The 228,241-nt window shown below is 43.0% G+C and overlaps 2 protein-coding genes across 14 annotated transcripts; both read right to left on the reverse strand.

Annotated features, from left to right (window-relative positions):
* Positions 1–2,217: 2,217 nt before the first annotated feature.
* Positions 2,218–39,236, reverse strand: SLC38A11 (solute carrier family 38 member 11). The gene is made up of 11 exons (XM_029071899.2): positions 39,125–39,236; positions 37,473–37,547; positions 33,489–33,623; positions 31,045–31,110; positions 27,073–27,179; positions 26,039–26,118; positions 15,862–15,932; positions 14,751–14,912; positions 10,992–11,104; positions 7,338–7,469; positions 2,218–2,573 (listed from the first exon to the last, which is right to left on the reverse strand). The coding sequence occupies exons 2-11, from the start codon at positions 37,531–37,533 to the stop codon at positions 2,283–2,285; spliced, it is 1,218 nt and encodes a 405-aa protein (XP_028927732.2). The 5' UTR covers positions 37,534–37,547; positions 39,125–39,236; the 3' UTR covers positions 2,218–2,282.
* Positions 39,237–95,347: 56,111 nt separating this feature from the next.
* On the reverse strand, positions 95,348–209,226 carry SCN3A (sodium voltage-gated channel alpha subunit 3). Of its 13 annotated transcripts, none has more exons than XM_029071783.2 (28): positions 208,974–209,226; positions 185,654–185,784; positions 182,552–182,868; positions 179,738–179,856; positions 177,387–177,476; positions 172,159–172,287; positions 171,186–171,277; positions 170,058–170,330; positions 169,729–169,792; positions 167,975–168,116; positions 167,677–167,883; positions 162,738–163,028; positions 155,836–156,036; positions 153,500–153,632; positions 151,509–151,747; positions 147,234–147,407; positions 143,814–144,170; positions 142,979–143,464; positions 127,661–127,781; positions 122,633–122,787; positions 120,623–120,796; positions 111,369–111,491; positions 107,437–107,709; positions 106,486–106,539; positions 102,756–102,893; positions 101,198–101,302; positions 99,216–99,486; positions 95,348–98,212 (listed from the first exon to the last, which is right to left on the reverse strand). In XM_029071783.2, the coding sequence occupies exons 3-28, from the start codon at positions 182,816–182,818 to the stop codon at positions 97,017–97,019; spliced, it is 5,874 nt and encodes a 1,957-aa protein (XP_028927616.1). In that variant the 5' UTR covers positions 182,819–182,868; positions 185,654–185,784; positions 208,974–209,226; the 3' UTR covers positions 95,348–97,016. The 13 variants fall into 13 exon arrangements, with proteins under 13 accessions (XP_028927616.1, XP_028927613.1, XP_028927611.1 ...); XM_029071780.2 differs by having other exon boundaries at positions 155,827–156,036; XM_029071778.2 differs by having other exon boundaries at positions 155,740–156,036.
* Positions 209,227–228,241: the final 19,015 nt, after the last annotated feature.

Here is a 228,241-nt window from a genome sequence, read left to right on the forward strand (position 1 = left end):
CTTCTGTAATGTAACAAAGTAGGCCCGAGTGAGATGGTCTAGTGGATCACTTTGGGATCCGGGGTCCTGGGTTCTCTTCCGACTCTAATGGGGCTTTGCTATCCGTGGTGAAGATTTCGGACCAAAGAACCATCTAAGGTGTTTCACACTACGGACAGGGCCCAGCAAGAACCCTGAAAAATAGCTGGTAACTGTGGTCAGCAAAGACTACAGCAATAAAAAAGTCATTTCTTCCTGCAAGTACTTCCTGATTAAACCCCTCTCTTCATATTGGACAAGTCAACCCTCATCCACCATGGTACCCGAGTATTACCTATAGAGAAGCCACTTGTCTGCTGTGTGACTTTGGGTGAGTCATTTCATTTCTCTGTGCCTCAGTTGCCTCATCTGTAAAATGGGGAATTTAAAAGGGGGAGCCCCACATGGGACAGGGCTGTGTCCGACTCCATTTGCTTGTTCCAGTGCTTACAGTACAGTGTCTAGCAAAGTAAGCACTTAAACAACATCATCATTTACTTTTTATTAAAAAAATTACTCTTGAGCTTATTTTTAACTGCGACCTTCTATTGCACGTTCAGCATCATTTTTTGGTGGTTCTTAACTGGTGAGTTCCTGCAGAGCGGAGCCTCTGCCTAATATTCTTCCCCCATCTTCCTTAAATGCTTAACACAGGATTTGCTCACAGTAAGAACTGTCATTGAAAAGTGATGATGCACACGACTATGGTACTTTGTAAGAGCTTTAGGGAGAAGGAGTCATCTACCCATTCCAAAGTCTGACCCCGTATTCTGGCCCCGCGGCTAGTTAAGTTGCAGTTAGCTCTGACTCAGCAGCCCCTGGCCTGATCTAAAACAGTGCCAGAGGCATGAACTGGGTCCCTTGGGTGGCCAAATGCATTAACTAGCAGAAAGTTAGTCAAGTCCAAACTGTCCCGCATGAAAAATATTGCTGAAGGGTCAAATTAAGGCAGTCCTATTTTTTAAAGCTTTAGTGAAGTTCTGCATTAACTGCTCAGTAGGACCCGTGATCTAGTGCGGAAGAATTTCTGAGAACAAATCCCTCACAATTTTTCTATTCACCCCCAAAACTTAAAGAGTTAAGGGTTTTATTGCTATGAGCTGGCACTAGGAATTATAGGAAAATTGTCTTGAATTTGTTTTCTGGAACTGACTTTATTTTGTCTGAAGATAGTAATGATAAATGCATTTGTGCCCCCACAAGTTGATAGTTAAAAGTCTCCAAAGATGTTTGAAATTCAAAATTGTTTTCTGCTACTTTGCCAGAGGGATCTTTCTGAAGTTTTAATGTAATTTTTATTTCATCATCTACCTCTTTAGAAATATCAGATTACCAAGCAGCCTTCTTCTATTTTGCATGATAATAATTGTTTCTAATGGTCTTCAAAACTTTCTTTGGATTTTTTTTTCCTTTTGTGGGAAATCAGGGATGTCGAGGGGAAAAAAGGGATATGCGGGCATTTGGAGGGTCCATCTGCTGGGGGTAGGAAATCCAGAAAAATGGGGTCATCAGTCTCAAGCCACATCACTGAAGTCTGGCATGGACTGTAGCATCTTGAAAATGAATTTCTTATTAGGGAGGGGAGATTGGAAAGCGTTATGGCCTAGGGGTGAGAACTCAGGTGTGGGGATCGGACTTGGGTTCTAATTTCTGCTCCACCACTTTTCTGCTGCGTAAACTTGGACAAGTCACTTAACTTCTCTATGCCTCAGTTTTCTCATCTATAAAATAGGAATTTGACACCTTGTGGGACAGAGACTGTATCTGATCTAATTTTCTTGTATCTCCCCCAACTTAGTACACTGCTTGACTCAGAGTAAATGCTTAACAAATACCACAATTATTATTAAAATACTCCCAATTGCTCTCTTGCCAATATAGGTCTAAGCCATGCTGATGGACTGGGGCATATCAATATAAGGAAAACCAAAAATATGTGCCCTGATGGGTTTTTTTTTTAAAGCATACCTCGTATCTTAGTTAAAATAAAACCTCAAGAATGCTACTTCCTACTGGTGAACTATTTTTGAAAGAAAAGGTCACAGTGATCATATTCATATTCATATACTATGATCATATTCATGCTTCATGATACCGTAAGATTGTAAAGAAATCAAAATTTTAATTGTAGCTATGAAGCCTTTATAAAAAAACAAAAACTTCCAAACACTAAGAGAATAAAACAAGTATGAGTATAACTTGAGAGTTTAAAAGTTTGGGCTACTTGAAAACAAGACTCTCTAACATTTATATCAGCAGTCAACTCATTGGAAGGCACTCATGTTTAAGACTGAAGGCTTTGTTGGCTGAAAATGAGAAAATGATATATTAGGAAAAGAGGAGTTTTCTGATGAGCAATAAAACATTTCTTTCCCATGGCTGCAGTCCTGAGGATGCATGACAACCATAATGAATCCAACTCCCATCATTATGGCACCAACAATGAGCATCAGATAGGACATAATCTTATCAAAGTGGTTCCATCGCTCTTCAGAGAGCTTGAGATAACAGGCTGATGGGATGATAAAAATAAGTGGAGCAGCACAGAGGACACCCTGTTAGATAAAGATGAGAAATTAGGTGATTTGAAAGATACTGCTACAAAGTACAGGATAATTTATTATAAATTATTTCAGTAGTCCTATAATGCAGGCATTGCATTCTTGCTGGTCCTCCACAATATGGATTATCCAGAATTTTTAACTATATCGAGTAATATAGCTACATTAGTGTATTTACGTGTCAGAAGCATTACTTTCAATTGGAAGCATAAATGATCAGGTATATTCTCCCCTCCCTGTACCCATCCTCTTCCACTCCACACGCTATCCTCTTTAAACCTGCTCCCTCATTTCTCCCCTCATCTCTCTCCTACAAAACGATCACGGCTTTAAGAATGATTTCTTCACTTATTCCCATGCAAAACCTCCATTGCCCTCATACACAGAACTGTTGCCATAAAAGAGCCAAGCAAAATCAGAAGGTAAAAATGGAAATGTTGTATCATTCATCCATCCGGTGGTTTGTCCACATAGAGATGTCTTTGGAGTCAGGAGGCAGTGTAACTTTGCAGAGGTAGAGGGAGGTTGACTAGCAAGGTAGACTTTGGAGTTATTCCTGGAGAGGTGGTAGTTCAAGGCAGGGGAGCAGATGAATTCCCCAAGGGAGCACATGTAGATTGAGCAGAGACGGGAACCTTGAGGGAATGGAGGAAGAAGAAAGAGCTGGCAAAGGATCCTGAGAAGGATCACCCCGAGAGAGAACTGGGAAAGGGCTGGCTTAGAAAAAGGACAGTGTTTCCAGGGAAGAGAGTGGTCTGCAGTTTCAAATAATAAAATTAATAATAATGGTATTTGTTAAGCACTTCCTAATGTGCCGGGCACTAAGCACTGGGGTGGAAACGAACAAATCGAGCTGGACACAGTCCCTGTCCCATGTGGGGCTCACAGTCTCAAACTCCATTTTACAGATGAGGTATCTGAGGCACAGAGAAGCGAAGTGACTTGCCCAAGGTCATACAGCAGACAAGTGGCAGAGCCGGGATTAGAACCCAGTTCCTCAGTCTCCTCGGCCTGTGGTCTATCCACTCTGCCATGCTGCTTAGGCAGCTGAGAGGGTGAGAGGATTAAGTACCCAAAAGAGTCCATTAGATTTGGCAAGATGGAGATCACTTCCTTCAACCCTCTCCTAGAGACAAGAGAATATCTGAGGTAAGTGAAAAGACTTTAAAGCAATCGTCCCCTTGAGTGCAAGGGGACGATCTGTGCTCAAAATGTACTAATAAGATGCAAAACGTGGCACATTTATTCTCTTGGAAGAGGCAGAAGAGATGAAACAGAATGACTCATTTCCGAATCCCAACTAGCTTCAGGTAAATCATACGGGAGAGGGAAAAAAATTAAGATGTTAAATAATGCCATTTAGGAATATGATATATTCAAGACTCAATGAGCTCGATGCATGCTAATAATCAGCTATTGAAACTAATGACTCAGAATGAAATGAATTTAGCTTAAGGCAAGATTAGAAAAAAGTACAATCTATTTTTTTTTTGAAAAACAGAAATATGTGCACCCATGAGGTGTATATGAAATCAGATCACCCGTAACAAAGAGCTTTCTGAGGGGTGGATGGTGGTGACAGCATCTGCCCCAGGGGGCAAAGGGGATTTGAAGCGGGGGAAAAGAGGGTGAGGCCTGCCACCCTGGAATAGCTGTGCCAGAATTTTTTTCTTATCCTGGAGCTGGGTTCTAGCCAGTCTGGCTTACTTCCAGCATTGACATGAAACTATCTAAGGCAAAGGTTTGTAATTAAACGACTATTTATTACCACAGATCTTCTGGGGGATATAGCATACATTCATTTCAGGAAATATGCTCCTGGAAAAATGAATGCAAGTAATGGCTTATCAAGTTTGGTAAAGAAAAATGAAAAGATAAATCAGATCTTAACACGTGGGGCAGAAACCGATACTAATCGGATTGCCTCAGCTCTTGGTACATATTAAGTGCTTAAATATCACATTTGTTATTATTATTATGGTTTTAATGTCAAAAGTGGGAGTCTATTTTTCCCGCTCACTAAGAGGTATCTGGTTAATTGCCCGGACAGTCTGCACTGACAACTCTACATGGTAGAAATGATATGCACTTCTAGTCACTTGGTGGAAAAGGGGAACTATCCAGGTGTCAGAGAGAACTCAGGAATTCAGGAACATGCATTTTGAAGGATTAGCCAAGCAGCTGCTGAGGCATAAGGGTGGAGTCAGATCTGATCCAGATCACTTCAACTGAGTCATGCTGGATTGGTGACCTGGAATGTTTTGGCAGGCTGGGGTTAGAGTAGGTGCTTGAGGTATTGAGAAGCAGCGTGGCTTAGTGGAAAGAGCACGGGATTGGGAGTCAGAGGTCATGGGTTTGAATGCTGACTCTCCCACTTGTCAGTTGTGTGACCTTGAGCAAGTCATTTAACTTCTCTGTGACTCATTGATCTCATCTGTAAAATGGGGATGAAGACTGTGAGCCCAACGTGGGACAACCTGATTACCTTGTATCTACCCCAGCGCTTAGAACAGTGCTTGGCACATAGTAGGCGCTTAACAAATACCAACATTATTATTATTACTTAAGCACTTCTGCAAGTCTTCTGATTTTCATTCATTCATTTGTATTTATTAAGCACTTACTGTGTGCAGAGCACTGTACTAAGTGCTCAGGAGAGTACAATTCAACACTGTAACAGACACATTCCCTGCCCACAACAAGCTTACAGTCTAGGCAGGGAGACAGACATTATTATAAATAAATTATAGAATTGTACGGAAGTACTGTGGGGTTGAGGGGGGGATGAATAAAGGGAGCAAGATTCAGATGAGCAGCTTGAGAGCAGATACACAAGATGCGAAAGGCTAGTGTTGTGGTTCCTAAGGACAAAATGGGGTCAATAAGGTGTGACTGACTGAAGCTCACCTCCACCCAGCTGACAGGAGAAAGGACTGAGGATAGAACCGGCGACTTTTGCCGGGGTGAAGCTGACTGTGTACGTGGCAAAGGGAGAGTGCATAAGAGGTGGAAGGTCAGGGTACTGGCTCCCTTGTTTCCTCCCTGCCTTCCTCTGCTTGGATGCCTGCTCCAGGGCATGCGCTACACGATAAGTCTGCGTGTCCCTAACCACGAGGCGCTCTAGCCGGCAAATAAGGCTCACCGAAACTCAGCTGTGACAACCGCCTCTCCAATCTGAGTGTTGGGAATCGTGGCCGGTCAGAATCCTGCAGGTACTAGCGATAGTCTTAACACCATTTCGAGAGCCTTTTGGAATCTGCAGTACTTTTTACTCATTGAGGTGATGGAAATTCTATACCAGGCCATAGCTGGACAAAGTGATATTTATTCCCTCTGTTGTAACTTTCAAGGAAACTTTCAACTTTCTACCAAGTCCATTTTCTGTCCATAGGCATAAGCCCTCGACACTTTTCCTCTCTCTTCACTGCACAAGTCCATAGGGGCCAATTACTGCAGTTACTTCTCTTTGTGATGTTTGGGCTAAACTGAGCAGAGATGCTTCACGATTCTTCCTGGGGGTGGGGGGGGGGGGGGAGGCGGGCGGGGAACCTACCTCAATTCACCATTTTGCTTTATGCATCTTTTTAGTTGAGCGAATTAGATTTTGCGGTCAAAATACTATATTGTAGAGAGGAGAAAGAGAGAGCAAAGTCTAACAGAGCATTCTCCTGTGCAGAATTAATCCAACCCCTAATGCATTAACCTGGTTTTGAAACAGATTTCTCCCCAGTTCCTGGGGGAGAACAATGCCTAACCCAACACATTTCTGCTAGGCACTTTTTTCCTGCTGTTTCTTCTCACATTCACTTTCTCAAACGTCATTCAGTCATTCGTCTATTTATAATTCTCGGTTCTGTTCTAAAAAGTGAGTCTCTTGATGTTGACATATTCTTATCATTAGGTGGTAAAGTGATTTAAATTGATTTAAGGCTTTTAATCCTTCTTAGTAAGGCTCCTTGATTTCCTAAATCATATTGGTTGCTCAATTCTCAATTTAGCTACATATTTAAGTTACTAAAATATTAAACTGGATGGACAATCTGGAGCTCCAGAAAATTGTGGTATGTAAATGCTTACTATGTGGCAAGCACTGTAATATGCGCTGGGGTAGATGCAAGATAATTGCCGAATAATTATAATGATAATAAGTACAATGCCAAACTGTCCTTTCCAAGTGCTTAGTACAGTGCTCTGCTCACAGTAAGTGCTCAATAAATACAAGTGAATGAATGAATGAAGATAATCAGTTCCCACATGGAGCTCACAGTTTAAGTAGGAGGGAGAACAGGTTCTGAATCTCCATTTTGCAGATGAGGGAACTGAGGGACAGAGAAGGGAAGTGACTTGGCCCAGGTCACAGAGCAGGCAAATGGCAGATCCGGATTGGAATTACCGGCTGTGATAGACCTGTAGCAGTGTTTTTTATAGAAAACGGTGTTTTTTAAGTCTACGGTTTCTATAGTCTTTAGCACTAGTTATTAATCATTTCATTCATTTTTTAGTCAGTCTCTCTGGGTAGGCTTCTGCTTGGGAAAGGTAGCTTAATGTCCACAAAACCTATCTTGGAAGTCTCTATGCCACCCAGGTTTTAGCTTTTCCCAGTCCTGTTCATGATTTACATAAGAGCCGATCCAAAATCCATTTTCACTGCTTATTGGAAATAGCTTCCTTTATTAATAAGAACTCATCTTCGCTAAATGTAAATTTTAACCACACTGTGGTTGGGAAGGATAGAGGAGATAATCCAAAGACACTTACACTGAGCTCTAATACTATTCCCAGGCAATCGATCGCCAAAGATATGATGGTGGCCCCGGCAACAATAGCCACCGTCACTGCAATATGGAAAACTGTTGTCAGGTTCCCACCAAAACACACAGTGGAAATTACCTGCCAAAGAAAAGGTATTTTGTTTCGTTTTTTAAAGAGACAGCAGGCATGTTTTTCACACAGCATGTAAAATACACCTGTCCAACAATCCACTCTTGTTTTAATCCAGGGCTGGAAAATTTTATGATCAGACACCACATCCGGCCCTTAATTTGATTCTGTCATCACTCTATATAGAAAAGCCAAAATCTATATAAAATTTCTGCATATGAGAATACCTCAAATTTGTCAGTACATTTATAGGAGTTGTAAGTTGGTATACAAAATGAAGGGTTCTTTCCACAATAAGTGTCATAACTTGTGATTGGTATTGTGAATGCTTAATATTTCGGGCTACCCTCATATTCCAATTCATTAAATGGTCTTCCAGTCCAAACTACTGCCCATCCCTCCTTTGAAAACACCATAATCAACTTTATTTTTATGAACATTCTTCAAAGTGAGGCCGTCTGTGCATTCCTAAATTAAGGAGAGCCAATTTTAACAAATGCGAAACTAGATTTCTCTAAGACTTAAGTGAGTTTACCGTATTGCACAATATAGAGAATAACCCTACAGCTATTTATAAAAAAAAAATCTATCCCAAGAATGCTTAGCACTCTCTCCAAGAGACTCATTTAGTATTTATAAAAGTTTTAAAGTATCAAAACTAAATCCATTTGATTGTACTTTATGGAATTTAAATGGCTCATATGAGAGGTCCATACAGACATTTAGATACTAGTGTTTGATTATCTATGTCAAGAGAGACCCCAGAAGATTATCTAGTCCACCCATAATACATATATTAGGGTGTCACTGCTATTTTGGAAGACATGGAGACTTCTCAAGTCCCTTTAGTTGTTCAACCTGGCATGATTGTGATTGACATAAGTTCTTCCTGGTATCTAAACTATAATGCTTAGAGCTATTCAATTCTTTTTTTAATCATTTATTCTTTCTCAATGGGGATAGAAAACCTTTGATGCCTTCTGTGCACAGCCACTGTTCATTTAGTTAGTCACGTTGCATCTTTCTTTTCCCATTTCTTTTATCTTTTTGAAGAAATTCTCTTTTTACCTATAGTAATCTGTGAGGTTCTCCTCCCTAATTTACCATCTTCCTCTGTGGTTCTAGTACCCTATTATTAAAGGGCTCACCAATGTTTAATATAACGGGGAGATTACCTCATGGTTCCTGCTTGCTAAACTCCTATTTAACCCAGGATTTTATAAGATACACATTTAAGTAATTTTGGCTCATGCTCAGTCTATTATCCAAAACCTTTTGTGTTATAAATCATACATAGACAATCATTCCCTATTTTAGAATAAGGAATCAGGGAACTGTAGATGTTCAAGAGATTGAGTCTGTATCCCCTGCTTCAACTGATGGTACACTGAATTATCAACCCTTCCTTTATAAAGAATTCTCTAGGTCAAGCAAGGGTCAGCTATTTCGGAAGGAGGAGAACCAGAGAAAACACTCAATCACCGAAGTTTGGCTAATTATGGCTAATGGTGACAGCTCTCTAGTGGTTCCAGAGACTAAATAGGTGCTCCATAAGCTGCAATTTTAGGAGTATGAGATAAACAGAGACCCAGATATAAATAAGGGAGTTTCTTCTATCTTGTCTCTACCCTTGCAGTCAGCTCTGCAGCACTTATGTACATATCCTTACACTCCATTTTCCCTATCTGTAACCTATTTTCACTTATTGGGGAAGCAGCATCACCTAGTGGATGGAGCACGGACCCGGGAGTCAGAAGGACGCGGGTTCTAGTCCCAGCTCTACCACTTGTCTCCTGTGTGACCTTGGGCAAGTCACTTAACTTCTCTGGACCTCAATTAACTCATCTGTAAAACGAGGATTAAGACTGTGAGCTCCTTATGGGACAGGAACTGTGTCCAACCTGATTAGCTTGTATCTACCCCAGAGCTTATAACAGTGCTTGACACATAGTCAGCGCTTAACAGAGTTTCTTATTTATTATTATTATTTAATGTCTCCTCCTGTCAACTGTAAGCTCCTTTGGGGCAGGGATTCTATCTACCGCCTCTGATGCACTGTACTTTCCTATGTTCTTAGTGCTCTGCGCAATAAGTGCCATTTACTGATTGATGGATTGATTTTTGACCATCATGTCAAGTATGGGTCTGGCTTAGGGAACGGTGTTCAACTTGACTTCCATCAGGGAGGGCCTAGGGCAAATTGAAAGGCTAGACTGACTCAGTTGTCATCCAGCTGGGGGTCAGACATGAAATTCTTTGCTCAGAAATGTGGGTCAGGCTTGTGAAGTGGCAGCTGGTGGATGTGTCTATTATTGGAGGTCACCAGTGATCTAAACTACAGCTGAGACGTTGAAAGGTCGCCAAACCCCTCAAGCATTTACTGAATAGTGAATGCACACACCTATCTATGCATGGGATCTCTCCAGCCACCTAAATACTACCTGCTGGGATATCTCTGGAAGCAGGTGGTGTAATACTAAAAAAGTATTATTAGTATTCTTCATTTACGTATTCAGTATGATCTCCTCTGGCATCTCCTTGCCTCTTGCTTAGGTAGCAATTATGTATCCATTTGACTAGGGGGCATGTATGTAACTTTGCAAGCCTAAGTTATGCAGGCTGTTTGCTTGGGCATATTAGATTTATTCAACCAGAGCCCTGTACAAATAGCCTCTGGAAACAGACCCCAACTCTGAGCCTTTCCCAGCTGGATTTCTGAAAGACTTTCTGTAAAACAGAGTCCTTTTTTCCACACAGGGACACAAGGGGATTTTTAGCTGACTGCATAATGGAACGTTGGCAAGCCATGTTTCTCAACTTTACTGGGAAAGAATTAAGTCTTTTTTTCCACCTTAGAATCAAATCTTCTCTCATTCTAAAAAGCCCCACCCATTGTTGTTGAGGACTACAGTGGCAGTAACCTGAGCTGTAGTTCATTTCACAAATGACTTTCAGATAAGAGTTTGACAAAACAGGCATGTGACGGAACCTTTCGGCTCGGATGTATCTGCTTCTTCGATGGGCAGAGTCCACAGGGATGGGTAAAGCGTTTGCAGTTATTTAATTCTGCAGTGCTGAAAAAATTCTGTTTTATGCTGATCTTATCCCCAAAATTATGCAACTGGTAAAACATCTAATTAGAAAAACCATTTCAAAAATACATCTACACACTTCTTACCTTTTGGATTTTGTTTTTAGGAAGCATTGAGTTCCAGACTAGTAATTACCTCGGAATGCATCTGAATAAATATTTGCATTTAATGTCTCCACAAACCCAAGACTCAAAAATGTTCCATTAAAAACCCTGGTTATTCATCTACATTATTAAAATGATGAGCTGTGAAGGTAAATTTCTTTTGAAGTTACTGGAGCTTTACAGATTTTTTAAAAAAATCTTATTAGATGGGAGTATGACCTGCTACATTGGGGTATTTATGCCACCGACTGAATTAGGCAAATACTTCTCAAATTAATTTCTCAGGGATACTGCATGTTCAAAGTAGGCTTGGAGAAACTTCTGTAAATGCTCACCTCTCTGGTCACAAAACATTCAATTGGATAAGTCAAAATGACAGTGATTCCATAACAAAACCTTCCAAACGTAACAAGGTCATCATTTCTGCAATAGTTTTCAAGTAAATCTCCTGGAGAATAATATGAAAGGGAATTTATTTTAATGCATTAATGTGACAAAAGAGCATTAGCTGAAATCCAAAGCTTCCATTATGTTAAAGACAATAATAAAAAATAAACCTAGAATATTTTCTGTCTCAACTATTTTCAGTTGGCCCCAGTCAAAACACTAGCACACATTATTCATTGGATTTGAAACCAGAGGGAAGAGTCTACTATTTTCTTATCCTTAACTAATTCCCCATACTGTTTTTCAGTAGGTGTAGTAAAAATACATTTCAGTCTTTGTTTTAATTCAGTACATAAATTAGATGTAGCAAGAAAAATTAAGGACAAGCTTCCTTTCACAATACTATTCTTAGAATCAGAACAGTCCCAAAAGGAAGAGTAGATCTGTACATCTGGAAAATTGCATTTCCTGTATATCACATTACAGGATCTGATCACAAGCCGAAATCCACAGTGAGGAATTTCAAATATGCACTAGCCTTGGCAAGCATGTGCCAGACACTTCTGGCAATTCTTTTATTAATTAGTTGGCAAAATGTACACAGGCTTCCACCAAGGACAGTACTAGTTTTGTAATGCTGGGATTAGCCCCAAGGGAAATGACAGGCCCCTGATACCCCGAGTAAATTGCTATTTTCAATGCATGTTTAATGTCAACGATTTCAAAAAAATCTAGAGAAGCAGTGTGGTCGATTGGAAAGATCCCAGGCCTAGGAGTCTGAGTGCTACCACATACCTGCTGTGTAACTTCAGACAAGTCACTTAATTTCTCTGTGCCTCAGTTCCCTCATCTGTAAAATGGAGATTCCATAACTGTTCACCCTCCTACTTAGACCAAGAGTCTCATGTGGGGCCTGATTAACTTGTATCTAACCAAGTGCTTGGCACCCGGTAAGCACTCAAGTACCACATTTATTATTATTATTATTTCTACTACTACTAATAATAGAGGCAACATGACTTTATGGTATTTGCTAGGCGTTTACTATGTGCCAGGCACTGTACTAAGCACTGGAGTAGATATATGCTAATCAGATTGGACACAGTCCCTGTCCCACTTGGGACTCAGTCTTAATCCCCATTTTACAGATAAGGTAACTGAGGCACAGAGATGTAAAGTGACTTGTCCAAGCTCACACAGCAGCCAAGTGGAAGAGTCGGAATTAGAACCCAGGTCCTTCTGACTCCCAGGCCCACGCTCCATTAACTAGGCCACACTGCTTCTCTAAAGGACTTGCCCTAGAGTTTTAAAAAGAGATAAAAATCACAGAAGAAGAACTAATAAAGGACAATTAAATAATATTAAGGGGATTGGTTTGGGGGCCCTTTAGTCTTTTTCCAGTTTATAAAATACAATGTATTTTCTAACTCCAGAGACATTGTCACCTGTTTTTACTCAACACAGATGGAGAACTACATAAAATCATACCCTATCTAGTTTATTAAAAAAAAGTCTTTACATTTCTCTTTGAAGCACCAAATACATTAACTGATTAAAGCCAAGGTCATTTTTGACCGACAAACAAGAAAGTTCCACTGCAACCCCTTAAACCCAGTTCTATAGCTCTCTTTGGGAGAAGAAAGATACTAAAGTCAACATGTTGGTTTGGCTTCTGCCCTGTGTCACGGCAGATCATTATTCAGAGGTCACGGAAGTTACGAAGACGTTAAAAATTCCAGCCCCGAGAATTGGTTTCCAAATGATAAGGGAGAAAGGACTGACATAGAAAAATACAAACGAAAGACATATATTATACATGTCTGTTCAACTGAAATAAATGAGTGTGAAGGTGGTTTGCCAAAATTAGAGGGACTAAAATGGAACTGTTGGTTCCCTGAAAATGGGTATGGGACCTTTCCTCTAATCTATGGCAATAGGGAACATGAATGAAAATCCTAGAATTTCCATTGGAAGACATAAATGCCCCTGCGGCGGCCTCTTTCAGAGTATTACTTCGCTGAAGGAAATTATAAAATTCCTCAAAGCCCTTATGAAATCACACCTCCCCCAAGAGATTTTGATCACCTCTGTAAAATAGGGATTAAAACTGTAAATCCCCTGTGCCACATGGACTGTGTCCAACCGGATTAGCTTGTATCTACCCCAGCACTTAGTACAGTACCTAGCACAAATACCATAATGGTATTACGACGTGCCAGGCACTGTATAAAGTGCTGGGATAGAGTCAAGATAATCAGGTTGGACACGGTCCATGTCCCACATGGGGCTCACAGTTGTAATGCCCAATTTAGAGATAAGGTCACTGAGGCACAGAGAAGTGAAGTGACTTGCTCAAGTTCACCTAGCAGACAAGTGGCTGAGCGGGGATTAGAACCCAGGTCCTGTGACTCCCAGGCCTGTGCTGTTTCCAATAGGCTACATTACTTCTTTAACCATCATTTCCCACAAAAAGAAAAAAAATTCTGAACTTTTGGCCAGCCACCAGCTGATTAAAATAACTTCAGGGCTCAACACATTACAATCTCCTGTTGTTCAAAAAGAACTCTATTTTGGGCAAAAGCAGCTCGTGGTCTTACTCTTCAACCTACAAATTTCTCATTAGGCAGAGTGAGTTCACTAGGTAGATAAATATTGGGTGACACAAGGGATTGTCTCTCTAACCATAATACAGAAACACCAATCTAGACTCAGAAGAACAAAGACAAACTGTTCTAGACCTTTTCTACCTAAGGACTCATCTAGCTTCTCTGCAAGAAACATTTTCTTTCACATTTTGATCATTTTCTTACTGAGCACGTTGTGTTTATTTGCAAATTTACTTTCCTAATACTAACTGCATGCCAAAATATCTTACAAACCCTTTATATTTAAAGGTTTGTCCTCCACACGACTAGACAGACCAAATGCGGGGGAAAAAAGCAAGAGCATCAGAGTGAGACCCACACAAGCAAGGACGGTTATTTCAAGACTCAGTGAAGTATCAGTACCTCTGGACAGACCTGGAAGGCCAGATCATAGCTATTGTCTGATTGGGAAACCCCCTCTATTTTTTTGAAAAATGTCTTTAATTCTGCATCCTTTACAAATCATGCCCTAACCGATTTTACTCAAAATTCCAGATAATTGCATATTCTATGATGATGAATCAATTTGCAATTCTTGAAATAAACACTTCCTAAAACATACTTTTGTTTGTTGTTGTTTTTTTAAATGTCCACTCTGGGTGAGACTGGACAGCATGATGAAGGATAGCTTACAGGGAAGGATGGATTACAGACCACACTCTCTCCACCTACAGAGCCTTTCATGGATGCATCATGTTTTGGAGAGGTCTTATTATCGGTCACCGATGGCAAGATGGAGGCCAGAAGAGGTTTCACAATCAGACAATATAGGTAGACCTCAAATCTGGCCTTCGTATCTCCCTCAGTAAAGGATGGAAGGATTCCAAATTTCCTTCCATTTCCTGGATGTTTCCTTGCCTTCCTTCTTTATGTAACCTCTCCTCTTGCTCAATCCTGACTTAGGGGAAAATGAAGGTACATACGCCACCCCCATCGTAACCCTTTTCAAGCAAAAAGGGGCAGAAATCTGATCATTTTTGCCATGTAATTGGAACTAAAAGAAGAAAATGTTAACCTTCCTCAGTTAAACAGTGAAATAGGATAAATATACTTTTACTGTACCTTGGGTATAACCGGTAAATGTCAGGTACCCACAGGTAGCAAACAGCATACTGATAAATGCAGATACCAAGACTGACACGTGAATGACCTGGGTCCACTTAGCTATTGTTGGTTCTTCTAGAGATCCATAAACTAAAAAGCTATTATGATGACAGATGAAAGCTGCAACACACAATAAAAAAAATAGAATGAGTGTAATGAGATATTTATTGCTGGGTAGTCACTAAACCACAGATTAAATCTATTTTTATCAGCTAGGTACCGGACCTGTATTTCTCAGACCTTAAGGGATGGTCAAGATTGGGTCTGGAAGCTAAGAGTCTTATCTGTGGAATCCATTAAGTCTCTAAATAATTCCCATCAGATATGCAGTGAGGGCTTGGAGCCAGCCAATTACAAGATGCCCACAAGACTCTGGAAGAACTTCCACACCACCTTATAGATGTAAGGAATGAAGGAACTGGAGTTTAAGGAAAGGATTTATTTCATGATAAGTAGCACGATCACTAAGTCTTAGAAACAGCATGGCCTATTTGAAAGAATTCAGGCCTGGGAATCAGAGATCTGGGTTCTGATCTCAGCTCCCCCACTTGCTTCCTGCTTGGCCTATGGCAAGTCACTTAATTTCTCTGTGCCTCAGTTTGTTCATCTGTAGGATGGAGATTCAGTATCTGTTCTCCCTCCTATTTAGTCAGTACATTCACAGTAAGGCTGAAAAACTGGACGTCTGCTATAAAGACCTGTAGATATATACCCCAAAACACCTATGGTACTTAAGTGCTTACTAGATGTCAAGCACCGTACTAAGCATTGAGGTAGATACAAGATAATCAGGTCAGACACAGTCCCTGATCCGCACGGGACTCGCAGTCTAAGAGGAGGGGAGACAGGTATTTAATCCCAATTTTACAGAGGAGGAAACTGAGGCCCAGAGAAGTTAAGGGACTTGCCCAAGACCACAGAGCAGGCAAGTGGTAGGACGGGGACTAGAACTGGTCTTCTGAATTTCAAGCCTTTGCTCTTCCCACTAGGCAATACCACTTCTCAGAGTAGCTCTTAATTGTGCAGAAGGTTGCAAAATGAACAGAGATCTCTTGGACGGCTAACTCACCGAAAGATATGACTCCGGCCGCTTGGACCGCATTTGACTTTGCAAATACCCAGGTGTCTTCTGTTTGGGGGCTAGAACAAATATTCGTTTTAGTAGAACAAACTCTTTTTGCTGCTAAAAGATTAGAACTGATTGAGTAATATAAGCACTCCAGCATCACTAACACACTCCTGGCCCGGGATAGCGAAACAGACAAAAACAGCCCTGTTTTCCCTCTCTAATATCTCCTGGCTGCCTTTTCCACAAAGCTTGCAGCATCTAGGGGGCCTATGTCAAACCACTTACCTTTCTGACAACTTAAATCCGGGGGCTAAATTATCCGGCTCTTTGAAAACAAGCGACAGCACGGAGACCAAACGTCCTTTCGGAGTCTGGCGCTGCTTAATCGACTTATTGCAATTCCCACCTTTTGGAGTGGGAACTGCTGCCACCTGCTGATTCCTTTTCTCTGGAAGCATTGAAAGTCTCCCACAATAGCATCCACGTCAGCTTCCTTCGGTTAATAAGGAAAACACATGTTTCTCCTGGTGATTCACCTCCGCCAGGTGCCCAGGGCCACTTGGCGGTTGCGATCGTTTGAGTTGTCAAACTTTTGAAACCTCAAAAACCATATTACCTTCCCATATTCAAAAAGGCCTTTCCGGATGAGTTGATAATCCACTTGTTCAAGGCTTTATGGACAAAATCTGGGAAGCGATTTTTCCTTTTTTACCCACCCCCCCACTAAGTTTCAGATGTGGCAGGTAATAGAGTCCACCTTTCCCATCCCGGTGTTTTCATTAATGAGCCAAGAGGGGAGTAGGAAGATAATCCACTTGTTCAAGCCTTTATGGGCAAAATCTGGGAAGTGATTTTCCCCTTTTAACCCCTCAAGTTTCAGATTTTGCAGGTAATGGAGCCCACCTTTCCCAACCCAGTGTTTTCATTACTGGGCCAAGAGAAAAGTGCAGTAGGAAGAAGCTGTAAAAAGAAAAAGGGAGAACTATAAAGGCGCAACGTGATAGAAGTTGAAAAGAGCCAGCGAAATCAAACAGAGGACAAAAGTGCTTGGATAAAAGGCTCTCTAGGACAATTAAGAAAAATGACCAGTGTGGGAGCCGAAAAGGAACAAAAGCAAGGAGAAATATTACTTTGACGCTTCTTAAAAAGAGGTGAAAGGTAACGGACAAATTGTCATTTAAAAGCTACAGAAACTTTACTTGATATTTTAGAATATTTCCATCAATAGCAAGTGTACACAACGTTAATCACAGATGAATCCATGTTTTTAATAAAGGTTTGCAATCTGGGATTTATTTTCAAACTCTGCCTGAAATAGGTAGATTGGTCATGGTTAGAACTGCCCATCCCATGACCGCTGCGCTGCTTCCCTCCCTTCTCCCTGCTAGGCCACTGAGGTAGTCTGAGGGTGGAGTAATAACTCCATCCCAGCAGCTCCTGAAAGGTTGGGAGAAGAGAGACGAGGCATCCAACTGAAGCTGCTAAGAACTCTTCAGCTGAAACAGATGCAGGAAGGAACAGCTCACCATGCCCTGAGGTCTATTGGAAATTAAGCTACTTCAAACTCCATATTGTAATCACTGGATTAAATCTGGCTCCAAACTTTTATGCCATTTAGCCAATTATCTGTTTTAGCACATATCCTTTAGCCCCAGGAGGAAACAAAACACTAATTTATGGGACATCAAGTTTTGGTACCCCTCATTTAACAAAACTCTTCTCCAACATAAGGATGGTTTCAGTATAGCTGGCAATAAGGCATCACGATGGAGCAGCAGCGTGGCCCTTGCGGAAAGAGCTCGGGGCTGGGAGTCAGAGGACCTGGGTTCTAATCCAGGCTCCACCCCTGCATCGTTTACAGTTAAAGGTAGCTGAAAGCTAAATAAATTTTCTGGCATTTTCTAGAGGCTATTAGGAATTATTTAGGTCTATCGCCCACTCTAGACTTTAAGCTCCTTCTGGGCAGGGAATTTTTCTATTAACTATTGATCCATTATTGACATGTATTTTCCCAAGTGCTTAGTATAGTGCTCTGCACTCAGTAAGTACTCAGTCCATACCATTGATTGATTCACCTGGTGTACTCAACACAAACTTACTGTGGAAATACACACTTGTGACAAGCCCTGAGTCAGAGCCCTGTGAGTTTGAGTAATGGTCACAATCCTAACCAAACAGACTTCTTTGTCCAAAACAAAAATAAAGCAATGATGGTGGGTTCTATAGGAGGGAGAGTGAGAGAGAGAGAGAGAGAGAAAGAGAGTGTGTGCACCTATGGATTTTCGGGAAAAAACGTACAGATATGAAAAACAGATCCCCATGAACCAATGTATCTCTTTTCCATGAAAAGAATGGAATATCTCTGTTTTATGGCCTCTCGGCCTAGAGAAGACCTCACCCCTAAAGGTTTTGCTGCAGCCATTTATTTCAAATCCATTTGTTTTCTGCTTTGGAGCCTTCTTTCCTTTTTTGGGGTGAACGGAAAATCAACAAAACTCCAGGCACTACTAACATTTCCCTCATGAGCTTGGCACCAACACAAGTTAAATCACATTTTAGTCATTAGCTTCAATTTCATCATCATCCACCCCTTAAAAAAGACACAATAATAAATAATACCTGTTTCCTTTATCTCATCGAAGCTAGAACAGAGTGCTAGCCAGCCCCAAAGCGACCAGGCATAAAGCCACAGAAGAGTGGAAAATGAGGAATAAGAAGGCTGGTTTACTCAGTATTAGATAATCAATCCCTGGATGTTTGACCTGACAGTCTAAATGAATCTTGTAGCTCCTTTCATTCATTCACCTGTATTTATTGAGCACTTACTGTGTGCAGAGCACTGTACTAAGCACTAGAGAAGTATAATACAATAATAAACAGACACATTCCCTGTCCACAATGAGCTTTCCTTTTCCACCCCACCACTTGTTGCAGGAAATGCTCAGACCAGCGCACTGCTATGGCTGTTGCCAGAAAAAGTAGGCTCTTCTTCAAATCCCCGTAATATCAGTCAGTAGTACTTATTCAACATTATGTGCAGAACGCTGTACTAAGCGTTTATCCACCAACAGCATCAGTTTCCTGCCTTCATTGCAGAGGTAGGAGAAAGGGGAGGGAATCATCTCCACTGACAAAGCATTCATTCTTTCAGTCGTACTTATTGAACGTTTACTGTGTGCAGAGCACGGTATTAAACGCTTGGGAGGCTACAGTACAACAATAAACAGACACATTCCCTACCCGCAGTCTTATGGTCTAGGGGACAAAGAAGCATAAAATGCTTTACCTTCTTCATCTGTATCCAGCTGTGAAGGCCTATGCATCCACAATTTTGTACATATATCGTTTTGAAAAGAGAGATACTCTATGTTCTGTACGGTGTCAGGATGAGCAGACATTATGGAGTCGCTGTGTTTACAATTGGGTGAGTCTCCTGAGGGGACCTCGGAGGTGGTCGTTGCTCCTGCCCCAAGATCCTCCTGGATTTCCCAGATATTTCAACTGCCTCCACCCCCTTCATGAGTGAAGCAGTAACCCAAAAACGCTGTTTGGCACAAAACTATTCCTAGTGTCTTAAGTGTAAGTTAAATAGCTAAATCTATTTAAGCCAACAATCTAGTTTAAAGGGCTCAAAGTACACTGGCTACAGATTTGCTAATGAGGGCGATGCCAGATCTTGTCCATAAAACTAAAGCCCTAAGCGGCTTAACTTGGCTAATTTAGAGCTGCTTCCTCTTAATGCACAGTTTTCTTAGTTCCATCATGGCAGACAGAAAGGTGATATGTTTTTGCTGATGGCTTCCAATTTCACACTTCGCAGGATGATTTTGTTGATCGTCCGGACATGGTGCAGGAGACTTTTCTTTCCTGCTCCACCCCAACCCTGACTGGTTTTCCATGCATTATTTGAAGATGGATGCCTTGTACATGCTGGTTCAACTCCAGCTGTTTTGTTTGAGGGAGTCGGGTATTTGCTATGGTTAAATAAACCCAATGCACCATAAATTCTCACCCAACACAACACTGTCCTTACCCAAAAAGGACACACACATATCCAGAAGAGATCTTAAAATTCAGACTGAAGCATCTTAAAATCTCATAAATTTTCCTTAAGATTTTCTACTCCAAGATAACATTCCTTGCTGCTTTTTATTACAATGACCACAGGTTTTAGGGAACTGGGCCCAGTGTTGAAGTAAAAGCAACTCCTCTTTGCCCCAACTCAGCAGTAATAAAGGGAAATAGTAGGAGGCATTTCCTTCCCCAAATTTCTTAAGTCTTAAAGGGCTTATGAAAACAGGCTTCAGGGTGATTACTTCAACCTCCCAGAACATCAGACATTAAAATCAAACATTAGACATTAACATTACATTTCTTCAAGGGATCTGTCCAACCTCTTTCTTTGAAACTCAGGCACTCTCCAGATAATACAACACTAACCTTCTCACCCAAACACACCCCTGGAGTTGCCTAATTTGGCTGGGATGTAAAGCCAGACATCCAGTTCCCTGACACACCATAAGCTGACAATGACACAGACAGACCTGCCCACCTTCATAAATCTTCCTTTACATGTCCTTGCAACTTCCATCTAAACTATTGGCCGCTTCTCCCAGTTTCCCCATTGTTCTTGATACTTTGGGTGACTTTTCTACCCCATGCAACCAGAGACAACTTGTTGAGCTTTCTAAACTGGCAGGAGTTGGCACAAATTTTGTTTGGATATCTATACTTCTACATAAGATCCATTATTTAAAATTAGGATTGTAAAAACTGAAAGATTTACCAAACAAGGAGAGGGCATACTTAACTTCTTTTGCGGAAGAAATATACTTAACCCAGTCTATTCACCCAGGCTCAAAGAAATAAGCAATTCTCTGGACTGTCAGCTCTTTGTGAGTAGGGAATATGACGAACTCTGTTGTCTTGTACTCTTCCAAGGACTAACACCAAACCGAGTATCAATATCAGTAATAGAGTTAATGTTGCAATTAAATTATGTTGCCTGGATAGCACGTAAATAAGGAGTGCAAAACTGAGTTCAAGATAGGACACATTGGGAGTTTTATACAGCATATTGACACTAAGAGCTCGATTCAGTCCGAATTGAAGATATGTGGGGAAACTGTGAATCTGCCTTTATGGCTTTAAGATCTAGACATAGCAAAGATGCCATATTGATTTCTAGAGCAGTTCCATCAGTGCCTCTTAAGCATGATAATTCTGGAGAAAGACAGGATCACCGATGGTGAGATCCTGGAATTCGATCAAACCATCAGCACTGAAGCAGTGTTCAACCCAGCTGGCCCTCACTGCTGGGACATGTGAGGAGGCAGATGGCAGCACGAAACCCAAACAAATGCTCGATGGAGAGCTGCAATGCTGTAATTGTAGAAAAGAAGTACAGAATAAACATTTAAAAGACACAATGAAGCAAAATCTCTAATGAGGTGGCATAGCTGGTAGTGGACAAATGGAAAGGCATTAGCAACATATCCTGACATATCAACTCAGGATGTAACAGTCAAAATTGGAGTATCTCTCTTAGAATGAAGGCTTTGGGAGGATTTTGATATGAGAGAGAAGCAAGACTCTTCGAGGGTTTCAGTGGGGGCCTACGTAACCTCAATCTGCTCCCAGTAGGCAGGAGAAGGCACCTGGTGAGACTGAAATTTTAACAAAATTAAGGAGCAACTAGGGATGGACTGTCTGGAACAGAGGAGAATAAATGATGAGGAGATGCAGGGAAAAAAAAGAGATTTAGGGTATAATTTTTACATATATAATTAATCTCTCTGCTTATTAATAATAAAAATATTTTTTAAGTGATTACTTTGTGTCGAGCACTGTACTAAGCTCTGGGGTAGATACACAGTTATCAGGTCCCTCATGGAGTTCACAGTCTAAGCAGGAGGGAGAACAAGTATTGACTCACCGCTTTACAGATGAAGAAACTGAGACACAGAAATTAAGTGACTTGTACAAGGTCACAAATTGGACAGTGTCGGAGCCAGGATTAAAACCCAGGTCCTCAAACTCTCAGGTCCCTTCTCTTTCTACTAGACCATGCTGCTTCTCAAGAGTCTCCATTGACTTTTGTCCCTTTGCATCAAGCAAAGCCCCCTATCACCAGTGTTCCCCCACAACCTTCACCCGTTACTGTCCGACTCGCTCTCATCATTCCTCGTAAATTAACCTAACTGAATCTCACTTTTCACTTCCCGGCCCCCGTCCCGTCCCTCACACCGCTCTAACATCTTGGGATACCCTCCTTCTTCAAATCCAACAGGTCACAGCTCTCCTGAAATCCCACCTCCTCTAGAAAACCTTCCCTGATGAGCTTCCAGCAGCCCAAGTTGTATAAACCCTGCCAGTAATTTCTGCAATTTAGGTATTTATACCAACTTTCGGCACCTGTGCACGTATGCTTTATTCATTATTTGTAAACACCTGTATGCCTGTCTCTGCCATTAGCAGGTAAACAACTTGTGGACAGAGAATGGCTCACTCCTTTGTTTCTACTTCCTAATAACTTCATGCAATGCACTTCACCCAGGAGATGCTTGAAAACTGCTTGAAATGTAACTCACAATGCAGTCAGTTTCAGGGCTCCTAGCCTAGGTTTAATAAATAATACCTGTAGTATACACAGATCACCTTGCTAACAATTCCACGGGGGATTTTTAAAAGGGGACAAATAAAGGAAAAGGATCATTGAAAATATCATTATTGCCTATTTCCCCTACAGCTTACATTGAGGCCTCTGCTACCACATCCCTTAAATTTTCCGACAAGCAAAAGAAGCCTACAGAGGGCCGCCAGTTCCCCAGAATGCTTGAAAAGATGATTTTACTTAAAATGTGTTCCTAAATTGACTAGTGGCTAGTTTCAAGATTCTGTGGAGACATTCACCTTGAACCTCTATGAAAGAGCCTGGGCTTCGGAGACAGAGGTCATGGGTTCGACTCCCGGCTCTGCCGCTTGTCAGCTGTGTGACTGTGGGCAAGTCACTTAACTTCTCTGGGCCTCAGTTACCTCATCTGTAAAATGGGGATTAACTGTGAGCCTCATGTGGGGCAACCTGATTACCCTGTATCTACCCCAGCGCTTATAACAGTGCTCTGCACATAGTAAGCGCTTAATAAATACTAACATTATTATTACCTTCAATGATAATCAAACCAGTCATTGTATTTGTTTAAACAAGAGCTTTTTGATCTATAAGATAAAACTCTACAATTGTCACATGGTCTTCTTCAGCAGGTTCTTCCTGCCTCTGGAAGCACTTCCTGCTCTTTCTAAAGATACTCTGCTCTAATATCACCTAACCAGGATTCTTTGAAAAAATTTACTCTTGATGGGAATGAGGCTCCCTAAAGATCAAAAGCCTATATGAGGGGAGAAGGTCAGGGAGGAGCAAGAAAGAGGGTGATACAGCCTTGAGTTAATCAATGCTTTTCTTTTTTAAGGTATTTGTTACGCGCTATGTGCCCAGTGCTGTACTAAGTGCTGGGGTAGATACAAGCTGATCATGTTGGACACAGTCCATGTCCCCTATGGGGCTCAGTCTTAATCCTCATTTTACAAATGAGCTGAGCCACAGAGAAGTGAAATGATTTACCCAAGCCCACATAGCAGACAAGTGGAGGAGCTGGGATTAGAACCCCAGTCCTTCTGACTTCCAGTTCCATGTTCTACCCCTAGATCATGCTGCTCAAAACAAATTTGTTTAAAATGGTATTAATATGGAAGGTGAGTCATCTTTTGGGTGAGGCCTCCGATACAGGCAACTACAGCTATATTCTGGTTCCAGATCAACTTGCCGATCACTGAGTCGGGTCTTGCCAGGACACAGCCCGAGAGAAAATCACCACAACCCAGGGAAATGGATTAAGTGGCAATATGTACACTATAAGCCTAAAATTTTAATTCCAACATTTTGGCCCATTCTTCCTGCTGTGGAAAAAGTCGAAGCCACGAAAATCTAAAAGTGTTATCGTAGAGAAGGCCAGTAGAGCTTGGATCATTAAAACTGCCATACTTTCGAATGCCACATCACCTGAAGTTGGGTAACTTGAAAGAGAAGTGGGAGTGTGAGAAGAGCACTTCGGTAGCAATACAATCAGTCTGGCCAGGATGGAGAGGAGAGGTTGGAGAAAAGACATAATGAAGGTTTTTTGGCAATAAAAATGCTTCTGACTCGAGTTAGCACAACACTGAAATAGGGATTCTGAAATAGCTGTGCTATTGCTTTATTATGCCAACTCAGTTTCTGGAAGACAATTATAGTGTCTTACAATTTTGGATTTTGGGAAGCAAAAGGTTAAAAAGATACAATAAAAGCAAACATCAGGTCTGAGAGGGAGCCCCAAGAGTCGGTGTACTGTGATGTATTTGAAATCATATCAAAAGCAGAAATTTGTAGCAATTTGAGTTGTGGAAAAGGAAATTGAACTGTGGGCTGTATTTTTAAAACACTAAGCTAAAAAGGTGTTTCCATAGCAACAAGGTCAACAGCAGTAGCCATTACTGATTATTCTTTAGAATAGATTTCAAATACCCATTTTAAAAGGTGTAGGAGACAGCACAGCTTTCCCGCTCATCCACCTGAACCAAAATGTGGAAGAACATACACACATACATGCAGAGTACTGAATGTCTTGTGTTTTATGGATAATGATCACTCAGGTTCATCACATTTTCAGGGAAGAGACTGCTATATCGGCCACTACGCCAACCCACAAATGTGCCCCGTGACCATCTCGATAATCAGTCAAGTCAAACAGAAGGTTATTTGCAGTACTATTCAAACAGGAATGAGAGGCACCTACTTTTGACATATCAACATTGAAAACATGAAAGTACACCATCCCGTTTATTAATAAACTCTGATCATCAGTCTACTGGATCTAGTTCTTGTAGTGAAGAGATACAGAAATATATTTCATTTATAGAGGCCCACACTAGCTATCCTGGTCATAGGGTAAAAGCATTTTAATTCATAACCATCATACTCTGGCTGAACAAAAACAATAAGTATAATCAGCATATGAGTGAACACAGGGAGCAGTGTGGCCTAATGGATCAAGTATGGGTTTTAAACCTGGCTTTAGCACTTGTCTGCTCTGTGACTTTGAGCAAGTCACTGAACTCCTTTGGGCCTCAGTTCCCTCAACTGCCAAATGGGGATTCAATATCTGTTTCTCCCTCCTACTTAGACTGCGAGCCCCATGTTTGGAAAGAGATGTCTCTGAACTGATTAAGTTGTATCTACCCCAGTGCTTAGAATGATGCTTGACATACAGTAAGTGCACAACAAATACCATTGAAAGCCAAAACAACCAAACAAAAGCCCCCTCTCAAACCAAAATGCTCAAATGGAAAAATGAAAAAAGTAGTCAAGACTGTGCTACGTACTATGATTTTATAATCGTTATGCAAATCTTTTGAGTGTCACTGCTTAATGGGATTATTTACTCCCTAATTTGTTCTGCCTGATTTTTCATTTTAGTTCAGCACATATTTGCCAAGTAAATTAATCCTTTCATTGCAACTTACTTTAATGAGTCCCTTACTACCACATAACATATTCTATCCAAACCAAGTCTTTTAAAATGAAAAGCTTAAACAGTTCACACTATTTCAGTGGTTTTAGACACCAGTCATTTGACCATCTGAGACATTTCAAGGAAAAATGTGAACCAAATTTATATTCTCTGGTAGAAAGAAAAATGGAAAAAAAATCCTCTAAGATACACCTTAAGGTTTTCTAATGCGTTAACCTATTTTTTATAATCATAAAGATTCAGTAAAATGTTATATTACCCCATAGCAGGGTTCTCTAAAAATATTTAAAATCAAAGAGAAATGTAAGACTAAGTTTCTGAGGTTTCAAATTTTCCTAATTAAAAAAAAAATAGGGGTATGACAGAATAGTACATACCTAAATTTGATATTACCACTTAAAAGTATCCCTGTGTCTGTGAAATGCTTGGTTAAAATTATCCAGATATTTCATGGTCATGGCTTGTGAACTGAGATAACTGTTCCCTATTTAATTGTATGGTGTACATGAGGTATTAAGTTAGCACTGCTATATCCACTTTCAGTATATAAGTGATTTCACTTATGTTTATGCAATAGTCAAAAACTGAAGAAATAAAAGAAAACAACTTACATGTAAAGATCCAATGTAACCATTCTTACAATTACAATGATCAAAATTAGCGTTGTTAAAATTGAGGAAATGAGGGATACCTGAAAAAAAAAATCCCCAAATATTTACAGGTTTATCAGTCCAAATTCTTCATTTTATTTTCGGATATTTGTAATAATTTTTTAAAAAGTAAATGTACATGAGGCTTTGAGACCAATCTTGTGATAATCCAGTAATCTTTAGCAAATTCCAAATCTTCCTTCTTTCCTTATATTTGCTGTTTATCTTTCCTTCATTTTATATGTCACATTTTTTATTTTAAACCACTTAAATTTCAGGAGGAAAACATGGGAATGTCAACACAAATATAAAGAAAAGTTGGCAACATTCTCTTTATGAATTGGTCATAATTCTAATGTAAATGAAGATAATAATGAAAGTTACCATTCATAAATTCAAGGCCTTCGTCAAACCGGTCATGTAGCTAATTTGCAGGTGAAACCAAAGCCCACAGGACATAGTAAATTATTTTCAATATAGTTCAAGAAGGCATTAATTTTCTCCAAACAATTATGCCAAGTATCTGAGTATTGTAGACACTTTGCCACTTTTGATATTTTAGTCTTAGCAATCATTTAGACTTCCCAGTTTACTTAAAACGTACGATGTTTTTTCATCAGATTCATTTTACGAAGACATAAAAGCTGAAGTTTTACCTTCTTCTGAGAATATTTTAAATTGAATCAATGTGTCCAAAATACAGTAACTTTTCATTCCTAACTTAAAAACATATTGCCTTTGGTCTTTATTTGCTTTAACAAAAGGCAGGAGAAAAGATCAATTTAGTTCACACTGAATCTCAGCTGATTGAACCGTAATTTACAGCAGTTTAATCATAAATCATTTGGCACTGAAGATGAATGCCATAATTAAGAACTGTGCACTAAAGATGATAATGTGGCATAATTAATGTGGAGGGAGAGAGAGAGAGAGCAAGAGAAAGAGAAGAGAGAAAGGAGGAACATTTCTACTTCTATTCTAATTGTGAAGATTACCTTTCCCAGCTTTGCTATATCACGGTACAGGGATAAAGGAAGGGCAAAGACAACTGTGGCAAGCACAATAATGCAGTGACGACCAATAAAAAAGTTACCAGGATCAACTAAAACACATAAAAAATTATAACATGTTTACTTGTCATGTTAACTCACATTCATAGAAACAAATGACTACTACACTACATCGTGACACGAACTGAAGAAAGCAGGTTGATTATACGAAGAGAATACAAATATAACTGCCAAAGAATATGGAGTAAATAATTTAAAAAATCACATTGTTAAATTCATATAGCAATTCCCTTGAAACCTTATCAGAGGAATTAAAAACAAGGTAAATTTAGTTATCTACATTAAAAGGAAAATTTTTTTCAGTACTGGGGGCAGACTAAAGCTTTGTAATAACTAACTTTTCTCATACTAAGCTCTTCCCATTTGTTGAAATGCAATGCTAGCTTTGGGTTAGACAGCTTTCTCCATGGAAGCATGATGTTTTTCAGGCAAAAGAAGCCATTAAGAATCTCAGGAAAAGAAGGAACACTTAAAGAGCTGCTTTAAAGAGCATCAGATCCACTCCTTGCCTTCAGGCACATGGGCGCTGATTATGCGTTCAAAGACCTTCAGTTAAATTAAGCCAGTACTTCCTTCAGAAAGTTATTCTCTAATTTAAATCCCCCTAGTTGCAATTTAAATCTCCCCACATTTTAATAACCCTTCCTATAGTTGGAAAGGATGACTGTTAACCCGTTATTCTGTCTCTGCTGGTGATCACAGACTGCTCTTAAAAACAGACTCCACCACACTCGGCAGCATCTCCAAAAATTACTTATTGGGCTTTGCTCTGTCCTTTTGACCTTGAACAGTGGCAAGACTGCATCAGGTCAGTCGTCCGTTCTGTTTCTGACAATGGCAATGAAGGAATCTTGGAAGAACAATGTAATAGTTTCCCTATTGCAACCAACCGTATGGTTAGGGGAAATTATCATTTTACAGACTTAACCTGTTCCTCTAATAACCTATCATGGACTCAGGGCCCATTAATTTAACCTTGTTCGAACCTACTGCTATTTTCTTAGCATTTCTCAATTTGGAGACGGGGTGCGGGCACCAGAACAGGACATAGTTCTCAAAATTCTTCAAGAATCTGAAAGGAGGCAGTGTTAAGTGTAAATACCACAGTCACTCTGACCCCCATTTTTAATATTATCATGTGATATCTGCAAGTTCATGCAATCTCTCTAAATGGTCCATCTCACTATTTGGATCGAACTCAATCATCATTACGGGATGGGGTCACCTCTGGATCATTGATAGGGAAATTCTATGTAGCCAAAAGCCTGGTTGAGACCGGGAGAACGTAAAACGACTGCAGAAAGCATCTTTGGGAGAGTGTCTGATAAAGCTGCAACCTCAAACAACGTTCTTTATATATATAATAATGGCACTGCTTTGTTCATTTCTAGAGAAGCTTTCCGCGGTTCAATCAAAATCACGAATGTACCGATGTTGGTCTGCTTTAAGAACCTTAATTTGTGTGGCAAATCCTAAACTATCCTCATCAGTGAAATTCACAGTAAACTTGACAGTCTGAAGACAAAATAAAGAGGTTTCAATCTGGCTTGTAAAACCCAAATGGGTACTTAAGTCACTCTATCATTTTACTCCTTTATAGATCATTATCAACAATGGAGAAGAATCGGCTCTCCGGGCAGTGTTTCTGATTGTGCACAGGGCAGAACAGAACAGCTCTGACGATTTATGGGAATTAATCATATGTACTTTATTTCAATAGAAGCTACTTTCTAACTAGACAAGGAACAACTTCTAACGTGTCAAATTGTCTTTCAATAAAAAGGCTGCAATTTGGGGAACAGAACCTGCGTTATTTTCTGATGTTTCAATGCAGTGGTCAGAAAAGGAAAAAGGGAGGGAGGGAGAGAGTGGGGAGAGAGAGAGAGAAGGTGAGAGACAAGGTGGCTAAGGGGTTAGGGGTACAAAAGGGGTCTAGAGTGACACCCTTTCTGCATCCCAGTTTGGTCTCCTTCCCCACATTTGGAGACATCCCTGGGGGCTTCTTGGCCCACACTGGACCCCCTCCTGCCCAGCTACCACAACCCCTGCTGGGATGAGGCAACTTCATTCAGTCAGTCGTATTTATTTGAGCGCTTACTGTGTGCAGAGCACTGTATTAAGTGCAACTTGACTTCTCCCACTGTAGCAACAGGTCAACCGGAGATTCAGAACACAGGTAGGGGGGAGCCAGTGGTAAGCCGGGGAATTTCTGCCGGCTCCGTGTCCACTAGGAAAAGTGCCCATTCTGAGAATGGAGTACGCCTGCCTGCGTCTTGGAATTGTTGTTCTTTTCTTTTGAACTTCTGAACCTGCCTATTTTAAGTGGCAGTGAGGGTCTCTGTTCATCCCTGGGCATGAACACCTAGGTCAGCCCGTTGACATGGCCATCTGGGTCAGCGTGTGCGGACCTGGATCCGCACTCGCACGTCTGTGTCAGCGGGATTGTGTCCATCCACATGAGTCTGTTTTATTACTAGTCTAAGCTGGGAGAGAGCAGGGGCCGGGCAGAGTCCACTCTCTGATGCTGAGAGAAGCGGCGTGGCTCAGTGGAAAGAGCCCGGGCTTGGGAGTCAGAGATCGTGGGTTCTAATCTCGCCTCCGCCACTTGTCTGCTGTGTGACCTTGGGCAAGTCACTTCACTTCTCTATGCCTCATTTCCCTCATCTGCAAAAATGGGGATTTAAAAATGTGAGCCCCACGTGGGACAATCTGATTATCCTGTATCTACCCCAGCACTTAGAACAGTACTCTGCGCATAGTAAGAGCTTAACAAATATCAACCTTATTATTATGCTGCTCAGGGCTTGTAGCTATCTGGCTCAGGTCTTGGCAGCCCCTCTACAGCCCAGGGTGGCTCTCAGCCTCCTCTAGTGCTCACCTTAGAGCTACTGGGCTCGGGCCGCCTCGGGTAGGCAGCTCTCCCCAGCCGTCCCGTTCTCCCCGTGGGTCATCGGCTCCTAAATCCTCGGAGCCACTCTCATCATTCCTACCATTGGTACCTGACTTTGAGACAGGCTTAGTTCCAGAACAGTCTCTCCACTCCTTACCTTTCTCTACTCGCCCACCTCTTGAGTCTACCTCTGTCCCACTTTCTCCCTCTGAATGCACCAAGGGCTACCACTGAGGCATTTGGGCAGGAAGTTCGCAGGCTCCCACCCAAGTTGCCCAGTGTCATCATGGGCCTCTCAGTCTTTTTGGATTTAGCAGAAAGAGCCCGTATAGTCACCACCAGTGTTTCCAAACTCAGAGTCTGAGGACAATTATAGAGAATACGTCCTGGCCTTTAATTTTATTTTCTTAACTGAAAGTTAACTGAAACATCTGTGACCTCAAGGATGTAGTGTGCTTTCCTCAACAATTTCAGATTTGATTTCCCATTAACATTACCTTTGTCATCATAAAAGCGACCGTGTCGCGGAATCCCAAAAGCAATATTGTATCCAACAGTTTTAGAAATTCATTCTAAGTATTCTGCCCTCCTCACTCTATCCCTTTACTTCAAAATAGTGTTGTCGGTATTGTAATGTGGGACAGCTCACAAATGCCCAAACCAAGCTTACACTGGATGTTCCAGTCTTACTTCCTTGAACTTTAAACCACAATAATTTGGTCATCTGTGAGATGTCCCGAGTTACATTTCTGAGGTTGTTGGAATGACATACAAGGAACAGAGCAAAAGAAAAATTACAGATACAAAATAATCCATTGCATATAGATGTAATATTAACAATTTAGTATTCATTCAAGATGATTGCTAATACAAGACAATCACAACTTTAATCAGTTACCCTAAACTCCTGGCTCTAAATGCTAACTCTCCAGAAGAAAGGAATCTCATTTACAGCAGAAACTAAGACCATTTACTTCATTTCTCGGAAGTATCTTATTATGACTTACCTCCAGGGAGTCTTTGAAAAACTTTGCTTAGTGTATCTCCTGTTATGATGTTGTAACTGATCATAGCTGCGAAGAAATAAGAATAGTCATCAGCTGCTGATTTCCAAATGTGTGTGGGTTCTGTTTGCCCACAAAACACAGATAACAGGGAGATAAGAAGTTCTAAAATGTCATCTTAATTGCAGGACAATGAGTAAAGTCAAATGCGGGAGAGCATAATACCACCGCGCCCATCCTTATCTCTCTGTTCTCTTCAAACAGAGATGCAAGGACCGGTTCTCCATTGTTTGAGGCTACTGCAATTTGGATAGAGGCAGCTTTCTACCCTTTTTGTGGGGAGGGGAATATAACTTCTTTCTCAGGCTGTCCCCTGCTGGGTAATCCTTTAAGCAAATCCAGTAATAAAACAGTTTATCAAAATCTTTGAAAAATCCATGCCTCACCATTCTTCCCTCTTCCTTTCCCCTCCTCTGCCTCCACCCCCCTGGAAGAACTCAGTCCAATTCATCATTCTCCACACAAAAAAACTTTTGCCGCCCAGTTGTGAAGCACAAAGACTTGAAGAGAAGGAGGAGAACTTGAAATCTGTCCTAATTTAGACAAGCATCCAGGAACTATCAGCTTCTAATTTGTTAGAAAAGCCAACAGAACTAAACTGTCTCTCAAAGGGTCACTCAATCATCTTGTCTCATACTTAAGAACTTAAGTATGTGCCCACTTGCTCCAGAATAACAGCTGCTTTTAAACTCTCTTCTCAATGTTTATTGCATTGGAGTGAGGGTCAGTGAAAAAGAAGGCTCTCCAACCTTCAGAAATGTTTATGCATCATTGCCCTGTGATGACTGGAAGGGGTGAATATAAAGTTTCTGTTAGCATTCTGCAATAAATGCAAACCAAATGGACAAAGGGGGAAAAAATATAGCATCAAACCAAAGCCAAAGGTTTTCTTCTTTACCTTTGAGACTAACTCTGGGTGTGCGTTACCTGACAGAAGAATAAAAGACCAGGATCTTTCTCTAATCTTTTGACAACGTAGACAGTGAAAGTGAATATCTCTTAAAAGTGGAAAAAGGATCACTGAAGTTTCAAAAAGATAAGACAATTCTACTTTAGAAATGATGTCTTGATGAGGATTTCCGGTAGGTAGGACAGTCGCTGTACTGTTCTCTACACGCTCAAGGACTGGTTTCCTCTAAAGTGTGGATATTTGTTTTCAAGGACGAGGAGTAATTCGTCCCTCCAGACTGTCAGCTCATTGAGGACAGGGACCATGTCTATCAACTCTGATATACTGTACTCTCTCAGAACAGTGCTCTGAACATAATAAGCCCTTAATATCTACCATTGATGATGATACTTCCCTTTATGCAAGATCCCATTCTTTATTCCAATGGCCATGCTAGCTCTGGGTCCCTGGTCTGTGGTGGCAACAGATGGTCACCCTAGGGAGGGGCTCCAAGGGGGATTCAGGGCTCACTAGAGAATAATGCTGTCCCTTTCAGCTGCTAAAGCAAGGCCAGGTAAAACTAGCAGCACTAGGATAGAGTCCCATCCCTTCAGAACACAGCTACGAGTTAATAATAATAATGTCGGTATTTGTTAAGCGCTTACTATGTGCTGAGCACTGTTCTAAGCGCTGGGGTAGACACAGGGGAATCAGGTTGTCCCACGTGGGGCTCACAGTCTTCATCCCCATTTTACAGATGAGGTAACTGAGGCACCGAGAAGTGAAGTGACTCGCCCACAGTCACACAGCTGGCAAGTGGCCGAGCTGGGATTCAAACTCATGACCTCTGACTCCAAAGCCCGTGCTCTTTCCACTGAGCCACACTGCTTCACCATACGAGTTCTATGAGTCCCTGGGGACTGGAAATTCCAGCATCCCCTACAGACAACCCCATTGTGGAGGGAAAGTGAAGCCCAAGGGGGACTTCAGGCCAGGTGTAACTTTGAGGTCCTGGAGCTAGGACTAGGGCAGTTGAGTTCAAGCCCTGGGATTGATTCCAAAGCAGGAATCTGGGAGATCCAGCTTCACAGTTCTGTGAGCAGCAACCAGATCTTCTACTAGGACATGGACAGGCTCATCAGTCCCTGTCCGGGGGGAGAAGAGATCTAGGGATTATCTCCCGGTGGGCTAGGCTAGGGCCTACGTCTCGAGTAGAATCTGTGATCCAGATTGGTAGCAGGAAGGACTCAATGGAAAGAGACAGTATCGGAGACAGAGAAACAACGATGGGGCAAAAAGAGAGGTCTTAGACTTCACGTTAAAAGTAACCTCACAAAATGTTCTCGTATAAATATCGCTAATTATATTCACCTGGGGATAAAGTTTTAATGTTACATTTCAAATTTCCTAATCATAGCCCATTTCAAATACCATTTAATAGCCTAGAAAAACTCAGGAAAATAAATGATCTCGATATTTAAATATATAATTTTCTTACCAATAAAGGGATAGAGAAATTGCAGAGCTGATAGGACTAGATATCCTGCAAAACCAAATGTCTTATTGACCAAAGACTGATAACTGTGTGCACCAGACAGAATTCCTCCTTTTATCAATAAAATAAGGGAAAAGTCTGTAGAGAGGGGAAAAAAAGGCAATGTGAGATGATATTTAATGCAGAATTGGTTTCCTTTGTTCAGTATAAAGGGTATTCAATAGTAGACCATTTTCTGGATGAGATGAAAGCAAAAGTCCTACTTAAACAAATTACTGTGGCTGTTTTAGTGAGGGAAGATTTTGTATGGTTTTCTCTTCCTGAGAGGATACAGTATTATTTGGGCTTTTTAGTTATCCATTTCATGCTGAAGGCAAATACACTTAAAGAATGAATTCATTGGCCTGGATCGAGGACAGGAATTAGAGCACTGAACTGAGAACCAAGGACGTCAGTTCCTTCTCTCGGTGGGTGGCTTTGCCTGAGAAACCCGATGGTCATAACTGACCCTCGAACTCATGTCTTCTGACCATGCTCACCTTGTTATTTGGCTCCAGGCTGCACTCAGTGGTATCAAAAACAAGAAGTTATTTTTAAAAGGGCAAAGAAGGAAGTGCCATTCTAAATGGAGCAAAGGTCATCCTACATGCTAGATTTTTGAAAGAGAAATAAAGTTTCTGCTGCATCTCAATCCTCCTATTCTAATTTCTGAAGTTAGACTTATTTTTCCTTCAGGAATACAATGGGGGAAAGGGAAATAAAAGCGAGCTATTTGTCTGGGGAAGTACTTCTATTGACAACCTTTTTGGGACTGCCCGTGACACATAATGGTGTCTCACTATTTTGACAGACTGTAACCACATTGTGGTCTGAGAATGTGTCTACCAACTCTGTTATATTGTGCTCTCCCAAGCGCTTGGTACAGTGTTCTGCACACAGCAAGCGCTCAGTGAATTTCAACCAATTAACTGATTTACAGTGACAAATGCTCTACGATTCTTCTTGCAAACGGGTCCTTCGTGACAGAGGCAGGTAAATGTTCCTTGCAGGGCTCTTATTTTCTTCCTTTGGAATGTGTACATTATATAATTTATTATTATTATAATTATACACTATGCATTACAGAGCTTCATCAATCATATTCATTGAGTGCTTAATGTGTGCTAAGCATTGTGTTAAGCACTTGAGAGAGTACACCATAATAGAGTTGGCAGGCTTACAGTCTTGAGAGGGAGGCAGATATGAAAATGCATTACAGATATGTGCACAGGTGCTTTGTGGCTGAGAGTAGAGTGAATATCAAGTGCTTAAAAGTACTGATTCATATGCAAAGGTGACACAGATGGAAGAAGGGGAAATGAGGGTTTAGTCAGGGAAGGCCTCTTGTAGGAAATGTGATTTTAATAAGGTTTTGAAAAGAAGTGGGGAGAGTGATGGTTTGTGGGATATGAAGAGGAAGAGAGTTCCAGGCCAGAGGCGGGACATGGGCGAGGGGTTACTGGCGAGATAGGAAAAACCGAGGTACAGCGAGTAGGTTGGCATTAGAGAAACCAAATGAACATGTTTGGCTGTAGTATGAAATCATGGAGGGAAATGTGCTTTTAAAAGTATATTCCGAGATTTTCAACTTTTCTCCTATGATTACATGAAATTCTCAGAAGAATACAAAATTTCCCTTTTATCGTGGATTGGAGGCAGCAACTGTATGCATTAGTTATTTCGACAGAGAGCTTTTTAATTATTTGTAGATACACTTGCTGAAATGCTATATTTCAAGAAAATTTTAATTTTCAAGGATTGTCTTGTTTCTATTTCCAAATTATTTTTAAACATTCTTTCTATGATTAAGTCATTTTTCAAACTAATCTGAATGTTTTCCAATAGTCGCATCAATATACAACGTAACAAAAAACAAAAGAGTAAATATACTTAAATGAAAGCAAGTACTCTGTCATATTTACATAATGAAATATATAGTAGATACACCCACTTGAAAGTATAGGACATTTAAAACATTCTTCCTACACTAATTAAAATTTGTTTTATGTGTACAGCTAGTCATACACGCAGCACCCATAGATAAATTATAACATGGTAAAATGGTTTAATGAAAAGCAGAAACCCTTGTACAAATATATGCACTATGTCTGTTTACACATCCAACGATTCACCTCATTTTGTGTATTTTTGCCCAGTTCACATCCTACCAGCCATAATGGCCGTGCCTCCCCGTGTTTCAAAATAAAGTCTGGCGACAAACTACCAGGTTAGAGCTATGGAATATAAATGATATTTAATTTCTCCTTGTAGATTTTGTTCTTTTAACCCATGCCAACAGCTGAAATTCTAGTGGGCAAAACACTGTCTTCTAAAGCGATTCCATTTTATTCCTAATCTTTCTGTAGTATGTGGTAGGATCTGCCAGTCGCACATCCACATCTGCAACCATGGGAGGAAGCCCACCATCAGCCCTGCCATTTTGGACAACTGTTCCTGAAGGGATAACGCTCTTATGGGTGAAGAACAGAGACAAGTAAGATTCAAAAGGACAAATTCCTGTCAGGATCACCCCAGAAAATTTTCTCAGGAAAAATTTGGAAGGATTCCCTCTCTAAACCGGAAGCTCACTGTGGGCAGGGAATGTGTCTACCAACTCTGTTATTCTGTACTCTTCCAAGCACTTAGTACAGTGTTCTGCACACAGTAAGTGCTCAATATATATGACTGATTGATTCACCCAATTCTCGGGTAAGCTGATTACTTCCCTATTGGTTGCCACTGGTCATTCTAATGATGTTGACAATACACGTAAATGATCTGTGGTAAATGAGCCTGTGGAATCGAGTTACTTGGCAATGCTGGGAAACAGGAAATTAAAGGGCAGGTTGGGATGGGTTGGGGGTTAATCTAAGGAAATTAAATAGAAAGATTACCAGACAATACATGAATTGAGTTTTAGATTAAGCTTTTAGACACCCAAAACTCAAGAAATACAATGCTGGATGTCACAAAATTTGGGGCAGAAGTGATAAGGTCCACTGTCAAATTCGACTTTCATACGTACCAACCATTATCCCCCTCTCCAGTTAGAGGAATGAAGTCCCTCCTACTTACACTGAGACCACCAGAGGAGAGAGACTGTGTCTGCCCTGATTATCTTGTATCTACCCCAGTGCTTGGCATAGTAAGTGCTTAACAAATGCCACAATCATTATTTTTATTATTATTTCTGCCCTCACCCTCATCCCCCGTTTGAAATTTCAGGGTGTTTTTTGGGAGGCGAAGGGCCATTTAGTCAGTAAGCATTTCTGACCAAAATACCTACTCTATTCCATGTTTGTGACTGATTTTGTCTATTCATAAACTCAACTCCAATTTCATTCTTCTTTAGAAGACACACAAGAACTAAAGAAGCTGGTCAAAATCAAGTTGTCTGTTTCCTGAAGTGTCATGTATTGGAATGCCAGAAAGAGACAGCTCTAGAAAATGGAGCCCAACCTGACTGTATCTCTTTCCCTTTCCCCATAACCAGATCTCCTAAACCACCCTATTTTCCAGACACACACACAACTCCTTAATCCTTTAATTTGTATATTCCGTTAACTTTACATACTTTCAAATCAAATATCTCATTTTTACCCTCAATGTCACTATGAGGTTGACTTCATCCTACTCTTTTCCTTAATGACAAGAGTGGTTCAAGATGGTGACAAGATGGTGGTTCAACCCCTCAATTTTTTTAATCAAAACTCTAAACCTCTAGGGCTTCACTTTGCTAACCTCCACATAAAGAAGTGAAATTAAAGGCTTTAAATGTGGAACTGTGCAATGATCACTTTGACTAATCAGCTCAAAGGATTAGGGAGAGAAAGTTAAAATTCTTCCTAGACAGTGATTCTTAATTCCAAAAGGGTACTTCTCAACATTCAACCACAGTTATTCTCTGGAATACTTGCATCAATAGGAGAACAGTCTAGTACACTATACCTGTAACATATGAAACCCACAATAAAAGCAGGATCCCTAGAGGAAAGCCAGCTTGCTTCATTGAGTAGGGCAGGCCTGGAAAAATACAAAACAAATCAACCATCAAAGAATTGAAGGGGGCTGCGGGGAGGATCCTTTTGGATTCATGTTGCCTGGGTAATGTCATCAGACTTTCGGTATGGAGAAGACACCGATGCAGCATAAACATGATAAAACCAGATCATAATTTATATGTGGCGTTTCATTGTTATAACAAACTATGGAAGACTATGTTGAGACCCATTGGGAACCAGCCTGGATTGTGGCTGCACGACGTACTACAAAACTCAAAAGCAAACAAAAGGGATACTTTAAACACCCCAAATCGTGGCCATTTGTGGAGGAGAGGAATTCTCTCTACAATTAGATGAATCCTATTTGCAGACATGATCCCGGGCTTAGGTAGCTGGGGGCTTCCATGACAACCTGGTGAATTTCACTCCTTGATGAAGTGACTTTTGCACAGTGCTTGATTTTGCAGGACTCACCCCCGATCCGGAATGGAAACCCAGCCCTAACCCCTCCCCAACTTCTGACCTCTCTCTCCCCACTGGGTCCCTCTAGAATGTGGGCTCCCTCTAGACTGTGAACTTGTTGTGGGCAGAAATGTGTCTGTTGTTGTACTGTACTCTCCCAAGCATTTAGGACAGTGCTTTGCACACAGTAAGTGCTCAGTAAATACGATTGATTGCCCCAGCTCCTATATCTCAAACTCCTCCCCACAGATTCTCTGCAGTCCTTCCACTGCTTTCCTTTGGATTTAACAAAAGGAATTTAGCTGCGGTGCTTGCGGCCCCTGAAACCACAAAAGCAGGCAGACAGGAATGGAAATGTGTGGAAAGGGATGAGGGCAGACTGTAGCGAAGGACCCTGGAAGAGCCCACCGTTGCTCTCTCCCACTCCATTCTGGTCCATCTCCTCCCAGGGGATTGCCTGTCCTTGAACAAGGGCTCCAAGCAGTAGAAGGGCCCAGCAGAATTGCTATTCATTTTAAGAAAAAAAGTGTCCATAAGGAGGAGTGGGAGACAAGATAGAAAAACCACCCGTCAGGAACTCCAGGGGTGAGCGAGGAATATATCTATTGGGACAGGAGGGAAGTTGTGCGCAGAAGTGTTTCACTAACTATGAACTGAGTGCTGTGTGCAGAGCACTGTACTAAGCACTTGGGAGACAGCTCCTTTCTGCTATATTGTCCGCTCCCAAATGCTTAATACGATGCTCTGCACCTACTAAGCACTCAATAAATACAAATACAAATATGCCACAGAGCTTTTAGATACATTCTTTCCCCACGGGAGCTTGAAACTTTGAAAGCACGTCAAGAAGAAGACCTCAGTATTCCTCAAATCCACCAGAACCTTAATCTGGTCCTGGTACCGCTCTCTGATAAAGGGCTGAGAGATCTGCAGAAGAGGAAATAAATAATAAAAAACAAAAAGCAAATAAAAAACAAAAAACGAATAACAAAAAAACAAACAACAAAAAACAAATAAAAATCCTGCAGATTTTACTAGAATGGCAGACTCAGAAGAACCCCGTTTTCTAACATTTTAAGATTTTTCTTTACTCGGAGAGGAAACTCAAATTAAAGATGCACTTACCCACGCACTTACCTATTATGCCTGACCCAATGATAGAGTTGACCACGTTAAAAATAGCAGAAGACTGACGCTTAGTTCGCTCTGCTTTATCCTTCAGTTCAGAAACCAGGACCACTCTGTCATCCACCTCACCCTAGACCAGTGACATGGTATGACTGTTCAGCAAATATTTCACTGGACCAGGAAAACAAGTGTCAGACTAAACATCTTTGTTCAAGTCTACATTTCCCCTAGAACCTCCCTTTCACTGGCCATGCGTGACCCGGTGGTTTTGAACTAAACCATATTAAGTCCAGATGGTGGGTGGCAAGTTTGCGCGTTTCTTCAATCCGAAGGTGCAGTGATGGTTAGAAAGTCTCCAGAGCAACAGCATGGTCTAGTGGATAGATCGCGGTCTTGGGAGTCAGGTGGTCACGGGCTCTAATTCCGACCCTGCCACTTGTCTGCTGTGACCTTGAGTGGGTCACTTAACTTCTCAGTGCCTCAGTTCCCTCATCTGTAAAATGGGGATTGAACCCGGGATCCCCATGTGGGACAAGGGCCTTGTCCGACCCGATTTGCCTGCATCCATCCCAGTGCTTAGTACGGTGCCTGGCACATAGTAGGCGCTTAACAGCATGAAGCAGCGGCGGCTCAGTGGAAAGAGCCCAGACTTGGGAGTCAGGGGTTCGAATCCCGGCTCTGCCACTTGTCAGCTGGGTGACTGTGGGCAAGTCACTTCACTTCTCTGTGCCTCAGTGATCTCATCTATAAAATGGGGATGAAGACTGTGAGCCTCACATGGGGCAACCTGATTACCCTGTATCTACCTCAGCACTTAGAAAAGTGCTCTGCACATAGTAAGCACTTAACAAATACCAACATTATTAACAAAAACTGCAATTATTATTATTCATTCATTCATTCAATCGTATTTATTGAGAGCTTACTGGGTGCAGAGCACTGTACTAAGTGCTTGGAAGGTACAGTTCGGCACCAGATAGAGCCCATTCCTGCCCAACAACAGGCTCCCAGTCTAAGGTGGGGGGGGGGGGGGTCAGCCAAACGAAACAAGTGCACAGAGCACTGTACTGAGCGCTTGGAAAGTACAGTTCAGCAACAAAGACAACCCCCGTCCTCATCGGACTCCCAATCTAGTAATTATTCTACTTATCATCCTTTTGGAAGATGCATTGATCGTTAGAAAGTCTCCAGTGGTACCCGCCCTAAACTGGGAGCCCTTCGCTGGGGAGATATTGCCTCTATCAGTTGCCTTTCCAAGCGTTTAGTACAGTGCTCTGCACACAGTCAGTGCTCAGTAAATACAATTGAATGAACAATAGTAATAATGGCATTTGTTAAGTGCTTACTATGTGCAAAGCGATGTTCTAAGCGCTGGGGAGGGGATAAAAGGCCATCAGGTCGTCCCACGGTGGGGGGGCTCCCAGTCTTCATCCCCATTTTACAGATGAGGGAACTGAGGCCCAGAGAAGTGAAGTGACTTGAGGTCATCAGGTTGTCCCACGTGGGGCTCACAGTCTTCATCCCCATTTTCCAGATGAAGTCACTGAGGAAGTGAAACGACTTGCCCAAGGTCACCCAGCTGACAAGTGGCGGAGCCGGGATTCGAACCCATGACCTCTGACTCCCAAGCCCGGGCTCTTTCCACTGAGCCACGCTGCTTCTCTAATGAATGGGAGCCCCACGGCCCGGGGGACCTGGAGAAGGGGGAGGAGGACGACGAGAAGGACCCGTTATTGGGCAGGGATTGTCTCTATCTGTGGCCGAACTGCCCATTCCAAGCGCTTAGTATAGTGCTCTGCGCATAGTAAGGGCTCAATAAATACTATTGAATGAACGAATGAGAAGGAGGAGGAGGAGGAGGAGAAGGAGGACCAGTTATTGGGCAGGGATGGTCTCTTTCTGCTGCCGAATTGTCCATCCCAAACGCTTAGTACAGAGCTCTGCACCTAGTAAGTGCTCAATAAATATTACTGAATGACTGAATGAGAAAGAGGAGGGGAAGGAGGAGAAGGAGGAGGAGAAGGAGGACCCGTCATTGGGCAGGGATGGTCTCTACCTGTTGCCGAACCGTACATTCCAAGCGCTCAGTACAGTGCTCTGCACATAGTAAGGGCTCAATAAATACTATTGAATGAATGAATGAATGAATGAATGAATGAATGAATGAATGAGAAGAAAAAGGAGGAGGAGGAGGAGGAGGACCCGTTACTGGGCGGAGACTGTCTCTATCTGATACCGATTTGACATTCCAAGCGCTTAGTACAGTGCTCACTACTGAACGAGAAGAAAAAGGAGGAGGAGGAGGAGGAGGAGGAGGAGGAGGACCCGTTCCTGGGCAGAGATTGTCTCTATCTGATGCCGAACTGCACAATCCAAGCGCTTAAGTGCAGTGCTCCGCACAGAGTAAGCGCTCAATAAATACGATTGAATGACTGAAGGAGGGGGAGGAGGGATGCTCTGCAGCTCTGCAGGGAGGAGCAGGTCCCCGTCCCCAGTCCCCTCGCCCCCCTTAATTACCTGCTTTGGGCCGGCGAGCGGCTGGTCCTGGTAGCCCATCGCTGGGGGCCGGTGGAGCTCGGGGGCAGCCCAGGAGGGAGGGAAGGGAAGGAGGGAAAGAGGGAAAGAGGGAAGGAAGGAAGGAAGGAAGGAGGGAGGGGAGGAGGTGCGATAGCCCGGGCCGGGGCTTCCCCAGCCCCCCCGAGGCCCCTCCTCCCTCCCTCCCCATTGGTCGAGCCCGGGTGGGCCGGACCGCCCCCGGATAATAATAATAATTATAATAATGATGCTACTTGTTAAGCGCTTACTATGTGCCAAGTACCGTTCTGAGCGCTGGGGGGGGGGGGGGATACGAGGTCATCAGGTTGTCCCGTGTGGGGCTCCCGGTCTTCATCCCCATTTGACAGATGAGGGAACTGAGGCCCAGAGAAGTGAAGTGACTTGTCCGAAGTCACCCAGCTGACTAGTGGCCGAGGCGGGATTAGAACCCATGACCTCCGACTCCCAAGCCCAGGCTCTTGCCACCGAGCCACGCTGCTTCTGTCCTGCCGGTGCTTCTCTCCGCCCTTCTCCCCCTCCTGTCCCTTATACTATCGATATTAATCCATGCTTATAAATACTATTTATTATTACGCCTTCTCTTGCCCCACCACCCCTTCCCCGTTGCCCCCTGCCCCGGCAAGTCCATTCCACCGGAGACGGGGAACCGAACTCTGCTGGGGGGGAAGAGGCGCGATGAACTCTCCTCAACGAGGCCGCGCCCTGGAAGGGAGGCAGTGATAATTATTAATGATAATAATTAGGGTATTTGCTAAGCACTTTGTGCCGGGTGCTGTGATAGTAACAATAGGGGGATCTGTTGAGCACTTACTATGTTCTGAACTCCGGGGCAGATACAAGATAATCGGGTGGTCCCACGGGGCTGACGGTCTTAATCCGCATTTTACAGATGAGGTAACTGAGGCGCACAGAAGTTAAGTGACTTGCCCAAGGTCACACAGTGGACAAGTGGCAGAGCTGATTTTAGAACCCAGATCCTCTGACACCCAAACCCGTTCTCTTTCTACTAAGCCACGCCGCTTCTCCACTGTAAAAGATGATGCACAGAGAAGTGAAGTGACTCTCCCAAGGTCACGCATCAGGGCCGGGATTAGAACCCATGACCTTCTGACTCCCATGCCCGTGCTCTATCTATGCTGCTTCCCAATAGGGAGCACCCTCATCTTTCTGCTGCTCAGATACCCCCACCAATTTACTTTAAAGGCACCTCCCGCCACGCAGACACAATTTCTAAACTCCCCCAGGCCCCCTCGCTGTACCTCTTGACTATTTTAAACACACCCACTCCATTCCCATCCACACACTTAACTCCGCCAAACCCGCTCCACTAGACTACTTTACACACCCCCTTCTCTCCACTTGCCTGAATTCCATCAGCTTCCCTCCCTCCCACAGACTTCCACCAACCTAATTTACACATACTCCTCCAAACTAAACTACCAGGCATCCTCCCCACACCGCCACCCGCTTAATTCCACCAGTTAACCTTACCCACACACTAAACGTCACCAGTCACCTCCTGATATCTCCACCAGAACACCTTACACACAAGTCTCCTCAATCCCTAAATTCCACCAGCTTCTTCCCTCCCCCAGACTCCACCAGCCTACCCGACACACCCACCGCCGCATACCTCCACCAGCTTTCCTTAAACCCCTTTTCCTTCATCACACCCAAATAACTCCACCAGTTCCCCTCCTACCCCAATTCATCCCTCTTCCCCAGTGACAAATAGCTCACTTGAAGGAAATGCCAGCTAGGAGTGGGGTGGGGTTTTTTAAGACGTTTAGGGTATTTACAACCGGCCCATTCTTCGGCAATGCCCAGTTGGGCCCTATAAAAGTTGAAAAGCGGGTGAGGTTGAGAGCAAAGAAGATTACCGGAATCACTTTCTGGCATCGAGCCGGATCGGGTGGAGAGATCTGAGGAAGAGACCAAGGAAAAAGTGTCCCGCGGTGATCCGGCTGTATCCGAAATGTTAGTTATGGCAAGAGTCAAGATCTGAGGTCTAACTATACATGGTTTGGGAGGAGGGACAAAGGAAAACTTTGAGTTGCACTTGGTATTTTCTCTAGTTTTTTTGTTGGATAAATGGCTTTGCAAATGCTTAAGATTTGGGTGTCTGTTTATGAGCTTGGAGAAATTTTCCTGGGCTGAAGCTAGACCTAAGGTTAAGATATATTAGTAGTAGTAATTCCGGGTTTCTGACTCCCAGTCTCCTCCTTTTTCCATTAGTATCAGAGATCTATCAAGAGAAAGTAACTAGCAATTTCAGGGACTCCAAATGAGGGGTCTATAATAATAATAATACTGTTGGTATTTGTTACGCGCTTACTGTGTGCAGAGCACTGTTCTAAGCGCTGGGGTAGATACAGGGTAAATCAAAGATAGGGCCACCAGGAACAGTCACATGGAGGCCCACCGGTGACTTCACCACCTGGAGGACACTGCGGGAGGCTGGACTAAGACAAGATCAGGAATGGAGCTGAGATGAGAGAAAGGGTTAAAAGGAAAGGGGAAAGAAATCTGCATTTTGGTTGACCGAGGCTTACTAAGGCAGGAGAAAACTATAGCGGAGTTGCCCGAGACCGAAGCATATGCTGGCCGAGAGGAAGGTCTTAATTTAATTCGTGTGGCTAAGACAACTTTTCTGGAATCCTGGAACTGTTGAAACTCCAGTTTAGTGTTAAAGTTAAGGACTGGGATTTTGTCTTTGCTTTCCACCTATTAATGATGCTGTTTAGACTTTTAAGGTCTACGTTTGCTACGTGCATATAGCCTGTTGGTTTTAACCTAGTTTTGGTAAAATGCGCCTTATATCTTTTTCATGAAGAAATGTCTGCATGTATTCTGGTGGTATTCCTGTCCTTATTTCTATCCAGAGAGATAATTAATACGGTAGTTTTTTCAGACAGACCTCTCCCCCCTCCATCCACCACCAAGATCTTTCTAATGCCAGTAATGGGATAACTGCAAATTGCTGGTTGATTTCAATGAACGTCTTATACACGTGGGGTGCCCCAGCTGGGAAATGCTACGTAAAGCTGAGGGCCAACTCTGTTGTACTCTCCCAAGCATTTAGTACAGTGCTCTGCACACGATGAGTGCCCAATAGATGCCATTGTTTGACTGGATGAGGAAGCAGGAAACCCTGTAAGGGTCGGGGACTGCGGCTGACCCGATTGTCTTGCACTTCCTATAGCCCCCGGCACATAGTAAGCGTTTAACAAATACCACGGTTATTATTAGCTGGTTGAGAAAATCTTGTGAAGGACGCAGTTTGAGGAAAGGCCTCCGTGTGTGGGCCTGGGTCAGTCCGAGTGGACCGACTCAGAGAACATTAGGGGGAGGTTTCTTGGCTAAGGTCCTGCTGAACAACCATAGGATTTGCTTACTTAATAATGCACGGATGGCCTGAAGAAATTCCCCTGAGTGTTCACAAGAATGCTGGACTCCTCCAGTGGGAAGGAAAAAAGGTTTTGAGACTTTTTTTTTCCTCCAAGGCAATCCAGTTTAATTGGATTTTATATATCACATGTGCTAGCTCTCACTCTTTTTCTAGTATCCTTTCATTTTAATTTTGCTCCCATTGTTCCTGTTTTTACTGCGATCGGGGGAAAGATAAAACGCGGCCCTTGCCTTAGAAGAGCTTTGACTTAAATGGAGGTACCTGTACAGTTTGCTGACTGCCTACTAACCTGACTTCTTTTCTGTTTAGAAATGGTTCCAGTTTATGTGGATCATTGCAAGAAACTGGGCTATTGCTGTCCATCTTTGCTACTCGCCCCCTGATTCACCTCTACCCCTCAGGAATTCTACTTAAAAAAAGCAGAGCCTAGTGGAAAGAGTACAAGCCTGGGAATCAGAAGGAACTGGGTTCTAATTATTAATTCTGGCTCTGCCACTTGTTTGGTCGTGACCTTAGGCAAGTCACTTCACTTCTGTGTGCTTCAGTTACCTCATCTGTAAAATGGGGATGAAGAATAGGAGCTCAATGTGAGACACGGACCATGTCCAACCTAATTAGCTTGTATCTTCCCAAGTGCTTAATATAGTACCTGGCACATAGTAAGTGCCTTAAGTATACCATTAAAAAAAAAACCCTTTAAATAGCATTATCCTGAACTGTGTGTGTGTGTTGTAAGTCCTGCTACCTAGTAGAATAAGGCAAGGTCTCTTCAGAAGGAACCACATTCCTTCTAGAACTAGCCAAGGACCCAATTCAACAGCAGTAACATTCCCATGACCTTGCCATCTGTAGCCTGGCCTAGTTGGGGTGGGAAGCACAGGGATGCAATCCTTATTGAATCTCTTCCTGGCATGATGTTCCTTTGGCCCCAAATGTCCCCACAAGTAAAACAAAGCAATCCAGGATGGTGACTGAATAATGAAACGTATTGTAAATCAAATGCATCTGGAGAGAAAAATCAAAGAGCTCGTAGACAGAAATTCAAGTGTTAGCTGAAGAAATGACTTAAACCCCATGTCTCTCATTAAAGTCTGTTTGGTTTGTTTATACTCAGACCAAGTCTCTTTTAGGATAAGGGTTGCATAAATATTGCAGATACAGAAATATGTCTTTAAGATGTGGAGAATGCAAGAAGGATTTATTGTCCTAAAAAATTAAAATAATTGAACACAACGTGTTCTGCAAAGAAAAGGCTGGCAGCTACTAGTGCCATGAACCTTCACTGAACCAGCAAGAAAGACATTTATTCTCCCATCTCAAAATCCACCTAAAACTTAGCTCAGTTCTCTGCTCACAACAAGTGCTCAATAAATACCATTGATTATTTAATTTCTAAACTTGTTTTCTGAACTAAGTCGATTAAATTTTTAATATGTAGGGACATGATTTAATATGACCAACCGAATAACAATCTACTTTTTATTGGAAAGTGTAAATGGCATGAGGTGCGCTTGCTTGCTTGAAAAACTTCTAATCGCCTCTTGATAAACTACAAACTGACATGTATCCTGTATGACTAGTCAGCTGATAAGACTCAGAAGGGGAGGAGAGGGGTGGGGGAAGAAACCTTCATTCCAAATAACACCGACTGATTGCAAAGACTGTGGAAAACTCACATTTTCTCTGAAAGATAAATTTTATACATGAGCATTACACCACAAAATGTCAAAAGATCAAAAGAATTTTAATTCAAGTCTGTCGACACCAGTACTAAAACAATTCATGAATAGAATTTGAATATATTGCTACAAGCTATAAGAAACTTAAATTTTGCATAATGAATATTTTAGGTGAGAATCCAGTAAGTGGATAAAGCTTTAAAAAAAAAATCTTCCTACTTTATAGTTTCAGAAATAACTTCATCTGTGATCTTTGGGCACTTGATATTCTCCCCACTCCCAAGCCCACAGCACTTAGGACTTAGGTACATATTTTAAAATTATATATTATAAAGTACTTATTAGTGTCTGCCTCTCTAGGCTTTGAGCTCATTATGGGCAGGGAACCTATGTTATACTGTACTCTCCCAAGTGCCTAGTACAGTGCTCTGGGCATATAAGCGCTCAACAAATATGATTGATTTTACTTGCCATCACTGTTCCAGGTTGTTTTGGGGACTAAGCTGAGGATATTGGAACAATTTTTAATTTTCCTTAAGTTCCCCCTCTTTTAGATAATGTTTAAGGGCCTTTCCTTCCTACAGTTCCATCATGAGTAATGTGACTTCTTGCTGCTTTCTGGCTCCCCAAGCCTTCCCTCGCAAGGAAGCACTAGGCCACTCCAGTTTCCGTTGAGAGACAGAATAACACGAACAGAATTCAAGGACAACTCTACAGCTTTTTTCTCCATGCACTTCACTTTATTCCCAGGCTCTTTACCATTTTATTATTAGTTTCATTATTACTATTATCATACCTGTTAGGTATTTACCATGTGCCAAGCTACTGAGGTAGGTACAAGTTAATCAGGTTGAAAACAGCACCTGGCTCACATGGGACTCGCAGTCCAAGTATGAGGGAGTAGGATTTAATCACCGTTTTACAGATGGGGTAACTGAGGCACAGAGAAGTTAAATGACTTGCCCAAGGTCACACAACAGAGTCATGGCAGACCTGGGATTAGAACCTTGGTCCTCAGAGTCATCAACACGTAAAATAAAGAGCAGCGACTGCCCATCCAGCCAATAGGAAAGTCTCAGACAAATTAGCAACATCTCCGTGTCCATTTATTTGGCAGGGGTTGGTGGTGTCTGTCTTTAGGCCTGAGGATAGCACAAGTTTATACTGCCACGTAAGAAACAAATTTGGCTTCTATGCCACAGCTACTAAAAACAGTCTGCCTCTATTCACTCAGGAAAGCAGGGTGGCCTAGTGGAAAGATCCTGCGTCTGGGAGACGGAAGACTTGGGCTCTAATTCCACCTACCCACCTATTTGACCTCGGATAAGTCACTCTTCTTGTGTTGTGTCGTATTTCTACGAACCTCTACTGGCTCAAGATCAAATGGCAAATAGAGTTGGAATTAGAAGGAACTGCTCAATTCTGCAGTCATCTCAGATTAGATGCTAAATTTACTACGGGAATATTTCGTTAAGTAAATACATAGAAGAAAACATCCTTACATAGGTCACATGTAACAAGGAATGAATATTCATGAAAACATCTCTGATTTGACAATTTTGATGCAGACATATGTAAATCAAAACACAGATCTCTATTTTAGGAGGAGCTATTATTGCTATTATTGACCCATTTTAATCCTAAAGCACTTGTAACATGGCAAAAAATTAAACCATCATGTTTGCGGGGTTGATTTTTTTCTTCTTAGGAAGTGTTATGAACAAAAAGCATATTTTTAGTGGAAAACTATGGTTTTCAAAAAGATGCTTCTCAGTATTATCAGTCCATATGACAATTTTAGTTTGACATTGATGTTCATGATTTCCCCAGATATTTTTATTTTGGTTCTTTAATCACAGCTTTTGACAGTTGCCTGCCAATTCAAAGATAAAAGCAAAGTCTAATTTTGGCATTGAAAAATTATATTCTGCATTGGTTTTGAAAATAGAGCCCTAGGCTAGGAGGATGATATATATATTTTATAGACATATATTTTTCCTTATGAACTTACTCCTCTGTGATCCTGGAAGCATTAATTTACATTTTCTGACTTGGTTTCTTCATCCATTAAAGGAGATCATAATACTTGACATCACCATATTACCCAAAAAATTCTTGAGGATGGACCGACCTATGAAGTCCAGCAAGGCAGAAAGAGTTTAGGGCCTAATTAAAAATGCTCTCTGAGCATGAATTTATCAAGAGATCATTTTCCTATCTATAATTGATAGTGTTTTAAGATTTTATGTTAAAATTAGTACCTGCTTTTAACATGCCTACCATGCCTTCCACATGTTACGGTGCTTTTCTGGAATATCTTCACCACTCTTTGCAAATTTCAAGATAAAACTGATTGATTCAAAATTATCATGTGGTAGATGGGAAGTTAACTACTGAGCCAGTTTTATCCGGGCCACTCTCTCCTTTCTGCGGAACTGCATGGCAGCAGCACCTTACGTCGACTGATTTCTCATTTAAACATCTAGAGTCCCTCCTTCTAGGTCCCATGGCTCGGTAGGGGTACCCCTCTTTACAAGGACCGGGGAGGAGAATAGAGTGGCCCTGGCGTAATGAAGGGGACTGAGATCCAAAGGCCACTTGCTCAACAATTGTCCAGATGGTGTGAACTTCCATAAATAGAGAAGCAGCACGGGCCTGGGACTCAGAAGGACCTGGTTTCTAATCCCGGCTCTGCAGCTTGTCTGCTGTGTAATCTTAGGCAAGTCACTTAACTTGTCTGGGCCTCAGTTACCTCATCTGTAAAATGGGATAAAGACTATGATCCCTATGTGGACAGGGACTGTGCCCGTATAGTAAGCATTTAACAACAACAAAAATTTAAAAATGATTTTTTTCCTTATGTATCCTTAGGGGGCCTTGCTTTGTTCTCTCAGTAAAAATGGGGAACCACTTCACAGGAAAGTAGACCATAGGGGAAAAAGCCTCCCACGCACAGTAGAAGAAAGCTTAGGAGTAATACTGCACCCTCCCCCCAACTCCCCTAAGGCTTCGGAGCTAACTAATGATTTATAACATAAGGGTCGATCTTCTGTAAATGGAAGTTTATCACAGGACAAATAATCAGGATTTACCGAATTTTGAATCTTTGTTTCAAGAGTGACTGCAGATTGGGTCAAGGCTGTTTTTTGCTCTCCGCCTCCCTTACCTCTTCTCAAAAAAACATTTTAAGTCAAGGTTAGGATTATATTCAACAGGGTTTGTGTATACGTGTGTGGAGAGGGTCGGGGCGTGCTTTAAAGGCAGCTACTCCATATGGTGTCTGCAGGTAGTTTGCAGAGCAATCACCTCCAACTAGAAAATTACCTTTTGAAAAAGAAAATTATGATAATAGGAGGCATAACGTCAATCTAAGGACTCTGGAGGTCTATAGTGAATTTTTCAAAAGAATTAAACTGGTTTAAGGAAAGCACGATGCAGAAAGTCACGCCTCAGATAAACCTGCTCAGAGCCATTGGAAGAATTAAAGGGAAGAAGGGGATACGGTTTTGTCCCATCTGCATTTTTAGTGAATGTGTAAAAGTGATTATTCCTATGAGTTCTAATTTTCGGTATTTGAAGTCACATTTTCAGTCTCTGTCATCAGTCAGTCATATTTATTGAATGCCTACTGTGTGCCGAGCACTGTACTTAATTCTCGGGAGAATTGGGAGACACGTTCCCTGCCCACAGCGAGCTGACAGTCCAAAAGGAGAGAAAGACATTAAATAAAATATGGATATGTCCACTGTGGGGCTGAGGGAGGGGTGAATAAAGGGTGCAAATCCAAGTACAAGGGCAAGGCAGAAGGGAGTGGGAGAAGAGGAAATGTGGGCCTAGTTGGGGAAGGCCTCTTGGAGAAGATGTGCTTTCAGTAAGGCTTTGAAGGTGGAGAGAGTGATTATCTGTCACATAGGAAGAGGGAGGATGTTCCAGGCCAGAGGCAGGACACGGGGGTGAGAGGTTGGTGGTGAGCCAAATGAGATCGAGGTACAGTGAGTAGATTGGCGTGAGCGGAGCGAAACGTGCGGACCGTGTTGTAGTAGGAAATCAGAGAGGTAAGGTAAGAGCAGGCAAATCACGTCATGAGTTAACCCTGAGGAAAGAGTTGCTTAGTAAGGTACAGACTGGTCTGTTTTGCAGCTCTAGAGTGAAGGATGCATTAAATCCTTGATTATCATGTACTTGCCATGATGTTTACCTCAGCTGCAAGGTTAAACCTCTGATGAGATAGGATGCAGTTAATTAATTGTGACACATGTTAAGTGCTTTACGCCAAGCACTGTACTAAGTAGTAGGGAGATGCAAGATCATCAGGTCCCACTTGAGACTCATATTCTAATCGGGAGGGAGAACAGGCATTAAATCCCCATTTTGCAGATAAGGGAACTGAGGCACAGAGAAGTGAAGTGACTTATCCAAGGTCACTCAGCAGGTCTGAGGCAGAACCAAGATTAGAACCCAGGTCCTGTGTCTCCCAGAACCATTCTCTTTCCCAATTAAATCTAGCTCCTGAACTGCCAGGAGCCCTTCAAAAAGCTACCAGGGTGGCTGGTGTTTTCAGCAACTTGAAGCCTTCATTGTACGAATTTTGCCTGTGAAACCTAACTGACGCTTCAGAGAGTAATTTCGATGCATCTAATAAGCAGCAAGCACCTGTTCCCTCAGGAAAGGATTAATAGCTAGGAAAGGAAACGTCCAGAATAGACATTTAAACATCACCTCCTTTTTGGCTTGTAGAAAGCCAGTTTTTTTTTTCCTTTTGGGTCTCTCACTCCCCCACCCTAAGTAATTTAATCTGTGATGACTAAAAGGTTATTGGGAAATAGCTTCAGTGCATTAGCGGCTCTGTAAATTTCCCCTTCCGAGGCATGAAATAACATGCGTGTATTTTGTAGAGCTTTCATGTTTTTAGACTCCGCCATGTAAGTTGCTTTATGTTGAGCTGCTTTGACTGATATTTCATTTGGGTTTCACCCTACATCTTCAGGATGCATTATTTAGTGGGCTGGGCAGACGCTGTCCTGAAGTTGTTCGGCAAGGAAGCAGGACTGGAAGTTGACATTGCAGAACTGAATAGTAAATAGTTATCATTAAACAACGATAAAACAATCAATGGAGAAAGGAGAAAAAAAGAACTATTAAATAATTCCCAAATCCTCATTTTAGCCATTTGTCCACCAAGCCTCTACCAGAACTCGTGGAGAGAGACTGAGTTGCACTCTCTCTCTTCTCATCTTTCTGGCATCCTGTGGAAACTCTAATAAGTGGAGAAATGACCCAAAGGTGAAGAGAATGAAGCAGACTTCTGTCATAGCAGCTCATGTCATCAATAACTGGAGCTTTCCTGTTCTGATTCTAACCCTTATTTTCTCTGTGTCCTACAGGGCCGGGGGACTGGGGAGTGTGTTTTGAAGTCTCCAGAAAAACAAGTTGGGGTGGAGGCTTGCTCTCGGAGCTCAAGCTGTCTACGAGACTTTGAGTGAGTCCTTCCAGATTCAGGAGATGCACAAACTTTCAGGATGGACGCCACCACCAAAGGTTCCTCTATATCCGACTGGACAACAAGCCGAAAGCTGGCGAGGAAGGTCTGGCTGCATGCTCATTCTGTTGGTCTGTGTGTGAAGTAGAAAGTAAGACTTAAACTAGTTTAGGACTGAATTTCAAGGGATAAAGAAAGAGTCACTTTCAGGAATATGGTTCGAGAAGGCCCTTTTTTTGGAGTGGATTGGGGATGCCCGCTCTCCCACAGACACCGAGTTGAAATATGCTCATTTCATAGGCACTAGGTAGCTGCAGTTTTCTCTCTGGAGCCAACATGTGGTTATCTCTTCTTTCTTATTTGTTCTTTACGCACTCCTTCTCACTCTCACATCCTTCCATCCACTCTCGCAGGCCCTCCTCTACACCCTTAGTGAACAGTACCACAGAACATGCCATTTCAGAGCGAGAGTTGTACATTTTCTCCATTTTAGGCAAATGGTGATAATTTGCATGGTTTCAACAGAAAATGACACTTTTCCAAAGGGTGTATTTGGACCCGATTTGAGCGACGGTCTTTTTTTGGTTTGTTTTTAAAGAATTAGATTTCCTCAAGGTGGGGTTCTTCAAGGGCGGCCTCTCCCTCTCTTCCAGAACCGGATGTAGTTGAGAGCATGACCAGCTGTGATCGACACAAGTGGGGGAATACATCAATAATCGAAAGTAGATATGTGCATGAAATTGAGGTAGCTGCAAAGGAAAGTCTGGCTAAGAAGGGAAGTTAATTGGGGAATTAATCAGGGAATGTCTCATGAAACAGTAATAGCATTTACTAATAGTATTAAGCACATACTGCGTGCAAAGCATTATACAGTCTTTAGACTGTATGTTCCTTTTGGGCAGTGAACAGGTCCACTAACTCTCCTGTACTGGGCTCTCCCAAGTGTTTAGTGCAGTCCTGTGCACTCAGTAAATGCCACTGATTGCTACAGATGCTGGAAGGAGGTGGTGATTTTAAAAGGGCTTTAGAGGAGCAAAGTAGTTGGAAACTGAAGAGGGATAGCATTCTTCTCACAGCCCACTGCTGCTTCCTTTTCACTTAATCTTCAACGCTAGCCCCTTGCCCCTCTCTCCTTACCCCCCAAAATGAGGGGCACCCAGATACCAGTTTGTTTAGGAGGACTGAAAGAAATGCTTGACTTACTGATCCGATGGCAAGTGCGTCTCTGCCTCCTCAGAGAAGCAGTGTGAAGATTGTAGCTCATCAAGTAAAATTTTGACAATCGCCAGGATCGTCTCCAGAGGAAGAGCACTCTGCAATAAAAAACAGTAACAATCATTACAGAATCAGAGAGCTTCCCATTCTCTCCAATTTCAGCTTACCAGTGGACCCTCGTATCAAGGGAGACATTCTGTTCCAGATAATCAGGTGTTCAGGCGGGCTTACCGCTTGCAGAGCATTCTACTAAGGTCTTGGGAGAACACAATATAGAGGTGGTATATAAAGCTTGAGTATTGTACTCTCCCCCCACCCCCGCCCACACACCCAGGCAAATCCCACTGAAGGCCTGACCGGCTCTGGCCCTGCGATTGCAGATTTGGAATTTTAGAGGAGGTGCCATTGCTGAGTTCAGTATTTTAGCCACTGGAGGGAGTCATCTGTTATCTTTTAAATTAGGCATTCCAAATCCTGAACCTGTGACGGGCTCAGCGAGGATGGAAAAATGATCCCCACTTCCCCATATACGTGACTGATCTGCAAGGACCCGAGCGAGGGATTCCATCTCTCTGTGGCAAACAGTTGCCGTTGATGTCCTTCGACTCATAGCAGCGTTGTCGATGCAAATGGCCGAGGTGGTACTGGATGATCAAGAGTCTCAATTCGTAACCTACATCTCAGGATCTAGATGCATGAAAATCTGTTCTCCAAATTCATTTTGGGGAGCCTTTTAAGCAAGATTTGGTCCATGTCGTTAGCAACCATCATCTTTAGAGACCTTGACCCCTGGTGAAAGAAAGGCTCCATGTACAATGCTAGCTTGTTTTCCTAATTATAAGAGCCACGGGCAGCATCCTAAAATCCAATTTGTTAAATGTACAACGACCAATCTTCCCTTTCCCACTAACCCTACATTTGCTTTATTCCCTCTGGACAATCTGAAACTCCTCTGTTTTCATGCATACTGTAAGCACTCAATCAAAAACACTGATTGTATCTGCCCCAGAGTTTAGCACAGAGTCTTGGCAGATAGTAAGCACATACCTTAAAATATCACTTTTATTCATTCATTCAATATTCATTCAATAGTATTTATTGAGCGCTTACTATGTGCAGAGCACTGTACTAAGCGCTTGGGATGAACAAGTCGGCAACAGATAGAGACAGTCCCTGCCGTTTGACGGGCTTACGGTCTAATCGGGGGAGACGGACAGACGAGAACGATGGCACTAAACAGCGTCAAGGGGAAGAACATCTCATAAAAACAATGGCAACTAAATAGAATCAAGGCGATGTACAATTCATTAACAAAATAAATAGGGTAACGAAAATATATACAGTTGAGCGGACGGGTACAGTGCCGTGGGGATGGGAAGGGAGAGGTGGAGGAGCAGAGGGAAAAGGGGAAAATGAGGCTTTAGCTGCGGAGAGGTAAAGGGGGGATGGCAGAGGGAGTAGAGGGGGAAGAGGAGCTCAGTCTGGGAAGGCCTCTTGGAGGAGGTGATTTTTAAGTAAGGTTTTGAAGAGGGAAAGAGAATCGGTTTGGCGGAGGTGAGGAGGGAGGGCGTTCCAGGACCGCGGGAGGACGTGACCCAGGGGTCGACGGCGGGATAGGCGAGACCGAGGGACGGCGAGGAGGTGGGCGGCAGAGGAGCGGAGCGTGCGGGGTGGGCGGTAGAAAGAGAGAAGGGAGGAGAGGTAGGAAGGGGCAAGGTGATGGAGAGCCTCGAAGCCTAGAGTGAGGAGTTTTTGTTTGGAGCGGAGGTCGATAGGCAACCACTGGAGTTGTTTAAGAAGGGGAGTGACATGCCCAGATCGTTTCTGCAGGAAGATGAGCCGGGCAGCGGAGTGAAGAATAGACCGGAGCGGGGCGAGAGAGGAGGAAGGGAGGTCAGAGAGAAGGCTGACACAGTAGTCTAGCCGGGATATAACGAGAGCCCGTAATAGTAAGGTAGCCGTTTGGGTGGAGAGGAAAGGGCGGATCTTGGCGATATTGTAGAGGTGAAACCGGCAGGTCTTGGTAACGGATAGGATGTGTGGGGTGAACGAGAGGGACGAGTCAAGGATGACACCGAGATTGCGGGCCTGCGGGACGGGAAGGATGGTCGTGCCATCCACGGTGATGGAGAAGTCTGGGAGCGGACCGGGCTTGGGAGGGAAGATGAGGAGCTCAGTCTTGCTCATGTTGAGTTTTAGGTGGCGGGCCGACATCCAGGTGGAGACGTCCCGGAGGCAGGAGGAGATGCGAGCCTGAAGGGAGGGGGAGAGGACAGGGGCGGAGACTTTTATCATAAGTAACGATTAGCAGATGGTAAAATATTTTCTTCCCATCCACCAATTAACAAAGTTATTCTCCGTTTCGCCCCTAGAAACGAGAAAATTGTGTGTGTGTGTGAGAGAGAGAGAGCGAACATGGGAAAGCAGCCTAGCAAAGAGGGCATGGGCCTGGGAGTCAGAAGACCTGAGTTCTAATCCCAGATCCACCACTTGCCTGCTGAGTGACTTTGAGCAAGTCACTGAAAATCTCCGTGTGTTTCCTTCTCTGTAAAATGGGTATTAAATACCTGTTCTTCTCCTACTTAGACTGTGAGCCCCATGTGGGACAGAGACTGGATCAGAATAGATTACATCCTTTCTACTCCAGTGTTTAATATAGTCCTTGGCATATAGTAAGCACTTAAAAAGTATTTTTAATTATTATTTTTAATTATTATTATTATTTCACTGTCTCCAGAAGTAGAGTCTAAGCTGCTAAGCCAAGGAGTAGAGGGACCCCAAGTACAATTTACTGTGTTTATTAACTAGCTTCATCCACAAACTCTCAAATTACCCTTTCTTTCTGGTTTCTAGGAGAAAAAGAACCTATTGGGTTTTTTAATGGTATTTGTTAAGCACTTACCATTTGCCAGGTACTGTTCTTTTTCTAAGCACTGGAGTAGATACAAGCTAATCAGGTTGGACACAGTCCATATCCCACAAGGGTTTCACAGTCTTAACCCCCATTTTACAGATGAGGTAACTGAGGCACAGAGAGTTAAGTGACTTGCTCGAGGGAACACAGCAGACAAGTGACAGGGTTGGGATTAGAACCCAGTTCTTTCTGACTCCCAGGCCCATGCTTTATCCACTAGGCCATGCTGTTTCTCTATGATCTGATCAGTTCCCAGAAAACACAAACCCACCTCTCAACTATAGAGTTCCTGGCCCATAATAAATGCTTAACGAATGCGATTTAAAAAAAAAACTGTTTTTTGAATAAAACATCTCATCTCTTGTGCTTTTGATATAAATAGAAACAATGGCTCTGAAGGAAAATCTCACGGACATCTTTTTCCCTGGTAAAACTGCCTCATCCATTCCCCCTCATCTCTCAGCCCAACCAATTAAAAGTTCTGGGACCCATTGGGCTGCATTTTGATGAAGTCAATTGTTTGAGATGGTCTGGAAGCCAGGTGTATTCCAGTAATAATTGTTGCTGCAATCTCAAACATGTTTGCTCAACAGACACTTGTTGTCTTTAAATGAGCTGCTGCTCTGAAGGCAAATGCTTGGGTAAATACAGGCCACCTCTTGAACACAGTATGATAATAAGACAGCTATGACTTAGAGGCCATTGGCCCAGACTGGGAAAACAAGCTGGAGGACTATGGAATAAAGAAGGGAAAAATGAAATGCTCTGAATTTGATGAGTGAACGATTGAAGAATTTGTATTATTTTGCCAGTTGGCATCAGAGAAACTAAATATCATTGTCTCACCGAGGGACATGTATTTCCCATTGTTTTTTCAGAAGGGCATAGAAAAGGGATTTTAAGCAGCACTTCAGCCAGGATGGGTGGCAGCTGGTCGGGAAAGGCTGCATATTATGTTTCATTTGATTATTTTGGTATTTAAGCACTTACTACGCATCAAGGGCTGTTCTAAGCGCTGGGATAGGTACGCATTTAATCAGGTTGGACACGGTCCCTCTCCCGCATGGGGCTCGCAGACTGTGGTACAGCGATAATTACCCAGCATATTTACTTTTGCATGTAGACTAAGCAAATGAGAGAGAGTCCGAAAGTGCCTTGTCTACTCCTTTCTCTGTCCCCTCTGGACTAATGCAAAGCTAAATGATATGTTCAGTTTCATCCCTTGTCTTGTTTGAGAATTCAGTGAAAGATCTGCAAGTTGGGATTGGAATATACTTTTGATATGGTGGTAACCTCTTCTAAGTCGATGAACATTATTGAAAGTTTTGGGAAAGTCATCCAGGAGCTGTTGATTGTTTAGTCCCGTGACCTTAAGGCACGTGTATAACAAGACGTGCGGATGATTCTAGTAGTGATGATGATATTTCATTAAGGATTTGCTAGGTGTCAAGCTCTGTTCTAATCACTGGAGCCGATAAAAGATAATCAGACTGGACAAGTCCCCGTCCCTCACGTGGCTTTCTGTCTAACAAGGAGGGAGCCCAGGTGTTTTTTATCCCTGTTTTACAGATGAGAAAGCTGAGGCACAGAGAAGTGACCTGACTCTTACCGACAGTCACACAACAGGCAAATGGCAGAGCCAGGAGAGGAACCTGGTTCTCCTCACTCCTAGTCTTGTTCTCTTTTCACTAGGCCACGCTACTATGAGCAAGTTGTCCACCCCCGCTATCTCCACAGTCTCACCTTGACTCTCTCTAATCTGGTTTCTGCCCCCTTCACTTCACTGAAACTGCCCTCTCAGAGGTCACCGGTGACCTTCTTCCTGCCAGATCCAATAGCCTTTACTCCATCCTAATCCTCCTAGACCTCTCAGCTGCTTGGACCACCCCTTTCGCCTGAAAACATTATCCAACCCTGGCTTCACTGACGCTATCTTCTCCGGGTTCTCCTCCTGTCTCTCTGACCGGTCCTCGACAGATGTGTGGTGCAGCCGGGATTAGAACCCTTGTCCTCTTATTTATAGGCCCATGCTCTTTCCCCTAGGCCACACTGCTTCCCATGCTGCTGTCACAGATGATGACTTTTAACAAAATTGGCAGTAGGCTATGAGTCCAAACGCAAAAATGCCCAAAGTACGACTTTGCATTTGGAAACCCAAGTGATTTTCAAAGTTTTAAGCGAGATGGTGAATATTTTAAAAAACCACAAATATGTAAGAATAATGTAATGAGCTGGTTCTTTTTGTAGTCTCTTTTGTTTTGATTGGGTTGGAGAGATCTTTCTGCAGGAAAAAGAGCTACAAATCTGAGGAAAGGCTAAGGCTTGCGAACATGGAATCCAGATTGACTGGCTAAAAAAAGAAAACTATGTAGGAAGAGCCTATAATTTTCACTACTATCTTTGGGCTTGGAGAAATGCCCAGGTTAGTGACAAATAGAATGTTGGGTGTTGGGGAAGACACACAAAAAACCATGGGCTGGAGCAGGTTGCTACACAAATTGAGGGGGATTATTGCAAACAAGGGGAGCTATGAGGAATCTCAGGAAACTGATGGCTTCTGCTATTTTTTTTAAATGGTATTAAGAGTTTACTATTTTCCAGGACCATACTAAGGTAGATATAAGCTAATCAGGTTGGACACAGTCCCCACCCCACACAGGCTCACAGTCTTAATCCTCATTTTACAGATGAGCTAACTGAGGCACAGAGCATTTAGAGGACTTGCCCAAGGTTATATAGCAGACAAGTGGTGGAGTAGCATTAGAACCTTGGTCCTCTGACTCCCAGGCCCGTGATTTTACCACTAGACCACCCTGCTTCCCGATTCCTTATTCTTTCTTTTCCAGCAATTGAAAAAATCACTGAAATTGAGACACTAAAGCAAATTAGGCGAAGATAGGACACTAATAATCTTAGTTCCTTTAGAGGTAATGTGTGCCTGTCTGAGAGTCTGCTCCTACCATTTATTTTAGTGTCTCTGTCTCCTGCTAGATTGTAAACTCGCTGAGGAAAGGGATTGTTGTTACTAACTCTATTGTACTCTCCCAGACTCTTAGCACAGTGATCTGCACATAATAGCCTGTTAACTTCTAGAGCTCAGGGATCTTATTTACCAATTCCATTGAATTCTTTGCTCCGCAATCTTGAGCAAATCACTTAACTTCTCTGTGCCTGTTATTTCCCCTGTTAAATGGGATTAAGCCTGTGAGCTCCATGTGGGACAGGGACCTTGTCCAACCTGATTACCTTGTACCTACCCCAGCGCCGAGAACAATGCTGAGACATGGTAAGTACTTCAGTTCAATCGTATTTATTGAGTGCTTACTGTGTGCAGAGCACTGTACTGAGCGCTTGGAGTACAGCATTATAATGGACACGTGCTTCACCCACAGTCTAGAGGAGGGCGGGAAAGGAAACTAGAGAGTGTTGAGTTTGAGGCCGCATCTGGGAGTTTAGGAAAGGACATTCCCACTTGTCTCCAAATCGCTCCACAATCTCTCCTTCTGCCTGCTCCTTTCCTCCCTCATAACTGGATTCACAGAGGGTGGTGACCCCGATAAGATAAAGGACTGGAGGAGAGAATTCGGTTTCGTTTCGCAGCTCCTAAGTGCGGCAAACTGCACCCCAAGTCTCCCAGCCAACATACAGTTGTAAGGTCACTGCAGTTGTTCCTGAGGTGTTTTTCCAGACTGGAAGCCCACAGCTGGATTCCACAGTGGACAGGGATAAAGGAATGCAACAGAAAATCTGTTTCCATTCTGCAACTCCCAACCCTAACTGCACTCCTGACCCCTGCAGGCAGGGATTCTGTCTCTTCTCTTGTATCTCCTAATCACTTCGTACGGTGCTCTCGGCAGAGAGTAAGTGCTCAATAAATGCCATGGATTGACTCAGCCCAGTGACTCCAATCGGCATTTCTACACAGATCGTGTGACTGGGGACCTTTGTCAATCAGTCGTATTTACTGAATACTTACTGTGTGCAGAGCACTCTGCTACGTGCTTGGGAGAGTATGGTGCAGCAGAGTTGGTGCCCACATTCCCTTCCGTCAGTCCCTGAAAGACCACTCACCTACACCTGAGTCAGCTATGTGAATGGGGAGATTTCTTCACTGCCAAGAAGAGTAAAGTCATATGGCTTCTTTCCACGACCTGAAATTCGGGGTGAGAGGAAACCGAGCCCTATATTTTTACTCAAAATGAATAGCGCTCCTCACTGTAGAGCTTATTTTGAGGTGGCTGGTGGCAGGAGACATCCATTATACGTCCCTGCCTGGGAATACCACCTAGTTTAAACAATTCCAACAAGAGGAGATCTGTTAGCAGAGCATGAAACGGCAATCCATACAACGTAACCCAATCAACGATTCAGTAGTCTGTTGCTAGGGTTATAAGCCTAGTCGTGATATCTCCCATTAAAGTGTACGAGGACAGATAATGGACTCCAGGCTAATTATTACTGATAGAGAACTTACACTGTTCTGGGTGACAGAATGTAGAAAGTAGCAGCAACATTGAACATTACTTTGCCCAAATATACAAGAGCCTCCTTGAAGTTGTATTAAACCCTTTAGAACGCATCCTGTTTTGAAACAATTAAGAACATGACTTTATTTGCCTGTTTCCCCCTTCCTTGGCAATGAAATTCCCACATGTGGGATCTTCAGAATTGATTTCCTAACTTTTTCTTTATTTTAAGTCCTTACTTCAAATAACTAAAATGCTTGCAGAGAAGCAGTACTGCACTGTGGAAAGAGAACAGCACCGGGAGTGAAGAGATATGAATTCTAATCCTGGCTCTGCCACTCTCCTGTTGAGTAACCTTGGGCGAGTCAATTATCTTCTCTGTGCCTCGATTTCCTCATCTGTAAATGGGAGTCTCTGAACCTCCTCAATAAAAGGGAATAACTCCATTCTGGTTTTGCTCATTTGTTTCTATTATATACTAGGAAGATTCTGCTAGCTGCATCTTCGTTCCTATTTCAAAATCACAGCTGATACCAGACCCAGTGATATTAAAGCAAAAATAGATGTAATAATAATAACAATGATGGTATTCGTTAAGCGCTTACTATGTGCAGAGCACTGTTCTAAGCACTGGGGGAGATACAGGGTAATCAGGTGGTCCCACGTGAGGCTCACAGTCTTCATCTCCATTTGACAGATGAGGGAACTGAGGCCCAGAGAAGTGAAGAGACTTGTCCACAGTCACACAGCTGACAAGTGGCAGAGCCGGGATTTGAACCCATGACCTCTGGCTCCCAAGCCCGAGCTCTTTCCACTGAGCCATGAGATGTAGAGGTTGAAAGACCCATCTTCAGGAGATGTCAGTCTTCCTATCATTCCTGGATGCTGCCAACAAGATATTAATGAAATATTCTTTATGTTTTGCTGGTAGTCTGTTGAATATTTCATCCTCAAAACTGACTTCCCTTCCCTAATCCTTCTTCATACCCCTCATTTGTTTCTCCTCTTCTGCTCACCTTTGCTCTTCCTCTCCCTTTCCTACCTCCTCAGCAACATTCTTACCGTGCAGTCAGTGATGAGATCATACTGTGCCATGTCCAGGACACGTATCACTTGGAGACCAATTTCATTGTTGCACACCAACCGATTAGATGCTTTAAATTGTTTGGTTTGCCTATAAAAAAAAAAGGTTACTCACCTCCGAGTTGACACCTTCCCATCATTATATTTATGGAGTACATTTCAAAATCAAAGGAACACAAGCTATGCTTAAAGGAAAATCTGAGCTGGGAAAACCAGAAATGAACTTCCCTGCTAAACTCTGTATGGAACAGAGAAGGAGCATGGCCTAGTGGCAAGAACGCACGTTTGGGAGTGAGAGGACCTGGGTTCTAATCCCCATCTGCCACTTGCCTGCTCTGTGACCTTGGGCAAGTCACTTAACTTCTCTGTGCCTCAGTTACCTCATCTGTAAAATGGGGATTGAGACTGTGAGTCCCAGGTGGGACAACCTGATTACCTTGTATCTACCCTAGTGCTTAGAACAGTGCTTGGCACATAGTAAGTACTTTACAAATACTATAATAATAACAATCTGCTGAGGCACTAGTGGATTTTTTAAAGGGAGGGGGAGAATCCTCCATCCCCAAGAATTAGAAGCAGCAGCTGCTTTAGACAACCACATTCCCTGAAGGGCATCATTCCATTTGGAAAAACGGTGTCACTGACTCACTGGGTGGAAAAAACAATGAGGTGTAGTTCCTGGCCAAAGAAGAAATGTTCCATAATCGTGCAGGCTGGAACCTTGATTAGCCAATTAAACTTGCCCCCGCAGGCTGTCCCGTTATCTGAATATATCGTCCATATATTTGAAGCACCCATCCGATGGTGCCTAAGTCCTCATCACTCCAAAATGAGAGTTGTGAGGTTACTCTGGACAATTTTATCTACTCAGCGATTCGGTCACAGTAAACCCTGGCTCCTGGTGTTGATCAGAGCGACCGTCACATCACTCCTCCATCGTTCCTTAGGATTCTGCCCTTATGGGCCCTCAGCACTTGAAAACATGAAATCCTGCACTTGGGCTGAAAGGCACTTGATTCACAAGAGTGCAGCGGATGGGAAAATAGCCCAATCAATAAATAAAACCAGCAGCTTTCATTTCAGGCGTGGCCATCTCGTGAGAAACCCTTTAGATCTCTATTGATAAAACTACTCCCAGATGGATTTGTGTTCATAGTTTACCAAGTTGTTGTTGTTGTTTTTGTTTGAGATTTGTGTCAAAGAAGAGCTTAAGTAATTTTGTTAATATCTGAATGGAATTTGGAGGTTCTCTTTAAGGATGTATAAGGCAGGGAAATTACTCTAGTGAACCTTCACTCTATCCATAAACATTTTGGATGCAAATAAGGTCTCAAATGCTTTTAACCTCTAAACTATCTTTTAGACATTAAATAAGAAAAATACCCAATGCAGTTGAGTTAATAAGTGTCAGGTGTCCCACTGGAATCTGAGCTGTCTGGGGGAAGAGATCATGTCTATCAATTCTGTCGCACTGTACTCTCCTAAGTGCCCGGTACGGTGTGTAGCACACCGGCTCAATAAATACAACTGAGTGATTGATTACGCCTTCCTTCCTTGCTTAACACTGTTTCAAGGACCATGCGTTGCAAAGCTTTATGGTTACAAAGTGCTCAATCTTGTACTCCACCATGTGAAAGAAATAGACTGAGAATCCGTAAAATGATGCAAATGGTTCTAGCAACAGGTCCAAATAGTGGAACCCTGTTCATTCAGTGAACGTGTGGCAAACTGTGTTCTCTGAGGCAGTGCCTAGTCATACGGTGCCTTGTAACCTTTTGGAATCCATCACTATAGGAAGAGGTGCCCAGTAGCAACTACTGATTAAACTCTTCCTACGGGCCAAGCCCTATTTTAAGCGCTGAGGTAGATGAAACTTTATCAGAGCGGATGTAGTTGCTGTCCTTGCTGGGGCTCCCGTCTGATTTTCTTCCCATGTTAGAGATGAGGAAATTGAGGCCCAGAGAAGTTAAGTGACTTGCCTAAGGTCTCACGATAAACCAGTGACAGAGCTGGGACTAGACCCCAACTTCCTACGCCCCAGTTCTGTACTCTTTCCACTAGGCCATTCCTTGCCATGCTGTGTGTTTTCATTTCATGTTCTGGCAAGAAAACAGTGGCAGAATTAGCAAATATTTTTCAGCAGTGCATGGCTGCCCGCATACCACGGCTCTGGTGTTGCAACAATGAGTTGTATGCATGTCTGCAGAGTTGAATGTGGGTGAGAATATCATCCAAGCTTTTCAGAATGTGGGGTTCTGCAAGAATGCAGCCCTCCTTTTGGGAGAACTGGTTTGTGCTAGTAGAATCAAGGGGGGGGATTGAATAAAATTGAGTGGCCCAAACTGGTTCACTAGAGGACAGTTAGAGAGAAATATGAGGACTGCTTAGTGATCTAAAGACCATCACGCTGCCTATCCGCTCTGGCTTTACCCTTGAGGGGGCTGACTGGGAGTGAGTCATTTCTTTTCTGTCAGTCACCTGCTTTTCCTCTGTCCCAGTCAATTAATTAGTGGTGTTTACTGGTTGCTGTATTAAACGCTTGGAGGACTTTGATACAATGGAATTGAAAGACACAGTCCCTACAGTCAAAGAGTTTATGATCTGGTAGTTCCCCTGATTCGTTATCCAGCCACCAGGCTCAGCTGTTCGAGGAATTAAAATATTTTCTTTTATAAATTAGGTCTAACATGCTGTGTGTGTGTGTGTGTGTGTGTGCATAGTTCATCAAGCATATTAAATCCAAGGTTTATTCCAATATAGCTTGATTGACAAATTATGGAATTATAACAATCTTCAGCTATTCAACTACATAGGGTCTTTTTTTAAGAGGGTAATCTTCCATTAAGATAGATTTAATATGCCACTGAAAAGTTGTACCTATTAATCAGATGGTAAGAGGATAAATAGTCCGGATTCTTAGCGTCCTGTTGCTAGGTATTGAGTTTTCTGGAGAACCAGTAGTGTGCCATGTTTAAGGAAATGCAGTTTACATCAAATGGACCAAATGGCCACTATACTTTTTCCCCCCTCAGGCAAAAATGAAGAAATCATTTTACTGCTCTGTGCAGGAATCAGTCACCTAGCAACTCTCAAAACTATAAAAATTTATCTTTCTAACTTTTCCCCCTTTCTCATTCAAACACCTTTACAAATGTATTTAATGTTCAGCAGCAAGATTCTGGATATTTCTGTTGTTGTCTTACAGTGGTTGCTCTATTCTTGGCCCCACTGAAAGTGTGTGGCTGTTTAAATTTCCCGGCTATGTTCTTGAGGAGGAAGATACCTCTTTTTTATGCTAATTGTCATTCTGTATTGCTTTGCTGATTCTGAAAATAGGCTCCCGTTCTCCTAGAAGGAAATTCAAAGAAAGCAAGGTCTCCTCTTTTGCACTAAAAATGGATTGTTTTGGTAAATGAATAAAATCGTTTCATTAGTAAATTTTTTAAACACCTAAGTTTAGTTATGTCGTGTCTTGAAAATGCTTTGATGTCCTAAGCTTCGAATGGGAATGTGTCTCTTGCTTCTGTTGGGCTTTTCCAAGCTCCAAATACAATACCGTGTATTTCTCCAATTGGGCACTCGATAAATACCGTTTCTACTTCTGCCATCCCATAAGATAGGATTACATTCTCGATGGCCCCTATCTTGGGGAAAATTCAAGCCCGCCTTAGTCAATGCCACAGACATGCCCAAAGCCGCTGTTTCTAACAATCTCGCATCCTATTATATCCTGAGGTATGTTGTCAGAAAAAGATTCTATCCACGACGTATAGTGAAAATCCATATTCTGGGAGAACTGACTGTATTTCTGATTTCCCTTTGCTCCTCCTGGAGGAGCTTAAAGCAGTCCCAAGAACATCCGGAAGGACTGTAGACTGGCAGCTCCTTGTGAACAGGGACTGCATCTACCAAATTTATTGTACAGATCTGTCTCACCTCTGCCCTTGTTCTACTAGTTAATATAATGCTGATAAATAGAGATGCCTCGCATCATTCGGAGATAGTCAAAGCAATTTCCCGAAAGAATAAAACTTTGTAGAGAAATCTAAACATGTGCATTGAATATGTTAATTAAAATGCATTTATGCAGTCCGCTGGGCTGTTCAGTCTAGTGTTAAGCATGGATAATGTGTCAGTTTTCTGCAGCGGTAGATAGAAAATTCATGTGTTCACAATCAAATGCCAGTGGTGCTGCTCCGGGCGGCAGATAATACTTGAAGCATTTGGGAACACATTTTCATACACTCTGAATTTTCATTCCTCAGAGAGGCCGTTAAAAACTTGATTACAGCTGAAATGTATGCCACTCTAAAGTGCTTTTGTTTGAATGCATACCGAGGTGTAAGGAAACCCAAGTGGGACAGAAGGCTGGCTTTCGGGGGTCCAAGTATAGGAGGACACGGGAAAGAGAAGGGAAAGGAAACAAGGGAGAATAACATCAGTCAGTCAGTGGTATTCTTTGATCACTCGCAGTGTGCAGAGCACTGTACCGAGCACTTGGGAGAGCACAACAGAGTCACAAGATGTGATCTCTGTCCAAAAGGAGCCTACAGTCTAGAGGACCTAAAGACACACAGAAAGAAAGACAAAAACAGAAAGACAGAGGCAGGCAGGAGCGACTGATGTGATTCTGAAGTGTAGAGGCCTTTGGTAATTTTTCTCTGGTGAAAAGCCTTATTGGAATTGTATTATGATAAGAATCAATTAATAGTATTTATTGAGCGTTTAGTGTGTACAGAGCACCGTACTAAGTCCTTGGGAGAATACAGTACACCAGAACTGGTAGTCACAGTCCCTGCCCACAGTGAGCTGGCATTCTCTCACAACAGTGATATTTACGTACCTAGTCGGTGCCGAGCACTGAGATACAGTACTGTCAGATCAGACACAGTCCCTGTCCAAAATGGGCTCCACAGTCTAATGAAGAGGGAGAAGAACCATCTGATCCTCATTTTACAGATGAGGAAACTACGACAGAGCAGTAAAGTGCATCCCACAGGCAAATGGCAGAGGAGGGATTAGAACTCAGGTTTCCTGATTTCCAGGCTTGTGCTACTTCCTCTACCCTCTGACCTATAGAGCAAACCAAGTGTCCAAATTCCTCCTTTGTGGGTGGCACAGATAGGACTGAAACATCCCACTCTGTTCTCTCCAATGTTTGCAATACTTGCCCCTCCTGCCTCTTCCTCTCCAAATCTCCTTGTCCTCACTCTCCCTTCCCTGCTTAGGGCTGGGAAAAATATGGTGGGACCTTTTTGATGTTGAAAGCACACTTATGAACATGTACTGAGGGGAGAGAATCTTCCCACCGAGGAGCGTGGCCTAGTGGAAAGAGCATGGGCTTGGGAGTTAGAGGGACCTGGGTTCTAATTCTGACTCCGCTCCATGCCTGCCGTGTGACCTCGGGCACGTCCCTTAATCTCTCTGTGCCTCAGTTACCTCATCTGTAAAATGGGGATCAATACTGTGTAGTATGTGTAGAAATTTGAGACAGGTGATTTTGGTGGCAGCATTAGACATAATGGGACTAAAGGGAAACTGAAGTTTGGCAAGGGGACTCTTGCGGAATGAATCTTCACAATCCTTGGGTCATGATGACCCTTTGCAAAGAGTTTAGTTTGACTTCGCGTACTCAGAGGCGCTGATGCAAATATTGCGTTGAGAATGACAGAGTTGGAAAGTAGTGGTGCAAAAGCCTCTTGTTCACCCAGAGTTGACTTTTAAAGCATTTTTATAAAGTGAATTTTATGAAGGCAAAATCTTAACAATTTAGTATAACATGCAGACAGAGTGGCAAAATCATTCTATCCACACTCTGAAAGTTGTTACGGTGTTCGGCATCAATGTGGTAAAAGGCATAAATAGACCCTATGCAATTACTTTTAGACTTTCTATTGTCCCAGATTCTGCATTTGGGTGACTCATTATTGATGTTTAAAGCCAGTAAATCTGCTAGGTGACCCTACTGCACTAAGAGCCCTCAAAAATGCTTCAATTAGTCTTTGATGTTGAATGTGGTGACATGTAAATGTCCTGGTCCAGCGTGTTCAAAGAGCCATATTATGGCAACTCCAGAGATCAAAAGCAACATTAGCTGTTCCTGAAAGTGGTGCCCATTCAAAACTTCCCATAACCTTCAAAGAAGTCTGAAGGAAGTGAAACAAATGAGCTTTCACCGTTCATCTTGAAATTCCCCAAAGAAAAATAAAAGCTGAACCTGATTGCGAATGTTAAAGGCGACCCAAGTAATACTTAATAATTGTGGTATTTGTTACATGCTTATTCTGTGCCAAGCACTGAACGGAGTCTGAGGGTAGATACAAGATAATCAGCTTGGACACAAACTGTGAGCCCCTTGTGGGCCAGGGATTAAGTAGAAAGGAGAATAAATATTGCATTTCCATTTTGCTGGTGAAGAAACTGAGGAACAGAGAATTTAAGTGACTTCCCAGAGTCACTTTATTCCAGCTTATTACAGTGCTCTGCAAACAGCACTCAATATATTTGATAACTACCTGTATCCTACATCCAGGAAAGAAAATTTCATAGTCTCCTTGACTAGCCTGTTTAGTTAACAACCCTTACTGTAGAAAGTTAATTTCCTTGGGAAGCAGCGTGGCTCAGTGGAAAGAGCCTGGGTTTCAGAGTCAGAAATAATGGGTTCGAATCTAGGCTCTGCCATTTGTCAGCTGTGAGATGGTGGGCAAGTCACTTAAGTTCGCTGTGCCTCAGTTACCTCATCTGTAAAATGGGGATTAACTGTGAGCCTCACGTGGGACCACCTGATTACCCTTTATCTCCCCCAGTGCTTAGAACAGTGCTCTGCACATAGTAAGCACTTAACAAATACCAACAAATACCAACATTATTATTTTATCCCACCTATATCCTTCCCTTTGCAATTGAAACTCTTTTTTTTCTGGCTTTCTGTGATTCTAATATCAGTTTAAAAAAAAGAGCCAACATTTCTAGCATTATCCTTGACTCATGCTCTTTCAATCCAACATACACTCTGTTACCAAATCATGTTAGTTATTAATAATAATAATAATGATGATAAATGTGATTTCTCCAACACCTACTATGTTCCAAGCACTGTACTAAGTGCTCGAGTAGATGCAAGATAATCAGGTTCCACATGGGGCTCACAGTCTAAGTAGGAGGGAGATCAGCTATTGAATCTCCATTTTGCAGATGAGGGAACTGAGGGACAGAGAAGAGAAATGACTTGCCCGAGGTCACACAGCAGACAAGTGGCAGAACTGGGATTAGAAGCCCAGGTCTTCTGACTGTCAGTCCCGTGCCTTTTCTACTAGGCCATGTTAGTTTTTCCTCCATAGCATTTTCTGGATCTGCCCTTTCCTCTCCATCCAAACCACCACCTTCTTGGTCTAGGCGCTTGTCATACCCTGACTCTTCTACTGCATCAACTTCACTGACACAGACCTACCTCCAGTCTCATCCCACTCCAGGCCATACTTCACCCTGATGCCTGTGTCATTTTTCTAAAACATCATTCTGCATCGCTCCTCAAAAATCTCCAACTGTTACCCTTTCCTCATCAAGCAGAAATTCCTGCTGACTGTCAGATTTAAAGCACTCAATCAGCTCCCTTCTCTCCACCTGCCACTTGCCTTCTCCTGCTACATTCCAGTTTGCATGTTTCATTCCTCTCAAGCCACCCTTCTCCCTGTGTCTTGTCCTTGGATCTCCCACCGCTCACCTTCTGCTCACCCCTCCCCTTCTCTCTTGGACTCCTTCCCCCTGCTCTTATGGCACGTCTCAAATCCCACCTCCTCCAGGAAGCCTTCTCAGATGCCAGTTCACACTTTTGCATCAACTAAGCATTGGGCACTCACACCTTGCATATCACATATGTGCCCATCTTTATCTGTAACTTCTTTTAACGTCTGTCTCTGCTGCATAACACAAGCTCCTTGAAGGATCATGGCTACCAAATTCTATTGTGTTCTCCCAAGGACTTGTTACTGCATATAAATTGCTCAATAAGTTGTTTGGTGATGATACATTCTGTCCTATATACATGGATGAAGAGCACACATACATCTTGAAATATGCTGCATCCCTTCCGGCCTAGCTGCTCATTCACTGATAAAAATTGTGGTATTTGTTAAGTGCTGATTCTGCGCCAGGCACTGTACTAAGCGCTGGGGTAGATACAAGTAAATTGGGATGGACACAATCCCTTTCCACATTGGGTTCACAGTCTCAATCACCATTTTACAGATGAGGTAGCTGAGGCACAGAGAAGTCTAGTAACTTGTCCAAAGTCACACACAGCAGACAAGTGGCAATGCCGGGATTACGCTCTGCTTCCCGGCAGGAACGTACCTGGCAGGGATGAGATGGTGCTAATGCTAGAGCCGCTAGTACTAGAATCAAATCCTCTGGGCAGGTTGTCAGTCGTGGAATCTCTGGATGGAAGGTCATCTGTCATTCCCAACAGGACCCTCCATTCTCCCTTACTGTCACGATCATCATCGTCATCTGTACAGTCGTTGCGGATGAATAGTTTTCGAGAGGAAGACGCCTGTCCAGTCAGCTATTTCTAACCTCTAATATTTTCCTAAAAGCAACTCACTTGAAAACGCAACTATGAGGTGACTCAGCAGGTAATAGCATTAATCAGAGTTTCGTATAAAGAAGGTTAATGGAAGCAGGGCTCTTGGTTGCCTTGAAAATCTGTTGTTTGCTTCCAAAGATAGTGGGATATTTTAGCACAAAAGATCATTATTAGATCTGACTTCAGGTTTCTATCAAGTACAAGCTGCCTTCGGAATAAAGGTTTCGTAGATAATACTTTTCACGTGATTAAAATCATCAGTCACGCTTTGTCTGAGTTGGCCGATCAGTTGGGTCTCATGAGCATAACAGGATCTGGTTGAATCATTTAGTTCTTCTGAAAGAGTTTTTGAAAAATGAGCATTTTTTCTCCGTAACAGTAACTGCAAGTTTCTATAAGATCAATACCTGAGAATCGGTGCATTTTGAAATGAATGTAGTCCACACGAAATAATATCTTACAAGGCTATTTTTGGTTTTGGTTCAATACAGATCTCATTTCCGTAGCAAATTGTAAAAACCAAACGTGAGGCTAGGATGAACTTTCTATTCTACATGTAGTTAGTTTGGCCAGAGTATTTTGAGGGGCACCTCTTGAATATACGTGAAGCCAAAATTTAATGGCAGTAGGCGGATAGGTTTGGCATTTTGCCGTGCATTCTACATGGAATAATGTACACACATTTAAAATGCTTCTGCTTTAAAAGAACGTATTTGCTTGGAACTGTCAGTTCTCAGAACCCGTTCAAAAACGGAAGCAATGGAAGGTGGAGCAGTAGTTTAACCCCTAGTTGATTTTCCAATATCCCTATCACCTGCTTGTGTTCAGGACTAGGTTAGGGTGGGCGGAGGGGAGAGCAAGCCCCAAACTGGCTCAGGTTGAGCCCCTGACTGCCCCCTTCCAGCCAGCACCTTCAGCCCTCCGGTATCTGGTGGCAGCCCAGTATATTCATCAGACCCTTCAAGGCTCTCCTTGGACTCCTCACCTGGGCTCTTTTTTGCTGAAGGATTCCAGGACAGGTTTAGGCTGAGCCCGGAGATGACAGATATGCCCCCGCACACACATCTTCCTCCTCCTCATCATCCGTGATATTTTTTGAGAGCTATTTATTTATTTATTGAGAGAGAGATATTTATTGAGAGCAAACGTGCAGAGCAGTGTGCTAAACTCTTGGGAGAATACAGTTCAACAGAGCTGACAGATACATTCCCTGCCCACAACAAGCTTAGTTACGATGATGATAGTATTTGTTACGCACCTTAAGCGCTGGATTCTCTTCATCCTTCTCCTCCCCAGCTTCCTCTTCTCCCCCTTTAAGATTTAAGATTTAAGTGGTTTGGAATAGTGAAGCCTATTTGCAGCACACCAGTACATTTGCCACTTCCCATCCGAATGGCTGATTATGTTCAAATCTTGAATAAAGGTGGGGTTCTGTGGATACCTTGTAACTCTGGGCCTCGCAATTTGAGGTTGAAGACTTTGGAAGCTTTCTAACAAAGGAGCCCCTTATTCTTTCCTCACTGAGGAATTCAACACTCATTCTCTCTGAGCCAAATCACTGTCACAAAATGTCTGCCCTTTTTATGTACGTAGGCATTATTTGTATACAGTGAACTGAATATAGAGTCCCCAGTACACCATTTTGCATCCACTCAGTACACAGTGCATCTTAATAGATTTTATTTCTTATTTTTCATGGTACTTGTTAAGCACTTACTATGTGTCAAGCACCGTTCTGAGTGCTGAGCTAGATACGAGTGAATTAGATTGGAAACAGTCTCTGTCCCGCACGGGGCTCACAGTCTAAATAGGAAGGATAACTAAGACAAAGAGAAGTTAAGTGATTTGCCCGAGGTCACACAGCAAGCATTGGCTAAGCCAGGAGTAGAACCCAGGTCTGTGATCTTTCCACTAGGCTATACTTCTTTTCTATTTCATGGTGAAATATATCTTGCACTTTATCACTCTCATTCTCCTCCCCGGGCATCCTCACAGTGCAGTGAAGTTCTTGTGCCGTGGCAACTGCCAACTCAGTTGGCAGTATGTCATCTGCCCTGTTTGGCAAATTCACAGGGAATTGTCAGATCCGTAGGATGGCGTAATGGTTAGAGCACGGTCTGGGAGTCAGAAGGTCATGGGCTATAATCCTGGCTTTGCCACTTGTTTGCTGCGTGACCTTGGACAGGTCACTTAACTTCTCTGTGCCTCGGTTACCTCATCTGTAAAATGGGGATTGAGACTATAACCTCCAGATGGGACAGGGACTGTGCCTACCCCTATTTGCTTGTATCACCCTAGAGCTTAGCACAATGTCTGCCGCATAGTAAGTGCTCCACAAGTACCATAATAATAATAATCATTATTAGCCGCTAACCCTCGCTAGCCCTTCAAGGGGGACAAGATGGAGGGATTTAATGTGGGCTGCCTAGAGCACTTTGAAAAGTGACAGCAGGCCCTTTCATCAATAATGGAAAATTAACAAATATCAAATCTCTGGGATCAGGGTTGCAAGTGATGTTGAAAGTAGAGATTCATCTTTGACCTATATCCTGGGCCCTTCCCCCTCCAACCTGGGAAGAGAGAGAGAGAGGGAGGGAGGGAAGGAAGGAAGGAGAGAGAGACAGACGCATCCACTGCATAAAGAATTTCTGCGGAGGAACATTTAGTTGTAACTGAGATCGCTTCCTACATCTCCTTTCCTTTCCTAATCTTATTTTGGTGCATGACATGCAGTCCCTTTTCTCATCCTGTCATTTTGTCATTTTCCCAGTACGAGTGAGAAACTGCTGTTAGCCCTAGGAATCAGAGGCCCAGATTTGACTGGGTGGTTTCCTTGTGAACACGTGAAGCTTCACAGCAGCCGCAAAACCTTTTTACTCTATTCGAGGGGTGAAAGGGAAATTCTGGCACTGCCGATGGTTGCGGGCTGGCCATATGGGGAGAAGCAATCGATCATATTTATGGAGCACTTACCGTGTGCAGAGCACTGTATGAAACGATTAGGAGAGTACAGCATAACAGAGTTGGTGGACATATTCCCTGACCACAGTGAGCTTACAGTCTAGAGGAGAAACAGCAGCAGACAGGTGTATCAGGCTGTGGAGGGAAGTACTTCCTTTAGGGTTTTTGGTTTGGAAAATATTCTTCTTTAGAGCTTTTTTAGCTTGGGAAATATTACTGTCGGTGTGAAGAGTTGTCGTGTGCTTGAAGTAGATATTTTTTGGACAAAGCATTCAGAAGCAGTATGCTCTAGTGTCAAGAGCACAGTCCTGGGAGTCAGAGGACTTGGGTTCTAATCCTGGCTCTGCCACTTACCTGCTAGATGACCCTGGGCAAGTCACTTAACATCTCTGCCTCAGTTTCCTCATCTAAGAAATGGGAATTCAATACCTGTGACTGTGAGCCCCATGTGGGTTCTGATGATCTTATATCGACCCCAACGCTTAGTACACGCTTGACACATAGTAAGCACTTAAGTACCATAATTATTATTATTTTTTTTAAGGTGAAGAATTATGGTTTAGGCACAAGAACAACTATAAATATCTAGTGGTTGTATTAGACTTCAAGCTGAAAATGACTCAAATGAATTCTCTCTTTTTAAAGAGCTACTATTTTGGTGGGTAATATTCAAGAGGGATATGATGAAGTCAAGAGATTCTAGCTCGATTTTAGTGCAATAAATCTAGATTCCATTCTCAAACTTTAACAGGGAAGAAGAGAAAATGGAGTCAGGTCAGAGATTCATTCAGTAGTATTTATTGAGCACTTACTACGTGCAGAGCACTGTACTAAGCGCTTGGAATGTACAATTTGGCAACAGATAGGGACAATCCTTGCCCCATGTCTAAACGGGGGAGACAGACAGCAAAGCAAAACAGAACAAAACGAGATAACATCATCAAGATAAATAGAATCAAGGAGATATATACCTCATTAACAAAATAAATAGGGTAATAAGTAATATATACAAATGAGCACAGTGCTGAGAGGAGGGGAAGGGAGAAGAGCAGAGTGGGGGAGGGGGAGCAGAGGGAAAGGGGCGCTCAGTCTGGGAAGGCCTCCTGGAGAGGAGAAGGCTGTGCGATGACTTAACTGTCTTCAAATTTGGATCCAAATGAGAGGTCTAATGTCTCCACAAGGGAACAAGATGAAATGGGGTTAAAGAATCATAGCTAACAGTGAATAATCATATTAAGCACCCATATGTGCGTGGCATTGCTCAAAGGAAAATAAACAGTCTCAGACCTTGCCCTCCAGCCAGAAATCCAAGACGGACAACAGCGATGCAGGCAAACCGCACAGGACCTTCAAACATCCAAGGAACTGTAGAGTGAACCAAAATATGTTGCTACTGTGCAAGAGCCAAACCGTAAATAATTACGAATTTAAATTACGTAGCATGGAGTATTTTTGTTTTGGGGGCTCAATGAGTATGGCTATTTTGATTGGAAAGGGAAGAATTTTCTTCTCCCAGTTAGGGAAGATGTCATGGAGGGGCAATCTTGCAAGAGCCGCTGAAGGGAAGGAGTGAAATAAACACGGCGCGACTTCTTGACGGTAGAGGTGGTTAAGATGTTGGACCAGATTAGTGAGGCAGGTTGAGTTTTTTGAAGAGCTTCCCTGAAGAATCAGATAGGAAAGTATCTGCGTGACATTGTTTTCAGCTCTGGACTAGTTTGAGGTTGCTTCCAACTTTGGATTCCAGATTGCACAGTCTTGCAGTTTATATTCAGTTCTACATATTCCATTCTGTGACGAATCACTGCCCTGGGGGTAGCTCTCTGCACATCACGGAAGAACCACAGCTTTCCATGGTTATTTCTTCCAAATTTAAAGTTTCCCTTTGGGAAATTTCTCTGCAGAAACCCAATCCCAGAGGAAGAATAACGGAGAGGAAATTTAAATATACCGAAGGCACCACTCATTTCCTTATTCTCCCTCCCTTCCCCTCTTCCTTTGGAATTCCTTGACACCTGTGGCCACTGAAATACAGGTTATGTCTTTAGTCTATAGCTGCATGTGCACTGAAATTAAAAGAACACAGCAGAATTAATTTGCTTAATTTGGATCTAAAAATGAATTCAGGCTGAATATTAGACTGTATAATCACCTCTGCAGAGGGGGGGCGGGAATGAAGAGATTATTTCCCCCCCACCCATCCTACACACCCTTGTTTAAATTTTAATTGCTTTTTGAAGTAACAAACAAGCTTAGAGCTCAGATTGGCAGATGCTGAAAACTAGGTCACCTTGTTTATGCACCACGTCTGTTTCTGGGACTGCAGAACGGCGTTTATGTGTTTGAAAGAAATGTGTTAGGTTGATTTTTCAAGGATTTAACAGGTTGATGAAGATGTTTTATGAAATCCTCATGTCTCACATGTAGTTGCAGGTTTAATTTTAGTCAGTCGTAAAAGATTCTAGCCACATAGGCTCAAGCCATCTTACTAGCAGCTCTGAGTAAACAGCCACTAAGACTTGTATCTAAGACTTAGAATTCATAAGGAGCAAAACCAAGGGTAGTCCTATTTCATTGACAACGATCCTTCCCGTGGCATAAGACCACAGAGTGTTGCTGATTTTCACCTTCACACCCGATCAATTTAGATTTGACTAAATGCTTGGAATTCTCGCCTCATTATGGGAGAGTGTGGTGAAATAGAATTATGTAAATTGTCCCGAACCATTTTTTTCACTGAGCTGGGGGAGAGAGAATTACCTCATTCATTAATTCAATCATATTTATTGAGCGCATACTGTGTGCAGAGCACTGTACTAAGCTCTTGAGAGCGTACAATATAATAATAAACGGACACATTCCCTGCCTACAATGAGCTTACAGTCTAAAGGGGGAGACAGATATTAATATAAAACACAGGTACTGGCACTAGGTATACAATCATGCTCTGCTGCAGCCTGAAAAGGGGAATGTATAAGGTGGCCACTGATGGCACCCAAATATACTTGAGCCCTTTTGTGGCTGGGAAGTAATAGAGATAGGTCACATTATTCAGTGTCAAGTCTTAATGTCTTACAGAACAGTTGCTGCAAGTCCACAGATTCGAGGGTGTAGCCCCTGGACCTCAACTGCGTCCAACATGTTTATCTTGTATTTACCCCAGTGCTTAGTACGGTGCCTGGCACATAGTGAGCCATTAAATACCTTAAAAGAATGCCCTGAATATTGAGCTCCTCTGCATAGCTGGAAGTGAGAGAGGAACACAACATCTCTCATGCAAAAGGAGAATGAATTTTTTTTAAGTATCTGTGAAGGCCTAATAAGATAGAGGATTCTCTCAATTGATACTCACCAGATCACTCCTTTTTCAGATATATGAAAATCTATTTCTCAACACCACCACTCACTTGCTTTACCTTAAGATCAAATTTAGGTTTCAGGCTTTTCACAGAAAGCCAAATAAAGGATGCTAACTAGTTAAACTTGTCTGTATCCTGAAAGGAGCAATCCACTCTCAATGTATTGTGAATCTAAATGCTCCCAATTGTGAATCTAAATGTTCCCAGCATCAGTAAAAGGTTCAGAGGTAAAACTGGGCTTACAGCTGTAGCCAAACCCCATTAACTCTCAATATTAACTAATCTGATCTTCCTGAATCTAGAAATTGGACCAGGAACTTAGAAAGTGTCTTTGAAATTTTCCAGTGTTTCTAGACTCGGGTCCAAAAGAATTACTATGAGGAGGATTTTTTCGACCATTCCTGAGTTCTGGAATATGTAAGTGGAAAGCAGCATGAACTAGTGGAAAGAACATGGGCCTGGGAGTCAGAGGCTCTGCATTCTCATCCTGGATCTGCCACTTGTCTGTTGTGTGACCTTGGTCAAGTCGCTTCTCTACATCTCAGTTACCGCATCGGTAAAATGGAGATTCAACACCTGTTCTCCCTCCTACTTAGATCGCAGCTCCATGTGGACTTCATCATCTTGTATCTATCCTGCTGCTTAGAACAGTGCTTGACACACAGTAGACACGTAACAAATATCACAGTTGTTGTTGTTATTATTATCGTTATTATTAATAATAATAATTTAAAGAGGAAAGGAGTAGGGGTGAGGAAAGGAGTGCACCTGAATTGCTATTGTCCTTCTCTTGGTTGTCTAAAATAATTTTCTTGCTTGTTTCCAAACTAAAACTATCATCGTTTCCTCCTGATCATCTGAATCATGTTTTAGGGAGAGTTACTAAACACTCACAATATACTAAGCTTTGTATTTCAACACCAACTGTTCAGAGACCTGGTTCTCGCCTTAGGAGAGATAAGGCAGATGAACGTACCTGATGCTCTTAAATTATGATACTCTGGGTGGAAGGACGAAATACTGCATTTGATCTAAAGTTTGGTTGGTTTTCCCCCCGAGGGAGATGTGTTTTGTTTTCCTTTGTTCCGAGATTAATTGGAAATTCCCTTCCCACTTCAACCAGGGGCATGTCGTGGAGACAGGGGGATTGGAGAGGGGCTTTCAAAGACACGAAGGAGGTAACTTGAAAGATCTGGAAAGGGGGATTGTTAGAGACCCAGGAGATGAAACAGAACAAGGCAAGGGCTGCAACCTTGGAACAGAGCCAGGAATTGCATAAAGCCTCATCCAGACTCAATGGGGAGAAACAGTGTTCGCCTGGCTTTCTCCCGGGATCATTTTTCTTGCAGCGGGATTACCAGAGACTACATGGCTAATAGAAGGTGGTAGCATCGTGAATGGGAGAATTCTGCTGGAGCAGAACGTACAGAGACTGTCAGTTAGGGACAGTTGTTTTCAGGCTTCTTTTTTAGCAAGAAGGTCAGATACTTGATTCATAAATGTCTGTTGGTTGGAAATACCCTGTGAAATTAGGTAATCATATGGGACAAAAATAAGATCCTGTGGAAATTACGGAACCACCTCCTCAACTTTCATGTGAGGGCTAGAGAACTTTCATCATCTGTTAATTTTTCCCTTCTAATGCAAGAATGAACTCCGTTGTACCTCAAAATTGGCCTTGAGTAAGTGTGAGGGGAAACTGAGGTACAGTGCTCACCGTTGCTATATGTCACTCCTTAGATCGAAACCCAAAGTTGTTTATCTTTAGCTCGTTATGGGCAGGGAAAGCATCTGCTAATTGTAGTATATTGTACTCTCCAAAGCGCTTAGAACAGTGCTCTGCACATAGTAAGCACTCAATATTCCTTTGATTGATTTAAAAGTTTAATTTTCAGAATGAGTATGTGGGGCTCTGCCTGGGGAGCTCTTTTTACCAGTTTGTCAGGTATGAAGTTGCTAATAAAGTTGGGTATCAGTTCATATAATTTAGTGTATTTATTTACAAAACTTAATTCACTGATTTATAAAAAGGTGAAACCGTAAGGTTTAGTTTCAGTGGGTTTCTAATAGTAGCATCTGCAGCGTTTCCTGAGGGCCCGCTTAGAGACATGCACTGTACTAGGTGCTCCTACAGTACAGAATAAGGAGGTGACACAGTTACTGCTCCAAAGGAGCATACAAACTAACGGGAAAAGCAAACATAAAAACAAGAAGATATGAGTGGTCAAAAATAGAGTGGACGCATATACATATGGCTCAGGGTGCCGGGAAATTCTTCCGCAAAGCCTGTTGGAGCAAGTGGGAATCAAGGATGGATTTGAATGTGGAGAGAATGGTGATTCGTCAGATTTGGGGAGGGAGGGAGGGAAGGAGGTCTACGATGGGGAAGCAGCTTGAGCGAGGTGACAGAGGACAGAGCGTTTAGGGCAAGGTTCAGCGAGCAGGTTGGCTTGGGAGAAACGAAGATAGTGAATTAGGGTATAGCGGGTTAAGAGAGCAGATGGGTAAGATGAGACTAGATGGCAGAGAGCCTTGAAGCTGATTGTGAGGTTATTTTCTTTGCTGTGGAGAGACCTAGAGGCCTAGTGGAAAGTTGAGAGGAGAAGAGAGTTAGGGTCAAGAACCTATGTTCACCTTGTATTTTACCAGATTTCAGTTAATCAATGTTATTTTTTGAAAGTGCTTACTTTGTGCACAGCACTGTACTAAGCACTTGGAAGAGTGTAACAGAGTTGCTGGACACAAGCCCTGCCCTCCAAGAGCTTACCATCTAGTGAACTGTGAGTTGCTGCTTGCGATTTAAACGGTAGCACTGAATAAATGTAAAGTTGGGAATGATTGGGTACAACTAAATCCCCATCCCCCACCCTCAACACTTTATTGGACTTTATTAGATCCAGACTATCGGCTCTAGGAATGAGGTTATATTGCAGAGTTGGGTGTGTTTGCCTCAAAATGGAAGCCAATTAAAAAAAAGCAAGCCACCAGGACAGAATATGGCTTCCCTGCAGCACTCAAAAAAACATCAGGAGCAGAGATTACGTCCCATCCTCCCCGAAAAGGACTGTGTAGAGAAGATACTCTCTGTCATTGTTCTTTTAACTCTGTGCAAGACAAACGATGCCCACGGTATAGATAGGCGCAAAGCAGAGTGACTGGACGGCACTTGCTAAACAAACCTATAAAATAAAGAAAAACATTACTAAGGCAGTTGCTGCGTAGCTCCGTATACATTTTTAAGTGTTAATTCTATTCTTCTGCTTCTCACAGAACGAGATACTGTACCTTTGCCATGGCAACTCTGTCTTGTTGAAAGTCGGCCTTTTTATCCGAATGAGTCATGTTTTTGGCAGAGACAATATGATTCTCTCTTTAGAGAGCCCTGCGCAAACCAGATTCTTGTCGAAGGAAAAAAGGGGGATTGCTCATGAATGTGTGGGTGTTAATCCAAACAAAAGGATCATCTGTGATTCAGGCAAAACAAGACCCAAAGTTAGCAACTTGGTTTTGACCAAAGGGTCCTTTCAGGGAAATCTTCAGAGAGAACTACTCTTATACTGTCCATTAGGATAGATCTTGTCTTAAACTTCAGTCTGAAGCGCCCAGTGCTCAATAAATGGTTTTGGTGATGACAACGATGACTATCTTTTGATTTTTCCTGAAGAACTGACTCAAGATACTATACGAGCATTGTTTTCCATTTCCCCCCATTATTTCAGGTTCTAAGGATTTAGCCACCTGGGAGTCTGTTGTGAGACTCCCGTGTGACAATATAATTGCCCCCAGGGTGGGATATACAGGAAGTTTTCCCATAACATGGGGACCGTGTTCTTGAAGAATCTTGTATTATGGGGAAATTGCGTTAGCATAGCCACGAAGATGCAATCACAGCCACGTATTTCATGGCAATTGCCCCTATTAGTGTTATATCCACCACCAACTGAATGCTGTATCCCTTTGCCATCTACTGCAGTTCTAATGTATTCCTACTGGGGAGTTGCAGAAACACAAAGTACTTTCAGGTACAGTTAGGGAGACAGAGCACCATTACTCTTTGCTTTCTCCCACATTTTGTGCACAACCATTTCCTCCCACACCGTATCTACTTGTGCCAATACCCCCTTTGTGGACTGTGTTATACAAGTGCTAACTCATGCTATGGAAAGAACGTTCCCATATTTTTCCATCATATTGTATTCAAATTGTGTAAGGAAAACACAATTTTGTTGGCTGACAGGTTGTTGGCTGACATTTATGGTGTCTGAAGATAGGTAAGCAATAGGTCCATCAGTCGTTCTGAAAGATAATGGTAATGCTGATGGTCACTAAATATCAATTAATCATATTATTGAGTACTTTGAATGTGTAGTGTACTTAGTGCTTGGGGAGAGTAAAAAATAAGAGAATTTGTACACAAGCTCCTTCCATCAAGCACTTTACAGTCTAGAGAAGACATAGTAAATCCTAAATTGGTGTAAAGTCTTTGACAGTTGCTTCTATAGTAGCAAATAAAAAAAACCCCAGAAACACAATCTCAAGCCCCTTCTTCCCGGTTTCGAAAATGTCAGGATTTGGCTAGCCAGGAATTCCCACAGATAGGCCCATTTCACTAAGGACTCAGAGGTAGCGTCCTCTAAACTGGAAGCTTGTTGTGGGCAGGGCATGTGTCTTTTTATTGTTGTATTGTTCTCTCCCAAGCCCACAGTACAGTGCTCTGCACACAGTAAGTGCTCAATAAATACAGCTGAATGAGTGGTTGGTGGAAATGCACGTGCCACAGGTGTGTTCTGTGATTTAAAGCATCTATAAACTAATCATAATTGTGGTATTTGTTAAATACTATACTATATGCTATATAAATACTATACTATAAATACTCTATGCCACAGACTGTACTAAGTGCTGGGGTAGATACAGAATTATCAAGTGACATTTTAAAGATGAGAAAATTGAGGTGCGGAAAAGTGAAATGACTTGCCCAACGTCACACAGCAGGGGAGTGGCGGAGTCAGGATTAGAACCCAGGTCCTCTGACTCCAAGGCCTTTGCTCTTTTCTCTTATCTCTATCTTTATCCTTTGGTTCCCTCATGACTGTGCGGCTAACAGTGTGCGAGTTGGGTTGGTAAAGGCCGTGCATGACCAGCATTCACGTACTCTTCGTGTGAACGTGCACTAATTTGTACTCAGCCACAGCTGAAGGGGCCTCTAGCTCTTTGGGCTTCAGCCTCTTCACTTCAAGGGCAGATGTTTTAGTCCAAACAGACGCACTCTATCCTGATTGTGACATGTCAGGCTGGTCTGTCTTTAGCACTATCAACAACCTTTATTTTGTTGCTGAGCAGTTTAGCTCCAGAGTGTCAGCTTCCGGCTGTGATCCTGGACTTCTGTAGTATTTATGTCCCTCCTGGGCCCCAGGTCTGAAGCGCCATGTCCCTCAACCTCTCACCCTAGAACAGAGAAGGGGACTCGGAATCAATAGGAGAGAAAGCATCGGGAACCACTACCAACTGGGGCTGTAGAATCGGCCCCAGTGACGATCCGTGACTTTCCGATGCATAAGCCGAGGGCTGTTGATATCCCGTCCATCCACTGTTGCTTCTTTACGTGCTAAATAAATACCATTTATTGATCGATTCCCTCAGCCCATGGTTAGGCAGCATTGCTTCCAGGCACTTCAGTAATTGAAAGCGCAGACTGGGAGTCTAGAGACCCGAGTTCTAATTCTGACTCCAAGACTTGTCTGCTGTATGAACTTGAGCAAGATACTTGACCTTTTGGCGCTTTACAGTTTCATCATCTGTAAAGTGGGGATAAGACACTTGTTCTCCTTTCCTCCTTGACTATGAGCCCCTTGTGGGACAGGGACTGAGTGTGATCTCATTCATTCATTCATTCATTCATTCATTCTTATTTATTAAGCACTTACTGTGTACAGAGCACTGTACTAAGCACTTGAGAGAGTACAATACAGTAATAAACAGACACATTCCCTTTCTTTAGTGAGTTTACAGTCTATCTAGAGGGGGGATAGACAGACATTAATATAAATAAATAAATTGCAGATATGTACGTGAGTGCTGTGGGGCCGGGAGGTGGGATGAACAGAGGGAGCAAGTCAGATGGACACAGAGGGAGTGGGAGAAGAGGAATCTTGCGTCCACCCCAGCAAGCTGCAGAACGGAAGTAGAATTGTGTACCGGTGTGTGTTTTTCTTGCCCTATCTGAGAAGGCTGACCTTAATTTTTGATTGTTATTTCTACATATTTGTAATACTCATCTGCATCATTTGAACGGATGAATGAACCTTAAAGCTTGTGTTAATGTAATGTGAATTTTGCTGTAGAAGCCAGTCAAGTGGGTTCATCATGCCACTGGGGCTATTATCAAATAATGCCCCAAATTCCCACATGGGAGCAGGCAGTTTGTAGGATAAAGACAATGTGACCTTGGTATTCTTTTTTATTCAGAGTAACATAGAATCCTCTATTCACTTGGACTGTTGCCTAGAAAATTAAGAGCAGGGCTTCAGAAGGATTATACATAAACATCTGAGCGTGTAGAAGATAATAGAGATAAATAAAGGCCCGCTAAGCCTTTTAAGAAATAAATAAATCAATTTAATTGTTCTATCCTGTTACCATACTTTTCATCAATAATAACCTTCTCTCCTTTCAAAGAAGTCAGTAGGTATCATCTGTGGGTGGCATATTGTTCTCGATTATCCCTTCCCCACTGTATCATATTTGAGGCTTTCTTTGAGTCCCAAAGTCACCAGAATCCCCCCACCTGTCAATTCCTCTTGGTGGACACCTCATGGTGTAATTGGGAAAGGGCTGGTGAGAACTCAGTATTATCTTAAATTTCTACTGCCATGATTGTCTTGGGGATAAAAGACCTTTAAAAAATATCAAAGGGGAACAAGGGACCAGATTAAACACTGTTCTCAACTGGGCTGCCTTTTCAAATAGAACCTCCTCCAACTCCCCTTAACTTAAGAGCATGTTTGTGTACTTGTTTGTACACAGACACGCACATACTCACATATCATGGCCTATGGGAAAGAGTTCGGGCCTGGGAGTCAGAGGACCTGGGTTCTAATCCTTGCTCTACCACCTGTCTGCTGTGTGACCTTGGACAAGTCACTAAACTTCTCTGTGCCTCGGTTACTTCATCTGTAAAAATGGGGATTAAGCCCTTTGAGAACCTATGTTGGCCATGGACTGTGTCCAGTCTGGTTAGCTAGTATCTACCCCAGAACACAGTACAGTGCCTGGTACATAGTAAGCACTTAACATATAAGAGTCAAAAAAGGTTATAGGTTTTTTGGGGGGGTTTGTTAAGCAGAAACCCAGAAGTACAATGGAGAAAATACTTACATTTTGTGGCCAATAATCTCCCATATTGCCACTATAGTCTTCTTGCTTCAGGAACAAACCTCTCCCTCGGGCAACCGAAAGGCACAGTTCACAGTACCGTCTCTCCAGGGCCAACCAAAAGCAATACCATTTGAGACCCGTGATGTCAGAAGTACCCTGTGATGGCCAAATGCTTTTTTTTAATGAGCCCCCACTTTTGATCCTTTTGTTAGCGACTTGATAGAGGTTCATCTGGACCTAGTGATACCAGCTCCAGAGTAAAACATAACTGCACAAATAAGCTGGGTCATTTCTAAAAGATATTGTCCCTGTTGGAAGTACCTACACCATCCTCTCTCTCTCTGCCAAATTCATATGTGGTTGTCATGGACACTCTACTAAAGCTAATCTTTGGCTTCTTCCTCCTTCCACTTCTTTCCAGGTGCCAAAATGGGTGTAGAAAGTGTGGCTTTCAACACTTCAGCAGCCAAAAGAGGCTTATTTACCCAATTTTCCAAATGAACAGGAGAATGATTTTCTGCCAGATTAAGATGAGGGAACAGCAGGAGTTCTAGGGCGGGAAAGCAAAGGATAAACGACCCTGACTGACAGCATGCTAACGAAGCCCAGATAGGCAATACTTAACAGAGGCTTAATAGGACCTGTGCGAAGAGCTAGAGATCTCAGAGCCAGGGGCAAACCTCCACCTCTAAGGTGTTCCTTTCCCCGGCAACCCACAGCTTTCCGGCTTCACACAGTGCAGCTTTACTGGGATGAGAAGGAAGGGTGCTAGGTCTGGGGGTTGGAGCTCTTGGTCCCAGAAGTAGAGGACCGTCTACTGTTCATTCATTCATTCATTCATTCAATAGTATTTATAATAATAATGTTGGTATTTGTTAAGCGCTTACTATGTGCCGAGCACTGTTCTAAGCGCTGGGGTAGACATAGGGGAATCAGGTTGTCCCACGTGGGGCTCACAGTCTTAATCCCCATTTTACAGATGAGGGAACTGAGGCACGGAGAAGTTAAGTGACTTGCCCACAGTCACACAGCCGACAAGTGGCAGAGCTGGGATTCGAACTCATGAGCCCTGACTCCAAAGCCCGTGCTCTTTCCACTGAGCCACGCTGAGCGCTCACTATGAGTAGAGCACTGTACTAAGCGCTTGGAATGTACAATTCGGCAACAGATAGAGACAATCTCAACTCAGTACTCCTTCCTCCTGTTAATCGCCCCAGTCCTACACCACTTACACTTATATTGCTGCCCTCTGCTGCTTCAGCAAGCTGTTATTTATTTTAATGGTTGTCTCCCTTCTCACTGTGCCTTGTGGGCAGGGAGCGTGTCTACCAACTCTCCTATTAAAATTTCCCAAGTGCTCAGTGTAGTGTTCAATAAATACCTTTGATTGATTAATTGGTTCCTTTTTTCCTCAACCCCCCTCTTTAAGCGGGGCATGGAGAGATGTACTTTTTTATTCCACGGTAACAAGGATGGCAAAGGAGGAGGCAGACATACTGCCTTTAAGCTACGCCTGGCCATGAAAGGTGTGCGTGTGTGTGTGTGTGCGTGCTCATTCATTCAATAGTATTTATTGAGCACTTCCTATGTGCAGAGGACTGTACTAAGCGCTTGGAATGTACAATTCGGCAACAGATAGAGACAATCCCCGCCCAGTGAGGGGCTCACAGTCTAAACGCATGCTCGTGCGTAGATGCACTTATGCTGAGGCAAGCAGGTATCTGGGCACATGATTATACACAAATAATTCCATCCAGTACATATAGTTCTCAGTGGAAAATACTGGAGGTGAAGAATGATGGAGGCTAGGCTCTTTTGAAGCTATCTTCGTTTTGCAGTCAATCAGTAGTATTTTATGAGCACTTTGTGCAGAACATTGTACTTAGCACTTGGGAGAGTACAGTAGAGTTGGTCAACATGATTTCTGACCTCAAGAAGCTTGCAGTCTAGCAGAGTGCTTGGTCATTGCTCAAACAGCAGGGAAAAATTACAGGGCCACCTGGCAGAAAGCAGCACGCAGCCTGAAATTACCTTGGAAAAAAGAATTCCTAAAGTGAAAAGAACTTTTCTTTCTTGATTTTGAATGCATGAGAGTACTCGTCTCACAAATAGGAAATGACTGTTGCAATCAGGCTGATCTTCTGGAGCAGAAAGTTATCTTAAATTATTGAGCGTGTATGGCTTGTTCGGTTTTTTTGGTTTTTTTAACTGCTGCTCACTGATCCAGAATGCTGCCTGTTCTGTTGTCTGAAGCGAGGAGAAGTTGGTATAGTCAAGTGGTAACTCTTACAGGATGAGCGAGGGTTTGTGCGAGCGTGTGGATGCATCTGCTATCCAAAGCGTTTGCATTTCTGGAAGCCATAATACACAGAATCTTATTCAATCGCCCTTCTTGTACGGCATGCATCACAATACATTTCAGACTCAGACAGTGGCCTATCTGAATCCACAAGTCCTTGGGAAGAGGAAATGACACTTTAAACCTGTTTAAATAATTACAGAAGAGCTGATTAAATCCTGCTGTTCCATTTTGTTATATCACAGGAAATGAAAGATCATTTTAGTCCCAGAAGCTGGGTTACCCTCTCTTAACTGAGAGTGCACTTGTTCTAACATTTTTGCTTTGTATTTGTGCATGTATGTTTTAAAGGATCCTTCCTAACTCTTTTAAGTTCCTAGCTGAGATAAATTAGAATTGTGTAGTCTCTTCTTTTCCTAGTCTGTCTTCTGAAAGTCAGTGCACATGGAGCTGTTGGTCCAGTGGGAAGAACATGGGCCTAGGAGTCAGAGGACCTGGGTTCCAATGCCGGCTCTGCCACTTGTCTACTGTGCGACTTTTGGCAAGTCAGTTAACCTCTCTGTGCCTCAGTTTCCTCACATGTAAAATGGGTATTAATCGTATTTATTGAGCATTTACTGTGTGCAGACCACCCAACTAAGCACTTGTGAGAGTACGACATAACAGAGTCAGTAGACATGTTCCCCTGCCCCCTTCGAGCTTATAGGCTAGAGAAGGATGTAGGGGTTAATATAAATAAATTATGTATATTTGCATAAATGCTGTGGATCTGTGGGAGGGGTGAATAAAGACTACAAATTCAAATGGTAGAGAAGGGAGCAGAAAAATAGGAACAAAGGCTTAGTTGGGGAAGGCCTCTTAGAAGATTAAATGCCCGTTCCCCTCCTACTTAAACAGTGAGCCAATCAATCATTAGGACTTTTAAAGTCGTTTTGAGCAAGGAACATGTCTGCTGATTCTGTTATTGTTACTCTTCCAAGCGCTTAGTACAGCGCTCTGCACATAGTAAATGCTCAATAAATAAGATTGATTTTTAATTGTTTACTGTGTGCCAAGTGCTGTACTAAGTGTTTGGGAAAAGTACAGTAGAAGACAGTTGGTAGACGTGATAACTGTCCACAAAGAGCTTATAGTCTACGCAGGCAGAGAAGTGAAATCCACAGGGCTCTGCACTCAGTAGGTGCTCAATAAATACCATTGGCAGATTGATGATGATGTTGACCTTTAGGAATGTTTCCAATCAGTCAGTGGTTTTTATTGGGTGCTTATGGAGACAGGGGCTACATCCACCCTGATTATCTTCTACGGAACTAGTCCTTAGCATGTTGCTTGGCACATAGTAAGTGCATAAATACCAAGAACATTTATTTTGATTACAGCATGGCAAGCCAATTGGGGAAACATGGAAGCATGATCTGCACTCATTGCTTTTCCCTTCTTTCCTTTATTCTGCTATTACACTTGTGAGTGATCTGTCATTTGACAGTCCTGAAGCCCTTTGCAAACACTGATTTATGTCACACACGATCACTTCATTAAGGGTTCCCAGCAACCGGAGGAATAGAGATCGCAACACTTACATATTGGTATTTTTCTTTATTCTGGCAACAGCACCATCAGTTTTGTCAACATCATTATCCATCATCTCGGTTTTCATTTGAAACCTACGGCGGTGGATCTGTGGCTGTGTCTAATATCCAGCTCGAGTGGGAGGTCCACACAATCTTCAGAGGTCGGGGGATTTCTAGCTTAGTTTTGGCATATCTGGCTTATCTACAGCTTCTTGTTTCAATTCTGAGAAGAGAATTCTTTTTTATGCACCTTTAAAGTTAATAATGCAGGAAAGCGTACTTTGCATTTTTCTGGAGGAGGGTCACTTCTTAGAAATGAGAACAATGAATCAAGCAGAAGAGATTTATTTACTTGGGGGGTCGAGGAGCTAGCAGAGTTCATTCAATTGTATTTATTGGGCATTTACTCCGTGCAGAGCACTGTACTAATCGCTTGGGAGAGTACAGTACAACAATAAACGGACACATTCTCTGCCCACAGCGAGCTTGCAGTCTTGGGGAGGTTGGGAAGGGGAGGCAAGGCATAGGTCCTTTTTTTATGCGAGATAGTATTTTGTATGGACAGTAGGCTTTCTGAGAACACAGTATCACATATAAAGTAAATTCATATTTAAATTATAGAAGTCCCTCACTTCTCATTAAGTCTTGATTACCCACAGTCTCTCCGGTTTGTTTTTTTTTTTAGGTCATTTATCTGACAACTGTAGTTTCCTGTTTAAAAAAGGATAGAAAATTTCATGTAGGGCCTAATATACCTTCATCTTATTTGAAATATTTTTGGGGGTGGGACAGATTGTTCATCCTCGGTTAAAAAGGCTTTAACATATTACAGAAATATCCTATCTTTAAATAACTCCTTAGTTTTATATGCAACATTTTCTCTGGCCTCAAGAAAATCTAGAAAAACTAACTTGATATGATGTAAGAATTGATAGAGTTAGAGTGCTTTGAAAGTGTAGTTGTAAAGAAGCCTGATCGAAAATTTTGAGCTCTTGGTGGGGGCAGGGGAGAAACAAGTGAACAATAAAGGAAATCGATATCCCTCCTCAAAAGCACCCCCTCATCCACTCTGCTGTATTTTTCAACTTGCTTTTTAAGAATAGTCGTCTGAGTGGGTAGTCTTCATTTTTCCACCAAAATGAAACCGGTTATTTTTTTCCCCTGCTACAAAACGGAGTAACATTTTATTTGGGTATGAACTGCAGGCAATTAGAGAGAACACACCACTGCTTCTGACTAAGCTTCCTAGCCAATCTTACTGCCTCTGGGATGAGGGCAGTGGCAGGTGGCCATATCCTGTCACCATGACTACCATGAGTCCTGAGGGAAGCATCTCCTAGGATGATATTGAGCTCTGGGAGTTGGGGAGGGGAGCGGAGGGGGGAGGGCACGCTGCTCAAGTCTGTCTCATATAGGAGGAGATTCACTGGATTACGCCTGGGTTTTTAGATGAGCAACTTCCTTAAGCTTTCACACATGTCATAGGGCTTCTGATCGAGGACACAATTTTAATTTAATGTTGGTATTTGTTAAGCGTTTACTATGTGCCGAGCACTGTTCTAAGCGCTGGGGTAGACACAGGGGAATCAGGTTGTCCCACGTGGGGCTCACAGTCTTAATCCTCATTTTACAGATGAGGTAAGTGAGGCACAGAGAAGTTAAGTGACTTGCCCACAGTCACACAGCTGACAAGTGGCAGAGCCGGCATTCGAGCTCATGACCTCTGACTCCAAAGCCCGTGCTCTTTCCACTGAGCCACGCTGCTTCTCAACTAGCCACATCGTGTGACTATTATATCACTTGGCTCTTGGTAGCTCCGTCTCTCTCCTTTTTCCCCTGCCCCCGGCCTCCTCGTCCCTCCTTCTCGGAAGGCAGAATGACCTAGTGGAGAAAGAACACAGACCTGGGAGTCGGGGGATCTGGGTTCTAGTTCCACCTTCTTCACTTGCCTGTTGCGTGATCTTGGGCGAGTCTTTTGACTTCTGTGTACTTCATTTTTTCCATCTGTAAAATGAGGACAAAGCACCTGTTCTTTTTCCTCTTTAGAATGTGACCCCCTGCGGATTAGAGAGTGTGATCGAGCTGATCATCTCGTATCCGCCCCAATGCTTAGCACACAGAAAACTCTTCAGTAGATATCATTATTATTGTTATTGATTTGCAAATTGTCCAGGTTCCTTTCCCGCACATGGAATTCACATCTGGGAGGTGCTAGGGAGAAGTGGAATAGGACAGTCTGAGACAGAAATATTCCTCTTTTTTGCTTCAGGTGAGAAAAAGGCAGTGATCTTGTCTCTGTTCTAATTAACAAAATACAGGGTGAAAGGCTGGTGTTGATGTCACAAAGTAATCTGTGGACCGGTAGATCCGACTACCTCTAAATTGTCACCTAGAAGACATTTGCAAGTATCCAGATGGGGGAGGTGGTGGTGATTTCTTCTTATCTCATTCTTCCACCTGTCCAGAGTGCACTCGGCCCAGTGAAGCGAATCTAATCAGAAATGGGTGATCCTCTTACCCCTCTCACCGTCTCGAAGTGATGCTGGCATTTCTGTGTATCACAGTATGCTGCTGAGTGTGATCTTCAGGGCTTTAAGAAGGTCAGACAAGTTTAGAAAGGGGGGGGAGGGAGAATGGATTGTGTCTGGGTCCCACCCAGGTTAAAGGCACTATGTGTCAAACATTGTTCTAAGCACTGGGGTAGATACAAGGGAAATACTCTAGGCACGGTCCCTGTCCCCCATGGGGCTCACAGGCTAGGTAAGAGGGAGAACAGGGGACTGGGACACAGAGAAATTAAGTGAAAGATCAAGGTTACACAGTAAGCATTTAGCAGAGCTTGGATTAGAACCCAGGTCTTCAGACTCCCAGACCCATGTTCTTTCCGTTAGGCCACGCTGTTACCCTTGACATGGACAAGGCACTTCAGTACGCTTGAGCGATCGAACAACAAACCCGAGATAGGGTGCAGAATTTGACCGGTCACCTATTAAGTTTTTAAGGGACTAATCTTAGGAGTATCACACCATACCTAGATGGAAAGGATCCTTGGAACTTTTCTGCCAACTCTATTCTATTGCACTCACCTCTGTGCATAGTACAGGGTCCTAAACGCTCAAATACCATTGATTCATTTATTCTCACGATTGGGGATTTAATACTTAGGGACTATTGGGAATGCCACCTTGTAGCTCTTTAGATGGATACAATGCATTGCAATAATGTGACTTATTAAGCGCCAGAGTAATCTCTGTCCCCAAACAATCCTGTTCATGTGGGAGGGTACCTCAAAATCAAATTACACATCAAAATTATGGGGAACTAAGTCATCTGAAGGAGTTCTGTCTGTGGGATAAGAGAGGCTGATGAATACAATTCTTTATAGCAACATTTTAAATAAAATAGGTATATAGATTAAAATGTGTATTTGTTCCATAATGCCTTAAGGAAAAGTTTTATAATGCAATTTCGGTTGAGTGAACAGTGCATTATAAAATGCCCTTCATGCTTTAAAATAATAATAATAATAATGCTGGTATTTGTTAAGCACGTACTATGTGCCTAAGCGCTGGGGTAAACACAGGGGAATCAGGTTGTCCCACGTGGGGCTCACAGTCTTAATCCCCATTTTACAGATGAGGTAACTGAGGCACCGAGAAGTTGAGTGACTTGCCCAAAGTCACACAGCTGACAAGTGGCTGAGCCGGGATCCCATATTTCTTTTTCATGAACAGTACCTTCTCTTTTCCTACTTTTTTCTGTCTAGAGGAGGTAGGAGTGCTATGTATTTGTCCTGTATGTATTAGCTGTATTTCGTTTATTGCGGTACTTGTTAATTTCCTACTATGTGCCAAGGACCCTATTAAGCACTGGAGTAGATACAAGATCATCGGGTTGGGCATAGTCTCTCCCACATGGGGCTCACAGTTTTAAGGAGGAAAGAGTAGAATTTACACCCCATTTACAGATGAAGAAACTGAGGCGTCGAAAAGTTAAGTGACTTGCCCAAGGATACAGAATAGACAAGTGGCAGAGCCAGGACTAAAGCCAAGGTCCTCTGACCCCAGACTTGTGTTCTTTCTACCGGGCCCCGTTGCTTCCCCAGTCCTTTGCTAGTTCTTCAAGTACAGAGTTTACCTTTTCAATTTTGATCTGTCATTTTGTTCACATGTAAATACACCTCAGGTTGAAAAGCTGACCTGTTGGATTAGAGAGGATTAACCCAGACATAAGTCAAAGGGGAGGACTTGGGATAGATCCAGGAAATGTCACCTTCCTAGTAGTGCCTGGTACAGGCCACAAACTGTCTTTTCAGTCTGTGCCTGACATGTGTAGGAAGGCAGCGTTTCTCAGATGGGCCCTACACAGCCGTTGACTTTTGACTTGGGCCTGGCCTCAGGTTTACCTCAGCCCTTGACGGGAAAGGACGGAAATCTAATTTTCAGTGGGCAGAGTCGAGTTACCAGAAAATGAGTCTCCTGCCATTTCTGGTGCAGCATCCCCAAGACCCCTGGGCTCACACATACTGCCCAGAGCTGTCTGAGCTCAGCTGGCCCTGTCGGGTTCTTCAAACCAGAGGCAGGTTAAGTAGTTGATCATAAACTCTTTGTTATGCCTTTCCAGCTCCTATAAATCAGGATGAGCAGAGTGAATAGTTAGAACCCTGACAAAGATGTAGCAGAAAGGAATTTTTTCAAGGTATTTTTGCAACAGAAGATATAGACGTAAGTCATGTCAAACCTAGCACAGTAAGAGGAAAAATAAAAAGCTTCTCTTGGAACGTTGTCAGTCTCTGTCTTTGCAACTATGAGGTCCTTTCCCAAAATTACGACACTTTTCAATTATTTGAAGAGAGGATTTCCAAACAAAATTTTAAAAACCTATATTTTTCCCCCATCTATTTAAATACCTACATTCGACTGTAGAAGAATATAAATGAAAATGTAAAGCCCGATCATGACAATGGCATTTACTTAAAATGTTAAGATGAAGAGGTATGTAGTCAAAATAAAATACTCAAATTTTAAATTTTTCTATCTTTTCCATCTATTGAGAGTAAAAAATACAGTTGCTTTTCACCATTCAAAAGCTTCAGTTTCATAGAAATACATTTATACTATGTGGCTACCAGAAGTTCCCTAATATCTTCTAGAGGCCCACTCTCTTTCTTGTCCTGCTTACACTCACTTTCACGATTCTTAAGATAAACGAAGCTTCATTGTTCAGATCCAATCCCCTTTTTCCCATGGGCCTCTCTCACCCACCCTCCAATGTCGCCTTCAGGCTGCTAAATTGGGACTGGAAAGTATGTTTTCCCCACTCCTGTGACCCCTTAGTGGTGTGATGCGGGGTGGCGTTTTTTGCTTTTGCCCTTTTTCCATCTTAGTCATCCATTAGCTCCATGTACCACTGACTGGGCCACTGTGAGATGATAAAAATTCATTATCTAGAAATTTTGGCATCACTTGGAGTGCCCTGGTCAGATAGACAAGGGTGTGGAGTCAATATTACAGCACTGAGTAAAACTGTACGGCCTGAAGAAGGGAAGTTCATGGAGTCAGAATCTGAAAGCCCCTGACAAGGGGATGGATAGTTGTGGAGTCAAGTGTAATACTGTGTGAGACAGTTGGGGAGAGGACAAGAAAGCTTGAATTGAAGCCAAAGTCTGCCCATGAGGATCTTACAGTCTAGAGGGGAAAGTAAAAAAAAAAAAAAAAATTAAAAGTTAACATGAAAGGTAGAGCTACCAATCAAACAAGGCTAGTAAACACTAAGACCAGTAATAATAATAATAATTATGGTATTTGCTAAGCGCTTACTATGTGCAGAGCACTGTACTAAGCGCTGGGGTAGATTCAGGGTAATCAGATTGTTCCACGTGGAGCTCACGTTTTTTAATCCCCATTTTTTACAGATGAGGTAACTGAGGGACAGAGAAGTTAAGTGACTTGCCCAAGGTCACACGGCAGACAGTGGCGGAGCCGGGATTAGAACCCACGACCTCTGACTCCCAAGCCCGGGCTCTTTCCACTAAGCCACGATGCTTCTCGAGCCACGCTGCAGTAGAAATGGCCTCCACTGAAAGCCTGCACCCATTGTCTTCCTCGGGTATCAGGATGGTGGGTGGCACTTTATCGCTACTCCCCTGACATCTATGTGAACCTCGGGAGTCAGGGGTCAAATAGAAACTTGTTCACCTTCAGAATTCTGAACCCTCTAAGCACAAGTTTAGCCACTGTCTTCCCAGTTTTGATCTTCAATATCCTTATGACATTTAAGAAAGCAACCTAATGGGGAGCTAAAAGAAAAAAGATCAGACCTCTCTTCCCTGACAAACATCCTCAAGAAGCAGGTGATTGCAGGCCGAGAGATAGCCGCGGTCCAGGGGGCCGTGGGCCAGCTGGACATTGGAGACTTCTTTGAGATTCCCAGGGCAACCAAAGGCTAAGGGGTTGGGAAAACTTGAAATGCTGTCAGCCAGGGAGTGGTGTTAGCACGCTCAAGGAGCCCCAGCCCCACTGATGTTTATGAAGTTCAGGGCCAGGCTACCCTAGTGAAGTTCGAAACAAGAAGAAATTTTTCATCAGCAATATATTAACAGATATTGATACAGCAATATCAATATATATATATATATACATACTCACACAGTTAATAAGAGGACAATTAATTTAACACAATAAAAATACGTATTCCTTTGGCTTAATAATAATGCAGCTCAGCATCCTCTGGACTGTAAACTGTCTGTGGACAGGGAATATATCTAATTCTACTGCACTGTACTCTCCCAAGTGCTCAGTAAGAGTAGTCGGCTCGTTATAAGTGCTTAATATAGACCACTGGATCATTGATTCAAGGGAGTAGAATTTCCCTTCTTGCATTTCCCCAAAACACTACAAGTCAATAGCTTTAGTAAAAGGAGTTTACATTTAACTTTTGATTTGTGAAACCAAATATCCTGATAATTCTACACCTTTGCTACTTGGACGAGACTGTGGATTCCCTATCCTATTTGGAACAGTTCCAGTACAGGGAGGGGAAAAAAAATATTCTGGATAAACAAGCACTGGAAAAGAACTATGACTCACTGAACCAAAAGACTAGATTGAAATTACCCATAGAGGCAGGATTACCAATTCAAACTAATCTTCTCCACCCCCCTTTTCACCTACAAGATATAACTTGGTTGGAAATAAGAGAATGGGGGGATCCAAATGGTCTGAATTTTCCTTCCTGGCAAGATGACTGAAAACCTCTGTTTAAACAAAGAAACCCACAAATGCCCATTCTCTTACTTTTATTTTGAGAAGTTTTCCAGTGAAAAGTCATATGGATTCAAAAGTTTTTAAAAAAAGCAACAGCAGAAAGTAAAACAATTGGCCATGACATCAACCTGAAAATAATTTTCTTATGTACAAAATGTTGCCAAATAAATGGAATTTTTTTTTACAGTATTTATACCTTTAAAACACATTTCAAAACAGATTTTTCTTTAGCAAAATATGAAGTACGGGTCCCTTCCACCCCCCTCCCGCCCACCAACAGAATAGGCAGTTTGCAGTACTTTCTCTTATAGCCTGGCTAGAGGGCCATATGGCATTCAGTGAAAGTTTTCAATGCAAAACTAAAGGCGCTCTTAACTGCAAAGTATTTCTAATGACATGAAGGACAGAAGTCTGATTGAATAATTTCTCACTTTATCACCAACATATGGCTTCCTATAGTAACGATCTCTGAAGACTGAAAGAAACAGCAGCATAGGCAATATTAACATGCATCAGTCTCCGAACGATTTACGTATAATGAATGGTACGGGATACGTCATATTACCTGTTGCCCAAACGGTTCACGTACAATGAATGGTACAGGTTACGTCATATTACCTGTGGAAAGCTTGCAAAACGACACAGACTGTGGTACATATTTGATTTAATAGCTGTTGTTTAACCGGCCATATACGTTTGCTCAAACTTGCACCACAGGATAAAATAACTATTTACATAACAGAGGGCGTTTCATTGACACAAAATGTCAGCTTGGCGGAGGCATCGGATGGCTAAGCGATACCGCAGGAGAAAGTGGAACGACTATTCAAAAATGATTTGTTTTCTTGTCACTTTTCCTGGAGCTGATCATTAGTCTGCTTTCTCAGCAACAACATTTAACTGAAATAGAATCCAGGACTCAAATTTAGGGTGAAATTTGCACTTGCTGAAATAGAGTAATTTGCATAACAGCAATCCATTTGGTTTTTTTATTGAAAACTGAAGGAGACTTTACAGGTGCTCTGAAATTTGTCCGTTGGGAACACGGTGAGGACACCAAATTTAGTCACCTGAAACAAGGAAAATTGCTGACACATTCTGATGTGGTTTTAGTTGTTGTTTGAATGGGACGTGAATTAGATGGCACCTGACACGAAAATCACACCTGTCTGCATGCTGGAGAGAATCAGGGGTTAAAAACTCGATCTCCTTACCTGTTCATGAACTCAAAATCCATTTAGAAAAGGAATCGCAAAGAAGAGCCTGTAAATCAATGATAAATCCACCGACCTACACAATAGATAAAAACATGGCAGAAATGGTAGATGAAATACAAACGTAGGAAACAGTTGTGGTACTAAAGGTGTTTTGTTTTTATTTTGCACACAGTTATCACTTTGTACAACTAAGCTGGTCCCTAGAGTCCGAGCAGCCATTTTCTCTCTTCCTCAGCAGCGTCGGCTGGTAGTGAAAACAGTACTCTTCCTGTCAAAATGCTACCCTGTTTTACAGAGTCATTTTGCTGACGAAGGGGTCACTGTCTCATTATAGGCACTGACCTTAAGAATATGTTTGTAAAAACAGTCAGTTTGGCATAGTCCTCCGCAAGGAGTTCTGTTGACACAAATACATCACCTTCGCAGGCTTGTAAACAATGATCACAAAGAGAATTCTTTGTTTCTTTTCACTTTTTATGGTCCCTGGCATCCTTCCCTTTACTTCCTTTCTCGGGCTTGTCCTTTTCGAACTTTTCTTTGTCAGGCTTTGTCACGCTATCATAGGAGGGTGGAGAGGTGGTAGAAGAACTCTCATCCGTCTTTTCGGGAGTGGAATTCCCATTAAGTTCATTGATAATTAGATCATCTTTGATGGGCAAGTCAATCCTGCCTTGATTTTTCTCCCGGTTGTATGCACTTGACAATTTTTTGACCTTTTGCCTTAAAAGATAACATTTGAAATTACGCTGGATGATAGTAGCAGACACCTCCTCCTGTTTTCGTTTCAGAGTAGTTGTGATGGGCTCATAGGACACTTTAGAGGGATTGGACGCCATGAACCGATCTTCCATCTGTATGCGGAGGGCGTCCATCTCCCCACTCTCCCCCAGAACGCGCTTGGTGAAAGCGAATAAGATGTCGAGGCAGTGGATCCGGTCCCCGCTGACCATGGGCAGGTCCATGGCGATGAGCTGGACCTTGTTCGGTTTGGCTATGAGAAGTGGGGGATCCAGAGCCGCGGCAAAGTCAGAGAGCTTACTGTACTCTATGAACTGGGTTGCGTCGGGGTCAAACTTCTCCCACACCTCATAGAACATCTCAAAGTCATCCTCGCTCAGGGGCTCGGCGCTTTCTTCGGTGGCCACGCTGAAGTTCTCCAGGATGACAGCGATGTACATGTTCACCACCACCAGAAACGATATGATGATGTAACTGACGAAAAAGAAAATCCCAACAGAGGGGTTGCCACAGTCTCCTCGGACTGAGCTCCCGGGGTGAACTGCTTCAGGGTCACAGTCTGGGGGTCCGCTGTTCAGGATTGGCGCCAGCAAACCGTCCCACCCGGCGGAGGTGGTGATTTGGAACAGGCAGATCATGCTGTTGCCGAAGGTTTCGAAGTTGAACATGTCGTCGATCCCAGCTTCCCTCTTGACGTAGGCGAAGTTGGACATGCCGAAGATGGCGTAGATGAACATGACCAGGAAGAGCAGGAGGCCGATGTTGAACAAGGCAGGAAGAGACATCATCAGGGCAAAGAGCAGCGTGCGGATCCCCTTGGCTCCTTTGATGAGCCGCAGGATCCGGCCGATCCTGGCCAGGCGGATCACTCGGAACAGGGTCGGGGACACAAAGTATTTTTCTATCAGCTCGGCTAGAAACATGCCTGTGGAAAACAAAACAGAAGGAGGATTAAGTAAGTAGAGCCACTTTTAAATGTTCTCTTTTTTAGAAATCCATTCCAAAGTAGAGTACAGTACCAACTGTGAGAGATCGTTTTCAGAAGAAATGAACTTCTTCTGGACATCTCAAAACTAAAGAGCGCGTCACAGCATCCCACAAATGATGGGACTGTTTAATGGCCATCGAGGCCTTACTTACGGAGATCCTGGTAAGCCCAGGTGATAATTACAGTGTCTCCGGTTCTCCTTGCCATCTCATTCAGTCAAGAGCTCATAAGAACGAAAGAAATGCCATTATTGGGTCAGATTGATGGGACATGCAGCCCACAATGCTGTCTCTGGCAGGGAAACAGAATGCTGCATGATGGTGGCCTACCTAGAATTTCATCTTGATTGTTACAGAGGTCCCATTTAGAGCTTTAATGTTGCCCCCTACTTTGCTCACATTTTCTTCTAGCATCCTGTTATGAAGCTCTTAGGCATGAATTTAACCAAATCTCATATCCAGTCATGTTTTCTACAAACTCAGAAACATTATCTCATAGCCACACTGGAGAAGCAGCGTGGCTTAGTGGAAAGAGCCCGGACTTGGGAGTCAGAGGTCGTGGGTTCTAATCCCGGCTCTGTCGCTTGTCAGCTGTGTGACTTGGGGCAAGTCACTTCGCTTCTCTGGGCCTCAGTTACCTCATCTGTAAAATGGGGATGAAGACCGTGAGCTCCACGTGGACAACCTGATAACCCTGCGTCTCTCCCAGGGATTGGAACAGTGCTTAGCACATAGTAAGCGCTTAACAAATACCATCATTATTACTATTATGGAAGTCACGGACTACAGCATGGGTACTTTGTACTCCTGTGAACCAAATGGTATTTTTTATGGCCTATAGCTTAAGAGAGATAATCAGATCTGAAGATAAAAATATCATAAAATTGTCAGACCTAACGCCCCCTTCCCTTAGCTCCTGTCCATGAGTAAACTGTTCTCACCTACGATGGAGAGAATGACAACCACAAAGTCAAAGATATTCCAGCCAATGGTGAAGTAATAATGGCGGAGGGAGATCAGCTTCAGAACACATTCTCCCGTGAATAGCACGATGAACACCAAGTTAATCCGGTACAAAGTATCAGTCATGTCTTTACTCTGGTCATCTGTTTCTACCATCATGGTTACCATGTTGAGGCATATGAGGATCATGATGCTGATATCAAAGACTTGTCTGGTTACAAAATCAAAGATCATCCCTTGGAATTTGTTCTGCATAAAGTAAAAAATTAAAAGCAGCGATTTACTTGCTGAAAATGAAAAAACTAGGATATAAATGACAAAATGTAATTTCTTTTTAACTCCTAATTGATGATTTATGATATTTGGGCATTGTATTAACCTCTTCCTCATCTACACCTTTCAGGGAAAGTGCTGTTTCTCTTCACAAGACACTTTGTATCTGGCTTTTATAGCTCTTCCTGCCTCTCCTCCCCTCTGCTGGTGCCAAAAGGAGGCAGATTTCAAACTACAGGGAAAATACCTTTTTTCAGATAAATTGCAAGCCCTTTGAGTGCCAGGAGAATATGCCAAGAGTTGGACAGGGAGAACTAAACACAGACTATACTGCCTGTCTTCCACAAAATCCCATTCAACCTAACGTCAGATCGATTTTGAAAGAGACACCTGGAGAAAGAGACAGAAGAATAGACACCCTAGGAAGGTAAGGTGAAAAAACACAGATACATCTACCCACAAAGGTCCTCAGGGAGACAGTTGCAATCCTGTAATTAAAATGTATTTGTTTCACTGTTTCACAGGTATGGAGTAGAGAGTAATATTCCTGTTGTATTCAACTTGTAGTCAGCTTTGAATTTCCACGTTATTGAAGGGGATATGGGACCCAGGTCTGACAAACTTTAGATGATTAAAAATAGGAGAGGCACGCTGGCTAGTTGGGAGAGACCCAGTGTATAAATCTTCCCTTCATCTATAGTGCTCCGTGATGTTGGAGCTAGATTAAAAGGCACGACTCCTGATCTCAAGTTCCATTACTGCATAATAATTAAGGCTCTGCTTCCATTTTATGCCACTGAGGGTATTTAGGTTGAATTATCTAAAACATACCTTTGGGAGCAGACTGGCTGCTCTATTGAGAGGGCAGAGATAGGGTTTACTAAGACAAAAAGTAAGTGAAACTTCCATTTTTTTTTAATGAGTGAAGCCTAAACTCTAGAATGGATTCAGGAATTCTAATGAATGACAGAAGGGATAATATTTGGCTATTTGACATGCCAGGAAATAAACCTAGAGACTTTGGGCAATAAGCAGAAAAAATGAAATCTAAGGTGGAACTGCAGTTAAGATATTAAAATAACAGAGACACTGGGCAGAGCACTTAGAATTGGAGCGTTGGATTAGAAGGGTAGTAATTATTGTATTTTTATTGCATTTTGAAAAAGACTAATGAATGAAACCATATAACAATAAAACTGTTTTGGGTAGGGTGATTTTATGAAAAATGCAGTTCTAAAGTTTCAGGAGAAAAATGAGACTGTTTTCCCAAGAGAATCAAATTGCTCTCCAAATGTGAAACATACAATTTCCTCTAACAAGGCATCTTGGCAAAAGGTAAGACGATTACATTGAAACTCTAAAAAACAAAAATAGCATGTTCCTATGCCATGTCTAGCTGTACGAAGTGTAGTTTACCCATATACAGGATTTCTGACCTAAAATGTCTTCAGAAGGGCAGGTACACCTGAGCTTCTTTAACTAAAAGAGTAGTTTCCCTTCCACTCCCTGTTTCGAGATCCAATCCTTTGGCTTCCAGGTAGAAATGGCGAACATTGTGCAGTATTAAACATCTTGCATAAAGATGTCGCACACCTCAAGATTTTTGCAAGATCCATAATACTGCACAAACTTCACACTATGGAGACAGAGACCTGGGTAAGCAGGGAAAAAAATGAAGTTTCCTTACCGCAGGCCGAGGTATCGGTTTCTGAGGCTTCTTGGATCCCAGTTTTTTCATTGCGTTATAGTATTTCTTCTGTTCTTCTGTCATAAAGATGTCTTGGCCTCCAAAGTAAAGACATGTGATCAAAACTGGTTACAATCAGGGTATAAAGCGTATTAGCAGAATTACTCTGGGATTTCTGAGGTGATCTAGGCAGCTCCTACAGTTCTCAGCCTTTCCCCTCTATTGACTGACTACACAGTCAAACATATTAACACAATTACACTTGACTAGTAAGGGCTTTAAATTTTCAGCTAGTGATGTCAAAAGGGATTTCTTATACTGGGGAAGTCTTCCACTCTTACCACAAGCACATAAAAATTTCTGGTGTTGGACTCCATAATTTTTTTTCAACTGACTGGAAAGGGCCTTTGTGGCCCCACTTCGCCCCTTCATTTATCCTAGGAATGAAAGGGTCCATGTCTCTCCCTGGCCCAGCTGGGGTTTGTATTGTAAATGGTGGTGACTAGATGTGGCCTGTGGGGAGAGGAAACAGGAGAGGCTAAGGGGGCAGAGTCAGGAAGTGCATAAAACTATTACATATTTACACTGATATATTTCTATCAATTCCTACTGTATCCTTATTCTTCCTTGAAGGAAGGGTCGTAGTAATGTCTTACCTTATTTCTATGGCACTAGGTAGATGTTCAAATCTCAGTAATTGCACTGATTGAGCACTTACTACACATAGAGAGGGCACTCTCAGGTGTGGTGTTCCCTGCCTCATATGACTGAATAGAACCAGAACTTCAGCCCACAGAAAAGGATTTTCTGGGCTATCAAGAGGGAGGGTGACTGATAGCCTAGGAGGTGGGTTTTCTCTTCCCCAGCCTCTCCCCCCTTTCTAGATGGAAATAGGACTTGCAAGGTCAGGAAAGCTGGGGAGAGGCCATAAACTGGTGGGAAGGGCCTGCACTTCGTGGCCATTCCATTTGCACCCTGACCCTGTCTCCCAGGAATGGGACACAACTCTTCTCCTGCCATGATAATAATAATAATGGCATTTATTGTTTCCTATGTGTCAAGCACTGTTCTAAGTGCTGGGGTAGATACAAACTAACCAGGTTGGACACAATCCCTGTCCCGTATAGGGCTAGCGGGTTCAATCCCCATTTTACAGATGAAGGACCTGAGGCCCAGAAAGGTTGAATGACTTGCCCAAGGTCATCCAGCAGACAAGTGTCGGGATTATAACCCAGGTCCTTCTGAGGCCCAGGCCCATGCTCTACCCACTAGACCACGCTGCTTCCCCTTCTAGCAGTTTAGTCAGCAGCCGGTCTCCAGAAGGGCCAGGAAAATGAGTCCTATAATGACAGTGTGTCGTGGGCAGTGCCGGTGCTAGGGCTCACCCTCATGCCCTTCCTGAGTTGAGGATTGGTCAGCGAGCCCGCAAGGTGACCGTTTCCCCATCAGGCTAAGGAATGCCATTAAGGGAAGTGCAAAGCGGGGCTCCCCAGATGCCAGCCAGACAGACAGCCCTGGGGGCAAGCCTTTCAGAATGGGAACCATTTGGAATACTCATCTTCTTCTTCTGCTGGTTGAAGTTATCTATGATGACACCAATGAACAGGTTCAATGTGAAGAATGACCCAAAGATGATAAAGATAACGAAGTAAAGATACATATATAGATTGTCTTCATACACAGGTTGCTGTTTGACCTAAATAATACGCAGAATTGCAAAGAGTGAATATTTGGTAGAAGCCCATAAACAGAAGAGCAAATATATCAGACAAAAGGCAGCCTGTCAAGAGGCATTGGACCTTTTGGGTCACTCGGGACTGGCCGCCCATAAACAAGGAATAAAGGGATGGGCTATAAACCATGACCCCTCTACTTCAGTTCAAGCAAGGCAGCATGTTAATCTCCCAACCCAGCTTGGTATTAACCCTCCACAACAGGCTGTCATCCTAATTTGCATTCAACATGCCTTGACTCACACTCAGCTGTGTACATGTGGGTCACAGAGTTATAACATTTCACAGCTCAGAACCCACTGAACAGAAACTCATGTCTTATTGCCCGGGCATGATTAAGCTAAAAGGTTCCCCCAATATTTTCATTCTCCAGGAGCTCCTGTCCTTCTTTGCCTTTTCCTGGATCTCTCCTAGTCTTTCATCTTACGACGTGTCAGTACTCTATTTTGCCAGGACGGGGTGTTCTTCTTAAAGAACATGGTAATTGTGCTCCTGTAAACCCCTGCGTTATCAATACATCTGTTGTGTCGGCAATTGTTTCAGTGGGAAATAAAGGTTTAGGAGGAAGAAGGTTGAAAAACAATAGAAAGAGTAAACCTTTTGACTGTAAGATCATTGCGGGCAGGAAATTTCTGTTTTATTATATTGTACTGTCCCAAGTGCTTAGTACAGTGCTCTGCACACAGTAAGGGCTCAATAAATACAACTGATTAGCACCTTTAACAGGGAAATAATTAGCAAATGCTTAATCCAGTTTCTAGTAAACAATTTGAAAATTATTTAAAATTATTTCCCTTTGAGGGCTAGTGACCTACAGATAGCTGAAATCCCGAATGATCTGGTCATTCTGCTCCAAATATTCCTGGCAGAACAGCATCATATTAAACCCATTCCCAGCAGGCTCATGGTAACTATGTCTAGCTATTCTTTCATCACATTCTATCCAAGTCATGTGTTAAAAACTTATGTTCTAGGAGGAACGCCTGATCAACCACTTTAACCCTCTGGTTGCCTGATGGGACACCTCCCTTGTAGGTTAGTGTAGGCATGGGGGAGTGGAAGGTGGCAGAGGAGAGAAATTTTAAGTCAATTCATACTATATGAGTAGTGAAGCTTGGGTGACTTATTGGCAACCTTAAAGTTAAAACCTACATGGAAGGTAGATCTTTTTTAGGGAACCAAGTCTATCCTCCAAATCTAGTTGACTGATTTGTTTTCATGGAAAAGTACGGAAACCAAATTGCTAGCTTATCCCTCGTATCATCGAACCGTACCTAGAAGGGTCCTCAAATGATCTAATTCATTTCAAACAGATAGTGCCTGAACCATTCTTAACAATCCTCCCTGATAGCTCATTACAATGTTTCAAAAGGATTTCCTTTCAAGTGGTGTTTCTTTCTACTTTGTTTTCCCCCAAAACAGCAACCATGTGAAAAGACTGTGCTAGATGGACTACTCTCTGATAATCTACGAACTCACCCTGACAATTAAAAAGTGGCTTCCAAATTACCAAGTCAGCTAAACATTAGTGTCTGGAGAGTAAAGACAACCATGGGGAACACTAATAGTACAATGTGCTGTTGCAACAGGAAACTCCAACTATGATCTCCAATATAAACAATGACTGGATAGTCCTTTGCGAGCCTATCAAGCTGCCATCAAAACACTGAACCCAGCCAGGCAAAGTCACCAAGATTGATTTAGTGCAAATGATTTGGAGATCAAGAGTCTATTTTCACTAATACCATCTTGTAGCACTTACTGACTCGGGCAGAAGTGAGGCTCTTACAAGCCCATGCTGTGAATGCAAATCAAATTACGTACAGAATTTTATTACCTAATCAACAAATTGATCGATGTTTGTCAGTGGCATTCACTGAGCATTTACTGTGTGCAGAGCACTTACTAACCACTTGGGATAATACAATAGGACTCATTGTGGGCAGGGAATATGTCTGTTCATTGTTGTACTGTACCCTCCCAAGTCCTTAGTACAGTGCTCTGCACACAGTAAGCACTCAATAAATATGAGTGAATGAATGCGTGAGCAGAGTTGGTAGATGCAAGGAGCTGACAGTCTGGAGGCGGAGACAGACATCAAAATATATGAATTATGGATATGTACAGAAGGGCTGTGGGCGGGGTGAATATCAAGTGTTTAAAGCGTACAGAGCCAAGTGAATAGACAAACAGAAAATAGAGGGAGTAGGGGAAAAGCAGGATTAATCAGGGGAGGACTCCTCAAGATGTGATTTTGATATGGCACGGAAGGTGGGGAGACTGGTGGTCTGCTGTTTATGCAGGGAGATGGAGTTCCAGGCTAAAGGGAAGACATGGGCAAGGGGTTGGCGGCGAGATAGATGAGATTAAGATACAGTAAACTGACATTAGAGGAGCGAAGTGTGCAGACTGGGGTGTAGGAGGGAATCAGCCAGGTAAGGTAGGATGGGGCAACCTGAATGAGTGCTTTAAAGCTGATGGTAAGGAGTTTCTGTCTGATAAGGAGGTGAATGGGCAACCACCAGAGGTGCTTGAGGAGTGCGGAAGACGTGGACTGAACGTTTTCAAGAAATATGATCCAGGTAGCAGAGTGAAGTATGGACTGGAATTAGAGGAGACAGGAGGCAGGAGACATATTGATTCCTAAGTAGAAAAATCAATTCAAGGAGGCCGGCATGGCCTTTCGGTGACTCAATCTCTGGGTGCCTGGCAGCATGGTAGCAGGCTGCAGGCCAAACTTGAGGTTGGAGAGAGCTGGAGTGCTGTCCAACTTGCTCAATGGCTGTGAAATCGGGTCTCCCTCCAATTGTCATATTCAACTTTTTGAGCAGTTCCATCAGCATCACCTACAAGTTATACTCAACATGAAATGACTAGTAGATTCATAAACACCAAAGTCTTGGAATGAAGTCCATCTTCAAGCACTGAAGCTATGCTCACCTCAACACAGCTACACATGGGAGAACAGTGACAGTACGATACCCAAATAGCTGCTTGATAGTAAGTTAAAGTTGGTAAATCTATACCAAGGAGGACAGAGAAAACGTATTTAAGACTGAGTAAAAGTCAGCCTCAGATAAAGTGAGAATCAACTGTTAGGGATGGATTGACGTGCAGCACTGCAGTCAAGAAATGAATGACTCTTCGAACGGCAACTTCCCAAAGGATAGAAGGGAAGAAAAGGGGAAAACAGCCTCAGGCGCCGCCCACACTCAACACCACAAAGTACACTTTGTGTGCCCAGTATGGATAAAATAAGAGTCCCATTTGGCTTTTCAGCTCCCTTCGTTCTCCCCCACCCCACCACACACACACCCCCATTCTGAGATGGATGTCACTCTCAGTGGGTCCTCCTTTTGAGCCCAAGGAATGACTATAATTTTTTTTCAAAAATCCACACTATGTAAAATTATTATTTTGCTTTCTAATAGGTAATTCCAAACCAACTGTGATATTAGTATTTACTTGTTCTGGGTTGTTCAATTTAGAAACTGAAATTCTATCACGTGATCATTTTAGGAAACCAGATACGAATAGCATTAGAATTTCACTTACATCACGGGAATCAACAGCTGCATACATAATATCCATCCATCCTTTAAATGTGGCCTACAAATGAGAGATATATTTATGAATGTAAATATATATCTATTGAATAAAAAATCTTCCAAGGAAGTAGAATTTTCCCAGACATTTCCAGCCCTATTTTAAACACCTATTTTCATACAACATTTTAAAACCTCATTATAAAGCAAGATTTGTATTTATAGTGAAGCGTCTCAGAGCCCAAGTAAATCACTGAAAGCGTTCGATAAGAATCGTAAAATGGGAAGAAACATCCAGCGTCATTGCAAAAATGGGTTTCAAACATTAATGTTGACAAGCATTTTAGAGCTGACCCTACAGAGTGCTCCTTCCCCAAAAAGGCCTACTTTAAGAGCAGCTTTTTAAAAAAGGTATTTGTTAAGCATTTAGTGTGTGGCAGGCACTCTACTAAGCGTCCGGATAGATACGAGCAAATTCATTCATTCAATCGCATTTACTGAGCTCTTCCTGGGTGCAGAGGACTGTATTAAGTGCTGGGAATGTACAATTCGGCAACAGATAGAGACAATCCCTGCTCAACAACGGGCTCACAGTCTAAAAATCAGGTTGGACATAGTCCACGTCTCACATGGGGCTCACAGTCTTAATCTCCATTTTACAGATGAGATAACCGAGGCAGAGAAGAGTTAAATAACTTGCCAAAGGTCACAGAGCAGATAAGTGGAAGAGTCAGGATTAGAACCCAGGTCCTTTCACAACCAAACCTGTACTCTTTCCATTAGGCCACACTGCTTCTAGCCTGGTGTCCTGAAAGTCATAAATCTAAGTTATTCAGTTAAGATACGTATTTTCATATTGACTATCAAGTTCAAGAGCAACAGAAATAATCATCCTTGCTAAGAGAGGTAGGACCCCTGAATACCGGTGTTGGAAATAAAAGGGATACCTAGAGTCACTCACCACTTGAAGCAAAGCCAGGTAGCCGGCTCCGACGTTATCAAAATTTACTTTCACGTTTTTCCACCGTGACTGGTTTCCCAGATCCTGACAGTCGGAAAAATTGTTGACCACACTGACTTCAAACATCGCCCCGGTTGTGACGTTAACACAGTGGTAGAATTTGCCGGCAAACAGATTTACCCCCATGATGCTGAAGATTAGCCAGAATATAAGGCACACCAGAAGCACGTTCATGATGGAAGGAATAGCTCCCACCAGTGCATTCACCACCACCTGGCACACAAAGGAAAAGAATCTATTTCAGAAACTGTGTCAAGTGAGATGAAAAATAGGCATCTTTTGATCGTGGAAAATATTTTATTTAACAAAGTGTAGGTAAAAGAATGATTTGGTCTTTTCCCAACATTTAAAGAATCTATACATTTATTGAAAGAGAAAGAAAAATGAGCAAACTAAAAGTCTATAGTATATGATAAGCAAAAATGGGCCAAAAGTGTGAAAATAAATAAAGGAAAACCTGATAGGTGGAGTCAGAAAATTTTTGTATGCTAGAAAAGAAGAGAGAGAGACATTAAGTACCAACTAAATAAAATCAATAAGCAATACAACTGAATGTGGAGTTGAGGGGGAGGAAACAGTGAATGCCTGATGAGATGAAAAAGGAGTTTTGTGAATTAATAAAATGAGTAGGATGCCCATCTTCTAAGTTCTCAGATCAAATAAAACTGCAGGAATCTGCTGAGAAGTACAAACAAGAGGTAACAAGACCTTCTGTAATCCATTTATTAACGAGACCTTTAAATTTTGGAAAACTGAGCCTAATGAAAAATTAAGACAATTGTTTGGATCATTCAGATTATTACTGATTTCTCCTGAAACACGGAGATATCTTGAGACAATTTTTTTCTTGAATTATTTTGAGATAATCATTTTAATTTGTCTTTTGGTTTACAATTATAATTTTCCTACCAACAAGTCATTGAAATTCAAATGCCAAAACAGCCAAGCACTGGCACGGGCATAGAACACGAAGAATCAAACACCAAATGTTGTCAGCATGGTTAATCAACTTTAGTGTTGGGATCCAGGGTTAATAATAATTGAGGTATTTTTTATGCATTTACTATATGCCAAGCACTGTGCTAAGTTCTGGGGTAGATTCAAATTCTCCATATTGGACACAGTTGCTGCCTCCTTACAGGGCTCACGGTCTAGGGAGAGGTAGAACAGATAGGGAAGCTGCACGGCAAAGCCAACAGAGGAGAGGCCTGGGAGTCAGAAGGTCATGGGTTCTAATCCTGTCTCTGCCACTTGTCTGCTGTGTGACCTTGGCAAGTCATTTCACTTCTGTGGGCCTCAGCTGCCTCACCTGTAAAATGAGTCAGGGACTACTTCCCACCCAATTTGCTTGTATCCACCCCAGCTCTTAGTACAGTGCCTAGCACATAGTAAGTGCTTAACAAACATCACAATTATTATATTTAATTTCCATTTTGCAGATGAGAAATGAAGAGGGAAGACTAGTCACTTGCCCAAGGTTACAAAGCAGGCAATGACTTCCAGTCCTGTACTCGATTTACTAGGCCCCACTCAGAGGACTAAAACTTAGAGTTTCAAATGGTTTTTTGAAACTAAGGATTAACGATTAATTTCTGATATTCAAATTTCACAAACTGATCATACCACCCTAAAACTGAATGAGGTTCCTGGGATAATTCAGATCGAAACGAGAACCGTCATTAGGACCATTATTTTTAAACAATGAACCAAGAATTCTAGACAACAGGTAACAAGTCTAGAGCAGACAATCCAGTTTTCTTAATTTTTCAGTAGATATTTCCTTTTTGGTGGGGCGCCTCTGAAGCTTAATGACAAATATTCACAGTGTGGGGGGCACACAGATCCCATGAAGCTGTAACAAGTCATATCCCCCTGACTCACATTGAGAATCACACTGACCCAATGCACACAGACTCTCACCTTTACCCTCCCTCAACCCAATCCCAGGCCCCGAACACTGTTGCCAGCCTGGTGGCCTGGAAAAGGAGGATGGCTTCATCAGGCCTACGTGCATCAGTTGTCAAAGATCATACTCAGGGGCCAATCAGGATGTACAGGAAGAGGGACCGCTCCTCCAACCATTGATGCCTTGTTTCCATGAAGCTAGTGATCCCAAGGCACACCAGATTCAATGGAAACAAGAATACTAGTTACCAATCACCATTCTGTGGCTTGAAAAGGAAGCTGGAAACCCTTCAGGATTTAGGAGAGAAGGGAAATTCACCCAGGTGTTGAATCTGTGTGACTTTCTCTGTGTAGCTCAGCCTATTGTAGACAATATCAAAATGTACCACATTTTAAATTTTTAGTTATTTAGAAATTGAACTCTGCCTCATTCCTTCACCAGTTCTCTACCTCGGTAAAGTAACATGATTGGTCTCTGCTGCCCAAAGCAATAGCACATTATTTACTGAATAACAAATATAGCTAATAAATTATCAGAAGAACACTCTTCTTTCAACTGGAAAGTCTTTTGGCTTTTTTTAAATGGCATTTGTTAAGTGTTTACAATGTGCCAAGCACATAACCATTGGGGCAGATACAAGTTAGTCAGGCAGGACAAAGTCCATGTCTCACAAGGGGCTCACAGTCTTCATCCCCATTTTACAGCTGAGGGAACTGAGGCCAAAAGAAATGAAATGACTGCCAAGGTCACACAGCAGACAAGTGGTGAAGCCAGGATTACAACCTAGATCCTTCTGACGCCCAGACCCATGCTCTATCCACTAGGCCGCGCTGCTTCAGTGAGCTAAATGGGTAGCAGACTTAAAGGAATTCCAACAATCAGTGGATGAGTTAATATGGTGTGAAAAACGAACAGGTTGTTTCATGTTATAACTCTGAGCCTGCAAAGATGTTCATCCCTCAGAGAAGGTAAAATATTAAAACTTGTGTTATCATTTAGTGACAAGAACAAAATGGAAGTGCAGGACTACATTTGTCCATCTTCCACCCTGTCCTAGACAAGGAAAATTTGTCATTTTAGCCCATCTGGGACAGGAGGTGGAAAGAATGATAACAGTAGGCAAGTGGCACGTCTCTGTCACCTCCACTTCTGAAAACCCAGCCCCAAGTGGGACATTTTCCTACCCGTCCTATCAGCTTCTTAGCACGTGGTGGGATTAACCAGTGAAATCATGGAACTTCTACCCTCTTAGGTATGCATATTATATTCACTTAGGCTTCAAACTGAAAGGTAAAACTGATGCTTGTCTGGGATAGGGACTGCCAGCCCTCTTCTGTGATGAGTAATGGAAATATTGACACTTAAGTTTCATTAGTGCCCTTCCTCTGATCAAAACAATTGGTCCCTGGGCCTTTGTGTGTGGAACTAGTTCAAACAGCCCAAAGCCTAAGGAAAATCTCAGATGACTTAATTAATTGGTCCAGGCTTAGGCTTTGAGCCAGAGGCTAAATTATTCAGGGACTGCACGCATGTGAACCAATGTGTATATGCGTGTGCCTCAAGGAAAAGGTTTGTTAGTAAAAAGCAAGGGCTGTCAAAGATTGGATTCATGTTGCAGAGGTCCAGCATTTATAGGCTGGTTCATTCAAATGCAGGAACCCAAGAAATCCAAGCATTTTCCTAAATGTCCCGATTATTGAATCACCTTTTACTTGCCTTTGGAAGTTTAATCTTGGCCAGATAAGTCAATTTAAGGATTTTCTTGATACAACCAGCTCTCTTTTTTATGAAAACCATTACTATAAGATGAGTTATACAAAGATAATTTACCTTTAGCATATAAGCTTTCAATACATACAATTCACTGATTTCAAATAAGGAGGAATGGAGGAAGCAATACAGATGCTTAAGTTGGTAATCTTGTGTTTTTGACACACAACTGTACATAAATGAATTTTGTTCTTACCCTCATTCCTTCAAACCGGGATAAAGCCCTTAGAGGTCTCAAAGCTCTTAGTGTCCGCAGAGATTTGATGGCACCGAGTTCTGAGTAGCCCAGAGCATTGGCTACTAAGCTAACCAAGGAGACCTGCACACATCAAAAGGGAAAAGCAATAATTCTCAGTCATCAGTTGGACTCTAAATGCCTCCATTTTTACCCTATATGCTTTAGGTGTCCTCAAATATAGGCTTGGTAAGCTCCTTTTTGGAAGGGATCATGTTATACTTTATTATACTTTACTCTCCCAGCACTTAGTTCAGAATCACTCAATAAATATCATATTGAGAGTTTCATGAAGCATGAGATAAACAAAATACCTTAATTAGGAAAGTGAAACTCAGACACTAGACTATAATTTTCGTAAGATCGCTATACAGGATGAAGAAGCCCTTCTTCTTCGTCAAATGGGTCGGTCATTTCCGACCCATAGCGACTCCACGGACCCACCCTCTTCAGAACATCCCATCTTCTGTCATAAAGTCATTCCGATATATATCCATAGAGTTTTCTTGGTAAAGATACAGAAGTGGTTTACCGCTGCCTTCTTCTGTGCGTAAAAAGTTGAGTCTTCCATTGTCTTTAATCAACGTTTTGATCACTTGATCATTGATTTTTCCCATGTCGCTACTGCCCAGCACAGATGAATCAAATTCGATGCTTCGGCTTAGACCTTTCCATTACGGGCAGCCCTATATGTCATAGCTGTAAGCTTCACCAGCATAGGCAGACTCTCCTGCCACGATAATGTACAGATTCATAGGAGAGCTAAAGCCCTTAGCTAACTGCTAAAAGCAGCTCCAAGATGAGTGGCCCAAACAGTGGTTACAAGACATCTTTTCTCCTTCAGTCTGTACTTCAATCTGCTGCCCAGATCATCTTCTTAAAATGTCAATTAGCACACATAGCTCCACTCCACAGAAATGTCCACTCCACAGAAATCTCCAATGGCTGCACATCTCACTCTGCTTCAGGCACAACCTCCTACCATTGGATTTCAAGACTTTCTACCAGTTTTTCCCCTTTTATATACTGTCTACCTCCAACTGCTATTTTTCATCTTGTCCCTTTTGCTCCTTCCAAGTTCAGTTTCTAACTCACAACTCTCCTGGATTTGGGTCCTTGCTCTCATGGTCCCTGCTGCCTGGAATTTCCTTACCTTACAAATCCACCAGATTTCACATCTCCCCATCTTCACCTGCCTCTTCTAAAAGTTCATTTTCTACAAAAGGTCTTCTCTGTTAATCCCCACCACTCCAATTAATACTTAACCAAAACTTTGGATGCCAAAGAGGAAAGCCATTTGCTCTGTAATGATCATCGTCTTTTCTTGTCACTATTGCAGACAGAATATGGGATGGATGGGTCTGACAGGATGCAGTTTCTTATTTTCTAAAGGGGTATGCAAAGCCCAATTCATGCTGAGTGTGTTTGGGTCTGTCCTGTGGATTGATATTTTACACATTTTAGATTACCAAAGATTCTTAAAAACTTTCACTTAAATATTGTCTTAAAATTTCTCATTTATGCTATTTTTAAGGTTAGAATTAATGGATTTGATTTAGTATTTCACTCCCAAAGGAGTATTTAAACCTTTCCCAACATCCATTTTGTGTTTTTTTGAAACCCAAATTATTATTATGTACTCTAAACACACCATAGGGATATTTTTTCAGTGACCTTGGATAAATTAAAATCACATCTAAGCTTTATTAAAATCAGAGCTCCTCGAAAAGACCTCCCCCAACTAAGATCTCATTTTCTCTACTTCCTCTCCTTTCTGTCCCACAGCACTTACATACATATTCATAATTTACTTATTTATATTACTGTTTATCTCCACCTTCAGATTGTAAGCTCCTTTTGGGCAGGGAACATGTCTACCAACTCTGTAATATTACACCTAGTACAGTGCTCTCCACACGGGAAGCGCTCAATAAGCAAGATTGATCGACATCCTCCATTCCTAGTAACAACAAAAAAACCCCCAGTCATTTCCATTCCACTGGAAATTCACTCTGCCCAAAAGTCTCTTCCCCTAATTGAAACATTTCATTCCCCCATAGCTCATAAAGCAAGTTGCAGTCATTTCAGTTTTTTGCAGAAGAAGCCACATAAATCCAAGGTGAAAAATTACAATAGTAGGAAAGATGTGCCAAACATGAACACCAAATGCATGCTGAAAAGAAATTCACAGATTCCAACAGTCCAATGATGCTAATGATATGGTAAGGGGATTTGTTTGTAAGGGATCTTGTTTACTGGTGCTTATTCACCATGGCCAAATCAGTATGTCGAATTAGGTAACACTGACTACCGCATGACCTCATACGTGCCCATGCCTGACTGACAACTCTACGTGGAGTCACTGATCCCTGAGCTCCTACTGGAGGAACCAGCAGTCTTCCTGGACTCTGGGAAAGCAGCATGGCCTAGTGGGTAGATACTGGAAGGTCTAATTTTGGCTCCACCATTTGTCTTCTGAGTGACCTTGGGCAAGCCAATTAACTTCTCTGTGCTGCAGTTCCCTCATCTGCAAAATGGGGATTCAATACCTGTTCTCCCTCCTACTTAGACTTCGAGCCCCACGTTGAACCTAATTACCTTGTATTTTATCCCAGTGCTCAGTGAGCACTTAACAAACACCACGATTATTACCACTCCACGGCCACTCGGGGTGACAACGGGTTGAAGACTGGAAGATGGGAAGGCCTGAAATGCTGACTGTCAATCTGACAGAAATGATGACATTTGGAATTCTGAGTTGAGTTTGACAGGGGCCCAATGAAGCCTAACTCCAAAACCACCACTCCCATATGGGTGACACTAGAACCGGTTAATTGTAAGTTGGTGCTTTCATGCTTACCACATAGATTCAAACCCATAACAATTTTTTCCTGGAAAAGAAAACCTTCAATAATTATTTTCTCATGCAGATGAACCCAGTTCCCAGGCCAAGAGGAACTTCCTAAAATGCCTATATTGGCAGTCCAGGTAAAACATTCTAAGTACACAGCATCCAGATGATTTATATTCAACTGAACAAAAAGGCCAACAAAGCTCCTGAATTTACTGAAATTAAGTATTCCAGGTAGTTATCATCAACTTCCAGTTCTCTAGTTCATACCCTAATTAAACTTCTCCACAGAATTACTTAAGTCATCACATGGGGAGAAAACTATTTTCCAAACATGACTGCATCATTAAATTTGAAAAGTGGAAAGGTTTAACGTACTTTTTTCACAACTCTGCACATCACTAAAGGAGCAGCTGTTACTAATGGTTATTTTCCCCAATCCCTCCTTAAAATATCATAATCAGTGTTTTTATGTTTCTTTTCTCTGAGAGGAGAATTTTATCTTGGAACTCACAGCTAAGGAAAACAATTTAATAGTTAGCCTCACCAACTCCACATGAGATTTTAAAACTGAGGTTTCCATTCCCACCTCCTCTAGGTAGAAATGAAAAAAAATCTGGCCTCACAACTGAGCTGATCAGCTGGTTGATCAAAAGCAGAAGACATCCAGCTTTCATGGCCAAACTGGGTCAAAAGTACAAAGTGTGTTAAACAGATTTAATCATTAAGTAAACATAATCCTCTAAGAATTGATTTAGATGGCAGCCTTTTTAATCCTTTTAGTAACTCCACTTCATTTTAGATAGGGGAAATATCCTTGCCGCTAAGAATTTAAAAGGACAAAAACGTTGTAGGACAGAGCTATTAGTATCCTGACATTTCTTGACCATTCTAACATCTTTGTATAGAACATAGTTTGAGGTAGGGTGTATTTTTTTTTATATGGAAAAAATAAAAAATGGTAAATAAACTTGATAACCATTTTCTTCAGAAATGTACAAGTAGCAGGCGTGAATGATTACCCCATTAATGTGGCTGATTTGAATCCATAGTGCTGTTTCTGTTGTGGCTGTTCCTTCTGCCTTTCCAAAAATATTTCATTACACAAATGAGTTATTTTTTTTTTACTAAAAGGAGAAGCATTATGGGGAGCCTCGTGTATATCATTTGAGCCCAGGCTATAAAGCCCTTTGGTTAAAATACAACCCATTTTGATTGACAGTCTCACTTTTGTGACTGAAATAGAGAAGGAAGCATAAAACCTAATACAGGGAAAAAGCAAATTCAACTTTTTCTGGGTATTTAGGTTTCTCTAAAATTAATGCTACACCTCTCCCATGAGACAAGTAAAAAATGTTACTGAAAGATCTATCTTGGAGTATTGAGTGTAAATATTTTCCAACTATTATGAACTTTTAATTTTTATGAGGTAGGTCGGCTCTCACAATTCTTGAAAATTTAGACAGATATTAAAAGCTAAGGAAATTTGAAATCTTTTTTTTTAAATGACAGAGACCTGGAGAAATACATTTCATTCATTCATTCATTCAATAGTATTTATTGAGCGCTTACTATGTGCAGAGCACTGTACTAAGCGCTTGGGATGAACAAGTCGGCAACAGATAGAGACAGTCCCTGCCGTTTGACGGGCTTACAGTCTAATTTCAAACTATCATTCTTCAGCACATATGCAAATTTCTTTCAACTTTATCACAAAGAAGAAGAGGCTAACACCTAAGTTTCTAGGCACTGCAGAGAGCCAAAAACACAGTTTGAATTTTCTCATGATAACTCATTCATTCAATTGTATTCACTGAGTGCTTACTGTGTGCATAGCACTGTACTAAGCACTTGGGAGAGTATAATACAATAAACAGACACATTCCTTGCCCACAATTCCCGGTGCCAAGCAGCTAGAATACCAGCACATTGCATTAAAGGAATTTCTCTCTGGAACCGCCCCCCACACCCAATTTGGCCTTGAAAGAAAAGATGCGATTCTACGCCTAGTTCTCCTGAATTGCCAGAGTTGTGTTCTTGCAGAATTCCGCATTAAGGAAAGCTTGGGTTGCAGATGCCTAATGTGTCATGCTGTAGCCAGAGAGGCTCACGTTACCTGCAAGGACACTCCTGAATTCCACTTTCAGGTGTAAGCCAAAATGAATAGCAAAAGCCTGCATTTACGACAGAGCTGAGTTACTCTCACTCTCTGAAGGTACAATTTTCTCCAACTGAAATGTAGCAGCTTTCTCTTCCCGGACAACCATTGAAATGCTGACAGTTTAATGTATTGTGGCTGATAAGGGAAATGGAAAGTGGCTCAAGGTCAGAAGAAGGTGGTCTCTATTCCAAAGTCCTTCCACCAGTAGGACAATGCCTATGGGAAGCAAGTGCGTGCAGTGGAGGATGACAAGATGACACCGGCCATCTTCTAATTGGAACAATGGGGAAACTATTTCTAGTGCAGGTGCGGATTGCTCCATGATGGTGTTTAGTGTTTGCCGTGTACTTTTTTAATGAATTGCTTCGAAAAAGAGAAGGAACATTTATTAAGCCCTGTATAAAATCAGGGCTTATTAAATATTTGCACCTGGATTCTCCCTTTCACTATAAGCCCCCAAATGTAAATAATAATTTCATTTCAAGCCCAAATCACATGCCTTTTTGGTATCCCTAAAATCACTGTCTCCTGTCACCAGATGGAGCTCTGGAAGGCTCCTTTATCCCTGTTCAGTCTTCCTGCTTTTACTAATTGTAATTTTTGTCTTTCTGCCCTGCCCCCCATTATCTAGTAAGTCTCTTGAAGATTGGGAACACGTGGTTTGCTACTGTTGTATTTCCCAAGTACAGTGTACGTGTACTTAGAACAAGACGTAGAACTGAATAATTGAGCAAATGTACCTAACACAATCCTTCCCTTCCCCTTGGGTGGAGGAAACACTAGCAAGTAGGGTAGTGTGACCCAAATTAAACCTAGCACCCTTGAAACTTTAGAAAAGGAGAGGGAGGGACAAATTATAAACCTGCAAAATAAAAGGTTTTGGCTAGTCACCTATTAATTGGACTTTTTCACCCTCTCCAGGGCCCTTCGAGGTTAAAATTAATTAGGCCAATTCTGAACTGGCCTTGTGATGAAGAAGCCAGTTTCAATATTCTAATTTTTACCTAGGACATCATCGATTAATATTTGGGCAGCTATTATGCACCAGAAAATGTATTTCAGTTTGTCTCTTTGCTCCTGGCTCAGTCCTACTTGGCACTCAACGAATGTCTTGAAAGTTGGTCAAATAACATCGCAGTGCTGTGCTTTTTTATATTGTTCCATTTGTAAATGAAAAATAGGCCAAGATTGCCTTTAACACGGTGGTTTCATTAAGATGAAACTGCTAAGTGACTTCATTAGAATTGGAAATTTATTTTCTAGCAAGTACAGTTTAGAATAATTTGTGAATTTTGGACATATAAGGAATAATGACTGTCCTCTGAGATGTATACAAATGGCTTGTACTTCTCCTGGAGCAAACTAATTCAATGTTGAGCATTTCCCTGAATGTCTTTACATTTATACAGTTTGGTATAAAACAGAGGTAACAGATAGTAGTCACGTTCAGTCGTATTCGCCACTTTTCGATGCCGTAAAAATAGAATGAAATTTGGTTATTTACAATAATGACATGTAAGGTAGCAAAAAGTCTGCCAAACAAATCACTCCAATTAAGCATCATTGATTTCTACGGGAAAAGCCCAACCTCAAACAAATAGTGTTTACCCAGGGGTGTTCTCTACGAAGAAATGAGAGATGGGAACAGAATAATAATCCCTCACATCCATACAGCACCTCTTACCCCAGAGACCTCTCAAAACATTGGCCAAGCTCAGCAGAAATCCATGGTTTATATGTACAAATGACTGCAGGGACAATTTCAGTGCATCCACCTCTGTTGATATACCAGTCCCAGTGGGCCTTAAGGGAGCTATTATATAAATTTATATATGCATATGTACACATAAATGTATATTTATATATATATATATAGCATATGTACTTTTGTAAACAGTACGTACAGCAACACTTTCAAATGAGTCTGTGGCTTCCCAAGGCCTAGCCTGGGTAGCCAATGTGGCTGGAGTACTTCTTGGTACTTTGTGGTACTTAGTACCTGTTAAGCACTATTACTATTAGCCAAGCACTGTACTAAGCGCTGGGGTAGATATAAGATATTCAGGTTTGACATAGTCACTGTCCCACACGGGGCTCACAATCTAAGCAGGAGGAAGGATGATCTAGTCCCCAATTTATAGTTGAGGAAATTGAGGCACAGAGAAATCGTGATTTGCCCAAGGTCACACAGAAAAGTGGCAGAGCTGGAATTCGAACCCGGGTCCTCTGACTCCCCTGCTCCTGTTCATTTCCATTAGGCCATGCTGCTTCCCAGGGGCATGAGGGACCTTCAGGAGCAGAAAAGTACTGTCTGCCATTGATGTACTTGGGCTGCTTGGTGGTGCAGCGGATAGGGATCTTGGGGACACCCAGCAGTTGCAGAAGGAGCTCAGACAGCGGGATGAACTTGGCCCTGGTCCCCGCCCATCATGCAAATTGACCCTTGGGGATTCCAGAGGCTAAGGGCGACCTGTCAACTGCAATACGCTACGGTGTCTATGCCAGACCCGCTTCAGTCCATTCTTCCCTTGGCTGCCCAGATCATCCTTCTAAAAGGTCATTCTGGGCATTTCCCTCTATGCTGCCAAAGCCTCCATAGGTTTACCTATTTCTCTCCTCACTAAGCCAAACCTCAAATTGGCTTTAAGGCACTCCCTCAGTTCTGCCCCTCTTCCTTATCATCCCTCTTCTCCCATTGCTCCCTGGCTCGTGCTCTTCACTCTTCAAGTTCACCATCTCACTGTGTCCTTCATCTCGCCTCTCCAATCTCCTACCTCTCGCTCATGTAACCGTCCCTCTTCCGTGCAATTCCTCTCTCTCCAAACCCATAGCTCTCCCAATTTCGAAGGCCTCCCGAAATCCCACCACCTCAGTAGGCATCTCCTAGCTTTATTCCGCTCTGGTCACCGTCTCTCAACTAGCTACTACTTCAGTACTTGGGCAGTCATGTTTACGTGTGGCCCTTTTGTACATATCAATTTACCAATTCTACTATTGAAACACATTCACCTATTCATCTCCCCATGCTGTTTTTTTTTTTCCTTTTATCTGTAATCAGTGTTGAGTGCTTGCCCTTCTAGATCGTAAACTTCTCATAGGAGGGGCTGTGTATTTTACCTGTTTTGTACTCAACTGAGCACTTAGTGTAGGTCTGGGCACACAATAGGCATTTAATTCCTTTAATTGGGTGTTTTGGGATTGTGTTTGCTTAAATCATCTATTCAGCTGTAAAAAGGAGGGCAGATGCTGGGGCCTTTAGCTACAAATAGATGTTCCCTACTGCCTAGCACAGTGCTCTGCTCACAAGAGGCACTCAATAAATGCTGCTGATGAAGGTGACCTTGCTGCAATTCATTTGCAATTTATATAAGAGGTAGCTGAGCCTGTATTGGAACAAAAAGCAGGGCTGCTGTTTTTGTTTGCTGGGGAAATTTCTTTCTTGTGATGAGACAATTTACCTGATAATGGGTTGGTCAACAGTTGGCAAGCACTCCTTTTAATAAGATTGTCATCTCTCTCTGTAATTCTGCTTCCCTGTCTTCCCTCAATGTAATGTTTTTAATTTGAACGGGTCTTTGTTTTCCAGAAGTTCCCAGAGTAAGAGTGAGGCAAGCCGCTAGGACTGAGGTTGAATGGAAAAAATCAAATCTTTTCACCTGGCAGGGTCACTGACTTCTGGGTTCCTTAGCTTGGTTTACAGATGGACTAGGGATACATCATATGCCCCACTTCTAACCCCACAATACTTATCTGTATATCTCTAAATTATATATTATACATTATTTACATTAATGCCCCTACCCACCTCTAGATTGTAAACTCATTACGGGCAGGGAACATGTCCCCTATTTCTGCTGTATCGTACCTGCCCAAGCGCTCACGACAGTGCTCTGCACAAAACAAACAATAAATACGATTGACTGATCACACATTCTACAAGCAATGTCTTATCTGTGCAGGGGCATGCCTACTAGCTAGAGGTTGATCTCAAGATTATATTTTCTCTAGTGCACTACTGGATTAAAAATAGATATTTCCATTATAAAATGTATTTTAAAAATATGCTTGTCCCATGCAAACTTAATTTAGAATGAGCCTTCTCCCCACAAGCCATTTAATATATTATACATTAATTTACCATCACATTATAAGCAGATTATCATTATAAGCAAATTTCCAAAAGAGTAATCTTAGAACACTTACATCTACAATTAGGAAGTCCAACCAGCACCAGGCATTAGTGAAATATGTTTGAAAACCATATGCTACCCATTTAAGAAGCATTTCCAGAATGAAGATGTAAGTGAACACCTTGTCAGCATATTCCAGCATGGTCTTAATTGTTTTTCTCTGCTCAATGTATATGTCTTCAAAAGCCTATAAACAAGAAACGTATATTTTTCATTTAGACAATTTAAGTCTTACACTGAGTAGATTCCTGAAGAGATGCAAGTCAGTGAGGTAATCTCTCATTAAATGAGGAGTGTGGGATACTGAGTTGAATTTTGATGATGGGTCTCTTTTGTCCAGGTGACAGAGAGAGACGTCATAAACCAGGAAGTGAGTTCAGAGCTGTGAAGAGTTACTGCGCTAATTTTTTCTAGTTATATGAGGGGCACAGGGTGATTTGATGGACACCCTTATTTTGGAAGGTGTCATATTTGAGTCCGGCTTAATCACGCTCGGATACGTGAAGCTGCACCAGCTTCCATCTAAGGCCGTTCAGGTTTTCTGGGTGGTGTGTCATAATTCTTCATGAAGTGGGGGACAGTGCGGAATGTAAGACCTCGTCACCCTTGTACTTGGATTTGAACCCTGCATTCAGCCCTACCCTCAGCCCCACAGAACTCACGTTCATAACTGTAATCGATTTATTTTCACGTCCGTCTTCCCCACTAGACTGTAAGCTCCTTGTGGACAGGGAATGTGTCTACCAACTCTGCTGTTGCATATACTCTCCCATACGCTTAGTACAGGGCTCTGTAGAGCGCTTAGAAAGTGCTCAATAACTATGCTCAATGCCAAAACAGAGTCTCTCAGAGAAAATAGCCTTGTAGTGTTGTTACTGAAGGCTGGTTTGATTATTCAGTTATTAATGATCCGCATATACTGCAACTACCCCAGTGCTTAGCACAGTGCTTGACGTGGAGTAAACGCTTAAATACCACAATTACCACATTATCACTGAACATAAAGCCTGTGATCAAAAATGTGGGCTGCAGGAGAACCTAGACTTCTTAAGGGGGAAATGCATTCCAGTAGAAAGCTTGGAGACTTGAACCCTTCTGCTTAGGAAATGCAATATTGGTAATAATAATAATAATGTCGGTATTTGTTAAGCGTTTAATATGTGCATCAAGCAACGGAGATCATCAAGGTATGGGTAAGAGCTCTTTAAGATACTGTAGAACACTCTTACATTTTTGTTCCTCTTATTCTCTTTCTCTTCAACAGGGCAAACAAGTTGTAAGAAACCTGCTGAGATTGATATACTGCCTGAAAGCATCTGCTTAAGATAGTGTATCCTTGGTAATCAGTCAGTCATTGAGCACTTACTGTGTGCAGATCACTGTACTAAGCGCTTGGGACAGTACACTATAACCATAAAGAGACACGCAATCAATGGTATTTTAGTGCTTTCTCTGTGTAGAACACTGTACTATAAGCTTAGGAGGACAATGTACTAGTTTAATTTAGCTGGGTTGTCCTTATACTCAAAATAGAGCTGAAATTAGCATTTGAATGCCAAGATGCATTCAATATAAGTGTGTCATATAGATAGGCTCTCCTCTTGGTCTTGGGTATATGAACTATCTTTACAATTCCCTGCTTTGCTTCTAATGAACAGTTCTGATGTAGGAGGGAATAATAAACTGCATTTAAAAAAAACCCAGACTTTCTTTATCAACCATATGCTGGCTAATTTTATCCATATCATGTTTCTGTATCCTGCTTTTCCTTAACTTAGCCTAAAAGAGGTGTTAATACCGCCTTAACATCTGCTTGATGAACACAAGATGAGAAATTCTGTCTGACTTTTGTATCCATCTGATTTGTTTCCTGCTAAATGCCACTATTTTACCCCTTATACGCTCAATTTTTCAGGGTGTGTGGTGGATCCTCCATCCTGATTTTGAAGTGTTGACTATATTTACTAGGTTTTTAAACTATTTTCTTCGAACTCTTTCTCCAAAATACTTTTGTGTCACTCACCAGAGCACCGCTGCTGAGAAGGATCATGAAGACGATGAAAGTCTCAAACCAGTTATGTTCAACAATGCCATAGCAGGTTTTTCTCAGATTCCACCAGATTTTTCCTTTGCCTTCTTCTATACTTACTTGACAAAATGGGAATTTTTTAATGCAACCTGTAAACATAGTAAAGTGTGATACATTAGAATAAGCTCTTCTGAAGTAGGAAACTAGGCCCTGAGTTTCCACTGACTTTTGGTAAGCGATTCTGAAGTAGAAAACTAGGCCCAGAGTAATTATTCTGCCACTGACTTTTGGTACATGAAGCAGGTATTACATGGAACTGAAAATTACAAGGAACTGAAAAATTTTAAAAAGTGAAATTTCAGGGTGACAAAGGCCTGAGAATAGTGAGAAATGAAATAATTAAAATATTTCTCCTCATCGGCGGGGATCATGTCCATTAACTGTACGGCACTCTCTCAGCACTTGGTACAGTATTCTATACTGAGAAGATGCTCAACCAATACTATTGATTACTGAAGTACTCATTTGTTATTGCTGCTGGAATTTTGAAAGGCAAATGGTCTCCTTTTTTTTTGTTTGAACTATCCAGTCATTAAGAGCCTCCTGTAATTCCTATTCATATACTTGAGTTTATAATGTTTATTGGACATTCAGCCTTCACAAAGTACTGAAACTATCACTGAAAATGTCTGCAGGATGGGTTACGGATCCAGAGGCTGACTGTCTTATTGAGAAGAACAAAAGGCTCTAGGCAGCCAAAAGTGTCTGAGGAAAGTACACAGTGCCTCCACTGAGGATATCAATATTTCTGGGTATTTATGGAGCTGCACGAAGGATCCAAAACGGGAAAAGCCAATTTTCTAGGCAGGGCACCACTTGCTGCTCAGAACAAATGTCAGCTCTGTCAGCCATTCCTCAGTTGCTGGAACTCGATGTAAATTCAGAGGCAGGAAGGAGAAGTGCTTCAACATGAATATTTTCATTAGCTGCTGATGGCTAGCTAGGGACTAGGAGACACAATTTCCTACAAAATCCTTGACATTTACTAAGAACTGGGAATAAGTAAGAATAAAAAAACGCCCTGACAGTTTGTTGGCCAGCCATCATTATATACTTAACACAATACTTTCCTCCCCTATCTCAGAAACTTTTCTGAGGTGGCAGGCAATTTTAGAGAATGTGAAGTGGATTCTCTAATTAAACTCTCTCATTCATTTGCTAAATCTGCCTATCTGCTTGGTGAGGCCCCCATCACAGCAACTTCAGTTTAGTTGGTTTTTCTCACTTTGGTCCAGGCCAAAAAGGGATTGGCTTGAGCTCCGATAATCACCACCTTTGATTTTTGTTAGATCAGGAAAAGAACTAAAATCCAGATCTGTATGTAAATTTTGAGTCTTTGTCCCATCCCACACCTATCTGGAAAAATTATCTGCCATCAATCTTCAAAAAACTAGAAGTCATTAGAAGGATCGCACCAATGATATAATATGGTGATAATCAATCAATCACATTTATTGAGAATTTTCTGTGTGCAGAGCACTGAACTAAGCCCTTGGGCGACTAATATATAACAGGGAGACTATAATATAACAGAGTTGGTGAACAATTCCTTGCTGACAAAGAATTTAGACTAGAGGGGGAGAAAGACAACAGTATAAATTACAGATAATAATAATAATAACAATAATGATGGCATTTGTTACGTGCTTACTATGTGCCAAGCGCTGTTCTAAGCACTGGGGTAGTTACAAGATAATTAGCTTCTCCCACGTGGGGCTCACAGACTTAATCCCCATTTTACAGATGAGGTACCTAAGGCACAGAGAAGTTAAGTGACTTGTCCAAAGTCACACAGCTGACTTGTGGCGGAGCTGGGATTAGAACCCACGACCTCTGGCTCTCAAGCCCGGGCTTTTTCCACTAAGCGACAATATAGGGCTAACAGTAGGGTGAATAAAGGGTGTAAATCAAAGGGCAAAGGTGATGCAGAAGGGAGTGGGAGAAGAGGGAATTAGGGCTTAGTCAGGGAAGGCTTCTTGTTTGAAGATGTATCTTAATAAGTCTTTGAAGGTGGAGAGAGTGACGGTCTGTTGGGTCTGAAGGAGGAAGGAGTTTGTACAGGCTCTATAATAAGGTTTATAGGGATAACCCTATCAGCTAATTGATCAGCATCCACAGCTGCCTATCCCCTCTCAGTCGTGAATGGTATCTCCGAGGAAAAACATAATGATGGCACAGGAAAACATGGGTTTTATTGAATAAGTCAAATCTCAACAAGGTTCTAAGCGGAGTTATGGTCAAAGACAGTCCCAGATGTTTTCCATGAATCACGATGAGTTTGACTTCACTGAGAAAGAATGTCATTTCTGGACTGCGAAGGGAAAGTATGAACAGCTCAAAGAGACCACGCAGCAAGTCCCATGTGCCCACGCACAGCACGCTGTCTTAAATCTGGGGTCTGCCAGGCCACCTCTTTCTCGAGCATCCCCCGAACAGTCCTCAAAGAGCATTTGAGCACCTGATATGTGCAGAGCACTGTACTAAGCAACGTAGAGACTACAATAGGATTACTAGACAGGATTCCTGCCTGCACTGAGCTTACCACCTAGCTGGAGACCCAGACCCTAAAAAAAACTACTGATGGGATAAATGAGAGTATAAAGATATGCATAAGTACTATAGAGGTGCGTACCCAAGGGCTCAGGTAGCACCCAAGCAGCACTTGAGGGGTGGGTCGAAGGCAGAAAGGCTTTGAAGTTTCAGAGTGCAGTGTTTTGGCAAGTGTAAAGGGAGAGAGAATTACGGGTAGGAAGGAGGGCGTTCGCAAGAAGTTGGTAGCGGCGGGAAGAAGAAAGAAGCACAGGTTATAAATTGGTTTGAGCGTAATGATATGTGAGTTAGGATATACTAGGAGAAGAAAGTGGATAATAATAATAATAATAATAATGGTGGTATTTGTTAAGTGCTTACTATGTGCAAAGCACTGTTCTAAGCGCTGGGGGGATACAAGGTGATCAGATTGGCCCACATGGGGCTCACAGTTTAAATCCCCATTTTACAGATGAGGTGACTGAGGCACAGAGAAGTGAAGTGACTTGGCCAAAGTCACACAGCTGGCAAGCGGCAGAGCCAGGATTAGAACCCATGACCTCTGACTCCCAAGCCCGGGCTCCTTCCATTGAGCCACGCTGCTTCTCTAATAATAATGTTGGTATTTGTTAAGCACTTATTATGTGCAGAACACTGTTCTAAGCACCGGGGTAGATACAGGGTAATCAGGTTGTCCCACGTGAGGCTCACAGTCTTAATCCCCATTTTATAGATGAGGTAACTGAGGCACAGAGAAGTGAAGTGACTTGCCCATAGTCACACAGCTGACAAGTGGCAGAGCCGGGAATCGAACCCATGACCCCTGACTCCCAAGCCCGGGCTCTTTCCACTGAGCCACGCTGCTTCTCTCATAAGATAAATAGGATAAATAAGAGGGGGAGAGCCTCCCCATTCAATCAATTCATTAATAGTATTTGATCATTGAGCATGTGCAGAGCGCTGTACTTAGCACTTGGGAGAGCATAATTGAGACAGTAACCATAATCACGATCCCTGCCCTCAAGGAACTTGCAATCTAGAGCAACAGACGTCCTTCCCGAGTGTTAGAATGCCGCTCTGCCGTGGCAGGTGGAAAGCGAAGACTGTTTGGAGTGGGACGAATAACAGAGTCACCACACATCCTATCCGTTACCAAGACCTGCCGGTTTCACCTCTACAATATCGCCAAGATCCGCCCTTTCCTCTCCACCCAAAAGGCTACCTTACTGTTACGGGCTCTCGTTATATCCCGGCTAGACTACTGTGTCAGCCTTCTCTCTGACCTCCCTTCCTCCTCTCTCGCCCCGCTCCGGTCTATTCTTCACTCCGCTGCCCGGCTCATCTTCCCGCAGAAACCATCTGGGCCTGTCACTCCCCTTCTTAAACAACTCCAGTGGTTGCCTATCGACCTCCGCTCCAAACAAAAACTCCTCACTCTTGGCTTCGAGGCTCTCCGTCACCTTGCCCCTTCCTACCTCTCCTCCCTTCTCTCTTTCTACCGCCCACCCCGCACACTCCGCTCCTCCGCCGCCCACCTCCTCACCGTCCCTCGGTCTCGCCTATCCCGCCGTCGACCCCCGGGTCACGTCCTCCCGCGGTCCCGGAACGCCCTCCCTCCTCACCTCCGCCAAACCGATTCTCTTTCCCTCTTCAAAACCCTACTTAAAACTCACCTCCTCCAAGAGGCCTGCCCAGACTGAGCTCCTCTTCTCCCTCTACTCCCTCTGCCATCCCCCCTTTACCTCTCCGCAGCTAAACCCTCTTTTTCCCCTTTTCCCTCTGCTCCTCCACCTCTCCCTTACCATCCCCACAGCACCGTACTCGTCCGCTCAACTGTATATATTTCCGTTACTCTATTTATTTTGTTAATGAATTGTACATCGCCTCGATTCTATTTAGTTGCCATCGGTTTTTACGAGATGTTCTTCCCCTTGACGCTGTTTAGTGCCATTGTTCTCGTCTGTCCGTCTCCCCCGATTAGACCGTAAGCCCGTCAAACGGCAGGGACTGTCTCTATCTGTTGCCGACTTGTTCATCCCAAGCGCTTAGTACAGTGCTCTGCACATAGTAAGCGCTCAATAAATACTATTGAATGAATGAATGAAAGAGTTGACCCCTCACAGTTCATCATATATTCTGTCTTCTATTTTGGATAATTACATTTTTTAAAATCCTCCCACTGTCTGTAATTAGTTGTCCAAAATCTGTCCCTCTTTATGAGCCTTTTTTGACTGTGTAGAACAGGGGCTGTGTCTGAACCCTTCCTCTTGCAGTCACCCTCAGCGCTTTACACAATTTTTGGCAAAGAGTAAGCATTCAGATTCCAGAATGAAATCAATAATGGCACTGTTCTCCTGCTGAAGGGTCTTTTTTCTTATGGCCTCAAACATACTACATACAGGTTTACTCACAGGATGGTGTTTTTCCTCTTACCTTCTGTAAAGCAGGCTTCCGGTTCAAGGTTTTCTTCAGGCTCAATCTCAGCTTGTTCTCCTTCTCGCGGGGGAGCGATATCAACGGTGCTGCCTTCGGAGGAGCTGGTGGCATTAAGTTTCTGAAAACAAACACCGCACAAGTAAAAGTTTTTTCCCCTTTCCAGCACACTTGTGCTCACTGATTATCTGGCGGAATTAACGAGGGCTGTGTTTAACATCGCTCTGATTTCACTAACCCAGATACGGCACAGTTACACCCCAGTGTGAATTAAGGGCCTACTGTCGAAAACCATGAGAAAACATAGGAATCCCCAAGAACAATGTAGCTACTGACCTGATCCATAGATAAGATTTCTGAAAGGAAGGTTGAATAATACTTAATGTGGGTGACTTAAATAGCTCTATCGAGAAATATTATTTCAATCTTTATATCTGGTTATAGTACATGGGTCACATCAAGTTTTTCTAGAAGTAAAGCCAAACCAAGAGAAGTTTGAACAAGGTTTAATCGAGATCACATCTGCTACTGATTATTCTGATTACATCAATTTACGCAGTCTCTTTATTTTCATATCTTTGGGGGAGAAAAATATTACCAGTTTTTTCTAAGCACTGTCCATGATTCTGTAATTTTGGAAAGGAAGAGCATCACATTAGAGCATCTCATCACAAGAGAATCATAGTCATTACTGTTTAGCCCTGACCTATTTCTTCTAGTTTGCATATTTTCCCATTATTCTATCAGTAGAAATGTAAATGCAGATTTTTTGTGTGCTTGATTGAAAAGGTGAAATTTGGTGCATTTTCATGAGGTACAGATTCTGAGACAAATATGTTTTTTTAATTAGATTTCCAAACCTGATTCCTTCAAGGGAACCACTGGAAAAAGTATACGGATAGAAAAAAAAATCCTTTCATACTCCAATATTTACTAAGTGCTTTTTGGTCTTCCAGTAGAAATGCAAATATTGTCTAAATGTGATGTTGGGTAAATGAACGGAAAAGTGCCCGACTACAATAGCTCAGTCTGAACAGGGCAAAGCCAATTCATTTTTTTAAAAAAGCCAAACCCACAAAAGATCTGAACACACATTTTTTAATGGCACCGACAGAAGCAACCTTGTTTTTAATCAAACAATGGAGGATTTGAAATGAGATTAGCTTTAATCATTCTTATAGCCTGACTAGAAGTCATTTGTTCGAAGCCAGGGGTGGCAGGGGGAGGGGTGTGTACGTGTGTGTGTGCACGTGCGCACGCACACGCCTTGGGTCAGACTCCAGAATGGTTCTGCTTAATTGATTGACATCTCTTGATCAACTCTTCCAGTCTTCCCTCGGGAATAAATGAAATGTTGCCCGTTTGTTCTTCCTACATTTAGAATATAATTTATTTTGCTGCACTCTATATTAGTAGCCACAGAGCAGCGTGGCCTAGTGAAAAGGGCACTGGCCTGGAAGTCCAAGGACCTGGGTTCTAATCCCGGCTCTGCCAATTACTTGCTCTATGACCTTGGGCAAGACACAACTTCTCTGTGCCTCTATTCCTCAATTGTAAAATGGGGATTCGATACCTGTTCTCCCTCCTACTTAAGACTGTGAGCCCCCACGTGGGATAGGGACTATGTCCGACCTAATTAACTTGTACCTACCCTAGTGCTTAGAACAGTGTTTGACACATAGTAAGTGCTTATCAAGTACTATAAAACAAACACAAGATAAGCAAGGCATTGAGTATCAAGCTAAGTCCTGCAGTAAAATTTAAATTGGAAAAATGGAACAGTCTCTAATCTTCTTTTCAGATAACTTTTCCCCGTGATGTTCACACTCCTCTGCTAAATAAGAAAAACATCACATTTCCTCTCAAAAATCCAACTCCACTGTATTGTACTTTCGCAAGTACCAAGCACTTAGTACAGTGCTCTGCACATAGTAAGCACTCAATAAATACTATTGAATGGTACAGAGCTCTGCATGCAGCACTCCATAAATGTAATTAATTGATTAGACACCCTACTAGGGAAATTGATATAGACTAAGGGATTGGAATTGACCATGGATAAAAAGGACTATTCAGTCAATCAATCAATGGCATTTATAGAGCACTTTCTAAGTCTAGAGCGCTGTACTAGACAATTGGGAGAGTACAATACAACAGAATTAGCAGACAGGTTCCCTGCCCACATTGGGCTTACATTCTAGGGAGACCTTTTTGAGGAAATGGATCATATCTACTAGCTCCATCAGTGGTATTTATTGAGTACTGTGTGCAGAGCACTGAACTAAGCACTTGGGAGAGTACAGTACAAAAGTGTAGTGATGGATGATCTCTGCCCACAAGGTGCTTATCAATTATTGTATTCTTCTAAGCATTTAGTATGGCATTCTGCACAAAGTAAGCACTCAATAAATACTAATGAGAGAGAATAATTAGGCCAACTGCTGCGGGTTTTTCACAATTTTCTCAGAATTACACAGACTACTCATGAAGAAAACTAAACAGCATATGTATTAAGCATCCAACTTACGTAGACACAATGTCTCTTTCCATTATGAAAAACTTTGGAAGTGGACGTTCAAAGTACTGTTAATATTAAACATTTTTGTTTTTCTGGTTATGTAAAACCCTACAGTCTATGCTACAATTTGCTGTATTTATTTTGTCGAACGCTTAGCACAGGGTTCAATAAACGGATATCATTGATTGATCTGTCTGTAATTTGAAGGTTTTAAAACTTTGAAAGAATGCCTATCATGCCAAAACCATAAAAATATTATTCAACAAAATGCGTTTCTAGAAGTTGATTTTCCAGTTTTCCATAAATGGAAAAGAAACTCCTGGATGTCATTCCTTTCAAACAAGGAGCTATTTATATAATTATCTAATAAAAATGAATCAGTCCTATCCTCTAACTTAAGAGTTCCTCTCCCCATCCCCCCCACCAGCACACACACACGGGGTGTCTGGGTTAGAAGATCAAAAGGAAAGCTGAAAAACTTTTCAAATCCTCAAATATTCAATGTTTGCCCCAAATTTGTCTCAAGGATGGGTAAGTGGAAGATGAACAAACACTGCTGGCTCCACTAGATCTTGAGAGTCATCAAGAGTCATCTCTAAACTACTGTTGTCCTAACTATTCTGCAACCCTCACTCTTTATTCTAATCAGAAATTTCCTGGGCAACTATCAAATTTCTCAGCACTAATTATGGATATAAGTATTGGTACACACAGAAGAATGAGCACAATTTTCATATTCATATATATATATATATATATATATATATATACATACAGCTACTTCTCCATGTGGATGAATTAGCAGAAAAACAGTTAGTGGAGCTACAGAAAAATTCTATTAGCATAGGTTGTCAACCAGAAATTACAATTAAAATTAACATCAATGGCAAGAAATATACTTCCTGGATGGTGAGATGACCAAACCTTAAATAGACCTCGAGATAACCAGGAATAAATGATCAAATCAAGACAATTAACCTCAATAATGGGAATGATTTTCAACCCTTATATGTTCGAAAATGTCTATTTTTCTTGCCTGAAAAAATATTTATTAAATAAAAACTTTCTGTCAGTCATTACACTAAATATTTTAAAGTCCCATTATTCTGGTAAATTACTATGAAGTTCATCCAAAAACTCAATGGGGAAAAATCATTTGGCTACATAAACACAGCTCAGCATTTGAAGGACATTATAAAAACACTCAGCCTTCACTCCCATGGTTACCATGATGTCATTAAAGATGCCTGATATTTAGCTTTTCAATCAACAATACTGTCATATATTCAATCTGAGAATCTCACTTATCTGCAAGTACATGAGTCAACCTTTTTTACACAAATTGTAGAATGAAAATAATGAGAAATTCATTGATTTCTAAATTGGACTCTCTAACATTGAAATGCATGATTATGAACAAAATTGTTTCTAATTTTACATTTTAATTTCAAATAGATGTCACTATTCAGACCCATAAAGAGAAAGAATTGAAGGCATTACCTACAAAATTCAGAGGAAAATTTTTCATTTGAACAAGGGATAAATACATGTATATCTAATTGAAGTCAATGTTTATTTTTACCCTGAAATACCTGGATAATTTATGGTACATATCAGGTTTAGAGTTTCTGGAGTGCCGTGGTCATGGCCATTCTAGGCCAATGTATTCCATTTTTTGACCAAAATACTTTTTCCTCCCATTGCCGTAGTATTTACTCTCCCTCAGGGAGAGTAGAGGGTAAGATTCCTGACTCAGTTTGCTGGTAAGATTCAGTCGAGAGACATGAATCTAAAAATGCCTCTTTAATAATCAATGGTATTTTTTGAGTACTTACTCTGTGTAGATGCTGTACTAAGCACTTGGGAGAATATAAAGGAGTTAACAGACACCATCCCTGATCTCAAGGTGCTTCTAAATGTATCGGGGGAAACTGGCGCTAAAGGTAGTGGGAAGCAAAAGTTTTTTAAATATGTAAGTGCTACTGGGGGAAGGGAGTTCTAAAGTGACCCAAAAGTGGTAATTGAGGGACAGAGAGGGAGTGGAATAGGTTGGTAAAGATGAGAGATTATTCAGGGCAGCCTCCTTGGAGGAGTTGTGATTTCACTTTTGAAGATAGGGAGAGCAGCTGGCAGTCAGATGTGAAAGGGGAGGAAGTTCCAGGCAAAGGGATCAATCAATCAGTAGTATTTATTGAGCACTTACTATGTGCAGAGCACTGTACTAAACCCTTGGCAGAGTACAATATAACAGAATTAGCAGATACTTTCCCTGCCCATAATGAGTTTACAGCCTAGAGCACAATTTTACCATCTAGAGGATGGTATTAGCAAGAGGTCAATAGCAAGAAAAATGACAGTGCGGTACAGTGAGTAGAGAGAATATATATGTTGAAACCTACGGACGGAAATTAGTGCCCTCTTCTCAAAATGCTTTTTTTTTTTTGTTTTGTTGTTGCTGGCTAACAACCTTAAAGTAACAAGTAAGTGCCATGGATTATAAAAATCATGAGAGCAATCTGTCGTTTCCCTTCATTGTAGTCTTCCAAATGCTTAGTTCAGAGCTACGCCACAGCAGTATACTAGAGTAGTAAGTGATTATTTATAGTAAGTGAGGATCGTGGAAGCTGTAAATCCAACTTGGTTGTAAGACCATACTTGTGATCCTGTGTTCAAAAAACTATGTGCAAAAAACCATGGATTCAATGAGAATTAATGTAAGTAAATGGCTTGACTACACCACCACAACTGATATTTTGGATTCAATTTTCTATATTATATATTATGGGTTATCCTTTTCCATGCTTGAAATAAAACACTACTGAGGAAATAGGGAATGTTCTTCCAACCATTCACAGCTGTCAGGACGCCATACAAAATGGTATTGGAAGAAACTGCCTATGCATGAGGTGTCAGTCATGGCCTGTAAACTCCTTGTAGGCAGGGAACATGTCTATCACCTCTACTACATTGTACTCTCCCAAGTGCTTATTTTGGTGCTCTGCATAAAGTAAGCACTCCATAAATACCATCGACTCATTGGTTACCTTATGATTTTCTTAAACACAAGCACCTTCAGGAACGTAACACTTTCAGAGAACTGACATTGATCGTCACCACCAATTTCTTCAGAAACATGGGAGGATATCCAATTTGATAGTTATTGGAAGTTTCCATTTTAAATTTGCAAATATACCCCGCTAATTTATAAAAGCTGTTCAAGCACCAAATTGTGTTCTTTTGTTAGATGGAATAAATTTATGCAAGAATGAATATTTTCCCTGTCACTGGGAATACGAGGAGCACACCCGCTACTTTTAAACGGAGCAGTGAAGTTAACCCAGAAAATACTCTAAAATGAGTTAAAGTCAGTAAATCAGAATCCACTTAGTATATTTTCCAAAATTAAAAACAGTATTTTCCAAGTTCCTGCTGTTAGGGAGGACAACTTCTCCAGAGTTGATGTTGTTATAATAATCCCATCAGCATCCTCGTCGACATGTTCAAAGGGAAATCAGCACAGTAACTCATCCCAGGAAGTGTAACAAGCGACTTAGTACATTAATATGCTGTTGCGGTGTTTTTAAAAATAAGCTTAAAACAGAATTGCATTGAAGTACTCCACTCATTATGGGAAAAGGTTTTTAACGAAGAAACATAAAATATCCTGAAGTATTTGAAAAGAAGATAGTAGTAGGTATTATTTTAACTGAAAATAACTGAAACGATGAATTCAAAACCGCTTGGGTTACATGGACTTTTGTCTACAATGTTTAAGAAAATCAGTTCTATTCATTAGACTGCACATTTTTCACTCCTCATAGGTTACTCTCCCACCGAGAGAGATGGCCGTTCGCACCGTATTAGCTACGCACTGGAAAGCAGTTCTGGGGTTGCAGCATTCTCAAGGCTTGATTCAGCCAAAGAAAACATGCCCGCCTAGAGCAGAAGCCCAGCGCAATGCTGTGGAAGCCACTCAGAGAATAAAGAACCGTGTTTTCAAAGTCAAGCGATTGGACTAAAACATGATCAAGAAAGCATAGGAATAAACACCACAGTGTCTGAATGGGTTCGTTTAATGAAAATCAGAAGACCAAAATCAGCACCGAAGTACATGGTACATAATAGTGCTGCGAATAGTGTCGGAGTCTAAAGGAACCCTCTCAAAGGACGGATGCCTCGGGTTTTTTTTCCGATTAGATTTTGTAATGAACAGATTCAGAGATCAAAGAGAAGATTGATAACTAGCCTACTTCCACTGAAATGCGCTCGCAGTTCATTTATTTTTCCAGCTACTAAATGTTTGAGTTTCACAGACTGCTTCATGATTCAGGTGACAAAATAAAACAGATTCAGCCATTACAGATTGCCCTGACGAGCCAGTCTTTACTGTCAAGCCTCGTTCGATCAACTAGCGGACGGAATCGAAATACCTTTTCTAAACATTATATTTCCTGATGGGCCTTAGTCTGATCTTTTGGATTTGCTTATTCATATCTTGACTTTTAACATTTGTGTTAGTAACCATAACCTTGCAGATAGCTACATGTCCACGGGCCACACATAACCTACCCAGGAAGGGGCAAGCACCTTCATCTGCTCTATAATGTCATCGCCAAGCTAAGAGGCCTCAAATCTGCTCTTATCCCTGATGATGCACAGCCTAGATTTAAGATAGGAAGAGGCAGATCTTTTTTAAAAAAAGTGCTTCGCTGAAAACATTTGAAAGTGAAGAGGGTTTTTTTTATTAGTGCTATGTGTCGGGCACTAGGCTAAGTGCTGAGGTAGATATAAGCTAATGAGGCTGGACACGGTCCCTGTCCCACCTGGGGCTCAGAATGCTAATCTCCATTTTACAGATGAGGGAACTGAAGCCCAGAGAGGTTATGACTGCCCCAAAGTCACACAGCAGGCAATGGCAGAGCCGGGATTAGAACCCAGGTTCTTCTGACTCCCAGGCACATGTTCTACCCACTAGGCCATGCTGCTTCTCTTTGCCCAGAACACAGAAGAGTATGCATGCCCAGAGGCAAGAAGAGACATTTGAGTTGGAACTATTTTGAATACTCTCCAGATGTGTGAGTTTCCGCCCCCAGTAATCTTAGGTGCTTCGGGTCAGGATGCCACAAAGAATGCTCATGTGCCTACTCAACCTTGTAAATAACGACCCTGCTTCTTCTCTTCAGTGCTTCAAGCCTAGCCTCCCACTCACAAGAACAACCGAGCAGGTTGGAGCTGCTTGCACTGATTATTTGATGCAGTAGGAGATAATAATGTAATAATAATGTTGGCATTTGTTAAGCGCTTACTATGTGCCGAGCACTGTTCTAAGCGCTGGGGTAGACATAGGGGAGTCAGGCTGTCCCACGTGGGGCTCACAGTCTTAATCCCCATTTTACCGATGAGGTAACTGAGGCACCGAGAAGTTAAGTGACTTGCCCAAGTCACACAGCTGACAAGTGGCCGAGCCGGCATTCGAACCCATGACCTCTGACTCCAAAGCCCGTGCTCTTTCCAATGAGCCACGCTGCTTCTCAGCTTCTATCATTCCCGCCAACCCCTGGGAGCCACTTGCTTCTTAGACCCAGAACTGTTCAGCAGCATATTTATACAGCAGCGCCCAGCTGCAACTCTAAAACCACTGGTGACTTGGGGTACCCCAAGCCTGTCATACGTTTTCAGCTAAGAGAACTCAGTTCCCATAAGGTGATCTGGACCCAACTGATATGGTATCTGATTCCACAAAGATGCCCTCCATCTGACCTGAGTTATCAATCCATCAATCACTCAATCAATCAAGAAGCAGTATGACCTAATCGACAGGGAGTCTGGACATGGGTTCTAATGCCAGCTCTGCCACTTTTCTGCTACTTTTCTACTGTGTGACCTTAGACAAGCCACTTAACTTCTCTGTGCCTAGCCTTGCAGATAGTTACCTCGGTTACCTCACCTGTACAATGGGGATGAATACCGTGAGTCTCGTGTGGGAGTTGGACTGCGTCCAACCTGACTCGCTTATATCTACACCAGCGATTAGTACAGTGTCTGACACACAGTAAGGGCTTAACGGATATCCCGCTCCCTCCCCTCTCCCTCCACAAAAGGGTATTTATTCAGGATTTTACTCTGTGCAAAGCACAGAGCACTTGGCTTCCCACAGAAGGTCAATTCAAGCCTCGAAGTCCTTTCCAAATCCTTGGCCAAACTGGGGACTTGAGGCGCCCCAGCCTTTCAGGGAGTAAGAGGGATGTGCTACTAGAATACATAGTCGTTTGCCCATCAGTACTAGCGACAGATCATACCAACGCGCAGCAACTTCCCCCATCCCAAAAACAGTAGTGCCCATCCTCTGCGGTCTCTGTGCTTTGTACAGTCCCTAATTTCCTTAAGTAGGTGAAAAATAGGCCTCAACAAAAGAGAATCTCTCTCAATTATATTTCCTGGTGCTTCCCTGGGGAAGGAAGTGGGACAGGGCAACGAGCAAGCACAGGATGCAGCATTTGGTTGGCACCAAATTGGGAACTGCACGGAGGTTGGGTCGGGCTCCTGTGGTTCTTCAGAGAAGGACAGAACCAGCAGAGGGGACTCTGCTTTAGTATCAGCCTGGGGTCTGCAAGTAAGAGGCTCCCACAGAATAATTTCTATTACCTGGTGCAAGGGGAAAACCTAATATTGAGCCTGTTGTAAATTTCAAAAATGTTTGATCTGTGTCATCACTTGAGCTTTTCCTAGATATGAGTTTGCTGTGTAAAGAAGTGGGCTCTGGAGGCCTGAATACAGGCTCCCGAGTGCGAGAAGCAAGAGTGCATCAGACATGGGCCGGCTTGCTCTTTGGCAGCAGCTGGAGAATCTGGGAGGAGGCTGGAGACAAGCAGCCAGAAAGCTGAATTCCTAGCTCCCCCCCAGTTGAAAAGAGAAAAATTCAGCCAATTCCTTCCCGGTTTACATCGCACATTCGGATGTTACACTACGGAACCGGACATTATTTCGAGAGCTGCGAGAAAAAGAGGGTTAGAGGGAATGAGGAAGAACGGGACAGAGGAAGAAGAGAGCAGGCATCAATTAAATGAGCCGTTAGCCCTCAAATCAACCATTTTGGCATTAAATTTCCACCTTTAAGACTCCAAGAGAACTGAAAACCATTACTAACAGTTTTTAGGTTTATAAAATTTCACCACCTCTCTGGCCTGATCCCTCCAGTCCCATGGCATTTTGGGGCAGTAAAGCTGGGGAGCCCAAAGGGATTACCAGGAGCCAAGCTCCTCAGACATTACACAACCAGACTAACTGACCTGACCATCCCTCCCAAAAGAATTAAGCTTAGTCACAAAAAGCATCAGGGCCTCCTCTGTTCGTTGGACCTGATCCATCATGGTTAGAGGCCTTAGTAATTAAAGTAATACAATCAACATGGATCAGGAGGCTTTCAGCTGAGATAGAGTGCCAAGCCAATGCCACGGTTTCAAAACCATTAACGTCTGTCGACCCTGCCTTCACCTTCCCATTCTGGGACGTTCTGTCCTCTAGGGCTCATCTGTTGTCTCTAGATGATCCGACATTTCCTGCCTGGGCGTTCTAGGGCTTTTCAGAAGTATCTGCGAGAACGTGTTCTCTGTTAAAATCACTCTCTGAAAAACCAAGATATGTCACCTCCAAACGAATACAGACTATGGCCCTTCACAGCTCAAAAAGGCAGATCATGCTAAACAGCAGAGTAGACGTAAAAGCAAACAACTTGGATTGAATTAGGATTGTAAATTACATTCAATAAAGAACTGAATGCAACTGAAAACAACATTAGATTTCTTTGAAAACACAATTCACATATAAGGGCTGAATCAAACAAGAGAAGTGTTTTATTTTTGTAAAATAAAAAGAATTAAGTGCATGCGCCTTTAAATTCCCTTGACTTCCCATAACGGTCCTATACCTTCAAAAGACCTCATTACAAATCCTATAATACATGCAGTTCTTGTTTTGAAAAGCCCATATCAAATGTATGTAGAAAACTCAATAGCAATGTAATAGTGGAATTGCCAATCTCGCCTGACCATGCTATGATGTAGAGAGCGGAGAGCAGCTGTGCGGGTATATACCGTCTTGCAACGGAAAAGAAAGGTAGCATGCAGCCAGTCAATATTCACTGAAAAAGTTATTGCATATGGATAACTTGCTTGGGTAACCTGTACAAAGTGGTGGCACCAGGCTCCGTCTGGTTAAAAAGCACCAGAGCGGCTTTCTCGATTGCTTCAGCTTGATTTTACCCCTGTGAGAAGTAAGAACGGTAAGCAATGAAGTTAAGATATGGTACTGCTAGACCTTGATTGGAAAGTCTAGCTCAAACAGGGATCCTAAAACACTGACTCTAGAATCTTCCTCATTGGCTTACATGCAGAGATGGCTATTATTTAATTAGGGAATGAAATCAAAGATCAAATGTAAGAACCGACGGCAGCAAATTCAGTCACATGATAGGGCACAGGAACTCAAGAGGTAGCCAATTCTGGCATCCTAACTGAAAATATGTCAATCAACTACCTTCCAAAGCCATTACGCCATAGTCGAAATAGACCTGATTCTTTTTGAAACATTACTTTATCAAAAAGTGACTCCGGTCCTCCTAACTTAATTACTGGCTTGTTTTACGTAAAAAGGCCATGTGCTTCCTTCAGTTTGTCTTCATAACGCCTCACAACTCCAGCTGGCCCCACTTCCCCTACCTCACAGGGATGTTGTGAGGATAAAATTAGATAATTGATGTGAAAGTGCTTTGGAAAAAAACAAACCAAAAAAAAAAAAAAACCTACACAGATTCGGGATATTATTCTTCTTCCATTGTATAACTGCCTGATGAATAGCTTCAAGAAATAAATCCGATTAGATCACAATTTAAGCGTATTAGTATTTCTGTTTCCAAATGGTATTCAAATTCACCAGATGTATACATTAATCTGGGAGGTAGAGTGAAATAATTTGATGGAAAAAAAATCAACACTTCAGTGACCAACACATTTTGCTTCAGCTTTTTGTCATTTAAGAATCAGAGAAAGAGAATGGGCTTGGGAGTCAGAGGACCTGAGTTCTAAACCTGGCTCCACTACTTATCTGCTGTGGGACCACAGGCAAGTCACTTCTCTGTGCCTCAGTGAACTCATCTGTAAAATGGGGTTAAGACCTTGAGCCCTATGTGGAACAGAGACTGTGTCCACCCTGATGATCTTGTGTCTACCTCAGGCCTTAGTACGGTACCTAGCGCAATGTGAGCACTTTAACAAATATCAGAAAAAAAAATTCAAGTCCCAGCCGCAGGTATCAAGGGTTGCTCTGAAATGTCCTTTAAAAGTATATAGCCTTTGCTTTCTAATAACAAGCGTTAGCCTTGAGAGGGTAGATTAGAGAGTATTCACAGCTTAGTCTATTTACATCCACTGAACTGAATCCAGTAGTTGAATGGAATCCAGTTCTCCATCACCAAGAAAAAAAATTCAGCTTTCAGAGACTGTCTCCTTTGATTCATTAATTCCAGTCCAATGCTACTTACTCTGCCCAGTTGATTATTATAAGCATACCAGCCCCAATTCTACTGATTAAGAGATTCTGAACACAAAACATGCATTCTGATTGTTTCCCAGGAGCGTGTGACCGTCATTTTAATCCAGTTGCCTGGCTAATCAGTTAATCGTTTATTAATAATAAAGAGTATAGATTTCAGAATGGTTTTTGAACCTCGAGAATGGCTTCTAGGATACACTCAGAGGTGAGACTATGATTTACTACAATTTCATTGATCCAAGTTTTCGAGATTCGAGAAGGTTTACCATCCTTGTCACCCGCAGAGATTCATTAGGTGTCTTTTACTACGAAATGATCTCTCTGAGTGATTTGTCTGATCCCAACCACGTGATTAACACAATGCTTCAGCATGAGTCAAAATAAAAAATGATTTCTGGAATCATATCCAAAGGCTTTGATGTTCTCCTGCTTCGAGACTTAGGAAACCCAAGTAGATTCCCGGTTTTAGAACCAAGTTATATTTCTAATTTACTAGTGAGCATATGAGACTCTTTACGGTACAAAAGTAGAATGGGGGAAAAGATATAGCCCTAACCTTGCAAACCTGAGTAAAAAGTCATGAAGGAATTCTATTTCAAATCAATTTTGCATTTAACCAAGATCCACATAACATGATCTATAGTCTTGGGGTAGGTTCTGTAAAACCTATTATTAGGACTATTACTAGTCCCCCTTTAGACTGTGAGCTCGTTGTGAGAGAAATGTGTCTGTTGTTACATTTTATTCTGAGTGCTTAATACGGTGCTTTGCACACAGTAAGTGCTCAATAAATATTATTGAATGAATGAATTAGGGTGCCCAAAGCTGGTCATCTTTCATTCAAGTGAACCCTAAACACTATTCTCTGATTTTCACTGAGTATTTATTTTATTTTACTGAAGTTAGGCAATTTGAGGCTGGAATACTGTGGCTCTTAATGTGATCTGGCACATTCAGTACTATAAAGAGTTTAGTTTGTTTTTCATACTTTCAAAATCTATTTTCCCACTAATGTCCCTATAGAATTTGAACAAGGACTCCTAGGTTCTTTTACTAGATGTTGTCATGAAACATAAAGGGTAATTAAAAGAAAATTTCTAAATTAGTTTGGTGTGTATGGCAGGTCAGGGGTTACAATGGTACATTGTAGTTCAAACCATAAAAAAAATTTGAAAATGGAACAGAAAGCTTTGCCTTGACTTATCTGTTCATTTTCAGCCACCTGAGAAATATTCAGGTTACTGGGCTTTGTTATCTTCGAAAACATGACAAAATTTGTCATGACAAATGACAAAAAACATTTTGGAACTCCTCACATCCATAAGACCACTGTTTGATACCAGAAACAAACACTAATGAATTATTAATAATATTAACTGTAAGAGCCTGGGCTTCGGAGTCAGAGGTCATGGGTTCGATTCCCGGCTCTGCCACTTGTCAGCTGTGTGACTGTGGGCAAGTCACTTAACTTCTCTGTGCCTCAGTTACCTCATCTGTAAAATGGGGATGAAGACTGTGAGCCCCACGTGGAACAATCTGATCACCCTGTATCCCCCCAGCACTTAGAACAGTGCTTTGCACATAGTAAACGCTTAACAAATACCACTATTATTATTATTTGCTAAGCACTTTCTACATGCCAGGCACTGCACTAAACTCTGGGGTAGATATAAGATCATCAGGTCCAAACAGGGCTCATAGTCTTAGTAAGAGGGAGAACGTGTATTGAATCCCCATTTTGCTATAAGGAAACTGAGGCACAGAGAATTTAAGTGACTTTCCCAAGGTCACACAGCAGACAAGTGAGGGAGCTGAGATTAGAGCTCAAGTGACTCCCAGGCCCATACGCTTTCCACTAAGCCATGCTACTTTCCTGAGTTCTTACTGGCATTTTAGTTGATCTTGATCTATTAGACGACCAGGTCTCATAACCGGCAGGAGGCCAGCTTTCTCCCTCCAGGCATGCCCCACTCTAGGTCCTCTGACAAAAGAGGAAGGCTACACACTCTTGGAACCTGAGGGCAGAACGACGGGAAGACAGACAACTAGGAGCTTCCAGTTGGTCACGAAGCGTGCTGCCTGCCTGCTCCTTTGAGACCCAGCCAGGAGAGATCTACATACAGTCAATTTATTTTTCCCTACCAAAGCTAAGTCGGGGATAAAAAGGAAGCTAGAGTGGTTTAATTTGGGCCAGTATCTTAATCTGGGATCTATCTGAGACTGAATCCTATTTCTCAGTCTTCTCCCTAAGTGAGACCATTCAGGCTGGCACTCGGGTGTCTGCCACCTGATAATCAAAGTCTTACCTTGACTCTGACAATCTTGAATAAGTGGCTTTAAATATTACCCTGCAAAGTTCAACTTTAGCATTTTTTGTGGTACCACTTAAATGCTGATGTGGACTTTTTTGGGGGATGGCAGACATGGCAATTTGCTTCTGACTGGAGTCCTAATTCCTATTCTCTTTTACTAGCACTATAGGTTGAACCTAGTTATAGTTCCACAGCAAAATGGTCCCGATTTCAATATCTCGAGGAAAAAGCCTAGGTGGAAACAAATATGGCCACAAAGAAAGATTTTTTTTAATCCACTTCTAGTCCTACCCTTTTCAATAAAAATTAAACTGTAGAGATAAAGGCCTACCCCATGCTATGCTCAATTTTTGTATAAACTTTTGGGGCTATAACGTAAACGTCTAAGAAAATAATTCTTGCTAGGTAACCATGCTTTGTGAATAAAACACTTCAGACCCGTTTGGTTTTTTTCCCCTGCTTACTGGAAAGCTATTGATTATTACTGGCGCAGTGTTCACTACAGTATCCTTTCTATTTTTCACATTAATGTAAATAACAGTTATTGACCTGTTTTCCATAATTACTCTGATACTTTTGCAAGCCCCAGTGTTTGGGATCAGAACTACTGAAATGGGGTCGTATAAAATTTGCAGTACGGTCCAAATGTTGCCAAGTAAAGTGTATGGGGCAAGACATGTGGTTGATGATGATCAAACATACCCCTTCAGGAAAACAGAAAGTAGAGGGAACTGGTTTTTCTAAAGTTCATCCATAACAAACAATACAGCAATGCTGACACTATTCTATATTACAAAGTCATAGTATCCTACCTAATTCAGAGAATTATATTTCAGTAACAGATAGAAACACCAAATTAAGAAATCCAGAACACTGACACATTGCTGGGATAAAGACAGTAATAGCTACAACCTGGCTATTTTAAAAACAAAATCCTACCTCTTTACTTTCTTCCAATTCTGACTCACTGCTGAACTCTTCGGTATTTACGTTTTCAAAGTCAGATTCTCCAACAGCAATTGGTACAGTCACCGTGAGGCTGGGGTTGTTTATGAATGATAGGTAATCATTTTCATCAATTACATACTTTTCCACACTACTGCCTGTACCTACGCCGCTTGTAGTTCCATTCCCATCTTTCAGATAATTAAGATCTTTGCTCATTTCTAATGCAATATTATTGGAAATGCAGCTGTCTTTCTTGTTGTTTAACTCGTCGAGTGCTTTGATTTCTGGTATAGCTTTCTGCTTTCTAACAAAGGCTTTCTGGACAAATTCCCGTATTTTTTTTTTCACATAATCTATTCCCTTCTGCATCCTTCCCACTGCAATCTGGAGATTGTTCATTTCATTATCATCGTCGGTAGCAGCAAGGTTGTCTGAACTGAATGAGCTCAGAAGCAAGGCCAGAAATAGATTCAGTACCTAAAAGAGAAGAAACTGATCAATTTAGCAGTAAATTAAAATATTTCAATCCAAGAACATTTCCCAAAACTGAACGTATTTTAAAATAAGATATATTTTTTTCTATTTGCATAGGGAGGGAAAAGACGGGATATCATCGTTTTTCCTAACCAAACGATGGAAGCACAAGCACAGCTAACAAATGCTAATGCACGATAATAGTGTATGCACAAATATACATACATATGCACTTAGATCGAGTTTCAAGATAGCATGAGGTGAAGGGCATTCCTAACTTGAAAACTCCTCTAAGCGCATCTCTACTGCCTATACTGTGACAAATGTCAGAAAGCTTTATAAGAATACGTACCACCAGATTTCCAATCACCATGACCAGCATGAAGACAATAAGGCACATGGTCTGGCCCGCGACTTCCATACAGTCCCACATGGTCTCTATCCACTCTCCACACAGAACGCGGAACACAATCAGGAAAGAGTGGAAGAAGTCATACATGTGCCAGCGAGGGAGCTCGCAGTCGCTGGAGATCTTGCAGACACATTCTTTGTAGCTCTTCCCAAAGAGCTGCATCCCGACCACGGCGAAGATGAAGACAATGATGGCCAGCACCAAGGTCAAGTTTCCCAGAGCCCCCACTGAGTTGCCGATGATCTTTATCAGCATGTTCAACGTGGGCCAGGACTTTGCCAGCTTGAAAACTCGAAGCTATAAAGAAAAGGCAAGGAGACAACACAGATCAAAATGAAGCCAAAGACAACTGCAATACCTTTGTTTTCGGTATTTGTTAAGCGCTGTGGGCCAGGCAGTGTTTTAAGCGCTGGAGTAGATGCAAGCTAACACGGTCCCTGTCCCACAATAATAATAATAATAGTGATGGCATTTGTGAAGCACTTACTATGTGCAAAGCACTGTTCTATGTGCTGGGGGGATACGAGGTGATCAGGTTGTCCCACGTGGGGCTCACAGTCTTGATCCCCATTTTACAGATGAAGTGCCTGAGGCACAGAGAAGTTAAGTGACTTGCCCAAAGTCACACAGCTGACAAGTGGTGGAGCTGGGATTAGAACCCATGACCTCTGACTCCCAAGTCCGAGCTCTTTCCACTGAGCCACGCTGCTTCTCTCACATTCTTAATCTCCATTTTACAGTTGAGATAACTGAGGTACATTGAAGTGACTTGCCCAAGGTCACTCAGCAGACAAGTGGCGGGGCCGAGATTAGAACCCAAGTCCATCTAACTTGCAGGCCCATGTTTCACCTAATAGGCCACGCTGCTTCAGTGCATCACCTTGTTCATTTGAAATTATTGTAGGTTCAGTGATTGAATGTTACACATCTAAATTGTTTTTAATTCAGTTACAAGAAACTCCAAACCTCAAAATACATTCAATCCAATTTCATCCTAAGTCCCCCAAAAGTGTCAATAATATTGAAACTGCCATTTGAATTCGTTACGCATGTAGTGTTAAGGAGAGGGGATTAAGCAGTAATAAGCAAACTCAAAATTTTCTAGGCACTTTTCAAAAAAAGGTACTTAAAACAAGTTTTGGGAATTAGTGGTATAATTACCATTAAAATTGAGAAAAAAATCCTGTGGTCAAGGGAAAAGATCATAAAAGTAATTTGAAAAATGTGAATTAATCTAGATTAATGATTGAAAACAAAGAAAATTGGGAAAATGTTAATAAAGGGGTATGCTTCATTTTTATTTTTCCATTGTTTTTGCTAATGAAATGAAATATTTTTTAGCAAATGTGAGATTTATTGCCTGATCATAAAACTTTGGTAAATCATGATTACTTAAATTCAGTTGCAATTATATTCCAACTGTGAAATGGGAGAAAAAAATAACTCATAACTCTTCAAGAAGAATAAAATGCATTGGTACAGGAGAGATTTTAGCACCAAAATATAATTATCTTACCTTAAAAGATTTCCAAATTAAAACAACAGGTACTGCTGATTTTTGGAAGTTTATATCAAATGAGTGATTATAAAACTAAGCCTAGGACTGCAGGGGGCAATGCTAGCAGGCTAAACGTCACAGAGACAATTTTTGTTTCAAAAGCTAATGACATCTGACTCATCAGACAGTTGAAAGTAAGAGGATTTGCTACTTGAATTGTTTGTCGCAGTTTAGTACGGAAGGGCTGAGAAGTAATGGGTTGGGCTCCCGCACCCGCTGTTTTTTTCGGTGACTGCATCCCCCTGATTGGCCTGGGCAGTTTGACAGCTGGGGCCTGGATGAGAACTGCAAAGGCTGCTCTGGTACCCTGGTCAAAATCACTTCAGTACTTAGAGAATCCAAAATGTTTCTCTCATCAGACAGATTGCTGATATCATGGTTTCTAGGATACACTCAGAGGTGGGACTATGATTTACAACAATTTCGCTGATCCAAGTGCTCAGCGTCATCACCGACGGTATTTATTGAAGGCTTTCTATGCCATTCATATCCTGCCTCGACTACTGCCTCAGGCTCCCTGCTGGCTGCCCTGCCTCATCCCCACTCCAGTCCTTCCTTCACTCTGCTGTCCGGATCGTTTTTCTAAAATAAAAACCATTCAGTCCATGTTTTCCCACTCCTCAAGAATCTCCACTTGTTGCCTGTCCACTTCCACAAAAGACAGAAACTTTGTACCATTGGCTTTAAAGCACTCAATCACCCTGCCTCCCCCTATCTTACCCCACTGATTTTCTATTACACCCAACTCCGCACAATGAACTCCTCTTCCACCAACCTACTCACTGAACCTCCATCTTGTCTATCTCACCAACTACCTCACCATGTCTCGCCTCTGGACCGAAACCTGCTCCCCCTTCACATCTGACAGACCACCACTCTCTCTCTCCACCTTCGAAACCTTGTTAAAAAGTCACATCTCCACTGAGAAGCTTTCCCTAATTAAGCTCTAATTTCCCCTACTCATCCCTCTCCCGTCTGTGTAGCCATTGTAGTTGAATTTGTACCTTTTAGGAACTTGATTGGCGGGGGGGGGGGATACTAGCACTTATGTACATATCTGTAAGTCTGTCTCTCCTTCTCAGATGTAAGTTCCTTGTTGACAGGAAGAATGTCTACAAAAAGTCTCCCAAGAGCTCAATACAATGCTCTGCACAAAATACACGCTCAATACGATCAATTGATTGATCATTGAGAACATTCTTCCTGTGAATTCTGCTAAATCCGGGATCCTATTTGTTTATTGAACGTCCCTTGATATTTGAGCCCCAAAATATTCTTTTTAAAAAAACACCACCACCACTCGTCATTTCAAGACTCAGTCATCCGTTTTCTTGGTTCTGGGAAAAAATATTCACACACAGCCTTAAATTAAACATTCAGCCACTTAAGATGGCGGAGGACGTATTTCAAGGACACGGTAAAACAAAGCCTCAGACAAAGCTGCATCTCAGCTGAAAAGTGGAGTCAGATTCTGAAGACAAACTTGTATGGCCATCAAGAAGGGAGTGCCTCTCTTCAAACTAAAGCTTCATATGAAAAAGAGACAAGGAGGCAAGATAGAGACCACCACCCGAGACTAAAAACACTGGTAGTCACAACGAAGCAGTAAAGGATGACCTTTTTGTCTGCCCAGTGTGGTCAGGACTGTGGATCCCACATTGGACTTTTTGGCCACGTGACTCATAAGTGAACTCCATGGGTAGTATCTTCTCAGAATAATGAAGAATAACATATAGTATCACACAAACACACACACTTCACTCTGTTACACCCAGAATGTAGAAATGATTTTATGCAGATACCAGTCTAAACGATCGGAGAACTGATAATCCTTCCACATTTGCCAGACCAAGCTCCATTAAGCTAAGGCTGACTATAATGCCATCGAAGATATTCCAGCCCTCTTGGAAATAATAATACGGATCCATGGCAATTATCTTCAGAACCATTTCTGCTGTGAAGATCCCCGTGAAAACCTAATGCAAAATATAAACGGTCATTCCAAAATCAATAGCACTGAGAAACCTGTTGATGAAAACAATTATTTAATACAAAGATCTAAAAAACAGATGACTCTAGACACACTGAATGAGATGATGGACTAGATAGATCAAAGTTCATAATAATAATTATGGTATTTGTTAAGTGTTTACTATGTACCAAGAACTGTTCTTAGCGCTGAGCACTGTTCCAAGCACTGTGATACAAGATAGGCAGTCCAACTCAAACTGAGGATAGGTTTTTGGAAAAGTGTAGTCTGTTAAATTGAACCTTTACCCCTAACTTTGAGAAAATAAACAGGTTGGATCACTAAACCAGGAAAAAAAAATTGACTGCAGTGTTTCTAATTTATAGTTCAGATATTATCTAGCTCGTGCACTCTATGAAATTTCACTTTCCAAAGCTCTGTCTTTCCTTCCTTGTCATATTTAAAACATCTCACCCCGGTATTTTTCCCAACGACAGAAAAGGCAACAATATTTTTATAACTGCAGGTAGTTCTTTATTAAAAATGATGGCTGAATTATATGGGACACTTTTTAATCTTGATTTTTTTCTTCTAAAGACACAAATGCGATTTCTGTCAAATATACCATTCTTTAAATAAGAACATGTCATCACAAACTTGGTAAATTAATGATCTTTGGATGCAAATTAAGTTTAGTACATTATCAGAGCAATGAATTGAGGATTTAATTGGAACCAGCGGGGAGAAAATTCTTAGTATGCACACACCCCTAATTAATCGTTAATGGATTATCTGATTGGATAGCTGTGGGTCTAATTGGAGCTAGCAAGAAAAAAGGAAAACAAATTTAAATTTGATGATTTGCTAGAAAACAGTGTCTTCGATTAGAATGCCACGACGGTACAATTTTTTTTGAGAATCTTTATATCTTATTTTAAGAATCATGACAATCACCCTACTTTGGAATAGTCGAGTACCATATTTTACAAAAGAGCAGTTTAGATCCACCCATTTACTCTTTATTGTTCTTAAAAAGAACCTTGACAAGGTATCAGACTTGTGTCATCTCCCTTTAACATCATGGCGTTAGCAAGAAACTATTAGACTCTTCTAAATTTGTGAAGAAATACTGATCCCATCCCAACTTCCCCACAGGAGCAAGGACTGCCAAAGGAATGTGTTTAGAAAAGGAAGAAAACTGAACTTTTGGTGACTCACTGCAGTGTTAAAGTCAATTCAACTAAATATGCTAGTGGTAGAAAGATACTTCAAGCAAAGTAATAAATCTCTACTGAATCCCAATTGCTATCTATAAACAAACCTGCCACCTCTCCCTGTGACTGAAGGAAAAATAAACTGAGCTTATTCAGAGTATCTGTAATCATCACTCGGATAGGGTCTATAATACACACGAGTATCTAAAAACATTCTTGAGTGTAATACAAAAGAATACTCATTAAAAAACTTTACATTTTGCTCTAATAGTGTACCACTTTAAATCACAACTATTCATCGCTGCTATTCATTTTCATATATAAGATGCTTTGGGAAAAAGAGGAAAGAATAGAGTGGGAGGAAATATTGTTTTCATCCAAGTTAAAATCCCTTTTCAATTCAGGTTCTGAAGACCTCCATTTAATTTAGTTGATGTTAAAATATACAATTTGTCATTTCAACCAAGGTCTCCATCAGAAGACTAATAATGGCCACTGTCTTCAAATTACTTCAACCTCTCTTTTTGGTTCAAAACTTTCACTAGAGAGTATTTTAAACATTCTCATTCCAGCATATGTGTGTTCTATATAAATGAAGAGATTAAAATATATCTATTACCAACTGGGTGAACCTAAAAATGAGTGTTACAAATTGGTCTTGCTCCCCCCAGATGTCCAGGTTTTAGAGTTGTTATATTTAACATATGCAAGTTGTTAAAAATAGTTAAATGCCTTGGGGTTGCATTCATTAATATATGAAATCGATCCAGTATATCTATCGTATCCAAATGGATTTAAAGAGCTTTTGAATAATACATTATTCATTAGGCAAATATTATTTTTCCCTCACTGAAAATACTGAAAAATACTCTTGAAATAATTTATAAAGCACCCAGCATTTCAGCTGAATGTATTTAGCATAAAACAATCAGTGAAATAATCTCATGAAATTTGTTCTTGGAAAAAGACAAAAGACACACTCTATACAGAAACACTTTAGGTTGAATTGTATATTCTAACCAGCCATACTGAATATCTCTGAAGCTATGAAACAATTTCTTGTTGTTTTTAATAAAAATAAAAGGAAAACTGAAAATGTATGGACAAAAACAACACAGATTGGTTATATGCACATTTTATCAGAATAATTCTGGTTTTTATTTTTTTTTTTAAAAAAAAGGCACTCTTTTGCCCTCATTTCTCCAAGTATATCATATTTGAGAGGTTTCTTGGTATTGGAAATGAAAAACATTTATTTTGGTTCTACACATGCAAATTCTGTGGATGACAGAGACCAAAATCTTCACTGGTCCTGCATGCATATTTCAGGTGGGTGGATTTTCCAAGACTTGAATGTCTGAATAATTCAGGCATACATTTATTTTTAGGTCTCAATTATTCAGAGAATTTTCACACTAAGATATTGCATTACGCTGAACAGAGCAACCTAAAACAGCCCTTCACATGCTGCTTTTAGAATTTTCCCTCCAATTTGTGTGCGCTAACATCACAATTACGACAAATTAGCGATTCTCCAAAACTCAGTGGGATGTCTATACACTCCACACGGAGGTTTCAATCCCTTCCATTCATTCATTCATTCATTAGTGTTTATTGAGTCCTTACTATGTGCAGAGCATTGTACTAAGCACTTGGAAGGTACAATTAGGCAACAGATAGAGACAATCCCTGCCCACTGACGGGCTTACAGTCTAGTCACTGCAATGGTCCTTTGCTATCTCTCCAGAAAGCCCCTTCTAAACCCTTTTTTAATTCCAGTTTATTGACACTCTAGCACTCACGCAAGGCAGTACCCATTAAGTATAGTTACACTATAAGCTCGTTGTGGGCAGGGAATGTGTCCGATTATTGTATTGTATTCTCCCAAGTGCTTACTACACGGTAAGCGCTCAATAAATGTGACTAGGATTGAATGAATAAATTGAACTGAAGAACTACTCCCTCCATTTCTATCCCTAGAGATGTTGGAGACAATTTGTATGCAGGCAGGTCCTCAAACCACCTTTGATTTGTAGGAGCAGAGTCTGTTTCAAAGTTGGGTTAGGTTTCAGATGGGCTCAGAGAGCACCAGGCTAACGGTGAGGCCCTGGCCTAGAAACAGGCCCTTCGAAAGACCTGGTCTCCTCGAGAGCCTTTGGCACAGCCAAACCCTCTAGCAGTTTAAGGAAGGGATTGAGATGCCCATGATCCACATAGATCATTTATACAAGACTCATTCATTCATTCATTCAATAGTATTTATTGAGCGCTTACTATGTGCAGAGCACTGTACTAAGCGTTTGGAATGTACAAATCGGTAACAGATAGAGACAGTCCCTGCCCTTTGACCGGCTTACAGTCTAATCCGGGGAGACGGACAGACAAGAACAATAGCAATAAATAGAATCAAGGGGATGAACATCTCATTAAAACAATAGCAAATAAATAGAATTAAGGCAATGTGCATATGGTAGGGAATTTATTGCCACTAGCATATCACTCTTTTCAGCTATACCCCCAAGCATAGATAAAATTCCACCATCAATAAAAACAACAATACTCATTCTCCCACCTATTCAATCTGGCAATTATCAAGGCCACGCATTCAAATAAGAACCACAAACTGGCAACGGGACATCATTTCACCCACCATTTACCAGGGAACGTTTTTTAAATTCAAAGAATAACCCACCGGACCTTTTTTAACGGTATTTGTTAAATGCTTATAATGTGCCAGGCACTGTACTAAGCACTGAGGTAGATACAAACCCATCAGGTCGAATATAGTCAAGTCCTTGGGACTCGAGGCCTAAATTCCTATTTTACAGATGAGGTAGCAGGCACAGAGAAGGTAAGTAACTTACCCAAAGTCACACAGCAGACAAGGGACTTACCAGATTTCCCGCAGAAAGCACATTACTGAATTGAGGAGTCATGGGATAATGCTCCATGGCCATGAACAAGGTGTTTAAGACGATGCAGATGGTGATGGCGAGGTCAACGAATGGATCCATCACAATCAGATTGACGATGTGCTTCACTTTCAACCAGGGTTCCCAGCAGTCCCAGATCAAGAAAGTGTTAGCGAATCGGTACCAGCAAGGTGGACATTTCTGCCTGGATTCCTCGAGTTCTGGAGGGAAGAGAGAATTATAGAGCCGTTATTTTGGCTATTGCTGGGAACAGATTTCACTGAAAATCAAGTCTTAATTTTTTCAGCTCGAAACCTCAAGACACTGAGCTTCGCCTCAGGAAAAAATACTAAATATGTATCAACGAGCATTTCATTCTGGTCTCCTTGCCTCCTTGCTTCAAACCAGTATAGAAAAGCATTGACGTATTGAGTGTTAAATTTTCGGGAGGCACTGCAGCAGAAGTGCTGGAAAAATAACATAACGAAATGTCTATCAAATACACATTGTTTGCCTAACTTAGCTACCTGACTAAACCTTGGGAATATGATGTCTACAACAACATCTCTCTGACTTTTTGGAGAAGAAATGCATTTTAGAGCACTCTAAATTCTGATTTTTGTAGGTTTTCAGGACAATTTTATGAAAAATTTACAAACACCCTGGAATTGGACAGTTTGGTTATATCAGTCAACTTACCCTAGTTACTCTGCCTCACTTTAAATGTTTGGACTTCTATGTCTGAAAAATGCCCTGCATGTCCAATGTAAGTCCCAAAACATTCTGATATTTATAATAGGTATATCCCAGAATGTTAGATGAGTTTTATCTCCGTTTTGTCTTCTTTCCTAGTCCCCCAGCCATCCAAAAAGGGAAAGGTGTGTAAACCAGACATGATATGTCAGATCCTTTTTACCAAACAAACTGGTCAGCCGATTAATAGGTCAGCTGTGTTTCCCTCTCTCCTCTGATCGACACGTCAGTTCCTCTTACAATCACAATAGACACATGTGCCGCAGGATTTTGTGCAAGAGACCCAGAGCCTGATTCTCACTCTCATATTCCACCTCCCCACTTGGGAACAGCGCACACAAATTTGAAGTTAGGGAGGACAGTGTGCAGGTTGAATTGAGGCATGAGATGGCAGAAGAGGCAAAAAAAAAATTGCTTTTGAAGTCAACGAGGAAAAGGATCTGAAGAGCACGAAGCTAGCGGCAGCCTAAATAAAACGGCTCTGACCTCAGAGGTGCCAGAGTGAGTCTCGGGCTTCCTTCTTAGCTGCCTGCATAAGGCCATGTGCCACACATCTGCATTTCTAAGATTAAATTTTGACTGCAAAGAATAGAGATAGAGACTAATTTTAAGTGAAAGCACCTGTTGATAGTGGTCTCTCTATAATTCAGTTGAAGTCCTTTCTTGGAAAATTGATCTAATTGGCTATCTTTCTTTAGAGAATAGGAGGAAAGATGCCTGCAGGGGAAATGAAGAGGAAACTACCTTACAAACAGTAATAGTTCTACAGAACAGAAACACTGCCATTGAAGTCCCCAACTTTCTTCACATATTTTGGCTTATACACACAGTTTTATTGATCTACGTAGTAATTCAGTGACTCAGTAATCTTTTTTATATAATTATAAAATATTTAATAAGTATTTATTAAATACTTACTATGTATCAAGCACAGTGCTGAGCACTAAGGTAGATATAACATAATCAGATCAAAGTCCCTTTCCCAACCAGAAGAGGAAGGGAGAACAATATTTTTTCCCCATTTTACTGATGATAAAACTGAGGCACAGAGACTTGCCCAAGGCCACACAAACAGGCAAGTGGCGAAGTCAGGACTAGAATCACAGTCCCATGTTCTTTCTACTATGCTATTCTACCTCCACAGTAGCCTTTTATTTTGGGGATGGATTTTTATTATATAGTCTCTATTTTCTTGACCTAAAAAGGTCTTCCAAACATACCTTCCATCGTGTTGGTTAATATGCTGGCTATACTCATTGCTCTTTGCCTTCCAGATGGGTCCTCTAGCAATTCCATGGAAATCTGATAGGAACTTAACCTTCTCTTCCTCACTTCAGTTTCAGTAGTTGTGCCCTGCAAAGAAAATACTGATGGCTCAAACCATCATCTTCGGTGGCATAGCAAAACAACACCCAGCAAGAACTGTGAATAAGAGAACCATGCTTCATGCAGTTTTATATGTAGTGTATGTCTTTAAATTGATAATTTTATTATAAACTTGAGCAAACTTTTGACAGGGATTCACCTATCTATTGAATAACCTCTGGGTACGAGCATCGTTTTACAATAAGTTTTCTATCCACCTATCAGTTGCAAGAATAAAGAGAAGTCTATTAATCTGCGGTCATTAGGCAGTGTCTTATTTGCATTCAGATTTATAATTATTGACCCCTTAACCAAAATAATCTGTTCAGTTCAAATGAGCTTTAATTTCCTTGAAAGAGGAAAAAAAAAAGCTTGAATTAAGTGTCCTTAAAACTGATCTTTTTTCTTTTGGGGGAAATATTGACTTAAATACCTCAGGATACCAACAGGCCTTGCTATTTATATAGTCTCCTCATCCCGTCATTTTTTCTTTCCTCTTTTCCCCTCAGGCTCTTCATAGTTTTCCTATATTTTCCTTTTCTAGTTCCCCTTGTTCCACTTTTTTTAGTAATATTACCCCTATTACTACTAATAACTGTGGTATTTAAGTGCTAACTATGCACCAAAATTGTACTAAGTGCTGGGATAGATATAGTACCATCAGCTCAGGCTCAGTCCCCATTCCACATGGTGCTCACGATGAAAGGGGAAGGAAGATGAGGAGTCCTAGTCCCATTTTACATGGAAGGTAACTAAAGCTCAAATTAAACACAGCATATCAGTGGCATGAGGGATTAGAATCCAAGTTTCCTGACCCCCAGTCTTGTGCTCTTTCCACTGCGCAATGCTGCTTTAAATAGTCCCCTTCCTGGGAATTATTTTAGCTGTCCCTTCTTGGTCTCCTTGTCTGTGTGTCCCTTTCCCTTTTTCTGTTTTATGTGGCGATAGCACCTTCTCGTCCCTATCATTCTCTTTCTCACCGACTGCTTCTTTCATCTCACGCTACCCCACGCCGCAGCTGAAGACTTAAAGCTTGACTGCATTTGGGAAAGGCTCCGGAGATGGAGGGAAAAAAACGCTCTTCTCAATCCTTGCCTTAGCCTTGGGGTCCCTGCCAAACCACCTGGCTCAGAGCTGGGTCCAGCCTATCATTCAGGAGCTTATATTAAGTAGGACTTTTTTAATACATCAAATTTGTACAACAGGATGTGGATAGGCTTCCTGAGCTGTTCTCTAGATGTGAATTTCTGCCCTTTGCTACTGATTAAATATTTACTTTACTGGGTTTCAAAGCACTGTGTGGTGTGCTGGTGTGATAATTACGGTAGTTAAGTGCTTACTATATGTCAAGCACTGTTCTAAGCACTGGGGTAGATACAGGTTAGTCGGATACCGTCCCTGTCCCACATGGGGCTCAGAGTCCAAGTAGGAGGAAGAGCAAGAATTGGTATAGATGGACGATAATCAGAATCTCTTTATTGGGCTTTCAATAGACTGGGGGGAAGAAGCAGTGAAATGGCTAACTAGCCATTTTACTACTGCACTGTAATAAGATATACATTCTGAACAACGACAGTGCTATAAAAAAATTTAAAACTAAAGTAATAACCACAGAATGCAATTTAATGGTTATTCATGTATGCGCTGTACCAAGATTGGAAATCCCAGAGTACACGGAAGGGCGTAACTTCACAACTCCTATTGCTAATAGGAGGATAGTGAAGGCTCGGGAACTAACTGGTCATTTGACCCTCATAATTTTAAGTGATTTTGCAGGCAAGTATCAATTTCAGGCTGTGAAAGAAGGGCTTTCGTCTTAGTGTTTTAAAGGGATAAGATCTGGGCAGGGCCTGTGATTGGTCATTTGACTAGCAGTTTCCATCTTTCGGGCTTCCATTTACCCAGGCACAGGAAGAGGAAGAGAACTGGGATCGACTGACTGACTGAGTAGGGCGGGACTGGTGTGGCACTGCAGAGCATCCCCTGATGTGCCCGGTACTAATTTGCCTATAATGTCAGTAGTAGCTGGTTTATCTATTATCACCTCTGGCGGAAGCTGTCCAGTAGGTGACGTAAGGGTTGATGGTCCACCCACCAAGGACACCACACCATTGCAATCCACAGTGCTGTGCATCTTCCCGTTTGCTGGAAGCACCGGCACCATCCTGGATGACATACTGGCCTGACTAACGTTACTGTTGCGCCGTTCTCCGTGTCTGTGCGGCACGAAGAGGGAGTCTCTCCTGCTCTCGTTGTCTTCAAAAGTGCTGTGCTCGTCATCGGCAAAGTCATTTTCTGAGCCGACATCCTTTGCTCGACCTCTGAAGCTGAAAAGGCTCGTTTTGCTATTTCGCCTTGGGGAAAACAGGGAGCCGCGGATGCTCAACAAGGACTGCGAAGGGAAGAGAACAGAACAGAAAAGACGAGGAGAATAATCACGGTCTGGAATCCTGAAATTGGAAATATCAGTTCACCTGAGTGTACTCCTGTATTTTGGTCCAGGAGGATGAGGGGGTTACAAGTGTAGGGGACTGTAAATTTGAAGAAGGCTTTTCTAAAATTAATGCGATGTTGATTTGAATTTAAAATATTAATCAAAGACTTGTCCTCCAATTGATCTTGTCAGGAAGAGGCTCTCCTACTCCCCTTGAAGAAAAAGATTCAACAACCTTATACTCCAGTTCACCTCCCACCTAGCAGGGAATGAGCAAACAGGCTTTTTCGGAAGACAGGGGAGAACCTCCTCCTGCTAGCCCTGCCCCAGATTCTCAGCTGCTGGTCTCTGAGGTTGCAGAAACTCAGGTTCCCTGCAGCCCTTGTGTGACAAAACACGGCCACACCTGCCTGCTTAGAGGCTAGGCTTGGGAGAAGGAAATTCTTTCTCTACTCCCTTATGGCGATGAAAGAGAGCTCTTTCTTTTGCATTTCCAGAGTTCTCATTAGGTTTTTAACCTCCTCACGTACAGAACACTCACTCCCCATTCCCAAAGGTCATTGGCATGCGCTCCCAGGGATGACAAAGAATTAAATCAGTTTGCAACAGCGTCAAAGTCACAGTCTCTGGGGTTGGACTGGCTCCCGGGTTGCTGGAAGGATCCTGGTGGTCTGGGACCCATGGGAAGTTTTGGCCCAGTCTAGGTGGTGCCTGGCTCCTAATGGGCCTTATTAGCTTGGAGCAAGCAAGGAGCCTCTTGGAGCCAGCCAGTAAGGAGGATGATGGATGGAAGTTGAGGAGCTTCTGCTCTGCAAATCATCCCCCCACAGCTCCCTTCCCACAGGATTTCATGCCCAATTTGTCTGGAAATAATTTCAGAGCCCTGGCACCCACCAAAAAGAAAAAGAGAGCTGATGGAAAAGGCCAGCCTTATTGGCCAGCCAGAACCTGTTTATGCATCTGAGGGTCATTAGTTGTCCCTCTAATCCGCCACACACTTATACCTGCAGCAGTCACCGGATAAATTCATTTTTTTTTAATTAAGATTTGGAATCACAGTATAAATCACAAGTGGGATGGCCTAAAATGTTATGTACTAAGATACTGATAGCAATTACGAGAAAAAGACAACCAGGCTCTGCTGGTATCTCTTTAATTACAGTTCAATAAGCAGGCTAATATAATGAAGCTCCTCTTTTTCTCCTCCTACTCTCGGTTTCTCTCTTTCATCCTCCTATGTTTTATTAAGCACTCAAAAACAATGAAGTATTCTTGAAAAGAATATTTAAGAGTAGCCCACTTTTGTGAACAAATTAAATAAGCCCTGAAATGAAAACTCAGAAAAAAAGCACTAGATTGGCCTAAATGATTGTGTCTGTCAATTCCAGATTTGTAAATGCTTTTCAAGACCCCTGGGCTGGAAATATTTTAATCAGGTCGCAAAATATCAACATTGGCCGGATCCACAGGTATTTAAGGCCTTGCCTCTCCCTACTAACTGTGCTACTAACTGAAGCTCTGTTTACTGCATCCCATGTTCAACAATCCAAGCGCCTGCCTAACATCAACTGACTCAAGAAATACACTCTTCATAAAAAGCAATAAATCCTAAGTCCACTATCTCTCTTCCATTAGGCTCTTCCCATCTGCTTTTTTTAAAGTCTTTCCCCAAGTGGACTAGAGATTATTTTCATCCTACTCCTTGCCTGCACAACAGACTACAGTTCGGCAATGTTCCTAAAATAGATGCCCAGAAAATAATGCTGGAAAGATCTTCCTTCAGAGACAGAATCATTCCTTCTGCTGGAATGCTATGGACTTTCTGAGGAGAGATCACTGCCCACTCAAACACGACCTAAATCACCAAAAATTAAATCTGTTAATGTTTTCATTCCATCCCATAATTCCCATGTTCCCAACAGGAGTGTGCCTGCTTTCTGGCAATGCCGTAGCTTCTGGCTGATCTTGACAGTATGGTCATTAAGGATTATGCGATTCAAACTATACTCCAAACACTTCCTATCTTTCTCACATACACACACACACACACTTTAATATATGTCTGCCTTTTAAAAGTTCAACTCAATCCTGGGATTGATATGAAATTTCTATTCATTCTCAGAAAGTAATAATGAGGTCTGTTAACCCAACCTTGAATTCAGGGGAAGCTAAGGGAAGAAAACAAAACCTAGCAAAAATAAAGCACTAAGAGATGCATTAGAGGTAAGGGACCATCCTCAGCTATGTCATCCCTAATCGCATGAAAAACAGGATGTTTATGCTTTGAGGTTTAGAAAACAATGTACTATGAATTTCTATAACTTAGACAAATCAATCCATCAACATCTGATATTTCTTTCAAGCCCCTTTACTCACTGTGACGTGAAATTCAATGGGCATGCCTCTTTGCCATATTGTATGTCTTAGTGATTAGCTCTAGTTTGAGCGAACATATTTATAGTGATTAATTATTCATGGTTATGTTATAATTTATTCCTACATAATTATTCTATTGTTATATACCAGTTACATGAATAGTCTCACACTTCCTCTCAAATGAATTACTGTAATGTTCCTTTATGACATTCAACCTCATCTCATTAGGGATGTAATAAAAGACATCATCACTAATTGGTTAAGGACACCTATTGTTTGTTTTTGGAGTAGATCTCAGTAGAGATCTTAGAATTCAGATTATTTTTCAGTTTCTCAAAATCTCTTGAATTCACTTGGAATAGTTTTCTGTGATTTGTCACACTAAGCAGAGAAAGGTTTTTTGCACATAGCAGAGCTGAATTTCTGCTGACCTTGAGCTATTCATAGGGTTAAGCACACTACAAAGTACAGTCTATAGGCTGGAATAACATGGCCAGTCTTGTACGTTTCAAACACCAATGGCGACCACTTTCAAGATTTCTATCAGAGCACTGAGGTTTCTTTTGAGGGCCTCACACCCTTCAGTTTAGTATTGAATAAAGCCAGAGGGTTAGGTCTCCGTTACTCCCTACCACTGAACTGTGTGATCTATGTGGCTGTTCATGGTCATGTAAACCCCCTGCCAAAATTCTCAACACACCTGTCTTATGCCAAGATGTTGTCCACCATACCACATTTTTTTTTTCAGGATCCGCAGTCTCTTTAGGGTCCAACAGTCACCATTTATTAGGAGACCCCACTGCACAGTCTTTCCCTGTTCCCTTGTCTATGACATTGTTCCCTTCAGATTGATTTTTACTGACCCATTTTACCAATTTACCTTTCAGTTGCCCTTTCTAAAATTTCCCCTAAGAAGAACCTGGCTTTGGAAAGTGGTACCCCTAAGGTGCTGAAGAGCAGACACAAAAAATAGATGCTGCTAAAGGTTCAGGCCAAAACACATGAAAAGCAGAGGAAGGAAGGAGGAAAGGTGAAGGGACAAACCAGAAATTTAAGGAAAGGGTAGTAGATGGTAGTTTCCTGAAATCGAGCAATCTGCTAGATGACACCCAGGTTCCAACCTCATAACAGCTTTGGGGTGTCTTTAGACTGCCACAGATAACCATACGGGGCTTGGGACAACCTAGACGGTTTAGGGAGAGAGAGGTGAAGAGTCGTGAACTTCCCTGCTGGATCCAGGAGGGTAGAGATGGATCTGGGGTGAGATCTGGACTTCTGGAGATCTGTTTTGGTTCTTCTGAATCCCCAGGTAAATCTCAAACCACACCAAAGTCATCCTAAGATCTCAAGGGACCCAATCCATATCCCAAAGATACAAGGATTGTAAGCTCCTTGAGAGCAGGGATCATGTCTACCTACTTTATTGTAGCCTCCCAAGTCCTTAGTATGGTGCTCGGCACACAGTAAACACCAAATAAATACCACCGATTGATTGATTGGCTAACCAACGGCTACCTTTCGGACTGATGGCCAAAAGCAATGAAAGTGCCATGGCAACCACACATGGCACCCACAGCTAACCCCCGTGCCACTGTGGTAACACATTCAATTAATTCATACTTTGCCCTAAAATTGACCACAAAGAAAACCCCCTGTGGATTCAGGACAGAGCTACTAAGAATTGATGCTACGATAAAATGGCCACTTTGGGGTTCTGTTTTGCACTACAGTAGCACCTTCCATCCTGAGAGGATGAGGAAAGACCAGACCTTTTAATTATCTAACTATATTTGAATACTAAAAATATTACCACAGAATTTTCTTTTGGCCATATGATAAAAGTATAATGATTCTAAAGAACATTCCTGTGTCTTGGAATGATCTGCTCCAAGTTGCCATCATACTATAATTAATAATAATAATTGTGGCATTTGTTAAGCCGTTACTATATGCAAAACACTGTACTAAATTCTGGGGTAGTCACAATATCAGCCAGTCAGACACAGTCCCTGTCTCCTGGAATTTACAGTCTAAGTAAAAGGAGAACAGATTCTGAATTCCCATTTTACAGGTAAGGAAACTGAGGTAGAGAGAAGTTAAGTGACTTATCCAAGGTCACACCGCAAGTCAGTGGCGAAGTCAGAATTAGAAACCAGGTCTTCGGACTCCCAGGCCCGTGATCGTTCTACTAGGCCATGCTAGTATCCACGGTTACGTGTGTGATGCACTATTTTGAAAATTCAGTTGCCAAAGCAACTGGTAAAATGTGGTACCTTGAAATAGGAACTCAAAATCAGAAGTGGTTACTCTAAATGTGAACAGTTTATTTGCTATCAATCCCAATTCCAAAGAAGTCTCGTCTCTCAACTGACAGTTTCTATCCTGTTTCCAGAGTTTTCAGGAATCAGGAGTCCTGTAACATCCAAATAGTCCTAAGTCTTTTTCTGGTTAAGACTCCAGTGGTGTGAAAAGAGAGACCTAGTCATTTGAACATGTGATGGCTTTTTTGTCCCCCCCCACCAAACACACTTTTACTTCTTCAAACTGACCCTTTAATGCAGGATGCTCTATATCTGAAAACTTCCATTTCTGACATTGATCTAAGTAAATTTTATCACTTCGAGTCAATCCAATGGTTCAACTGATCCTATCAATCAATTAAGCATTTTCTGTGTGCAAAGCACTGTACTAAGTGCTTGGGAGAGTGCAATATAACAGAATTGGTAGACACCAATGAGCTTGCAGTCTAGAGGCCAAACTTAGTGAGGCAAAATGGAATTGTGCCGTGTATATTAGGAAGACTCATCTAGGAATGAATGATGGCCTTCAGAATTTAGGACCTAAATGTTTTCCTATGAAGGTTTTTGAGAGCACATGAAATAAGATGGAAACTGTTTGTCCCACATCATACAAAACAAAAAATAACCAAATTATCTCTGTGCACTCTAGACAAGTCAGGAGCATGAAGAGATGTTTACTATTCACATTTACAAAGAATGATGACATAGCATGTTTTACTTGGAGTTGGTTTGTTGGAGGAAAGCGAAAGATGGTACAACCACAAAGAAAATTGCCATTTGTGAATGGAAAAAGTATACAAGAATTCTAAGTCAATATTTTCTATTTTCACATTGGTTTTGCTATTTCTTTTAGGACAGTTCCCTCCTTTCTAAGTGTGAAGACACAAGAATTGGTTGGTTATTAATTACAAGCATGCTAATCTGATTTTTTAGGCTGTGTGAAAGTGTGACAAAATCTTATTTCCAATCCCTTGCATTTGGCAAAATTCCCAAGTGTTTGCTGACAGAGAGCAAGAATCATCTTCTAAGCTAAAGTATATCACCTGGAATACATGTTCAGAAAAATATAATGATTAATCATTCAGGTGGCAATCTTTTTTTTTAACTTGAGTTTTGGTGGCTGTCCATTATCTCTAAAAACATTTACAACTCTTTTTGGAATTACTGTACTGCCATCTTTGATTTCAGTGGACAGGCCTGGGCATGCTCCTCCTTGGACCGTGAGCCCATTGTTGGGCAGGGATTGTCTCTATCTGTTGCCGAACGGTACCTTCCAAGCACTTAGTACAGAGCTCTGCACACAGTAAGCGCTCAATAAATACGACTGAATGAATGGGCATTTGACCAAGATACAACTTGTCAATCAGGCTTCATGGTTTCGTGAGACCTGTCGGTGACTAGTCTACCTCTAGATGAAAACCTACGACCTAGCCAACTCACCCAGGACAGCCTAAAGAGAATATGCTGCATAACATAGCAATCTGGAAAACTAGCAATGCCACATACGTTCACATAATAGAGTCCCCATTAAAATACACTTAGCTGAAGGCAAAGACACTTCTTTTTCAAAACCTGTAAATCGTAACAGTCTACAAGTCATAATTCCTGATTGTGAGGGTGTAATTTCCATGACAACTCAGAACAGATTATAACTACAGGACTTGAAAATACCAACAACAGCATCAGGAGATCAGATGTGAAATCATCTCTTACAGCAGAAATTTCTGAAATAGATTTGAGTTTGTAGACCATTTTCTCCTCAAATGGAAACATCTGTGGCAGGCTAACTGAAAATACAATGATGCCCATTATAAAAAATTCTTTTTGAAGACCATGATTTCCTTAAAAGAATTAAATTACAATAGTGCGTGTTCTTTCCCCTCCCTTTTCCATGCAGTGAAATCTCAATTGCGTTGCCACAGCTTCCTCACAAATTAGATTATGAGCCTACAGTAGCATATTTCAAGCAGTAAAGGTCTGTACCTGGTGAGGAGAAGAGAATCTCTTTTCATAGGTCAGTCGGTTTCCATCCGTGGAGAATCGGAAACTTCTTCTTCTGATACTGTCTTCGGATTCGGATTTGGGGAAGTTTTCGCCCTCTCCTTCGTCCTCTCCTGCACACTGCTCTTTCTGTTTTCTCTTCTTCCTTCTGTTCCTCCTTTCTTTAGCACTCTTTGAACTCAACTTCGATGCTTCCGAAGAGCTTTCCAAGAGCTCCCCTAGCCCACCTATTCCACTGAAATCTCTTGACGCAGCTGCTGCTGCTGCTACTGCCTATTGTACCACAAAGTCATACACTTTAGCATGCAGAACTTTGAAAACATCACAAAAAAATCAAACGACATTCCATTCTACTTATCTAAAATTCGAGATAAGGGGGGAATTAAATTAGTTCTATTCGTTCAATTCAGTTTTGACATCAGTTTCCCTTCAATGAAAATGGGATGGAAAGTGAGCCCAAGCCTCCCAACACAGAAGACAACAATCAGCAAACAGAACAGGCAGGCTGTGCGTTAAAGCAGAGATTTCCTAAATGGATCTCCACTAGCCTGAAAGAGTTATTGCTGCTTCTCAGATTTTTAAGGTATTTCCACTGAGTATCTTTATGACTAGCAGAATATGGCCAAATGGATATAATTAGGTCACCCAGATGTCATATGGGTTCCAAATTACACTGAATTTCCAAGACCATCCACAAAAAAATAAAACGGCAATACACTCAGAAGGAAAATGCATACTGTTACAATAATGTGATCACTTTTGTCCCCCAACCTTCCAACTTCAAACATCCTGAATTGTTTTCAAGCTCTATCAAGCACGCCTGAAAGGCAGCCAGTTCTCAGGGGCAATTTAGCAAGCGCTGTGTGAGGAAGAATGGCTTGGTGTCGGGCCAGTGAGAGTTGTGCAGCTAAATCTGCAAAGGGCAATCCACCTAAAGAGCCCCAGCTTTAAGGACGCATTTCACTGGTCCCTGTCTTGGAGTCTGCCTGGGAGAGAGCATTTTGGGCCACCTGGCTCTCTGACCTGGCCCTTCATTCTTCTGCCTCCCCACAGAACCTCAGGGCAATGCCCACCATCTCTACAGGCTGTACAGGCATTAAGGGACCAGCACAGAACACAAGTGGTAGCTGAACATCAGGAATCACACGAGAGAATATAAACTTACCACCATCAGTGCCCCAAAAAACACTGCCTACGTGACTTAATTTTAATGCCTTTCAGTCCTTGTTTGTTAAATGGGTTAATGAAAACTAGATGCCAACCAGAAAACTCTACATGGCACTTATGTGTGTGGGCCTATTTGGCCAATGGATTCCTTGAGGAAAGTATATAACGCCTGAGTCAACCCCATGGGTATGTAGCTCTCTTTTTAAAACTGTATTTATTAAGAGATTACTATGTTTTAAGAACTGGGGTAGACACAAGTTCTTCAGGCCAGATATAGTTCCTGTCCCACATGGGGCTCGCATTCTAAGTTGAGGAAACTGACGCGCAGAGAAGTTGACTGACTTGCTCAACATCACACAGCAGGCAAGTTCAGGAGCTGGAATTTGAACCCAAGTCCCTCCTTTATCCATTAGATCGTGCTGTTTCCCTAAACAGCTCTTCTGGGGTATTTTCAAAGACTTTCTCTATTTTGATCGGCAAACATTTTCAACTCAATGTTCACAGTGAGCTCCCTTGCTCTAATGCCCAAACATAATCAGACACATATGTCACTATGATGAAAGTTCCCCCAAAATTTTCTGGTATGTGAATGAAGATCTGCATGTGATGATGTAAAGTCCCTCACTGCTAGCCCCGATTATTCCATGTTGGGTCCACAAGAGTTATCTAGCCAGCATTTTGAACTCACTGGCACATCTTACTACAGAGACCCAAAAGTAATCTTTTAGGCTCTACCAAATCCTCCTAATAGCTGGCTAGTGGGGCTGATTTGATTTTGAAAGTGATGAAATGTGAATTCTGCAAATTCTTCAAACTGAAACCCAGTGTCAGTGTCAGTATGGCTTAACCAGGCAAAATAAAGACAAAATTTAAATAAGCAAAATGAGAATGAAGGGGCTGGGCCTGTTTAAAGCCATGATGTTTATGTAAATATCCAAGAAAAAACTCAAGAGATCAGAGCCCCCTATTGGTCTTATTAATTGAACACGGAATGAGGTGATTAAGCTTTCCAACCCTAATCTCGTTATTCACATTATACTTCTTTTAATCACCTCCAGAGTTAATTCAGGCTAAGTCATGTGTCTCTTTTCCTATTTGAGGAGCTAATGCTCAGTGCTTCAAATTTCAAGCTAATTTCTAGGGCAAGAGAAAAATACTTCAGACAACGTCCGTTGGCTTTCCTTCTCTAATTCAGAGTTCTTTGTTCCACTCTGTGAAATTGGGTGAACCTTTTGAAACCAGTCACTCCTTTCATTCAGTATGTGTAAATATTGGACTATCTCCAGATGTGCCCCACAGTTAATGTACAACTGCCACTGCCTCCAACTATATTATGAACCGGCATTCACCCAAACCTCCGCTTCCTTTGGCTGTGAAGAACGTAACTGCTGTTCCTTTCCCAGTTGACACCTTAAATCCCAGATTTTTTTAATGCTGGTATGAAAGGATTAACTATTGCATACCTATGAAGATAGCTTTATATGAACTCAATGCTCATATATTTTCTCAGTGTTGCCAATCAGTGGTCGCTTAAAATAGGCGGGCTGATGTCCGCATTTGCGAGACAGATCTATTCAGTCGTACTTTCTGACTGCTTACTGTGTGCAGAGCACTGTAATAAGCACTTGGGAGAGAACAATGTAACAGAGTTGGTAGATGCATTTCTTGCCCACAAGAGCTTATCTACTCACTCGTTTGTCACTACAGAATCCTATTAAAAAACTCCCTTCATTGGTATTCATTAGTTTGTTGATTCTCGATTTTTCCTATCCATTTTTGAGCGACATCCATATCATTTTGTTTTCTCCCTTCTTCCTCAAATCCTTTTAGTCAAGTTTGTCTGATTTAGTTTGGTAGTCCATTGGGCTTAGACAATGCCACCCTGACTGCAGAGGTAACACGTGGTTAACTATCAAGAGACATTAAATGAAAATTGTAACACTGAGTTGAGTTAATATAGAAAGAATGGCATAGTGATATTCAGTTCAGTGAAACATTTTCTCAAATTATGTATTCCCCGGGATCTCAGATTTGGCGATTCTGGTTGGCATCATGTAACTCTTGGGAAAATATACTTTAGAATAGAGGTTATGAACTTCATTACTCAGTCCCAAAAAGTGTTAACTCATTCCTTGGAGTGAGACTGCTGCTCTATCTTTTGCCAATATACTGTAAAACCAAATTCCTGGACATCTGACGATTAGATCCGGAGACACTGTCTTGTTAAAGTGTAGGAAATTTGAACGTCTTTAAATGATGGCATGCCCCACCTTTATAGGGCTGCATTTCAGAAGAGGGTGAAGTGTCAATCTAAAATTGCAAATGGTCTTTTCTTTTTCGTTACACCTTTGAAGGCTTTAAAATTTTATTTGCAGACAAAAATACCAAAATTACTTAATGCCAAAATAGCAAAGCATCGATTTCAACAGACATCCAGGAAATATATGGATAAAAAGACTTCATTCCCTTACCTGCATTCACTTCCATTTCCTTTTATAATGATGATGAAATCTGTTAAATGCTTACTATTTGCCAAGCACTAAGTACTGGGACTAGGCACAGTACAATCAGATTAACCTTTCTAATGGATCGATCCTATTTTGACCATTGAACAAACTGAAATACTCAAAGTATATCAAGTCATTGGCCGGCCCCACCCATCAGAAAACTTGAAATAATTCTAGGGCAGATTTTCAATCGTAGATGGAGACATCGAGGTTAGAGATGCTAAACAATCCTCAGGTGATCTTTATAAATGGATACCACCTAACAGAGGAGCCCAGACCAGAGCATTGAGTCATGAGTGGCACTTTTTTAAGCAGCGGAATGGAACTATCCTATGCTATTTTAGGCACCCACACTGCTGGAACCACTCTGGTCCTCCCGGGTGGGGTTTCAAGAAGATTCATAATGTATACTAAAAGCATAAGGAGAGACCTGCCAAGGTTTCTGATCGGCCATAAAAAGGCTGCCTCCGGCCTGGCGCGATGGTCCGACTCAGGTAGCCGGTTTCTACCGGAAAGGCAGGCAAAGTGTAGGGTGGGAATACAAAAAGAGACAGTCCAAGAAGCACAAAAGTATTTCTGAGGAAAGTCACGTAGGCAAAAATTACACGGGTTCTTGGTTGCTGGGATTTGGAGGTTTAAGCCTTATGCAGAAGAGGATGCTTATGGATCCTTTCCTGTTTCATTTTCCTCACTCTTCCCTCTCCCACCCATAGTCTTTCTGCCCGACCTTAGACCCAGGATCCTACAGCTGCCTGTCACCAGGGCTGTTCCACTGCAGGTCAGAATCAACACTTCTTAATCCAGTGACTCAAACCCATCCAGGCTAGCTCCCTCCCTTTTTGAGAGGGACGGTACACTTGTCATAAACAGAGGGAATAAAAGAAGTGTTGGGGAGGGTACCAGGATATAATTGGCTATAACTCTCTTGTATACACATGGGCTATGAGGTCATCCAAGCCCCTGGACCATGTTCCCCACTCATTTCAGGACAAGCTTGCTGTCTTTTGTTTCTACTTTAAAATGTAGAAATTTTACCACGGCACAGTAAACACTGACTTGAGTTTGCCAGAAAAAGGGGTCCAGCGTCTAGTTAAATAGGTTTCATACATGAATATTTTTAGATATTCCCGATTTAAAAAGAATCTTGTTAAATTTCCAATATCTCAAATAGTTGCTCATCTGCTTTTTTGGATTTCACAATAAGATACGAACCCCATAATAGTAGCATTTGTCTACTATCACTCTACCTGAGCTTCCTCCTGTTGCTTTTTGAGCTGCTCCAGCATCTGCTGAAATTCAGCCTCTTTCTGCTCTGCTTCTTCCATGGTGGCCTGATTCTGTTCTTCGTAGGCCATGGCGACCACAGCCAGGATTAAGTTCACCAAGTAGAACGATCCCAAGAAAATCACCAGAACAAAAAATATCATGTATGTCTTCCCTGCAGCACGGAGTGTCTGGAAAATACAAATAGGTTCCTCAGTTTTGAAATCTGAGGGCACAATTAAGTGCATTAAATCGATGAGGTAAGCTTTGCCTAGCGCTCACCAGCTGGTAAAGGTTTTCCCAAAAGTCCTGAGTCATCAGCCGAAATAGAGACAAGAAGGCCCAGCTGAAGGTGTCAAAACTAGTGTAGCCGTAGTTGGGGTTTCGACCAGCTTTCATACATACGTATCCTTCTGGGCACTGGCTGAAAGTCAAATGAGAAAACAAGGTCTAATTTGACAAGGCATTCCAGTCTATTCTGAATTTCTGAGTTCCATTTCAGGACAGATTTTCTCATTTTTCCTTGAACTGCAGCGAAAGTTTCCCCTATCGCCCCCACAGTTGAAATTTAATTGAAAAACCATAGGAAAAAAAATTCTGAAACGTTAACTACTGAGCAAGGGAGGATTAAAATGAGCAACCAGCTCAAGTGCTTCTTTTACGGTGGGACATCTTTATTTTGGGCCACATTCACGAGGGCCAGTGTAAACGTTGAGCGATCAGAACAACTGAACATGACTCACAGCCGATCTGGATAAGCTGTTCAATTGGCTGCCTCCAGTCAGTCAATCGTATTTACTCAGCGCTGACTGTGTGCAGAGCACTACGCTAAGCGTTTGGGAGAGTCCAATATAACAGACACATTCCCTGTCTACACGATGAATAAAGGGAGCAAGTCAGGGTGACGCAGAAGGGAGTTGAAGACAAGGAAAAGAGGGCTTAGTCAGGGAAGCCTTCTTGCAGGAGATGTGCTTTCAATAAGGCTTTGAAAGCGGGAAAGTAATTGTCTGTCGCTTATGAGGAGGCCAGAGGTCACAGGAGCGAGGTAGGTTAGATAGACGGACAGTGAAAAGGTTAGCGTTAGAGGAGCAGAGTGTACGGGCTGGGCTGTAGTAGGAGAGTAATGAAGTGAGATAGAAAGGGGGAAAGTGACTGAGTGACTGGGCGACTTCTTGGCTGGATGCTCAGGGCTGCAACATCTAGTTCCAGCCTCGGGCGGGGAGCGGGCACTAGCCCTCCACCAATTGTACTAGTTCATAGCACTTGCCTTCCTCCAACTTTCAGAAACATTCTGGATTAGTTCTGGCTCCCTTTCTACTCTTGAGCTACACACCTCCACCTGGAGAACTCATTCAATCCCATGGCTTCGACTCCCCCACCTCCACACTGATGATTGCCAAATTTATACCTCCTACCTGGCCCTCTCTCCTCTGCAGTCTCGCATTTCCTCATGCCTGCGGGGATCTCTATTTGGGTGTTCCATTGACACCTCAAACTTAACACATCCACAACAGAGCTCCTCATCTTCCTGCCCAACCTCTGTCCTCCCCACCACTGTAAACACCACCACTATCCTCCCTCTCACAAGCCCGTAACCTTGGCATTACCCTCAACTCGTCTCTTTCATTCACCCCCACATATTCAATTTCAACCCAATATTCAACATTCAATCCAATTTCTACCTTCACGACATCACTAAAATCCATCCTTTCCTCTCCGTTCTAACTGCTACTATCTTAATCCAAGTACTGTACGCTCACCGTAGGCAGGGAACGGGTCAACCAACTCTGTTATATTGTACTCTCTCAAATGTTTAATACAGTGCTCTGCACACGGTAAGCGCTCGATAATACAATTGACTGATTGATTCCTGGTCTTGTTAACAGATGGCCCACCCAGTGTTTGCCCCCAGTTGGTATTTCCACTTTCCAACTTCCATCCCTCCCCTCTCCAAGTGGAAGAAGCGTGGCAATGGAGCTCTGTCTTCCCTCCCCGCCGCCCCCACACAGTGGGATTTAGTTTTTAACATTCCTTACCCTGCATCTGAGCTATTACCACACAGCAGAGCATCTCTTTGTCCTTCCAAAACATAAAAATGACCTGTTATAAAGAGAACAAATATTTTATGTCAATTCTCTGCATATCCAGTCTAAACCCTAAAGTGTTGACCGTTAGTAGTGATATGTTTTTAGGCCAAACAAGACTTAGTTGAACCACTCTCTGGTTTCCACAAGAATACTTACTGCATGTGAAATTGTCCTACAGCATTCCTGAGATCAGAACAGATACCAATAAAAAGCTAATCAGAAAAAAAAATAAACTTCGGTCCACAAACAAATTAATATTTTGCAGTACTAAGCCTTACTTTCATCTTCAATATACTCCTTCCAGTTAAATGTGCTCATTGTTGTATTAGCAAATGTCCCATTTGTATCCATTGTGCTATTAAAGTAGGAAGTAATGTTTATTTCGAAAGTAAAATTGCCTGGAGGCCACTGCAAACATTTGTTCCTCAGGTTGCCCATGAATAGCTGCAGGCCTATTAGAGCAAATACACTCAGACAAAACACAGTCAGGATCATTACATCGGAGAGCTTCTTCACTGACTGGATCAGGGCCCCCACAATAGTCTTCAAACCTGCACAGAGAGAAGAGTTGGAACAGTAACTCAGTCTTCCCCAGACCACACGGTCTTCCAACAGTCATGCAGAAGCCCCTCAAAATGAATGTTTGATTGGTGACACACAGAGAAGCTTCGCAAACAGCACGATGTCTTGTACAATAACCAGGAGCGGAAGATTTCGGTTTATGAACAGTGCATTTTCCAGATTCTCTATGTGCCAATTTTGATTCCAAAGCAGGACATTTTCTAAGTTTTGGTGTACATGCACTCAAGATCGGATAAAGAAAAATCTTCCCATTCTTTGTGGTTTTTCTTTTCTATTTTGTGCAACGCATTCTGTCCTCCAAACCATCGTAACACACTATTCTTCAGTAATTTAAAAACTAACAATGATTTGGAGAAGAAAAGAATTTCAAGATCGTAAAATTCCCCATGCAATGCCCATGCTATTTTTTCCTTCTACTTTCCCTTTCAGCCAAAAGAATCCATTTTTAAAAAAGCTTTCAATTTTCAGTCCTATGCATCTGCAATAAATGCTTAAAATCATATCAGTAAGAAAGCCAACAGCATTAAAAGCTTTTTGCTGAATGTGGAAGAGAAAACTTCACTTCTTAAATACCGAAAATATAGGTTAGTTTTGTTTTTTTTTTTACACGTCTCATGCAATAATCTGTTAAACTCAAAGGCTGATTTTGCACAAATGCATCATTACTCAAATGCAAGGAATTGCACTGAAATGATATTGCTGTACTGGAATTCCTGCATTTTTGTAATATGAATGGAAAGCAACAAGGCTTGCTTATGTGGAAAAGCTTTGCTTTTAACTTCCGTGGAACTAGAGTCAGCCTCAGTGTTTAACCTAGCTCTCACCTGGAATGACCGAAATAGTTTTCAACGCTCGGAGAACTCTGAACGTTCTCAACGCTGAGACATTGCCCAGGTCCACAAACTCTGTCACATATCTGTAATAGGGGAGTTCACACACAGACACAATGACAGCACACAAGAAACAGTTGGAGATACAAAGGACCTGTTGCTTTACACTGATCACTTCTTACCTGGAATTACAGAAATAGTTTTCAAAGCTCTCAAGACTCTGAAAGTTCGAAGAGCTGAAACATTGCCTAGGTTTACAAATTCTGTTACATACCTGTAGAATTAAATCAGAGTTATTCAGAATTTAGGCAGGGTTTAAACGACATCAAGAATCCATGCTGCGCTCTGCTTACAGACCATTTTGATTTTAGAAGATCAATTCATTGGAATTGCTACCAGTTGAAGTTTACCTTCCACTGAAGTCTGGATTGGAGGAATATCATTTTGTGGCTATTAATATCAGATAAAGTTATTTGAAGTGAGCCATGCTGGTCATTTATTTCAAAGGCTAATTAGTCCAAGCCTGGTGGGTGTGATATATTAGCAGGAAGTCAGAGAAATGGTTTCCAATCAGGTGAGCAAAGAGAATTTTGGACATGAAATTAGTGAACCATATCAGGCAAATCAATCGATAATATTTACTGAGCATTTACTCCATTCAAGCACCTTTAGTGTTTGGGAAAATAATGGCAGATTTAGTAGAAACAATCCCTACACTCAAGGAGTTAACAATCTAACATTATTTCTAGTGGCTGACAGTGCTAACTTCCCTAGGACATTTTAACATTTTAAAAAAAAGCACATTAGTCAGGTTTTAGGATGCTGTGGTGAAGTATAGAATCAGATCAACTAATTTTTACCAATCCTCAGAAATCAAATCTACAGAAAGTACATGCTTAGTAACAGCATGGCCTACGCTGCCACTAATTTCAGGCCCCTGAGCTTAGAGATTATTTAAATCACTTACGCCATCAAAATGACACTGAAATCAAGCCAGTTCCACGGATCTCTTAGGAAAGTAAATTCTTCTAAGCAGAAGCCCCTTGCCAGAATTTTTATAAGTGATTCAAAGGTATAAATTCCGGTGAACGTATACCTGCGGGGAATCATTCAAAATGAATTAACATTGCATAATTGTTCTGAGGTAGCTATATTTCTTCACTAAATGCTCCTTTCAAACATTTTCACAATGGGCATTAAATTCAGGACTTCGATTGGTCTAAGAAAGCCACACTTCTTACCCAGGAGTTTTTATATTTCCATACCAATCTTGTCAGTTTGTTTCTTTCCTGTCCGCTACTATAGAATAGACCAATAAATTGTTATTGAGAGACAAAAAGCAAGACTGACACAGAGACCGTGTACATTTGTCCTTTGCATTAAAAGATGATGTTGCTAAGATTTCAACCTGATTTTTAAATGTGACTCAGATGGACAATGCGGGACTGACAGTCCACCAATCCAGTCCCCACAAGATGCATGAAAAGATGGGCTTTTTGATGATATTTGTTAAAGCACTCACTATGTGTCAAACACTGTTCTACACGCTAGGATAGATACAGGTTAATCGGGACAGAGTCCCTGTCCCATGTAGGGTTCACAGTTTAAGTAGAAGGGAGAAGACACTGAATGTCCATTTTTCACTTAAGGAGGCACGAAGAAGTTAAGTGAGTTGTACAGGGCCATGACAGGCAACTGGCAGTGCCGAGATTAGAACCCAGGGCCTCTGGTTCCCAGGTCCCAGCTTTTTCCACCAAACCATGCTGCTTCTCTCTGCTGCGTTTTTGCATTTATTATCCACACAGTCCAAACTATCATTTTCAGTTGTGCTTCTTGGTCTCATGATCCTCTATATGCCTCTGCTCTTAAAGAGTCACCCCATTCCTAATTGCTGCATACCTTACTATCTGATTGTTGCTGAAGTTTTCAAGATTGTTTTATTGTGTCTACAACTTTTTTTGGCCTCCTTGCTTATGGGATCACACTTCAACTCAGCATACTACAGTTTCTTAGGGATTCTACTGGTCTAGTGGGAAAAGCAAGGGCCGGGGAGTCAGAGGAACTAAATTCTAATCCTGGCTTTGCCACTGGCCTGCTGGGTGACTTTCGACATGCCACAACTTCTCTTTGCCTCAGATTCTTCCTCTGTAAACTGTAGATTAATACCTGTTCTCCCTCCCTGATTATCTTTTATCTACTCCAGTGCATAGTACAGTGCTTGGAACACAGTAATTAACAAATACCACCATTAGTATGATGATTATTATTGTTATTACTATTATATTCACATGTCACATCCAGAAGAATTATGATGCAATAAGCATTATTTTGATGCTGGTGATTTGACTGGGTTCCAGTACTGCCTATGACCTTGTTTGCCACAGTGTTCAGTATACTACTGGAGATATGATATCCAGGGTACATCCAGATGTTGGAGGCGAACAGAAGGTGGGATGCTAGAACTCTTCTTTGGACCTTCAGTCAAGTATGAAGCTTGCTCCTACATTAATACCATATTTTGACTGTCAGTCACTCAGAGGACCAGTTGGCCTTACCCATACAGATACATATATATATATATATATATATGGATAAAGACATATATATGTATATATAAGTCTGTCATTGCTTTATTCGACAACATGGCCTGGTGGAAACAGTACAGGCCCGGAAATCAGAGGAACTGGGTTCTAATCCCAGCTCTGCCACTTGTCTTCTGTGTGACCTTGGGCAAGTCACTTAATTTCTCTGTGCCTCAGTTACCTCATCTGGAAAATGGGGATTAAGACTATGAACCCTATGTGGGACAGGGACTGTGTCCAACTTGATTATCTTGTAGCTACCCCAACGCTTAGTACAGTGCTAAGCACATTATATACATTTAAGAAAGTGTCATTAAAATATGTACTACCAAACTACAGGTTTCAGCTTTTCATTACTGAAGGATATTCTTGACCGTTTAATAGAGAATACTGAGAGCAGGCTTTAGGCTAATTGTTAATACTCTGCTTTTATGATTCTGAAAAGGTATCTAGAATGATCAGCAAATCTTCTAGTGGGCATGAGTCTACATCACAGTCATCACTGCTTAGTAATCCCTATATTACAAATTCAAGAACTTTCTGCAAGACTTCCACAAAGATGGTATAAATGAAACTAAACTTACCCCTGGTTCTTAAAACCAAGAACACTGAAATGCTCAATTATTTCAGTGGAAAGCCACTTATTCTACCATTATGCGATCTACCACTTCCAAAGTCTACTTAATTGAACAAATTTAAATACATACCTACCCATGATATCTGAATAAGAATGGATCGGCTTTCTGACAGTTGCTTATCTGAACTAGCCTCAGTCTTAGAATGGGCAATTGGCTTCCCATTGTTACTAGTAGGCGAGATTAACTCAGAGAACCTGGACCTAAATTACCCACCTCTCCCCTGGCACTCTTACACCTGAATGGAAGGAAGGGTTTAGGCAGTTTTAGCTCCCTTCACTCCCTCAGAGCCCCTGAGCGGGCTAGAGAAGAGTTATAATCACTTCTTTTCTCTTTTATATGGGGTTAGAGAAAGTCTGCCCTGATGATGTCTGAGCAAGTCAGGCCCTTTATTTCAAAGACAAAGAAACTTGCCAGAACCTAGCTGTACTTCCTGGAAAGCTAATATACAGGCTCAAAACAGAGGGCAGTTGGCTGTCGAAGGGGGCATGTTCTGTGGAGAGCAAATTGCTCTCCAAGGAAACGGGGCAGGGGGGGAGGGGGCAGATCACCAAGAGAGATTTCTACATATGCTGGATTCATAGACAGTCCTATGCACCAAGGATTACTCCATGAGGAATCATTCTAGTTCTTGGCACAGAAGTCTCATGGTTTAAAACAAAACAAAGCAAAATAAAACCCAAAAAACATTACTCAGTCTTTGATCCACGAGATCCAAATGTGGTGATTCCTACTGAGCCCAGGAAGTATGAGGGCTAAGCTTTTTCTGAGAAGACCTCTGTGAGTCTTCATAAGCAAGAAGCCATAATAAAAGGTCTGGCCTATAAATCTGGGCTTCTTAATCTAAACTCTTATGTGAGTAGAGCATTGGTCAGTTTGGTTTTGTGGTACAAGCTGGACAAGCCCAGCCTGTAGCTCTCAAGGTCCTTTGGGTCACTACCAAATCAAACCAGCGGGATTCAGGAGCACTGCTGATTCAACCTACTCCCTCACCAGACCCCATTTCTATTTCAAGAACTTCACTCAAGATGGGAACCTGTGGACCAGGTTTTGGGGCTGAACCTACAAGTCCTATAACACCACTGGGTCAGCCAGTCATGTATGAAAACATCCTATATATTCATTGACCCCACACAGAAGAGAGGCCCAGCAACACTTCCCATCTCATTCGCAGCCTCTTCTGGTTTATTACGTTGCAGTCCCTCTTAGGCAGGCCGAATAAAACCAGCCTTCCATTTCCAACCCAGGTAGGATTCGGGAACAAAATCACTCTCCTCTTAAAGGCATCACTCACTATTGACCTTTCCAAGAAACAAGCAGAGACTCATGTGAAAACAATGCGATGTTCTATCTTCTGAATCCCTGAACTCTTTTTCCCTCAACAAAGTCAAACTATTTGACCTAAACCCATGGTTTTCTACAGTTAATTTCTTTGCCTACCACTGATATTCACTGAGAGCTTCCCGTGTGCAGTGCACTGTACTAGGCACATTTCAACCCTTTCTTATCCCTCATTCTTACAAGTCTCTCGATCATTTTTTTTGGTATTGTTTGAGTGCATTTAATTTATCCCACTACCGTCCCCAGGCATTCTGCCATGTTTTCTAGATAAAATCTTTATCACAGTTTCTCTCAGGTAATAGGTCTGGTCCATTGTTTGTCGTTGTTGGCCATGAAACCAGTCAGCTGGAATTGTTCTGTTTCATTTCCTAAGAAAACCAGAAACCTTAGGTTTCTGAAACTTCAAGATACTGAGGTAGACACAAAAATGACAGAACTAAACATCTCAAATGATCCATTTCCATACCCTTGCAAGGAAGAACTATGCACATATCAGAAGTGAAAATCACCTCTTTCCTTTAAGATTAAATAGACTGAGATATATTAAATTGATCTAATGAATCGATCCACTCAGCACCTTGTCCAATACAGGAGAAGCATCTTGGAAAGGAATGTTGAGTAGCTGTGTGGTATATGAGAAGCAGGGTGGTCTATGAGAAGCAGCGTGGCCTACCGGATAGAGCAGAGGCCTGGGATTCAGAAGGACCTGGGTTCTACTCCCAGCTCTGCCACTGTCTGCTGTGGGACCTGGGGCAAGTCACTTAACTTTTCTGTGCCTCAGTTACCTCATATGTAAAATGGGGATTAAGCCCATGACCCTCCTGTGAGACAGGGAATGTGTCCAACCTGATTCCCTTGTTTTGCTCTCTACCCCCTCCACCCAGCACTTAGTACAGTGCCTGGCACATAGTAAGCGCTTAACAAATACCACAGTTGTTCAATTATGATGATGATTACTTGTTTTTGTTTCATTGTCTAATCAAATAATAAGGTACCTCCCCTTAGGAAAGGTCCTGAGAAGAACTTGGGAAATTCTGAAGGGGCTAGAGAGGCCAGACACTGAAAAGTTGTGGCAGCCAGGCAGCTAAATGAACAGAATGACCTGAATGGCCCACCCTTAGAATCTATAAACCAGGAGACAGAGACAACAAATGAGCTTTGATTTTTCTTCACAAGAGGGACAAGGGCCTTGGGAGTCTGGTTTATGTGGGTCTGGAGATGAAAATGTTTGTGAAGGACAACAAAGACAAATCTGTGCTTAGGCACTAGCAAACAAGAGTTAAATACCTGGGGAGGGGGGAGGAGAGAAGAGAACTTAACCAGGGGAGAGGAATGAACGAACCGTTTTTGGGAGCTAAATGTCCATCAATTATCTCTCGCAAGTCACCCATCAAGAAAGTACTTCTTGGAAAAGAAAGTTCTTTTCGACCCCTAAAGCAATCATAAAGTATATTCTGGCTCAAAGTATGAACAGATTTTCTATAATACAGGGAATCTAGAGGCTTAATTTTGTAAATAAAGGCTGCCCAAGTTCCAAAATTGTGACACCTTAGTGAAAGTAGAGGAAAGGAGCCCCATCTACAAGGAATAGTTTTTTTAAAGCCAATATCATATTTCAATGTGATGATTCCACTTACTCTACATTCTTGGTCCACTCCGGAGGGTTACTCATGGTCATAAACACACAGTTGGTCAGGATAGTGCACATAATGAGCATGCTGAATAAGGTAGAGTACAGTCAAGGAATACATTAGACCCTTCATAAAACATTACCCCTAAATCCTGTAGCAACAGTAACTGCAGTTGTTTACAAAAATCCAATCTGCACATTTCCACTGAAAAATAGGTCAAACATTACGTGCCACTATGTTCAAGCTTTAATTTTTAATATAATATCTAGAACAATGAGGAGCCCTGAGCACAACACATTTTCTTGAAAGGCCCATTTCTTATGCTGCCCCTGACTTTCAGAAAACTGCCCTAAATATAGAGTCAAGACTGAGGTTAATGGGAACTCTTCTTTCGACTCAGTTCTCCAAGAAGGAACTACCTTAGGAAACTGGCCCTTCAGCTTAATTTGATACTTGATGTCCTCATGCCTTTAGGAAGGTAGGGTATACAACATAAAGAATTTATCTTACTGCTTATTTTTCTTTTAAAGATCATGTCCCGAGAGACAGAGACCGATGCATAACATTCGCTGCACTGCAATCACCCAATGGCATTTACTGGGATCTTTCCGTGGGCATAGCACTGTATTAAACGCTTGGGAAGATACAATACAGTAGAGTTGGTAGACACCTTTGTCCTCAGGAGCTTACAATTTAATGGACTGAAAGCTCTTTAAAGGCAGAAATTACATCTTCCAGCTTAACTGTATTTTCCCAAACGTTTAGTACAGTACTCTCCATGCCGGAGGTACTCAACAGTATTGATCGTCACTCCTTTCCACCAGACTACATTTGTAAGTGGAAACGTAGCGTGCCACTTGTCAGCTGTGTGACTGTGGGCAAGTCACTTAACTTCTCTGTGCCTCAGTTACCTCATCTGTAAAATGGGCATTTAGAGTGTGAGCCTCACGTGGGACAACCTGATGACCCTGTATCTACCCCTGTATCAACCTGATGACCCCGTATCAGCGCTTAGAACAGTTCTCTGCACATAGTAAGTGCTTAACAAATACCAACACTGCGATGGGAGATGTCTAGATCTCACACAACTGTTCAAATACAAATAGAGAAAATAAGGAACGGCTATTGATCGTTTTCTATTTCAGAAATAAAGTTACCCTTCATTTACCCTTCAATTTAATAGGAATATAAGGCTATGAACTTCAAACACCATCTAGGGCAAGCCCCCTTTATCCGAGAGACTCATCTTGAAATTTGCCAGTGCCGGCGAGGCCTGTTATAGAAATATGCAAGCTTCTATTCATTGCAGGTGGAATTGAGGTCAGTGGGGGTAAAGGGAAACATTCTTGCAGCACTTGCTAGCTGAAAATATTTCCCACAATCTTTTGTAAAGACGACACAATCAGAAAGCTTTGAAATTCAGGAGGTGCTGGGCTTAAGGTCTGGTCCCCCCAAGCTGAGGCACTTCTGATGGCCATGTCAATGGCCTGCTCCACATGGCGAATTGTATTAATACCTGCTTAGGTCCCAGAGAGCCTATGTGCCTATAGATCTTTGTCTATTTGTGGACACTGGTTTACACGTACACATTAGTCTGTGTACGTTTCGATGCCTTGCAATTAATGGAACAAAAGCATTTAGTTTTCCCTTCTAACCCTCCCTGTGCCATTAAACTGAACTTCTGCATCTGAGACACCAGTGTTTTAATGATGTCTAGAGATACTATGACCTAATCTAGCCAATAACCCTAATAGAGCAGCTTTTACTGAATGTCATCAACTAGCGATAGGATTCTTGACACTATTTTTAAAACTCAGAGTCCCATACCAGCTTTTAACATCTTTATAAATCTAGTTTGAATCCTCCCCCCAGCTCTCTGTTCCACCTGCGTTATGAAGCTCAGAACTAAATACCATTCTTTAATAAAGGTCTAATAAATTTTGAATAAAAGGGGGTCCTACTTGTAGAATTTCTATCCTTAAAATAATAATGTATCTTGCTGATTTTGTGACTAAATGTCCAGAGGTTGGGCCGATGTCAGCCACGCTTGGCTGCCTTGACGTGGGGGGAAAAAGTTGCCACCTTATCACAGATAAAATTTCCAGAGCTCTACCTTTTCAAATTTTCAACCGTCACTTTCCCGACACACCTGAGGCTTACCATCTGAATTCAGTCCTATTGGAACTGTACCTCACTTTAACCCCTGCATCTTAGAGCAGTCAATTAATGGCTCTAATGAAATTGACAAAACAAAACATTGGCTTTAAGGCAATTATCTACATATTAAAGTGGAATGTCATCATTCCCTGAACAGTTTAGAAATCCCACTTTGGGGAGCGACTCTTTTAAAAGGATATGAATGTACCAAAATCTTAATAGCAATTTTTCTAACAGGGTTGAGAGGAGTTAATATATACAAGGCAGATGTGGCACTGAAACGGAAGATTGCCTTTCCTCTATTCAATACTATAAAAGTCTGGAAAAAAAAAAGAAGAAAAAGAATATTAGATCCCATTTAAAATATATTAAAAGTTGAAGTATCTTTCTTGGGCAAATATTTGAGGAAATCTTTCGGCCTGATTTACATGTTTTCAACTTAGCCTTCTTTTAAACCTTTAAAAAAAATCTTCTTGGGATCCCAGTCCTAAATGAAAATACAGCTACTGGTAAAATTTGGCAAAATACACATAAGGGTCTCATATAGCCTGGACAAAACCTGGATACAGTTCCTCTAAATGGAGAGTTAAACTAGCTAAAATCTCTCTATTAAAAACATACTTGAAATCAAAACCTCTAAGAAAACAAAGCTCCCCTTTGGACTTACTAACTCACTGTCGATTTACAGGCCACTGAACAATGTACTCTGATAGCACCACGTTTCCCAGTTGGCCCTTTCAATTTCATTCTAAGGAGTATTAGCGATTCTAGCCTCTCGCTTCACTTGAAAATTCTCCAAATTCTGCCATATGTAGTTCTTCCCCTAGCATCTCATCAGAATATAAAATGAGAGTAAATAATGTACCCTTCGAATAATTTTTGGAACGCTCCATATTCTGGCCTCAGACTTGGGCAAACAGTTTGCAAGCATTCTGTCACGTGTCCCTGTCTCTGGTTGCCCGGAAAGGAGTGAGTGCTCCCTGGTGAAGCCGTGGAAAGCGCAACCACAGTTTCTATTCTAGGGCATGGCTCTGCTGCTGCTCTCTTACTTGCTGGGTCTTGGAGGAGGCAAAACTGCAGGGAGCCCAGAAAGAAGCCCAGCCACAGTGGCAAGAGACGGTAAGAAGGAGAGCTGAAGTCACTGCTGACGCAGCAAACGGCTCCTCAGTTTTTGCACTTTTAAGAGCCCACCATGAAGGAGATGAAGAGCAGTGGCTGAGCAAATGAGAATAGAAACTGCTACTGCTTTAACTATCAGGGCCAGAAAATTGGTCACCTAGGGTAGGACGGGAACTAGTTCGGAAGTAACCAGTGAGGGAAACGTTGGGGTTGGAGAGGGAAAAAAAAAGAATGGAAAATAAGGAGGGAGAGAGGCAGTTTCTGCCCGATGGCACCATCTGGGCCGGCTCAGATCAAGAAGGATATTATACCTGGGCTCTCTATTGATCAGGTGATATGTCCTTCTATACTGGACATCCTTGGGGTTTTATCCAATATTGGAGGAGCGAGGAGGAGAGGTTAAAATAGAGGTTAAACAGGCCAATTTGGGGGAAAGAGACCGCCAATCCCACTTTGAGGCAGATCTTCCTGTTTCTCATCTTCCCCAGCACTACCAGAGTGGCTTATGGTCCCAAGAGAAGATTCAGGAAAAAGAGATGACATCCTAATATGTAGGCAGGCATGACTCACACTGCTGAAATACTCAAGGAACTATGCCTGGACAATTACCTCCTAATTTCTGGTCTGTGGGTTCCCCTACTACATAGTACAGCACATGCTGTGAAGAGAGCAATCCAATGTTTCTATATAGCGACTGAAAAAACAAAACACAAAAAAACCCTTTCAAGTAAAAACAAATAGAGTCATTGTTCTGAATGAAGGGTATGCTGAAGAGGGGTGTTTTCCTATTTTCCGGCTGTCTTCCTTATAGTAGTAATGGTATTTATTAAGTGCTTTCTTTGGAAGTTAGAATTTCAGTACTAAACATTGGGGAAAAAAATATTATAGAAAAGATAGGCAAAAATGAAACACGGTTTCTGGCCCTCAAGCGGTTTACCATCTAGGAATTTGAGAGGGGAGAGAGGACAGCCAATAGACACACATGGAAGGTTTAAACAATAAAAGCAAAATAATATAAAAGGCACGAAAATAGTGGGGCCGAGGGGAGACGCTCAGGCAGCGGAATAACTAAACCACGGGGGTTTGTCGTTTTCTTAAAAATCTCTGAGGATGAGCCTCACATCCTCCCTGGGTTGCCTAAAATTAAAATCTACAGTACAAAGAAATGTAGATGCTTTAGAGTCTACTCCGTCGCTTTGACATTGCAGATAGCAAGCCTAAGCATATCTATCACGGCCTGAAAAGACATTTTTGAGAAACAAATTTCTCGACTCAACTTTTTAGCAAGGATAAATAATTGTGGGCTAACTGTCCTAACTGTCACTGGAGTAAAACATGAGTTCCGATCGGGAAAGGGACTGCACCTGAAATGCTGATCTTATAGACACCCCTCCACTTAGTACATACAGAAAGCCCTAATAAATACCAGAACTAACACAGCGCAAAAGAAATGTCTGAAACCCAAACAACTCTAAGAGGCGGAATCTGATTTGTACAACTAACAAGTTGGTTTAGAACATGAGCCATCACTTTGTCAACTCGTTTTTTCCTTCCTTTAAACCAAACATATAACCACAAAAATAAATTGCATGTTAACCCTTTCCTTAATGACCAACTTTGTCTTAACCAATTATCCAATTCCTGTGAATATTTTTCAGTCAGGATATTGTGCCCCATAAGGCCTGCTTGTAGCCCAATTTTGTAAATGAATCTTCCACCCTGGAACACTGCTATTTATGTGGAAGTTTATACTGTCCCAAACTATAATGAGCCTTTCAAACTTTCCAAGAAACAGAATTACTAAGTCAGTATGAGATAGGCACTTGTTGCATTCATAAACCTATAGGCACTAAGCTAAAATGACAGCATTTCAATGAGAAAGAAATCTCTCAAACCTTTTTGTTAATATAGTACGGGTCCAGGTCCTCCAGGGGCTCGGACACCATTCCCGGAGGGATGTCTCCATAAATAAATGGAAGGGATTTTCCCGCTTCCAAGTCACTGTTTGGCTTTGGCTTGTCCTCCTCATCATCCTCTTTATGTTCTTGTTTGGGCTTCTTAGCTTTTTCTTCTGCAGAACGGTTTTCGATAGCAGCAAGAGATTCTCTAGTAAAGTGGCGGAAGCTTTCGGGTCCTGGTGGTACCAACAATGCCTGTGCCATCTTCTCATCCTGCAAATTTAATTACGTTTAGCCTCTTGCATAAGAATCTCCTGCAGGGATAAAAGCAAAAAACGGCAAGTCAGTCAGAGAATCAGTGGACGGCGTAGAAAGACAACTGAGCATTATTTAATCTCTCATTTGGTTTTGCCAGTAGAGAAAAACTGGAACTGTTCACGTTAAATATTGCAGAGTCCTGGATTACAAATTTAACTTGTAAACATATCGCTCTTCCATCGGATTCTCGAATACACCAAATTTACAAAGGCTATAAAACATCTGTTCTAGTGGTTCGGAGCCAAGAAAAGCAGAAACACGGTTATTTTCTGTTGGTGATTCTAAGAAAGCACTAGCAAAAACACAACTAACTCTCGATTTGTTTGAGACTGACTGTCTCCTCTTTTGAGGCTGTTTCAGCCACTTTAACATAAGCAGAAGGTGAGTTCTGAAAGGAAATAAGGAGAACCTAAACTAGGTAACTTAACTTCTTTTAAGTGGACCGATAGAAAGGTTGGATGGGGGGTGGGGAGAGTGGCTGATTCAGCTTGTCTATGTATTCTGTCAGCTGAGTCCTATGAGCATGGATAATAGAGACTTGGGAGTATATAGTTCCTTCTGGTGCTAACTGCAATTAAATTTAACTTTTCATTAAGATGGAAATACTTCCATTTAACTCTCTACCATCCGTCATTTAATCGTTTAGACAAGACTGCTATAGCTTCGGCTTTAGGGAGCTGCAGGAAAGGAGGCAGGAAAAGTCTGTCTTGGTATAGCCAGGGATTCTAGGCCCAATTACTTGGAGAAAGCTGGCGGTGATCAGTATGGTAGAGGGCGGAGTGTCAAGTGTCTCCAGATCATTATTCCCTTCCTTCAAAGCATTATTGTGGGCACATCTCCTCCAAGAAGCCTTACCCGATTAAGCCATCTTATCCCTAGCTCCCTCTCCCTTCTATGTCATCTCTGCATTTGATATGTGCCCTACCCTCGACTCCATAGCACTTATGTACATATCTTTAAATTCTATATAAATTATTTAATGTCTGTTTCCCCAGAAGACTGTAAACTCACTGTGCGAAGGGAACGTGACTGCCAATTCTGTTGTTCTCCCAAGGGCTTAGGACAGTGTTCTGCACATAGGAAATGCTCAATAAATACCATTGATCGATTGTTGGTGATTATTTGTAAAACGTTTGTGATGAAAAACCACTAAAACACTTTTCTTTAAAAAAAGACACTTCTGACAAAATCTGTGAAAATTTAGGAAAGACAGATTAGAAATTATTACAATATACAGTATACCATTTCACTCATACAACAATCCATTGCTAAAAGGTAAAGATTTACTCTAAGATCTGCCTGGAGGGCGGCACAATTTAAGGGGCCGCAAAAGTCAAACAACTAACATCTTTCGCTAGCATCGTGAATGGTAATTTGTCCATCTCTAGATAATAAGAAAGAGGGAAAAGTGCTAATTTATGTATAAACTGGTAAAAATCAGCCTTAGAAAACTTCCCCAACTTTTAGGTACATCAGCACGTAACTGTCCAGTAGCAGACCGAAAGAACGTTTGGAAGAAAGGTGTGCCTGTCTGGTTTTAACAATCATCCAATGGTATTTATTGAGTGTTAACTGTGTGCAGGACGCTGTACTAAGGGCTAGGGATAGAGCCGGTATACACGATCCCTGTCTACAGGGAGCTTACAGCCTAGACAGGGAGACAACCTTACACATCTGGAAACCACTGCTTTGGAAGAATTATGCTCAGCTGCATTTTAACTACTGTAGCTTTCAAGCCTTTGAAAATGGGTCACAGTCTGCCAGAGATTCCTAAACCAAAAATGAATCTCTTAAAGTCTGGGCAACTGAATACCATTTAGGCACTGAACTGTGGCAAAGTCATCAAAAGAGTTCAGACATGGGACGCTTCTGAAAGGGCCACATGCCATCACAGCTCCTCACCCCCAATTGAGCTCTTTTTACAAAGAGCCTAAGGTGTTGGTGTTGGGGCCAGAGCATCACTCTACGAATTAGCCCTGCTTCTGCCTGGGGGAAAGTAACGTGAGCAAAGTTCGAACATGCACTTGGCAATGCGCTCCGCCCCTGTCCACCTACTGGCTCGCTAGACTCGGTGCCTCAGTGAGAACGTGTCCAGCAAGGACCCGAAACCGGGTCCTGAAGCATTTCAGGACCAAGCCTCCATCATTCCCCAAAGGAGACTCCATCCAAAATTCATGCGGCACTCTAATCACTTCCAATTTTTTGCAAGTTCTTTTGATCTATTACCGTGTCCTGGAAATGACACTGCCTTTTGAAGCAGGCATTTTCCAGCACACAACCTTCAATTTGGGGCTTTTACCTTGTCATTTATGACACTATAGCTATGCACAGCTATAGCATTTTATTCAAAATTTCTGATTTCTAAAACACCTTCCCTTGGTTGGCAGTCGATAAAGCGTAAACTCTCCGAACGGTGCCCATCAGTAAAGATCAGTTGAAGTTGATGAATAAATAAAGCAGCATTCTGAAGCCAATCAAATGCAGAATCTTTGGCATTCTATGAAACACTCACAAAGATGAGGAAATTTTCCTTTGCCACCACATATCATCTACCAAAGCTCCACCACCTGAACTTCCCAGAATTATTGACAGTCTGCTATATTCAGTGTGCCTATAGTTCTTTGGTCAATAGTCTCTCTTTGTGGGTATTTTTATGATTATCTTACAGACAAAAATCGATTATTTCTGGCATGAACTGGTGGTTTCCATGGCAACAGGACCAAGTCAGGAGGCTGTAAATTTGTCATCTCTGTGAATAGAAATTTGGCCAGCTCTACTCACATCTCAGGGATGAAACATGAGCAGTTGACAATCAGTCAGAGTGTAACTTGATCCCTTCAGTGGCCAGCACCTTGGAGAAACTAGTTGGAAGGATGGTATTTACAGTTCTCTCTTGAGGCGCCAAGCCCTACCTGTGAATGAAAAAGCAGGGATTAGACCTGGATTCAAGCAACCCTCAAGTAACAGTGATTAATAACAATACTGATAGTAGTCATATTTAAAAGTACTAACTATGTATCAAACCTGGCGCTAAGCAGAAGGCATGATAAAATACAATCGGATCAGGCGCAATCCCTGTCCCACCCTGGGTGGCTAATAGTTGAATGGGGAGGGAAAACCGGTATTTCATCTCCATTTTACACAGACTGGGGGGAGAGAGAAACAGACACAGAGAAGTCACTTGCCCAAGGTCCACAGCAGGCAAGAGGAAGGGCCAGCAGTAGAACTCACATCTCCTGACTCCCAGCCTTATGCTCTTTCTACTAGCCCACCCTGTTTTTTCCCCACCTGCCACATCCACGCATAGAACGACAACAGGGGGAGAAGAGGGAGCACTTTCAAGTACTGTCTCCTTACACCTCTGGCCAGACACACCCAAACGCCATACTAACAGTTTCCACTTCACCTGGAAGTTTGGAGAAAACAGCCAGAAATGTCTCCGGGTTGGTTGGTGAGGGAGGGAACGGCTACAGTCACTAGAGTTATTTCCTCAGCCATATCTGACTTTCTAGACAGGCTGACACTACTTACAGTCCCACATTTTCTGAGCTCTCCAGATTCATCCCAACAGAACCTCACATTCTGATCTGATCTGGGTACATATCAAATGGGTGGTGCCCTTCGTCATCGTGTCTTTCTCCTAGAGACTTCTCTGACATTAGTCAATTAGACCTCGCTACTGGTCCCTCATTTTAAACTGCGGGAGACCGAATGAAGAAAATTTAAAGGAGGAAGGAGTTGTCCGGAATGTGTCTACAGTCTGGCAGGCCCTACCCTGTTTGCAGGGGGTTGAAAATGATTTGGAAATGGCACAATAAAGCTGTTAATACAAATAACAAGGGGTGGAATAGATTCCAATTCTACATTTAGGAATTGCTATAGTTTCCTTCAACAGTTCACTGTGTGTTTTCCGGCCTGTGTTTCATTTGAAAAGTCAATCAATTCTTGGTGATTCAGGGATTGGCTATCCGGCGTGGGAATTACCAAAGCCTTTTCTCTGCTTCTTTCTCCCTCCTTCAGTAGTTCAGCACCCACCAAAGAGTAATGAGAATCGAGGAAAGAAGACGATTCTCAAGTCCGCCACATAATATCGCTTATCGTCTGCAGTTCTTGTACAAGCTGATTGGGGAAAGAATGTTAACTTCAAAGCTCATTAAGATGTTTTCCATTCGGGTTCCACACTGGGTGATGTTTTGTTGATGCTGCTTAACTAGGGTTAATGGGAAAGAATCAAGGTATAATCATGACTGTCCAAATCACTTTCAAACCACCAAAGAAGTCTTAGACAAAGGAATTAAATTTCAACACTGAGGGAGAGGAAAGTGAAAAAGACAGATGGGGTCCAAATGCTTAACTCTTCCCTAATTATACAAGCCACAATACATAGACAAACTTCCATCAACACATAAAGTTCTATGAACACACAAGCGTTCTTGGGCCCAAGATGGAGTATTCACCACGTGAAGGAAGCAGATTACATGTTTAGAGCTTTAGGAGAGTGAAGAAGGGAGAACGGGGCTGAAGTCCGGTAACACTTTCTTTTAAAAGGTACTGTGCTGTTTCCCAAGTGACTAGTACCTCCTCTTCCTAAGCTAATATCCCATAGGACTCTGGGAAATGTAGGTCTTCCGGATCTTTGAAAAAGGAATCTCAGGAAGAGAATGGCTGGAAATTCCAAATAAAAGGCATTAAAATGAATTAGCCCAAGACCCCGCGATAGAACTTCTTTTTTTATCGTAGTTGCTAAGGGCTTACTTACGTGCCACGCACTGTACTAAGCACTGAGGTAGATACAAGCGAATCATCTAGGACATAGTTCATGTCCCACCTGGGGCTCACGGTCTTAATCCCCATTTCACAGATGAGGTAACTGAGCCACAGAGAAGTGACTTGCCCAAGGCAACAGAGCAGACAGTGGCAGAGTTGGGATTAAAACCCAGGTCCTTCTGAATCCCAGGCCTGTGTTCAATCCACTAACCATGTATATAGACTTATTCTTGTTTTCTCCTATCTGACATTTTTGGTTTTATCCATTGTACCTCTTTTTCCCCTCTTGTTTCCACTGCATTTTTACAATATTTTTCTGCCTGTCTTCATCCATTCTATTGTGAACTCCTGGATGCCGGAAACTCTTTCTTCAACTTTTATTGTAACCTATCGAGTGCCTAGTTCAGAGCTCTGCCCACAATAGACACTGAGTATATACTGATGATGATGAGGATGGTGATCACTACTACCGAAATTCAGGTAAACGGAGGGGAAAAGTTAGCATGCTGAGAAATTATCACACCACCACCTATCGTGGTAGCCCTCTCTGCTGAGAAAGACTCCCGACTGAAAAGGCTATCAGCGTCATCAAGAGTCTCTGAGAAAGTCATTCAAAGCACACCTCCTGATATACTACGTTCTGGAAGTCCTTCACAGCAAGACATTCAGAGGACTGTAAACCATCATCCTACAGACTGACAATAGGCCAGAAAAATATTGCAGTTTTCTGGGAAAATCCAACTCACAACCACTGAGAGCATAACGCCATCATCCAATTCTGCTCCCTATCCAGCAACGCACGGATAGACAAAGAAATAAAATCCGAATCGAGCAAGAGTTGACATCAAATGCAAGACAAACCGAAACAATAATGAAGCCCTTCATGCAGTCAGTTCGCTCGCTCTGAGCTAATGCTCACTGCCACACAGTCTCACCGGGTCGGACACATGAGGGGCGTGGATGATTAGACGCCTAAGACCTTTCCGTATGCTGAGCTGCAGTGGGTCAGACACAACCACAAAGGGTGCAATAAACATTTTAAAGACAGAGTCGGTCAACTGTATTTATTGAGGGCAGAGCGCTGTACTAAGCACTTGGGAGAATACAATAAAACAATATAACAGACACCTTCTCTGCCCTTACCGAGCTTACAGTCTAGAGGGGGAGACAGACATTAATATAACTAAAACTACATAAACGTACATAAGTGTTGTGGTACTGGGAAAGAAGATGAACAAGGAGATCCCGTCTAAGTGATGCATTCATTCTTTCAATCGTATTTATTGAGTGCTTATTGTGTGCGGAGCACTGTACTAAGCGTTCGGAATGTACAATTCGGCAACGGATAGAGACAGTCCCTGCCCAACAACGGGCTCACAGTCTGAAAGGGGGAGACAGACAACAAAACAAGTAGTCAGGCATCAATACAATCAAGATAAATAGAATCATAGATCTATACACATCATTAATAAAATGAAGAGCGTAATAAATTACACAAAGTTGCACAAGTGCTGTGGGGAGGGGAAGGAGGAAGAGCAGAGGAAGGGAGTAGGGGTAAAGGTGGGGAGGAGGGGCAGAGGGAAAGGGAGGGCTCAGTCTGGGAAGGCCTCCTGGAGGAAGGGAGCTCTCAGTACGCAGAAAGCAACGGGAGAAGAGGAAAGGAGGGTTTAGTCAGGGAAGGCTTAGAAAGTGGGGAGAGTCACTGTCTTTCGGATATGAGGAGGGAGGACGTACCAGCCCGGAGGCAGGATGTGGGTGAGAAGTAAGTGGCAAGATCATTGAGACTGAGCTACAGTGAGAAGGTGGGCATTAGAGAAGCTCAGCGGGCAGGAGGGGAGCGAGGTGAGATAGAAGGGACAAGGTGATTGAATGCCTTAAAGTGCTTTTAAGTGCTTGATAGTAAAGCAGAGCGACAAATCACACAGTAGAGAAATGAACTGCTAGGGAGGGACTTCATCCACACATAAGTTAGGGGTGCAACAATCAGGAGAGAGGTTGGGTACCTCAAGAGAGGCTTTGAGAAGAAGGACAGATCAAGAGGCGAAAATGAAAACCAGTGGCAGGGACCGCATGGTAAAATAGCACCGTAAAGGGTAACACGGACTACCGCGTTAACTGCACATCGCCCTCTCCTGCCACAACCCTGACTACGATAATCACAGAAACAGTGGTATTTGTTAAGCATTTACTAAATGCCAAACGCTGTAATGAGCATTAGGGAAGAGACAGATAGGTCGTACACGGTCACTGTACCACATAGGGCTCCCCGTCTAAGTAGGAGGAGAACGGGTCACAGAGGTCACAAAGCATGGAAGGGGCAAAACTGAGATTAGAACCTATGCCATCTGACTCCCAGGTCCACGCTTTTCCCACTAGGCCATCTCACTGCTGGTAGGTTCAGCTTTTAAGATGAAGGAGAGATTTAAATAAAACGCAAGCCAAAATGGGCATTAACTTAGTGTCACTGATCTATTCTCTCTTTTGTTATTGCACCTAAAGAAAATCCAGCATATTTCCTCCTTATCATCATTTTTCCATAGTGTATCTAAATGACACATCCATTGTCCATCCATTCCTTCATTCAAGCCCTTACTGTGTGCAGAACACTGTACTAAGTGTTTGGAAAGTACAATACAGCTCTACTGCATATATTATTGATATGTTATATGCTATGATATATTTTAGCAAAATCCTGTGGCAAGAATCACTGAAATTATTCAAAACTGCAAATTTATAATTAAAAAGATTAATATAGGAGACAGCTCTGGCATTGATTTTTTTTCAATCTAACGATGACTGCAGTCTCCAGCATTCTTACATGGCATTTTTATTTTTGAAACCATGGCACTGAGGCAAGTAATAATATGTATCAGAGACAAAAGCAGGATGAAAAATTCAACAAAAATATTTTGCTCATAACATGGATGCTTTTAGTATCAAATAATTTCCCCTTATAATCAGATCTTTTCAGGTCAGTTAAATAATGATACAACCAAAGCATAATTTATGTAATTTTTTTTATCAGCATCTGAAAAAATATTTGTTTTGATTCATTTCTGCAGTGTTCATAACAGCTTTGGAGCCCATATATGCTCCCTCAATAGTCATGAAATCTCTCCAATAAATCTCTCTTGGTTTTTATTAGGTTACATACGCATGTCTCCTGAACAATTTCTTCTCTAAATCCCATCTCTTACACATAGGAGAGAGATTCCTTTTTCAAAAATGACTATTTTTCCAATGACTTTCTCAGCAAAATGAGCAAAAATAAAGAAAAACATGGTTCACCAATGTTATTTGATGATTCCCAATGGACAATTTCTAGATCTTCCCCTTTACTTCAGTAACTTCTAAAGCCCTTATAAACACTGCGATTACCAGTTAGGAGGAGGAGGAAAAAGCCAGGTCATGGTACTTTATTTTACCCCTCCTCCCATAGTATTTATAGAGCCCCTATTGGGTTAAGCAGCATGATCTAGTGGCATGAGTACAGGCTTGGGAGTCAGAGGTCGCGGGTTCCAATCCCCGATCCGCCTCTTGCCTGCTGTGTGCCCTTGGGCAAGTCACTTCACTTCTCTGTGCCTCAGAGACCTCCTCTGTAAAAAGGGGATTAAGACCGTGAGCCCCACATGGGACAACCTGATTACCTGGTATCTACCCCAGCGCTTAGAACAGTGCATGGCCCATAATAAGTGCTTAACCAATACCATCATTATTATTATTATTATTCTTAAAAGCATTATGAAATTACCAAAGACATAACTCTACCCTCAAGGGGTTTACAATCTATTGGAGGGAAGAGTAAGGAAAAGAGAACTGAGGGTGAATAAATCAGTCAATAGTATTTGAATGTTTACTTGGTGCAGAACACTGTATTAAGTGCTTGGGGAGTACAATCCAATTAGCAGAACCCAAATCGTGCTCCCGAGAAGTTTATAATCTAGACAAAAATAATATAACAGATAATACATGATTAATCATAGTACTCTCGGCTATTTCAGAACACGCTTTCTCATTGTTTTGTATGATAATAATAATAATGGTATTTGTTAAGCGCTTACTATGTGCCAAGCACTGCTCTGAGCACTGGGGGGGCGGTGATCAGGTTGTCCCACGAGGGGCTCACAGTCTTAATCCCCATTTTCCAGATGAGGTCACTGAGGCACAGAGAAGAGAAGTGACTTGCCCACAGTCACACAGCTGACAAGTGGCAGAGCCGGGAATCGACCCGTGACCTCTGACTCCCAAGCCCGGGCTCTTTCCACTGAGCCACGCTGTAGATAAGCAGACAAGTGCCGTAAGGTGGCTGCCGGGACACCGACTCACAAGCAGCGTCATTAAAGACCAAGGACGACCTGCAGTTCACCCAAATTACTGCCCTCAATTGAAGGGGATGGTACCGGCGCACCAAGGCTTCAGATTGGAAGGACGGAGCCCGCATAAGGGATTACACCACATCGGCGTCAAGGGAACGTCGTTCAATTCTTTGACTCATCCGGTAGCTATCCGACAAGGTGGCACTCAGTCAGAGAGCTGCTCTGCGTCATGAGCTTCCGGAAAGCTCTTTGGAAAAACGTAAAGTCGAGTATTCCGTTGAAATCGAAATCTCCTAGAGAGCGGAGGACACTGCAAATCATCATCATCGTCGACAGCACTTACAGAGAGCCACAGCGGCTGGGATTGGCCGTACAGGACGAAGGCACACGGGTACACGACAAGAGAAGAAGTTAGAGACAAAATTGCTGTCACTGAGACTCTTCAACTGTAATCTCTCTAGTCTGTGGCTTGGCAGCTCACATACACACACCACCACATACAAAAACCCTTCCCCTACCCCCCCAGCCCCGACGACCACGACCCCAGACCGCTCTTCTTCCGTACCCCTCTTGGCCCGGGCCATTCCGTACTTGCGTTGAGAGCATTCTGTCCCTACGCGTATGGTGAATCACCGACTGATTACATTACAGAGTCGGGACATTTCCGCAGACCTCTCTCGATCCAAATTGCCAGCACGTGGGGACATCACTGCTTGATCTACAGCAGTGCCACTGCAAGACCAATTGAAAAACGTTTCTTCGTCAGAAGAGCGGCCACTCTTTAACCACCGGGAAGAGCAATATTATATGATTTTAAAATACACTTCGCCGGTGGTGCGGTCACTGTGCCCATTCAGTTCTCCTATAACCCAGGGGTTCGATTCTTGAAGAATCCCCCTGGAAGGGAAAAAAAAACCCCTCACAATACAGCATGCTGTCTTGGCTTTTGCCACTGTCAGTATGCACACAGCTGTTTCTCGTACCCAGACAGGTGCACACTGTCATATGAACCTTTCCTAATGCCTCGATGTTCTATCCAAAATGTGTAGTGAAAGCACGTGTTATAGAAGAACTGAGCCTATTTTCATTCTTGCCCTCTGGCTCGGCAGAGGCGAGCCAAAAAGGAGACGGGTCTGCCCTCTCCAACTGGGTAATTAGGTCCCGAAAAGCACCTACAGTTGGCAAAGCCATGGTGAGAAAGTCCAGGGGAAATCAGGACAGAAAACATTAGATGATCCGCAGCTTTGATCACACCAGGTGAAACTCTGAAAGGCTTGTGATCATCGGAAAAAAATATTCTAAGTCTTCTCTAAACCCGACAAATACTAAAAGGACACAGAGCATGTGGGAATCGTTTTTACATAACGCTGTTGGTTGTAATGTTCAAGTTATGAGAAGAAAGCACTGGAAAGACATGGTATAATGTCACTGTTAGAGACCCCACAGTGGCTACTTCAGCTCCCGGTTCTCATAACCTCAGGTGCTACGCCATGAAAGAGTTGCAGCATGTTTCCTATGTAACTCTACGTAACCTGAGTGCTTGGCTTAGGAGTGAGAACCCAGCTGGTCTGAAGTGACGGGTGTAGCGTGAAGCACAGCCGTGAAAGATCAGTGCTTCCAGAATAGTCTGGGAGCCAAAATGGTTCTAAAGCAAGCAATCGATTGACCGATCGTATTTATTAAGCACTGTCCTGAGCTCTTGGGAGAGTACAATACAAGAGTTGACAGACATTCTGCCCGACCTCAAGGAGCTTACTGTCGATATATAAAGGGACAGAATGATAACCACCGAGTCTACTGGGAACCGGATTTGGGCAAGGGACCCAAAGGATCCCCGGGCCGTCAAACCACAGATACCCGGTGCACGTGTGTGAGAGAAGCGCGTCCCCATGGCGTTGGAGCAGTCCAAGAAGGGCCACGGCAAGCCCATCCCTACACAACCTCCCAGCCGTCCTCACTGGGGCCTGCCCAAGCCTAAACGGAAAGCTGTGGGAGGCCTGGGGATGAATGAATCCAGTCCTAACCCGGCCGGACTTGTAAGATGCCTATCGCTGCTAGGCCTCAGCGCCACCGACATTACATCTGCTCAAGCAGCAAGAGAATCACAACATGCTCCATCCCACAGATGTCCGTTATAAAGATCTATTTCTTTGTTCTTCTTTTTAAAAAAGTGGTATTTTGTTAAACGCTTACTACGTGCCAGGCAGTGTTGGGGTAGATACAAGCCGATCAGGTTGGACGCGGTCCGTGTCCTTCGTGGGACTCCGAGTCAATCACCGTTTTACAGATGAGGAAACTTAGGCAGAGAAAGGTTAAATGACTGGCCCACGGTCACACAACAGACAAGTGGCTGAGCGGCATTAGAACCCAAGTCTTTCCGACGCCCAGGCCCGTGATCTTTCCAGTAGGCCACACTTCTTCTCATTTGAATGGTGAGATGGCATTATCAAACACACAACACACACACACACACACAACCACTCTGTCTTGTGCTTTTCCTTTCCCCATTGTTGGGCAGGGATTGTCTCTATCTGTTACCCAATTATATGTTCCAAGCGCTTAGTACACTGCTCTGCACACGGTAAATAAATACGACTGAATGACTGAATCTTCATTGACCACCTCCAGCAAAATGGTGTTTCTTTAAGGGTTTTTGTAACTACATACGAAGCCATCATTGTAAGAGGAAACACCCTAGAACCGGCCAACTTTAGAGCACGAGTCCGCCTCAGCCACTGCTTTGTATCCAACAGAGTTGCTAGATGAATAGGATGCTGGCTACGCTTTGGATGTTAAGCAATTTCTTTCCCAATGCAGTTTGTTTACTAAATGGAAACAGAACAGGAAAGCACTTTATTATCACCTTAGTGGTGAGTGTGGACTGCACTTAACGGTCGCTTATGCTTTAAACCACTTTATCTGCACACTCGTTGGTAAGGCCCGCATGAGACAGTTTACGCGGGGTCAACAGAGGGCCCAGAATGCGGGATTCCACACTAACGTCCAATCTGTTGAAGAAAAACAATATTACTGCAGAAGCTATTTGTTTTGGTGTGGTTACTAGGCAAACAGGATGAAATTGTTATTACAAACATCACGTGCCATTTAAACTTTAAGGAATTCCAAGAAGTCTTTGGGAGAGAATTCAGTACCACCACAAGAAAATTGAGAAAACTGGGAGGTCACGGTCGCTGGGAATACAGCAAATCAAGGGGAGCAAATTCTCGTTGCCTCCACGCAGGATTACTAGAACCGCCTCCGTCTCGTCACTCTGCCTCCAGCCCACCTTATATAGGGCGAAAGAGAGGAGCGCCTTCTTTTGAGCAGAGTTTTGGATGCATAATGAGACAAGAAGGAAAAGCCAAAATAACCAGGTGCTGTGGACAACAAACGTCAGCATAAACGAGAGTCTTTGGGTGAGCACGATGCGGCTGGGGCCGTGGATCCCACGTCAGCTCCTTCTAGACTGTGTGCTCCTCGCGGGCAGGGAACGTGTCTGCCAACTCTGTTGTTTTTTTACTCTCCTAAGTGTTTAGAACAGTGCTCTACCCACAGTGAGAGCTCAATAAACCCCACTGATTGATCAGCATTTTCAGTCACAAGCACAACCGCGAGGTGAATTTCACCAATAGTGGCATCTTCAAGAACAAAGGATGATCGCTATAGAGATTTATAGCTACTTAATAATCTTTCTAAATAGCTTGTCGATCACATTACACCCCTTCCTTAAAAACCTTCCTATTGTTCCTACCGTTTTCACATAAAACAAAAGCTCCTGGCCACGGGCTTCAAAGCAGTTGATTTTCTCTTTAGCTAACTGCTCTCTTCTCCCCCTACACTCCAACTCCTGATAGATGAAAATTCCTTAACTGTTTTTCACACTCAACTTTCCTTCCATGGATCTACTGCTCACACTGTTGTCCCTCCCTAGAACTCCTTCCCTCCTCTGCTTTGCCAGATCACACCCCTCCAGGTGCTATTCCCTGATGACCCCAATTATCTACTGGTTCCGCAGCCCTTCAGACACCTGAGGATTCTTTACACACTGAGCTGTTTTGGTTTTTTTTAATTTTTTTATGGTACTCAAGTGCTTAGTATGTGCCAGGCACTGTACTGAGCACTGGGATACATACAAGGTTGTCAGGTTGGCCACAGACCCCGTCCCTCGTGGGACTCAAAATCTAATCCCCGTTTTACAGGTGAGGTAACTGAAGCACACAGAGGTTAAGTGACTTGTAAAAGGTCACACGGCACACAAGTGGCAGAGCGGAGATTAGAACCCAGATCTCTCTGACTCCCAGGCCTAGGCTCTATCCACTAGGCCAGGCTGATTCGCGTGGCTCAGTGGAAAGAGCCTGGGCTTCGGAGTCAGAGGTCATGAGTTCGACTCCGGGCTCTGCCACTCGTCAGCTGGGTGACTGTGGCCAAGTCACTTCGCTTCTCGGTGCCTCAGTTACCTCATCTGTAAAATGGGGATTAACCGTGAGCCTCACGTGAGACAACCTGATGACCCTGTATCTCCCCCAGCGCTTAGAACAGTGCTCTGCACATAGTAAGCGCTTAACAAATACCAACATTATCATTTTGTTGTTGATTTATATGTCCACTTTTCTCATCCCTATTCTTGTATATTCATCATTATTCATGCTTCAATTCATGTCACACCCTGTCATGCTAACTAAGCTCAAGGGCAGGGATCATGCCTTTTTCATGTCCACAGCCTACTACGGTGATTTCTACATGGGAGTGCTCAATACGCCTTGGTAATCACAATACAGAAAGGAATGACTGTCTTCACATATATGGAGAGTTATTACAAAGAAGCCACAGAACAGTTCATCTCTACGATCTCAGAGAAACTAAGGTAACGAAAAGGATTTTAACTGCAGCAAGACAGAGCTTGGTTAGATGGATACAAGAACTGCCTGGCAGGAAAGGTAATCCAATACTGGAAAGCTGCAGAATCTTGGAGAATGTAAAGAAAAAAGTGGGTTTAACCATCCATCCTGCGTGACCGACATCGAGTAGACCAGAAGCGGAATCCCCTAGTGGAAAGAGAGATGGAGTGGGGAGTTAAAAGACTTAGGTCGTAGGCCAGCGGCTGGCCTGCCGTTCGACCTCAGGCAAGCCACTTAACTTCTCTGTGCCTCAGTTACCGCATTTGTAAAATGGGGATTAAAACTGTGAGCCCCACGTGGGACAACCTGATCACCCTGCATCTACCCCAGCGCTTAGAACCGTGCTCTGCACATAGTAAGCGCTTAACAAATACCAATATTATTATTATCATTATTATTATTATTAACAACCCCGAACCTCCAACAGCTAAAGCTGATCCCTGTCCGCGCCATCCACAACAAGCCGCAGGCCTCCTGCCCTGGCCTCCCTGGGCACCTCCGAAACACCCCATAAGTGACAGGACCTAAGCCCGCCCACTGTCTCCCACCAGAGAATCCATCAACATCTCCATTAATCCACTGGCAAATTGGAAACGAATGCCTGCCTCTCCCTTCCTCCCAGGGTTGATTCAAGGATAACTGCCGGGAAAGTGTTTTGGAAAAAAAACCACCACCACAAATTTGAGGCATTAAAAGAACAACGACTTCCCAGTTCTTTATGGGGATGACAGGAAGCATGACCTGGAATGGGAGACACGGACGGTTCTGTCCACCATATTTAACGTTGCCGACAGTGAATCGCTAGCTGGTATGGGGGTGTGAGGGAGGAGACGGCAGCCCCTTCCAATCGATTCTGGTATTTGGGGTGTGGCAATAGCTGCCATATGCAATTTTTTTCGGCCAGAGAAGGATTGGAGGGCCGCTCCGTATGGACCATGTCGGGGAATTATTTCACGACCTTTAAATGCGAATGAAATCATTACGTTAAATGCTTAAATGACATTCAGTGATCTAGCCCTAGGCGGAAGGCCGGTATGAAAAAGGATACCCGTGAAGCTGTGTACATCGGGACCCCTCCCCCGGCCTCAAGGGCGGTCCCGGAGGGAAGCCACTGCGTCTCTGGAACGGCATCGTGCGGTTTACACGGCCGCAAATCTACCGACATTTTTTTGTTTGCTTTTGAGAGGGTACGCGTTGAGTGGCTACTGTGTGCCAGACACCAGTACTAATCAGTGCGGAAGTTACAAGATAATCAGGTTAGAGACAGTCCCTGTACCACACGGGGACTCACAGCCTAGGTAGAAGGGAGGAGGATTTAAGGTGAGATAACTGCGACACAGAAAAGTAAAATGCCCTGCCCGCGGTCACCCAGCAGACAAGTGGCTAAGCCAGAATTAGAACCCAGGTCTTCTGACTCTCAGGCCGGCGCTCTCTCCACTACGCCGCACCGCTTCGTAGAGACGTGTCATCCGTAGCCCTCGGACGGCCAATAAAGTACCAAACGATACACTGAGCGTACAGTCGGATTGGAAGAGTCCGTCCGGTTCAATCCCCTGCCCCTCTGTAGGTCCGCGACCGCCTCTATTCGTGTAATCTCCGGGAGGGGTGGAGGGCAATGTACGCCGCTCTGGTTGCCACGACAACGGGCGACGAGCGATGTCACATACGCGTCGACGAATGACTTCCCAGAGACTGGTTGGGTTTGTGTATCTGTCCGGTTGGCATGGGAACAGGAAATGAATATCATCAAGATCAAGTGAGGAGTGCTACTGCTGAGACACATACACTGAGCTCCAGACGGAGTAGAGACATACCCACAGATTCTGACAGACACAGGCTAAGAAAAATGTGAAAAATGGACTTGAGGTCCCTTCGGTCCAAAAGGTTTGGGAAGCATTCTTTATGTCTCTCCTCCTAACTAGACTCAAAAAAGAGAAGAAGAAAGGATGACGGTCAGGGTCACCATATATCGTCCCAATTGCCTCCCCGCATCGGATCGCCGGCTGGAAGGGTGGGGAAGGGGGCTCTGAAGGTCTGCTGTCCGCCCCGGGACCCCCACCTCCACAATCCGTCCCCCACTTCTAGGCAAAGCTCCCACAGTAGGTCACCATCCCTACCGTCTCCTCATCCACCACTCTATAAGAAGAAAGAAGAGAAGCGGCGTGGCTCAGTGGAAAGAGGCCGGGCTTTGGAGTCAGAGATCATGGGTTCGAATCCCGGCTCCGCCACTTGTCAGCTGTGTGACCGTGGGCAAGTCACTTCACTTCTCTGGGCCTCAGTTACCTCATCTGTAAAATGGGGATTAAGACTGTGAGCCCCACGTGGGACAACCTGATTCCCTTGTGTCTACCCCAGCGCTTAGAACAGTGCTCTGCACATAGTCAGCGCTTAACAAATACCAATATTATTAAGAAATCTCTTCCCACGGCCTCCAACCCTCCCGTCACCACGAACGGAAAAGCCCTGATGGGGGAAATAGCCCTCCCCCACCCCCTTCATCCAACCGAAGCCCCCGTGAAAGCACCCTTCCCCTCCCCAACTCTCTCCTTTCCCCCTTCACCTCGTCCCTGGTTCTCAGCTTCAACCCCCGCAGGACCGTTCAACCCTCGCCTCGGCCTTCTTCTGGAATCACCCGTCTTTCCCCTACTCCCTAAAAATGCCTTTGCTGCTGCTTCCGACACCTTTGGGATTTTTTAGGCGGACGCTTCAAGTCAGGCTCCCCCTTAAGCGACGACCTGAGGGACGGCACCCCAAGGCCCTTTTACCATCAGACTTGTTGGACGCTGTACTTACACACTGCCTTTTGTTATTGGGAGCCTCTGGAGCTCCAGGGATCATGTCCAACTCTCACCAGTGTATTTTTTCTCCAGCGCTTGACACAATGTTCCGCACGCAGTAATGGCTTAATAAACACTACTACTGCTAAAGCTCCCAATCAGTCAGTTGTACGTATTGGGCGCTTACTACACAGAGAACACTGTAGAGATGCCCACAGATTACCAGGGGAGACAGACATTAAAATAAATTACGGACAGAGGGCAAGGGGTCAGTGGCAGGACAGACGAGATCCTGGTACAGAGTGTAAATCCGCTTTAGAGGAGGAGAGGAACAGATTATTATTATAAATATGAGTGTCGGTCATTATACGCATGTACGTGTGAATCTGTGAATGTGAGCAAGTACTCCCGTTGCTGTCCGTGTGACTGTCCTCAAAGTTTTTTAGGATCACACCTTTGTAAAGGAGTGAACTAAAAGAGGATGTGGAGAACTTGAAAAGGGTCGGAAAAGAGAAACCAACATGACCGAAAGGAAAATAGGAATTCTTCAAAAATTTCAGGCTAATTAATTTAGTGTGGAAAGAAGCCAAAATGTGGCTTTCCTCCAGTCATAAGAATTATTATTAAAAGGTGGTTGCCTATTAATTGTTCTCTGCCCTCACAGAGAACAGGGGAAAGGAAATACTTAAACTGGAGTTAGCTTTTCTTGAGCATCCAATGTGAACAGCAGGGTGCTGGATTACAAGAAGGCAGTCGCCTCCCACCTAGACAGTAAAGTCCTCGTGGGCGGGGATCTCGTCTATCAACTCTACCGCACTGTACACTCCAAAGTGCTCAGCACAGTGCTCTGCGTACAGTTAGCATGGGGCACCATTTCGGCCCTTAGAGAATTCACAATCTAACAGACATAAAAGTAAGTATATTTATGCCTTCAAGGGACATAAAGATGTACGTTGAGCTTCAGAAAAGAGAAATAATCATTGGTATTTACTGGGCACTTACTGTGTGAGAACACGGTACTGAGTCCTTGGGAAAGTTCAGTACAACAGAGTGGACAACAGAGTGGACAGCCACAATGCCTGTACACAAGATGCTTACAATCTAAAGGACACACACGTCACAACACGAATGTCGGAAAAGGGCTACTGGAGGAAGTGGTGTGACTAAAGTCCAGCGGAGTTAAACTGGGCACATTTCCCTAGGGATAAAGAAGAGTCTTCTGACTGCAAAAGATTAGATTCTCAAAAATATTGTAGAATATCCTCACCTAGACCAGGAGACAAAACTGACCGTCTTGGATGGCTTCAGTGCAGACCTACAGGAGGCTGCACTAATTCCTTGAGTTCCTAACCAGTTGTGGAATTAGGTAACAAATGAAAAATATCAAACAGATGACTATTATTATGGTATCTGTTAAACACATACTACGTGTCAAGCACAGTCTAAGCGTCGGAGTAGGTACAAGTTATTCAGGTTGGACACGGTTCCCGTCCCACATGGGCCTCACAGTCTAAGAGGGTGAACGGATACTGAATCCTCATTTTACAGTTGAGGAAACTGAGGCACAGCGAAATTGAGTGACTTGACTGGGGTCACACAGCAGATGAATGGCAGAGCTAGGACGAGGACCCAGGTACACGCTCTTTCACTAGGCCACGCTGTTTCTCACGTGTGAGACTGTGACCGGAACGTATTGGGGTTCTGCACTCCCTCCCCTCCCCAGCAGCAGCAAAGGGTCCGACCACCTTCCAGGAGGAGGTCAAGGCCGGGCACCGGAGTGTTGACGGAGCTGTGGGTGGAGTGTAATCCAAGTGCTCAGTACAGCGCTCTGCACGCAGTAAGCGCTCAATGAATACGACTCAATGAATACTCCACAGCCCCCGGAAGCCTGAGCGGCTCTCTCGGCTCATAGATTCTCAACTCTCCCCCTCGCCCGGAATTCCGGCGGAGCCGAAAGTGACCCTCACCCCGGTCCCGTGCTCAAACAGATCATCATAATTAACTGCTGGCTTGTCTCCTGGCTTCTCTCTATTCTCTCAACTCACTTGGGGTTCCTGGCCACAGCCTGCCGCGCTCGGGGAGCACTCTTTTCGGGACTGAGCACTGGGGTGTTTGTCATCCACCGGCAGGAGGGGGTTCTCTGTCTTAGCTAGAGAGAGACAGACCCTACTTGGGTAGGATTGACGTGGTGGGGAAACGGCGACGGAGAAAGAGTCCGGCAGTCTGCCTTCCTTTCCTAACGGAGGGGTCGGTCAGTCCATGGACTGTTCTCAGCTAGCCAGCCCAGATCCGTGGACCATCGTAAAAGCATAAACGATGCCATTACAATCGGGCCAGGGGCCCAGCCAGGCTAGAATCCAGTCTCCCTCAGTGGCAACAAGATGCACGGAAAAACGATAAAAGCAACGGTTACCTTTATGATCGTGTGGATGTACCGTACGATATCCCTCTCGCTTTTCCCTCTCTAGTTCTGATTCCACTCTACTAGCCTTATCCTCTATTATTTTAACTACAACCATTTTGAACTTGCTGCCCTCTATACGACTGCCCAGATACAGTCCCTCTTCACAGGCCTGAGAATCAAAGGACCTGGCTTTTAATCTTACCTGCTGTGTGACTTTGGACAAGTCATTTAACGTCTCTGAGCTTCATTTTTTCCATCTGTAAAATGGGGGACTAAAGACCTGTTTTTCCACCTTCCTAGACCACGAACCACATGAGGGACCAGAACTGTGCCCGACCTGATGTTCTTTTATCTACCCGGTGCTTAGTACAGAGCTTGTCACAGAATTAGCACTAAACAAATATACTCTCCCAAGCACTTAGTCCAACATTCAGTAAATACGACTGCCTGATTGATTCCCAATAATTATCTTTACAATATCGCCAAGATCCGCCCTTTCCTCTCCACCCAAACGGCTACCTTACTGCTACGGGCTCTCGTTATATCCCGGCTAGACTACTGTGTCAGCCTTCTCTCTGACCTCCCTTCCTCCTCTCTCGCCCCGCTCCGGTCTATTCTTCACTCCGCTGCCCGGCTCATCTTCCCGCAGAAACGATCTGGGCCTGTCACTCCCCTTCTTAAACAACTCCAGTGGTTGCCTATCGACCTCCGCTCCAAACAAAAACTCCTCACTCTAGGCTTCGAGGCTCTCCGTCACCTTGCCCCTCCCTACCTCTCCTCCCTTCTCTCTTTCTACCGCCCACCCCGCACGCTCCGCTCCTCCGCCGCCCGCCTCCTCGCCGTCCCTCGGTCTCGCCCGACCCGCCGTCGACCCCCGGGCCACGTCCTCCCGCGGTCCCGGAACGCCCTCCCTCCTCACCTCCGCCAAACCGATTCTCTTCCCCTCTTCAAAACCCTACTTAAAACTCACCTCCTCCAAGAGGCCTGCCCAGACTGAGCTCCTCTTCTCCCTATACTCCCTCTACCACCCCCCCTTCACCTCTCTGCAGCTAAACCCTCTTTTCCCCCTTTCTCTCTGCTCCTCCCCCTCTCCCTTCCCATCCCCTCAGCACCGTACTCGTCCGCTCAACTGTACATATTTCCGTTACCCTATTTATTTTGTTAATGAATTGTACATCGCCTCGATTCTATTTAGTTGCCATTGTTTTTACGAGATGTTCTTCCCCTCGACTCTATTTATCGCCATTGTTCTTCTCTGTCCGTCTCCCCCGATCAGACCGTAAGCCCGTCAAACGGCAGGGACCGTCTCTATCTGTTGCCGACTTGTTCATTCCAAGCGCTTAGTACAGTGCTCTGCACATAGTAAGCGCTCAATAAATACTATTGAATGAATGAATGAATGAATGAATTATTATTATGCAGTAAAAGCCTACCGCGATAAGAAACTACACTCAGTTCTCCCATAATATGTGGGTTACAGTCTCTTCACGTACCTCCCGTCAAGGAAAAGTCAGGCTACGGTAGACACTCCCTGACCAGTGACGCACGTCGGTACGGAACTAATTTTTCTGACCCCGCGATCACACTCTATCCAGACAGATGTTGTAGGTAAAACGTTCATTCGTTTCCTATCTGCACAGTGCGGGGGCGAAACACGTATCATGGGAAATCTAAGCACAGCACAGAGTAAAAAACAAGGACCGACACAATAGGAAGGACAACGAGAAAAGGAGTCGAAGAATAGTGCCGGAGGCCACAGCCCGCGGGTCATTCACAGTTCCCAGTCAGGACCATCCACGCTCTAAACCGGCACAACCTTTCCAGCATTCCAGGGATCAGGAAGCCTGGCCTGTTCCTCTCTAGGCTGTGGGGAGCTCGGTGAGAAATCCCGAGCACAGATGTGGACCTGATGATTTTGCTCCCTTGCAGGGGAGAAAAGCTGCAATTCGCCGCCGCAGCGAAAGGGCTTTTTAAGAAACGGTTAATCCTCCCCTCAGCCCCCACCCCCCAGCTATTGTGTTCAACCAATTGGTTTCCCTGTGATACCCTTATCAGGGTCACATTTAAAATCGATTTTGGCTTTCCCGAATAAGTTTCGAAGTCTCCAAAACTGTATCAAAATCGGTTTTTCCCCAGCTCTGTTGCAAATTCAGTTTTCTAAAAATGATGTATATACTAATTATTAAGCATACATTGGCGAGCCTCGCCACTTTGGACAGTGCGGCTTGCTACGCTCTCCAATTCGAAATCTTCCCCGTTCCGACTCCCCGGAGAGCAATTTATGAGGTAGAGAAATGAAGGAACAGGAGCGTGAACCTCTGATGGGCCTTACAAATTACTCAGTAAAGCCAATGTTCAGACTAAATATGGAAAAAATCTTTAATAACTCAGTTGCTATAGCAGTGCTCTTTGGCTAGCACCTGACTCAAGCTTGTGCAAAAAGCAGGGTTGGCTACCGGAATTTGAGAAGAGAACTGCGTTGGAGCGGAGCTGCCGGGAAACCGTACCACTTCAGAAATATCGGGGTACTCCGGCTAAAAGGGGCCCGTAGGCGGTGACGAAGATCTGAAGGACGTCGCCTCTGCTCAGAGTAAGCCTAAGGTACGGCATGAGAAGCAGCACGACCTAGTGGAAAGAGCTTGGGCCTGGGAGTCGGAGGACCCGGGTTCTAATCCCGGCTCCGACGCTTGTCCGTGGCAAGTCACTTAACTTCTCTGTGCCTCAGTTGCCTCATCTGCAAAATGGGGCTTCAATGTCTGTCGGGTGTTCGATACCTCCCACTTAAATTGCGAGCCCCATGCGGGATCTGATTACCTGGAATTTAACCCAACCCTTAGTACAGTGCTTGACAGAGAGTAAGCGCTTAACAGATACCACAATTAAATGCCACATGTAGCTGTATGAACGAATTTTCATTCTCTGACTTCAGTCAGAGACTTCACCACGAGGCCATTAGTGACAGCGGCGGGCGCGCCGGGAGCCCGTCGTTGGGCCGGGATTGTCTCTGTCCGTTGCCGAATTGTACATTCCAAGCGCTTAGTACAGAGCTCTGCACCCAGTAAGCGCTCAATAAATACGACTGAATGAATGAACTGACTTCAGCCACCGTCCCCAGACCTTCCGCCGGGGGAACGGTGAAGGAGGGGGCAGAAGAAGAGCCAGGCTCCGAGTCTACCCTAGAGAAGCAGTCCTCCTCTCCTACTCGCCTGACGGTCTCTCTCCCAAAAGGCACATCTACCGGCTCACAAACTGGACGGACAACGGGCGGTAACGCTAAGAGAAATGGTTACGGTTTCCAACCGTCGCGACGAGTGGGTAAAAAATCAGAGCAAAATGACGACTGGGTTAGCACACGAATCAGGAGATTAGTTGCTATCAGTACACAGCTGCATCCTGAACTAATCTGATTAAGCAATTACTTTCTCATTTTGAATACTATCCTGCCCTCCCAAAGACCAGAAGACTAAAAATAACCTACGATTTTGGCCCTTCACTGTAATCCTTCACCACGTCTGACCCCATTACCTTGCATCTATCCCAACACTTAGTACGGTGCTCGGCACCTAATAGGCACCTTACAAAAAATACGATTATTCATAATAATCTGGGGGCTAGCATCCGCTTTTTTCCTTCTCCGGTAAGGAACCCTACTAGAGCTTCTTCTGAAGCCAACGGCAATCTGAGAAAAGTGAGATTAGAATGTAATATCCTTGAGGCGGGAATCACGTCTACCGATCCTACTGCATCATACTTCTCCGGTGCTTAGTACAGACAAAACACAGAAAGCACTCAATATATCCCATCGATTGATTGAGATCACGGTCGCAGTCACAGCCTCCCCTCCTAACTAAAAATTACCAACTCGCTGAGATTGAGAATCTTTTTTTCTACAGTAAGAGTCCCTTTTAAATTAAAAATGTGGCTTTAAAAATAATCATATTGCATTTCTCCCACTGATCGATAAGAAAGACTTGTCAGACGGGGGGATTTGTGGATAACGATATCAACTCTGAGGACTTTGCTCGTTTACATTTCAACTCCATAGGCTTAAATTATGCCGTGTCTCACTAAATCGCAGATCCAACCCTCTCGGAGTTTTAAATAGATTATTGGTTTTCTTCCTGATCTAGCATTTGCCTTTTTATGTAAATGTGTGCGGTCCCATGTCATTATGAAATGATAATCAGCCAGAAGAACGCTTAAGAGGTCATCTGGCCCCAGATGACTCCCCGCCTCAGGACAGGGTTCGTTTTAAGCCTCCTGGGAAAAGCTCCAGGATAATGGAGTTTCCCCTTGAATTTCTAATAGCCAGGCTCCTAGTCCTCCGTGGCCGGGAGCCCGGTGGGCCGGCCCCATATCTAGGAAAATGAGACTTGAAGCAAATAGTTTGGAGTCTATTCCAACAGGCCCAGAATGGACGATCAGGTGCCAAAACCCCATTTCTGAAGCAGATGAGGTCTTTCTAGGAAGGAAGACGTTCAGCGATGCCGAGGCGGCCTTCCAGCTCCTGGCGTCGTTTTTAGAATACAAGCAGGAAAGGGGTCTGGGTAACACTCAGCCAATGAGCAAGCTTTTTCATTTATAGTCTGGGGAATCCCTAACACATCCAAGAGATGTGTTGAGGTGAGCGGAATGGAAATTTCCATTTGATTCATGGGAACCTCCACTCTAGAGCGTAGCGGTTCTCTAGCCAGTGAAGATTTCTGCCTTCGCGGGACCGTTCCTGGAAATCTTGGGAGGGCATCCGTTACTCTCCTCATCCACTGAGTGGACCATCACCTAGGCAGGCTTAGAACTTGCCCTTCTTGTGGCAACATTTGAATTTTTAAAAAAAAAATCATTGTTGTGCCAGACAAATTATTTCCGGAAGGATATCTGCTGAAAAAGCCCCAGAGGCATATCGACCCACGGGACCTGGGTTCTAATCCCAGCTCTGCCACTTGCCTGCTGTGTGATCTGGAGCAAGTCACTTAACTTCTCTGTGCCTCGTTTCTTCATCTGGAAAATGGGGATTCGATACCTTTCCTCCCGCCATCTTTAAATGTGAGTCCCATGTGGGGCAGGCACCGTGCTAGACTTGATAGCCTTGAACAGTGCTGAGCACCTTGTTTTTTTTCTTAAATGGTATTTGTTAAGTGCCTCCTATTAAAGCCAGAAACTGTCCTAAGCACTAGGGTAGACACGAGATAAAAAGGTTGGACACATTTCAACCAGTCTTAATGCCCATTTTACAGATGAGGTAACTGAGGCACAGAGAAGTTAAGTGATCTGTCCAAGATCGCACAGCAGTCAAGCGGCAGAGCCGGGATTAAAACCCAGCTCCTCTGATTCCCAGGTCCATTCTCTTTCCACTAGGCCACACTGCTTCTCACACTAACAACTACACAAGAGCTACACAATTATTAACAACAGTTACAACCGCTCACAACTTAACAGTGAACTCTCAAAAGTAGGGCCAGAACTCACTTAAATTCAATACCAAAACACAAGCAACTTAGGTAAGATTTGGAACGGGCTCCCTGCTAAGAGTCACGACAAACACCATCCGTATGGACCAGTCCATTTCGCTTCCTGGATCTAGAAATAATACTCAATATCTTACACACAAGCCACTGATTTTCATAACCATCCAAACACACACAGCTTTTGTCTGGGATGTTCACTTTTTAAAAACCTAATTTCGGTCTGACTTAACTGAAGAGAAAAAGAAAACCCACTCCTTGATCTTCGAGGGGAAAATATTGAATTGCACATTTATTCCTTCCATATCAGCCCGATACCACTGACAAATAAGACCGGTCCCTTTCTTGCCCCGCTCCCAAAAAATTGCTATATAATTCCAGGAGTCCTTTCAGTCGAAACCGACTAAAATCCTGCACAAAAACCCAAGCCTTTAAAACTATAGCAATGTTCCTTTTTTTTTTTTTAACTGTCCCATGCAAATCATTTCAGGCTCTCCCCTCTATCTTTTCCATCACAAATTACATCACACCACCTGTTGTATAAGCAGTGGATATTTTCACAATTCCTAAAAACTCCTGTTTCCCACCCCTCTCTAAAAATCAAATTTAAGAGAAGTTACTATCAACATATGAATAGTTTACTCCCCTTTTCTTATGCTGTATAAAGATAACAGAAGTCCACCTCTAAGTACAGATCATTTCGTTAGTGAAGTGAGTTTTGGCAAAGTCGACCGTCACGAAAAATGATCCGAATCTCTAAGGCTTAAACCGAAAAAGGGCAACTCTAAAGAACTCGCGAAACACTTCGAAGGCTTTAGCAGTCCCTTCCGGGCGGCCCAAGGGAGGATACCGTCCAATTCTCCTCGGAAACGGTAAAGGGCTCGATTTAAGCATCGGCAGGAGGTGCGATCCCTCTCGACGCAAACCTGAGTTTCAGGAGGAGAGAACAGAATGTTTCGAAACGGCAAAGGCCTTTCATCTCAGTTGGTCTCCGTAAGTACGGTCTACCGGATGCCGGGGGAGAAAAGCTGAAGAACACCACCTAGGTTTCATTAGACATTAAAAAAGAGAAAGGAAAAACCAAACCCACTGGAGAAAACACCACCTCGGTTTCATTAGACATTAAAAAAGAGAAAGGAAAGAACAAACCCAACCGGGCATTAGGATGTGTCTCCAACAAACACGACCCATCGGGTCATTCCTAGTCGGCGAGCAACTATATCCCTCGAAGATTAGAAGCGCAACATCCCCTTCCCCTGTTTCAAAAACAACATCGCTTCTAAAAACACACGCCGCAACGTCTCCGGTTGACAGGGAGAGAGAAACAATAGCAATTTTCATGTCATTCCCAGGTTCGGCATCTCATTTTTCCATCTCGATCGACACGTCCCCGAAGCGGCGGCCTCGACGCGATCGTAGAGATGGAAAAGGGCTAGGTTCTGGGATGACCTCCCGTCACCTCTCGTCGCCAGCTTACCTGATGCCAAGACAACTGGAAGGAAAGAAAGGAAAATCACAGCCAAGCCAAGCTCCCCCATCCCCATCCCCAGTGATCAATCTGGGATGCCTTCCTCTATGATGGTTCAGGTTTCCTGGCTCCAGTGGAGGGGAGGATCCATTCGAGTTTCTGCTTCGGCAAAGACAACAGAGAGACCTTTCCAGAATCCTCTCCGCTGCCTCTTCCGAGAGTCCCTCGGTGGGGCCCAACGTATATCAGAAAAGAGCTTTAAAAAAAAGGAGAGAGGAAAAAGGGGTGGGGGGGGGTGGGGGAGGAGGGAGCAAAGAGGCAACGTGCGCCCAACGAGGGAGCGCCATCTACTGGCCGACGGGGGCAGTGCCGGGGCGCACGCTCTCCGGCCGGTCCTGGGGTGACGTCACCGGCAGGGGGGAGCCTATGGGGAGTCACGCGCCCGCCAAGAGGAGGGGGCGGAAGTGGGAGCGCGTGCGCGCGCGCGCGGGAGGGGGCGCGCGCGCGTGGGGGGGAAGATTGACAGCTCTCCGGGTCCGTCCCTTCCCCCCCTCCCCACCCGAGGCAAAATGGCCAAGGCCCCATTTTGAAGCCTTTCTAAGGCCTCCCACCCCAAGCCGATCCCCCTCTATCTCCCCCAGCGCTTAGCACAGTGCTCTGCACATAGTAAACGCTTCACAAACACCAACATTTGTTTGTTTTTTTTTTATTTTAAGTCAATTGGGGGGGACGAAGCCCCGGGGGGGGCAGACGGGGAGGGAGACCCCCATGGCTCAACGGGTAGAGAAGCAGCGTGGCTCAGTGGAAAGAGCCCGGGCTTTGGAGTCAGAGGTCATGGGCTCGAACCCCAGCAATGCCACTTGTCAGCTGGGTGACTGTGGGCAAGTCACTTCACTTCTCTGGGCCTCAGTTACCTCATCTGGAAAATGGGGATGAAGACTGTGAGCCCCAGGTGGGACAATCTGATTCCCCTATCTCTACCCCAGCGCTTAGAACAGTGCTCTGCACATAGTAAGCGCTTAACAAATACCAACATTATTAAGAGCCTGGGCTCGGGAGGCACAGGGCATGAGTTCGAATGCCACCTCTGCCCCCTGGCAGCTGGGTGACTGGGGGCCAGTCCCTTCCCTGGGCCTCAGTGCCCTCATCTGTCAAATGGGGATCAACTGTGAGCCTCACGTGGGACAACCTGATGACCGTGTCTCCTCCAGCGCTTAGCACAGTGCTCTGCACATAGTAAACGCTTCACAAATACCAACATTTTTTTTTTTATTTTAAGTCAATTCGGGGGGACAAGGCCGGGGGGCAGACGGGGAGGGAGGCCTGCATGGCTCAATGGAAAGAGCCCGGGCTGGGGAGGCACAGGACATGAGTTCGAATTCCAGACTCCGCCCCCTGGCAGCTGGGTGATTGGGGGCCAGTCACTTCCCTGGGCCTCAGTGCCCTCATCTGTAAAATGGGGATTAACTGTGAGCCTCACGTGGTACAACCTGATGACCCTGTATGTACCCCTGCGCTTAGCACAGTGCTCTGCACATAGTAGGCGCTTACCAAATACCAACATTATTATTTTCCTCCGGTTCGAGAAGCATAGGGGCTCAGTGGCAAGAGCCCGGCCTGGGGAGGCACAGGGCATGGGTTCGAATCCCCCTCCGCCCCTTGGCAGCTGGGTGACTGGGGGCCAGTCACTTCCCTGGGCCTCAGTTCCCTCCTCTGGAAAAGGGGGATGGAGACGGGGAGTCACCCGTGGGATAACCAGATCACCCTCTATCTCCCCCACCAGCGCTTAGCCCAGTGCTCTGCGCATAGTAGGCGCTTAACAAATACCAACATTATTATTTTCCTCCAGTTGGAGAAGCAGCGGGGCTCACTAGCAAGATCCCGATTAGACTGTAAGGCCGCCAGAGGGCAGGGACTGTCTCTGTTACCGATTTGTCCATTCCAAGCGCTTAGTACAGTGCTCTGCACAGAGTAAGCGCTCAATAAATACTATTGAAAGAGCCTGCCTGGGGAGGCACAGGGCATGGGTTCGAATCCCCCTCCGCCCCTTGGCAGCTGGGTGACTGGGGGCCAGTCACTTCTCCGGGCCTCAGTTCCCTCCTCTGGAAAAGGGGGATGAAGACTGGGAGCCTCCCGTGGGACAACCTGATGACCCTGTATCTACCTCAGCGCTTAGAACAGTGCTCTGCACATAGTAAGCGCTTAACAAAAATCAACATTATTACTTCCCCCCAATACGAAGGACGGAGGGGAAACAGAGCAGGTGGAGCCGAAGGGGAGGCCGCACGAGCCTTTGGGGCTGCTGAGGTGGCCTCTCCCTTCCTTCTCGGGGAGACACACACTCTCCCTCACAGTCCTCGTGGACGACAACTCACACCCACAGCCCACACCACTTGTCAGCTGGGTGACGTTGGGAAAGTCACTTCACTTCTCTCTGCCTCGGTTCCCTCAACTGTAAAATGGGGACGAAGACTGGCAGCCCCACGTGGGACAACCTGATCACCCTGTATCCTCCCCAGCGCTCACCACGGTGCTTTGCACAGAGTAAGCACTACACAGATGCCACCGTAATAATAATCATGTTGGTATTTGTTAAGCGCTTACTATGTGCAGAGCACTGTTCTAAGCGCTGGGGCAGACACAGGGGGATCAGGTTGTCCCACGTGGGGCTCACAGTCTTAATCCCCATTTTACAGATGAGGGAACTGAGGCACAGAGAAGTGAAGTGACTTGCCCACGGTCACACAGCCGACAAGTGGCAGAGCCGGGATTCGAACCCATGACCTCTGACTCCAAAGCCCGTGCTCTTTCCACTGAGCCACGCTGCTTATCATCATCATCACCATCATCATTACACACGCACACACCCTGCTCTGGCCTCGTGGACTTACTCATTCTCCCACACACACACACCCTGCCCTCGTGGACTGTCTGTTACACACACACACACACACACACACCCCACCCCACCCCCCCACCCCCAAACAGACCCTCTCTTGGATGTACACACACACACACCCTGCCTGCCCTCATGAACTGACTCTCTCGCTCTCTCTCTCTCTCTCTCTCACACACACACACACCTACACACACACACTCTCTCCACCTTCATGGATACATACACGTACACACCCAGATAGATACTCCCCCCATGGACACACACACACACACACACAAACATCCTGCCTGCCCTCGTGGACCGTCTCTGTCACTCACACACACATTCACGGCCTTCATGGACACACACACACACACACACATACACACCCAAACAGACTCTCTCTTGGACACACACTCATACAAACGCCCTGCCTGCCTTCATGGACTGACTCTCTCTCTCTCACACACACACACACACACACTCTCCACCTTCATAGATACATACCCACCCAGATAGACCCCATCTCATGGACACACACCCACAAACATCCTGCCTGCCCTCCTGGACTGACTCAACCTCACACACCCATACTCACAGAGAGCGCCTTAATAATAATAGTGATGTTGGTATTTGTTAAGTGCTCACTATGGGCCGAGCGCTGTTCTAAGCGCTGGGGGAGATACAGGGTCATCAGGTTGTCCCACGTGAGGCTCACAGTTAATCCCCATTTGACAGAGGAGGTCACTGAGGCACAGAGAAGTGAAGTGACTCGCCCACAGTCACACAGCTGACAAGTGGCAGAGCCGGGATTCAAACTCATGACCTCCGACTCCCAAGCCCGGATTCTTTCCACTGAGCCACGCTGCCTTAATGGACACACACATACACACCCAGACAAACCCCCGTCGTGGACAGACACACACACACCACCCCCGCGGGCCCTCCTGAACACTCTTTCTCTCTCTTTCCCTCCCTTCCTCTCCTCTCCCCTTTCTCCCTAGCACACACACCGACTGCCTTCGTGGACACAAACACACACACACGCTCCGGCTGCCCTCGTGGAGACACACACACACAATATCCACACTCGTGGTCACACTCCATCATGTCCTAAGCAGTATAGAGAAGCAGCGTGGCTCTTGTGGCAGCTGTGTGACTGTGGGCAAGTCATTTAACATCTCTGTGCCTCAGGTACCTCATCTGTAAAATGGGGATGAAGACTCTGAGCCTCACGGGGGACGACCCGATGACCCTGTATCTCCACCAGAACGGTGCTCTGCACATAGTAAGTGCTTAAATACCAACATTATTATTATTTAGAGCCTCCTGGAGGTGGTCCAGCCCCAGAAGATAGCACTGCCACAAGTTCCCAGAGGAAAGACGGTAGGAGTTAGCATTAAAAGAGATTGTCTGAAGTCGGAGACCGGCTATAAACGGGGAAGATGGAGAAAGAGCAAAGAACTGGAAATACATTTGAGAAACCCTGGCGTCTTCTGGCAGGAAAGTGAGAAACTCTAGTATCTTTTGGAAGGAAAGTGCAAGGGTGAGGTATAAAAGTCAACCCATCGCGGGACATGTTAAAATAGCTGTTGAAGTGTATTTTTAAGCTTAAATAAGCAAACGCCTTTCCAGACTTAAGACCAGGAACCGGGAATTTTTCTTCCAGAGAGTTCACAGCATTAATATGGCTATCGCCTGGCTTGCCCTTAACATCCTTAAAAGAATTAGTAGTAATAGCACTATTAGGATTAGTATTATAACAGGGCATTTGTTAAGCTTGTCCTTTGTGCCAAGCACTGTAGTAAACACTGAGACAGATCCAGGATAATCAGACTGGGCACGGGGTCGGTTACGGAATCTCTCTCCATCGGCAGCAGCGACAAGATGCCGGTTTCCCTAAGCAGATAGCGGTCTCTGAGAAAGGGTCTAATCCAATTGATCACACATTCTTAGATGCTTTCTAATATTGGTTATTTACTCTGGGCTTTCGCTGACAGGTGGCCAAGCAGATAAGAGCAACCATGGCCGCATTCGCCTCTCAGATCCTCTCCCAAAAGAGAGATGACCTGTTTGCATATGGATTTTCTAGGGCTTTGTGGCTAAGCAACAGAAATTTTTACTATGCAAACTTTGTTAGAATAGCAAGGTCGGACCCTCAGATCAAGGAAAACAGGTTGTTTACGTGAACGGGTACAACCCCACCCCAGAACCTACGGCTTCTATCGCTATTAATAAAGAACTTTAAACTACGGAAACTGGTCTTTTGAAGTTTAGGGTGCATAAAATAAATAAATACAGTCTTTTTCTATGGACATAATTATGTGAGAATCGTAATATTATTTGTTACCATTGTTTGAAACAGTATTCCTCTACACCTTCCAGATCCAAAAAGGTCATAGGAAACTCTCCTTCTAAAGTGGAGGAGCTCTAGTCATCGTGAAAATGAGGAATGTTACCTTGACACCGGATGAAACGGACGAACCTAGTGTGCAGACGATTCATCTGTCCTTTACGGAGGCAATTCCTCCAGGTGACGGCCCAGCACGCGGTTCACTGTCAAATGGAAAATACCTGGAAATAATATTTAAACGATGTTAAAACTGGTGGAATTCCATCAGTATAAATAATTTGAAGGTCTGATGCTGGTTCTTTAAGAGACCGATCTACCATTGGCTTGGTTACCATTAAATCGGTTGCGAGAGTAACACTGGGAATGATTATTTCCTCAAAGGCAAATATTCAGTCAGGTGTTTGGCAAAGCTATAAATCGACCCTGCCACCTTAAAAAAAATGCTAAGCAACGGGGAAAATGGTTGAATTCAAAAGCAGGGACCACTAGATCGTCATGATTACAAAGTTGGGGGGAGAAGGAATAAAGAATCACTATGCAGATCATATAAGTTATATTGGGGAAATCAGCAAAATGGGCCAAATCAGCAGTGTGGCAAGGCACTGGTATAAAGGGATTGTAAATCCCACATAGAAGGTGAGGCACTTCTCATCTTATTCAGCGCTGCTCGGACTCTTTCTAGAGAACTCCTTCTGTTCTGTGCCACATTTTAAAAGCGACACAACACTTGGAAATATTTGAACGGTGATAAAAAAGCAAAAACAATCAATTAAGGTTAAAGGAATTGTACTCACACCTGCATAAAGAAAGTAAGGGCCTACTTAACATTTATAATAGGTTGGTTGTGAGGGGATGTTTAACCAGCTGTTGTCAATCTCCAGTGAGGCCAGAAATGGGCTTTCAATTACCCAGGTGAGTCAAAGACCTTGTGCACCTCCCAAAGACAGTTGATATTATTCAGTGTAATTTGTACACTTGACTACCGGTGCATTTCTTATCTTTACTGAAGTTACTTTGGTTTGAGGATTTCAGTTGATGAGGTTATTTACCTGAACACTTGGCATTTTAGGAGTCGGTAGACCTGGGTCCTAATCCCAGTTCTGCCACTTGCCTATTACGTGACCTTGGGCAAGTCACTTATCTGGAGCTAAATTTTCTCATCAGTAAAAGGGAGGTTAAATACCTATTCCCCCTCTTGCTTAGATTGTGAGCCTCATGGAGGAGAGAAACCACATTCAATGGGATTAATTCGACTCTTCCTCAGCACTTTGGGCTCAGTAAGTTCTTAATTATTTTATTAATTATAATGTAGACTCAACCATTCCATTTTAAGTACTTGTTATGATGTGGATACCGTTGAGTCCAACAAAAAAATGAAGTCACAGCAGCACAGCCAAGGGTTTTTTTAAATTACAATATGTAATAGAGATCCACATGGGTGAGGACAGACAAAGCCTGTTGCCCCTAAGAAACGGGCTCAACCTCATCACCCAAAGTTGGGAGAGGGAACTAGTTATAGTGCATAAGGTTCCTTCACACCAACAACAGAATCCAATCAAATGTTGCTCCCCTTTTGTTAACTGGCTACAGGCTTTGGCTGAAATTGGCTGCAGGGAAAGGTATGGCTGAAAATGATGACGGGGAAGGGTGGGGCTGAAGCATGATTTAGGTAAAGAAGGTAATTTAATGCAAATTGGAGACTGAAGAAAAAATGGAGTAAGGTTGGTTAAGAAGTTTCTGGAGACATAATCTCCTTTAAAAGGTCTTAGACTAAGCCCTTCTTTTCCTCATCTCTCACTCCCTTCTGTGTCACCCTGATTTACTCCCTTTGCTCTTTCCCCCTCTACCAGCCCCACGGCACTTGCGTACATCTGTACTTTTATTTGTCTTGATGTCTTTCGCCACCTCCCCCCCCACCCCAAGACTGTGAACTCATTATGGTTAGGGATTGTCACTCTTTATTGTTGTATTATACTTCCCAAGCGCTTAGTACAGTGCTCTGCACACAGTAAGTGCCTAATATGAGTGAACAATACCAAGCATGGGGCAGTTTTACTTTTTTTAATATACGGAAAAGAAGCTGTGGACTTAGCTGTGCAAAGAAGAGCTTCGTGATTAGAAGGGTGAAGAATGCAGGATACAGAGAAAGTGAGGGATCCTTCTGTCTGGACATGAAGGGGGAGGTGAACTGAGGCAGAGTGGCTTGAAGCGGCTGTGTAGTCACCAGCGAAGTTGAGGGGTGAAGGCAAGAATGATGTCAATAGAGAATTAGTGGTCTTGGAGGCATGGTAGAGTCTTGAATGCTGGGTTAAAAGGGGGGTGCAAAGAAGCACTGGAATGAGGAACCAGGGAGACAGAGACGTGGGGGTAATGGATAAAGAGGAATGGGATCTATGATTTAACACAGCATAACCGGGGATTAAAATGATGTATTACAATGGCTGACCTCAGGTTAGCACTCCTGGCTAGGACTCTTACGATAGGCTAGGTGACATAACGGTTAGGAAAAAGTAGAGAGCTATGTAGGATGCAAACGGAAGAAGAGACAAGGAGACTAACCCTAGAGAGGGTGGATTTAAGTGGGAGAGGGAGGGAGAAAGAAACCAGCTGGAAAGGTTGAGAGGGGAGGCTCTCTGTCTCTGCAATTTCCCTATGGCTCTCCTACTTTCCTTCCTTTTGACTCTTCACCTCTATCTCCTTTTTAGCGTTTTTCTTCTCCCCACTTCCCACACGCTCAGACCCCTGGGAGTGCTGAGAATGGGAGATCCTCTGATTTTGAAAGAGCAGTCTCTAAACTGTTGTCGGGACTGCTTATGTATTCACTGGGCACTGCGGGCTGAGGACACTGGGCTAGCTAATTAACAGAGGTCCATCATGACCAAGTGATGTGCAGTTCTATCCCACAGTACGTCTGCAAGCTGGCGGAGCAAGAAGAACGCTCTATGTTGGCAGCCACTAAGGAGCTGGAAACAGGTGAATTCTGGCTATGGAAAAACAAGGTCACCATCTGGGTCCACTTCCCCTTTTGGACTCAGGAACTACCGGGCTTGGCAATCAGATGTCAGCCACAGTCAAGCTGCTGGTTTCGCTCTGTGAGTATTCAAATCTAAACAGATCCCAAATACCTTCCCACTGTAATAAGTGCTTAAATCTGTTGAAAACTTAGAACGTTATCGAGAGCGAGAAGCAGCCTTGTAATCTGCCATTACATCACAAGGTTGACATCTCGCCGTATAATGTAAGCTCACTGTGGGCAGGGAATGTGTCTGTTATACTGTACTCTCCCAAGCACTTAGCACAGTTTGTACTCAATAAATATGACTGACATAAAATTTGACCATCAAAGTGCAATTAAGCTTCCTGAGAAACAGATGTATCTGATCAATGAATCCTATTTATTGAGCACCTAAGTGCTTGGGAGAGTACAATAGAGCAGAATCGGAAGGTGTTTTTCCTGGGTGCTTATAAATAGGGCCCGTTCTTTGGTACTATTACATTTATCACATTGAATACTGTGGCTTAATCGATCAGGTTCATAACAATTATGATAGTAATTACCACTTAGGAGACAGCGTTCGTTAAGACAACCTCAGTTTCCGATTTACTCCTAACTCAATCTCGAAGCCGAAGCTTTAAGTGGCCATGGGAAGGATTGTTCCTTTTTAGAAAACTTAACGGGCTGCTTTGTATGGATAGTATTTTTCTGTATACTATAACATAGCAGAATGGGATATTAGGTCTTAGAAAGTTAGAGACATTGGGATTGTTTTGCCTGAAAATGAGAAGTGAGCTCGTTATGGGCAGGGAACGTATCTGCTAATTCTGTTGTAGTGTACAGTACACTATGAAGTCTGCATATAGTAAGAGCTCAATAGATATGATCTGTTCACCACTCTGGACAGAGTGCACCCTGGAGAAGTAGTGACGGGGCATTGTTGAGTCGCGTGTGTTAGGTCATGAGATAGGCATGGAGCACTGACAGGAAGACAGCAGTCCTGGAGCAAGCAAATGCCCAGTTTGCTTGAGACAGCAAATTGGAAGCTCAAAATGATGCGGAGTGTCCTCACATGATAAAATTCCTCAAAGAGCCAGGGAAACGGAAGCATAAAACTTGCAAAACCCTGTTAGCTCGAGCAGTCGGTTGAATCCCTTAAACTGGATGACTTCTAAACTCTAGAGCTGGATATGACCTTTTGTTCCTTTTCTCTAGGGTAAATAGTTTTGCCCAATTTCAACTCATTTCCTATGCAGATGTCAGCGATGCCATGAGATATTTCTATTAGAAACCAGCTCTCCCAGCATACTTGAATGAGCAGCGCTATTCCTCTAGCTATTCTAAATGAAGACACTTTACCATTAAGCAAATAACAATTCAAGGATGGCAAAGATAAACAGTTTTCCATCCAACTAGGGCTTACATTAATCTGATTAATTAAAACATAAACGAGCCCTATTTGCTTTAGGTGTTGTGAATTAACTGTGTGCTCTGCGAGACCGGTTAGGACTGCTGCCTCTCATTTCCTCTGTGCTTCGCTGCTCTCTTCTTCAAGTACTGCTTCCATTTTCCTTCTCTCTTTGGTGATGATTATAACAAAGCCAATATATGGCCAGCAGGAGATGTCAACCGTAGTCCTGAAGTACTAGAATAGCTATTTCTGAGTTTAAAATCCGTGAAAGTGACCACCGATTATGCCCATAGGCATGCACTCCAGGACCTTTCACAAACAGGAACAGTAAAACCTAAGGTCAGTAACATAAGATGCTATATTCTTACAGCCAGAAGTTGATACTACTACTAATAATAATAGTATTTAAGTGCTCACTATTTCTCAAGCACTGTTCTAAAGCTGGGGTAGTTACAGGTTAATCAGGTTGGACACAGTCCCTGTCCCACTTGGGGTTCGCAGTCTAAGTAGGAGGGAGAGAAAAGGGACTGTATTTCTGTTCCTATGTGGTTGTCCCACCTTCTAGTCTATAGGCTCTTTGTGAGATGGATCGTGTCCACCTTCCCTAGTGTATTGTATCTCCAAAGTCCTCAGTAGAATTCTCTGTACACATTAAGTTGCTCAATAAATACCACTGATTGGTGAACCAAATGAAATCCTTGGTCAATTTCAAGTGGAGAGAGCCGGGGGCTGGGAGCCCGAAGGACCTGGGTTCCAATTCCAGCTCTGCCACTTATCTGCTGTGACCTTGGGCAAGTCACTTAACCCATCTGAAAAATGAGGATTAATACCGTGAGTCCCATGTGGGATACGGACTCTATCCGACCTGATTAGCTCGTATCTGTCCCAGTACTTGGTACAGTGCCTGGCACGTAGTGAGCACTTAACAGACACCGGAAGAAACGCTAAGTGGAGAGCGTGAAAGAATTACTGGGGTGTATTAAGCTCACTTAGCCTAAGCGATGAACACGGCCGTCCATCCATCGCCACCCAACGGGACCTTTCTGTCCTCTTAAAAGAAGGTCAGCAGACAGGCTGGTGTACACTCACTGTGTTCATTTTTTTTTCCACAATCTGCCTGAGTTCACATGACTAGCACCCCCCGAAATGCAAAAGAGCTGGAGGAGAGCTGTGGAAGCTATTCTTGGGAAGAAAGCTTTGCTCTGATCCCTCACTCTGCCCACAGTGCTAATAACGCTTTGTACCGAACCCACATTCTCAATTTCAATCCAGCTGGGCCTCCACCTGATGTGCAATCGGCTCCAAGCTTTCCCTGAGACCGAGTTAGGGAAGGCGGAACCGTTAGCGCAAAAGGAGAGAAAATAACCCAAGTAGGAGAACCTCGTGAGTCGCCTCTAGGTCCAGGGCTTTACCTGAGCTCACTTACCAGGGTGAGCAAAGCAATCCCAGGACTTTATTCTCTCCACAGTTGCCGGATGGACAGCAAAGAACTTAGAGTACAATGACGATAATTCATTGTAGGCAGGGAACCTGTTTACCAACTCTGTGGTATCGTACTCTCCTAAGCGCTTAGGACAGTGATCTGCACACAGTAAGCGCTCAATAAATACCATCGATTGATGGATAACTGTGGGATTTAAGTCCTTAATGTGTGTCAAACATTATAATAATAATAATGTTGGTATTTGTTAAGCGCTTACTAGGTGCAGAGCACTGTTCTAAGCGGTGGGGTAGATACAGGGTCATCAGGTTGTTCCACGGGAGGTTCCCAGTCTTAATCCCCAATTTACAGATGAGGTAATTGAGGCACAGAGAAGTGAAGTGACTTGCCCACAGTCACACATCTGACAAGTGGCAGAGCCCGGGATTCGAACCCATGACCTCTGACTCCCAAGCCCGCGCTCTTTCCACTGAGCTATGCTGCTTCTCGCTGTTTCTTTTATACTAAGCACTGGGGTAACTAGAGCATTACGAAGTCAGACACAGTCATTGTTCCTTGCAGTCTAAATGGGAGGGAGAACAGATATTAAGTGTCTTGCCCGGGGTCCCAGAGCAGGCAAGTGGCGGAGCCGGATTAGAGCCTAGGTCCTCTGACCCTGGACGGTGTGTTCTTTCCATTAGGCCACACTGTTTTCCACACCGCTATAAGCAATGGCATTATTGGGCCTGATCACTGGACCGCACATCCCAGGATTCCGTCTCCAGCGTTAGCAATCGAATGCTCTCTTCTCGGTACCCTGAGAGTTTCCCCACTGATAAACGGTGAACAATTAGGGGCCACCCAGGCTTCCTCTTGGTAGACTTGCCATCTGGCTTCCTGCAGCGACTCTTAACCCCCTGATTATAATGGTTGCCCACTTCTACCCTTTATTCAGCCCTCCTAAGATGTGGAGCTCAATGTATAACGTTTCAGGTGCCAGCATCTTGTCAATCAATGATTTTTTCAGCGTATATGCCAGGCACCGTGCTAAGCACTGGCATAGGTACAAGCTAAACAGGTTGGATACAGTCAGTGTCCCACATGGGACTCACGGTCTTAATCCCCATTTTGCAGATGAGGTAACTGAGGCACGGAGAAGTCAAGTAACTTGCCCGAGGTCACACAGAAGACAAGTGGTTGAGTCTGCATTAGAACCCAGGTCCTTCTGTCTCCCAGGCCCGGGCTGTATGCCCCAGACCATGCTCCGTACCAAGCGTTTGGACATCAGAATTGGAAGACGCGTTGGAAACGGTGTCTTCTGGAGGTGTTAGATATGTCCTCCTATTTAAAAGCCCGGTGTATTTTGGGCACGTTTTATTCCCTCTGGTAAATGGACCAGACGCTCAGAGTCTTTTCCGCTCGCTGTTACATCTTTTCTTTAATTTAGCTCTTTTTGTCTTTGTTGTCCCTTTCCAGTCGAGCCATGACACAGACCTTCTCAGGCTAAACACATTCAATCCTTTGGAAACAAAAGCCATCTGGCTCCTGGATCCCAAGGTATTTCCTTCCCATAATATGCCTTGGCTTTTCTTAAACAGTATTGATGTGCTCAGTATTTCCATTACATTCGTCTCACCGGGCTCCCTTACATTCTAAACCTTGCTTCCGTGTCTAAAGTAATGAGACTTGATGATTCCCGACCAGTGTTAAAAAAGTGCTTTTCAAACTGTTCTTCTTTCATTTGCTTTTAAAACTAAACTTGGGGAACCCTTAGACTGTACGTTCCTCGAAGGCACAGAATAAACATTTAAAGCAATACCACTGATTAATGGGAATCTCTTCCATTCTCTTCCCCATTCCCTCTGAAAAGTAAGGATAGAGGTTTCCCTTCTGGGAGGGGCTGATCATCTAGAAATTCCCTTCTTTCCTAGTGTGAACCTAGGAAGTTTGTTGCCCGGGCCATCTTAGAGTGCTGGTTGCCTGGCAAGGGATCCAGGCAAGGAAAAGCTAACTTGGCCTGCTAACAGGGCAGTTTACACAACACTCAATAATAATAATAATAATATAATGGTATTTGTTAAGTGCTTTCCGTGTGCCAGGCACCGTTCTAAGCGCTGGGGTGGATACGAGTCCCACACGGGGCTCACGGTCTTAATCCCCATTTTATGGATGAGGTAACTGAGGCGTGGAGAAATAAAGTGACTTGCCCACGGTCACACAGCAGACAAGTGGCAGAGTCGGGATTAGAACCCAGGTCCTAGTACTCCCGGGTCGGTGCTCTGTCCCCTAAACAAAGCTGCTCTCTAAACAAGCTCGCTACCAATCAATTTAGAAGCCCCACAGATCTAAACCAGATGGACTCAAGCTAGACTTGGAACCGGAAGCCACAGCTAACCTAGTGTAGACTCCCAAACTAGCCCAATTAGCCCCCGAACCTAGACTAGTCACATGTATGGGCGGACTCAGAGGGCCAAGCTCCAGAGCTTAATGGGTGGGTGAGAAAGAAGGGGTTAGGAACTGAGGAACATTTTAGCAGAGCGATCATTGTTCAGGATATCTGGATCCACCTGAACCAAAATAGCACCAAGCTCTTGGCACTAAAAATGGAGCAGATGGGTGAGTAATCTTTAAAATAATGACTGGGGGAAAGCCAACGAGTGTAGAAAAGCATGAGACCTAGATAGACATTATTCCTGGGATGGTGGTAACTTGTGGCAAGGGAGTGATGGGGTGTCTGCAGAGTAGCCACTGGGGTTTGGGGAGCAAATAAGACTCCCATCAAAATGGGAAACTAGCAAATGTGGAAATAATGTTGGTATTTGTTAAGCGCTTACTATGTGCCGAGCACTGTTCTAAGCGCTGCGGTAGACATAGGGGAATCAGGTTGTCCCACGTGGGGCTCACAATCTTAATCCCCATTTTACAGATGAGGGAACTGAGGCACAGAGAAGTTAAGTGACTTGCCCGCAGTCACACAGCCGACAAGTGGCAGAGCTGGGATTCGAACTCATGAGCCCTGACTCCAAAGCCCGTGCTCTTTCCACTGAGTCGAAGAGACAGTGCTTTGACGTCTCTTTGCTGGAAGCCTAAAAAGACAACTCAGAGAAAATTGGTGAAGTTAAAATATTTGGCAATATTATCCAACTCAATAGGTAAGCTTAGGGTGGATGCAAAACACATCCCAGTGGGGGAAAAGGCAGGATGGTTTCCGAGAGGAGTAATTAAACCTCATTAAAAGAGGGGAAATCGAACAATGGCATTTAAGGATTTAGTCACGTGACCCACAAGCAAGCCTTATTAAAAGAACATCTCCTCCAAGAGGCCTTCCCCAACTAAGCTCTCACTTCCTCTTCTTTTACTCCCGCCTGCTTTGCCCTCGCACCGGGATTTGTACCACCTCCCCAAGGCCCCTAGCCCTTATGGGCATATCCATATTTTAATTCATTTATATTTATGTCTGTTTACCAGTCTAGGCCGTGAGCTCTCTGTGGGCAGCGAATATGTCTACCAACTCTATTATACCGTATTTTCCCAGTCCAATGCTCCGCTCACAGTAAGTGCTTGATAAATGCAATTGATCGATTGAGGGATAAATGACCCCCTTTCTGAAAGGCGAAGGGAAAAGATGGGAGTTTCTGCAGGGATCCGTGTTTGGACCGGTCTAGTTAAAATCTTCCCGAGCGGCCTGGAAGAGGAAATGCCCAGTGAATTTCTTTCATTTCTAAGATAGATGCCCCAGGCCCGTCTAGATGGGAGATACCAGGCTATTGAGAATAAAGCGCAGGAGGGTTTCCTGATTCTGAACTGGAAAGAAACAGATGAACTTCAGTGCGAGAGAGTACAGAGTCGTGTTCCTAGGGAAACGAGTGCCAACTACAGATACATCATAATGGGCTCCGAGCTATTAGTCACGACTCAGCGAAGAGGTCTTGGAGTCATCAATGATTTATTCAAATCATTACATCAGAGTGAGAACAAAAAGCAAACAAAATATCAGGTATCTATGTGAAAAGTTGAGAGAAAGCTTCAAAGCTAGTTGCGCCACTAGGTACTAATTATTACTGAACACCCGAAGCACTTACTACGTAGAGTGTGATTGTCAGGGGTGAGCGTGAGTACCATTACACAAACCTCTATCACTACGATCAATGTCTTCCATCGCGTTGTTGGTCCTGGAGTCCAGGGCTAAGGTTCTCCCATCGTTCTAGAAGGGAGACTGTGTGTCCAGGCACGTTGGGGTAGGTACGTCTAAGATACTCAGAAAGAGTGCACCCTGGGCGCAATTCTAGTTGCCGCAATTTAGAGCCAGAAAATATACAGAGGAGGGAAACGAAGATGATCGGGGTGGTGGCACAGCTGCAAAGGGGAAAAAGCGTGATACGCGATGGAAGTCTCTAGAATGAATCAAGGGTGTGACCGGATGATAAAAGAATCTTTGTTCATGAGATCCCGGAACAACAGGGCTTAGGGCATTCATCAAAGCTTGAAGAAGGGAGGTTCAAAGAGAAGTAATACTCTTTGCAAGAAAACTTTACTGGTGAGAGATCTGCAATGTATTAGGAAGTGTTAAGGTATGTCAGAGGGGAAGGTAGGGGGATGTAGAAAATTTAAGAAGGGTTTGAAACGTCTCATGGACGGCGGGTCTAGGAAAAGTAAGAGCCGCTCTACTGTATACGCAGTAACTGTCGGTGGATGCTGATCAGGGTTGCGTATCAGATAGAGTACAGGACTGATCAAGTGATTTTAGCATTTTAGTGAATTAAATCCTTGGTAGAGTAAAATAGAGTAGGTAGACATGATCCCTGTCCTCAGGGAGCTTACAATCTAGTGGGGAGACAGAAGTGGAAATAAATTACGGGGAGGGGAAGCACAGAGTACAAACATCCATCCGTAAGTGCCGCGAGAGTAAGGGAAGGGGGAATACTAAAATGCTCTGGGAAGCGACGGCAGAGTATTGAGAGACTGGGATAAGAATGCAGTTGGTTTTACAGGACAGGAAAGAGGAGAAAAACATAGGCAGGAAGAAAGACAGCAGGTCATTTCATTTAGTGGAATAGGCTATTAAAAGTCTTTCTTATATGAAGACCTGCCAGGGATCCACTCCTGGCAACATAAAAATATGTCAGTTACCCTCTGAGGGAGTGGGAGAAGAGGGCTTACTCGGCGAAGGCCTCTTTGAGGAGATGTGTCTTCAAAAAGGATTTGAAGGTGGGGAGAGGAATCGTCCGTCAGATATGAAAGGGGAGGGCGTTCCAGGCAGAGGCAGGACGTGGGCGCGAGGTCAGTGGCGAGATAGACAAGATGGGGGTACGGTGAGTAGGTTGCCATTAGAGGAGCCAAGTGGGGCTGGGTTGCTCACACTAGGAATTTTGTTATGCTGGCTCACCGACGTTATTGCATTTCTGGATCATATATGAAAATCTGCTTAAAATCCCGATCAAACATCCCTAGACCTAGACCTAAACTGGGAGCTACATGTCACATGCTAGAGAACATGCTACATGTTAAAGAAGCAGCGTGGTTCAGTGGAAAGAGCCCGGGCTTGGGAGTCAGAGGTCACGGGTTCCAATCCCAGCTCTGCCACTTGTCAGCTGTGTGACTGTGGGCAAGTCACTTAATTTCTCTGGGCCTCAGTTACCTCATCTGTAAAATGGGGATTAACTGTGAGCCTCACGTGGGACGACCCGATGTCCCTGTATCCCCCGCCCCCCGGCGCTTAGAACAGTGCTCTGCACATAGTCAGTGCTTAACAAATACCAACATAATTATTTGGGAAGCGGCGTGGCTCAGTGGAAAGGGCCCGGGCTCGGGAGTCAGCGGAGGTCATGGGTTCGAATCCCGGCTCTGCCACGTGGCAGCTGTGTGACTGTGGGCAAGTCACTTCACTTCTCTGGGCCTCAGTTCCCTCATCTGTAAAATGGGGATGAAGCCCGTGAGCCTCACGTGGGACAACCTGATTCCCCTGTGTCTACCCCAGCGCTTAGAACAGTGCTCGGCACTTAGTAAGCGCTTAAAAAATACCAACATCATTATTATTATTATGGGAAGCGGCGTGGCTCAGTGGAAAGAGCCCGGGCTTGGGAGTCAGAGGTCGTGGGTTCTAATCCCTGCTCTGCCGCTTGCCAGTTGTGCGACTGTGGGCGAGTCACTTAACTTCTCTGGGCCTCATTTACCTCATCTGTCAAATGGGGACTAAGACTGTGAGCCTCACGTGGGACAACCTAATTACCCCGTATACCCCAGCGCTTAGAACAGTGCTCGGCACATAGTAAGCGCTTAATAAACACCACCATTTATTATTATTATGCTACTTTGGGCTCTAAAGCCAGAAAATATTCAGAACCATGGACAGCACGGAAGCCAGCACGGAAGCCCCCCTTTAACAGTAGCAAAGGATGTTAAAGAAATAATAATAATGACGTTGGTATTTGTTAAGCGCTTACTATGTGCAGAGCACTGTTGTAAGCGCTGGGCTAGACACGGGGGAATCAAGTTGTCCCACGTGGGGCTCACGGTCTTAATCTCCATTTTACAGATGAGGTCACCTAGGCCCAGAGAAGTGAAGTGACTCGCCCACAGTCACCCAGCTGACCAGTGGCAGAGCCGGGATTCGAACCCATGACCTCTGACTCCCAAACCCGTGCTCTTTCCACCGAGCCACGCTGCTTCTCTATGCTTCTCAATCAATATGTCTATATTGATCGATTGGGCCGCAAAGATGCCAGCCACTGAGAACCATGAAACGTCACTTGCTCTACTTATAATGCAGTGACCTCGAATGGGCCATTCTGAGGAGGTGAGAGGCTGAAGCGGCGTGGCTCAGTGGGAAAGAGCACGGGATTGGGAGTCAGAGGTCATGGGTTCGAATCCCGGCTCTGCCACTGGTCAGCTGTGTGACTGTGGGCGAGTCGCTTCACTGGGCCTCATTTACCTCCTCTGTAAAATGGGGATTAAGACTGTGAGCCTCATGTGGGACGACCCGATTACCCCGTGTACCCCGGCGCTTAGAACAATGCTCTGAACACAGTAAGCGCTTAACAAGTACCATTATTACTATTATTATTACATCGTCCGGAGTAAAACCGGAACACTGGACACCCTAGGCGATACAGGATCTTGAGAGAGAAATGCCAGCTATCATCAATACGTGACCACTTCCTCCATCCTCTCGTCCCCAAGCGGAAATGCCATGTTTACCATTTCTAGGACCCGAAAGCATTCAGTTTCTCCGATTAGAGAGAATTCGATTTTCCACCCAAAACGTGTAATGCGGTGTTTGCATTCTTTGAAGAATATTTAGGTGGTGCGTTGTGAAATGACAGGGAAGCCGACTTTAGGTATTTCTAAATATTGCGGTGATTAGATCTGTATACCCCCACTGATACAGAGATCGTTTTTTTCCAGTTTTCCTCACCGTAAAAACGTGGAAGTCTCACGCCTAGGATGATGTCTCGCAATCGAAAGGTTTAAAAAGCCGTGACCATTTTGGGTAACGGCGGAGCATTCTTAGTGCTCGTACCGTCGAGTGACAGGCTAAAGAGAAGCAGCGTGGCTCAGTGGAAAGAGCCCGGGCTTGGGAGTCAGAGGTCATGGGTTCCAATCCCGGCTCTGCCACTTGGCAGCCGTGTGACTGTGGCCGAGTCACTTCACTTCCCTGGGCCTCACTCACCTCCTCTGTCAAACGGGGATTAACCGGGAGCCTCACGTGGGACGCCCCGATGTCCCTGTATCTCCCCCGGCGCTTAGCACAGTGCTCTGCACACAGTAAGCGCTTAACGAACACCAGACGCCAACGTTATTAAAGGAGTCGGGGGTCCTGAGTTCGAATCCCGGCTCTGCCCCTCGCCAGCCGTGTGACTGTGGGCGAGTCACTTCACTTCTCTGGGCCTCAGTGCCCTCATCCGTAAAACGGGGATGAAGAGTGGGAGCCCCAGGTGGGACGACCTGATTCCTCCGTGTCTACCCCGGCGCTTAGAACAGTGCTCGGCACAGAGTAAGCGCTTCACAGACACCGACCTTATCATCTCCGACGGCGGGGCGCCCACGCCGACCCGGCCCCAGCCTAAAAACCGTAAGCTTGCAGCTCTTTGAAGGACCGGCTGCCAAACCGCGGTGTGACTGTCTCTATCTGTTGCCGACTTGTTCATCCCACGCGCTTAGTACAGTGCTCTGCACATAGTAAGCGCTCAATACATACTATTGAATGAATGAATAAATGAA

This window comes from Ornithorhynchus anatinus, chromosome 9 (genome assembly GCF_004115215.2).
Source record: "Ornithorhynchus anatinus isolate Pmale09 chromosome 9, mOrnAna1.pri.v4, whole genome shotgun sequence".
Taxonomy (NCBI): Eukaryota; Metazoa; Chordata; class Mammalia; order Monotremata; family Ornithorhynchidae; genus Ornithorhynchus; species Ornithorhynchus anatinus.

Excerpts from the sequence above, each read along its gene's own strand:
- SLC38A11 (XM_029071899.2), bottom strand. The coding sequence starts at position 37,533 with ATGAAGCAAGCTGGCTTTCCTCTAGGGATCCTGCTTTTATTGTGGGTT. Across the intron at positions 26,119-27,072 it reads ATATAGCAAAGCTGGGAAAG|GTATCCCTCATTTCCTCAAT; the intron begins GTAATCTTCACA and ends TTTTTTTTTCAG. Across the intron at positions 11,105-14,750 it reads ATTTACCGGTTATACCCAAG|GAGATTTACTTGAAAACTAT; the intron begins GTACAGTAAAAG and ends ATTATTCTCCAG.
- SCN3A (XM_029071771.2), bottom strand. The coding sequence starts at position 182,818 with ATGGCACAGGCATTGTTGGTACCACCAGGACCCGAAAGCTTCCGCCAC. Across the intron at positions 167,884-167,974 it reads GGGAAAACCTTTACCAGCTG|ACACTCCGTGCTGCAGGGAA; the intron begins GTGAGCGCTAGG and ends TGTATTTTCCAG. Across the intron at positions 98,213-99,215 it reads TGTCATTCTCTCCATCGTAG|GCATGTTTCTAGCCGAGCTG; the intron begins GTGAGAACAGTT and ends TGTTTTCCACAG.